We start from the raw sequence: 288358 nt of genomic DNA, 5'->3' as shown, positions 1-288358 counted from the left end.
GCATTACTAGTGTTAAAACCTTGAAAGTATGAATATTTGTCATAAACGGTTCTAGAGCTCCCTTTTGGAGGTGTAGCACAATGTTCCCATTGATTATAATTTAAAACATTTCTTGGTTGTGCAGATTTATGCAAAAAACTGTTACCATAATGGTTATAGCAATACATACTATCATAATTTGTAGAACCTTGCAAATAATCATGTTTTGTAAATTTAGCAGACATTACTAAGTCAGACATCATATTGTTTATACTTTCAAAGTCCCAATCGTCAGCAAATGAGTTTGGTTTTGCAAAGTCACTCAAGGAGATCTTGATTTGGTGTGGATATTTCAGGATCTCGACCGGACCATAAATTTCATAGTCAGTGTTGTCCCAGGCTACCCCACCAGGTATTGGAATTGCTGTGAAGTTGGCTGAAGAAAGTTCTGAAGAAAGTTCTCTTTTCTCGACGTGTGAAGATGTGTGTGGTTTGAGGACCAAGTTGATGTTCTGACTTGCTGTGTCCATTTTAGCATATTTTCCCTCAATGAAGCGTCCCAAAGTAAATACCATGATGAGCCAAAGTATGAGGATAAATGCACCAAAACCCACCCAAAATTCAATCCATGGGGAAACCAGATATGTTTCTTTCAGTTGTTTCAAAAGTTCCTTAGCTTTGTCTTTAAAGGATTTTGATGATGGCTGTGTCTTTTGTTCGCTGAAACCTTCAGAGGAATCATCGAAGTTGATGAAGTAACCAGATGCAGTTCTGTCAATTGTTCCAATTGGTTCAGGATTTTTGTTTCTTGCATTTTCACTTGGAACTTCATTGTAGATTGGTGTGTCTCTGCTAAATGTTTTTATTTGGGTTTTCAGAGGTCTTAGTTCTATTGCATTGTTGCATAGTCCTTGTTGTTCTTCTGTAGGCGTTTCGAATGTGATGAGCCTCTTTGATAGGACCTCTGTACTGGTAGCAAACCTTGGTGTTCTGCTACTTATTGGGAGTCCACTTGGCCTACCGTTTGTTATCGGCCACATGTTGTGGTTTTACCAGGTCGATGGATACAACTCGGTTCTCCTTTTTTCCAGCAAGTGGCGGTAGTACAACTGATCTTGTCCCGTTGACAGACAAGACAGGAACTGCTTTTCTGTAAGAAGGCCCAAATTCCTTCTTTACCGCGATCTTCTCCCTGACTAGATCCCCGACTTTTGGAATCCAGACAGGTCTTGCTGGGACAGGTGGTGATTCTTCAGTGGTTGTTGGCTGTTGTTTCAACTGTATGTTGCTCAGGTCTTTTCTTGTTTTGTTTAAGTCCTGCAAAATAGCCAAACGGTCTTTGACATCAAAGGTTTTTTCTATTACCACTGAAGTCTGACTATCAAGGTCAGAGATCAACATCCTAGTTCCGAATAATAATTCGTACGGACTGAATCCCTTCAGAGAATTTCTTGGCAAGTTATTTAGACTACGTTGGACACTTATTAGATGTTTGACCCACCCAGCTCCCGAACCTAATATCCTTTCTATTATAGATTGCTTTCTGCCTTGGTTTTTTCTTTACACCATCCCATACCCTCAGGAAGGAAGTGAGAAGATTCCCGCTGGGCTGTGCTCATTTGGCCATGTTTCCCCCCCAGGCTGGTTTGCCTGAGTGAAAGAAATGGTCGAACGTAGCATGCTCTTAGCGTATATGCCATTTAGACTCGCAAATCTTGTATAACAGTCCGGACGTCAGCCGAGTGCCGTGGATCTACATTATAAGTGGAAACTAGCCTGTATATGTTAATCGCAAGCCATTCTTTTTGCTGGTAATATTATCTGCCTTGATTCGACGAGGTATTAAACTGCTTCTCTCCCCTCTGCGATCTCTGTTGCAGTTTGGGCAGTTTTTTACAAACATGGTGTAGTGCAGGCTCATGCCTGGCCACCAGTACCGTGATTGTAATTCTTCCAGAGAATCTTTTAATTTAAGGTGTCTGAGACCCTCGCCTATGTGTGCGTCTGCGATTAACAAGTTTCTCCTGTCCATGTTTGGAATCACTCTATCCCCCACTCCAGGGATTCGAGCAAAAGGGACGGAGTTTGCATCGATTATGTATGTATAATTGAGTGGATAGTTGATCGGTAACGCTGAGCAGTCGCCTTTTGATGACGTTTTCACCGCCAGCAATGTTTCACCGTCAATGTATTTTAATGTACGCTTTTTTCGATCTACGGGAGCCGATTTAGTGGCTGCCGCTGCGGCTGCTTCAGCCAATGAATTCCCCACAACGTGAACGCCATCACGCTGATGACTCAGTGAGTGTGTCACGTGAGTCTTTGGTAGTTCTTTTTTCAAAAGAGCTACTTGTTCCCAGAGCAGTCTCTGCTTTATTGGTGCATCTGTGTCATCTTTGTAACCGTTTTGAATCCATGTCTGCAAATCCTTGTTATATGCTTTGACGCAGTAATATGAATCTGACACTATAAGTGTCGGGAATTCGCGATCCGCATTATCTAGCGCCATTTTCAAAGCTATTATTTCAGTTTGTAGTTCTGAATTAGTTTCTACTGAGTGTGATTTTGTTAATAGAGGTCTTAGTTTACCTCCGCGCCACACTTCTTTTGTAATCTCACATGTGGGATTGTATGCATGTTCTCCCCAAACGGAGGGTTGAGCATGTCCGTCTGTATAGATTACACAGGCGTAATGTCGTAGAGGCAGAATGTCGATTGGCAGAGGATACGTCTTTTCATATTTTAGATTTTTTAATTCTTCTAGTTCTGGATCAAAGTAGTAGTATACTTTGTCCGTTGTGATTGAATTCACCCATTGTATCCATTCCGGATTCAATGTTGTTGTTGGTAAATTACACGGTGTTGTTAGTGCCTCAAAGGCTGATTCTGCTGTTCTGACTGTGATATGTCTACCGTCAGCTATGTCTTTTTCTCTAGCTATTGCGGTTTGAACTGCACAAATGATTTTTCCTGTATTACTGAATTTCTGTTCAGCTTCTGTGTACAAGTGTGATTTGAATGCAATTGGTACCTTTTCTCCCTCATTAGAGGTCAGGTATGTGAATCCGCATCTCCCTGGGATGACTCGGATCACAAGGTTGCGTGTATTATCACGGGTTTCTAATTTTGTCTTAATTAGCATGTCTGTTTGTAAGGATCTCAAAATTTCTGTGTGTGTTTGAGTCCAACTGGATCTTTTAAAGTCTGGTTTAATTAGATCGTAAAGGGGTTTCACCCTTTCTGCGTAATTTGCAATGTATGTTCTTCCGAAATTTAGGAAGCCTAAAATTGACTGTAGGTTTTTTAGTGTTTTAGGAGCTTGGATTACGGCACATTTCTCTAGGAAATTGTCTGCCAGGCTTTTACCTTCACTTGATAGCTCATATCCTAAGAATAGGACCGTCAGATGGGCAATTCTGGACTTTTTGAAGTTGAATTTGTAACCCTCTGCAGCGAACCCAAGTATTATGGTGTTCACTCTTTTCAAGTGAGTCTCCAAGTCATCATCTGTTAAGTAAATGTCATCGACATAAGATAATGCTTCATCATCATATAGTTGTAGTAATTCTGTTACTCTCGCTGAGAATACCCCCGGGCTGTTCTTGTACCCCTGGGCTAACCGACAGAATTGTTTTTGAGTGCCATTTACTGAGAATGCAGTTAAATATCTGTTTTCTGGTGCTATGTTTTGACAAAAGAATCCATTGGAGATGTCCAAGGTTGTTTTGTATTTTTTGCGCACTATGTTATTCATTAGTGCAGCACTGTGTGAGTTTTGCACTGCAAAAGTTTTGCAACATGTGTTAAGGTGTCGGTAATCCAAAACTAGACGGTACGAATTGTCTGGTTTTGGGGCCGGAAACAAAGGATTGTTCATTTGTGAGGTGCAAGTTTCAATCACCCCCTGGTATTCTAGCTGATCTAGTATTCCATTTACTTGTTTTTTAGCTTCTTGCTTAATTGGGTACTGCCTTTGTGCAGCTGGTTGTGATTTTAACTGGATTTTGTGAGGAGGAGAATCCTCATCCCATCCTACATGATTTTTATATAAAGCAGGTGCTAAGGCCACTGCCCACTTTCTAGCAAGTGTGTATTTTTTATGAATCGGTATTTGATTCGAGAAGGCAGGCATAATTACCTCTTCGCCATGAGGGCACTCCCTGACAAACTCTGGTGGCCAGTCTTTTTCAGCTAGAAGGATGTCATAGCCCTTGGATAGGTTATCCCAAAATAGTCCCCTTATTTTCCTAGTCTTATCTCCCTCTATACGTAATGTTATCTCGTATATCTTGTGGGGCTTGCTAACTCTGGTATCTGCAGTTTCCACTTGAAGGTATTCATTCGTGTCCACTGTCTCCAGATGATTCATAAGGACTTTGCGAGCTATGCTCACCTCTGCTGCGCTGTCTAGCATTGTCTGAGCCCACTCTCCGTTTTTCAGTTGTGTCCTCAGTATTCTCGGCATTGTTAACTACCTTGATACTGGCTACCTTCTTTTTAGGAAATTGTAATTTCTTTTTCAGTTGAGCAGGTTCCTTGTCTTTGGACTTGGCGTGCTCTTCTGATCGTCCTCTTCTTTCCGATTTCTGCGAGGAATTCTGAAAAGATTGAGAGGGACGTGTATCAATGTCTTGATATCTATCAGGTTTTTTAATATTATCCCTATTTCTAAGGTTATATCTATTCCCAGAGGGGTCACTCTGCGGTGACCTCTGTCTTAGGTTTGGAGATTTCTCTCTTCGCCTCGGAGACCTTCCTCTGGACTGGAATTTCTTTTCTTTGGGATTGGATTGTTTGTTTCCATCCCAGTTCTTTTTTGGTGAATTATTATTATTAAAAAATATTTTTTCTGGACTTGTAGTCAGTTGCGGTTTTACTGGTATTCCACCTAGACTATCTCTGCCTAGTTCTTCATAGGATTTTTCTATGATTCTGGCAATTTCAGCTGGTTGGTCTGCTATATCTGTCTCTTTTAACCTCTGGCGGATCGCCACGTTTGCTGCTTCACCTTTTATGTTGGCTAGTAATATAGCCGAGACCTGCTTGAAGTCTTTCAGTAATTTCATACCAAGAGTTAAAGCAGGTTCTGGACCGTATTCATCTTGAATTTGTTTTAGCACATCTGGTATTACCGAAATGGATGGAACACCGTGCGTTTTTGTATAGATGGAAGCAAAGACTGTACCCCAAGTGTCACAGTCCTCAATGTGTGGTGCGATTCCCATTGGGAGACATATAGTCAGAATCCTGTGTTTTTCTAATGGGGTGGTGTCAGGAAACACCGCCTCTATTTGGGTAATTTTCTGTGCCAACCAGAATGGTATTTGTTCCCGTTTAGCTGGAACCTTACCTAGGCAGGATTGGATGTTCTGTGGTGTAATTTTATTTGTGTTCCCCTGGTGTGGGGTCAGCTGTGGTAGTTTAATCGCTGGCTGAATTGTTGAAGTCCGCATTACATACTGAACTAATTGTCTATGAATTTTTAGTAATTGTTTCAGCTGTGTTAATAATTCAGCTGCAGGCATCCTATCGATGTCTGGATGTGGTGTGTATCCGGCTAGGACCGGCCACGTTGCTCCTGGTCTTCCTAAAGGACCGAGCCTTGTAATGTGATTATTGTGTTTTAGGGCGCCATCAAATAAGAGCAAATGCTCTTGGAATTTGAGTGGTACTTCCACCTCCTCGAAAGGAGTGTATGTTTCAGGAGGTTCCTCTACTTTGTAATAGTGGAAGTACTTTGTTACAGCATTAGCTGCTGGAAAATGTATCCATGTATAGTATACCTCTGTCTGCCGATATTCGTGTGCCTCAATTACGAATATGACTGTGCCACCTCTAGGTGTCAGTCCATTTTCTATAAGTTTTAAGGTTATAGATCTCCTTTTGGCGACCTGGATGAGTATTATATCCGGGTCTGCTGTTTGCATGGTAGCATCAGCATCTGCTATTTCAGTAGCTAATCTAATTGCCTCTCTTTCATCATCACTCTCTGCCATTTTACAGACAGGATGGTATTATGTTTGTTTGCAGATCAGGTTTCTTTATGGAAACAGAGATTAGATGCACAATATTCTGGAACTGTTTTATCCTTCAACGTTGACTTGACCAAAAACCATACATAGGAGTTCCCCCCTGCGAGGTTTTGGAGGATATAACCTTTCACCCACTCCAGACGTCTTTGGAGTATTTGGGAAAAGGGGTCTGAGTGAGAAAGCACGACTGAGTTACTCTAAATGTCTTACGTTAGTTTTATCGCCCTTTCCAAACACGTTGGGCGCCATGTAGTGTAGCTCCTATTTTCCCAATAGGCTCTGCGCATTGGAATAGTACCTACAGCAGTAAAGGCCTAGACCAGACGTTAACTAGGTCTACTACTGTCGATACTAGACTTAATTTTTGGGTTTGCCAGCTAAGCTCAGAGTTCGCTAGAAACTTTCTCGAATGTTCAAGGAAGGATTAACTCCCCTGATTAGACAAGAAGGGATTTAGTTTCTGACAACCATAGAACATGACAACTTTGCTCTCCCCTAATCAAGAGTCAATCTCAAGAGTCGTGTGAGCACAAGGCAATTATTTTACTCAGTCAGTACGTGCATTCTTAGTCTCATCAGAATGTAGAGAAAAGGAAGAGACGGGCGTGTTCAATAAAAGGTGTTATTTATTGATCAGTCTCTTTTCTCGTACAAGAGAAATGGATCGATATTATTGCAATACTTATAGTTAAGTAAAGTGCATACATTAAAAGCAATAGTATAAAATAATACTGTAAAAACATTGATATGGTTTCTGAGCCATATGATGTTTTAAAATGATTAAAATATATTTACATACACATATACATTTGACTAAACGTACTCAACTGGTGTTTCTAAATACGCCTACCCCGTGTACCTGACCTAAGTCTAATGCGTGGGCGGGAATAGAAAGTTACAGTTTAAGTTAAGTTTGTTTTTGCCAAGTGAATAACTAAAGAATTCTCTGTGAGGGGTTATTCAGTTCTGTACCTGGAATTTAGGATGGATGAGGAATGGTATCTCTTTCTCTGCTCTCGATATTCCAGGCTGCCTGCGAGGGCTACCCGGAAGCGCCGGTGCTGGGTCTCTCGGCTTGAGATAGCAGCGCGTCTCTCAGCGCGTCAGGAAGGCGGGGCTGCTGCCAGCGGGGTCTGCTTCTGCTCTCGGCTTCGGCAAGTATGGCTGCTCCGTCTTGTCACCACGCGTGTGTTTGCATAGGGCAAGGTCGGCAATATTTATACCTTAAAGGTGCCGGGATTGACGTAAGGATGGACATAGGTACGTCAATAAAGATGTCATACGACTTGCTCGTTAGCACATTCTTTACTAAAGTTCTCTGTGAAATCAAAACAATGGCCGCACGGATTATCCAGGTTGTCATAGGTTTGATTTGTTATGAGAACGTCGTATGCCTTATCAGGGGCTGGAGGAATGTCGCTTGTCTAATTAGATCTCAAGCGTTATGACCTAATCAGATAACACGTTCCTGTGCCGTAGTGTGACTGCGTCAGATAACGGTATCTGCATCATGGGGGATTTCTTGCCTCATGGGCTGACTGTTAGTTAACTAGATAGTTAGTTTAACCAGAATAGGGTCAGGAATAGGGGGATCGATTCAGAACCTATAGAAATACACGACACCCCCAGATGGGCGACGCAGCTTCAATGACAGTGGGTGGCCCCGGCCTCGGGCCCACCCGCAACACCAGTCATCGCATGGCCTCTGGGATCCAACAGGCTATACCCGCGCCACAGATCAGCACCAAAGCTGGTCGGGAGCAGCATAACAAGCCCACGCAGGAGCGGCACCAGCGGGACTGGGTGGCCTCAGGCTCGCCGTGGGGCCTCCAAGGATGTGCTGGGGCATGCCAGACCAAGGTTGGGAACGCGGTTCTCAGGTTCAGGTTGGTGGCAAGAGCTGGAAACAAGCCCTCATTGACCCCGAGGCAGGCAGCAGGGCATCTCCTCCGATTTGGAAGGCAGGATGGGAGTGATTTGGCAAGATCCATGGCCGCCGCTGCCGGAGCCTCACAAGGTTGTGGCCATCTTAGTGCTGGTCATGACCATGCCCCCTGACATGAATTTTAATTCTAATTCCCAGCATGAACCATTTTTGTTTAACTTTGATTTGTTTTTTTTCTTTTTTAAGGATTCCTACACATGTTTTAAAAAAGTTTTCCTGGCATCTCTTAGACATTTTCTTTTTTTTTTGCCGTGATAAAAACATGTCCCTTCAATAGTACACTGTGGTTCAAAATAGCTCCCAGAATTTATTCTACAAGGTAATCTGCTGTTTCTAATGTATTGTTGTCCAACAGTGAGTGTTCGAGCTAGTCACATTCTGAAGGAGGCTTTCAGTTCACGGTATGCAATAAATGATGGCTTGGTGTAATTGTGTATATTCGTACCAATCAATATACAGCTAATGGCTCGGTTCCTCCCTATTGGAAAGTGGATATTACACAGAACATATTTCTATCAATGTAGCGCTTTGTTATTAATAGTAATGGTACTCTTCATAGCCGAATGTTATCCGGCTATCACACTTTCATTCACTTAACTCTTATTTCCAAAGAGAAACCATTTGAAGCCTTTTTTTTAGTTAAAAAAGAAGCTTATTGAGGGAATGCAGAATAACAGCACAAAGATCAATAGAACAACAATAATCACATAAGGCAAAACTAAAACTAAGAATCAAAATAATTGTATGCATAAGTCATATGAACATAGCCTGAAAAAGAAAATGACAGGGTTATGTAAAATGATCGGTGTAAATAGAAGAAGATTACAAATCTTGTAAAAAAAACACCGTAATACAAAATGCAGAATACCAGTTGGTATGATATCAACATGAGGAAAGTCAAGGAGAACAATTCTTCACCAATGTAAAATGATTCCTTCATCAAAACAAAGTGAGCTGCAGAGGTCTGTTGGAATGTGCTTACCTCTGTCATGAGCCAGGCAACAAATACACCCATCTAATGTTAATGTTAATGTTAATGTTAGGCTAAACTTATAAAGCGCACTGACACCATAAGTTTCCTGGCCCTGAAATGATGATTGTAAGGTGGCGACAGAAAGACTAGTTGGACTTAGAAAAGAGCCAGGTTTTTAGACTCTTTCTGAAACTCAGCAGGGTGTCAGAGGTCTTGATTGCCAGGGGAAGGGAATTCCACAACTTGGGTGCCAAGTAACTGAATCTGCGGCCACCCAGCTTTTTAAGTTTAACCACAGGGGTGACCAGAAGGTGAAGATGGGCTGAGCGAAGGTTGCGGACCGGGCAGTACGTGACAATGAGTGACTTTAGAAAAACTGGACACTTGCACTGACGGGCCTTGTATATTAGACAGCCAATCTTAAAAGCGTCCCTCTGTTCAATTGGCAGCCAGTGCAGTTTGTGCAATAAGGGTCTTGCTGATTGCCATTTTGGGGCTTTATGAATGAGCCTTGCTGCCTGGTTTTGCACAATCTGTAGACGATGGAGTAGGGACTTGGAGAGGCCTCAGTAGAGGGAGTTAGAAAAATCAAGACGGGAGAGAACAAGGGAAATGACAACTTGCACTAGTGCATCATGTGAGAGCAGATGAGAGATTTTACGAATTTTCCATAGCTGAAACATACTGGCCGAAATAACAGCTCCTACATGGGTTTTAAGAGAGAGGTCGGAGTCAATAGTAATACCCAGGCTCTTGACCAGCCAGAGGGGCTTTGAGGACCGGATTCACAAGGGTAAATTTACACTTTAGTGTAAGTTTACGATTTTTTGCAATTCACAAAGGAATTTTACAAGTAGTATCTTTAAGACTGTCTATCTTTTTATGTGCTGAGTTTCCGCCCTGAGTGCAGAGACTTCGCTCTCGTAAAGATACTACTCGAAAAATGTATTTGCAAAAAAAGTAAACTTGTGAATCAGTCCCTGAGTGTTTTTACTTATGCCTAGCATAGTGCTGCTCATACAGGTACTTAACATGTACAATGTGAACCCACCATGTGAGTAGCTCTTATGACATAAATAAATGATGCACCAATTGGTTGAGGGTATTTATCACCGGCTATTTGGTACCAGAAACTGACCCTATCTCATTCACCTTCGCTTCGCTGATACACAAAGGTTTATGCAGCATTTAAAACTTAATTCTCACTGATGCTTCACACCTTCCAGGCAGAACTCTAAGGCAAAAGTGAAGCAGATGCCTACTAGAGGTGTTATTTTAGCTGTCCATTTCACTCACAAATAATATCCTGCCCATAAAGAAGTGGATAGACGAATGCCAGGCCTATATACTGTGACTGTGGGCTGGTAGCTGAACAGTTTATAGGAAAACTGAATATTTTGACTGTGAACTGCTCAAAAGACACATGGGGTCCATGATGCCAATTTAGCATTTGGCGGAACTGCAGAATCAGTGTAAATCAGTGGCCCTCCCACCCTTCCAGAACTGTGGTTCCCTGGCTCTTTTAGAGGTAGGAGAAGTGACAGGTTTCCCCTGGCACAGCCTCGGTTGGCTCTTCCATATAATCACCTTCTCTGGCTGTCCTTCCACCAGAGGGATATCAACTTCAGAGCATTGAAAGGTCCATCCTGTTTAGTGTAGGACTATTGAGTGTCTTTTTTCCTGTCAATGATCTCCATGCTTCCATGCCCAGAAAAGCATAACAATTACCCCTTGTTAGAAATGGAGGTTTCTAGGTGGCAGTAGTATACACCCTGTCCAAGTAGGGCCTCTCCTTTTGCTCAGGATAAGGGAGTTACATGCCAAGATAACCCCTGCTCACCACCTTGGGATCTTGACACGAGCAGTCAGGCCTGTCTCAGAGGCAATGTGTAAAGCATTTGTACATAAAACACACAGCAACACAGTGAAAACACTATAAACAGACACCACACCAGGTTTGTAAAATAACCAATCTTTATCTATACCAAACGAGACTAGAACAACAAAAATCCAATATACAGAAGCAGAAATATCCCTTTTGAAAGGTTTACGCTATTCTGTCCATAGAACTCTATGGAGGCGTGGATTTGAACACAAAGTACCTTTGATGCATCAACATCCAAGATGAAAAACAGTTGCAGAGAAGGGTAGCATCAGAAAACACAGTGATGCTTTGATTCTTGAGTCCCAAGGAAATGGAAGCATCAGTTCTGCTGCACACAGGAGAAGTGTTACGTTGATTCCTTACTGGGAGGAAAAGTGGTGCGTCGAAATACAAAAGCGGTTGCTTTCTGTGGGGTGATGCATAGAAAGCTTCAAGCACAGGTGTGATGAGTGTAAAATCTGTACATGCATAAGTCCACGTAACAGTGGCAAAACAGGCACTGTGTAGATTCTAGCCGTGGACAGGTGATGTGTTAATTCCTACAGTCAAACAGCAGGGCCTGATTCAGAGACAGAGCGGGGGTCTCAGACGTCAGAGACATGGTGCTCTGGACTGAGGCTGCAGCGGTTCTTCCAGCTGGGAACAGGTGATGCACCGCTTTTTTGGCTGCACCACAGTTATGCATTGGTTTTTTAACCACATGTCAGCTTTCGGGAGGGAAAAACTGCACTGAAGGGGTATTCACAGATTTCAGCTCTTGAAGCAGCAAAAACACTTCCAAGGGCCTAGAACTGAAGTTGGCACCACTTGGCAAGTCAGAACTCCCAGCAGAGGAGTTTAGGAGTGCTGCAGGTGACGTCTTTGATGGCCCTGAGACTTCCAATAGCAGGCAAGCTCACACAAGCCCTTGGAGAACCCTTGATAAGAAGGATAGAAAGTACAGTTCTGGCCTTCCTCCGCTCAAGACAGAAGCAGCAGACCAGCACAACACAGCAACAAGCAGAGTGGCAGTTTCCCTCCTACAGCTTCTCCAGCTCTTCTTCTTATCAGAATCTCGTCTTAATCGAGAAGTGTTCTAAAAATGTGGGGTTACAAGCCCAATACTTATACCCCTTCTGGCTTTGAAGTAGGCATACTTCAAAGGATAGTCTTTGTAGTGCACAGATCCTGCCTTGCCTTGTCCTGGCTCTAGGCACACTACAGGGGGGTGGAGACAGCATTGTGAGAGGGCAGTCAGAGCCTGATTCAGGTGTCACTGACAACTCCTCCCACCACTCTATCTCAGGAAGACCCATCAGCCTGGTGATGGCTCATCAGGATATGCCCTTTATGTGACTGTCTAGAGTGAATGCCCAAACAGCCCAACTGTCAGTCTAAACCAGATTTTGACTTCACAGACAGTCAGAGGCACATGATGGTAAAGGAAGAAAATGACCCCTTTCTAAAATCTGGGTTAAATCCATTGTTTTTTGCTCACCATGCCTCCCAAGTTTGGACCCAGCCATATGAAAACCAGTCTTGACCCTGTACTCCAATGGAACAATCCAGCCCAAACTGCTAGGCAAGGTCCTCCCTGGAACAGAAACAAGCATCCTGGGACCTGTTTCAGGGGAATCACCCCTCATCAGCCGGGCTAGCTTGATTCTAGTGGCACAGCGAGCAAGGGACCCATGGCTGGGCATACCCATGGCCACTCAGGACAGACATAGCAAACACAACCAGATGATGGATGGAGTACTGAAACTTTTCAAACACGCACTCCCAGTCAAGAGATCTGGTCTGAATTAATTGTTCTTTTGCTCACCATGTCACCCCAACCACTGGCCCTGTTGCTCCTCCCACTTTAGTCTAAATGGTCCCCTATAATTCCATAACTTGATGAAAACATTTTACAATTATTTTGAATTGATTTTATTTTGGTTTCGACGGAACTGTCATTATTTGTTCTTGATCTACATCTCTCTCTGTGTCTCTCCTCCCTCCGCCCCATCCACCAAAACAAATGTAGACAAACCCAATAGGTGAGGCTTTTTACAATGTGTCTGTGTCTTAGCAGATAGGCAAAACGTGAGGTAAATCCACAGAAATAACAGGGGCACACAGATTTAAAAAGTGAAAGAGCGCAATGGTGCTCTTTCATTTGTAGGGGTGCATCATAATCACAAGTAGTCTGCACCTACATTTATTACTTTATTGTGTCAACATTGGTTATTGGATTGTACTTCGTAATAACCTCTGATGGTGAAATAATATAATCATTACGTGCCATGTGTAGAAACTAATGTGGCAGTTGTGTTCTGAATAATGTAACCCTTAGCACTTGTCTGTAATTAATTAATGAAGTCTGTTCACTATCATGTACTGCATTGATTTAAATGTACACCATATCACAGTCTTCACATAGATGTGTTAAATTGAGCTTTAACGTGTAGGATTTTATAGGCTGCTCATAATGATTCACGTATTTGATGTGCTTATGTAACATGATGGTGTAGGAATGCTTAAATAAAATGTTCACTTATGTGTGTTTTTGTAGGGCCTATGCGCTTCACTCTTATGTTAGCCGATTTCTGTAGGCCTGAAATGTATTGTCCCTGACTGCTCTCATGGAGGAGAAAGGCTGAATTTCACGTGCATGTTGGATTTGTTCTGTTCTCACATTTCTGTTGCAGGTAGAGAAAGTCGTCTTTGTTAGCTAGAATAACGCCTTTTGTTTTAGGAGTTAGGCTTGGAGAGGAGAGGATACTTTCATGCAAAGAATGTTGATAATTGGGAGACGGTGTTCTTTCTCACTGAAGGAGGCCTGGGAATCAAGGTAATTGACCCTGGAGCTGGGAGTGTCAAAACGAAATGGAAAATCACCTATGAGGAGTGCCCAGCAGAATAAGGTGATCCAGAAACAAGTCATGGGCGTGTTCAACGTTTTTGTATTTTGAATTAGGGACAGTGTCCGGGGGTTGAGTCAGGAGAAGAGGCGAGGAGATCGATGGAGAAGGAAGGAGTGTCTTAGAATGAGCTCTGTAGCTTTTGCTACTTGACCCAAGCAATAGTGAAATATTTTCACAATTATTGAAATGCCATATGAATTTTACATGGCTTTAGAGAATACAATTATCTGTGATGCATTCTATTAGGACATGTATGTTTATATGTTAAACATAATTGTTTCTGTATATTATCTGTGAAGTATTTAGCAATATTTGTTATGTTTATGGTTTTATATGTCTTATGTGTCTGCAGATATTAATCATAATTTTTCTTTGTAGGTTCGTTGAATGTGTGTCTTATTTACACTATTAGAACTTACATTGTTCTTTTGTGTTGAAGAAGGTGGAAACTATATTACTCCACCAAAATGTGTAAACTAAGATTTTTGTCATAATTTACTCACTCTGGACATTTGTACATGATCAATGGAAGTCACAAATGCACAGTGCTAATTTTCATAGAAGCGATTAATTCCGAAAACAGATAGAATTGTATGATTTAGGTTTCTTCTGTGGTAATGTGTAATGATGTTTTGTCAGTATTTAAAATAATTTCTTTTTAAAAAGAAGCTTTTGATCTGGCTCACAAGTGGATGGTAGTGGTAGAAAAGTGAATAATTGAGTGAATATCAGGAAAGGTGGAATTATTGTATTTTTGTCTCACAAACATGGGAAGTTCTGGTATTGTTTGGTTCAATAACCTTCTCCCCTTGGTTTGAGGGGTTACACTCTTTTTCTTCATGTCAGTTCACTCCCAACACAAATGTCTGCGTACAATAAATCAGTATAGTGGGATGCTTTAAAGGCTGAAATGTTCCTTAAAGCTTGCTGTCTTCAAGGAATGCACCCTTTTACTGTTATGATGGCTTTCAAGACTACATTTCTTCCTTACCAGAACTAAGCCAATGAAAACTGCAAATGCAATGAAAATGATGCAAAGAACAAGCAAAACTGTATTCTGACTCATTAGATTGGCAGCTCAACCAATCAGCCCCATGGCAGATATTGTGCTGAGACATGGGGTGAAACTGGTGTCATATGCCAATGACACTCAGTTGACTGTTACCCTGGAGCAAAATGGGCAGGAACGGCATTTGATTTCATGGTGTACTTGGGTGAGCTTGCAAATTGAATGAAGTTCAGCTGCCTGCAGTTGAATTCGGGACAAACGGAGCTGATGGTAGTTGGCAAGCAGCCCTTTTTATGGTCACATTTGTGGTGATCAGAGGAGTTGGGACCTACTCCGACTCCCAAGGTCAAGGTCAAGAATTTGGGAGTCTGGTTCGATGACACCCTCTCCTATTCAGAGCAGATATCAGCTGTGGCAAGAGCCTGTTTTGGTAGTTCTAAAATGTTGCGAAAAATCCTGGACCTACTCCCACCAGACGCCAAAAGAACCATGGTACAGGCCCTTGTTACGTCCTGTCTGGACTACTGTAACATCCTTTACCTAGAGGTGACTAAAAGAAATCTGAACATCTTGCAGAAGGTTCAGAATGCTGCAGCTCGGCTAATTCTGAATATCCCTAGACAGGCCTTGGTGGGGGCGGCCTTGAGCGAATTACACTGGCTCCCTATACAGGCTAGAGTCACCTTTAAGGCCCTATGTTTTGGCCATAGGATCCTCAACGAGAAAGGGCAAAGATTCCTGTGCCCCCTTCTCACTGTATATGGACCCACTCGGAACCTGAGGTCATTGGGCACGGCGAAGATAATTATGCCTAAAGTGCGGAAGGTATGGGCAGGAGGCAGCTCCTTTGGCTTCCTTGCGGCTAAGGCCTGGAACGACCGACCTGTGGACTTAAGGACTTGTGGTACAAAAGGGGGTGGTGATGGACAGAGCATCTGAAAGAATCCGGTCCTAGGAAGCTTGTTTCCGCTCCAGGGAAGGCTTGGCTTGGCAGTTCGGGCTGAACTGTCCCCATGAGGCACAGTGTCAGACTGATTTGCATATGGCCATGTCTGAACTGGGGTGGCAGAGTGGGCTAAAGAATGGTGAGGGATTAAACCCAGATCTGTTGACTGGGTGTGAGTGTTTGATTGGTTCAGATGCTTCGTCCATCACCACCCCCTTTTGTACCGATTTAAGGGCTTGCCTATCTGAGACTTTGTTCTGGAAAAATCTAAAAACCTGGCTCTTCAGCACCCCCGGGGGTCGAAAGTAGGACTCTTACTTCTTAGGGCCATGGGCTAGCGGGAATAGGGGGTGGTCCGGGCCAGTTGCTGTGGTTTTAATGGTGTTCTAGCGCAGGGACACTCTCTTGGAGTAACCAGGCACTTTACAAGCCTAATAATAATAATAATAATAAATCCAGCAATTTCACTTCTAGAATAACAGTCCCTAAAACCTACTAGATGTTGACACAGGAACAAATGAAACAGCATTCATAAAGTCAAACCTAAAAACTAGAATACTCAAGAATAGGCTCACTTACTTGTTCCCAAGATAAATGCACGATTATTTTTCACCAGTAATCTCAACTGTTCAATTTTACCTATGACTCTCATGTCGCTCTAACTGTAAATAGATTTTAATGCATGTGCAATCATGCTGGGAATATCTGTTCTGCTTTCTCCTTGCCTTCTTGCTACTTACTGTAATGGATCTTAACTGCCTACAGCACTTACAAAAACGCGTCCTCACCTTTCCTTTATTCAAGGGACATACTAATGTGACATTACCTTTTCACACACTTGTCAAATGCAATTAGAGTCAACTTCCAATCAAAGGTGAGATGTTATCTGCCTTAGTTGTATGACAATGCCCCTGAGGATGGAACCTACCTGTACCCAAATGCTGAAGAAAGGAAAACATTCATCGGTCTAAATCGAATATCTTGCATTTAGTATTACTATATTTCCTTTTCTTTTCAACACACAAACGTTTTGCTTGCTTAACATAGTTTCCGCAGGATTCTTTTCATTGTTTAGCAGACCATTGCTGACAGTTGAACATAGTAGTTTTTGCCAAGCGCAACTTCACTCCCTACGAGGCCTTTTGGCGTACTGACAAATAACTTTCTTCCCAAACTCAAATGGTCCGATTTCATCGACCTCAGAATGATGAAAGACTGAGTGGGCATACCATGATTCGAACCTGTGGCCCAGAGGGTCAAACACAAAACCCTGAAGAAAGTGAATTAGTTCACTGAACTACTAGACAACCCTGGAAGGACCCTGGGAGGATTTGCAGTTTGACTTCAGAACAGCACACAAAATAACAAACTCCTTCCAGTTACAGGAGCAATCTTTCAAATCCCCAAGCTAAAAGGAATTCAATTCATCTTACGTAATTGAAACTTAAAATAGATTGTGTCTGTGGCTTTGGAGATGCACCCGATAACAGCTGGCAAATTGCTGTCAGACACCATATTTTACTTCTTTCTACCACTGCAGAAACACAAAAATTGTCTTGTTAATAAAAGTAATCTGCGGTTCTAGTTGAGCCAGTGCGAGGAATTGCTTCTTTTGTTATTTTTTGGTTACTCAGCAGCAAAGTGATACGTGTGCTTCTGCCTCGAAGACAGTTAAAGGTAGAAATTGCAGCAAAGGAACAAGAGGAGCAGTGCTGAGCTTAATGATATCCACGTAAACAGATTGCAGGAATCTCTGGTTTTGGAATTTAAGGTTTACAGCTGAAGAGAGAATAAAATCCCCATAGCCAATTGAGCCATACATTTTTAAGTGGATCTTGCGCCTGCATCATATGGCCACTGTTATCTTGAACTAATTAGGTGGCCTTTAGTGCTACTGAATTTAGATTTCCCCTACTGTTTCTAACACATCGATTGAAAGCAACACACAGTGTTCACGTTGCTACTATAGTGCAGACTGAAAAAGTGAACAATTTACACAACGATGCCCAAATCCAGACCCGTTGAACTATGTCAGTTAATACCACATGCTTGCTCCTGTTCTGAGGCGCAACATTTTGAATGTATGTAGTCCCCTCACCCCCACCCCCCTGAGAGAGCGCCATTTAAAGTGAAATTTGTAGGGGTGCAGCATATGTACAAGTAGTCAGCACCCGCATATGTAGAGGCCTGTTAATCATGTTTAGATGCAATATATGAGAGAGTACTAAAGTGAATTGGTATCAGAAAATGTGCAGAGCCAACGTTACAAAGTGCAATCCATGCTTGCTGAAAACAGATGCTTTTAAAATGAAACCTTCTTCTTATGCAACGTGTGTTTAACAATGCAATTGAACTTGAGATCCGCTTTATATGAAACGTTACGGTCCACTTACCATATATATATTGATTTGCTTAAAGTAGAAAATGCATTTGCTGTTTAAGGTTGGAGGCCTAGCGAGCTGAGAAGGAGGAATGCAATGTAAAACGTTGGGCCTATAAAATAAGCAGTGGCTTAGTTCCGTTGGAATTGGTGTAGGCCTGTTGGAGAAGGCCTAGCTTGACATATAACTGTAGAAATGATTTATAACTGACCTTTATAAAATGTTGCAATATCCGTAGACTGTGAGCTGCTTACGTGTATTCCTTTGCAGGCGCCTCATCGAGCAGATAGTAGAGTAGAAGGGCCCATTGTGTGTGTATGTTAGGATTCTAGATCCAGACATGGAGGAGTAGACCCGGAATTCAAGGAGGCAACTTGAAAGGATGAAGAGCCTGAGACCCAAGGACGGCCGAACGGACGAGGATGGATCCACGCCATATGGAATTTTACAGACCCCAACGCCTTCTAGAGGGGCGTTCCTATAGGCGTGTCATTAACATTGTGGGGTTTCGTATTAGGGACAGCACCCCGAGGGTGGAGGCAGAGCAGATGGCTGAGGAGCTAGAGAGAGCGGTCGCATGGGCAAGGAGCTTAGCAGCAATGATGGAAATTCTAGTCTAAGAGAGAAGGTGGCGAACTTCTTAGGAAGTCACCACGGCAGACACCTTTGGTTAGGTTGGACTATTGTTGAGTAGGGATGTCACCTAGCATAGAGTAGGGACAGACTAATCTGAATTTATGTCTTATATCTTGATGAGTACCAGAACTCAAGTCATAGCTATTCTGTTTAGTTTAATGATTCTGGAATTGATTCTCGTTCTGTTCATTAGCCGGTTGAGACTTTTCCGTAGGATTATGTTTGTATTAGTACCTGTTTACCTTCTGAACCTCTTGCTGAGGTGCCTGTATCTCCAGTTATTTTTGGTTATGTAATACACCTTTTAAACTCAGTCTTTAGTCAGTGGTTCTTTGGGGGCAGTAATTTGGCCTGTCGGAAATTGAACTGTTTAGTGTGATTAGATTACCTATTTTTTCTATGACAGGTAAAAAGGTCCAGTCGACCTGTGACGGGATTCTGGAGAATGGTAAGCAGACTCTAGAGGTGAAATCCCGCCTTTTCAGTTGGTAGCAGAGGATGGTTTATCTTCTGGAGTTAGGGTAATCTAGAAGTAGGTTGAAATTCCCCCGAGGCCCATAGAGAAGAACATGAAGAGCGTCGAGAGAGTCACAGACGGAGGATGGCGTTCCACGGAAACTGACGGAGAGTAACAGTGCGGCAGAAAGCAGCACGTCGGAGGAGAGTGAGTATGAAAAGGGTCATGCGTTGCTAGATTGCGGTGTTACGTTGTGTCATTGTGTTGTAATGTTTTGCGGAGTTGAATGCCTGTAGTGTGAAAGGAGATCAGGTTGTGAGCGCGCGCAACCGGTGAAAATCTTAAACTCAAGGAGAGCTTAAGTGGTTCGGGTGTCTCGAACATCCAAAGTAATTGTCAACTGTTGTGAAAGGGGGTCATGAGGTACCATTGATTGCCCGAAGGAGTGTGTGGGTAACGGACGCTGGTCGGAAGTTACCGGGGGTTGAACAGTTGAGGTGATTGTCTGTTCGCTCGCGGACAGGCATTTGCCGGGAAAGGTGACAATTGCAGTTAGACTGTGGCCGTACAGTCAAGGAAGTGGTTGCTTGGTCGGAAGTAATAATTTCTAGTGTATGATTGGGACGCATGTGTGACCGGCGAGACATCGGAGAAAGGAGGGGAACTGCTGCGAAACGGAGGCGAGTGACGTCAGAAGGAGCCGCGCTGTGATAGGGCGGTTAGTGTGGAGCCGCGCTGTGATAGGGCGGTTAGTGTGAAGCCGCGCTGAGATTGGTGGATTGTCATCAGGAAGTAAACGAGGATTGTAAACAAGGAAACGTTGTAGGTTTCATCATGAAATGTTTTAAAGTATTGCGGAAATGTTTCAAAGGAGAAAACAAGATAAAACCTCAGGGCGGGGAGGAGGCTCCACCCGAGTATACTCCAGCTTATTATATGGCAGCGAACGTTGGGTTGCATACCATATTGTGGCTTGATAATTGGTGTAAGATGACAGATGGAAATGAGGAATTGACTTTTCCTAAATATGGAACGTTTAGACTAGAAGTGCTTTACCAGTTGAAAGCGATTATGGCTGCATTGCGACCTTTGCCCAGACCAACACAGTTTGAAGCACTAAATGCATGGATCAGGGCAGCCAACGACAGGAACAGAGACAGGAGACAGGAAAGAGTAAAACGATCGGTGCAGGCTGCTGAAGTTCCGGCTGCTAGCGACCTTTGTCACGACCTGTGCCCGGGTGACTGGGTCTTTGTAAGGAAGCACGTGAGGAAGAGCTGCCTGGATGTACGCTGGAGAGGACCTTTCCAGGTGATACTCGTAACCACTACTGCTGTGAAGTGTGGCGGATTGCCAAATTGGGTCCACGCATCTCACACCCGACGAGCTCCAGCACCTGAATAAGGAACAGCTCCTCTCGTGGATGAAAACAATAACGAAGAAGAGGATCCGAAAGAGGGAACAAGTCAAGCTGTGGGGGTGCCAGTAGAAGTTGGGAACTCCCCTGATCAAGCTGTGTATGATCACGACGAGAGTGATACTGAATCCGCCCCAGAAGACGGGAGTGGCGGAGAAGGTGATCAGAGTACAGAAGAATCGGATGGGGAAGACGAACAGGGAGTGCAAACAAGAGGCTGGCGAGCAAGAGGTGCAGAAGCTCATTGGCCAGAAAGACGGAGGCGAATGAATGTGAGATTGGCTTCCGAAAGAGAACTTGCCCCTGTGTCCGAAGAGTCCGATTTGGAAGGGGAAAACGAAGGAGCTGCGCAGAGTAGTCCGAGAAGGTCAAGGAGGGTGCGAGTACCGTGCCAAAGATATGCCACTCCAGAGTGGACCTATCCTTTCAAAAATGTTAGGATTGCCAATGCCAGGAGTCCTGAGGTCCGGGAGGGTGAGGTCAGTGGAAGTGACCAGCACAATCCCCAATGTTAAGCTGCAAGTAGTGCTGTTGATACCTGGACTTGAAATTGAAGGTATCCTGACACTCACCATTCCTAATCCCCCTCTCCTAAGCAAGATACGTGATTTACTCCTGGAAAGACTGGTATTTCCTACCTTTGTTCCGGACATGCCAGCCTATGATGTAGTTGTGCTTCGCATGGAACTTTTGGATTATGTGTTGCAGGCAATCGGATCAAGTATAATCATAGACTATTAAGAGCCGTGAACTGAACCTTGAACTTTTGAATTTGATTGACTTTGTGCTTTGTTTTGAAAAAAAAAAAAAAAAACGTTGAAAAAACTGTTGTGAATAGCTGTTAAAACTAACCTAGAGCCGAGTGGAAGAAGAAGAAATTTAGGGACTTTCCACAGAGGACGGAGAAGGGTTAGGGCTGTCTGAAAAGAAGAACTGAAACAAGAACTTCTGTTGCCAGGTGTGGTTCAAGAAACTCAAGTAACAAAGAAAAGAGACTTTGGGTGCTTTCCGAGAACGAACTGCTTGAGCCGAGACCATGGCGCCTGGAAACCCGAATCATAGAGCCAAGTGCGTAGTAGGCACCCTTTTAGCAGGAGTGATTCTCCTTATAGTTATAGTAGTTTCAGTTTCCTATTTTGCACCACATGAACAGGTAGAGAAGGCTGAGGGGACACAGGCACCTGACACACCTAGTCGGAAGGAAGAAAGAGAAAGAAGAGAAAAGGCATTACTGGCTGCAGAAAGTCGCAGGTTACATACAGATCTGTCTAAAGGAAATTTTGGGCAGAACACATATGCAAAGCTGCTGTATGAATACATTGATGCAATGGATGCGAAAGACTGTTATGTGTGTATGCAATTGCCAGCTTCAGTAGATGAGGGTATTAGATACCATCACCTTCCGTTGACATATGGAATTTCATGTAGTTTGTTGATTAGCATATTGTATGGTAGAAATCATTTTGAATATTATTTTTCAAATTATGATGCTGTGTTACCAGAAGTCCCAAATTACAAGCACTTGAATAAGTGGGACTATTATAAATCAGAAGACAGACTGGGATATTTTTTCATTCCCACACAAGAGCTAGACACCCCGTACGCACACCGACACAATTTGACTTGTTCATGGTCAGAGGTGGAAAATAAGTTCATTGAGCAGGGAGAAGACAGATACACGAAGCAAAAACAGTTGCGAGATTCAGGACAAGGAAAGGTAGATTGGACCGAAGAGGAGGAGAAGCACAAATCAAGAGGGAGTTATGGTCCAATAGCTCTAGATGAAGTACAGAAAGGGAAGTTGTGCCTTCACCGTCCACAGACTTATTATGAGAATGTGTATGTAGGTCATACCACGTGTGAACACACCTTTACGTTAGAGTACTACACGAAAGACTTCTTGAAGAGCGTGGTGCAGGTGATCCCTACTGTATATTTTGTCTGTGGAAAGAATGCGTATGTGAGGTTGCCAGAGAAGTGGTATGGAACGTGTTACCTAGCAATTATCTTTCCCAAGATTTACCATACTGAGGATTTTTCTCTCTTGGAGGGAGGGTCCCAGAGGAGGGTGAAGCGAGGGGAGAGTGCTGGAGCAATCATCGGAGATGTGTTTGGAGCAGCGATACCTATGTTGGGAGTCATTTTGAATGACATCAAGATAAGGCGGTTAGCAACTGTGGTGGATGAACTGTCAATGAATACAGCCAAGTCATTAGTGTTGGTCGAGGGTGAGATGTTGTCGATAAGGACAATGGTTTTACAGAACCGTCTTGCCTTAGACGTCATCCTAGCAAAAGAGGGCGGAGTCTGTAAACGTTTGAAGATTCAGGAATGCTGCACTTATATACCAGACAACTCTAAGGATCTGGAGACATATATAAGCAACATTACTGCTATCCATTATGAGATTGAGGACTTGACCCAAGAGAATGCATGGGAGACCGTTGGCAAGGGATTTGGAAAGGTTGGAAACTGGTTTGCCAACCTAGGAAAGGGTTTCCTTGGGTTTGTACTGAGACCCCTCCTCATAGCAGTGGCATGTGTGATTGCTTTGTGGGGTTTAGTGAAGTTGTACAAATGGTACAAGTCGAACCGGTTGGCAAGATCAATGAGAGTGCAAGAGATACAAATGGAAAGGCTGCAAGACAATCAGTACCGCAGCTTGAGAGCATTGGAGATGCTCAAGAGGGGAAAAATGGCCACAAGCTCTGTTTAGGTTAGTTCTTACCCTGAGGATGATGTGAGGGTGGTGATGACACGGGTCATCAAAGGGGGGAACTGAGAGAGCGCCATTTAAAGTGAAATTTGTAGGGGTGCAGCATATGTACAAGTAGTCAGCACCCGCATATGTAGAGGCCTGTTAATCATGTTTAGATGCAATATATGAGAGAGTACTAAAGTGAATTGGTATCAGAAAATGTGCAGAGCCAACGTTACAAAGTGCAATCCATGCTTGCTGAAAACAGATGCTTTTAAAATGAAACCTTCTTCTTATGCAACGTGTGTTTAACAATGCAATTGAACTTGAGATCCGCTTTATATGAAACGTTACGCTCCACTTACCATATATATATTGATTTGCTTAAAGTAGAAAATGCATTTGCTGTTTAAGGTTGGAGGCCTAGCGAGCTGAGAAGGAGGAATGCAATGTAAAACGTTGAGCCTATAAAATAAGCAGTGGCTTAGTTCCTTTGGAATTGGTGTAGGCCTGTTGGAGAAGGCCTAGCTTGACATATAACTGTAGAAATGATTTATAACTGACCTTTATAAAATGTTGCAATATCCGTAGACTGTGAGCTGCTTACGTGTATTCCTTTGCAGGCGCCTCATCGAGCAGATAGTAGAGTAGAAGGGCCCATTGTGTGTGTATGTTAGGATTCTAGACCCAGACATGGAGGAGTAGACCCGGAATTCAAGAAGGCAACTTGAAAGGATGAAGAGCCTGAGACCCAAGGATGGCCGAACGGACGAGGATGGATCCACGCCATATGGAATTTTACAGACCCCAACGCCTTCTAGAGGGGCGTTCCTATAGGCGTGTCATTAACATTGTGGGGTTTCGTATTAGGGACAGCACCCCGAGGGTGGAGGCAGAGCAGATGGCTGAGGAGCTAGAGAGAGCGGTCGCATGGGCAAGGAGCTTAGCAGCAATGATGTAAATTCTAGTCTAAGAGAGAAGGTGGCGAACTTCTTAGGAAGTCACCACGGCTGACACCTTTGGTTAGGTTGGACTATTGTTGAGTAGGGATGTCACCTAGCATAGAGTAGGGACAGACTAATCTGAATTTATGTCTTATATCTTGATGAGTACCAGAACTCAAGTCATAGCTATTCTGTTTAGTTTATTGATTCTGGAATTGATTCTCGTTCTGTTCATTAGCCGGTTGAGACTTTTCCGTAGGATTATGTTTGTATTAGTACCTGTTTACCTTCTGAACCTCTTGCTGAGGTGCCTGTATCTCCAGTTATTTTTGGTTATGTAATAAACCTTTTAAACTCAGTCTTTAGTCAGTGGTTCTTTGGGGGAAGTAATTTGGCCTGTCGGAAATTGAACTGTTTAGTGTGATTAGATTACCTATTTTTTCTATGACAGGTAAAAAGGTCCAGTCGACCTGTGACGGGATTCTGGAGAATGGTAAGCAGACTCTAGAGGTGAAATCCCGCCTTTTCACCCCTATACATTACACTACATTTACCTAGCAAAATTAGTATGGAGAAAGACAAACGTGCAGTTATTACTGCAAAACTCGTAAAAGTTCCAATACGGGCTCACACTTTTGGTTTCATCTGAATCACGATTCCCAAGGGCCTTTTAATAACACTTCAATGTGTATCAGGCTTTACAAGAACTTGTCGTCTCAGCTCCTCCTTGTGTGACTTTACATCTTGTACATTTGCAATTTTTTCCGTGTGTATCCTCTTTGTAACGCATGTAATCCTAAATCCTTATGTTTTTCAACTGGTGCTTATGTAAAGCGCTCTGACACCTTCGAGTTAAGTTCGCGCTATAGAAAATCGCATAAATAATAAATAAATAAATACCGAGGTACCAAGTCATCGCATTGGTCGCTCTCCACTCCGGGACAGACGTTCTCTGCACTGTTCAACTGCTGCTAGTGGCCTGCCTGAAGCTGGCAGCACTCCGCGCCGGACTCTAAACTCCAGCCGAGCACCCACAATATCTTGGAGGCCTCCAGACCAGTGGTCGAAGTGGGCGGGATCTTCAGGGCAGGGCGTGCCCCAACGTCTTAAATTTCATAGAGTCCGTTCCCCTACTTTATTATTTTAAACATGCCTCCTGGAAGACAGAAATCGCCAAGGCCGATAGTTAAGGCTTGCCGTTTGGGGACGGGCGGAACAGGCAGAGAAGGAAAAGGACACTGTACGTGCCCAGCGAAGACAAGGTTAGTATCCAGTTCTCCTGCTGCTGGCAGCTGCCCCACCACCCCCCACTCTTTGTTCACCCTCTTTCCTCTCTTTCTGTCTCACTCCTCATTTAGTAAAAACAGAGACTTCACGAAACAGGTATTACCTTCTCTTTCCTCCTTTCCTTTATTTAATTCCGTGTGAAATGGATCCAAAAAAGAAAAACACTTTTGATGGAAATGTCTTTTTCTGACATTTTTAAATTTCTAAGTGCTGCCTCGGAGTGGAGAGAAATAACACATTCAAATTATGAAATATAACTAACTAAAGCGAGACAGAGTGGTTGCAAGGTAGCCAGATTGATTTATTCACACCTAAACACATTAGCACCCCTTTACAATGTTTGCCAGTGAAGCACAACTTTTGTTTTCTTGTCGCTCTTTGAACAACATTGTTTTTCCTGGGTGGGAAAGTGCACTATTCCTGGAGGTACTGAAATACCTGCTTGATGGGTGAATTGGAAAACTAAATGTGTACAGCGTCTGTGTGTTCACGAATGTGGTCTTGTTAAACCATACTGCTTATGTTTTGTAAGGATATAAGCAATGGGCATTGAAAAGGGTCTCTTCTGGGCCTTGTAGTCATAGCATTAACTTTTCAGGCAAAAGCACTTACTCATTTCTGAATAATGAGTGTAAAAAGAAAAAGGCAACAATGTTGTTTCTGCTTACATTTCACATGACTTAATTATTCTTCCATTCCCTATGAGTATTTATTTTTTATAGATGTCGTTAATTTTTTTTAGCCAGCATATTGCTCTTGTCCAGTGCAAAATTTGAATTGAGTCACATCCTGGTGTTTATAGCGGGTCAGTAAAGTGCAAGTTTTTCTCAGTGGGGCAGTATGGTGTTCAGTGGGGGAAGATGTGGTACTATGGTCAGAGCTGCTGAATTTGTAACAGGGGAACGAGGTTCAGTCTTCATGACCAGTCAACCAGACCACTCCCCCTGAGGGGGCACATTCCCATGCTAGACCTTAGAAGGCCCTGCAAGATCTTAAAAGCCCTGCAGCTAGATTCATCAAAGACCCGTTTTGCGAGTCTTTAATAACGATTCATAAGGAATCGCTATTAAGGACTTGCAAAACGGGATTCATGTAGGAATTGCAAAAAATATTGCGATTCCTACATCTTCCTTATTTGCGATTAGCAAATTGCAAAATCGCAAATAAGGCCCATAGGAATGAATGGGGAGTTATTCCTTATTTGCGATTAGCAATTTGCTAATCGCAAATAAGGATGCGATTTCAAGGGTGCCTGTAGCACCCCTGAAAAGCAAATGTAGCCAGATGTTCCGCACACACATGCCCATTTTTCTGAGTTTTCGCTATTTACCACGAAGTTACAATTCGTGGTAAATAGCGGCCAGAAATAGCGAATTCGCTAATAGAAAATGATTAATGAATTGCATTTAAGGAATCTCAAATAGAGATTCCTTAAATGCAATTCCTCGCAAATATGCGATTTCGCAATTAGCGATTTTTGTATTTGGGATGATGAATCCCAAATGCAAAAATTGCACTCGCAAAGGGCCAGATTCTCAGAATCTGGCCATTTGCGAGCCGATTTTTCTTTCATGAATCTACCTGCTGGTGTCTTAGTACCAGCAGGTGGACCCTAGCAGTTGCAAGTGTGGGTTAACCTTGAAGGCCTGTCCGCCACAATTCACTCTGAAGTTCACCTCTAGTGTTGCAGGGAGGCAGGCCTACGAAGCAGCACACCATAGAGCGTCAGTGACTCTGTCACTGAGGTCACAGAACCCTTGAGCAGGGTGGCTCTAGGGAAGTGCGACCGCACCAGGTGCTGACCAGCCGGGGCCCGTGCAGGTAACAGCGGTGGGGCGAGGGGCCGAGTAAGGGGGGTTTCGAGGGACAATATTGAGGGGAAATTAAATAAATAATTAATTTTCCCTGATCATCTTCCCTCGAAATCCCCCATTAGCTGGCCCCACCACCCCGCCTCTGTTACCTGAACGGACCGCGGCTGGTGCCAACTTTAGGTGGGGGCGTCGTGTTTGCAAGTATAATATGGTTTTAAAATCACTTGCTGCCTCCTTCCTGGTCTACAACAATTTTCGGCAACAATAAAAATGTCATGATAACTCCAGTGATTAATGTTCTTAGTATAGAGAGATGGTGTTTTTGTCTAGTGGACGTTTTGACTCATGGAAAGGAAGTGCAGAGGGTTAATGTGCCTGCTGCTAGGAACAGGTGCCATGCAGATCACAAAGTGCACATAATGTAAATAGGTCAGTGGGATACTGCTTTTGTCAGAGAGACCCTATTGTTACTTGCAGTTAATAAGTTAAAATCCTAACATAGAACAATGAGGTATTAACTGTCATATAAGAGCTGCATGCAAACGGCAAGGTATAAATTAGAGCGTTATGTTTTTTTCCCCCAGTCTTTGATTATCCTAATGTTGCAAAAAAGGGTTAATATGGGTAGAAATCAATTTTGATTATTGAACCCCCAACCATGGTATTACGTTTTAAATTCTGAGTCTTTGTTTCTCCAGATCAATCACTATTAAACTATACTGTCTACTAGTATGGATGTCATGTGACTCCTACACCTTGTAGTCCTTTATCTTATGTAACATATCCTATACAGTGATTTTACACACGTATGATTGATTGGATCTGTGTAATATGTGAGATATAAAGTGCTCTGACACCCTACACTGGTATTAGTGGTGCTGTACGTTTTCTGAATTTTTACACATGCTAACAGTCTCTGCAAAGATTTTTCCTTTATAGTACCAGTGGAACATACAACTGCAGCAGTGAGAAAGGTGATCAGTCAAACTTTGCAAAGGGCCCTCCACTTCACTGCTGCACAAGTCACATTTCTTAGAAACTTATGATCAGTTTGAGCTATAAACAATTTATTAGTTAAAATTGTCAGATTATGGAGCAGATGATGTATTATGTGGTAAATATGGAAGAGCCATAATTATGTAGAAAACATTTGCAAACTAGTATATTTCACCATACATGTTTGAATTGCTCTTGTGGAAAAAGGAAGGAGAAGTGCTGATGACAGAAACTCCATGGCTCGGAGACAAATGGCTTCTTTCGGGTGCCCATAATCTACATGTGCCACTATGCCGCCCCCGCTGAAGCAGCGTTTTCCTCTGTCATTTCTCCACGCACAGTGGATCGGCCAATGCCACCAGGCCCATCAAGCTACGCTGCAATCTCTCTGCCAGCCAGTAAAACCATTCCTACAGAGCTGGCTCCTTTCATATGGAGATCTCCCCACTCTGTGGCTATGGGAGAGGCCCTAAAGCCAGTCGACAGCCACAGATGATGCCAGCACCGTCAGATAAATGTTGGATTATTCCTCCAGCCCACAGCTTTCCAAACTTTTCATGTTAGTGACACACTTTTTGGAGATGCATCATTTTGGGACACGGTAAGGCAGTATAGCGAGCATGCACAGCGAGCAAGCCCGAACCACCTAACAGGATTTCGTGAGGGTTCTCCCCCAGAAGAACATTTTGAAATAAAAGTGGGCAACTGGTGCATTTTCAAGCAAATTTGAGACCATGAGGTGGAACACAGGCCTCTGCATCCAATGTCTTTGTCCACTGAGCCACCAGACCCGGCATAGACACATCTCTCTCTCTCTCTCTCTCTCTCTCTCTCTCTCTCTCTCTCTCTCTCTCTCTCTCTCTCTCTCTCTTCTCTCTCTCTCTCTCTCTCTCTCTCTCTCTCTCTCCCTCTCTGTCTCCCTCCCTCTATCTCTCTCTCCCTCCCTCTCTCTGTCTGTCTCCCTCTGTCTCCCTTTCTCTCTCTGTCTATTGATACAGCTATGTAGAAATTTGGGAACCCATCCCTGCACAGAGGCTTTTAGATTACTGAAATATAACACTCCCCTGCCTATTGTATTTTCAGTATCACACTTTTTATTTTCTATGTGGTGTGGATGCAGAACCCTTTTGAATTCCAATCTTTAGGCCACAGCTTTCCAAACATTTCATGTTGGTGACACACTTTTTGGAGATGCATCATTTTGGGACACAGTAAGGCAGTGTAGCGAGCGAGCGAGCGTTGCGTGCAAACCATAACAGAGGTTCGGCGGGGGGTTCTCCGCCGGAAGGAAATTTTGAAATGAAAGTGGGCAACTGGTGCATTTTCAAGCAAATTTGAGACCATGAGGTTTAACACAGGCCTCTGCCGCGGATGTCTTCGTCCACTGAGCCACCAGTCCCAGCAAACAAACATCTGTCTCTCTCTCTCCCTCCCTCTCTCTGTCTCCCTCTGTCTGTCTCCCTCTCTCTCTCTGTCTAACTGTCTCCCTGTATCTATTTCCCTCCCACTGTCTCCATCCCTCTGTTGCCTTCCTCCCTCTGTCTGTCTCCCTCCCTCTGTCTGTCTCCCTCTGTCTGTCTCCCTCTGTCTCTGTCCCTCTGTCTCCGTCCGTCTGTCTCCGTCCCTCTGTCTCCCTCCCTCTGTCTCCCTAACTCTCTCTCTCCCTCTGTCTCTCTCTGTCTGTCTCCATATGTCTCCCTCTCTCTCTCTCTCTCTCTCTCTCTCTCTCTCTCTCTCTCTCTCTCACCCCTTCTCTCTCCCTCCCTCTCTCTGTCTCCCTCTGTCTCCCTGTCTCCCTCCCTGTCTCCCTCTGCATCCCTCTCTCTCTCTCTCTCTCTCTCTCTCTCTCTCTCTCTCTACCTCTGTCTCTCTCTCTCCCTTTCTCCCTCACTCTCTCTGTGTCTCCCTCCCTCTCTCTCTCATTCCCTCTCCCATTCTCCCTCACTCTCTCTGTGTCTCCCTCCCTCTCTCTCTCCTTCCCTCTCTCTGTCTCCCTCTCTCTGTCTCCCTCTCTCTCTCCTCTCTCTCCCTCCCTCTTTCTCCCTCTATATGTCTCCCTCTCGCTCTTTAACTGCCTCCCTGTATCTATCTCCCTCCCTCTGTCTCATCCCTCTGTCACCTTCCTCCCTCTGTCTGTCTCCCTCCCTCTGTCTGTCTGTCTCCCTCTGTCTGTCGCCCTCTGTCTCCCTCCCTCCTCCCTCTGTCTGTCTCCCTCTGTCTGTCTCCCTCTGTCTGTCTTCCTCTGTCTGTTGCCATCTGTCTCCCTCTCTCTCTGTCGCCTCTCTCTGTCTCCCTCTGTCTCCCTCCCTCAGTCTCCCTCCCTCTGTCTGTCTTCCTCTGTCTCCCTCTATCTGTCTCCCTCTCCCTCCCTCTGTCTACCCCAGACTCCCTCCCTCTGTCTCCCTCCATATGTTTCCCTCTCTCTCTGTCTCCCACGGTTTCCCAATCTCTCTGTCTCCCTCCCTCTGTCTCCCTCCCTCTGTCTTCCTGTCTCCGTCCCTCTGTCTCCCTCCCTCTGTTTCCGTCTCTCCCTCCCTCTCTCCCTCCCTGTCTCCCTCCCTCCGTCTCCCTCTTTCTCTGTCTCCCTCCCTGTCTGTCTCCCTCCCTCTGTCTCCCTCCCTCTGTCTTCTTCCCTCTATCTTCCTCTGTCTGTCTCCCTCTGTCTCGAGTTTGGGACTTTTTTATGCTTGACCAGCATAAGGACAACATGATTCATTTGCCACAAGAAAGTTTGTTGTGGTAAAACAGGTCTGCACTACGGTACCGGAATTGAGCTGTCCCATTTGAAAGAAAAACAACACTCAATCACATGGGAAGAGCACCTTAAATCATAGCTCCTGGTGGTGAGAGAGAACCAGCAACTGAATGAGATCAGAAGGCAGTCAGGAGGAAAAAGAAGAGGATGCCAGCAGCAGCATCACGCAAAGCAGCCTCATATTATACAATCCTCACCTGCAGCAACTGCTGCTTGGCACAAGGCACAGCCAAATACAGTACCTACAGCCCAAAGCTTCAAAGCAGCCTAACTGCTGCGGGCAGCCATAGGTTGCTTGTTGTAGTAGTACCACAAGAAAAGCAGCCATTGATTAAGACTATGTTTGCCAAGGTTTCAATGTATCAATGGAACCACAAAACAAAGCTGGCTAAAATGTTAGCGGGACCTCGTTCCTTTTTCTTTTGTGGAACAAGTAGGTTTTTTGAAAAGTCTGGAGGACCTCTGCCCAAAATGGAGTTCTGTACAGTCCAACCACCTCACCATGGAAATGTGGACCAGTTGTCAAGCAATAGATTACGTGTGCATCACTACACATTTGATGTCTTTCCAGGGAGTAGACAAAGGCTAGCTGGTGAACTCTCTGCTAATTATGTTTTTCAAGGCCTTCAGCAGCATGCAACACTTGCGATGTTCACCACGGAGAAATCGCACACACCTACCATCATTTTGGAAGTGTTTAATAGCATGGCCTATGAATGACTTAAACCCTGAGGTCTCACAACTGGATTTGTTGCCAGTGACATTGGCAGTAATATTTTCAAAGTCATGGCTGAAGGTGGATATTGCAGGATTATCTCAAACAGAAGAGGGAGTCAGCAACATACTAGTCACCTGTTCAAGAATATGCACTCTTTTCAGTCATTCATTCAAAGCCCGGTAACAGTTGAGAATCCTCCAACGTGCTAATAAGCTACATATAAAAGCTCTTGTAGAGGAGGTACCAATGTAATGAAACTCAGCCTACTACATGCGGGAATGCCTGTTTGAGCTTTACAATGGTGGTGAACAAATCGGGGCTACTGCAGTGTCTGATGGAAATGTTTGTTCCTTTCAAGACTTTGGCATGGGATGTCAGCAAGGAAGACAGTACGGTGAGCGAAGAAATTCTTTTGTTAAATCTGCTACAGGATTAGTTGAAAAGGTGGAATGAACGTTTGTCACCAATGGCAGTGACGAAGAAGCGGCTTTGGTGGATAGGTTAATTCTTTGCTTGAACACTAATCAAAGGCTGCAAAAAATAGACTGTGTTCCCCAAAGAATACATCTGTGACACTATACTGGGATAATGATGCATACAAAAAAGCGCTGGATGCCTTAATTTCTTTTACTGAAACAAATGTCTTAGTTTGTCAGATTTGGATAATCATTAAAGTGAGTGATCAACAAGAAGAAAAACTGCATATTCAAGGCTGGGGCAGAAGTTCTGAAGTGAAGCCATCAACCCTTTACACAGTGCAGTGTTGCTGGGTTGCACTCTCTGCAGCAGTAGCCAGCACTATTGTTAGATACTCCAAAGCCCACAGCAACAACAGCTTCAAGTTTACTGCCAACCCCTGCAATGTGTTGGTTTCATTCAGCAGGATTTAATTCAAGTGCTGAGGCACAGGCACAGCAAGTCGGATCACCAATGACAATTCAAAGATTGCTCAAGGTAATCTGGATGACCCAAAAGAGGTTCACCTGGATCAAGACACAATGATCAATTGGTATTGGATAAGGGCACATTTGCCATAGCTCAGCAGATTATAATAAAGTATTCTGCATGCCCGGTAGCCTGTGTTTCTGCGGTTCATTTTTTCCGTGCAGCTGATGCAGTTGCCACATCAGAATGACCAGTTTCTCGCCTCAAAACTTGGAGAGATTGGTGATGATTAAAATAAACAAACACGAGGGCGTGGCCAAGATGGCGACGGAGTGAGACGTACCTTTGTGTCCCTCCGGCGCCACGAATTGCCCAGCATTGAGAAGCTGCCTCCTGGGGCCGTAATCAGGCTTGATCTTGCGTCTGCCGATGCCCGTTACCTAACGGGAGCGAGTGGTGTGTCCTTTCGGCCTCCAGGGACGAGAGAATAGGCGTTCCACGAAAGAGCGGGAGGAGGCCTGGCTTGGCGGCCGTTGTTGCTTCGACCCGGGCGGTCACTGCTGCCTCTCGCGCCCGGCTGGACTGTGGCGAAGGGATTCGGACAACCGGAGACTGCGCACGGACAGCTCTGGGCCCCTTGCTGTGAGGCGGTCTCGCGCTTCGGCGGGGACCGAGGCTCGAGGGACCTCTGGTGTGGTGCAGAGCCCGGAGATCAGACCACTTCCGGGAGCCGGCGCCTACTAATTGAGGCCGGTGCTTTTGGGCCTTTCCGGGCCGGGCGCCCCGCCGTGACTAGCGAGCCTGGCACCGGGAGTGGCAGGGTCAACTTTGCAAGGGCCCTGGGTCTGGAGGTACGTCAGGAGCTACGCGGGGTCCCCATTTGGTTCGGGGGACCTCGGGCACGTGTGGCTCCGGAGCCGGCCGGAGGAGGTGCAGCAGGATTCTGCGGACTGGCAGAGGGCCCACAGGGTCTTAACTGACCGAAGGCGGATTGGTCGTCGGGGGATCGGCCGCTGGCGGGGGTGCAGGGTGGCCTGTGCCTGGAGTGGGGCTGCCCTGGTGTCTGTGCCTAGGCCTGCCACTGACTGCCCGAGGGAAGGAGCGGCAGCTGAAGCGTACAGTGCCGCCCTGTGGTCTCGCTGGGGGACTTTCCACGGAGTCGCCAACCACAGCTGGCAGTGTGATTTGGTGTGGTGGTCGGTGGCGGATGGGTCCTGCAGCCTGACGGACCTGCGCTTTTGGACCTTCCGGGTGCGGCGGACTGGGGGGCCTTGGATCCCGGGCCCCGACGGAGAGTGCGCCTGAGTGAGTACCCGCCAAGAGATCCCAGCTGCGGGGCTATAGGGGTATGGGCAGCGCAGCAACAACTTGATTGCAGACACCTGACTTACACTCCCGGAGTGCGTGTTGTAGGGGGGGTTCAAGCTAATTCCCCTGTATCCGGGTGGACCTCTGGACTGGGGATATGATGACCAGATCACGTAAGGACAAACCGGGCAAGGATGGAGCGCCGAAGGGCCCGCCACCTGTCTCGTCCCCTGGACCAAGCAAATCGCCCCAGCGTGGAGACGATGACGCGCCCGCCACCAAGGCCTTTATGGTTGAACTCTTTACAGCCATCAAGGAGGACATCTCGGAGCTTCGCTCCCAGCTGGCATCGGACCTACGCGAGGTGAGGAGAGATGTGGACGGCATCGGAGAGAGGGTGGCGACCTTGGAGGAACACGACCTGGGGCTAGCGGGTGATGTGCACCAGCTCCAGCAGGAAGTGCTTAGATTATCGGAGCAGAATCTGGATCTCCAAGCCCATGCCGAGGACTTAGAAAACAGGTCGCGCCAAAACAATATCAGGATACGAGTGGTGCCCTGGGAAGGAGAAGGGGGGGACTTGCGAGGCTATGTGGAAGCCCTCTTCCTACAGATCTTGGCGGAAGACGACCTCAAGGAGATCCGTATGGACAGGGTCCACCAGGTGGGATTACCGCGAGGCCAGAGAGCACCACCCCCTGACATATTGGTCTGTGTCCATGACTTTCAGCTGATGGAGCGCATACTTAGGAAAGCACGAGGAATTAACCCCTTGCAATTTCGAGACCACCGTCCTCAGCTATTTCAAGATCTGGCTGCCTCGACACTGCAGAAACGGAGAGACTTCCGTCCAGTGACCGCGTTCCTACGAGAGCAGAATGTGGCCTATTCCTGGGGTCACCCTTTTCGCCTTATCTTTCGTTGGTAAAACAGACTTGTCCAGATCAGGTCGCTATCAGCAGCCAGGGAGGTCCTTGGCCTGGATGACTCCACCACGCCTCCCGGGGAGAGGGGCTCCCCATCAAGACATCGATTGCGCTCCCCGGCCTGGCAGAGAGTAGGTCGACTTGCAGCAGCGGGGGGGCTGGACCTATCGGCTCGCCTGCACGAGAGAGGAATGGCGGTTGCCTCGGTTGCGCTGGTGACGGAGGCGGAGCGATCGGACAGCTCATCGGCGGCAGGATGCCTCAGGACAGAGCTTCGTGGAAGCCGGAGGGGCACGTTTCCATCAGGTACCACGAATGATCTATGTACTCACTGGTGCGTCCCCCCTGAACTGTGTTTTTGGTGGACACTGCCTGGTCTCGCCGCCCGGACCCTTGCGGGCATTGTTGGGAGGCCCCCTTGCGGTGCCTAGCATTGTTTCTGTTGCATGGCTTGTTCGGACTTGTTTTGTTTCTAAAGTTTGGGGGGAAAGGGGGAATGGTGGGTGGAGGGTAAGGGTGGGAGGGTAGTGGTGGTAGCGGAGATCCTTGTGTTCGGGTTCCGTGGTGGATGGAAGGTATTGGATGTGCAGTGCTGGGTGGCCTGGAGGGGGGGGGGAGGGGGGTAGGTCATTTCATGGCATGGTGCGGGCATGGGCCTGAGCTACTATGTACTACTTGCACTTGTGGTGGGGGGATTGTGGAGAGGCACTGGTCCTGGCGGGGGAGGGGGGATTCTGCCAGACTGACTCTGACTGTTGAGCGGGGGGTTCTAATACCGTGATGCCTCTCACCTTAGGTACTTGGAATGTGAAGGGTTTGAACTCCCCCCAGGAACGTCAGAAGGTGTGAAAATATATCCTTGACCATCAATTAGACGTGGTGGGCCTTCAAGAAACCCACTTTGCGCGGAAGGGTGAAACCCGCCTTTAGCATAAGCAATTTCCCATTATATATAGGTCCTCAGCCCCCACGAAACACAGGGGAGTGGCCCTTCTTTTCGGTTCGGCCCTACACTTTCAGCCCCTGGGTGGGAGCGGCGACAGGGAGGGCCGCTGGCTTATAGTTAAGGGTATGCTCCTCGGCAAGCTAAGCAGGTTTTTGGTCCTATATGCCCCCAATGTAGGTCAAAATGGGTTTATTCGGGACCTGCTGCGGCTTGTTGAGGCCTTCGTCGAGGGGACCTTGATTGTGATGGGGGATTTTACCCTGGTATGGCATAAGGAATTGGACAGCTCTCATCACCAGAGATCCGACGCTGGCCTTTTCTCCACTGAGACACAGCAGAGGTTGGGGGACATGGGTCTTATAGACGGTTGGCGCTTTCTCCAACCCCAGACTGAGAACTTTACTTTCTTCTCCCACGTACATCACATTTATTCTCGCTTAGACCACTTTTTTTGAGTCAATCCCTTCGGGGTAACCTGCGCGATGCCAGGATATTTCCCATGTCTGTCTCTGATCACAGTTTGCTTACGCTTTGCTTGCACTGGGAGGCGGGATGCAATGCCCAACGCAAGTGGTACTTTCCGGCCTCCCTGGTCCGGGATGACCCCTCCTGTAAGGCAATACGGAAGGCTATCCTCGAATTTTTTTAATTTAACCGCGAGAACAACACCTCCATCTTTATTAGGTGGGACGCCTTCAAGGTATCGATACGGGGCAGTTGTTTAGCACTTAATGCCGCCCTTAACAGGCTGAGAAGGACGGAACATGAGGAGCTGGAGAGGGAACTCTCCACCATTGAGTTGGCGCATAAACAAAACCCCCTCCAGACACGGCTGTCAGGGGCAAACTCAGAGCTCACTACAATAACAGAGCGGAATTTACCTTGCTGAAACTGCGTCGCCTTTCCTATTCACAGGGAAACAAAGTAGGGAAGCACCTGGCCCGCCAGCTCCGGGACAAGAGAGAGAGGGAATACATAGGGGGGATCCGAGATGTGGCAGGGACCTTGGTACACAATGATGAGGTCAAAGCTGGCCTCTTCGGTGATTTCTACGCAGCACTGTACTCGGGGGATACCCTTGACCCCGAGAGGCAAAGAGAGTACTTAGACGCGCTCCCGCTCCCTCAGGTATCCGCGGAAAGGGACGAGCTGCTTACTGCTCCCTTCACCAGGGAAGAGGTCCTGTCTGCCATTAAAGCACTGAAGTCCCATAAGGCACCGGGAGCGGATAGATTTACGGCTCTCTTCTATCAGACCTTTGCCTCTGAAGTGGTTGATTTTTTGGTGCAACTTTTTAATACCATGGCGGAGACGGGCATGACTTCGGGCTCCATGGCGGAGGCTATCATATCGGTCATCCCCAAGCCAGGGAAGGACCCATCCAAGTGCTCTGCGTATAGACCCATAGCCCTACTTAACGTGGATGCCAAGCTATACTCTTTCCTTATCGCTAACAGGCCACAGGACCTGATGCCGGCACTCATCTACCCGGACCAATCAGAGTTCATTAAAGGGCGCCAAACTCATGATAACACTCGGAGAGTGATCCACCTAATCGAGAAGGCCAACAGATTCAAGATCCCGGCGGACCTGGTGGGCCTCGACGACGAGAATGCCTTTGACCGGGTGGACTGGGGCTTCTTGTTCCAAACTTTGACGGCATTTGGCTTCTCGGACAAATTCTTAGCGATGCTTGAAGCGAACTACAGCAGCCCCCGGACTAGAGTAACGATTAACGGGCATCTTTCAGCATTTTTTCCACATTCACGAGGTACTAGACAGGGCTGCCCCCTTTCCCCCCTGCTTTTTGGTTTAAGCATCGAACCTCTGGCGCTCGCTGTGAGGGAGAACCCGGACATTCGGGGACTGCCCTTCACTGGGGAACAACACAAGATCACCCTGTTCGCCGATGACGTCCTGCTTTCCCTTTCAGACCCCGCTCACTCCCTTCCCCACATCCAGGACGCCCTATCGTGCTTTGAGGAAGTGGCGGGCTTTAAAATCAACCACGATAAATCCTATAATCTCAATCTTACGCTCTCTTCGGCAGAGGTGGATCACCTCCGGCCACTCACACCTTTGCCGTGGACCCTCTCATCCTTACTGTACCTGGGGATCCACCTGACTCCCACGATTGGTAGGCTATACTTTGCCAATTTTCCTCCCCTCGTGGAGAAAGTGCGGGGTGACCTGGCCCGTTGGTGGCCACTGTACATATCTTGGCTGGGGCGGATCCCTGCGCTCAAAATGACCCTTCTCCCTAAGTTCTTATACCTCTTTCAGGCACTTCCTATTGTACTTGAAAGGGACTTCTTCCGCCGTATCAAAACACTGATGCTTCGCTTTATCTGGCAGGGGGACGCGCTCGTTTTTCATTTAACATTCTCCGATGCCCGAGGAAGGAGGGAGGGGTAGGCCTTCCCGACATGCACTTATACTACAAGGCGGCACAACTGCAGGTATTGGTGGAATGGTCCCAGCCTACTTCGGAGAAACATTGGTTGCATATGGACAGGAGTGTCACGGGGAGATCGATATGGGACTTGGTGTGGAAGCCCAAAGATGATAGGCCCCTGAACGCTTACATTAGTACCCCCACCGGCACTACTTTGAAGGTATGGGACTCGGTCTCTGGTGATGAACGTTGGACGTCATTTCCATCCTCCTTTACGCCTATTCACTTAAATCCTGCCTTTCCCCCTGCTGCAAGTGAGGGTCCCTTTGATGCATGCCTGGAGGGAGGGGGACTTCCTAGCTCTAACGCATTTATTCCATGGCTATGAACCGCTCCCTTTTGACAACTGTATGCGGGACTACGGGGTCCAGCGGTCGGAGAGGTTCCACCATATCCAGTTACTCCATTGGGCGCTGTCCACATCGGTCAGAGATGCAGCCACCAGACCGCTTACCCACTTCGAAACCTTCCTTACCAAGACATCTACCATGCGGGGTGTCATTTCCTTCCTCTATGGCCTCCTGCTGTCCACGACCATTTCCCCTAGACCGTGTTACATGGGCCTTTGGGAATATCTCCTCGGTCGTAGTATCTCGGATGGGGAATGGACCCACCTATGGCATGATATAGCTAAACACAATCATTCGTTGGAGCTTAGGGAGGCCCATCTTAAAACAATGATGGACTGGTACTTATATCCGGCCAAGTTGAGCCGGATTTTTCTGGGCTCCTCGGATAGATGTTGGAGGGGCTGTGGCCTACTGGGAGATTTCAGGCACATATGGTGGGACTGCCCTGTCATACGTCCCTATTGGGAGGAAATTCTATCCCACATTAAGGAGATTCTGGGCTACCCGATCGCGGATTCTATGGCCCATATTTTGCTGGGCCTTCGGGATCCGGATCTGGAACACCAAACTAGAGCAGACAAAAAGATACTTTGGCTTTGTATTGGTGCGGCCAAACTGACCCTAGCAGCAGCCTGGAAGAAGAAGGAAGCCCCAGCGCTTTGCCTGTGGCATGCGAGATTGTGGAAGTTGTTGTGCATGGAAGGTATGGCTGATATCTTCCTCAACGACTTTCGGAACTTCACGTTTCGCTGGGAACCCCTGGTTCGCTTTCTCTCTAAAGGCTTGCCATCTGCGGTTTGCCCGCCTACGGTGCGATCCCTTCATCTATTCCAAGTGTAAGAGTAATTCATCCAGTTGACTGTGTATGTATGACTATGGCTACCACCACTGGGAGGGGGGAAGGAATGGGGGTGGGCGTGGGTGTTTTTTAGTTCATGTTCTAGTGACGACCCGACACATGAATGAGGCGGAGAGATGGACAACGCTTGGGAGAGTGCAGGCCGCTTTCATTGTTTTGAATATGCAGTGGCACCTACTCTAGCTGATAGCCCTGACTTTGTACTGCCTTATATCTCATTTGGGCAATGCCGCATGTACTTCCCTCTGTCTCGTGGCCTCCTAAGTCCTGACTGCACGAGCTGCCTTTGATCCCTGCCATCTCTTCCGCCTGACGTAATATATGCCCCCTGAGTGGGAAGTTGTGTGGGATTGTCGCATGTCTTTCTTTTTCTTCTGTTTTACAATCTATCAATAAAAATACCTTTGACAAAAAAAAAAACACTTCATTCAAATGGATTATAGTGCTCCTTAATCAACCGAGGATGACGAAGGAAATAAGTCTGACATTTCAAGTCTGGCCTTCAGCCATTATCCTCTGAATAATCACCCTGAGTTAGTGTACAAACTCTATTTTCCAAACTAATGCAACTAAATTTTCATGTTTGTGAGGTGCTTAAAAATAATTTAAATATAATTTATATTTGGTCTGCAGCATACGCTATGTATTATAAATAATAAAATGAAATGGAGTGGACCAGTGTGCATGTCACAGATAGTTAATCAAGGAGGAAAGAGCAAATATTTATCTTGGGCTGGCTGAGTGATAAGCGATGTGAACAATGAATTCAACATTGTTTCAACCGTTGACTTTGAAAGGAGCAAACGGTGACATCTGTTGCAATTGAAAGGCCATTTCCTAAAAAGAAGATAAGGAACAAGAAGAGGTTAACCATCGCTTTCATTATTTTAATTCCATTGCTGCCCTGTAATATTGTGCATCGCATCCATGGAGAAGACAGGCACATAGGTAAATGGATACTATACTTTGAACATTGCATGCACTAATGAGTATTTCCAGAAAATTACTCACATTGTGGTAAATGGGAGGATCTGGTAAGCTACATCTGATAATGCAATATTTGGGGGATCATTATACATCAATGCTTGCCTTTCACATTATACTTAGATATATACTTTCATTTTTCTTTCATTAACATAAGTCCATCATCTATAAGTTCTTCTGCGACCATTCCGTTTATTTACCAGGACTAAACGTATCCTCAGATTCTTCTTGTTGTCTTGTTCAACACTACAGGTATATTACTTTTGGGTGAAATCCTAAAGCACAGTTGACAAGGACCAGAAGAAGGATCATTGCCTGTCTACTTCAGTTGGAAGCTAGAGGAATCAAAGAGGCCTAATCATGTGGAAATGAGAGGTGTATTCATTAGGAAAATGCAGAGTATTGGCTCAAATGGCAAACTCTAATTAAGTGATTGACTTGTGATCTGCTTGACTGGACACAGGAAAATGTTGTTACTGTTAGAGTGATCAGCTGAGTACTTGAAACTAGTTGTCTGTGTTTGGTGGAAAGTGGTTGCTTCTTCTCTCTTCTTAGTTAATGGCTCATCACTGCACCAGCCTATGTTCTCTTGCTTTTCAGGCACCATCAAGCTTACCTTGACTCACCAATACTGACATTTTATTTTTGCATTTCGTAAGAAGCATACTTCATAGCACTCCAGCTTTGCTGTTCATCCCTGGACCCTAGACAAATATTGTCAGAAGAATGCAGATGCGCTGTCTATTTCTATACAGTATAATTTTTCTTTTCCTAACTATAACATTTTTTCAAACTGTGTGGGTTCTCCCTATGTTTTAGTGTTTCAATCTTATGTAACAAATCAGATACATTGGGATTCTGGGGGTCGAAAGACTGTTTGCATTCAATACTTGAGCTGTTATCTCTTCCTTTTACAACAGATGTGATGAACTTGTTAAAGTGATGAATGCTGTGTTTGTCTATCTCTAATCTTTCCCTAATTCCTACTACCCACCCATTATTAAAACCCCTAACCTTCTTCCACCTGCTTATGTGATCAGTTGAGTTGTGTGTTAATTTTCGCCATCCTCCGACCCTCACTTGGTGGGACAAACATCGTTAAAGTTATGCCAACTGTTACAGGGGGTGGTTACCAAAATTTACATTAGCCCACACCACTCATCCCACCCAGGCATGAAATGGACATCATAGTACAGCAACTTAATTAACAATGTGTGTCTAAGGATAAGTAGTGTGCACTTTTTTAACAATCTATGTACCATGTCATGGTAGTCTTATTCTTGGATTTTCCACTAATTGTGCGTTTTCTTTTATTGTAGTTACTGGCTGTAATGCACTACTTCACCTCTCCAAATTCATTTCCCGTGATGTTGTCCCTGTTAGAGATGTTGGTCCACCACCACTACCATTAAGAAACACTTTGCAAAACCCTGCATTAAGTAATTGGTTGATTATAGGAAAGGTAGCAGACAGTGCTTTTGGTACTCAGGTACGAAAAGTAGATGTTAGGAAGGAAGGATTGTTGATTTTGCTATATGTTCACAGACCCAATAAGTGATCATTAGTTACAGATGGTAGAGCAAAAGCAGTTTTTATTATACAAATATTACTGACACTGATGGACAGATGGGTGCTGCTTAGCCTGGCCAAGCCATTAAAGGATGGAAAGGTTATATATGGTCACTCAAATATGTTTTGCAACACTGTTTACAGGGTTAGTTCTGGACTGAAAGAGGTAAGGTACATATTCTACTTAATAATTCTTGGAAAGGAATATTGGGTGGGGAAACACAAAAATATTTAAGGGTAAATGTACATATAAATAATCCACATTTGTAAAGCGCACAATCACCCGTAAGGGTCTCTAGGCGCTGGGGGCCGTCGGGAAGATTAAGCAAGCTATTGCCCAGAGTCACATGGTGCTGGGCTAATCTGCCACCGGAGCCGGGGATCGAACCGTGATCCCCAGATTCCGGAGTCAGTCGCCCTGGCGCGGCGCCACACCTCTTCCCTCTACATAGTGGTGCAATTGGGTTTGCAATGACATGGATGCAGAGAACAGCCTCTGTCTCCACTGCATTGGTAGTGTTTCTTCTTGAACTATGTGTGATACTTCTCTAACCGGTAATGCAAAGACAGTCACGATAAGACTATTTATTTACAAAATATTTATAAAGCTCCCCTCTTCATCCCATAACTGGAACACACTCTCTCCCAAACCCAAAAAGAACCCAAAACGCATTGCCCCAGATTGTCCCTCCTAACTTTTCCTCCCACAATAGGCCCACCTCCTCACCCAAATCCAAATAAATCGCACCAAAACACCCTCTCAGAAATTGTCCTTCCTATCCTCTCCCCTCTCCCCCCACACCTCACAACACACACCTAAATCCAAAACAACGCAAAACACTGTCCCCAACTGTCTTTCCAACCCTCATCTCTATACCAAGCTCCACCTCTCCTTATAAACAATTGGTGCCAACATCCTCCAGCCAGTGCAAAAGGTCCTGTTGGCCATGCAATTTTCTAGAAAAGGGCAGAATCTGTGGTGGTGGTGGTTGGGGGTTGCCTGGGTAGCTGGGGACCTTGGCTGCCTCGAGTGATTGCATGAGCAAGCAGCAGCTGCCTCCTCAGGCAACACCAGTCTGAAGTACTCCACCGCAATTGCCTTAATTTTCAAGAGGGGCAGCCGAGCGTCTTTTTCCCACTGGGAGTGGGCCTCTGAGGCAGCTCCTCTGGCAGGACTAGCTTGATGATCTACAGAAAAAAACATGAATCTTAGTACTCAACGCAAATAATTCTTTTTTGTACAGCAGCCACAACATTGCTGTTCCCCCTAGAACCATTGGACATTTGTCAAATTTTATACTTGGTCAAAGGACAACTTATTTTACCCTCACATATGTCCCAAAATGCAGAAGCAGTGCCTGGTATGAATTAATTCATGATCATCGCTGTTAGACCTGGCATCTTTGGTGTGGCTACCCCTGACTTTTTGCCTTCTGACCTCCTGTTTTGTAGACTTCATTTCTGCTGGCTTTAAGATCATGGGTATTTTATCACTGCTAACCAGCGCTAAAGTGCATATGCTCTGTACTCAAAACATGGTAACATTGACTTATCCACAATTACATTTACATTACTTTTAAGTCCCTAGTAAAGTGCACTGTGTGTGCCCAGGGCCCTTAAATAAATTCTACTAGTGGGCCTGTATAACTGATTCTGCCAGTCACTTCAGTAGCCCTTTAAACATGTCTCAGGCCTGCCACTGCAGGGTCTATGTGTGCAGTTATAAACTGCCATTTTTACCTGATAAGTTAACCTACTTGCTAGACCCAAACCTCCCCTGTTATTAGACATAAGTCACCTCTAAGGTAGGCCCTAGGCCTACCGTTTTATTACATATAAATTACCCCTAATGTAGACCCAAGGCAGCACTATGGGCAGGGTGTGGTATATTTACAAGGTGGGACATGTTCGTTTGAGTTTTACATGTCCTGGTAGTGGAAAGCTGTTAAATTCATATTTCACTACTTCAAGTCCTATCTCTCCTGTAGGTAAACATTGAGATTGCCTTAAAACATCTTTTATGTGCAATTTCCAATTGGGAAAAGATAGAGATTTAGAGTTTGCTTTCTCTAGACTCACAATTTAAAATGGTGAAGTTTGATTTTAAATTATGATTCTTAAAAATGCCACTTTTAGAAAGTGGCCACTTTTTTACTTTTTCTATTCTGTGCCTCTTGATTTTATCTAACTACACGCCTGGGTTGGATGACAGCTGGGCTTTGTGCATTCCCTCTAGACCAGGGGCGCGACCCCCAGGGGGACCGTGGAGCGATGCAAAGGGGGTCGCGCCTTCCCAGCCACACTTCTGCCCAGGCCCAAGGGATTCAGCCCCCGCTTCCCCCGTCCTGTGTCTCAGCCCGGGCTGCTGCAGTGCAACAGGAGCTGCTGGGGGCTTGGCTGGGCAATGACTGCCCGAGTTTTTCACAGGTCTTTAAAGACTGTTAGACCTGGCACCATTGGCGTGGGTCTCCCTTCCATGTTTGATGTTGCCTCATGTATTTTTGCTGGCGTTAGATGCTTTGGGCACTGTGCCACTGCTGTCCAGTGCCACAGTGCAAGTGCTCCCTATTGTAAATAGATGTATTAACCAGTGGTTCCTTGTTTGGCTATTTGGTTTACTTGTCAGACCCTAGTACAGAGCACTGGGTGTGCCCATGGCATGTAAATCCAACTGCTGCTGGTGGGCCTGCAGCACTGGGTGTGCCACCCACAGAAGCAGCCTTGTGAAATGTGTCTAAGGTCTGCCATTGCAGAGCCTGCGTGCAGTCTGGTACTGTCATGCTGACTGGCAAGTACACCAACTTGCCAGTTCCTAAACCTTCCCTTTTCTTCATATCAGTCACCTCTATGGTAGGCCCAAGGGCAGGGTGCATTGTAAGTATAAGGTAGGACAAGCCCTGATGTGTGTGGCATGCCCTAATAGTAAATTACCGCCATTTTCGTTTTTCACTACTGCAAGGCTACCTGTTCTCAATAGGCCAGAATGGGCTGTTAGAATTATTACAGTTTATAATCCTAACTGACTCAGAGAACATGGTAGAAATTTGAGTTTAGTATGCCTGGAATGATAAAATGCATCTTTTAGTGAAGTTGGTTTGGTTGTGTATTCCTTTTTCTGGTTTTGCGAGTGACAGGGCTGGGGGATTCCAAGAGACAGGATGAGTGAGCTCAGTGGTGAATAGAGAGATCTGCATCTAGATGGGAGGGAGGAGTTGCACCTGAACCTTGAATAGGGCTGTGCCTGCCTTTCACAATGCTGGCTCCACCTCCTGGCGAGCGGCTGATGTCTCTACCCTGCACACTAAAAGAAGAGAAGGAGTCCTGTCAATAAAGTGCTCCAGGACTGTACTTGCCTTCCACAATGCTGGCTCCACCTCCTGTGGGGCGTCTGATGTTTCTGCCCTGCACTGTGAAATGAAAGGAGAAGTCTGGTAAACAGAGTGCTTCAGAACTGGTTTGGACTGGGCAAGGGCCCCCCTCCCCTCAGAGAACAAAGGATTTTGGGGTATAAATATTGGGACCTTGATCCTATGAAATTAGATCACTTTTGGACTACAAGAAGAAACCTTTACTGAGGAGAGGAACCTCTAGAAACTGAGTAGAGACTATTCCCAAGCTGAAGTGCTGCTTGGGGGATTGGCCTGCAGTGGGTGCCTTACTGCCAAAGGAAGGAGAAAGGAACTTTGTGTACTTTGCTTTTAACTTGCGAAGGATCTCCAAGGGTTTGGAAAAGAGCTTGCCTCCTGCTGAAGTCTCAGGGACAACAGACTTGAACCCCCAGCTCCCCAGAGTTCTTTGGAAGTGCCTCCACTGTTTTGGGCCTTCTGAGGGACTGCGTGTCACAAGGAGCTGGAAGCGCGACTCAAGGAGAATGAAGCGTGTCGCCGTCGCAGCTGCTGCCGTCGCACTTCTGAACAAGGGTGTCGCCACTGGAGTTGTCGCAGTGCATCGCATCGAGAGTAGAGTCTCGCAACGAGGTCGAAGCGCGTCGCCGTGTTTTGTTTAAAGAGCCTGCAAAGACCTCCTCTCGACACTAAATAGACTTATAAATAAAAAAGTATGTATGCATTCAGTTATCTGACTTTTCTGTCTTTGTTCTCTTTAATTATCAATCATGGATCATTGAGGCAGCCCTAGAACACAATTAAAAGTGCTTTCTATTTATATTTGCTATTCAAAGTATGCACAGATAAGTGCTGAAAATATAGCTTTAGGTGACTGCTTTTTTGTGTTCCGAGTGGGCCATCAAAATAATCTGCTGGCAACCCTAATGATAAGACTGGAAGTTAGTTGCAGTATCAGCACATTACTTATTTCCTCCACCCTTGATTAATACTGCAATAGTTTAACTTGATCTTAAACCCTACTCTGCCATCAATAACATGCTGAGTTACTTCAAGTGTCTGGGAATGCACCCTGCATTCAGACAACTCATTCTTCATTTTCACCCTTCACTTTCACGCTCATCCGGCACTCACAGCGATCACAATGCACTTACACTGATCACCATGCACTCACACCATTCACCCGCTCACCCTGCACTCACAGTGATCACTCTGCACTCACAGTGCACTTGCGCTGTTCACTCTCTACCTCACCCTGCAGTCACATGAGTACACTACTCATCCTGCACTCATGTGACACTTCACTCACCTGTCCCCATTACTGCTCAATATGCAACTCACTCAAACAAGTCCATCAGTAATCATACATTCATTCGTCCCATTCTGAACTTGCATCCGAACCCAAATTCATTCGCCACCTCACTCACTCTGCAGTCACTCTTCTTACCCTACTCTCACACTGTTGCATCGCACGCCGTGCACTCACATGGGCACTCTTGTCACCCACACAGTGCAGAGAGTTAATGTGCCTGCTAAAAACAACATATACCATGCAGATCACAGACATTAGTGTGAGTAAACTATGAGTAGCACTAAAAAAAAGAAATGTTTGACAGAAAGGTGCTTTAGAGAGATGAGGTGCATTGTTGGTGAGTGGCAGTGAAGGGATTCATGGAGAAGGAGGAAACGGGCTGGGGCACCAAAAAAGACTGTTGCACCGCGTGCGACCAGTGTTAGGACCAGCCCTGGCTGGGAGTGTTAGCCCCCCTCCGAAGTTCCGGTCTAGTGACTCCCCTGCTTCTGCCTATTTTTTTATTTTTTTCATAAACTTTATTTCGATTTGTAAAAATCACAAAAGTTAAAACAGCATAAACGTGAATGCCAAATAGAAGAATACAGCATGTTTCTAAAACAAGGAACTTGTTATTAGCTTGGTTAAAAACTGGCACCCTGAGTTATTCATCATAAAACAATAAATAAGTTAAAAAAGACTCTAAAACACACCCATAGCAGGCAGCCTACATAGAGAATCAGCGTTCATTTATACAATCTTATGGCAACATCATAACAGTACAATAAATTGCATAGTGCTATTTCGGGAAAACAGAGGTAGAGGACGAAAGATAGACGGTTACCTATGCTTCCTTTTGATCCATCGGATCACCCACACCCAGCCAAGGAACTTTGCTGTAGTTTTGAGGATTCTAAAAGCCTCACTACTGGACCTAGAACCCAGGCTAGAACATATGGGTTTCAACCAACTACGTCCGGGTTTACTGTAAGCTGGACAGACGAAGAAGATATGACCCAGTGTTTTAATCATATCAGGACAGAAAGGGCAATTACTAGTGTTAGTATGTGTATTACACCATTTAGAGGTGAAAGCATTTGTTGGTAAGGTTCCCACACTAAACTGGTGGAATAATTATCTGTCTCGAGTTGATGTAATTAGATACCAATACCCCTCATATTTCGGTTTGTGCTTAATATCAAGAAAGACTTTAGACAGAGTAGGGCTGCAAACTGCAAAACGTTTCATATTAATCATGTTCCAGTAGGCTGCCTTTAGCTCAATTATGCTTGGGAATATACTTCCGGCGGGGGAGGTCCACATGCGGCTCATCCCCAACTCACAGAGTATATTCTTGACACAGCTAAACCACACAATTTTCCTGTTTACATCTAAATCCCTGACTTCTAAAAGAGCCAGGGCATAATGTGCGAGCTCAGGAGTCACCCAAAGTCTCCTCCAATAAGCTACTAGCCTATAGTGTGCCACATCCCTAATTGATTGACATCCCAAATCCAGAAAAAGAGGTACTAAGGGGGTGGATTGGGGAAGGCTAGTTAGGGACCTTAAAAATTTGTTTTGACCCACCATTAGAGAATCCAAATTGGCATATCCCCACAACTCTGCCCCATACAGGATTGAGGCGTCAATTTTGGTATTATAAATCTGTAACACGGGAGCTATGGGTTTAGTGTATGAACGTCTGTGCTCCTTGAGCAGGACGCCTGAGAGTTGAGCATGTCTGACAGTCAGTCAGTCTACTTGTGGCTTCCAACTTAGGGGTCGATTAAGATGGCGGTGAATCCGCATCCTCCGGGCCGGTGGAAGCCACCGCCGGCCCGGAAGATGCAGATTCACCGCCACGGCATAGAAAACACCCACCACCAGATTATGATGGCGGTGGGATCAGCGGCGTACAGCAGGTCCGTCCGCCGCTGATCCGCGGGGTGTGGACGGCAATATGGTGGCGGTGTCTGCAAGACACCGCCAGTCACATTAGGAAGAGTGCGGAAACATGCTTTTCCGCGGCTGCTTTTCTGCCGTGGAAAAGCATGTGGACCTTTGCTTCTGGGGGCCCCTTGCAGGCCCCCAGGGTGTTGGGAGGTGGGGGTGTACATGGGGGTACCTATGGTACCCCCCTGCAGTTGTATGCACAATGCGGCAGGCACCGCGCGGTGCCTGCTGCTTTGTGCATGCTAATGCATAGCATGCATTTTTAACTTTGCGGCGGGTGCTGCGTAAAGCAGCACCCGCCGCAATGTTAAATATACAGGATGTGACCGCCAGGGTAGCAGTCACATTCTAATTCCACCGGAGGGACCACCGCTCCCCCTGCGTACGGTCCCTCCACCTCGCGGGTGGCAGACGGACGCAGGTCCGTCCGCCATCGTAATCGACCCCTTAGTTTTCTGTCTATTGTTACCCCCAGATACGAAAAAGTCTCAGTTTTCTCCAAAGCCCCTTCCTTCATTGTAACTTTGCCGATTACATTTTTGGAGTTATGTAGGACCATGTACTTCGTTTTATTAACGTTGACAATAAGATCATGGTCCGCACAGAACTCCTCGAATCTTAAGAGGGCACGTTGGAGGCCCTGTCTGTTTTTGAAAGAATGAGAGTGTCATCAGCGAACATTAGTAGCGGGATCTTGATCCCAGCTAAATTCGGGGCATCTGTGGGGAAGTCCTCAAAAAATGTCACTACCCCGTTAATGTACATTGAGAGGAGGGTGGGTGCTAAAATGCACCCCTGTCTCACCCCCTTCTCAACCGGGAAATTTTCTGTGGTGCTACCTGCCGCGTCCCATCTAACCTGAGCATAGTTGTCTGTGTGTAATTTGACGACAAAAGCCAGGATGTCCAGCGGCATACCCAACTTTAACAGAGTATACCACATCTTGGGTCTCGGGACCAAGTTAAATACCGACTTAAAGTCCAGGAAGGCAGCATAAATAGTGCCTTTCCCCAAAGTTACAGTGCGCCAATAGATGAGAATAAACCTTAAGACCTGGTCCACTGTACTGGTACATTGTCGGAACCGGCCTGAAGATCAGTCAATCAAGCAGGGTTTGGTGGCTCAGTGGACTAATGCATCCACTGCAGGGGTCTGTGTTCGACCTCATGGTCACAGGTTCAAATCCCGGCGGGTCCACTCAGCCATTCATCCATTGGAGGTCGATAAAATGAGTACCATTGAGTTGGGTAACAATATACATCTGTTATTTCAGCGCCAAGATATCCCGTTGCTGGGGTGAACGTGCGTTTACAAATACACCTGTTATGTTATGTTATGTTATGGGCCTGTAGTTTCCCGGTATCGAACTATGCCCTTTTTTATAAATAGGAAGAATTAGTGGTCCTGCCCAAGAGCTGGGCATCGATCCTCCCTTGGCGATAGCATTCACTAGGAGCTGAATATACAATACCCAGGTATCAAGATCTTGGAGGAACGCATCTGCGGGGATGCAGTCTGGCCCGGGAGCCCTGCCATTGGGGACCAGAAGAAGGGCATTTTCCACTTCTTTCTTAGTTATGTTTAGGGCTGGGATAGAAGACGGCATTACAAAAGTATCTTGGACATCTGAGTCACATGAGAACTGGCCTTTGTAGTGAAGGACCCACTGTTCGGGCTCCACATAATTCATGGGAACTTTTCTTGGGTCCCCGCACCCCCACTTCACAAGGTGCCAAAAAAGTTCGTCATATCTCTCCCAGACAATGCATTGAGTTTTGGCCTGGGATTGCACTGCCTTGTATGCCGAACTTTTCTCTCTTATGATGTCCCCTTCTGTAGACCTGATTGCTGCCGCTAAGGCTCTTTAGGCAGTGCGGCAGGAAGAATTGTACAAAACGGCAGCCTTATGACTTAGGGGTTTAACCGATTTTTTATTTTTAGTGATAAAAAACGTTTAAGTTGAGTAAAAAGGAGCTCGTGTACCTGAACCGCTCTGTGGATGTATACTTCATGCACAGCATCAGCCTGGAGAGCAACTATGGCGTTAGCTAACAGCAAGCTCATTTGATTCAGGTGCTCTACTTTGTTGGCCACGTTAGCCCATTTAAGGCGCTGTGTGTCGTTTGTCAAATGTGCTTCTATGAAGTCTACACGAGATATCGACCCTTCTCCATGGTTTGAATGCAGGTGCCGCAAAGAGAGTAGCAAAGGGTTATGGTCACTTTCAGGTCGACCACAGACCATCATGTCTAGCAGGTTGAGCCAAAACTCTTTATAATTGATAAAATAGTCTATAGGACTAGTGTGTTGCCCACTAATATATGTTGGCATACCAATTTTGTCTGATCTGGTTCGGCCGTTGGCTGCTCTCACCCCATGTTCCAGACAAAATACTTTTAGTTGGAGTGCTGCGCTAGACCATCTTTTTATTGGAGGAAGATCCAAGGACGGAATCAACCACTGTTCGTCCTCCTCTACACTAAAATTCATTTCATGGAAATTCAGGGATTCGAAGGTACAATTAAAATCACCAGCTATCCGCGTTCAAGAGCAGGAGGGGGTTGCTGTGGTGTCCTGTCCTCGAGATCCCCAGGCGGCAGTAAACGACAATGAGGCAGCGATGCAGGTGCGGGTAAGAGAAACAGCGTCCCATACCGCGGGAGCACCCGGCAATTTTTATAGTCTTGGTGGCAGGTGGGGCTACTCCTCCCACGAGACCACGCTGCCCTCTGGATGTTGCAGTCCGGGCAAGGCGCGGTCCGCGTTCAAGAGCAGGAGAGGGGTGCTGCGGTGTCCTGTCCTCAAGACCCCCAGGTGGCAGTAACCAACAATGAGGCGGGGATGCAGGTGCGGGCTATATTTGTAGTGCACTACTGTTACCAAAAGATTTCCTGGGGCTAATAACCATCTGCTGCCTGAAGGCAAATGAGAAACGCACAGAAGGAGAAGGAGAACCAGCCAAATGGGGTAACCTACAGAGCATAGAGAAATGTTTTAATATCTTCTTAAAGGATAATAGATTCTTGGTGGAGGGAAGCAAAGGAGGGTGCAAGTTCCACAACTGCGCGGCCTATACCAAAACAGCGAGACAGACAACTCATGCCTTCTTGAATTAGGGAACAAAAGCAGAGTGGCACAGGCCGATAAGAGCATACGGGTCCGACCCAAGGGAGTGGGAGAATTTGATTGAAGAGGCCAGGGATGAGGAGAAATGTGAGTTGCCGAAGAGAAGTATGGACACGCAAGAAGTGAATGTGAGCCAAAGGTGAGGGCTTCTGTTGAAACAAAGGGGAGATGTAAAAGATGAATGGGGGGACTGGAGAGGTGTAAGATACAAATAGACAAACATTTGAATGGAGAGACGAGGTAAATTAGAAGTGCTGAGGGGCATGGGAGGTGACGGGACCTGAGAGGCCATAAGATAAATGCAAGATACTGTTAGAGATGAGGGCAGTGAGAAGACAGAATGGCAAAAGGTGATTAAAGGTGAAGTGAGAGGTTGAATGGGGAGAGTTCAGAAGTTGTAAAAGGGGTGACAGAAAATGGCCTGCAAAGTGAGAGAGGGATCCTGGGTTAGGAGAGAAGAGAAGGATGGAAGGGAGGGAGGGGGTGAGAGGAAAGCTCCATGGGTAAACTGCTTAACTCTGCACAAAACCGCCAGGGTTTTAAGGGACCCCTACTTTTCCTGGCCAGGGCCAGGTGAGCTTCTAATGTGGCAGCACGTATTCCTGCAGAGTGGAAGGCCCTTCACAAGGTTGACTACAAATCTTTCTAATGTTAATTGCTGTATTTTGGTTTTAAATGGGTACTGATGGGGTGAAACCTTTCTTCAGTGTTACTGTGTGTAAATAATGTCAAAATAATGAACCAATGCTATCCCAAAATACGCGGCATCATATAACATCATTTACATTTTCTTCCCACACAATTTAGTCAAGCCTGTGATGCAATTTGGTCCTCACCTTCCTCATAATTCCAGTAGCCCTGCCTACAGGTTTAGAAATTTTAGTCAGGAGGGAGTCCTTAAGCCTGAGTGGGCTCGGCATCCAAAAGTTTGAAGACCTCTGATCTAGAGTGTCACACAAAGGGAGCTGGGACGCGACATTTGCATCCTGATGGCCCATCGCCAGGTTAATAGGCCTTCCTGAGGTAGATTGGGAGGGAGGAGCTTACACTTGCACCTGAATAGGGCTGTTCCTGTCACCACACAAAGAGCTGCATACCCCCTCTGTGAAGTCTCTTCCACTTCAAGGGACAACTGCGTAGAAGTACTGGATCCCTGACACCACCAAATCAGTACTTTGCTGTAACCAAGGACATTCTGCCAGGAATAAGAGCTGTGTGCTGTAGGCGGGACTGCAACTTTGCTAACTGCTTTGCTGTGTCGGCTTGCTACCTGCTGATTGCTGTAATGCAGGAGGGACTGCCACTTAGCTACATGATTTGCTATGTTTCCCTGTGGCTTCTTGCCTAAAAGTGAGAAGGACTGCACCTGCACTCTATATCCTTGAACTCAAGTTTCTCCAAGGGCTTGTTGGCTTTCCACCGATTATTGAAGTCTCAGTGCCATCAAAGACTTTATTTAACTCTGCTTCAGCTGCTCGATTCTGTCAACTGTGAGTCCTGCCCTGGCAAGACCTGCCAATCCAGTCCTGGGCCTTAAAAGTGGGTTCTTCAGCTGATTCCCTGACGGAAGTGATGCAGTGATGACTTTGCACCCTTCATTGCTGATGCATCGCGGCCCTGAGGACATCCCTGCGTGGTTTGGCGTCGCTGGCCCTGACTCTAGTTTCAACATCGATGCAGCAGCGATCTGACGACACCCCTGCACGGCACAACAACAATGCAGAGCCTGCATCATAAAGGGTTCAACGATGACACTGAATCTGCCTGTTAAGCTTGGCAAAACTGCTTCTGCCCGACTGTGTGAATTGAAACCGATGCATCAAGACTTCACCTCTGATGCTTGGTCCATCCAGGGTACTTTCTCAGCGGACCTTGCATGGTCCTGCAGCCAGCCTGCCCTCCATCGCAGTTGGCCTGAAACTTTGGATGTACCTCAGCCCAGGGCAAACCTCAAGTAACTCCTAAGTGCTATTGCCTCTTAAGGACTATATTGCAGTTTATCGTTTAAAAATTGATATCTCGAGTTCTACTAATTGGATTTTTGTCATTTCGTTCTTGTTTTACTCAGATATATATTCTCTATCTTTCCAAGCTGACATAGTGTCTTATTCTGGTGTTTTCATTGTGTTACTGTAATTAAAGTGTGCACAAACACTTTACATATTGCCTCTTAAGTAAAGACTATTCTGTGCCAACCTACCAGAGAATGAGTAAAGGTTAAATTAGGTTGTATATCTGACTTACCCTGTCTAGAATTGTGGTCCCTACGCGGACAGAGTGAAAACCTCTGCCAACTAGAGATCCAATTTCCAACAATTACCTTAATCAAAAATAGATTGTTTTTATTAAAACAGATGAAAAGTTTATATTACTACATTCAGTGACACCTTTGACACACGCATAATGTATGTTAATTATTTAATGAACAATCAAATATACATGTATATTGCCATCGATGAATATGGCACATTAAATTGAATCTGCACAATTTACTTGACTACACCATCCAATATTAATGGATACAATAATTCGGACAGCTAGTGGCATGTCATCATAAATTCCAATGGCCCTGCTCTTATCCTTCCTACTCCTCCTGAGTATAACTTGGAGTACGACACCAGACTGAGTTCCGCATTGCACTCTCCTCCCAAAATAATGCTCGACAAATACTTTTTCTTTTGACTGTACAGCAAGTAAGTGACAGTGTAGGGTAAGGTAAGTTAAACATCAGACCTTGGACTAGGTTTATGTTTAGCTATGAACTGGTTGGGTGTCATACACTCGTAGGCACTCGTGGGAGGTAGAAGATGAAAAAGTAATGCAAGCTCTGAAAGTAGTTACTAAGACAGAAACTGAGGGAGTAATGTGGCACATACAGAGAACATACAACGGCCCCTCGCGGCGGGATGCCTGACTTTCACCTTGTGGATACCCTACTATCTCACAGGGGAATACCAGGAAGGGTTCCCTAAGCAAGCGCCGGGAAACCCACTGCGGGTAGCTGTGCGCTATATAAGCTCAACTACATTTACATTTACATTTACAGAGATGTGGTTGCAACTTATGGGCTGGTTGTGACAGGAAGAATGGGGTAAGTTGGAGGTGAATGTGCACTGGGCACTGAACCTTTTCTTCTAACAACTGAGTGGTAACAACGAAAAGACAAAAACATAGGAGGCTGGATAATTTATCAAAGAATTGCTAAGTACACTTAGTAGAAAGGGAAAAATGACTTAACAAATGCAGCAGTTGTCATTGAAAAGGAAAAGCAACTTGCCACTTGTCCCATTTGCCACTCCTTCCCCATCCACTAGATGGTCTCCTCTGTCCTCATCCACAGAAGCCTGGAGTACTTCTGGTCCTAGACAAAAAACATACTACATATATTTGGATACCTGTAGCCATCACTTTATTTTGTACAAGTTAAAAAAGCAATACATAACCAATGTTGGGTTATCTACTATCCAAAGTATCACATTGAAAGATTTAATGGACCAAATAAGCAGTCAACCATTCACCACTATATATATTTTCTTATCATAATTGTAAGGACATGACTCCGAAAGGATCATAAAAAAAATGAATGAATGGAAGTAAATGGAAAGGACATATGGTGGTGTCCTGCCATGTTGGGCTGTCATGACATCATGGAATATTGAATGATATGACATCCTATTGCGGACCATGATTTCCATCTCTGTACTTGGACTAAGAACGGTTTGCACAATTAAGCCTTCTGTCAACCTACATGCTGTGAATACTTAGACCTGTTCTCCTCTTTACATTATCAACAATCTTATCTTTACGTAAGGCATGTAAACTAGGGATGAGGGGATTGTTACTAAAAAAGGCAGGGGAAGAAAGCTGAATGAATGAATGAATACTGAACTTATATAGCGCTAAACTTTGCCCAAGGGCGTCAAGGCTCTGTTGCGAAACTGAAACTGCAGACAAAATTGCCATGCTCAAGCTGAAGTCTGTGAGAAAAGCCAGGTCTTCAAGGCTTTAGGGAAGAGTGGATGAGACACCTGACTAGAGAGCTCTTCCGGGAGGGAGTTCCACAGCTCAGCAGCAGCAGAGGGGAAAGCTCTTCCTCCCCATTTTGTCTTTTTAAACCTCAGTACTGTTAACAAATTCTTATCTGAGGACCAGAGCTGCCAGGTGGGAGCATAACGATGAAGAATTGTCTTAATACCGGCTGGGCCTGAGCCATAAGAGGTATTATCAGTTAGCCACAGTGTTTTGAAGAGGATCCTATGGTCCAGAGGGAGCCAGTGCAGCACCTAATCGAGGCTGTGACTGAATGGTATTTCAGTAAGTTCATCCCCAGCCTGGCCGCAGCATTCTGCACCAACTGCAGACGTCGCACCAGGCCTTTATTAATGCCCAAATAAAGGACATTGCAATAACAGCCTGCTTGTGTGAGTCTTAAGAGAGGAAATTCTGAGGATCCTGATAATCCCGAAACATGTGGACACTGTCCTACTGACCTGCAAACTTAGAGAGAGTGAATTGTCCACTATGACCCTTAGATTTTTCCCATGGGATACAGGGCAGGGACAGACGTCAACCATGTCTGGCCACCAGTCACAGGACCAAATCTCCAGCTACATATAGAAGGAAGTAAACTACAGAAACTGAGGGAATATGAAAGAAAACAGAAAACAGGAGTAGGCAGTTATGCATGGTTAAAGTGTACATTAAAGTAGATTAGAGGGAAGTTGGGGAAAATACAGAGTACTAGTTCAAAAACATAACATATTAAACATGACTTCCCAGCAGCACCAGCAGGAATGGCAGATGTAGTGGCTGAATTCAGACCCATGGAGCAAGGGGAGGGAGAGGTCAGCTGTGGTGGGTTATCCTGAAACAAGGAAAATAAAGAGGAGATCAAATAGTACTAATTGGTAGGTACTCATAAAAAACAAACATTGGCATAGCCAAAAGGTCTCGCCTTTCGGACCTTATAGATGTTTAGCAATGCAATAGTTGATGTTGTTGCACTCCAATGTAGTATATTCTTCCTTTTTTAGCTATCCACCTTTCCTTTTTACCTTGCATATATACACCCTTCCTTCTTCTATCTATGTGTGCATCTTTGCCTCCTCCATCTATCTTTCTTCCTTCTATCATCCCATTATTTCGGCTCTAGTCATTCACTCTTCTTTCCATCCATCCTTTTCCCAATACCTGCTTCTCTCGATGCATCCCTCCACCAATCCATTCTCCTCTCTAGCCATTCATCTCGGCATCCACCCATCAACCTCTCCATCCTCCTCTCTAGCGCTCCTTCGGTCCCATCCTTCTCTCTATTCCTCCCTCTCCCCCACCATCTCTCCCTTCCTTCCATTGCAAGAGCTGGAGTTTATGAGCTTCTGATCAAAGTCAATGCGGCCTTAAACAACAATTTACAAGTTATATAGTCATATGTTACACAGAACTACCTTCTGGCACCGCCAAACTGGCACCGCCTCCCCCCAGCTGCTAAAGTGGGTGGCTAAGGATGCCTCAGCAGGGAGTAGGTATGTATTTATAAAGAGTATCCCAGTGTGCTGTGCGTGTTAGAGTGCACACAGGGAGTAGTGTGCCTTGCATGTTTGTCAGCTGTATGTGCTTGCAGGGAGTGGAGTGACTGTTGGTGGTGTATGCTTGCAGTGAGTAGCGTGAATGTTGGCGGTTTATGCTTGCAGGGGGAGAGTGAATTTGGTCAGTGGTGTGCACTTGCAGGGAGTAGGGTGAATGTTAGTGGTGTGTGTTTGCAGGGAGCGGAGTGAATGTTGGTGGTGTGTGCTTGCAGGGAGTAGTGTAAATTTGGTGTAGTGCGCTTGCAGGGAGTAGCGTGAATGTTGGTGGATTTGCGCTAGCAGGGAGTGGAGTGAATGTTGGTGGTGTGTGCTTGTAGAGACCGGAGTATATGTTGTCAGTGGCGTGCGCTTGCAGGGAGCGGCTTGCGGCTGATCTCACACTCCGCCTTGCTGTGTCTGTGGTTGGTTGGTTGCGTCAGGGTGGGAGGGTCACATGCTACCACCGCTTCTTAAGGGGACTTTTAGTGTAAGGAGGAGGAGGCGGACACACGAGGGAGGGAGAGAGAGGAGCAGCGGAGTTTAGCTCACACTGAGCCAGAAGGTTTTAGGGCACACCCCCCTCCACTCTCTCTCGAAAACTGCTGGAAAGTGGTGTGGGGGGGAGTGGCGGGTGGTGGGGTCCATGGTGTAACCATGCGAGCCTGTGACAGGGTCCATGCAGAGGCGTGCACGAAAGTCCTTGCCAGAATCAATTATAAAAGGTGCTCTCCATGGTGGGGGCGGTGCATGCGCTGCTTCCGCCAGGCGTGACCTAAAAAGGATATTTTAGAGGCAAGCAAATCTACTGTCTAACTACTGTCTTACTTCACTTCAACACTAAAAATAAAATAATGTTCCTGTTTTACACATAGTTTTCTACAAATGAAATAACTCCTCCCCTTGCTTCATACAGTTATGTATTTTTGACACTTTTAGAGCTATGGGCAAAGTCAGTTTCCCTTCGTGAATTGCACCGCTCAAAGCTGGGGTGGAGATATGTAGGAGAAGGGTGATGTAAAGTGTCTGGCACTGGAACAAAAAGGGGTGGTCAAAAAAGACAGAGACAGGAGGAAGTCAGGTGCAGAGACAGGGACTATAGAGAACACAAGGAAATATGTAGGGATAACGAACAGTTAAGGAGACCAGGGAAAGAAGGGAAAATACAAGATGCAGAATGGCATTGTAAACACTCACTGGAAATAGTTAAAAATATGAAATACATATTAAACACTACTTACCAGCACCAGCAGGAATGGTTTCTGTGGCCAGAGCATCTTTTGTAGCACCATTCGCAGCCTGGGCCTCGATTTTGCTGCTTCCGCTAGATGGGTTCCCTTTCCTATCTCGTTTGGATCACTTCAATTCTTCTGAAAGCAGGAACGTGAAAGTGGGAAATGATTAGTAGTAGTCTCTACAAAGGGCATTCAAGCATTATACTGCTTGACTAACCAACCCTATTCCTCCCTCCAACCTCCTCCCTAAAATCCGTTCCCTTTATTTGCTTCCTACAGTGATATTGCTACTCCACTTACTTCACAAAATGTTTCTATTGATGGGCAAAGTATGTCCTCCTTTGTGTTCTGCACCTCACAGAGATAGAAACTGTATTAGCAACATAAAGTAAAAAAAACTAGCTACGCCACCACCGCCTTGCAAAGAATGTGGCAGTATGTCACCCCATTGCACTACTGTTGGCTACAGTGGGTGCCGGGCTCAGTGGTTCTGCCTGCCTCTACAATATCCAGCGGTCGGGAACGATGGGTACAGGAAAAATTGTCTAACCTGGGTATGGGGATCTAAAATAAACACAGAGGGTGCTCTGGAAAGTAATTAAAATCTCAGGTATCTGCTCGACCGCAGCTGTAATTTTGATACCCAGATATGTTGCTGATGATACTGTCAGGATATCAAGCGGTCTTAAAGTATCCGAGTGTATGACCTGGGTTTGATCGATGTTCAATTTATAGCCTGAAACAGAGCCAAATTGTTTCACCAGGTCATATACTGCCGGAAGAGCAGATCTTACATTAGTTGTAAAAATGTCAACGTCGTCAGCATATGCCAGCGTTTTATAAGTAACCCCATTTACTGTCACCACTGTAATCCATGAATTGGCATCAATCTTACTAAGTAAAGAATCGATATAGATTGAAAATAATAGCAGCGAACAGGGACACCCCTGCAGGGTTCCTCTGCCAATAGACAGTGAATTGGATTCTTGCCCTAAGATCCAGACACGGGCCTCTGGTGAAATATACTGGGCCTTTATAGCTGTAATAATTTTGTCCAGAAACCCGTTAGTCTTCAGCGTCAGCCAAAGAAACCCCCAGGAGACCCTGTTGAATGCTTTTTCGGCATCCAACAGGGTCAACCCCAGGGGTGACTTGGAGGCCTGAGCCCAGTCCAGCAGGGCTATTGCCCGCCTAACATGGTCAGATGTGTCACGACCAGGAATGAACCCATACTGGTGAATAGATACTAAGGGAGCAATGACCTTTCCCAGCCTCAGTGCTATTATTTTGGCGTAGATCTTACTGTCCACACAAATTAAAAAAATAGGATGGTAAGATGAAGGATTAAGTTCCGGCTTATCCCTTTTTTTGAAGACTACGATAGTTGTTTTGTGCCAAGAGTCAGGAGTCTAGCCCTTCTGTGCACTTAGAAATAGGGATTCAAGTTCACATTTGAGAGTTTGTCTGAATGTGCGAAAAGATTCCAAAGGGATTGCATGAGGGCCTGCAGTCTTACCAGCGCCAACGAAGTAATAGCCGATTAAATTTCCACTAATGAGATCGGGGCAAGAGGCATATCCTTCTGTGCTGCAGTAATCTGAAAAGTTGCGTAATCAGAAAGAAAGTTCTCTCCTGATATTACTGAACCATCTTTCTCAGTAGAATACAGCCCCTGATAAAACTCCTGAAACACTTCCATGACCTTGACCGGGATATCCTGAATCGGTGCCCTTTGATCTTTTATTCGACAAATTCTGTTCATAGCCGCTCTTTGCTGAATTCGCTTGGCTAATAATCTACCCGTATTCTCTCCAAATTCATAGGTGTAAGCCCGATGTTGCTGGTATTCGGCAGCAAAGTCCTCCCCATAATATTGGTATATCTTAGTACACACAACTGCAATCTTTCTTTGACATTCCTCACTTTTCTGCTGATCACATATTACCCATATGAGCTCTTCCTCAGCCTCCCGCAGCTGGCTTACCCAATCATTGATCTTATCTTTTATCTTTCTTTTTTGATGTAAAGAGAAGCTATGGGTCTCCTCCCTCACTGCGGCCTTAAAAGCATCCCAGACTATTAGCTCGGATGCAGAGCCCTTATTCCTCTCAAAAAATTCCACCATCCACTTCGCCATATATGAGCAATATTCCGGATCTAAAAATAACTTCCTATCAAATGACCAAGTTGCCACTGAGTGAGACGAGTTCCGAGTTGGAAGTTGGATTACTAACAGGTTATGATCCGATATTAATCTGGGGAAGAGCTCACAGTTAATCTTTCCAGTTATTAATTTAGACAAGAAAAATGTATCTAGACGTACAAATTTTCTGTGGGGAGCGGAAAAATGCATATATCCAGGCTCGGTTTGGCGTTGATTTTGCCAGATGTCAACCAGCCCATGCTCCTGACACAACCCCTGCAAAGCCTTGAAAGTCTGGACCTTCCTGCCACAGTAAGGAGTATTACTATGAAGATTAAAGTTGGCATTTAAATGAATGCTAAAATGTCCACAGAACACTATCATGGAAGGGCACAAAGCAAGCTCAATAGTAAAAAAATCACGGCTATCGGGATCATCTAGGTTTGGCCCATAAAAAGAACATATGGTATGTAATGTACCTTTGATGCCTGCTTCTAAAATTACCCATCTCCCTAATTTGTCCTCCTTAACGCGATTACAAGTTAGAATACCATGCCTTGCCATTATTGCTACTCCTCGTGTATTTGTAGCTTGCTGAGTACATGCTAGGAGGTCGAGACCCAGATCTTTTAACCAAATTTGAATATTCCAACAGATGTGGGTCTCCTGAAGGCAGTGTACATCAATCCGCATATATGTAATACGTTTAGCAAGTACTCCCCTTTTTTTCTCTCATTCAGACCCCAACAATTTAGTGAACAAACTCTGATATATTTATTCCTCTCCCCCATACCATCCGGCTCCTATTGACAGCTCAAAGTATCCCAATGACTTTGCCCCCAACTTCCATGGAGGGATTACAGGAGAAAAAAAGCATAACAGACTATTAAATATTATCGGATTTGCTGCATTTGTCATAACTGAAAAAATAGATGAACACTTGTGTCCCCCCACCAACTCTGTCCCCCCTCCCTGGACCCTCACTCAGCAAAAGGCCCACCCTCCACTGCCCCCACCCCCCCACATCCACTACCCCCACCACAAGAGGCATGGGGACCAACTGTCCCTGGTGATGTTGAGCTTGCACACCCACCCGTCCGCCTTGCAAGACCTTTTCCCAAAACTCTGTGTACTTCATGATATTAAAAACACAGCAATCATGAACACCATAAGGAAGAGAAAAAGAGAGCTTAGGAAAAGAAAAAAAGAAAAACGGCCAATCATAACATGAATAAGCTATAAAGTCCTAAAGAATCAAGACACAAAAAGGTCCATTATCCAGTAGAATCAACCCCATTGTTCAGACCCAACAAGTTTAACATAAAGTCAGTGATAATAAGAACTCCTTGGCCTGAATTTCTGATTGAAAATACTGTGTACTCCCTTGAGAGATCACCTTCAGTTTCGCAGGATTTAAGAGAAAGGCCTGAGACCCCTTGGCCTGGAATTCTGGAATCAATTGATGGAGAAGCAGTGCTTTTCAACTGTCGCTTGACAAAAATCAGGGCGGACAAAAAAATCACAGCCCTTACCTGCCCTTTTACGATCTGGTCTAGCAAGGCCATATAAAGGTTCCCTAGCCAAAAAATGATTCAGAGAGATCAGTATAGCCCGTGGGCGAAAATCAGATTGGCCTTCTGATCTCCTCTGAGTAAAAGGAAAGCAATGAGTTCGTTGAATTTGAGTTTTACAATCCCGTTGGGGTAGGTTGGGGAAAGCTTCACAAAAAAGATCGATGACAAACTGATGAATATTGGACCCTTCCATCCCCTCAGGAATTCCCAAGTTTCGCAAGTTGTTGTGTCTGGCGCGATTTTCAAGATCGGTCAATTTTATGAGTGTCATCACTCAGGGATTGCATTGTTTCAGTTTTTTTCTTCTGTGTACTTAGCTCATCCTCAGTTGAGAAATCCGAGTCTCAGCCTCTCCAATCCTGGTTGAAAAGTCCGCACAGGTTTTAGCAATTCTTTGAATTGAATTTTGGAGTTTTCTGCAGGCACTTTGTGTGCGAGAGCTCTCTGCCCGGGTTTCTGCTCGATGTGCCATGATCCCTTGATAAATTGTTGATAATGTAATTTCTTAAGTGCTGGTAGACACAGTACCGGACTCTGCCAATAACTCTCCCTTTTCGTTATTCGCTGCCTCTCCCAATTTTGGCAAAGTGAGAATAATCCCAGAACATGCTGCCCGTCGCTCCTAGCACAGGAAGTGCAGAGAGTTTTTTAACCGTAGCAGGATTGAGCAGAGATCGATCACTCTCCTCCTCCCAATGCAGACTGCTCGTATCACTCACTTCTGCGGCCCAATCTTTGTCCGGACAATCATCTCCAGAAGAGTTCGAATGATCTGATAACGAAAAGAACCTGTCAGTGGCGTCCTCCTCTCCTCAGATAAAATCATCCCCCTTTCTGAAAACAGATACATTACTATACTGAGTAGCATCCACTGTATTGTCTGCTAGGTCATCGGAATGGACTTCATTTTCCACAATGCACTGGGAATGCTGCAGATGAATTAAAGGAGCAATTGTAACCGATGGAGAAGGACTCACAGTGACATCAGCATGAGCCAAATTAACTAAATCGACATCCGAAGAAGCAGTAATAGTTGGCAAGATAGTCTCAGGAAGGTTTGCTACCTCTGGCTCTTCCCTCTCTTGGCTCAATGCCCCTCCTGTATTTGCCCTCTCTCCAACAATCAAGGCAGACAATATAGCCAATTCCCCCTGCACCGGGAGACTAGAAGACCTTGTTTTCCCCGTGGGAGATATTCCAACAACGCCAGAGGAATTGCCAGTGCCTTTACCTTTCACCGCCTAGGCTTTAAACATCGCCGGCACAGATTGCTTGCCACGTGTAACAGCCCCGTTTTTTGCAAGTTTCTGTTGCTCACCTGCATCCCGCATCCCCACCCCGGACCGGCAGTCCACCACTGCAACACCTCTTCCACCTACCGCGGGGCCAGCAGGGGCAGGTCTTCCAATGCTATCAGCGCCAATCTGTACGCCGCGTCCCCTGACTCCCTTACTGCTGGTCTTCGGGGCCATCGCTCCAGCCGCCCCACCGGACGCAAATGAGGAAGGTGGAGGAGCCACCAGATGAAAAAGTCCCCTAGAAGCCAGTCGGCATCGGAGCGGGACCTCCCACGACCACAGCCAGGACTTCCAGAGCATCCACAACGTCCGGCGCCAAGATCAAAGCATGAGTTAAGTATTGAAAGTTAATTTATTCCGTCGAACAGACAGACTTCATTAGGAGCAGTGTCCCAGATCGCTGTTTTAAACAGGTCAAAGCAGGAGAGAATGGGTGGTCAGCTCACTCGACCAGCATACCGGCCGCCATCTTGCCTCATTACAGAAGAATTTCTAACGTTTGTGTATTTCAAGTTTAGTTAGTATAGAAAGAATAAATAAAGTTTTCCTCACTATAACCAAGGTTTAACTTTTGTTTTACTCCAGAATTTAAAAACAAACCTATAGAAACGTATACATATTTTTCCCTACCTATTATCCCTTTAGTAAAGTGCTAATGGGTATATTTTTCCCCTACCTTTTAGCACTTTATTAAAGTGGTGATAGGTAGGAGAAAAATATCATCCCTAATACTGCGCACCATCTAAAGGCGAAACCAGAACACAAGCAAGTGTACTTAAAAACTGCATTGCTACTGTTAACTTTTGTAGAGGCAGTCATTGGCAATAAAAGAATGACTTGTTATTGGCATTTCACCGCAATACTTCCTCAAAACACCACAAGATTTCGATAAAATACTGCGCCAACAGATATCACTAAGTTAAAATGCCTATATCTTAAGAAATATGTGCTCTACTTACCTGTAGTACCTAAAAGGTTCATCTGCACACAATATTGTCTAAACGCTGACACATTTCATGTCAATCCGTTCAGCTGTTTGCACGCTGTGTGAGATAAAAAAAAGTCTATGGAAAATGCATTGGTGACAAAACGCGTTTTGGACTCCCTTTTATCTTTGCATAGTCTTGGCCACTCACTGTGAAACATTGCACTGTCTACTAATGTAGAAGGATGAATAGGTCTGCAAAGTTTCATGGAGATTCGTCAAACACTCACAAAGTTATTCATGGTGAAAAATCCAAAGAATTCCTAGCTCTGGTAACCCTAGCTATAACCACAGAGGTAGCCCACTCTGTTATATTTCTATAATTTGTATTTATGGTTATAGTTTAGCTACATTTTCCACTAACCCATAAATAAAAATAGGAGTAATCAACTGCTGTCAGAAAATCAAAGATTTTGAGGACAGGAAAAGTGGTTCAAATCTATATTGCACTATTTTGCTACTTAAAATATATTTTTTAATTTTTGATGCGTAATAAATATATGTTGCTTTATTTTTTATATGTATGCAGCAAGGAATACAGCAAATTGAAAATTCTTCAAATTTGAAGTGTCCCAAACTGTTTTCCTTAGTTTCGTTTTTTTTTTTTAGTAAACTGCTACACAGTTCAAAACAAATGTGGTAAATATTTTGTTTTGATACAAGATCCGACAAAGAAAAGTGTCGGACAATTAATTTGCTCTAATATTTCACTCTTAGAAATTGAAGGTATTGTTAAACATGGTATTAAGACAAAGGATTGGATATTATTACATTATAGCATTAATGCCTGCTTTAACAAAGGTGTGTATGTTTTCCCTTTTAAGTCACTGGAACACTAACTGGATCATTTAATACTTGATGACAGTGTTATAACAAAGGGAATGGTATTGGCATTTCTTTCTGCTTTAGCACCAAGTACTTAGACCGGAGGTAAACGTGAGATCAAATCCAGACAAATGTAAAAAAGACACACGTAATTAGGCACAAATATGATCTCTATTCATTATTCAACTTTTTTTGCATCAATGTGCAAATTGGGCACAACACTTTCAAGACACAAATATAATGTGTGCCGTGAATTTGTTGCACCCAGTTTTTTAACTGAACTCTAAAGTATTTCGTGTAACAATTTCTAGTTCTCAAAGGTTCATTTGGGAACGCTAGACTACAACAACCCATGACTAGTCCAAACATTGATTTTTTTATTTTTATTTCTTGTTGTCAATAACAACCTTCGAGGAGACAGAAGGAAAACTATCCTTTTATTTGTATTAAAAGACCCTTTAGAGCTGGGCTTCCTGCACATAAAAGCGCTTTTCAAAGGTCCTTTTCTCTCCTATTACCTTGTCACCACCAGAAAATAGGATTTCTCACCTACAGATGGCGAGGAGAGTGGGAGGATGGCCGTGAACATTACGCTGAAATTGCTTGTCAAGTTTGATCAATTCAGGGAAGGAGAAAGTCCCCCTTGAAATAGGCACAGTTGGTTTTTGTAGATTAATGAAAATGTCCTTTAGGATTCCGTAGTTTGGACAAATTAGCAAAGTATACAGTATTTGACTAAGTGGAAAATGCTTAAGAGTGGTGCAGTATCATCAATCACTTCTGCCAGCTGTCAGCTACATGAAATATTCATTTTATTTGTATGGAGTACTATATAAATTGTGTTGTTCCTAGATCTGACAATAAGACAATGTGTGAGATAATATGTAACACATCCTGAGGGTGATCTAATGCTGAAAGACGTGTCTTGCATGTGTTCCTGGGATAGTCTGTTCCATGTAGAGCAGTGAGCCAAGACGCAGAGATTGTGATTACACCTGCAAAATTCCTGGTTTACTTGTGCATTTCAAGAGTGAGCCAGAACTAATCATGACTTGCTCCTGACTTCCTCCCGGAATTCAGGAGTAAACCTAAATAATTTACAACAAAATGAATGTGAATCAGGCTAATTAATTATATGTGTACTTGTCTCTGCAAACATTTGCGCTGATTTTAATCCTTGCATGAATTGGTTTCAGCAACAATACTTTGCAGATGTACCTATCTCCACCGCATTTCAACCATGGTATTGAGGGGCCAGGACAACAGTTGCCTCAAAATACAACCCAATGTTACTACTAGTAACATTATTAGAGTAATGTAGGTGTAACTCCACTTAAAGAAACAACCATCAATGGGGGAACGAGAGGAATTGGCCGGTCTCACATGTCCTTCCTTCAATATTCTATGATCTAAAATATGTGAAGTTCTGTATTTTGTGAAAAGATAATCAACTGTCAGCAATTGTTCACGTTGATTGTAAGTGTAGGTCCCAGGGAGTATCATTTTCAAGATGCAAAGACCCTCGTCCACCTAGGTGGCATGATTTGCCATCAGGTCGTGCTGAATGTTGGGTGGGGGGTGCAGTACCCAATGGGCCCCTTGGCAGGACTCTTTGATGGAAATCTTTTATTTTGTGTTTTCAGGTTTAATGGGCCTTCAACACATGCTCTGTGTCCACTGGACCAACCAGGAGGAAAGTGGTTGCTTGGGGTTGTTTTATAGTCATAAACAATTTACCTATGGATAACCAAAACGGTTGTTTAAATTATTGATAATTAACCGTGGTAAGGTTGAAACAAAACTAAAAACCTGGGTCTTAAGTGGTGTGTGAGGCCGTGATTTGGTCAACATGTTTCATACTTTCCTGCCCAAACCACGTCAGCGGTAATTCTTTAGGACCTTAATGGAAAACGCTCATCTCTTACAAAGGGACACAAATTAGGAGAGATTTTTGTTTGTCCCCAGTTGTGAAAAATATAGCCTCTTGTATTAAAGAAACATTATTTTATAACCAGGAAACTTACATTCTTATGAAATTAAATTTACAGCCAAGAAATCGAACAAATAACAATAAAATATGCAACCATAAATTAGTAATCATGTATCTTTAAAACAAAATCTGAATCACTTCCAGACAGTAAGCAATTTGTGCGGCACATGAAAACAGGTGGAGGTAAAAAAAAAACTCCATGCATGTCGTGGGCAGTGGAAGGATCACAACAAACAAAGGGGAGTGATATCCCCATTAATTTCATGAGCCCCTTTAGTGCTGGGACTTTTTACCCCCAGTGCTGAGCCTTTGTTTGGCTATTTTGGGTTTTTCGCACTTAGGCTCCACGCCAAATTTGCATCCTTTTATGCTAATATCCGGAGATTCTAAACACACCCAGGGTTAGTGGATTCCCCTGGAAGGGTCTGAGAAATTAGGCAAAATATGTATACAGTCGGAGTTTTATGGGAAAAAGGTGTCTGGATATAAGTGTCTATATTTTTCTAAAAATGTCATCAATGAACTGTTTGCCATGCTTAACTCACCATTTTCCCAGCATTCAGGAACATGCACAGCTAAATTAAAAAACAGGATTTTTTACCACAGTTTTGGCATTTTTCAAATAGGTATAGGAGGAAACCAGCGTGAAACCCATGTGTGATCCAGGAAAGCTGTAGATTTCTGAAAAGTAGACCAAATTCTAAATTCACCAAGTGGTCATATGTGGAGATCCCTCAATGTTTATTCAAATAAACTATTTGTTGGAATAAAGAAATATTTAAAATGAGTAGGAAAAACCAGCAGTTTATGACAACGTTTTCATCTGTAACTTTTTGTCACAATGGCCTATTTACAAAAGCAGTGCTTAAATTGAGGCAGTGGGTTACGGTGCTCGTCACTGCCACATACTAGTCAATACCGGCGCTTGTGACAGTCTGCCACAAGGAGGCACTGTCTGGCTAATTTAGAGATGACCACAACAACAGTCAATTATTAATTCAATATACAATAAAAATGACTATTTCCTGCCTTCCGTACCATCTCTATAACTTTGGGGGCCTGATATAGTCCCAACTGTCACACTTGTAGGAGTATGATGGTTAGTAGTCATGTTGTTACTATCATTGGCAGCAAGGCAAGGGCAATGTGTGGTGCAAGCTGCAGTGGCCTCCTGACGAGAGTCCTGGCACTTATTTTTCACAAACTAAGCACTGTACAAAAGCAATATACCATTACATCGCTAGGCCATTATAGTTGCACAGTTCTATGGGGTTTGTTGGTTATCCAAGAACCCAAGGTACCCAGAGATAGCAACTGAACTGCACTGTGCAATTGTTTTTCATTGTGTGCCGAGTATGCACCAACTCATATGGTGAAATATGTAGAGTGAAAAATGGGTATCAAGAACACATATGTATTTCTGAAATGAGGACAAGATATGGAGTTTAGGAGCAGTGATTATTTGTAAATCTTTGAATTTGTGTGTACCCATGCTAGCATATGATTTTAGGGGGTATTTTTCAAAAAGTCTTCTTTCTTAACCACTGGCTTACATTTGGAAGGCACAAAGCCAGCAAACCCCAATTGTTAATAATAAATGTCCTACTATTCTAAAGTCCCACATGTCTTCCGATAAAATAAACCTCACTTGTGTTGTGAACCCTAGAGCCTGTGGCAGGATAGGCCCGAAACACAACATGGACGCACAACATTTTCCAATTCAAGACTGACTCTTTTTTGAAAAGTAGGTACCTGTGGATTTTGGGTCCTGGCTTAACAGGCATCTAGGGAAACCTAGAAAGCTTTCACATTTTTTAAAACAAATAAAAAAAAATGAAAAAGGCTTGAGCTGAAAGCTCGACACCTGGAGGAATTCAGGGTGGGGTGACATGCATGTCTCTCAAAAAAGCTTTTTTCACTCAGAATCCCTTGCAAATCTCAAATGTGAGAAAAAAATCCTCATATTTCTGTTATGGAAAGTTATAGAATCTGCTGGGAGGGATGTATGACGTTACAACGCATACTTTTACCACGCCTACCATTACCACGCATTTTTTACAACGCAGGATCCATGACAACGCATACCATTACCACGCATGTATTTACAACGCATATACCTTTACAACGCATACAATTACAACGTAAGTATTGGTAAGTATATAATATTTTTTAATATTTATTTTAATTAAAATTAATATAATGTAATTTAATTTAATTTAATTAATTTAATTTAATTAATTTAATTTAATTTAATTTAATTTAATTTAATTTAATTTAATTTAATTAATTTAATTTAATTTAATCAATTTAATTTAATGTAATTTAAATTTAAACCCAAAACTGACCTTGAACCCAAAAAAATACCCCTTTACCCAAAAACCCAAAACTGACCCTGAACCCAAAAAAATACCCTTTTACCCAAAAACCCAAAACTGACCCTGAACCCTAAAAATACCCCTTTACCCAAAAACCCAAAACTGACCCTGAACCCTAAAAATACCCCTTTACCCAAAAACTAAAAACTGACCCTGAACCCTAAAAATACCCCTTTACCCAAAAACTGAAAACTGACCCTGAACCCTAAAAATACCCCTTTACCCAAAAACTGAAAACTGACCCTGAACCCTAAAAATACCCCTTTACCCAAAAACTGAAAACTGACCCTGAACCCTAAAAATACCCCTTTACCCAAAAACCCAAAACTGACCCTGAACCCTAAAAATACCCCTTTACCCAAAAACCCAAAACTGACCCTGAACCCAAAAAATACACCTTTACCCAAAAACTGAAAACTGACCCTGAACCCTAAAAATACCCCTTTACCCAAAAACTGAAAACTGACCCTGAACCCTAAAAATACCCCTTTACCCAAAAACTGAAAACTGACCCTGAACCCTAAAAATACCCCTTTACCCAAAAACTGAAAACTGACCCTAAACCTTAAAAATACCTCTTTACCCTAACACTGAAAACTGACCCTAAACCCTAAAAATACCCCTTTACCCAAAAACTGAATACTGACCCTGAACCCTAAAAATACCCCTTTACCCAAAAACCCAAAACTGACCCTGAACCCAAAAAATACCCCTTTACAAAAAAAACCAAATAATATTTTTAATAAAATAATATACTTACCAATACTTACGTTGTAATGGTATGCGTTGTAAAAGTACATGCGTTGTAAATACATGCGTGGTAATGGTATGCGTTGTCATGGATCCTGCGTTGTAAAAAATGCGTGGTAATGGTAGGTCGTGGTAAAAGTTGCGTTGTAAAGGTTGTATACCTGCTGGGAGCCACAAATATTCTTCCACCCAGCAATCCACCAAGTCTCCCGAAATAATAAAATTGGTACCTCCCTTGTGTGGTTAGGCCTTGTACCCGCAGCATTAAAGGGTCCAAAACACAACATGGATACATCACATTTTCCTACTTAAGACTGGCCCTTTTTTTGCAGTGTGGGTAGCTGTGGATTTTGGGCCCTAGTTCAGGTGCCACAGAGGAAAACCTAGCAAATTTGCAAATTTTTGATTTTGAAAACTTGACACTCAGGAGAATCCAGGGTGGGTGACGTGCATGTCTTTCAGCAGGATTTTTTTTTTACCCAGTATCCCTTGCAAACCTCAAACCTTTACTATAAAAACACATTTTCTTCCCATATCTGTGATGGAAAGTTCTGGAATCTGCATAAACTTCCTTCCACCCAGCAATCCCCCAAGTCCCCTAATAAAGGGGCGATTAGGATTGCGGTGAATCTGCATCCTCCGGGCCGGCGGAAGCCACCACCGGCCCATAGGATGCGGATTCACCGCTGCGGTGCCTTCAAAGACCACCCGCCAGATTAGGATGGCTAGGGGGTCATCGGCGGACGGGAAGACCGTCCGCCGCTTTTCCGCCGCGGTCGCATTCCGACTGTGGCGGAAAAGCTCTAATATGGTGGCGGTGTCTATCAGACACCGCCAGCCATATTAGGATGCGTGTTCAGACATGCTTTTCCGCGGCGGTTTTTCCGCCGTGGAAAAGCATGTGGTCCTTTGCATCTGGGGGCCCGCAGGGGCCCCCAGAGTGAAGGGGGGGCGTGGGGGTGCACATGGGGGGTACCTATGGTACCCCCCAGCAGTTGCATGCACAAAGCAGCAGGCACCGCGGCTTTGTGCATGCAACTGCAAAACATTCATTTTTAACCTTGCAGCGGGTGCTGCTTCAAGCAGCACCCGCCGCAAGGTTAAAGATACGGGATGTGACCGCCAGGGTGGCGGTCACATCCTAATTGCACCGGAGGAACCGCTGCTGCCCCTGCGGACGGTCCCTCCAACTCGGGGGTGGCGGACGGACGCAGGTCCATCCGCCATTCTAATCAGCCCCAAAATTTGGACCTCACTTGTGAGAGTAGACCAATAGCCCACAGCAAGAAACAGCCCAAAGCGCAATATGGATGCATAACTTTTCCCACTCAAAACATTGTTTTTGTAAAGTAGGTAGCTATGGATATTGGGCACTAGCTGAGCTTGCACCTAGGGAAACCTAGCAAACTTCCAAATTTTTTTAAACTAGAGACATGGAGGAATTCTGGGTGGGGTGACTTGCATAGCTCTCGCAGGATTTTTTTTATCCCAAATCCCTTGCCACCTTCTAACTTTGACAAAAAAAGACATTTCTGTGATGGAAAGTTCTAGCATCTGTGGGAAGCCACAAACTTCCTTCCATTCAGCATTCTTCCAAGTCTCTTGATAGAAACGGCACCTCTCTTGAGTGGGTAGGCATAGTGCCCACGACAGGAAACTGCCCAAAACGCAAGATGGATGCATTACATTTTCCCAATCAAAAGTGACATTATTTTGCAAAGAAGTTAGCTTTTGATTTTGGGCCCTAGCTCAGCCGGCACCTAGGGAAACCTAACAAACTTGCACATTTTTAGAACTATAAACTAGGGGGAATCCAGGGTAAGGAAATTTGAATGGCTCTCACCAGGGGCCTCATTTATGAGGCCTTGCGTCAGTTTTGCGCCGTCGGTGCGTCACTTTTTGTGACGCACTAGTGGTGTAAAAATGCGCCTTGTTACGCCATATTTAAAAAGTGACTCATCTAGGTAGATGCGTCACTTTTTAAACCCCTGCGCCACATTATACCTGCGTCAGGTATAATGTATGCAGAGGGGGTGTTCCCCAGCAAAAAGCCTCGTAATAGTGACGCAGTGAAATCTATGAGATTTCACTGCGTCACTTTTAGGATGCTGTTGCGTCAAAATCTTGCGCCTGCCTCACAGCAGGCGTAAGACTGACGCAAGCCCTTTCACATGGGGTTTTTCCCATGTGAAAGGACGCATTGCTGGAGTTGCGTCACTTTTGTGACACACTCCAGCAATGCGTCACTTTTGCGCTTACAGATACGTCAGAAATACTGACGTAGCTGTAAGTACTTGCGCAATGATGCGTCATATTGTAAATATGACGCATCATTGGGGTCGCAAGGAGGGCGCAATGAAAAGTGACGCATCACTGTTTTCTCGCAGTGATGCGTCACTTTTCATAAATGAGGCCCCAGGTTTTTTTTTTACACAGAATCCTTTGCAAACCTCAAACTTTAACTAACAAAAACACATTCCCAATTTCAATCTTCATTCAACATTAGTGCCATAAAAGTTACTAACAACTGGAACTTTTAAAAAACAAATCCTAAAATTACATTAAAATGACTTAAAAGTATACAGATAAAAATATGCAACCCAAGAATCATAGCACTTGATAGAATTTCATACATGTCACAAGCCATCACACCAGAGATGCAGGAGAATATACAATCATGAAAAACAATTATCTAAAGATCACATACTTATAGAGAGTATTCACTCACAAAACTGGTCTATGTTGTGCCTTGATGTAATGTACAGTGTGCATTTACTTGCAGTTAAAAAGAGAAGGCTCAATTGGGGAAACCATAGGAAGTGGTGCAAAACACAAATCTAAAGTGAAAAAGTAACATATGAATTTTGAAACAAGAAGGAACCATCTAGACATCTAATGACAACTCATCATACAATTACATATATTTGTCGCTAAGCATCACACAAAGGATGGAAAATATGTATAGTTATAAACAGCAATTAGCAGGGAGTCACATCAGTAAACGGAGCGGTCAACCACAGGAATATTCTGTCAAGCCTCTTGATTTAAATCACACTATTCAGTTGGATGGAACAAACTCAAAAGGAATGGAACTCGGTAATAGTGCAAAACGGCAACATTTTTAGTGCAAAATTAACATATTAGTCTCAAACTAAGTGCAAGTCAGCTGGATGTGTAGTGACAGGGGAGCTGGACAGCTGTCTGCCGACAAAATCTTTTGTTTTGGTGGAGCAGGCTTAAGATAGGCAAATCTTAAAAAGTAGAGCAAAGTAGCAATTTTAAAGTGCTAGTTAACATATAAGTCTAAAACCAATGGCCAAGCGGAAAGGGTGGGGTAGTGTCTTGTGACTTTTATGACAGAAACATTTTGGTTCCTTAATCGCATCGCTGCAGCGGATTTTCTCGCTGTGCGCGCAATTTTAAAAATACCGCGTTACATGACGAGCTCAGCTCGTCATGAGCGTACGGCAGGTTACGCTCATGACGAGCTCAGCTCGTCATCAGCATGGGAGGGGTTAAAGACTCCGTAGAGCTGTGACATAAGTGTCAGAGTGGAATGCAATGAAAGCTTGTTTCAGAATGTTGAGTTTACAATTACCTGCAGAAGAATAAAGACATTTAATACTATGCTCTGTGAGTGGCGTAATCATTGGCAGGTACCCAGGATGAGGAGGTTTCTACAAATGGTGAAGAGATAGGGGACAAGTAACCCAAAGAATGACTATGTTCACCCAGAGAGTTTACCGTGGTCCAAGCAAAGTCTCGCGCATACTACATGTGTTGCTGTCGAAGCACAAAATCGATGCTTCATGCATGTGGAGTCAAGCACAGCTTCAGCTACCGTAAAGCAAGTGAAGACAACAAAAAGGTTGCAAAGAATCCGCACGTCGATGGTCAAGAACTTGCTGGTCAGAACATACATGAAGGTACAGCTGCCATGCAAGATAAAGTTGTACATTATATGGAGCAATACAGCAAAGTGCGTTTATGTATTGATACATGTAAGAGCCCTACAAAAACAGCAGTAGTCAAATACTAAAAAAATACATAGAAATGGTGGCTGACAGAAAGAAGTATATTATCATTGCACTTACCAGAGCCTCAACAAGCGTAGCATTACTACCTCCGTACTGGGCGAGGAGACCCAAGAAGATGCACAAGGGCTGTGCTTATTGAGGTGTCCGATACCTGAAGTGGCTCACCACCAAAGCTGCCAGGTGAAATCTCAGAGCAAGAAGGAGGTCTCCAACAAGTGAAGGGCTCTGATGAAGACCAAGGAGGAGGTCACAGTTTCTCAGATTGCCCATGACAACTCTGATTCTGGTCCCTTTCGCAAGGCCTTAGGAATAGAGCAATTTAAGCAGGCTCTTCTGGACATCCAACATTAGCAGAAAGAGCTACCCTCTCAATGTCAGCCACTCCAATAGCTAGTTACCATGCTGCCGCCTTCCTGAAACCACCACCATTTTTTGATGCCACAAAAAAGCAAAATATTAGTGATAGATGAACTGCTGCTTGGATAGAGACATTTGATGAGTTAAAAGATTATCAAGTGTCTCACAATTCTTGCTGGTGATGGTCTGGAAGAAGTTAAAAAGAAAATGCTGCAAACTGATGAAGAAATCATATACTGTCAGATTAAAGAAACGCAGATGCTGAAGTTCAGTCCTGTACCAAACTTTTATTTTGAAAGATACATTATCAGTTAAGAATGCGAAACATTTAGTGAACCCATTGATGAATATGTGCAGATACACAATACACTCATCAAACACTGAAAGTTCAATTAATTTAATGACAAAGAAGCTATGTATCTTAGAGTTATTGATGGATGCTTGTTAGATGCATTCAGATGACAAATGCTGAGAGAAACTCTTAGTCTGCAGTGAGGGTTGATGTCGGCTAGAAGTGAGGAGCGTGCTGAAAGATATGTTGCTAATGGAGGCCGGAGGAGCCCAGAGTGAATCAGTGATGAGTATAAAAAGTAAGCCAAAACAAAAGACTGAAGGACTCAATGAGCAATGAGGTGTCTACTCATAAAATGAAGTTATGTTTTTTATATGGATTTTCATTTCCACACGCATGTAAATGTCCCACCATTGCACAGATATATAACGCTGTGGGAAAGTGGTGCATCGATAAACATAATACCTGAAGAGAAATACAACAAATGATCTCCATCTAACAACTAAAGTGTACACATGGGCTGCATTGACGCCCATAAAAAGGTCAAGGTTCATTTGTAGTGATAATGAAACACAAGAAAACGAAGGTGCAAGCACCCATGTGCTTCAAGTTACAAAGTCAGTTGCCTGACTTCTCAGTTTCAGTACCTCGGCTGATATGGGACTGGTTTCTGTGAATTACAACACAAATGTTCACCACAATATAGTAAGTCAATTCCCTTTGTTGTTTCATGGTTTTTGGAAAGCTTAAGACCATGAAAGTAAATTGCATATTAATAAAGATGTCCGTCCTACTGCTCAGAGACAGACAAATTGCTTTTCATTTACAAGGAGCTGTTGAAAAAAGAACTTGTATCATTACTTCAGCATGATATTATTGAGTGTTCAACCGGTCCGACGCCATGGGTTTCACCCATAGTGCCCAAATAGGATAGTGAAGGAGCCGTAGGTATATGCTTTGACATGTGTCATGTGTCAAGCAATTGAATGATAATGACATCCAGGTCCACACATTGCTGAAATAATAATGCAATTAAATGGTTCAAATTTCTTTTCTCGCCTTGATTTAAATAAAGGCTGTCATCAGTTGGAATTCGAAGAAGATTGCAGGTATATTACAATCTTTTCTACATATGTTGCTCTGTTTCAATACAGGAGACTCGGTTTTGGTGTGTCGTTGGCTACAGAACTTTTCCAAGACATCATTCAACATGTCATACAGCCTGTTATGAATGCATTCAATAATAGAGATAACATAGTAGTATTCAGAGTTTCACAGAAGGAGCATGATAAAGCTCTCACACAAGTATGCTGTTTACTTCCTGATGCAGGTTTGGCTTTCAATGCAGAGAATTGTGAGTTCCACAAGACAAAGTTAAAGTTCTGTGGCCATATCTTTTCAGGTGGGGGTATGACAAATGATCCTGCAAAAGTACGAGCCCTGTCAAATGCTGCTCCTCCACAAGAAGTTTCTATGATACATTAATTTATTGGCATTGCCAGTTACTGTTCAAGATACCTACAAGACGTTGCTACTGTAAGTGCTCCATTACCAGAGTCAACGAAGAAAAATGTTAATTCAAGTGGTCACAGGAATGTGAGAGAAGTTTCAACAAAATCAAACAGGCCTTCGAAACTGCTCAAATGGCCTACTTCAATCGAAAGCTCCATACGGAGGTTGTTGTGGACACTAGGCCAGTCAGGTTAGGTGCTATCCTTGCACAGCGGACACCCAAATGTTTAAAGGCAAATTATGGCATATGTCAGTAATAGTTTATCCCAAACAGAGTGTTCTTACTCACAACCTGAGAAAGACTTTTTAGCCATAGTATGGGCTTTTGAACAGTTCCATATATTTACACTGATGATCCTCAAGCTTTACTGACTATCGTTGACTATCCAAAACTCAAGATGCCTTCTCGCATTGAATGGCGGGGACTGCGATTACAAGAGTACAACTGTACCATTGTTCATCATCAGGGGAAAGATCACAACCCCGCTGACTTCATTTCCACAGTGCCTATACAAGGTCAGGGTACTCCATCCAAGACGACTGACGCTTACATTAATTTCCCTGTAAAACTCTTGAGAGGCTGAGTTTAAAAATTGTATTGAAGGACACCCTACAAGCCTATCGTTCTAAACTTAATTCGACCACTGGTGAAAGTCCTGCGAATTTGATTTTCCCGAGAGCAATGACAACCAAGTTTCCTCAATGGACCAACAAAAGAGTAGGAAATGAGAATACAGCTCATTCAAAGAATTAGACTAACAAACAGAAAAAGAGAGCCTATGCAGACAAGAGGCGACAAGCGAACAACATTTAGTTTAAGAGAGGAGATCTAGTTAGTGCCCAGAAAATGCAAAGGAGGAAGTCTGATGCTGCACATGAAGCTGAACCTTTCCATACAGTGTCCACCAAGGGATACATGATGACTGCTCAGCGTCCTGGAAATTCTGTTACCAGACTCTCTTCTCACTTTTGGCATTTGATTAATTGGCCTTCTTACTGAGATGGTGAAGGAAAGATTGAACCTGGAAACTCAGAGACTGCTGTTACCTCTTCACTGCCTTTGAACATTTCTGACACTGAAGATGACAACTCCCAGCAACCAGATTAGGTTGAATAATTACAGCACCAAGAAGGCTGATTGAAGAGATATATTTGTGTGTGTATATATATATATATATATATATATATATATATATTCACTGAAAAAACCATAGGTTATAGACCATATATAGTTAGGAATTAGCATTTACAAAACCTTGAAAATTCACTGAAAAAACCATAGGTTATAGACCATATATAGTTAGGAATTAGCATTTAGAAAACCTTATTTTACTCACACAAAACCATTGAAATTCCATATATAGTTAGTTGCACTAACTATATATCGCGCACCCGCAATCCACTGCTGATGATGTCACATATTACATCATTCATGACATGGTCAGTGACATCACTGATGACATCACTGATGACATCTCAAATGACATCACTGATGACATCATCTAGTGTCTGTGTGTTTTTGTAAAGTTTAAATACGTTTTACATATTGAAGAATGACTGGATGGATGGAAGACTGAGTGTGTGTGTGGCTGGCTGGGAGGTGTGTGACGCTGTGCATATCAATGTGTACTTGTATCAGTGATTGTATAAGAGAGTAAGTATGTGTTAGTATATGTGTGAAAAGTATGGTGTTCTGTGTTTAACTATAGATGAGGAAATCGAAGTGTGATTGATTCTTCACAGGACTGACTAGGTGTATGAGTGCATATGATAGTGTTCTAATAATAACTGACTGTATGTATGAGTAATTGTATGGGTGAATGAGTGAATGTGTGTGTAGACGTACGAATCAGTGAGTGCGTATGTAGTAACTGGTATTGGTGTGTCATGATGTCATCAGTGATGTCATTTGAGATGTTATCAGTGATGTCATTTCAGATGTCATTAGTGATGCCATCAGTGATGTCACTGAAGTATGGTGTTCTGTGTTTAACTGTATAGATGAAGAAATGGAAGTGTGATTGATTCTTTACAGGACTGACTTGGTGTGTGAGTAACTCCATGGATGAGTGGCAGTGTGTGACTGTCTGCATAGGTGTATGAGTGCATATGATAGTGTTGTAATAATGAGTGACTGTATGTATGAGTGATTGTATGGGTGAAAGAGTGAATGTGTGTGTAGACGTAGGAATCAGTGAGTGCGTATGTAGTAACTGGTATTGGTGTGTCATGATGTCATCAGTGATATCATTTGAGATGTCATCAGTGATGTCATCAGTGATGTCATTTGAGATGTCATCAGTGATGTCATCAGTGATGTCACTGACCATGTCATGAATGATGTAATATGTGACATCATCAGCAGTGGATTGCGGGTGCGCGATATATAGTTAGTGCAACTAACTATATATGGAATTTCAATGGTTTTGTGTGAGTAAAATAAGGTTTTCTAAATGCTAATTCCTAACTATATATGGTCTATAACCTATGGTTTTTTCAGTGAATTTTCAAGGTTTTGTAAATGCTAATTCCTAACTATATATGGTCTATAACCTATGGTTTTTTCAGTGAATTTCATTGGTTTTTTAACAGCTAATATCTGTAGCTGTAAAATGTATTCTTCTTTAAATCCAAAAATATATTTTATATGTTTATTAATAATTTTTTTTTTAAATATTTTTTTTTCTTCGTTCCCACTTCACGAATCGGGAAGCTTCCCGTTAGCTGACCTTGATGCCGCGAAATAGACCGCGAGCCGGTAAACGTTTCTTTACCGCAACTGCCGCGTTAGAAAACAACATCGTGACGCCTCCCGTCCGCATGACGTTTCGCGTTGTCGCGTGATACGTCATATGACGTGCTACGTTAGCGAACTGGTACGCTTACCGAGTCGCAAAGCACAGGTTTCTGGAAGCAAACCGGGAGGCCCTGCAAAGCGCTTAACGTAAACACAGCAGGTCATGTGACTTGGTAATAACACTTTTCATTGGTTCATTTCACTTTTGGTTTCCTAATGATGTAAGACTAGGTCATATAATCTAAAATGAACACTTTTCATTGGTTGAGAACTATTGTTTTTCCCAAATGATGAAAATCCCTCCTTCTTTCCTCACTCTGACTTTCATCATTGTGAGAGAAAGACCCTTTGTTACCAGTGAGCAATGGCTTCTTTAGTAGCTTCAGCTGGTGCTTCCCCACCACCTCCACCACATCCAAGGAAGAGTGGACCACCTGCTCAAGTTATAATTCAGCAAGAAGAGGAAGAAGAGGAACAGGACGACGAGCACGAAGAGAGGCACTTTTTGCCTGAGGAGCCCAGGACGTCTCACCGGAAAGAAAACTTCATTTGGCAATTTTTTTAAATTCCCAAAGGTCAGAAAAAAGTAAATGCAAGATACGTAACTTGCCTTATATGTCAAGATAGACTGTCCAGAGGGACCGACAAAAAATACAGTTTCGGAAACTACACAATGCATCGCCATATGACTAGGTGGCATCCTAACAACTACAGTGCTGCACAGTTTCGTAACGACCTAGATAATCTCCCTATTATGGCCAGAAGATCTGTTGTACCGGAAGTAACGGGACCAGAGGGCAGGGAGATGGTGCCAAATATTCAAACGAGATTTCATGAAGTAAAACACGTCTGCGTACATTGCAGTGGATTCATTTGCTACGGAGAAAGAAGCATCACTCTGATCAACAGAGCTATTGACTATCATATGCAAGTTTGTACGAAACGTCCCAAATAATAAATACTTTTTTTTTGTTTTGTTGCTCCTGTTGAGCCCTTTACAATGAATCGTTTTCATTGCCCCCTGCAAGAAAAACCCAAAAAAATATAAAACTGTTCAGAAAAATTCAAAAAAAGTAAAAAAATGTTCAGAAAAATAATAAAAAAAATATAAAACAACAAAAACAATAAAAAAAAAGTTATTTTCAGAACTACCTCCCCGTTATTAAAAAATTGGTACAATATTTGGAACTGTGCCAACCTCTATTTCTCGTAGTTCGCTTCCCAGTTCGCTCGCCGGTACGCGAACCGGAAGTGAACCAAAAAAAAAAAAAAAAAAAAAGAACAGTAAGTATAAGGGAAGGAAACAGACACTTATGTTAAAAGAAAGACAGCTATAGGGGAGTAAACTAGAGATACTATTACCCGTAATCCACTGCTGATGATGTCACATATTACATCATTCATGACATGCTCAGTGACATCATCAGCAGAGGATTGCGGGTTTTTTGACAACGTGCCTTATCCACGGTTTAATAACGCTGCCTTTTGCTTTATATAAGTTTTCAAATTGTATGAAATATATACCAATAGGTCGTTATGAACCTTTAGGTAGTGCTTTTCTTCATGAGGTCTGGTCGCTTCCATACACATACAGATGTTTCAAAGATGATCAAGAAGTTTATCTGAATGGAGAGGAATGCACTGAGACGCCAGATCATTCACTAATGTGTAGGCACATACAGTTACACGGTTCATGCAACAAACACCGACCAAATATGGCTTGCGTGTTGCAAGGCACGCCAGTTCCTGCTATCATCCCCACGTTCAAGTTGTTGGAAAATGGTAGTTATTTGATGGTCAATAATGAAGATTGTTCTGGGTTAATTAAAAGTATTCCTTTTATCGTAACAGTAAGTGAACGGGTTATTTGCTGCAGAAATGTTCTATTTCCTCCCACACATGAACATAGGGAGTTTTCAATCTGGCCACAAATACCAACCTTGGGAGCAGATTTCAACGGCATGGCAAGAATAAGAGCTCTTTTGTCTCAGAGAGAGGTGGCCTTGAGTTCGGCCCATGAAACTTTCGTGCTTCACATAGCGAACACCCGTACAGAGGTGCAGACCCTTTTAAATACAGATTCGCCTTTGCATTTCAGCAAGATGGTTCGGACTATCTTTAACGCGTCCTCCACAAAGGGCCTGGCACACTTTTTTAAAGTTGTTACCAGTGGTCTCGTGACTTAATTTGAGAAAATCTTTGGAGTCATCCCTGCTTTCTTTCATTCTATTTTTTCCACTGTGCTTCGTGGATTCCCAGTTTTTACTTGCATTACCAGCGGACGCTCTTGTGCTTTTTTACATTTTTAAATATGGATGTCCCTCCTGTGCAAGCTCCCGCTCTGCAGCTGCTGACACTGTTCCGCAATCGCATGCTAGAATATTATGGCACAATGCCGTTGGCGATATTAAGCATGGCATATGGATTATCTTTTCGATTCTCCTACTTCACCTGTGTCCAGCCTATATTTCACTGCCTGACCTGTGATTTCGATTGGGCCATTGATTTGTGTCTCTGCGGACCGGTTTCTCCTGACGTCGACTTTAATCAGCTGATGACTCCTATCATTACTCACGAGTTGGTTTGTCCTGGCGAAAGGATTATGGCTGTGGCATTGATGCATGGACTAATTGTTCCCTGGAATTTACTGGCGGCAACACAGTCTTTCTTGGAACAGAGCTTTCTTGAAAACCCACCGAGCTGTCCTCTGATGGTGATAGAGGATCCGGTGCTGGGAGAGCACGTATGTTCTTTTCCGCTTTTAAATTGTATGGCTGAACTCTTTTCGGATGAAGACGGTGACTTCCTATTGGAGGCTGTTGCAGCTTATTTTGCATACACAGTTATGTCATAGACCTTTTTCATGTTTGATATGCTGAGTACTAGCATTTCATTGACAATTCATTGACTTATTTGTCAAATTTTTATTATTTAGCTTGCCTATTGGCTTAAGACTCGATAAAGTCCTTGGCTCTTTTATTTTTCTTTACCATTAAATTTTCCTAGTTTTTAATGTTTTACCTTGTGGACCGTCCACATATAAAGTTGCAATCTGCTCTCATGAGATGGCACTTCTATTATCTTATTCAGTTCGTTTCCGGATCATGGGGAGGTGTCATCTAGGTCCTGGATATCTTTACACCGTGTTAAGTTAGCATGGGCTCATTACCGGTTTAAACGCCATTTTTCCTTTTTTGCAACTTCTGCACACAACACTTAGTTGTTGCTTTAGCTTTCAACCTAGTAGTTCATCGTGGTTTACATGAGAATAATATGTTATTGCTCTACTATCTGCTTTGCTTGTTAAACTATATCTGTACAGCGAGTGCTGAAGTTTCAAGAACAACACGATACAGAATTGTTATGAGGTCTGATCTCCACGACTTCATACTCATAACATAAGTGCAGCTTCTGCCAATTCTGGGCATGAGGCGGGTTTTATATTGCTTTGCCGAACACACATACACAACAGTTGATGCGGTTCACATGAAGAGAGAGCTGGTGTATGCTGATGTGATTCCTTCAAATCTAAGACACTAAAGTATGGGCACGCCCTAAACCAACACAAACAGACCTTCTTAGCAAATAATATAATATGTGTATTAGGGAGGGTGAGATATAAGCAGCCGCGGGCCGTGGAGGGAGTTACGGTGGGGCAGGGAGGCGGGGAGGGGGAGGGGCAGGGTGGAGCCCTCTCCACCCTGCCCCTCCCCCTCCCCGCCTCCCTGCCCCACCGTAACTCCCTCCACGGCCCGTGGCTGCTTATAAGTGTTGCTAACTCTTATTCATTTACAGCATGTTAACATACTATCACCATTCGCTTTTTATGTACTAGTAACTATGCTGGTAATTTTGCTACTGATAATATGTGTACTTGTATTATCTAAGATACTACGCCTGAGAAGACGGCATTAGTAAATAAACATTTCAAATACACATGTGTTCTTCTTAACTCCATGTTCTGGTTTCTAAGAAATATATAACGACCGACTGTTCATGAGTTCCACGTATCCTGAGGTACTATAAGTTCATATTCTGGATTGTCTAAACATTGAGAGTTTGTTATATCCAATGTGACACTGTACCTAGCTTGCTAAGGGGTTTTTGATTACTAAGGTGAGTTTTGGGGCACCCTAATTCGCCGAGGTTCCAATCCTCTGTCCACAGTTCTGTGTGAGAACAGAAACCCTGCGACAGGGCCACCCCCGACCGTTGCTGGAGCTTCATCACACTTGCGATACAACTCCAGCAATGCGCCACCTTTACGGCACAGATACATCACGCATCTGTGCTGTTTTTGCCCCATGATGCGCCGCATTGTAAATGCAGCACACCATAGGTGACGGAACAGCGGCACAGAATGACTAACACATCCCTGGTGATGCGCCAGTCATCATAAATCTATCCCTATGCTTCTTATCTTGTTAGAGATGAACCGCCATATGTATCATCAAAGTTTTTTGCATTTCCTAAATAGCGAACTTTAAGGAATAAATAGCGATTCTTTACCATTCCTAGTTTGCGATGAGCTATTTGCTAATTACAAATTACCCATTCATTTCCTTCATTTCCATAGGGCGGTTGGACTCACTTTTAGCTCGAACGGCTGAATGGATTTCCACGAAACTTGGCAAAATTGTAGGGACTGGTAGCCCGATGTGCCTTTGCTATGTCTCAAGATATATGCTCCAGTGGTTTTTACGAAAATTAACTTTGAAAAATATATATTGGGCTACATTGGCCTATATATATGTTGGAGCCCAAATGTAGCCCAATGTAGCCCAATGAAGCCCAATGAAGCCCAATGTAGCCAGATGTAGCCCAAAGATGGCCGCCAGAGACAAAAAAAACAAATGTAGCCCAAATATCAGCCAGATGTAGCCCAACTATAGCCCAGTGACAGAATGACCAATCAGCTTCGCAAACCTCCGTTACGCGAAGCGGAGCGCTGTTACAGAGATATATCTTTTTTTGAACGTTAATTTCTCAAAATCCACTGGAGCACATATATTGAGACCTAGCAAAGGCACATCGGGCTACCAGTCCCTAATATTTTACCAAGTTTCGTGCAAATCCATTCAGCCGTTCGATTATTATTATTATTTTTTTTTTTGCCCCGCGGGGCCCTTTTAAAACCTCCACATCAAACCTAGGGGGTCAGCGAGGATCTACTATGCCCCCTTATGGTCATTTGCCCCTTCGCTTTGGCCTCCTCTTGTCTTTCGATCCTACCGAGAGACAAGATGGCGGCCGCTACGGACTGTTTGGAATGTTTACAGACGCCGGAGAACCAATCAGCTTCGCTTCACAAAGCTCCGTTGCGCGAAAAGTCCGCGAACCGGAGCGCTGCCCGGTCCGCTGTTACCGATATATATCTTTTTTTGAACGTTAATTTCTCAAAATCCACTGAAGCACATATATTGAGACCTACAAAAGGCACATCGGGCTACCAGTCCCTACAATTTTGCCAAGTTTCGTGCAAATCCATTCAGCCGTTCGGGCTAAAAGTGAGGCCAACCGCCCTATGGAAAACTCAATGTTAAAAACACGTTTTGGGACCCCCCTTTTTTCTCAGCCCCCCCTTGACGAACCCCCCCCCAAATTTCCAGGGGCTGCTCAGAAACAAAATGTTCCATTTTCCAGAAAATTTCTGCCAATTCCGTCCACAAACGCCAAAGTTATTAGACATAGATTTTTCAAAAATCCCATAGAGAAAAAATCCTAACTATATATACCTACTGGCGACCGCCAGTAGGTAATATATATGTGTATATATATATATATATATATATATATATATATATATATATATATATATATATATATATATATATATATATATATATATATATATATTCAACAATTCCAGAATCCCAAAAGTAAAGTGGATCACCTGGAAGCTTAACTTGGTAAAACACAAGGTTTATTTGTAGCCTGCTCGTGGCAGAAGTGCATGGTTAGCCACTTCTAATGTTCTTTGGCCAGACGTGTTTCGGGAGAAACCACCTCCTTTCTTCCGTGGCGCTGAGTGAAAACAAACAAACTCGCCGTCATCCTTGATTTATGTCACACACCTGCCCCTGGGCGTGGCGTGGCCGTACCTATGGCCTCCTGGGTGTTGTAGTACAGTTAATTATTCCCAAGTGGGTGAGCGGTCCATTCAACATAAACACAGTTACTACCCCAGTGGGTTGAAGGGGCAGCCAGCTCTCTGTCACGCTGCTTTGTTGCTGCAAATCGAGTTCGAGTGAGCACATACTGGAATAGTGCTCACCCGGCTTCCCTCCATTCGCATGAACACCGGGTGGTACTGCGGGCCCGTAATTAGTACGGGGGGTCCTCTTCACGACCGGGAACGCATCTGGCCAAAGAACATTAGAAGTGGCTCCCCATGCACTTCAGTAAATCTATAGAAACTGAAGACATATTTACAATGGTACAATTTTGATTTAAATAAAAGACACAGTGTGTAAAATCAATGTATAACCATTATAAAACCATTATATAAATACAATGATAATAAATATGTGCAAATATACTTTCATAAAAATATATAAATATTTGTATAAATACATTTTACTTCATACTTGCTTTTTCAGCCTCTCAGTGTAGATTAACTGCATATACATCCCAAGTGGGTTATTATCTTGTGTTGAACTATATTATTCAATCAATTGTAAACTATATACTCCTTCTCACAGTGTAAAAACAAAGTGCTATTTATGTGCAAATACTGCTATAAAGTGAAATTTGGGAAAATATTAAAAAATGGGATGGAGGGTCAGCCTATGTATAATCATTGTTTGTTACTGTTGTGCTTTTTCCTCCTTGACAGGCCACAGAGCTGTTTCATTATACCGATATAAGGAATGATTGTTCCCATAATCAAAATGTTCTTATAAAGATTGATCTCCATTTTACAACTGCTTTGGAAGTATATGCAGCTGTACAGATCTTCACTAGCATTGAGACCTGCCCGAGTCTTACTATCAAGTTCCAAGATGTATCTAGTTTCTAGGAGGCGTAGTTGTGCTTCCCTATTTCCTCCTCGTTTCAATGGCAGGACAGTGTCAATTAAAAAATATTGTAAATGTTTGGGATCACTATCATGTACATTTTCGAAATGACGGGCCTCTGGATATGCTTGATCTTTTCCAGTAATGGCCCTACTGTGCTGCAGTATCCGTTTGTGGGCAGGCAGTAAAGTACTCCCCACATACCGCAGCCCACACGGACACTGCAGCACATAAACTGCATAGTCTGTCTTGCAGGTAAGTCTCTTTTTGATAGTTACAGGTGCGTCTTTTTGCAGCCATAACGGCATGCTTTGCAAGTGAAGCATTTCTTAAACCCTTTACTCAGTATATATATAGCAGGAATCTTCACAACCTCCACCACTGCGGCGAAATGAAGAGACGGACCCCACGGCTTCAGGCAAGGTAAGATTTTTATTTCAACCTTTCACGGGCAACGCGTTTCGAGCATCCACGTGCTCTTGTTCACACACCGTGCACCGTGTCAGCTCCGTTTAATATATACTTTTTTTTGCTGAGGTGTTCCTCCTCCTTAGTGAGTCACATGATCAACCATGAACATAAACAAAATACTGTTGTTTGTATTCGTCATGCAACAGCCCTGCCCAAACATTTGTTACAATGTGTTTCTTATATGTGAAGCTTTTAAACATTGCAAACGACAAAAATACATAATCGCCATTTGGAATTGTGTATAGCAGAGACCGTCGATTTGTAATTTTCACTGCATTAATGCATATTGGTTTTTGACTGAAAGACATATAAACTCAATTTTTACTGCATCAATGCGAATATACGATATAGGTGCCAGTAATCCGAGATTTAAAATATATTGCACATGGATTATAATCAATATACAAATTACAAAAATATTTTTGTGTTTCTAACTGCATAAATGCAAGTTTTACTGATTAACACATCGTTAAAACACCCTGAATTTCATATAATATCGCATAATCAATTTACACTACTCCTAATACATTAATATATGTCATCATTGTAAATCGACACCCCTGCTGCTCGTGTCAAATATAAATGTCAGGCTGAAACATTAATTAACCCATTAATTTCATTTGAACTATGGACATGGAATGACCTGTGTATATAGAAATAAGTGACTTTAAAACGTGATACCCTCCAATTAATATCTACAGCGGTCAGTTGATTTATACCGTAAAATATTTCTATTTAACCTACTAAACTACTCAGACCAGTGTACACTTATCCTCATGGAAGGAACAAGAAAAAATATGTTTTAATTAAATATAGTGTATATACACTTATTTACATGTGTTAAAGCAAAAGCAAAAAAGGAATTTTCCTAAATATATACATATGGTCTGTTGTATAACGGGATAAATATCTCAGCTTCATCACTAACGATTATAATGATTTAATCATATGTTACTTGATGCAAGAGAATGCACCGGGTTACTCAGCAGCTATAATAATCTTCCCCATTAGGCCTAACTGTGCTTTTGGTCTTGTTCTGAATAAACATTTGTAACAGGGACAAGAAGGAGAGCTAAAATAACAAATAGATTTGCACTTTAGTTTATAGGAAGTTGTGTAGAACTTCAGTGGTATTAAGTCCATTTGGGTATTTACTATCTAACTCATATATATATATACATATGTCATGTGATCAAGCCTTCTCGGAGGCGAAACGCGTCATGGCGGCAGAGCTGGCTTTATTCGATTAAAACCACCTTGCACCAGCACTTTTGGGTCGACTCTTTGTTGCTGTTCACTCGGCATGGTGTCCTTCAAGCGGCAAGTTTCATCATATATGTATATATGTATATATATATTACCTACTGGCAGTCGCCAGTAGGTAGTTATATTTAGGACCAAGTTTCCAAAGGAAGAGCATATTTTTTTGCCTATAACTTTGCCGTTGTTTGATGAATCTTCATGAAATTTTCCAAACTAATTCTTTGTTCATATCAGCTCCTATGTTTGGGGGTGATTCATCAAGGGGGGGCTGAGAGAAAAGGGGGGTCCCAAAACGTGTTTTCTCCTTGTTAATTTCCATAGGAAACTTTAGACAAGGCTACAGGTCGAACAGGTAAACTGATTTACCCTAAATTTGGCAGAGAGAAGGGTCTTGGTCTAGAAAGTACGCTTCTGTTTATTTGGTGTAAATCCGTTCAGTAGTTTTGGAGAAATATCAAAATTTACAGATATCGATATTTGGGAATTCTGCCATCTGATTGGCTGAGGCATTACAAGCACAGGTTTCTTGCTTATTGGCTGCGAACGGTTGCAACTAGGAAGTGTTGGCAGCCATTTTGTGATTTTGTTGAAGCGCGTAAGGGGAATAAAGGGTGTAAAAAGTAGGAAAGAGGAGAGTTGGAGCACTGTAACTTCTGTGGGGTGTTTAGGGTGTGCTATACAGGTGGTGCAAAGTGAACTACTCATACCTACTGGTCTGAAAGTGCTGGACTATGGAAATTAAGTGAGGTATTGCCTAGAGTCTGATGCTGGTGAGCTGAGCTGCTGCGGGACTCGGGGATTAAAGCGTGAGCCCAAACAGTGTGTCTTATGCTGTGAAGTCATGTGCCCTGGCCCCTGCACCACACATGTGGAAGTAGTGTCAGCGTGTTGCAAAATAAGTTTATTCATTAATAAATAAGGAATCCAAAGGTAAACTTGAAGTAGTTTAATCCAATGTTAAAGTCCCATCCATCCAGAAAGTTTAGCAGAGGCAACTGCCACATCACAGTTTTAACAGGCATCAAATTAGTTCCATTACCATCGAGCTAGTCAAAGAAATACAGGGCATGAGCTACAAAGCATGAGCTAGACAAAGGAACACAGAACATGGCATATGTCTACAATGAAATCAAATGTACAATATTACACACCTTCCTCCTTTATATCAAACAAAAAAATTGAAGAATAAAGAAAACTAATAACAAAAGAGAAAACATTACCACTGCGTTTGTACCATAACAAAGTTTAAATCTTGACGGTTGTCTTACCCCTCTTTTTTCCTTGGAAGGAACCACATTTGTACCTTTTTCCGTTGTGGAAGTTGAGAAAGTGTTCGGGACATGAGCGTTGGGATCACCAAGACTCACAGGATTATTCTTGATGACAACAACTCTATTTATATTCCAAATCTGAGAATCTGCAGTCTTCACAGCATTAGTCAGTATTTTTACCACTTTGTGAGGTCTCTGAAACAACACAGATTGTTTCCTCCCTATAGGAGCTCTAATCATGACATAATCACCCACACGAACTGGAGTGACCTTTACAGATTTCTTTGCATCAAAAGTATGTTTACGTGCATCAGTTTTCTTGGCTTCTCTGATTCTCCACTTATCATCAGAAACTATAGGCCCTCTTTCAGAAATAGCATTATTCACCCAATGAGGTGCAATCAAAGTACATGGGTGCCTTCCTCTGAGCAACTCAAAAGGTGTCTTACCAGTTACAGCATGTGGAGAAATTCTGTAGATCTCCACCTTTTTACCAACTTCCTTTTTCCAACCCAGCTTACCTTGTTTTGCCATGGCTATGGTCTCCTTGAGAACATGGTTAAAGCGCTCAATCATTTCATTTGTCTCTGGAAGATATAGAGCAAATTTTGTGTGCTTCACGGAGCAGCTTTCCAAAAATCCTTCCATCTCCTTAGATACCAATTGAGTACCATTGTGGGTTAACAATAATCCTGGCAAACCTTCCCTACTGAAAATTTCCTTGAGTAACAAAATTACATGAATTGTATCAATGTTCCTCATTAATTTAATCTCAGGCCACCTGGAAAACATATCAGTGAGAACAAAGAGATAAACATCACCACTATCACTTTGTATAGGACCTAGGATATCAAAAGCTAGCTCTTCCCATGTTTTTTTAGGGCGTTCTCTAACAACCATGGGTTGCGTTCTGGGTTTGAGGCACTTCTCACTCAGAGTGCAAGGTATGCATTCTCTCACCAACCGTTCTACATGCAGGTCCATACCAGGCCACCAATAATTGAGTCTAAGTCTTTCTTTTGTTTTTGACATCCCTTGATATCTTTCATGTGCTAAGGCTAACACATCTTGACGAAGTACAATAGGAGGAATCAATCTTGTGCCTCTAAATATCCAACCAATATGCTTAGACAATTCATGCCTGACATTCCAGTATTTTTCACCTCCACCTTTAGTTTTCTTATTCCAATTTCCCTTGAGTAGCAAAGATAAATCTTGCAATTCCATATCTTGTACACATTCTTCACACCATTTCTTTTCATTCACACCATCAGTTCCTACATTGCATACCCATTCATTGGCATTATCTTCTTCTAGATCATTTTTTCCATCCTCATATGACACCAATCTAGAAAGGGCATCTGCAAAGGTATTTTTTGCCCCAGGTAGATAACTAACTTCAAAGTCATAACCTTGCAGGGCAACCACCCATTTGGAAATCCGACTAGAAATGGCATCAATTCCTTTCTTTTTCAAAACCTCGTATAGGGGTTTGTTATCAGATCGTACAACAAACTTGGTACCCCATAAGAGATTCTTACGTTTTTTAACAGCCCAATGCACAGCAAGGGCCTACCTTTCAATGACTGAGTAGCGCAATTCTGCTCCCTGGGGACTCCTTGAAAGAAAGATTATGACACCTTCAGAACTACTGTCTTCTTGTTGCAAGACTGCACCTAACCCTTTCATACTTGCATCAGTGATGAGAATTGATTTTTTTGATGGATCAAAACTCGTCAGTTTAGGGGTTCTCTTGAGTAGTTCTTTAATTTCCTTAAATTCAGTCTCACATTTGTCAGACCAGACAAACTCCACTCCCTTGCACAACAGCATTTTCATGTTCATGCACTTGCCAGCAAAGCCCTTCACGAACTTGCTGTAATACTCAGCCATTGCTAAAAATTTCATAAGCTCTTCCTTGTTGACCGGAGACGCCAAATCCTGTATGGAATCTACCAATTCCTTCTTGAGTTTGACACCTTCTCCAGATATAGTATGACCCAGGTAGTCAATGGATGCTTTCTTGAATTTGCACTTATCCAACCTCATCGTGAGAGTGTGTTTATAAAATCTTTCTAGAACTTGCTTAAGCCTACAATCATGTTCTTCTACATCTTTCCCATATATAAGGACATCATCCTGATATATCTTTACACCCAAAATACCTTCTAACACCTTCTCTAACGCTCTTTGGAATACAGAGGCTGCTGACACTAAGCGAAACAGAAGTCTTATAACTCTGTATGTCCCAAAAGGCGTTATGAAAGCCGTGAGATCCTTGGAGTCTTCATCTAGCATAATTTGATGGTATGCGGATTTAAGATCCACAGTGGAAAATACTTTTGCCCCTTGTAGCAACACAAACATGTCGCAAATTTTTGGCAGAGGGTATTTATCAACTATAACCTGTTTATTTAGCTCCCTCAATTCAATGCACAAGTGAAGGCTACCATTCGCCTTCCTGGCAGCTACCACCGGAGCCAACCATTGAGTACCCTCCACCTCCTCTATGATGCCTTCACTTTTCAATGTATCCAATTCCGATTTCATTACTTCTCTCACAGTGAGAGGTACCCCCGCACTTTCCCAGCTACAGGAACCTGACACTAGCCGTATCTTGTGTTTATAGTCATGTAAACATCCCAACTCACTCTTGAATACTGCAGGGAATTCTTTTTTTAACACATTCATGTAATCATCATCCTCATGTTGTTTTAAAACAACCTCATTTATGTGAAAGTTTTCCTTCAATAAAAAAGGGGGTTCACTATTAGGATCTAACATCACGCTCAAATCCTTTTGGTGGAGCCAACTGAGTATGCTATCTCCTTTTTGCAAAACATATACTTTCCTTGAAATGTATCCCCCTTTGTATTCGACTAAACTCCAAAAATATCCTAACAGTTTAATGGATTCTCCACCATAAGCATAGGGTGTGATGCCAGGCTTCAATAACTTTACTTTACTCTTCAATGTACATTCATAGAAGTGTCTTGATACAATAGTGATCTTTGCTCCAGAGTAAAAAAAACACTGGTTCCACCTCCCTCAACAAACACTTCATCTAAAGGACCTTTTTTGCTATTATCCGAAACTTGTGATACAATTTGACCACAGTCAAACTCAGATTCCCCATCAGAATCGGTATCAGAAATATGATAATTGGCATTGACCTTCCCTTTGTTTCCTTTGGATTTGCATGCTGTGGTGTAGTGTCCAGTTTTTTTACAATTTTACAATTTGAGCAAATAGCCTTCATCTAATGTAGGTTCATCTTTCTGCCACAAGTCATCTCTAACTTTTTCAACATTGCACCCCAACATAAATTGGTCCCTTATTCTTTCCTCCAACAAGACACCAAATTTACAGGATGAACCTAATTTTCTAAGAGCAGTGACATAGTTCTCCACCGATTCACCTTCATTTTGAGTTCTACATCCAAAGTGATACCGCTCAAGAATGGTGTTCACTTTGGGTAAGTAATGCTTATCCAATTTTAACATACAAATCTCAAATTAATTCAACGAAGCATCATCTATTTGAGTTAATTTTTCGAATACCTCTTGCCCTTCTGAACCAAGAGAGTGTAACAAAAGGGCTGTTTTTTTTTCTGCACTGAGGTTGGTCCCACACACCTTTGCGTATCTATCAAAGACCTTTTTCCATTTGGACCACTTTATAGGTGGATCACCTGGAGCTGTTAAAAAAAAGGAGGTCTAGTTACGTTTTGCATGACTGGTGGGCAAAAGTACGTGAGCAAAATGAGAAAGACTGCAAAAAATAGATGAATAAATAGATGAATAAATAAATGAATGAGTTGTTATAACATAAATAAGTTGAACGTGAAATGTTTTTTACAGTTTGCCAAAATCTCACTTTATTATCGTTTAAGAACAATGAAGTTATGGCCTTCAAATAGTGTTTAGATTAGCATTGGCATTGGAATAGTCACCAAAATGAGTTAAGGAGGCACTAGCCTCATGAATAATCAAAAACAAGTGACACGCTATGAGATTTTTTTTTATTTAAGAGACCTGCAAGCTTAAAGATAATTAACGCAGAAGTACATACAAACACATTTTTTTTAAAAACATGGAACTGTAGCGTCTCGTAGAGTGAAAATTCACTGTCAACTAAAATGGCCCCCACGCCTCCATGTATATGTAACGCGTCAGGCGTCTCGTAGAGTGAAGGTCCAAGGTCGACGCGTCAGAAAAGAAGATTGCAATGATCTCTGTAATGCTGTCTCGAATTGAGTCAATGCGTCAGAGGAGAAGAACGCAGACAACGTGGAGCTTTCTTCAACACTGCAAGCCTTACAGTAAGAAATGTTTCGTTTTAAAAAATGTCTGTCGAGACGGTATAGGTCATGAGATAAATAGTTGCCGTGATTCCCAAATGTGCGTGAGAATTCAAATGACAACCAGATGTCCGACCTCAACTAACAGCAAATTAGGAGGATGAACTCATGATGCACACAAGTCTAGGCACTAGTGTTTTCTTCGAAATTCCAAACCTGAAAGACACACGCAATGTGGCACCAAAGAAACAAGGCGCAGGTATGGAGTACATGTGGCAATCACAGATAGACAGCTTGGTCAGCCTTTCTGAAGAAGTCAGATATAAATAGGATGAGCCCGAACTAAAACACACATTTTAACCTCTAACTTGTAACATAGTGCGGCGAGTGCTCCCAATCCCCTCAAGATCACAGAAATTGTTCAGGATGAGCCTGCACCAACTCCAAACTGTTAAAAGCTTTGAACAACTTGATTGTGCGGCTAGTGCTCCCAATCCTTATTTAGAGGCAAATGGATGAGTACACATTGAAATCAAGTTTAAATATATTTTTCAGGATGAGCCAGCACCGACTCCAAACAGTTAAAAGCTTTACATAACTTTATTGTGTGGCGAGTGCTCCCAATCCTTATTTAAAGGTAAATGGATGAGCACACATAGAAATTACCCCATAACATTCTAAGAAGAAATGAGGACTGTGTTAAATGCTCCCAATCCACATATAAAAATTAGCCCTCTTATTTAAAAAAATAAAATGACAACGAATAACTCACTTAATGTTCTCAAGTTGGATTTGATGAGATTTGAAGTAATCTTGATTCATAGAATTGTGAGGTTGCTGCTCTCTCTTGCTTTTATGAAGAAAATGATGTTGGGAACATTCAAAGTCTTGGAAATTGCACTGGGTAATTCTCCTTGTCCTCGTCGCCAGTGTAAAATAAGTATATTCATTAATAAATAAGGAATCAAAAGGTAAATTTGAAGTAGTTTAATCCAATGGTAAATATTACACCTGTGTTTATACCTACTAGGATGGACTACTGACCCCTACTGGTCTGAAAGTCCTGGGGACCGGAAAATATGTGAGGTATTGTCTAGAGTCTCATGCTGCTAAGCTCAGCTGCTGCCGGACTCGGGGATTAAAGCGTGAGTCCAAACTGTGTGTCATATGCTGTGAAGTCATGTGCTCTGGTCGCTGTGCCACATCTGTCCAACTAGTGTTAGCATGTAATTATACCTACTCGGAGGAACTTTTGATTCGAACATTGTAACTTGTGTTTGGTGCTTAGGGGGTGTTATGCAGGGAGTGCGAAGGTAAATGCGCGCAGATCAAATCAATTCGGTATTTGTAAAGTGCAAACTACTCACTCCTACGGGTCTGATGGCGCTGGGGGCTTAAGCTGAGCTGCTGCTGGACTCGGGGATAAAGAGGCTGAACTACTGACCCTACCGGTCTGAAAGTGCGGGGTATGGAAATTAAGTGAGGTATTGCCTAGAGTGTCATGCTGCTAAATTGAGCTGCTGCTGGACTCAGGAATGAAAACGTGAGCCCAAACTGTGTGTCCTATGCTGTGAAGTCATGTGCTCTGGGTGCTGTGCCACACCGGTCCAAGTAGTGTCAGCTATATTTTATACGTAGTAGGAGGAAGTTTTGTTTGGAACACAGTAACTTGTATATGGTGCTTAGGTGGTGTTATACAGGGAAGGCAAAGGTAAATCAATACGGTATTTGTAAAATGCAAACTGCTCACCCCTATGGGTCTGAAGGTCCTGGTGGCCCGCTTGGAAATTATGTGAGCTATTAAGTGAGTTATTGCCCAGAGTCACATGGTGCTGAGCTGAGCTGCTGCCGGAGCAGGGGATTGAACCATGAGCCCTGTACTCTGAACCCATGTTTTCTGTCCGCTGCGGCACACCTGTCCAAGTAGTGTCAGCATGTGTGCATACGTACTAGGAGGAACTTTTGTTTTAAACAGTGTGATGTCTGTAGGGTGATTGGGTGTGCTACAGACAGAGTGTGAAGTAACCAAAGTTTTCTCCACTACCAGAGGTAACATGGTTGCATACGCTGTCCACAGCACAATGTAATGCAGTACGGCCCAGAGGCAGCATAGATAAAGAACAAACGGACACAGATAGATAGTGGAAGGGGGTACGAGCACGTGCGCTCAACACCTTTTTATTACCAGGGTCACATATCCAGTGACGTCTGTGCTGGATGTGTGTGGGTTGAGTCTAAAGCAGCCCTGATAGAATGGTTGTTGCTAGCATCAACTACAACAGTAATCATTGGATCACACACAGAGATTCAATATTAAAACAATCAATAATTTGTGCTGTAGTAAGGTAGGGACAGTACATGTGAAATAATACAGAAAATATTCTATCGTAAAACAACCACAACTTGTGGTATACTGAGACACAATCAATAGATCTGAAATAATACACAAAAACGATTATATCATAAATGCTCCATCAGTTCTAGTGCACTCACATAGCCACATCTAAAGCATTCAGCATGTGCACAGCCGGCGATGATGCGTGCTGCGGGCCGGCCTTACTAGGAGCAATGTCTGTTGCCATCAACACTGCATCATCTGCAATAGCAACTCGCTCTGAATTGTGAACACTGCTGTCTGCAGTGTAAGCCAGACAGAGCGGTCACCAAAAGCCCACAGCCACGTGCCATTGACTTGAGCTCCACAGTTTGCAGTACGCGAAGCAATAAAAAGCATGTGCGGACCCAGCCATGAAGCGTATGGTGATGCAGACAGAGGGCCCTGCAGCAATGTATTTTCCTACAGGGCTGCCTCATCTACAATACCGACTCAATCTCAAATGTGAACACTGCTGTCTGCAGTGTAGGCCAGATAGAGCGTTCAGCAAGGCCCCACAGTCACGTGGCATTGACTTGAGCTGCCCAGTTTCTCATAATCAAACTAAAAAAAAAGTGTGTGCAGAGAATGTAATGATATGTATGCATGATGCAGACAGAGCGCACTGGAGCAATGTCTTTTCCTACAGGACTGCCTCATCTGCAATACCGACTCGACCTGAATTGTGAACACTGCTGTCTGCAGTGTTAATTGAAGGCAGTGCTCACACAGACTTCCATGAATACTTTTTCTCACTTCCTCTTCACAAAATACAACAACATAAATTACAGAAAACTCTGCAATAAAAAAAATCAAACAATTCGAATTCTGATTTCTGTTGTCCACAATGTAGACTACTCAGTGTTCCTTTCCACTTGCAAGATACATTTTGTCATTGTACTAAACCTATAAGTCATGTAAAAAAATGTCTTCAAGCAAGTATACTAAAAGGATAATGTGTATATTTCAATAGATGTTGTAGTTACTTGACTACTGGATTCTGTAATTAAACAATAACCACTGGATCTGAATTGTGAACACTTCTGTCTGCAGTGTAGGCCAGAGAGAGCAGTCAGCAAGGGCCCACAGCTATGTAACGTGGACTTGAGCTCCCCAGTTTGTCATAAGCAAAGCAACAAAAAGCGTGTGCAGAGCCTGTAATGATACATATGCATGGTGCAGACAGACCGCACTGGAGCAATGTCTTTTCCTACAGGACTGCATCATCTACAATAGCGACTCGATCTGAATTGTGAACACTGCTGCCTGCAGTGTTAATTGAAGGCAGTACTCACACAGATACCCATGAACACTTTTTCTCACTTCTGCTTCACAAAATATAACAACATAAATTACAGAAAACTCTACAACAAATAAATCAAAACAATTCGAATATCGATTTCCGCTGTCCACAGTGTAGACTAGTTCCTTTGGACTTGCAAGATGAATTTGGTCATTGTAGTAAACCTATAAGTCATCTAAAAAAAATTCTTCAAGCAAGGATACTAAAAGGATATTGTGTATATTTCAATAGATATTCTAGTTACTTGACTACTGGATTCTGTAATTAAACAATCACCACTTGATCTAAATTGTGAGCCCTGCTGACCGCAATGTAGGCCAGAGGCACTATTCATTAACGCCTCACAGCCACGTACCATTGAATTCAAAAGCATGGAGTTGGTTGCACTAGATCGGAGGGGGTACCAGAAATAATCACAGACTTGAACTTCTGACATCCTGAATCATAGAATCAAGACCCTGTTTCACTGTTCGGACCTGCTGTACCGCGGTGTACTTCACCAACTGGTGTCAACCAAGCCCAATAATCATGTGCAACAGGTAGCTATGCAAGATCAGAGTCTGTTGCACCTCAACGGAGGAAGTTCTGCGAAAACCAAGCAACTGGTAATATCAGACATCTTCCAATGTGGAATCAAGACATCGTTCCACTGTTGTGACCTAGAGTAGGTTGCACCTCGTTGAAGGGAGTACCTTCATCTCCACTCTCATGTGGTAAATAAATAATTAATTACCTGTGCTATTTTTCAGGATACTCATACAAATAGATAGCTCAATAAATAAGAGTCAAGATACGAGGTAGCTAGAGTATACAGGCTTTAATTAAGCATAAAGGACATGAACAGGACAGCCTGTACGGGAATGGGAATGATGCGCATCGGGGGCAGGATCTGGGACAGGCGAAAGGAATAAGGGACAACTTTTAATAACAGAACATTAGTATATATAGTTAAACAGAATACATTGAATTCAATACAGTAGGCGTAGCAGTAGGCGGGGCCTGTAACAGTCGCGAAAGATAAGGCATGACTGATGCAACAAGAAGGCGTGTACAGGGCGTATACATAGACATGTGATGTAAACGTAACAGAATATGTCATAAACAGGGCGGAAACATGGAGGGGGCTACCTGAGCAGCTGGGACCTCCAACCTAGTGGTGCGCGCAAACTGGCAATGACGTGTTACTAGGGAGAACTGGGGGGGCTATGACTTCTGCGCTAGAAGAGGAGACTAAAGTCTGGAGAGTCAGAGCGACATGTACCTAAGCATATCTAGTATCTAGTGTTTAGAGAACATGTTGATAGAATCCAAAAGTTAGCAGAGCAAAGGCTAACAGACATTAAGACTGGTGCATACATAATCCTATATGTAGTGCGTGTGCGGGGAATATTCTATGAATATTAATACAGTATTTCTCTTACATGGAGACATAAAGGCTAGACCATGACGGAAACTATTGATGCGATTCAGTAGCTTAGGAATGCAGAGAAGGAGGGCTGGACTGATAACTGGAAACATAACATACTCTTGGCAGACTGGAGGCAGAGCCAGGCCGAGCCGGGCACTGTGAGGCATGAAAGTAAGCTAAGGGTCAGGGATACAGGTGGGGGCTGTATCGCTCCTCGGAGAGGGTTCAGGAAACAGGAGCTGAATCTGAGTCCGGGCCCTTTTGAGGCCTAGAAACGGGGATAATTCAATGAATTAACGTGCACACTGTGAAACGTGGCAACGTAGCTTTACATAGGCCTGATATTCGTTGTATTCACGAAAACTGGAAACTGGCACACTAGAGATGGACACAACTGTAATTGCGTCTTTAATCGATCAGAAGGGAATACATGCATATCGATCATGCACATATGACATAACATGGGGAACACGTAGGGACACAGAACATGGCAAAATTTACTTTTCCACATTCCCTCCTTGTCACTACGTTTCCATCAGGAAACATCTATATTCATGATACCATCTATCATTTCATACAGCATCATTTGCTCGTCTCGAATTGTCTTGGAACGGGATTTAGAGCGGGACTTGGGACTAGGAATACAAGAGGTAGCACAAATGCCGCAAATCGCAGGGCCACATTGTATACAGAGGCAGCAACTGAATATGATCGCTACTGCAATACCTAGAAATGACAATACTTTCCATCCCCAGGCAGAAATTATACTCCAGAGCCAGCCGGACCATGTCCAGGTGCCTGGATTCTGGTGTAACTGATGGGCAATTTTATGAAGTCTGGTTATAGCTGAATAAACAGACGGCGCGTTATTAGGAATGAAAATGCAGCAACTAGATCCGATGACTCTACATGCTCCTCCTCTATCGGCCAGTATGACGTCAAGAACGAGACGATTCTGGAGCACGACAAATCTCATAGCAGATTGCTCTTCGGTTAAGTTACCTAGAGCAGAGGCAGTCTCATTCACTACTGCTTCAAGGGTTCTGGTTAATCTACGGATTGACTTACTATTCTGGACAGGGCCTATAAAGAAAAAGAAACCTCTATTGAAGTCTGTATACTGTTCTAGAGCAGTTTCAGTTTGATCGACAATTGGGGACTCAATCTCCCTTCTATGTCTAACGTGTACTAGATGTGTGTTTCTGTGATAATCAGATGGGGCTAGAAAAACTGGTGGCAGTAGGAAGGCAATGTAACATGTTCCCTCCCAATCGAGGGGCAGACGAACATATGCGGTCTGACCACAAACAAAATAAGAATGACGTGAAGCTTTGAAAATAGATTTCCCACTGTCACTATACTCGACAGTAGTAGTACAATCACTATGTCCTACATGTACGGAACCATTATTTCTGACACATAATTCGCCTTTGACTGGTAGTACTGAAATAGCAGGTAAGTCTGGAGTAGTATCAGACTGAACATTCAGGACCATAAAATTCGAAGAATAATTACCTAAATTATAAACTTCATTTTCTAGATCTAACCCTGTTCTATGGGAGAGACCTTGCTTGTCTGGAAAACATGTTCTATTCAGAAGGGACATATCATTTGAAGATGACGTTAACATGGACCATGCTCCACACGAACCATTATGTGAAAACGGATAAGGAAAGAGTGGCAGAACTCCCTTCGGTGTCTGAAAAGGGGGGAGTCGACCACACACCCAACAATTAGTAGCATTGCTGGTCTGGTGTGAATAATGCAACATTCGTATAAACGTGTTATTGCGCATAGCAAGACGATAGGATAACTCGTGAGGAGGCAGATCACTAAACGTGTGCTCTACTGTAGCATTAGAAAACTTATTTACATGAGAAATTGGAAAACATAAATGAAATGCATAACTTGTGCAGGTAACCATCAAACTTAGAAACAATAGAAAACTTAGAAAAACGATACATCGGATAGAGTTTTGACTAACTCTCTCACTATGGGGGTCTATCTCATACATGTCAGATACCTGTCTAACCGTTTCACCCGAGGGGGACTTAGACAATTAAACTGGCTGACTTATTTTACTAGACCGGAGTTTTAATTTATACTCCTGCTGCGGAGTTTTCTCTAACAGAGGAACTGTCAATTCTGGATTTGAATTAATGTCTGAATTAAAGTCTGGTTTCAGGCAGTCTTTAGAAAAGGAACAATCCTTGGAAATGTTCTTGGCAAAAGTTTTATCGCGGAGTCCATGAAATTTCTTGACGTGAGACAGGTGGACCCAACCCTTACGGCCTTCCAACTTCACGGCCGTACGGGTGGTCAAGAGGACTAGTTGAGGTTGCTTCCAACGGGGCTCCAGCGGACTTGAACGATCAAAGTTCCTTATCAAAACGAAATCCCCGGGGATGACCTCATGCGGTTTCACTTCAGTATTGTCTGGAAATGCGGCGGCAACCTGTGAACGACAAGAGTGTAGGGCAGACATCAAGGAAGCTAGGTAATCTGTCAACATATTACTGGAAACATCTGTAATACTGCGGGGTCTAGGTGTACCCCACATATTTGGGGGGCGGCCGAATACGACCTCATAAGGGGACAGACCTGATCTGGAATGTGCGACCATGCGCATAAAGAATAAAGCAACTGGCAGGGCAACTAACCAGTCTACACCTTTCTCTTGACATGTCTTAGCAATACGGATTTTCAAGGTCTGATTATGTCTCTCTACGAGACCGGCTGCTTCTGGATGGCAGACACAATGGAACTTCCACTGGTACCCTAACAAAAGGGAAACATGCTTCATTAACTCAGAGGAGAATGGCTGGCCGTTATCAGAATACACGACCCTAGGGAGTCCATAGCGGGGAAAGAATTCACGAACCAACTGCTTGGCAGTGGTCGCTGCTGTGTAATCTGGAACTGGATATGCTTCTGTCCACCTGGACAAAGCGCATACAACTACAAGGACATACTTGAAACCTCGACATCGCTCCATCTGAATATAATCCATCTGGAGGACTTCAAAAGGGTGGTCAGGGGGCTAGAATCCACCTTGTTCCACCGGGACACTTTTACCTGGATTGAATTGGCAACATATCATACAAGTACGGACTTTCTGCTTGGCTGCAGCTCGTAAGTGCTTGTTAAACCAAAGGTTCTGGATACTGTCTAACATAGCTTTTTCTCCTAGGTGTGCTGGACTATGTGCGGTATTGATAATGACTTGAACCATAGAGTCGGGGAGAAACCATGTGGCTTTTCCCTTCGTCAACCATCCCTGATCTGTCTGGACCCCTCCTTGTTCGGACCATTTCTTGATTTCTTCCGGAGTAGCATGTAACTGTATGTCTATGACATCTTGTGTAGGGTCCTTAACTGTCATACAAGTAGTCGGATCTGGAGTGGATGTCTGTGTCTTGTTAACTGGAATGTCTGGTGTCTGAGCTGTAAGCTTGGCTGTTCGATCTGCTAGATCATTACCTTGGGAAATAATGTCAGTAACTTTCGTGTGTGCTTTGCACTTCATGATAGCGATAGCTGTCGGTAAATGTATTGCATCTAATAGAGCTTGAATGAGGAGACCATGCTGAATCTTGGTTCCATGAGAAGTCATGAAACCTCTCTCCTGCCAGAGCACTCCGAAGTCGTGTACAACTCCAAATGCGTAACGTGAATCTGTATATATGTTTACTTTCAGGTTCTTGGCACGTATGCAGGCTTGGGTCAGAGCAACTAGCTCTGCTGCTTGAGCAGACAGGGTGTCAATACGGTGTGTTTCAATAACTTCAGTGTCAGTAGTCACTGCATACGCGGCTACTAGTTCTCCTGTACTAGTTCTCATACATGAACCATCCACATAAAGTGTCAGGTCAGGATCAGGTAATGCAATGTCTGTCAGGTCTTGTCTTGGCTTAGTCATAGTGTTAATGACTTCCACACAGTCATGTGTGGCAGGATTTGAAGTAACTGACGGTAACAGTGTAGCAGGATTTAGAACGTTGCAGCGTCTGATTTCTATGTGTGGCTGGAACAATGTCAGTTCATAACCTGTTAAACGTGCAATTGTCAAGTGCTGAGTCTGTGTTCGGTTTAAAAGAACTTCCACGGAGTGTGGAACTTGTACTGTCAGGGAGTGTCCTAATACTATGGAATCACTTTGTCTGATTGCTAGAGCTGTGGCTGCAACTGACTTGAGGCACGCAGGCAAAGCCTGGGCTACTGGATCTAATGTGCTCGAAAAATAAGCACAAGGCTTGTACTGTCCGGCTTGATCTTGTGTGAGAACAGATAATGCAGTACCATCACGTTCTGTGACAAAAAGTGTAAAAGGCTTACTGTAGTTCGGTGAAGCTAGAACAGGTGCTTGGCATAAAGCTTTCTTTAATTCATTAAAACTAAGTGTATGTTCAGATGTCCAAGGGAGAACAGTCGATACGGCTGCCTCCTGTGTCGTTAACTGTATCAGTGGCTTAGCTAGAAATGCATACTGAGGAATCCATTGTCTGCAGTAAGAAGTAAGGCCAATAAAAGCACGTGCCTCCTTCTGTGTCTTGGGCTGTGGAAGACTCGCTATTAACTGGATACGGTCTGGTGTCAACTGCCTACCCCACTTGGACAGTAAGTGGCCTAAGTAGATCACTTGCTGGACACAGAACTGGAGCTTCGAAGGGGACACCTTGTGCCCCATCTCGGCTAGAAAATACAGAACTGTAAGTGATGCTCGCTCGCAAGCACGTTCAGAACGAGCTGTGATCAGTAGATCATCGACATACTGGAGCAGGGCAGTGTCAGTTGGCATGTGAATATTGTCTAGTTGTCTTTTAAGTGCTTGACTGTAAATACTAGGACTTTCTGTAAAACCTTGAGGAGCTCGTGTGAATTTATAACTCCTTCCATTTAAACAAAAACCGAAAAGGTACTGGCTATCTGGATGAATCGGAACACTGAAAAATGCATTCTTGAGGTCTATTACTGTAAAAAATATAGCTTCAGAATCAATAGCTGTCAACAGAGATGAAATATCTGGGACTACTGGATACTGGGGTATGATACATTTATTAAGTTCTCGAAGGTCAATCACTAATCGATATACTGGAGGTGCATTTGGATCAGTACGTTTCATGACTGGAATGATAGGAGAATTACATACATTGGAGTCAGTTTCTACAACCACTCCTTGAGCAATGAGCTCGTCAATGATTTTGGATAAGGCTGCTACAGCCTCAGGTGGCAATCTGTACTGTCTGATTCGTGGCAGGACTACACCTTGCTTGAGAGTCACACGATGGGGTGTGATCCGCATATAACCTACATCAGTTGGACCTTGCGCCCATAAATGCTGCGGAACATTAGACAATCTTGGATCAAAATCTCGTAATACATAGTGACCTTTAAAATCCCTCAAAAACAAGCGTATTCCCTCTGGGGAACAGCAAATAACTGCACCTAATTCTTTCAATGTTTTAATACCTAACAAATTTTCTGGACATGACTTCGTAAGTAACAAATCAGTAGTTCGGGACAATGGACCAACTTCTAGAGTAACTGGCTTTGATATCTCGTTTACAATAGGCTTTCCTGAAAATCCAAGGGAAACATTTCTAGAGCCTGAGAGCGGAGCCCCTGGAACCTCGTCATGACTGATAGTAGTCCTACTTGCCCCTGTATCAATCAAAAACTTTCTGTCTTTCCCTAATACTTGACTATGCACATAGGGACCCTCTTGATCTACAGGTATCTCGATGAGAGGCAAGCCTACCTCCCTCTCTAGGCTGTTTCATGAATACGGTTGATACTCTGGATACTCTGTCTGGGCATACTGGTACATCTGCTGTGTAACATGCTGTGTTGCAGCAATAGGCTGCGGTGCTGGAACTGTCTGTTGTGCATTCTGTGGTGCCTGAGAAGTCTGTGAAACTTGTTCTTGTCTAGGCGGACGTGGTCTTTCTTTAGTCTTACCAGTGGCTATATTGTGTTTCAGAACTGCACACTCGTTTATAAAATGACCTGGCTGTTTACAATAATTGCATGTCCCTTTAACGGGAGCTGCAGGATGACTGACTTGATTCGGACCCCTTTTCTGACTGTCTTGTGGAACAGATTGTGCAACTAGTACTTTCATTTTCGTGTCTTTCATACGTCTCCTTTCGTGTTCTTGCTCTTCCCTGATTCTATTCTGGTGATACTGAAGCATCTGTAACATCTGGGACGGGGTACTAGCTTGCCAAGTACTTTCTACTTTCAAAACTCGATTTTTAACTTGCGGACTTGAATTCTCGACTAGTTTAGTAACAAAAAGATGAGGGTATGACTCGCTACCTGTCTTTAAACCACTGTTGATAATAAAACATTTCTCAAATCTAGAATAAAAATCACTAGTATCTTCATCCTGTTTCTGTTTGCATGCTGAAATTGCATCCCAATCTTCCTTTTTCGTGGCTAGTAACCTAGGCAAAACTTGAATCAATAACTCTGGTAATTCTTTACATTTGTCCCCAAGACCGGTACCTGGTACTCGTATCTTATCTTCAGCTTCTAGAACTGTCCAATCGATCTTTTTCTCTCCCACCTCCCATTCTTTTTCCTTGAGTTTCTCATATACCCCTGCGGGCAACAGGACCTTTAACATTTTAATAATATCTGGATACGTGTATTCTCCCATACGGAGCATGTCTTTTAATTCTCGATGGAACCCTGCTGGATCTTTGTCGTGACAGGGAATTAATTTCTTCATCTCTAAGAGTTCCATCTTTGTGACTGGAGTGTAAACAAATACTCGTTGCATTTCACCATCCTGTGTCCTAACTGGATGTACTTCTCGTAACGGATGCTGTCTATCTATGTAAAACGGTTTACTTTCTGGAGGTGAGACGTGAACAAAATGCGGGTTCAGAAACGTTCTATATTTGTGGCGCTGTTCTAGAATGACACTAATTAAATCTGTACCTAAACCTTTCCATTTATACTGGAGTAACTCGTTCAGGATATCATGTAACGGACCTGGATCAGAATGTTGACCCTCATACAATGTAATGAGATGCTGGATCATATACATACCCACCAGTCGTTGCTCGGCTGGGGACAGTTTCAGAAACATTTGTGCCACTATTTCGTCTGGAAAAGTGGTAGAATCAGTAATCCATCGGACTGCTGATCGGGCTAGTTCTTGTTCATGCATGGTACTAAGTTCACTATAACCGATTCGTGATTTCAGAATGTGATCTGTAGCTTGAAATACTTGTTCTAGAGAACCTTGTTCTGGTGCTGGAGGATGAAAGACTTTCTGGTGTTCTAGGCGTGAATGTCGGTCTGGAAATCTAGATTTACCTACATACGCTATTCTGGCGGTATTCTCGTCTTCTACTTCCTCGGTATCAGAGTTACTTTCTTTCTCGCTTACTAGTGCTTCTTTGCGTTGTTCGTGTAACCTTATTATTTCTTTACGTATTTTCTTGTACATACTCTCTATACTACTGATGGTCCTGTGTTTACCCTCGGCTATATTATCACTCCACCTTGTCAGAACTTTCATTTCGGTCGGATCTTTAGTCAGGTAATCTTGTTCCCTTATTAAACAATTAATTAGAAACTTTAATAACATGAGCTGGGTCTCAGCTTTTCTGAGAGACATGATTTCACCAATACTTTCTGGATCTTCTCCGGTACGGATGAAGCGATACATTCTGTCTAAATCTTCTTTCATATTCGGTAGGGTGGCCAGATACTCGGTCACCCGTCTTACACGCAATGAATATAAAACCATATTATCCTCGCCAGGGACTGGATCATAACAGCATTCTGTAAGAGCTCGCCTGATGTCTGCGACGGACTGATGTTTGGGCGTACGCTGTAACGCACGTTCATGTAACTCGACTAACCCTATACGTTTATTTGGCGGCGGGGTACCTGGAGGACCTCCTCCCGCGGCCCCTAAACTGGAATCGTCGACTGATACTCTTCGTGCTGGTAGAGTGACTGATGTAGCGGGAACTTGTACTATGGGCTGGACCGGGGGTACCGTAACAGGTGCTGTAACAGGTGCCCCGGTGGCTGGAAGAGCAGGAATTACATTATTTACAGGAGCTGGCGGAGCAGGATTTGCGTATTCTGGGACTGTGTCGTCCAAATAGGACGAGAGAAAAATATCAGCTGCGGTCGGTTTGTGACGTAGCTTAATCGGAACTAATGGCGGCGGAAAATTACATGGTGCTTCCAGGGTTGCTTTTGGCAAGCCCTCGGCAAGAAGAGGATACATACCCTTAATGAGGGCATTTCTCTGTCTGTCTGACTGTTCGGCTTTAACTCGTTCACCTACTTCGATTAATTCCCTTTCTTGGGCTCTTTCTAAGGATTCTCTACTTAATTCTGACTTTCTGATTTCTTTCTCTGTTCTTTTATGAGATTCTTTGCGCCATAACTCGATGGCATCTTTCTGGGACTGTCTGGCTTTCTTTTTCCATAATGCTTCTTCTACTCGTATGATGCACTCGGCATCCCACGTACCTGATACGGGCCATCTATACTTTTCCTCTAATTGTTTGGTGTATTCCACCCATAAATCTAGATATAATATGGCACTTATGCCATGCTTTTGATACATGAAATGACCTGGACTGTCCCTAGGCGGGACAGGAACTGCTTCTTCGAGCAGACCTTTTCTAGTTTTTAACTGACGTAATCTTGAGTGGCATGACTGGACTGGAGTCTGGACACAGTTGATACACCATAAACACAATAATTACATGAGAAACAAATCATTCATACCACGACATTGAAAACACATGGAATAACATTAGAAAGTAACAGTTCGGACAAAATACTACCTGAAATACTGAGAACAGAACACATGAATTTCTCGAGAACAGAACTTACTAGAGCAGAAACTAGAATGACTGGATGCACTGCTAAAACAGTACGAAACTTACCGGTCTCGTAAAGAGACACGTCAGGACCCGCATCCACCTAAGTGGACACTTCGTGTTGGATCTGTGTACCCAAACCCACGGACCAGAGACAAATCAATTGACCCTGTCTAGATACTACCCCAGCAACGGTACTCACCGGGCAGCAAGAACGGAAGGCCTCGGACTGGACTGGACTGCTACGACGACGGACGGACGAACTTCGGACTTCTGTTACGGGTGGGCCTCCGGACACCTCGGACCTTGGACTCTCGGCTTGGGCTCTGGTCGGGACTCGCCGCGTTCCTCCACCGCCTCGTCTGGACGCTGGACCGCAACCTCCGTCTCCTCCGTGGGCCTGAGGGATACTTGAAGCAGAAATATCTGCACGTGCACGGTATGGTTCCGTCACGGCTGCAGAGGATCAGGGGGCCTGCGTGGCTTCTCCGGCGCGTGGGGAAAGGGCAAGTCCCTGTTCGGGCGCCATTATGTGGTAAATAAATAATTAATTACCTGTGCTATTTTTCAGGATACTCATACAAATAGATAGCTCAATAAATAAGAGTCAAGATACGAGGTAGCTAGAGTATACAGGCTTTAATTAAGCATAAAGGACATGAACAGGACAGCCTGTACGGGAATGGGAATGATGCGCATCGGGGGCAGGATCTGGGACAGGCGAAAGGAATAAGGGACAACTTTTAATAACAGAACATTAGTATATATAGTTAAACAGAATACATTGAATTCAATACAGTAGGCGTAGCAGTAGGCGGGGCCTGTAACAGTCGCGAAAGATAAGGCATGACTGATGCAACAAGAAGGCGTGTACAGGGCGTATACATAGACATGTGATGTAAACGTAACAGAATATGTCATAAACAGGGCGGAAACATGGAGGGGGCTACCTGAGCAGCTGGGACCTCTAACCTAGTGGTGCGCGCAAACTGGCAATGACGTGTTACTAGGGAGAACTGGGGGGCTATGACTTCTGCGCTAGAAGAGGAGACTAAAGTCTGGAGAGTCAGAGCGACATGTACCTAAGCATATCTAGTATCTAGTGTTTAGAGAACATGTTGATAGAATCCAAAAGTTAGCAGAGCAAAGGCTAACAGACATTAAGACTGGTGCATACATAATCCTATATGTAGTGCGTGTGCGGGGAATATTCTATGAATATTAATACAGTATTTCTCTTACATGGAGACATAAAGGCTAGACCATGACGGAAACTATTGATGCGATTCAGTAGCTTAGGAATGCAGAGAAGGAGGGCTGGACTGATAACTGGAAACATAACATACTCTTGGCAGACTGGAGGCAGAGCCAGGCCGAGCCGGGCACTGTGAGGCATGAAAGTAAGCTAAGGGTCAGGGATACAGGTGGGGGCTGTATCGCTCCTCGGAGAGGGTTCAGGAAACAGGAGCTGAATCTGAGTCCGGGCCCTTTTGAGGCCTAGAAACGGGGATAATTCAATGAATTAACGTGCACACTGTGAAACGTGGCAACGTAGCTTTACATAGGCCTGATATTCGTTGTATTCACGAAAACTGGAAACTGGCATACTAGAGATGGACACAACTGTAATTGCGTCTTTAATCGATCAGAAGGGAATACATGCATATCGATCATGCACATATGACATAACATGGGGAACACGTAGGGACACAGAACATGGCAAAATTTACTTTTCCACACTCAGGTGAAGTTCTAACATCGTCCATTGTGGGATCAAGACACCGTTCCACTGTTGGGACCTACAGTTGGTTGCACCCGGTCAGAGAGGGTACACAGAAATTATCACAGACTTTAACTTCTGACATCCTCAATCATAGAATCAAGACCCCGTTTCACTGTTCGGACCTGCTGTACCGCAGTGTAGTCCAGCGACTGCTGTCAACCAAGCCCAATATTCATGTGCAGCAGTTAATTACGGAAGCACAGAGTGTGATGCACCTCAATGGAGGGAGTTATGTGAAAAGCAAGCAGGAGGTAATATCGGACATCGTCCATTGTGGGATCAAGACACCGTTCCACTGTTGGAACCTAGAGTTCATTGCACCTGGTCAAAGGGAGTACCTTCATCTCCACTCTCAGATGCAGTTCTAACATTGTCCATTGTGGAATCAAGACACCGTTCTACTGTTGGAACCTAGAGTTGGTTGTACCTGGTCGAAGGGAGTACCTTCATCTCCACTCTCAGAAGCAGTTCTAACACTGTCCATTGTGGGATCAAGACACCATTCCACTGTTGGTACCTAGAGTTGGTTGCACCTGATCGAAGGGACTACCTTCATCTCCACTCTCAGATGTAGTTCTAACACATCCATTGTGGTATCAAGACACCGTTCCACTGTTGGGACCTAGAGTTGGTTGCACTTGCTCGAAGGGAGTACCTTCATCTCCACTTTCAGATGCAGTTCTAACACCATCCATTGTGGGATCAAGACACCGTTCCACTGTTGGGACCTAGAGTTGGTTGCACCTGGTCGAACGGAGTACATTCATCTCCACACTCTCAGATTCAGTTCTAATACCATCCATTGTGGGATCAAGACACCGTTCCAATGTTGGGATCTAGAGTAGGTTGCATCTAGTCGAAGGGAGTACCTTCATCTCCACTCCCAAATACAGTTCTTACATCGTCCACTATGGTATCAAAACACCGCTCCACTGTTGGTACCTGTTGGACTACTGTGTTAGTAGTATACAGAGCACTCCACAGTGCTGGGCCTCAGGCCAGGCGCTGTGTGCCTGTGTCGCGGTAGCCAGTGTTGATCTCAGGAACCTTCCGACCTCGCAGACCTCGGCCCAGGAGCTTCCGCCGGCATGTGGTGGGCCCTCTTTCACATAATGCGGTAGCAAAAGGTGAACTGTGTGGCATATGTGCGTCGCACCGGCCATGACGATTTCTGGAGACCAGCAGGCTAAGAGCATTATTCACGCACCCACCTTCGCCCACGGGTTCAACCTCATGGCGGTGTAAGTTGCCCAGACCTGGCAGACACGTTCGCCATTCCTGAGCAAACCACACCCACTGAAACATGCCTTTTATTCATACCCCTATGCTAGCCTTGCGTACGTCGAGCCAGCCCACTACGCTAAAGAATTGGGGAGGGAGGGGGCACGTACGTGCTATGTTTTCGTAATCTTCCCTACTGACTCATGGTTGAGTCCACTGTCTACTTCACTCAATAGACCATAAGTGTATGTTCACATGTACATGTCTGTGCTCTGCATACTCAAGTCTGTCCGGCACATACCCTCAACACTTTGCAATGTATCCTTTTATAATAGAGAATCACATCCCCCCTTTGCACATACTTTGCTCCCATCTCTCCCTGCATTCTGCAATGTGTGGCTGCGGTGCCATGCCATGTTTGGTTTGTATACATGGCTAGCCACGGTTCCCACAGTACGTAGTGTCGTTGTGTCTGCTAGGTGTACATGTTGTTTGTCATGCTGCATGTCATTGTATAAGGTAGCATATTTTTTCACGAGCAGTGGCTTCTCCCATTTACATATCGCTGTCTTAAAGAGGATACAGAACTTTTTCTCACAGGTGAAAAGTGCGACCATAATGGCACTCATTCATTACTATCCAAGAATGTCCAACTGCACGACGCTTCTAAGTTTACAGCCCCCAATCTTGCGTGCTTTCTTAAAACCACGCCAACTCCCACAATCAGCCCAATATTCACACAGCTTTCTAACAGCAATCATCTGCTTCTCAATAACATGCACTCCTACAGAATATGAGCTGGCATACCATCTGTCCTTACTGTTTCAAACTGAGTAACTTCCTGTGGCAATGTCTATTCCCACCCAAAACAACTCCCAAACTTCAACTTGACCTTCAAAACCTACTTTGGAAACAGATTTCATTAAACTAACCAAAGTGAAACAGCTTTTGTTCAGAACAGCCGTGTCCCTCACTTCTGCAAAAGAAATGTATCGCCTGCAGATAACACGAACTTCAAGTAAAATACAGTCCCTTTTAAATACGAACCTCCCATTACACTTTGTAAATTTTTTATACAAATTTCAACACATCTCACTCTCAAGATCTGGCACACTTTTTTAACACAGTCTCCCCCAGTCCTCTCACACTCTTTCAAACCATTTTTGGTATAATACCGAACTTTATATATTTGATCATCTATAAATTAACAGGAACAGTGGCCATAATTCTCATTCTTTTTGCAGCCATCCTACTACTATTTTTACTTCTAAAGAATGGCTGCGCTCCCTGTGCGAACAACGATGTCCGACAGAATACGCCTCTTTGCGAAGCTACATGAATACTGTAAAAAAAATGGAACAACTTTTCGGCTGCCTGCCTCTCTCTATTATCGGAGCAGCAACAACATGACAATTATGTACACATATGCAATTTGCGTACAACCATCTTTTTATTGCAAAACTTGCCCATTCGACTGGCGAATGGATCTATGCCTTGCCAACATCCCAACAATCGCTCCCGATATCGAGCAAGTAATCGAGTATCTTGAAAACCATGAACTTGATTGTTCAGGCAGTGGAGCAATGGTGAATGCAACGCAAAAAAGTCTCGCGGCGGAATGGGATTTCTGGCAGCCGCGAAAGATCTCCTGCAAGGTGTGACCTTTGACAACATCGCAGATTACCTGCCAATTCAAATTGCCCCTCCAACATTCAAGGAACATTACTGTCCCTTCGAGGATATGAATTGGACTGCTTCGCTTTTTAACACCATGGCAACAATGACTTCTTGGAACATTACTCATCTCAAGCCGCTGAAGAACTTCCGGACTGCAATCTCCAAGACTTGTAAGAAATTCACGTTATTCTTGGATTGATTTTTTCCAACTTTTTTTACTTTTTCCTTAATTTTTTTTTAATACACTTAAATTGAATTATTTTCATATAATAACTTTTTAAGTATGCTCACGCATTTGAACTCTGTTTTCATTACTGCCCCTTACGTCTCTACTCTAACCAGGGATCGGTGATATATGGCATATGCAAATACGCTATATACTTGCTAAATTAACCTAAACCCGACATCCATTTTGAAACCATGTCTATTCTTTGTGCATACGTCTCTCTCTGCCTGCCTGTTACCCACAAAGCCCTATCACACAAATTTAGTCTTCTTCAGCCTGTGCTCACAAGCTGGCGATCAAGATAAAAAAACACGACATTGTTTAGGAACTGGTTGGCACAGTGTGGTAATCGTATCCTACCTTTATTTTCATTATACAATTTAGTCATTCATGTCTAATAGCTATTATTCATGTCACATGGAACTGTAACATGTAATTTGGAATTCACTGATGCAGGAGCTTCAGTTTCAATACAGCAGAAGCGGTTGGAGTTTGCCTGAGCTCGATGCCTCTCTGCACAAGAATTTTCTTTTGAAAGAGCTGAAGACAATAATGTATGGTTTGACCAGAAGGGTACCAAATGTGCTTCTCAGAAGCGCAAAGTGTTAGTATGCCTCCTCAAAGTTCCAATGTGGGTAGAACTATTACCAATTCTGACACGCACCAGATAGAATCTACTGTACAAAAGATTCCTGACTGTTCTACTGTTGATAACTTTGTGTTACAAAAAAGCAGTACCAGGGTACCTAAAAAGTGTGATTACATTTTGGATATTTTTTCTTTTTCTTAGTTTTCTTAAAGGATACATGTGGTAATCGTATCCTACCTTTATTTTCCTTAATAGGTATTGTTGATGTCACATGGAACTGTAACATGTAATGTGGAATTCACTAATACAGGCGCTTACGTTTGAATCCAGCAAAACAGCTTACAGTTTGCCTCAGCTGGATGCCTCAGCTATTGCACCAGTGGGTCCATTTATGGCACTTAAATAAAGACACTTTTTTATATAACTTTCAAACTCCATCGCTTTATTACACACAAGCACTTTCTTACACACACCTGATTTCACCATTTGTCTTCTGTGGCATTGCAACATTCTGCATTATATTCTTCACGATTATTTCTTTCTTGCTGCTTGCTAAAACACTGCATTCAAGTCTTCAGACTGGTAGGGGTGAGTAGTTTGCTTCCCACTCCCTGTATAGTATAATCGCATACTAATACTACTTACACAGGTATGGTACTGTGGACAGTATCCTACAGCGCCCACAGCACATCACTTTACAACAATCTGCTCATGACTTACACTCACAGTTTCATCCCAGAGTCTTCAGAGCGGTAACAGTGAGTAGTTTGCTTCCCACTCCCGCTATAGTCTAAACGCATACTAACACCACCTGCACAGCGATGCTACAGCAGCCAGTATGGTACAGTGCCCATAGCATATCAGTTTACAGCACTCAGCTCACTGTTTAGGTACACGCTTTCATCCCCGAGTGTACCGGCCCCTCACCTCAGCATCATCTCACAGTGGACAAAACAGCACTTTCACACCGGTAGGGGTAAATACTTCAGCACTTCAGTTTACAGCACTCAGCTCACGGTTTAGGCACACGCTTTTATCCCCGAGTGTACCGGCACCTCACCACCATCTCACTCTGGGCAAAACAGCACTTCCACACCGGTAGGGGTAAATACTTTAGCACATCAGTTTACAGCACTCAACTCACGGTTTAGGCGCACGCTTTCATCCCCGAGTTTACCGGCACCTCACCTCACCATCCTCTCACTCTGGGCAAAACACCACTTTCACACCGGTAAGGGTAAATACTTCTCTTCACACTCCCTCTATAGCACACCCTAACCACCCTACAGAGCTCACAGCGCTCCTACCCTCCTCTTTCCTACTTTTTTCACCCTTTTTTCCCCTTACTTGCTTCAACGGAATCACAAACGGCGGCCAACACTTGCTAGTTGCAACCGCTTGCACCGCTCGCAGCCAATAAGCAGCAAGTGTGTGCTCGTAACGCCTCAGCCAATCAGATGGCAGAATTCCCAAATATCGATATCTGTAAATTTCGATATTTCTACAATAACTACTGAACGAATTTACACAAAATAAACAGAAGCGTGCTTTTTGGACCAAGACCCTTCTCCCTGCAAAATTTGGGGTAATTCCGTTTACCCGTTCTACCTGTAGCTTTATCTAAAGTTTCCCTTTGGAAATTAACATGGAGAAAACACGTTTTGGGACACCCCCTTTTTTCTCAAAACCCCCCCTTAACGAATCTTCCCCAAACTTTTAACATAGGAGCTAATATGAACAAAGACTTTGTTTTGCAAATTTCATGAAGATTCATCAAACGACGCCAAAGTCATAAGCAAAACAAAATCGCTCTTCCTATGGAACCTTGGTCCTAACTATAACTACCTGCTGGCGACCGCCAGTAGGTAATATATATATATATATATTCATTGTAATGGAAACCTGCAGCCCAGTGATACCTATTCTTCGAGGATGGAATGTTAGGGGACCCGAGGAGGCGCTTTAAACTTTCACGGCAACCAGGACAATTCCATTCAGCCACCCGTGTTTGTCCTGCATAGCACCAGTTTACAGGGACTGTTTTTCAACTTACCCAGCTCCGCGCATCTTCCACCCAGATACAAAGAACTCTGGGAGATGTAGTGTTTACAACGGTACTTCGGGAAGGGCGACCACATGACCAAGAGCCCTGAGTGCCCCAACCAATAGGAGGGATGCAGGACTGATTTCAACATGGGTGGGGCAGCATCCTGGTACAACAGCGGCACCTGAGGAAGGCGGAGAAAGCCGAAATGCATCGTGCCTGACAGCTGTTTTATTAAAGGACCTCCAAAGATATTTCCCCGTGTGGCCTCTTTTCTTTCATCATTGGAGGAGTTTTTTGCATTTGTTCACGCTAGCCAGAAGCGTGTCAAGAGGCCCCATTCCACAAGTTGGCCGGAGCATTGCTGGCATCTGCGTTTGCAGCGCTTCTTTTTCTCCGAGGATTTGGAACTGCTCAGGCCCGCCTCAACGGGTAGGAAAAGCAAGGGCTGCTGCCAGGTGCAGCTTGTGATTTCACGAGGGGTTTTGTTCACTGTAATGGAAACCTGCAGCCCAGTGATACATATTCTTCGAGGCTGGAATGTTAGGGGACCCGAGGAGGCGCTTTAAACTCTCACGGCAACCAGGACAATTCCATTCAGCCACCCGTGTTTGTCCTGCATAGCACCAGTTTACAGGGACTGTTTTTCAACTTACCCAGCTCCGCGCATCTTCCACCCAGATACAAAGAACTCTGGGAGATGTAGTGTTTACAACGGTACTTCGGGAAGGGCGACCACATGACCAAGAGCCCTGAGTGCCCCAACCAATAGGAGGGATGTAGGACTGATTTCAACATGGGTGGGGAAGCATCCTGGTACAACAGCGGCACCTGAGGAAGGCGGAGAAATCCGAAATGCATCGTGCCTGACAGCTGTTTTATTAAAGGACCTCCAAAGATATTTCCCCGTGTGGCCTCTTTTCTTTCATCATTGGAGGAGTTTTTTGCATTTGTTCACGCTAGCCAGAAGCGTGTCAAGAGGCCCCATTCCACAAGTTGGCCGGAGCATTGCTGGCATCTGCGTTTGCAGCGCTTCTTTTTCTCCGAGGTATTGGAACTGCTCCGGCCGGCCTCAACGGGTAGGAAAAGCAAGGGCTGCTGCCAGGTGCAGCTTGTGATTTCACGAGGGGTTTTGTTCACTGTAAGGGAAACCTGCAGCCCAGTGATACCTATTCTTCGAGGCTGGAATGTTAGGGGACCCGAGGAGGCGCTTTAAACTTTCACGGCAACAAGGACAATTCCATTCAGCCACCCGTGTTTGTCCTGCATAGCACCAGTTTACAGGGACTGTTTTTCACCTTACCCAGCTCCGCGCATCTTCCACCCAAATACAAAGAACTCTGGGAGATGTAGTGTTTACAACGGTACTTCAGGAAGGGCGACCACATGACCAAGAGCCCTGAGTGCCCCAACCAATAGGAGAGATGCAGGACTGATTTCAACATGGGTGGGGCAGCACCTGGTACAACAGCGGCACCTGAGGAAGGCGGAGAAAGCCGAAATGCATCGTGCCAGACAGCTGTTTTATTAAAGGACCTCCAAAGATTTTTCCCCGTGTGGCCTCTTTTCTTTCATCATTGGAGGAGTTTTTTGCATTTGTTCACGCTAGCCAGAAGCGTGTCAAGAGGCCCCATTCCACAAGTTGGCCGGAGCATTGCTGGCATCTGCGTTTGCAGCGCTTCTTTTTCCCCAAGGTATTGGAACTGCTCAGGCCCGCCTCAACGGGTAGGAAAAGCAAGGGCTGCTGCCAGGTGCAGCTTGTGATTTCACGAGGGGTTTTGTTCACTGTAATGGAAACCTGCAGCCCAGTGATACATATTCTTCGAGGCTGGAATGTTATAGGACCCGAGGAGGCGCTTTAAACTTTCACGGCAACCAGGACAATTCCATTCAGCCACCCGTGTTTGTCCTGCATAGCACCCGTTTACAGGGACTGTTTTTCAACTTACCCAGCTCCGCGCATCTTCCACCCAGATACAAAGAACTCTGGGAGATGTAGTGTTTACAACGGTACTTCGGGAAGGGTGACAACATGACCAAGAGCCCTGAGTGCCCCAACCAATAGGAGGGATGCAGGACTGATTTCAACATGGGTGGGGCAGCATCCTGGTACAACAGCGGCACCTGAGGAAGGCGGAGAAAGCCGAAATGCATCGTGCCTGACAGCTGTTTTATTAAAGGACCTCCAAAGATATTTCCCCGTGTGGCCTCTTTTCTTTCATCATTGGAGGAGTTTTTTGCCTTTGTTCACGCTAGCCAGAAGCGTGTCAAGAGGCCCCATTCCACAAGTTGGCCGGAGCATTGCTGGCATCTGCGTTTGCAGCGCTTCTTTTTCCCCAAGGTATTGGAACTGCTCAGGCCCGCCTCAACGGGTAGGAAAAGCAAGGGCTGCTGCCAGGTGCAGCTTGTGATTTCACGAGGGGTTTTGTTCACTGTAATGGAAACCTGCAGCCCAGTGATACATATTCTTCGAGGCTGGAATGTTAGGGGACCCGAGGAGGCACTTTAAACTTTCACGGCAACCAGGACAATTCCATTCAGCCACCCGTGTTTGTCCTGCATAGCACCCATTTACAGGGACTGTTTTTCAACTTACCCAGCTCCGCGCATCTTCCACCCAGATACAAAGAACTCTGGGAGATGTAGTGTTTACAACGGTACTTCGGGAAGGGCGACAACATGACCAAGAGCCCTGAGTGCCCCAACCAATAGGAGGGATGCAGGACTGATTTCAACATGGGTGGGGCAGCATCCTGGTACAACAGCGGCACCTGAGGAAGGCGGAGAAAGCCGAAATGCATCGTGCCTGACAGCTGTTTTATTAAAGGACCTCCAAAGATATTTCCCCATGTGGCCTCTTTTCTTTCATCATTGGAGGAGTTTTTTGCATATATATATATATATATATATATTGTTTGTAATCCAAAATGCTCTGCATTAGAAAAGCACACGACAGCAGTGAGGTGATATTCCTCTATTTATTCATGTTGCAGAAACGTGACAACATTCTAATGTGAAAAGCGCTCATTGAAAGTGCCAGTACTTCATTGTTACAACGTCACCTGATCGGGCTGATAATAGACATGGGCAAAATACTCGAGTTGTTATGACATAACAGGGGTATTACATAAATTAGTATCAAGTTTTACAAGATAAAATATGATGTAAATACTTTTGTTAATAAATACTATTTTTAGTTTTACATCTCTGCACTAATAAAACCAAATGTTGTGGATTTAAAAGCAGATTGTATGGGCAAGTTTCAAAAACAAGAAATCACGGTCAAATACAGCGAAACGCTGTCTAATGTATGTTCTCCATACACTTATATCCATCAAATTGGCAGTATCTCATAATTATATAGCTACATCTTAAGTTATGTGCTAATAACACAATAGTGCAAATGTCATACCCTCAGAGAATATTTTCTTCGGATATTTGTGCAAAATACGCATATGTGCAAATAGCTTGTTCTAATCATATGACCAGATAAAGTGCATACAATAATAAATCTGTGCAAAAATGCAAATTTAACTAATTGCCACATTAGTACTGCCCTATTATTCTAATGGACAACAAACACATTAAAACCAGTAAGAAAGATTTTTTGTGTAGATTGTGATGGAACAACATATAGAGATTTTTGATTTATCTAATTGATATTTCACAATTTCTAATTTTGAAAAAGCCCATATATCTATATATATATATATATATATATATATATACAATCCACCTCTATGTCATAACCATTAACGTCTAAGATAGTCCTGAATGTGAAAATATTTCATAGTGTAAATAAAACTGTAATTAAGCTCATCTTACTGTTCGACAAATAGGGGATTAGGACCCTTATGGTCTAGAAGATGATATAAGCCCTGTTTTTAGGAAACATAATTCATATAAACAGCAGCATCAACAAAAGCATTCAATAGATCTACTTCAAAATATCCCTGGATATTAAAAGCATATAGTTCAATCTCATTATGCTATATCCCCAACCTCAGATCTTATGTTTCAATTTTCCCAGCCGAGTAAAATCAATAGGGGTAGGCTCCTAATATCAGTAATTTATTAATTAGAAAGAATTGGAAAGATAGAGTTTTTCTTTCACCTTCCCTTTCCTTGTTAGATTTTAAGTCAGATACAAATGTATAAGACATCTGTTTAAACATAAGCCCATTCAGGGCAAGATGAAAACATGATGTCGTTCGCGATGGTTGATATAACTGTTCTAAGATGGCCGCCATAATGAAGTGCCTTTTGATTTCGTTTTTTATGTTCATGAAACACATCGTCACTTTCTATGCACATGATGTTTGTAAAGCACAACTTTATTTAAACTCACGTAAACCAGTATCACGTTAACACTAACGAAGGTGGCAACGCCGAAACGCGTTTGTTAACTTTAAACTTTAAACTGCAGCACAAAAAATAAATACGGCTTTGTGGACTGCGTATTATGGCTTAGAGTGCTCTCTGTTTGAATTGGTCCAGGAGTGAATGGTGACCACGTGTTGGAGAAATAGTCACGCACCCCACCGTGCGTAGAGCAAGCACCCGTGGTACTGTGGAGCGACGTCTGGTGGAATGGAGTAAAGGAATTAATGTGCCGTTTTGCCCCGCCGGTAACAACGTGTGTAAACAAAATTCACGGAGCTCATCTGAGGAAGCCAACAAACAGTTGATCACTCACCGCGGAAGACGCTAACGGTAACTGGGAATTCCGAGGAACTGGGCAAGCGACGAAGCGGTGAGTACACTGTATGTGATCTTTCTACCGGCTAACCACGATAAGCAGAAAAACGATAGTCCCAGCCATGATACCAAACATTGTGTACTGCAGCATAGAATGTTTTCAGACACTGAAAGGGAGGAAGCAGCAGCAGGTCTGTTTACGAATAAAACGGAGATTAGAAGTAAAAAAATGAGCAAGGGAACAAAACGACTCCATAACATTGAAACGTTTATACTTGACCTTAGAAAAAACATATGATAAAGTGGTGGGAGGCCACAAGTTTACAAAAATATCTGGATGTTGGCCATGTCCCAAGAGGACTGCCATCATATGAAAACCCGAACATAGCGCTACTACAAGAATGGGCCGAATTTATGACAGAAGTAACCCAAGGAATGTTAAAAATATTGGTCAAACACGCATGGAGCGATAGGATCAAATTACAGGAAAAAATTGAGATTGAGAAAAAAATAAGTGGGGAGAAAGACACGAAAAAAAAGTGATGAACTGCACCAATCTATGAAAAAAAGCCTGATTGAATACGAGGCAACAATTAAATTAAGAAAACAGACCAAATTCCTACGCGACGAAAAGGACTACGCAAATGGACGAATCCTAACCTTTGCGAAAAAATATGATGTCCCACGCAAGGAATTAAAATCAGGGAAATCGCAAACTCCCGCTCAACTGAGTACCTCAGAATCAGAGGTAGAGGTCTCAGAGGACGAGACCACACAGAGTGATAAGGAAGGTGGCGAAGAAGGACCATCTACTTTTTTTCAAGAATACGAGCTCATGCGGGGTCTGAGACAGAGAACCGGCCCAAGAACAGACCCACCAGATGTAAGAAGAGGAAGACGAGGAGGGGCAAATAAACCCGAAACGGCACGTTCAACCCCAATCATAACTCGCAGCAAGGAGGGAGCATGATGGAACTAAATGAGACAATCACGATGAAAAAAACAATGATCAATCTATCCAATAGAGAGCTGTCGGACACAGATTTGACAGTCCTGCAATTAGGCCTCACCTTCTGCCTAACACCAGCCTTTGATTATACGCAAATGCGCATTGATCTTTACAAGTTTATCAGAAAAATAAAACTTATGAAGAACCACACCTTACATCCCAAGAAAGGAGCAACACAAACCCCATGCTTGAACAATTAACAGGAGCTGAATTACAAGCTATCCAACCCCTGCATGACTTAGATGAAGAATCTGATTTCCATTCTGACTTGGAAATCAACCCAACTCAGATGCTGGAAGAAACTGGGATCTCACAAAGAGGATGTAAAAGCAAACTAAAAACCAAATCCAAATTCATTCCGAGAACTGCATATGATGCCATTGATACATATCAAGAGGTAATAATTGAGGAACTAAAGAACTTACAAAAACAGAAGTTCAATAAAGGAAATAGGAACTTAACGAAAGAGCAATGGGAGTTGATCAAAAAACTTAAAGAGGATGAGACTATAATTATCAAGCCCTCAGACAAGGGTGGAAACGTAGTAATTCTCACTAAACTACAATATGAGGATGAAGCATTATCTCAATTGAAAAAGAAAGAACACTAGATACCAATCAAGAGACAACAGTATCTTCAAAGTATCTCGGAATTTACCATCTTGATTACGAAATGGAAAGATGAAGGGATACTAGATCTGGAAGATTGGAAATATTTAAAGTGTGATCATCCTCAACTCGCGACATTCTATCACCTACCCAAGGTGCATAAGAGTAAGGTTTGGCCACCAGGTCGGCCAATTGTGTGATCTAAAAGCAGTTTATTAGAGAATATGTCAACATATATTGATTACTTCATCTCCCCCTTTGTCAAAGACTTAGGTTCCTACCTACGGGACACGAAAGACTTCCTAAGAATCATTGAGGGAACAAGATGGGAGGAGGACATGTTACTAATAACCCTTGACATCACGAGCTTATACACTTCAATAAGAAATGAAGATGGATTACAAGCCATGAACTTCTTTCTTGAAAAAAGAGAATTGTAATATTGGACACATAATCAAATGTTGATTGAATTGACTAAGTTCTGTTTGAATAATAACATCTTTTTATTCGCAGGACAACTGTATTTACAACAACAGGGTACCGCGATGGGCACATGCTTCGCCCCCAGTTACGCAAATTTATTCGTGGGCTGGTGGAAGAGACACGTGGCCTGGGCGGGTACCAACGAAAAATGGAAGGATAAGATTGCACTGTGGACCCACTACATCGATGACCTCTTCATCCTGTGGCGGGGTACACAAAGTGAAGCAGATGAATACATCAAGGCCTTGAATGTACATCAACACAATCTTAACTTCACCAGCAGCATAAGCAAAAAGGAGGTCTTCTACTTAGACCTGAGAGTCTATGTAGAAGATAATAATCTAGAAACCGCCTTGTTTTGCAAACCCACAGTAGGAAATACAATCCTGCATGCCGGAAGCTGCCATCCAAGAAGTCTAGTCAATAATATCCCTCATTATGCAATCTAGAAAGAGATTCCATCAAAGAGGCTATTGCAAGGGTATCTTGGATCAAGCAGAAACAAAATGCAATACAATAACAAGAAATCAACTTTTGCTAGATAAACTGAAGATCCAAGATAAGAAAGTAAGATTGATAACCAATTACACAGAAAAGTCCTCAGAAGTTTTCCAAATTCTGAAAAGAAATTGGAATATTCTTAAAGCCGACAATGTAGTTGGGAAACTCCTATCGGAAAACTCCTTGGTAACATACAGGAAGGGAAATTCATTAAAGGATCAGCTAGTAAACAGCCATTATGAGTCCAAGCAGAAAAAAATGGCCCCCATCTTGGGATTTTATCCCTGTATGAAATGCAAAGCTTGCAAAAATAGCCACAAAGTGAAAGAGTATTCCATACCCGGAAAAGAGACCAAAACCCCATCTCTAAATTACTTAATTGTAATTCTGTTTACACAGTCTACTGTCTTGTGTGCCCCTGCGGAAAACAGTATGTGGGGAGCACAATCAAGCCGACTAAAAACAGAATTTTGGAGCACTTGAGAGCCATCAATAATAAAGACCATAACTATCCGGTCGCTCGCCCCTTTGAAAAAGAACATCAAAGCAACAGCAACCTACTCACATTCTTCATCCTGGATCAGGTTGTCAAATCTGAAAGAGGAGGAGATTGAGTCAAAAGGCTCCGCACATTAGAATCTAAGTACATTATTAAGTTCCAAACCAAAACCCTGAGAGGGCTGAACAATGAGGAAGAGATGTGGGTTCATATAGGCTAGACACCAAAATAATGCCAAAATAATGCTAAATCAAGTAAATATGACCCAAATATTATCAACGTAACACATAGAGAGTTACCCTTTCCTAATGGTCTCCCTTAAAACTGTATCTTTCCAATTCTTTCTCCCCTCTTTTCTTTCACCTTCCCTTTCCTTGTCAGATTTTAAGTCAGATACAAATGTATAATACATCTGTTTAAACATAAGCCCATTCAGGGCAAGATGAACATATTCATTTGTTGCATATTGGAATCACACACTTGGGGCCCTCTAATAATAGAATAACATTGTAAATAGCCAGATTACATAGATAACAATGTTATCAATGAATTAACATTTGTAGTGAATTAACTTACAAACAATTCGAATGAAATGAGACATGTGTAAATAATGATTATGAAAACATGATGTTGTTCGCGATGGTTGATTTAACTGTTCTAAGATGGCCGCCATAATGAAGTGCCTTTTGATTCCGTTTTTTATGTTCATGAAACACATCGTCACTTTCTATGCACATGATGTTTGTAGAGCACAACTTTATTTAAACTCACGTAAACCAGTATCACGTTAACACTGAGGAAGGCGGCAACTTTAAACTGCAGCACGAAAAATAAATACGGCTTTGTGGACTGCATATTATGGCTTGGAGTGCTCTCTATTTGAATTGGTCAAGGGTGAATGGTGACCAAGTGTTGGAGAAATAGTCACGCACCCCACCGTGCGTAGAGCAAGCACCCGTTGGATTGTGGAGCGACGTCTGGTGAAATGGAGTAAAGGTATATATATATATATATATATATATTACCTACTGGCGGTCGCCAGTAGGTATATATAGTTAGGATTTTTTCTCTATGGGATTTTTGAAAATTCTATGTCTAATAACTTTGGCGTTTGTGGACGGAATTGGCTGAAATTTTCAGGAAAATGGCACATTGTGTTTCTGAGCAGCCCTTGAAAATTTGGGGGGGGTTCGTCAAGGCGCGGGCCGAGAAAAAAGGGGGGCCCGAAACGTGTTTTTAACATTGAGTTTTCCATAGGGCGGTTGGCCTCACTTTTAGCCCGAACGGCTGAATGGATTTGCACGAAACTTGGCAAAATTGTAGGGACTGGTAGCCCGATGTGCCTTTTGTAGGTCTCAATATATGTGCTCCAGTGGATTTTGAGAAATTAACGTTTAAAAAAAGATATATATCTGTAACAGCGGACCGGGCAGCGTCCCAGGACGCGTACTTTGCGCGCAACGGAGCTTTGTGAAGCGAAGCTGATTGGTTCTCCGGCGTCTGTCAACATTCCAAACAGTCCGTAGCGGCCGCCATCTTGTCTCTCGGTAGGATCGAGAGACAAGAGGAGGCCAAAGCGAAGGGGCAAATGACCATAAGGGGGAATAGTAGATCCTCGCTGACCCCCTAGGTTTGATGTGGAGGTTTTAAAAGGGCCCCGCGGGGCAAAAAAAAATAATAATAATAATAATCGAACGGCTGAATGGATTTGCACGAAACTTGGCAAAATTGTAGGGACTGGTAGCCCGATGTGCCTTTGCTAGGTCTCAATATATGTGCTTCAGTGGATTTTGAGAAATTAACGTTCAAAAAAAGATATATATCTGTAACAGCGCACCGCTTCGCGTACTTTTCGCGTTACGGAGCTTTGCGAAGCGAAGCTGATTGGCTCTCCGGTGTCTGTAAACATTCCAAACAGTACGTAGCGGCCGCCATCTTGTCTCTCGGTAGGATCGAGAGACAAGAGGAGGCCAAAGCGAAGGGGCAAATGACCATGAGGGGGCATAGTAGATCCTCGCTGACCCCCTAGGTTTGATGTGGAGGTTTAAAAAGGGCCCCGCGGGGCAAAAAAAAAAATAATAATAATAATCGAACGGCTGAATGGATTTGCACGAAACTTGGTAAAATATTAGGGACTGGTTGCCCGATGTGCCTTTGCTAGGTCTCAATATATGTGCTTCAGTGCATTTTGAGAAATTAACGTTCAAAAACAAGATATATATCTGTAACAGCGCTCCGCTTCGCGGAGATAAAATTATATCTGTATTACCTAGCTGTTGCTAACACCAGTTAGCGACGGCTAGTAGGAGATAGCGACCATCTTGGGCCCCACTTTGCATGTGAGTGATATTTATCACTAATGACATGCAAAGTGGGCATGCCAAGATGTTAGCGACTGGAAACAGTCGCTAACATCGCTATCTCCTATTATCAACTTTTGGAAATATTCGAGATAAGCGCGAATATCTCCAAAAAGTAACAGCTGCCCTGAGCAGTTCTTAGCCATGTTATGCAATGGGAGGTGGATAACATGGCTAAGAGCATTAGCTCGGTAATGCATGAATATCGCTGAGTTTTCAGCGATATTAATGCATTGCGGTCGTTTTTTATCGTATTTGCGATAAACCTTGATAATAGCAAGGTTTATCTGCGATAATTTCTGACGGTAAAAAAATCTTTGCAATGCATCGTTAGGGATAAATATCGCTTAACTTTGGTAATATGCCCCAACGTCTGTTAACGTTCGATTCGAAGGAAATCAGGAAGTGTTGAAAAACATTGTCTGCGCCATCTTGTCTTTTTTCAAATGCCACACTTTTGTCGTGCACGGCAGCCATTTTAGATGCCTTGACCAGACCCACTCTGTGCACGCTGTCGATCCTTAGCATGGCTCCCCACCCTCGCAAGCATCTCACCCAGGCAGTGGTCACCCCCGCTCTCTGTCTTATGCATGGGTAATAAACCTCCCCCCATCTGCGCTGCTCTTCCCTGAGAATCACACCCTGTGCCCGCCCGACACCTCCCTTTCGCCCTATTCACTACCGCACCCTCTGACACTCCTTTTCCTCTGTGTCCGATTGTCCAGGCCGGTCCTAGGCTATCAGCTAGCCCTGCAGATGTAGTTTATGGCCACAGCTGTAAAGAATCACCCCTCTTCAAAGGAGTTATAGTAGATCAAGGCCCACACTCGATGAGATCCGTCACAGCAGAAGCGTTGCTATTATCTGAAAACCATCCTGTATTGTGATTGGGGAGGGGACCGAGCGTGAAGCGGAAGATTCCAGGGATGACTCTTTGTACATCAAAGTTTTTACAATTATGTGTCACATTAAAAATATATAGCACTCCGACAAAGTAGTAAGATTATAAAACTTTAATAATTTATAAATATATACAAGAAAACAAAAATAGTAATAACATATAAACATTTTTAGGGAAAAACAACGAAGTAGCGGTCGGCTGTGCGAATAGTCCCAATGCAGCACAACGTCCAGATTTCCGGCGTGGGGCGTCGCGGGGGGTGGGTCATCAGTAGCAAACTGTTGTGCGAATAGTTCCAAGGCAGCAGAACGCGCCGAAATCTAGATGACACGAAAGTGATGTCTAGTAAGTTGCCACCCAGCAAATAACGGCGTGGGGCGTCGCGGGGGGTGGGTCATCAGTAGCAAACTGTTGTGCGAATAGTTCCAAGGCAGCAGAACGATGGCACCAAGGTGATGTCCAGTAAGTTGCCGCACTGGTTTTGGTATCCTACAATGCTGCTCCGAATAACGGCGTGGGGCGCCCCGGGGGAGGCGGCGTCAACGGGCCTCTCCAGGTGGAGTGTCATCTGTTGTAGTGGGGCGCCCCTTTACCGTTTCAGTTGCCATTCCGTCCGTTTTTGGTCCACTGTGTCAAAAGCCGCAATTCAGCTGAGTTGCGCCCACTCTTGCGGTGCAGCGATAGGCGGCTGTCACAGGACTCTCAAAATGGCGGCAGGCTCTTTCCTTTTTGGGCCTGGTCCACTGAAATGGCCCTGGGACACCTTGGAAATCGGACGCTTGTCTGCTAGGTCTTGGACCCCATTCTCGAAAGCGTCCCCTCCGCCTTGAGAATTCATCAAAAGTTTTGGGGGCCCCGACTCCTGCAGGCTTCTGGTGGGGAGCGGCTGCCATGATTGCTCGCGGAATGACCACGACGGAGCTACTAGATGGTGGTGCTCTCATGCTGACGCCAGTTTAGTCTGAAACATCCAGAAACAAGGTGGGGCTTTCATCGTTTGGGAAAAAAAAAAAGTTTTCATCCAATGAAAAGTGTTGTTTTTAGGTCATATGATCAAGCCTTCCATCATTAGGAAACCAAAAGTAAAATGAACCAATGAAAAGTTTTATAAACAAGTCACATGACCTGTTATGCGGCATAGGGTATAAAATGCGGAGAAAATACGTTGGCACGTGAGGCGGCATCAGTAGCGGACCGATGTGCGAATAGGCCGAAGGCAATACAACGCGCCAAGATCCGGATGGCACCGAGGTGGTGTCCAGCAAGTTGCAGTACTGGTGTGGCCATCCTACAATGCTGAAAGTCGGCGTGGGGCGCCCCGTTGGCCTGTGAGTTTGCGTCAGTAGCGGACCGATGAGCGAATAGGCCGAAGGCAGCACAACGCGCCAAGATCCGGATGGCACCGAGGTGGTGTCTAGTAAGTTGCCGCACTGGTGTGGCCATCCAACAATGCTGAAAGTCGGCGTGGGGCGCCCCGTTGGCCTGTGAGATGGCGTCAGTAGCGGACCGATGTGCGAATAGGCCGAAGGCAGCACAACGCGCCAAGATCCGGATGGCACCGAGGTGGTGTCTAGTAAGTTGTCGCACTTCTGTGGCCATCCTACAATGTTGAAAGTCGGCGTGGGGCGCCCCGTTGGCCTGTGAGATGGCGTCAGTAGCGGACCGATGTGCGAATGGGGCCAAAGGCAGCGCAACAATATTTTCTGACTGACACCACAAGGCGCTGAGATGCCAAGATCCGAATGGCACCGAGGTGATGTCTAAGTTGCGGACTGATGTGCGAATGGGGCCAAAGGCAGCGTAACAATATTTTTTGTATGGAAGATACCACTAGGCGTTGAGATGCCAAGATTCGGATGGCACCGAGGTGATGTCTAGCAAGTTGCTGTACTGGTGTGGTCATCCTACAATGCTGAAACTCGGCATGGGTCGCCCCATTAGCCTGTGAGATGGCGTCAGTAGCGGACCGATGTGCGAATAGGCCGAAGGCAGCACAACGCGCCAAGATCCGGATGTCACCGTGGTGGTTTCATAGTTGAGAGGCACTTCATCTGCAGTGGGGCGCCGAGATCCGGATGGCACCGAGGTGATGTCTAGCAAGTTGCTGTACTGGTGTGGTCATTCTACAATGCTGAAAGTCGGCGTGGGGCGCCCCATTAGCCTGTGAGATGGCGTCAGTAGCGGACTGATGTGCGAATGGGGCCAAAGGCAGCGCAACAATATTTTCTGAAGAGAAGACACCAAAAGGTGCTGAGATTCCAAGATCCGGATGGCACCGAGGTGGTGTCTAGCAAGCTATGCAGTTGAGTTGTGTGCGCACTTGCGGCGAATAGGTCGAAGGCAGCATAACAATGTTTTTTGAATAGAAGACACCACAAGGCATTGAGATTCGGTTACCACCGAGGTGATGTCTAGCAAGTTGCCGCACTGGTGTGGCCATCCTACAATACTGCTCCGAATAACGGCGTGGGGTGCCCGAAGGGGGGGGGAGCCGGCGTGAATGGGCCTTCCTAGGTGGAGGCTCGTCTGCTGTAGTAGGGGGCCCCTTTACCGTTTCAGTTGCCATTCAGCTGAGTTTCGGCTGCTCTTGATGCTACAGCGACAGGCGGCTGCAAGAGGACTCTCAAAATGGCGGCCTGTTCTTTGGATTTGGGCCTGGTCCACTAAACTGGCCCTGGGACACCTTAGAACTCGGACGCTCGATTTTTTTTTCCTTTCCTGTACATGCAAAAAAAGGTAAATGCCCGGTACGTTACACGCTTCATCTGCCACGATGAACTCTCCAGAGGAACCGAAAAAAAATATAGTTGTGGTAACTATACCATGCATCGTCATATGGAGAGGTGGCACCAATTAATTATAGTGCTGCATAAAAGAGAGATTTGGAGGACAACCCCTGACCTGCTAGTACATTCATCAAAGAAGTGGCACTGAGAGCTTCAGAGGCAAGGGAAACGGTCCCAAATATTTAGAAGAACTTTGGAAAGATTAAAATGACATGTTTAGATTGTGGCAAATTAATTTCATGTGGACAGATGAGTGTTACTCTAATAAATACAGCATATAAACATCATCATAGTCGATGGTTGGTAGAGACATTTTGACTATATCCTGGACCTGCCCGTCCTCGCCCAAAATGGCGCCGGAATAAATGGGACTCGTAACTCCTTGTTGTGTACTGGTTGCAGAACCTTGAAATCACGAGATACGTATGCAGTTTTGAAGCACATGGCGGGCGGGGACGAGAATTGATTGACTATTTCGACATCCCTATTGATATTAAGTTCTGATGTGTTATTGATTACTGTACTGTTGAAAGTTCGAATTAACGTCACCCATGGTACTTGCCCGCAAATGTATATCTAGATAATTTTATTGTAACTGGCCCTGTCGTATTTTAATTATAAAATGTACGTCCACCGATTCCGTAACTGTTAGACACCTTAGTTCTTGCAACCTAATAGCCCGCCCGTTACGTTCCTCTACAGTGTAAATGTCTATTCATCATATACGATTACAGTTTGCTCTGTGGCAGGCCCACGTGGTTATAGGCTCGTATTTGTATAATGAAATTTTCACAATAAAGGTTTTTAAAAGAAAACATGGTAGTAGTATATACATTGGTAAAGTTTTTAATAATAGTGACTGTTTTAGAATCATTAAAAGGCAAGTGAAATAAAGCAGACCAATTACATGAAGGGTAAAAGGTATAATACGAAGGAAAGCAGTAAAGATAAATGGTCAAGGGCTGTTGTGTTTTCTATTCCTGCAACATAAAGTGATCGATAAGAATCTCATATTCAGGCGTATTGGCGACTAAGACAGCAGGTCGACCCTCTTTTGCTCAACGGCTCCGTCATGGGACGAAGAAACGCTCTTTTTCTCGAAAAAAGAATATATTTTACTTGCAGGACAGTTGTAAAATTTCCGGGAAAGTACATTAGCCTGGAACATTATAACATATATTTAAGAAAAAATAATGTTCGGAAGTAATGAAAAGCGTAATTTTTAGGTCATATGACCAAGCCTTTCATCATTACAATAAGAAAAGTAAAATGAACCAATGAAAAGTTTTATTAACAAGTCACATGACTTGTTATGCTTACGTTACGCGCTGCGCGCCCCGGATGACTTCCGGATGCGCTAACGCGGCGCGTCATATGACGCATTACGCGACAACGCAGGTCCAGAATATAGTCAAAATGTCTCCACCAACCAGCGGTCGGAACACAACCCCTTTCAGCAGGCTAAATAGTTCTGTTAAATGACAACAGAAGGGACAGGCAACAAGAACCATCAGTCAAAGAGGGGAGGGCTAGTTCTTCTCTACCGGGTTACATTGGGGCGCTACCGGAACTGATCGAATTGGTAGTCTACAGTGTTTCTGGATGTTTCAGACTGAAGCTGGGGTTAGCATGAGAGCAGCACCATTTCGTAGCTCCGTCGTGGTCATTCCGCAACCAATCATGGCAGCCGTTCTTTATCGTTATTTTGGGCGGGGTGGGTGGCGGAGCCGAGCTGTTTTGCAGCCATCATTGTGTGGAGTTCAGTTCATCTCACTAGTTTTGTATTTGTCATGAGGGGTTGTTCCTAATGTTTCTATTTTAGCGAGGTCAAAAAGAGATCCCATTAGTGGCCTACTGATTTTGCTCGATTCCTTTTCTTTTTTTTTACACGATTTTTCGTTATCTGCAAAGACTTAACAGAGTATTGCGACTCTGTGTTTGTTTGTAAATAGAGAATGAACCAAAGAGAACTAATTCTAAAACAGTAAATACTTGGATAACAATCAATCAAATGGAGAGAGAAGCAGGCACGACGGATTACAACGGGGGCAAAGGCCTGCGTTAACTACCTTTCACTATCTGCAAAGAGAGAGTACTCCTAATAGAAATGAGGGGGGGGGGCACCATTCAAAGCAGATCAGTGTGCATAAACACGAAAATGTTTTCACTTACCACGTACTTGACATTCGACAGCTTATGATATTTGCTATTAAAAAACCATTGAAATTCACTGAAAAAACCATAGGTTATAGACCATATATAGTTAGGAATTAGCATTTACAAAACCTTGAAAATTCACTGAAAAAACCATAGGTTATAGACCATATATAGTTAGGAATTAGCATTTAAAAAACCTTATTTTACTCACACAAAACCATTGAAATTCCAGATATAGTTAGTTGCACTAACTATATATTGCGCACCCGCAATCCACTGCTGATCATGTCACATATTACATCATTCATGACATGGTCAGTGACATCACTGATGACATCTCAAATGACATCACTGATGACATCACTGATGACATCTCATTTGACATCATTCTTGTGCTAATACGATAAACCTCTTCAGACTCTAATATAACCTTAGATACACTCAGTGTATACAGACACTCACACACTGCCACTCATCCATGGAGTTACTCACACACCCAGTCAGTCATGCAAAGAAACAATCTCACCTCCATTTCTTCAACTATACAGTTAAACACACCTTACTTATTGAAACATATACTAACACATATTTACTCTCTTATACAATCCCTGATACAAGTTCACAATGATCGATACAACCACTCACTCATTCAGTGGCTCTCATGCACAGTTATTTATATATGCCAACTCTCACATGTACTGTGTTTTACATATGTACTTACTATGACATGTAGCATTGAGATATCCATTCACTCATCAATACACTCATGCACACAGTCAACTGCCCATGTAGCTGTTTCCACATGCACTCTTGAACTCATACACCTAGTGAATAAACTGCTCACACATCTATGCATAGAGTCACACACCTTCCAGCCACCCCCACACAAACTCAATCTCCCATAGAAATACTTGGGCAACCAATTAATAACACATATAGCCTCTCGTATAGCTAATGATCAACACATGCAGCAGTTTACAGAACAACAGACATAATGATGCACAAATTAAGACAGTTTAGTTACTAACCCATGCATTCAGTGAGACACATTTAATCACTCACTCATACAGTCAGTCACGCACCTACTAAATCCTTCATCCAGACACTTATACATCCACTCATTCTTCAATATGTAAGACATATTTTAACTTTACAGAAACATACAGTCACTGGATGTTGTCATCAGTGATGTCATCAGTGATGTCATTTGAGATGTCATCAGTGATGTCATCAGTGATGTCACTGACCATGTCATGAATGATGTAATATGTGACATGATCAGCAGTGGATTGCGGGTGCGCAATATATAGTTAGTGCAACTAACTATATATGGAATTTCAATGGTTTTGTGTGAGTAAAATAAGGTTTTTTAAATGCTAATTCCTAACTATATATGGTCTATAACCTATGGTTTTTTCAGTGAATATATATATATATATATATATATATATATATATATATATATATATATATATATATATTCACTGAAAAAACCATAGGTTTCACACCAGTTATAGTTAGGAATTAGCATTTAAAAAACCTATTAAATTCACGGAAAAAACTATAGGTTTCACACCAGTTATAGTTAGCTGGAAGTTTTACTCGCATAAAACCATTGAAATTCCCACGTTATAGTTAGTTGGACTCACTATAACTTGCGCGTGCAATGCACTGCTGATGACGTCACATATTACATCACTCATGACATGGTCAGTGACATCACTCATGTCATCACTGATGACACCATCCTTGTGACAGAGTGACAGACCTCCTTTCACTGTACTGTAACCCTTGAAACACATATTCAAGAAGAGAAACTAAAATTTTCAAAAAAATGGAGATATCCATATCAGTTACAACAACCAATTCAGTAATTCCACCATCTATATACACATCCACTCATTCACAAACAGTTCTATATAGTCACTCATACATATACTCACTCATCATATGTAGTGATACACCTATACATCCTGTTACACACCGACAGTCATTCAAAAGTTACTCACACACATACTCACACATGCAAAAAAACAATTGAACATCCATTTATTTGCATATAGAGCTATACACACACTACCACCTTACTTCTAAGGAAATTTACACATATTTATTCTCTTAAACAATCACTTATAGAAACACATACTTATTTAAACAGAAACGCTTACAATCTCTTACTCTCACATATACTCACTTATATACATCAATATTCACATAAACTAGATTAAAACATATGTAGTTACTGATAAAGACACTAGTGAGATAGTCATTCACTCACTAACACACACATATACACACTCATTCACCCATACAGTCCTGCACATATGCTGTCTTCAAAACACATACAAAGAGAGAGTCAGTCATTCATGCATCTATGTGCTAAGTAATACCCCCACCAAACCATAGAAACACTCATACTGATACTAAGAAAAACATCTAATAACCCATATACATACACATGTAGCTACTCACCAACCCATGCAGCCACTTATACACAAAGTGAAACACTAATACATATATTTAAATATTTAAACATTACTCACTAATATTTATTTTTCAGAAAGACACACATTCACTGGATGGTGTCATCAGTGATGTCATGAGTGATGTCACAGACCATGTCATGAGTGATGTAATATGTGACGACATCAGCAGTGCATTGCACGCGCAAGTTATAGTGAGTCCAACTAACTATAACGTGGGAATTTTCAATGGTTTTATGCAAGTAAAACTTCCAGCTAACTATAACTGGTGTGAAACCTATGGTTTTTTCAGTGAATTTAATAGGTTTTTTAAATGCTAATTCCTAACTATAACTGGTGTGAAACCTATGGTTTTTTCAGTGAATTTCAATGGTTTTTTAATAGCAAATCTCTATAGGTATAAAAAGTAAAAAAATGTATAACTAACTTTATATTGTATAATTATGTATTTTTTTTTTCCCTGGAGCGCTCCCGGGGGGCGTACCGGTGAACGCACAGGTAAGCGCAATGTTGCGTCGCGCCCCGGGGCGCGTACCGGGGAGCGTCCCGTTAGCGCTATGCTCGCGAACGAAAACAACATCGTGACGTTTCGCGTAAGCGCGTGATGCGTCATATGACGCACTGCGTAAGCGCACCCGGAAGCACGCGAGCGCATACGATCGCGCAACGTCCTGACACGCTTACGCTACGCATCCCCGGGCGCGCCCCGGAGCGCGACTACGGGCGCGCCCCGGGGCGCGCAGCGTAAGCAAGTCAGGTCATGTGACCTTAAAATAACTCTTTTCATTGGTTGCTAACATTTTTTTTATAAAGAATGAAATCCCCGCCCATTTCCTTCACTTCTTCTTTCACTTTTGTGACTGAAAGACCTGACTGTTTTGCTGTGGATATCTTGGATTATCATGGCTGCCAGACCATCCAGCAGTGAAGATGACTCAAATGAATTTATCGATGAAGAGCCTTCTCAGGCAAAATACAAAGAACATTTCATCTGGAAATTTATTTCCATACCTCATGACCAGAAGAAGGTAAATGCTCCAAAAGTGGAGTGCAGGATCTGTCACACAGTCCTGTCACGGGGTAACCCCAATAAAAAATATTCTTTTGGAAACTCCACAATGATTCGCCATGTGGAGAGAAGGCACCCCCAGAATTTTGCCCGGGAAAGTGTCAGGGCTCTGGCACAAAAGGTTCCCAGTGATGGGGCCTCTACATCAACCGGAGGACGAACACCATCGGTGAGGGGGAGATCACAAGAGCAGGTTCTGAACATTCAGCCTGCATTTAACAAAGGCGCCCTTAATTGCAGATACTGTGATCAGCTACTTTCCTGTGGGGAGCAAAGTGTTCTGCTCATCGTTCGAGCATTGGAGAACCATCACTGCCGTTACCAGCCCTAATTTATTTTTATTTTTTTTTTTGCTCCTGTTGAGCAGTTTCCATTCCCTGTTTTTGTTGTAGTTCTAAAAAAAGAAAAAAGAAGAAAAAAAAAAGTTCTTTTCAGAAATACCTCCAATTCTCATCAAAGAGCTATATTCTTAAAAAAATTAAAAAAGAGTAAGTGAAGTGGAGTGCATTGATAAATGAAAGGAAAATGAGTAAGAAAGAACAGAAAAGTATGAGAGGAGAAAGGAAGTGAAGGTGGGGGACTGAAAGAAGGTGAGTGTTAGGAACGAAAGTAAGGAAAAGGAGAGTGAACATGGAGAATGTGGTTATTCAAACAAAATGTAGAAAAAGAACGGGGGTGTGGAAGGATAAAAAAAGATGCATTACTGGAGTTGCATCATTTTTGTGACACTCTCCAGCAATGCATCACTTTTGCGCCTACAGATACATCTGAAATACTGACATATCTAAAAGTACTTGCGACATAATACGTCATATATTTAATATGACGCATGAGTAGAAAACTGAAGGCCTCATTTATGAGGCCATGCGTCACTTTTACGTCACCGGTGCGTCACTTTTTGTGACGCACCAGTGCTGTTAAAAATGCACCTTATTCAGTCATATTTACAAAGTGACACATCTAGGTAGATGCATCACTTTGTAAACCCCTGCGCCACATTATACCTACGTCAGGTGTAATGTATGCAAAAGGGACGTATTGACGCAAGAAAGGGTCGTAGAGGTGACGCAGTAAAATCTATGAGATATCACTACGTCACTTTTATGACGCTGTTGCGTCCACATCTTGCGCCTGTTTCACAGCAGGCGTAAGACTGGTGCAGGCCCTTTCACATGGGGCCTGGCCCCATGTGAAAGGATGCATTGCTGGAGTTGCATCATTTTTGTGACACACTCCAGCAATGCATCACTTTTGCGCTTACAGATACATCTGAAATACTGACATATCTAAAAGTACTTGCGACATAATACGTCATATATTTAATATAACGCATGAGTAGAAAACTGAAGGCCTCATTTATGAGGCCATGCGTCACTTTTACGCCACAGGTGCGTCACTTTTTGTAACGCACCAGTGCTGTTAAAAATGCACCTTATTCAGTCATATTTACAAAGTGACACATCTAGGTAGATGCATCACTTTGTAAACCCCTGCGCCACATTATACCTACGTCAGGTGTAATGTATGCAAAAGGGGCATATTGACGCAAGAAAGGGTCGTAGAGGTGACGCTGTAAAATCTATGAGATATCACTACGTCACTTTTATGACGCTGTTGCGTCCAAATCTTGCGCCTGTTTCACAGCAGGCGTAAGACTGATGCAGGGCCTTTCACATGGGGCCTGGCCCCATGTGAAAGGATGCATTCCTGGAGTTGCATCATTTTTGTGACAGACTGCAGCAATGCATCACTTTTGCGCTTACAGATACATCTGAAATACTGATGTATCTAAAAGTACTTGCGACATAATACGTCATATATTTATTATGACGCATGAGTAGAAGACTGAAGGCCTCATTTATGAGGCCATGCGTCACTTTTACGCCACCGGTGCGTCACTTTTTGTGACACACCAGTGCTGTTAAAAATGCACCTTATTCAGTCATATTTACAAAGTGACGCCTCTAGGTACATGCATCACTTTGTAAACCCCTGCGCCACATTCTACCTATGTCAGGTGTAATGTATGCAAAAGGGACGTATTGACGCAAGAAAGGGTCGTAGAGGTGACGCAGTAAAATCTATGAGATATCACTACGTCACTTTTATGACGCTGTTGCGTCCAAATCTTGCGCCTGTTTCACAGCAGGCGTAAGACTGGTGCAGGCCCTTTCACATGGGGCCTGGCCCCATGTGAAAGGATGCATTCCTGGAGTTGCATCATTTTTGTGACAGACTCCAGCAATGAATCACTTTTGCGATTACAGATACGTCTGAAATACTGACGTATCTAAAAGTACTTGCGACATAATACGTCATATATTTAATATGACGCATGAGTAGAAGACTGAAGGCCTCATTTATGAGGCCATGCTTCACTTTTACGCCACCGGTGTGTCACTTTTTGTGACACACCAGTGCTGTTAAAAATGCACCTTATTCAGTCATATTTACCAAGTGACGCATCTAGGTACATGCATCACTTTGTAAACCCCTGCGCCACATTCTACCAACGTCAGGTGTAATGTATGCAAAAGGGACATATTGACGCAAGAAAGGGTCGTAGAGGTGACGCAGTAAAATCTATGAGATATCACTACGTCACTTTTATGATGCTGTTGCGTCCAAATCTTGCGCCTGTTTCACAGCAGGCGTAAGACTGGTGCAGGCCCTTTCACATGGGGCCTGGCCCCATGTGAAAGGATGCATTGCTGGAGTTGCATCATTTTTGTGACACACTCCAGCAATGCATCACTTTTGCGCTTACAGATACATCTGAAATACTGACATATCTAAAAGTACTTGCGACATAATACGTCATATTGTCGTGTATTTCTATAGGTTCTGAATCAGTCCCCCTATTCCTGACCCTATTCTGGTTAAACTAACTATCAAGTTAACTAACAGTCAGCCCATGAGGCATGAAAACCCCCATGATGCAGATACCGTTATCTGACGCAGTCACACTACGGCACAGGAACGTGTTATCTGATTAGGTCATAACGCTTGAGATCTAATTAGACAAGCGACATTCCTCCAGCCCCTGATAAGGCATACGACGTTCTCATAACAAATCAAACCTATGACAACCTGGATAATCCGTGCGGCCATTGTTTTGATTTCACAGAGAACTTTAGTAAAGAATGTGCTAACGAGCAAGTCGTAAGACATCTTTATTGACGTATCTATGTCCATCCTTACGTCAATCTCGGCACCTTTAAGGTATAAATATTGCCGACCTTGCCCTATGCAAACACACGCGTGGTGACAAGACGGAGCAGCCATACTTGCCGAAGCCGAGAGCAGAAGCAGACCCCGCTGGCAGCAGCCCCGCCTTCCTGACGCGCTGAGAGACGCGCTGCTATCTCAAGCCGAGAGACCCAGCACCGGCGCTTCCAGGTAGCCCTCGCAGGCAGCCTGGAATATCGAGAGCAGAGAAAGAGATACCATTCCTCATCCATCCTAAATTCCAGGTACAGAACTGAATAACCCCTCACAGAGAATTCTTTAGTTATTCACTTGGCAAAAACAAACTTAACTTAAACTGTAACTTTCTATTCCCGCCCATGCATTAGACTTAGGTCAGGTACACGGGGTAGGCGTATTTAGAAACACCAGTTGAGTACGTTTAGTCAAATGTATATGTGTATGTAAATATATTTTAATCATTTTAAACATCATATGGCTCAGAAACCATATCAATGTTTTTACAGTATTATTTTATACTATTGCTTTTAATGTATGCACTTTACTTAACTATAAGTATTGCAATAATATCGATCCATTTCTCATGTATGAGAAAAGAGACTGATCAATAAATAACACCTTTTTATTGAACACGCCCGTCTCTTCCTTTTCTCTACATTCTGATGAGACTAAGAATGCACGTACTGACTGAGTAAAATAATTGCCTTGTGCTCACACGACTCTTGAGATTGACTCTTGATTAGGGGAGAGCAAAGTTGTCATGTTCTATGGTTGTCAGAAACTAAATCCCTTCTTGTCTAATCAGGGAAGTTAATCCTTCCTTGAACATTCGAGAAAGTTTCTAGCGAACTCTGAGCTTAGCTGGCAAACCCAAAAATTAAGTCTAGTATCGACAGTAGTAGACCTAGTTAACGTCTGGCCTAGGCCTTTACTGCTGTAGGTACTATTCCAATGCGCAGAGCCTATTGGGAAAATAGGAGCTACACTACATGGCGCCCAACGTGTTTGGAAAGGGCGATAAAACTAACGTAAGACATTTAGAGTAACTCAGTCGTGCTTTCTCACTCAGACCCCTTTTTTCCATTATACTCCAAAGACGTCTGGAGTGGGTGAAAGGTTATATCCTCCAAAACCTCGCAGGAGGGAACTCCTGTGTATGGTTCTTGGTCAAGTCAACGTTGAAGGATAAACAGTTCCAAAATATTGTGCATCTAATCTTTGTTCCATAAAGAAACCTGATCTGCAAATAGACATAATATCATCCTGTCTGTAAAATGGGAGACAGTGATGAAGAAAGAGAGGCAGTTAGATTAGCAACTGAACTCGCAGATGCTGATGCTACCATGCAAGCAGCAGACCCGAATATAACACTCATTCCGGTCATTAAAAGGAGATCTATAACCTTAAAACTTATAGAAAATGGACTGACACCTAGAGGTGGCACAGTCATATTCGTAATTGAGGCACACGAATATCGGCAGACAGAGGTATACTATTCATGGATACATTTTCCAGCAGCAAATGCTGTAACAAAGTACTTCCACTATTACAAAGTAGAGGAACCTCCTGAAACATACACTCCTTTCGAGGAGGTGGAAGTACCACTCAAATTCCAAGAGCATTTGCTCTTATTTGATGGCGCCCTAAAACACAATAATCACATTACAAGGCTCGGTCCTTTAGGAAGACCAGGAGCAACGTGGCCGGTCTTAGCCGGATACACACCACATCCAGACATCGATAGAATGCCTGCAGCAGAGCTGTTAATACAGCTAAAACAACTACTAAAAATTCATAGACAATTAGTTCAGTATGTAATGCGGACTTCAACAATTCAGCCAGCGATTAAACTTCCACAGCTGACCCCTCACCAGGGGAACACAAATAAAATTACACCACAGAACATCCAATCCTGCCTAGGTAAAGTTCCAGCTAAACGGGAACAGATACCATTCTGGTTGGCACAGAAAATCACCCAAATAGAGGCGGTGTTTCCTGACACCACCCCATTAGAAAAACACAGGATTCTGACTATATGTCTCCCAATGGGAATCGCACCACACATTGAGGACTGTGACACTTGGGGTACAGTCTTTGCTTCCATCTACACAAAAACGCACGGTGTTCCATCCATTTCGGTAATACCAGATGTGCTAAAACAAATTCAAGATGAATACGGTCCAGAACCTGCTTTAACTCTTGGTATGAAATTACTGAAAGACTTCAAGCAGGTCTCGGCTATAATATTAGCCAACATAAAAGGTGAAGCAGGAAACGTGGCGATCCGCCAGAGGTTAAAAGAGACAGATATAGCAGACCAACCAGCTGAAATTGCCAGAATCATAGAAAAATCCTATGAAGAACTAGGCAGAGATAGTCTAGGTGGAATACCAGTAAAACCGCAACTGACTACAAGTCCAGAAAAAATATTTTTTAATAATAATTCACCAAAAAAGAACTGGGATGGAAACAAACAATCCAATCCTAAAGAAAAGAAATTCCAGTCCCGAGGGAGGTCTCCTAGGCGAAGAGAGAAATCTCCAAACCAAAGACAGAGGTCACCGCAGAGTGACCCCTCTGGGAATAGATATAACCTTAGAAATAGGGATAATATTAAAAAACCTGATAGATATCAAGACATTGATACACGTCCCTCTCAATCTTTTCAGAATCCCTCGCAGAAATCGGAAAGAAGAGGACGATCAGAAGAGCACGCCAAGTCCAAAGACAAGGAACCTGCTCAGCTAAAAAAGAAATTACAATTTCCAAAAAAGAAGGTAGCCAGTATAAAGGTAGTTAACAATGCCGAGAATACTGAGGACACAACTGAAAAACGGAGAGTGGGCTCAGACAATGCTAGACAGCGCAGCAGAGGTGAGCATAGCTCGCAAAGTCCTTATGAATCATCTGGAGACAGTGGACACGAATGAATACCTTCAAGTGGAAACTGCAGACACCAGAGTTAGCAAGCCCCACAAGATATACAAGATAACATTACGTATAGAGGGAGATAAGAATAGGAAAATAAGGGGACTATTTTGGGATAATCTATCCGAGGTCTATGATATCCTTCTAGCTGAAAAAGACTGGCCACCAGAGTTTGTCAGGGAGTGCCCTCATGGCGAAGAAGTAATTATGCCTGCCTTCTCGAATCAAATACCAATTCATAAAAAATACACACTTGCTAGAAAGTGGGCAGTGGCCTTAGCACCTGCTTTATATAAAAATCATGTAGGATGGGATGAGGATTCTCCTCCTCACAAAATCCAGTTAAAATCACAACCAACTGCACAAAGGCAGTACCCAATTAAGCAAGAAGCTAAAAAACAAGTAAATGAAATACTAGATCAGCTAGAATACCAGGGGGTGATTGAAACTTGCACCTCACAAATGAACAATCCTTTGTTTCCGGTCTCCAAACCAGACAATTCATATCGTCTAGTTTTGGATTACCGACACCTTAACACATGTTGTAAAACCTTTGCAGTGCAAAACTCACACAGTGCTGCACTAATGAATAACATAGTGCGCAAAAAATACAAAACAACCTTGGACATCTCCAATGGATTCTTTTGTCAAAACATAGCACCAGAAAGCAGATATTTAACTGCATTCTCAGTAAATGGCACTCAAAAACAATTCTGTCGGTTAGCCCAGGGGTACAAGAACAGCCCGGGGGTATTCTCAGCGAGAGTAACAGAATTACTACAACTATATGATGATGAAGCATTATCTTATGTCGATGACATTTACTTAACAGATGATGACTTGGAGACTCACTTGAAAAGGGTGAACACCATAATACTTGGGTTCGCTGCAGAGGGTTACAAATTCAACTTCAAAAAGTCCAGAATTGCCCATCTGACAGTCCTATTCGTAGGATATGAATTATCAAGTATAGCCTGGTTGACAATTTTCTAAGAACTAGAAGAATTAAAAAATCTAAAATATGAAAAGACGTATCCTCTGCCAATCGACATTCTGCCTCTACGACATTACGCCTGTGTAATCTATACAGACGGACATGCTCAACCCTCCGTTTGGGGAGAACAAGCATACAACCCCACATGTGAGATTACAAAAGAAGTGTGGCGCGGAGGTATATTAAAACCTCTATTAACAAAATCACACTCAGTAGAAACAAATTCGGAACTACAAACTGAAATATTAGCTTTGAAAATGGCGCTAGATAATGCGGATCGCGAATTCCCGACACTTATAGTGTCAGATTCATATTACTGCGTCAAAGCATATAACAGGGATTTGCAGACATGGATTCAGAACGGTTACAAAGATGACACAGATGCACCAATAAAGCAGAAACTGCTCTGGGAACAAGTAGCTCTTTTGAAAAAAGAACTACCAAAGACTCACGTGACTCACTCACTGAGTCATCAGCGTGATGGCGTTTATGTTGTGGGGAATTCATTGGCTGAAGCAGCCGCAGCGGCAGCCACTAAACCGGCTCCCGTAGATCGAAAAAAGCGTACATTAAAATACATTGACGGTGAAACAATGCTGGCAGTGAAAACGTCATCAAAAGGCGACTGCTCAGCGTTACCGATCAACTATCCACTCAATTATACATACATAATCGATGCAAACTCCGTCCCTTTTGCTCGAATCCCTGGAGTGGGGGATAGAGTGATTCCAAACATGGACAGGAGAAGCTTGTTAATCGCAGACGCACATATGGGTGAGGGTCTTGGACACCTCAAACTATAAGATTCTCTGGAAGATTTACAATCACGGTACTGGTGGCCAGGCATGAGCCTACATCATACCATGTTTGTAAAAAACTGCCCAAACTGCAACAGAAATCGCAGTGGGGAGAGAAAAAATAAAATACGGTGGAATCTGACTGCAGATAATATCACCAGTAAAAAGAATGGCTTGCGATTAACATATACAGGCTAGTTTCCACTTATAATGTAGATCCACAGCACTCGGCTGACGTCCGGACTGTTATACAAAGATTCGCGAGTCTAAATGGCATATACGCTAAGAGCATGCTACGTTCGACCATTGTTTTCACTCAGGCAATCCAGCCTGGGGGGGGAAACATGGCCAAATGAGCACAGCCCAGCGGGAATCTTCTCACTTCCTTCCTGAGGGTACGGGATGGTGTAAAGAAAAAACCAAGGCAGAAAGCAATCTATAATAGAAAGGATATTAGGTTTGGGAGCTGGGTGGGTCAAACATCTAATAAGTGTCCAACGTAGTCTAAATAACTTGCCAATAAATTCTCTGAAGGGATTCAGTCCGTACGAATTATTATTCGGAACTAGGATGTTGATCTCTGACCTTGATAGTCAGACTTCAGTGGTAATAGAAAAAACCTTTGATGTCAAAGATCGTTTGGCTATTTTGCAGGACTTAAACAAAACAAGAAAAGACCTGAGCAACATACAGTTGAAACAACAGCCAACAACCACTGAAGAATCACCACCTGTCCCAGCAAGACCTGTCTGGATTCCAAAAGTCGGGGATCTAGTCAGGGAGAAGATCGCGGTAAAGAAGGAATTTGGGCCTTCTTACAGAAAAGCAGTTCCTGTCTTGTCTGTCAACGGGACAAGATCAGTTGTACTACCGCCACTTGCTGGAAAAAAGGAGAACCGAGTTGTATCCATCGACCTGGTAAAACCACAACATGTGGCCGATAACAAACAGTAGGCCAAGTGGACTCCCAATAAGTAGCAGAACACCAAGGTTTGCTACCAGTACAGAGGTCCTAACAAAGAGGCTCATCACATTCGAAACGCCTACAGAAGAACAACAAGGACTATGCAACAATGCAATAGAACTAAGACCTCTGAAAACCCAAATAAAAACATTTAGCAGAGACACACCAATCTACAATGAAGTACCAAGTGACAATGCAAGAAACAAAAATCCTGAAGCAATTGGAACAATTGACAGAACTGCATCCGGGTACTTCATCAACTTCGATGATTCCTCTGACGGCTTCAGTGAATCAAAGACACAGCCATCATCAAAATCCTTTAAAGACAAAGCTAAGGAACTTTTGAAACAACTGAAAGAAACATATCTGGTTTCTCCATGGATTGAATTTTGGGTGGGTTTTGGTGCATTTATCCTCATACTTTGGCTCATCATGGTATTTACTTTGGGACGCTTTATTGAGGGAAAATATGCTAAAATGGACACAGCAAGTCAGAACATCAACTTGGTCCTCAAACCACACACATCTTCACACGTCGAGAAAAGAGAACTTTCTTCAGCCAACTTCACAGCCAATCCTATACCTGGTGGGGTAGCCTGGGACAACACTGACTATGAAATTTATGGTCCGGTCGAGATCCTGAAATATCCACACCAAATCAAGATCTCCTTGAGTAACTTTGCAAAACCAAACTCATTTGCTGATGATTGGGACTTCGAAAGTATTAACAACATGATGTCTGACTTAGTAATGTCTGCTAAATTTACAAAACATGATTATTTGCAAGGTTCTACAAATTATGATAGTATGTATTGCTATAACCATTATGGTAACCATTTCTTGCATAAATCTGCACAACCTAGAAATGTTTTAAATTATAATCAATGGGAACATTGTGCTACACCTCCAAAAGGGAGCTCTAGAACCGTTTATGACAAATATTCATATTTCTCAGGTTTTAACATAAGTAATGCTGAAACATTTTATTTTAAATTGTCAAACAAGACAGGGATGAAAACCATGATAACCAACACAAAATTGATATATTCAGATTCATTCTTTGAAAAAATGAATACTTTTGGATTTGATTATTGGGACAAAAATGTTGATTTGAAAAGTGTTTGGGGTACAAAAGAATGGCAAGTACAGGGTTTAGAAGCTTTGTTTAGAGCCTGCATGATCCCAGAACAAATGATATTTTTAAATGACACTGTTCAACAAACCACCTGTCTTGGCTTAGCCAAAATCAAAGATTTAAATAACCCGTCTATTCCAAAGCCAACAATGTTTAGCAATAACTCTGATACAGATGAAGAAATAGACGTAAACCATATACTTAACCAAAACAGAACACATCCTGATTGGAAACAATGGTTGATCTGGCCCACAGATACAAATCACTGTCAAGATAGATTCCTGAATAAAACACAGGGTTTCAAAATGACCAGGCCAGACCCTAGATATCCCCAAAGACATCACCCAGGGATAATAACAACCTACAGTGTGGGCAAATTATGCCTTCAATGGCTACAGACTTCCACACTGCCTGAAATTAAGCAACACCTAACTTTACTTACTGATGGTGCTGACTTGCGTGATTTCATAATGGGACCACGCAAACAGCGTCAAAAGCGTTTCATAGCAGCCTCTGTATATGCAGCATACAATGAGGCCTGGAAGGTTACTCAAATTGAAACAGCAGAAAGAATACGTGAAATTGACCGTATTAATTTGGAAAAATCACTGTCTGTAGTGGACAATAGGTTAATGACTCTGTCCTCCAGAATTTTTTCATTGGACAGCATTGTGTCTTCAGCAATCAATATATTATCGCAAGACTTACTGTTATTACAACATGGTCAGTCACAATTGCGTTCCATTGTACAGCTTGGCTGGACGTTACAAAATCTGCGTTCAGGCTATGTGCCTTGGCGTTTAATCAACACAACGTCACTATTCCAAATCTTTAACCTTACTGATAGACAAATCGGTATGGCGCAAAAGGGTGCTGATTATACAATCTTGAGCATTGAAAAACTAGAAAGATTACCGTTGACAATGTCAGAACGACCTGTCAGTGAATGGATAATCCACGGAATCATAAATATTCCAATCTCAACCTTCAGGTTTCAATACTGCCAAAAATATATACAGGCTGGCATGTACGAGAAATTGGGAAAGGGGTACCTTAAAACAACTTGGAACCTGCCCTATTCACATGCATGTGTCAGTAATAAAGGACAGAAAGTGTTTCTTAGTGGCAACAATTGTGCTATGTCACTAAGCGGCACGCTTCTGTGTAACGGTATTAGTTTGCACGGAGCCTGTGAAGGGAATTCATACAACCTTTCATGTCACCAGCAAGGCGCACCTGCAACTGAAATAGAACCATTCTTTCAAAGACTCTATAATGGGAGTTACATTCTTATTGTAGACCGCAGATGTTGTAGTCTTATGCCCGGGACTCCTTATCTAGTAACTACAACGGCGAAGGTCAAGTGCTGTGGACGTTCTTTGTTCCCCAGCTCCTTTCCAGACAGGGAGGCAAGGGCATGGCCCAGTTTGAAAATTACTTCTATTCGAATAGACACTTTAAGCAGAATGAAAACAGTGCTTCTTCAGACGCCTACAAGGCTCACGTCATCAAAAGAAACGTATGATCTACAAGTCGCAAGGACGACTGCAGAGATACATACATTATTATCAACTAATTCCCCCGTACATTTCGCGGAAATCCTGAGCGAAATCTTAAATATTTCTGATACCAATGGGATCTCAGGGGTATTTAAGACAGTATTTTCGATGGCACTAACACCATTCAAAGCCATACTGGGTATTTTTCCAGATTTCGTCCATTCGATTTTTGGCGGACTTCCCCTGATCCTGGGACTAATTGCAGGAATCCTATTCCTAGTCCTTATTTTTCGTTATGGCAACCCATGTCACAGATCAAACTCTCGCGACAATGGAAGATACGATCCTAGCCATTGGATACCGGGACCGGATATCAAAAATCCTGGGACTCTCCCGGCTTAGAGACCTAAACATGACTTGGTTTCTATCATTTCGACCAATGTGGCAAAGGTGTGTTTTACCTGTACTAAGGTGTCTGCTATGCGGAGAAGAATGCGTGTTAGACACCTGTCTGACGCTACAATCGGATGCGCCAGTGGATGCAGATACACTGTTGGTTCCTACCAAGGTTCACGCTTTGTGCTGCCCTCAAAGGCTGCCAATCCTGATGACGGCACTCCTGGAATCTTCACCACTACGATTGAAGGGTAGTGAAGTTCAAGATGAAAGCAGCATCGAACAGGTACGACCTTCTGTCAGCAATGCGAATCAGAATGTCAATGGAGACAATCATGCGCACGAATGCATGGTTACCCCTATTTCCGACTTAGTGGAACTTTCCCATGAAGCTGTTGACAGTTTTTTCGAAAGCCTGAATGATATGATGTTCTCGCCAGAACAGAAATAGAGACTTTTGAGTAAACTCGCACACGGCGTTCCCTGAATTCGGCCTTCAACTTTAAAAATAAAGTCACATGAACAATTTCCCTCCAGCACACGGACAGCAATTTTTTCAGCATGCCCCTTAAAATATTTTTCTACATATTTTTTCCCGGGACACTGATCTTCTGCTTAAAGTAAGAAACTATTCCTAGAGAACTAAAATTTCTATTTTTAGATACTTTATAGACTTTAGCTGCCCGCTGGTATGTTCACAAATATTTTATTATGTGATGAAATGGTCTCGAACTTCCTTTCTGTATAGCCATATTAAGAGCCATTTCATGTGTATTTCTCATATACCAATAAGCAATAATGCATAAAAATGCGTGTTTACTTTTGCATTTAATTCATAGCTTAAGTGCATACAATATATATGACTGCAATTTTTCAGTATATTTGAAAATTTCGAAATGCATTTATGTATTTTGGGGTGGTAAGGTATACACTATACTCTATAGTATGTTGTACTATGTTATACTGTGCATAGATTAGTAGATATGACATAGTTAGCGTGGAGTGGGTGTCGTGTATTTCTATAGGTTCTGAATCAGTCCCCCTATTCCTGACCCTATTCTGGTTAAACTAACTATCAAGTTAACTAACAGTCAGCCCATGAGGCATGAAAACCCCCATGATGCAGATACCGTTATCTGACGCAGTCACACTACGGCACAGGAACGTGTTATCTGATTAGGTCATAACGCTTGAGATCTAATTAGACAAGCGACATTCCTCCAGCCCCTGATAAGGCATACGACGTTCTCATAACAAATCAAACCTATGACAACCTGGATAATCCGTGCGGCCATTGTTTTGATTTCACAGAGAACTTTAGTAAAGAATGTGCTAACGAGCAAGTCGTATGACATCTTTATTGACGTATCTATGTCCATCCTTACGTCAATCTCGGCACCTTTAAGGTATAAATATTGCCGACCTTGCCCTATGCAAACACACGCGTGGTGACAAGACGGAGCAGCCATACTTGCCGAAGCCGAGAGCAGAAGCAGACCCCGCTGGCAGCAGCCCCGCCTTCCTGACGCGCTGAGAGACGCGCTGCTATCTCAAGCCGAGAGACCCAGCACCGGCGCTTCCGGGTAGCCCTCGCAGGCAGCCTGGAATATCGAGAGCAGAGAAAGAGATACCATTCCTCATCCATCCTAAATTCCAGGTACAGAACTGAATAACCCCTCACAGAGAATTCTTTAGTTATTCACTTGGCAAAAACACACTTAACTTAAACTGTAACTTTCTATTCCCGCCCATGCATTAGACTTAGGTCAGGTACACGGGGTAGGCGTATTTAGAAACACCAGTTGAGTACGTTTAGTCAAATGTATATGTGTATGTAAATATATTTTAATCATTTTAAACATCATATGGCTCAGAAACCATATCAATGTTTTTACAGTATTATTTTATACTATTGCTTTTAATGTATGCACTTTACTTAACTATAAGTATTGCAATAATATCGATCCATTTCTCATGTATGAGAAAAGAGACTGATCAATAAATAACACCTTTTTATTGAACACGCCCGTCTCTTCCTTTTCTCTACATTCTGATGAGACTAAGAATGCACGTACTGACTGAGTAAAATAATTGCCTTGTGCTCACACGACTCTTGAGATTGACTCTTGATTAGGGGAGAGCAAAGTTGTCATGTTCTATGGTTGTCAGAAACTAAATCCCTTCTTGTCTAATCAGGGAAGTTAATCCTTCCTTGAACATTCGAGAAAGTTTCTAGCGAACTCTGAGCTTAGCTGGCAAACCCAAAAATTAAGTCTAGTATCGACAGTAGTAGACCTAGTTAACGTCTGGCCTAGGCCTTTACTGCTGTAGGTACTATTCCAATGCGCAGAGCCTATTGGGAAAATAGGAGCTACACTACAATATATTTAATATGACGCATGAGTAGAAAACTGAAGGCCTCATTTATGAGGCCATGCGTCACTTTTACGCCACCGGTGCGTCACTTTTTGTGACGCACCAGTGCTGTTAAAAATGCACCTTATTCAGTCATATTTACAAAGTGACACATCTAGGTAGATGCATCGCTTTGTAAACCCCTGCGCCACATTATACCTACGTCAGGTGTGATGTATGCAAAAGGGACGTATTGACGCAAGAAAGGGTCGTAGAGGTGACGCAGTAAAATCTATGAGATATCAGCACGTCACTTTTATGACGCTGTTGCGTCCAAATCTTGCGCCTGTTTCACAGCAGGCGTAAGACTGATGCAGGGCCTTTCACATGGGGCCTGGCCCCATGTGAAAGGATGCATTCCTGGAGTTGCATCATTTTTGTGACAGACTCCAGCAATGAATCACTTTTGCGATTACAGATACGTCTGAAATACTGACGTATCTAAAAGTACTTGCGACATAATACGTCATATATTTAATATGACGCATGAGTAGAAGACTGAAGGCCTCATTTATGAGGCCATGCGTCACTTTTACGTCACCGGTGCGTCACTTTTTGTGACGCACCAGTGCTGTTAAAAATGCACCTTATTCAGTCATATTTACAAAGTGACACATCTAGGTAGATGCATCACTTTGTAAACCCCTGCGCCACATTATACCTACGTCAGGTGTAATGTATGCAAAAGGGACGTATTGACGCAAGAAAGGGTCGTAGAGGTGACGCAGTAAAATCTATGAGATATCACTACGTCACTTTTATGACGCTGTTGCGTCCACATCTTGCGCCTGTTTCACAGCAGGCGTAAGACTGGTGCAGGCCCTTTCACATGGGGCCTGGCCCCATGTGAAAGGATGCATTCCTGGAGTTGCATCATTTTTGTGACAGACTGCAGCAATGCATCACTTTTGCGCTTACAGATACATCTGAAATACTGATGTATCTAAAAGTACTTGCCACATAATACGTCATATATTTATTATGACGCATGAGTAGAAGACTGAAGGCCTCATTTATGAGGCCATGCATCACTTTTACGCCACCGGTGCATCACTTTTTGTGACACACCAGTGCTGTTAAAAATACACCTTATTCAGTCATATTTACAAAGTGACGCATCTAGGTACATGCATCACTTTGTAAACCCCTGCGCCACATTCTACTTATGTCAGGTGTAATGTATGCAAAAGGGACGTATTGACGCAAGAAAGGGTCGTAGAGGTGACGCAGTAAAATCTATGAGATATCACTACGTCACTTTTATGACGCTGTTGCGTCCAAATCTTGCGCCTGTTTCACAGCAGGCGTAAGACTGGTGCAGGCCCTTTCACATGGGGCCTGGCCCCATGTGAAAGGATGCATTCCTGGAGTTGCATCATTTTTGTGACAGACTCCAGCAATGAATCACTTTTGCGATTACAGATACGTCTGAAATACTGACGTATCTAAAAGTACTTGCGACATAATACGTCATATATTTAATATGACGCATGAGTAGAAGACTGAAGGCCTCATTTATGAGGCCATGCTTCACTTTTACGCCACCGGTGCGTCACTTTTTGTGACACACCAGTGCTGTTAAAAATGCACCTTATTCAGTCATATTTACCAAGTGACGCCTCTAGGTACATGCATCACTTTGTAAACCCCTGCGCCACATTCTACCAACGTCAGGTGTAATGTATGCAAAAGGGACATATTGACGCAAGAAAGGGTCGTAGAGGTGACGCAGTAAAATCTATGAGATATCACTACGTCACTTTTATGACGCTGTTGCGTCCAAATCTTGCGCCTGTTTCACAGCAGGCGTAAGACTGGTGCAGGCCCTTTCACATGGGGCCTGGCCCCATGTGAAAGGATGCATTCCTGGAGTTGCATCATTTTTGTGACAGACTCCAGCAATGCATCACTTTTGCGCTTACAGATACGCCTGAAATACTGATGTATCTGAAAGTACTTGCGACATAATACGTCATATATTTTTTATGACGCATGAGTAGAAGACTGAAGGCCTCATTTATGAGGCCATGCGTCACTTTTACGCCACCGGTGCGTCACTTTTTGTGACACACCTGTGCTGTTAAAAATGCACCTTATTCAGTCATATTTACAAAGTGACGCATCTAGGTACATGCATCACTTTGTAAACCCCTGCGCCACATTCTACCTATGTCAGGTGTAATGTATGCAAAAGGGACGTATTGACGCAAGAAAGGGTCGTAGAGGTGACGCAGTAAAATCTATGAGATATCACTACGTCACTTTTATGACGCTGTTGCGTCCAAATCTTGCGCCTGTTTCACAGCAGGTGTAAGACTGGTGCAGGCCCTTTCACATGGGGCCTGGCCCCATGTGAAAGGATGCATTCCTGGAGTTGCATCATTTTTGTGACAGACTCCAGCAATGAATCACTTTTGCGATTACAGATACGTCTGAAATACTGACGTATCTAAAAGTACTTGCGACATAATACGTCATATATTTAATATGACGCATGAGTAGAAGACTGAAGGCCTCATTTATGAGGCCATGCGTCACTTTTACGCCACCGGTGCGTCACTTTTTGTGACACACCAGTGCTGTTAAAAATGCACCTTATTCAGTCATATTTACAAAGTGACGCATCTAGGTACATGCATCACTTTGTAAACCCCTGCGCCACATTCTACCAACGTCAGGTGTAATGTATGCAAACGGGACATATTGACGCACGAAAGGGTCGTAGAGGTGACGCAGTAAAATCTATGAGATATCACTACGTCACTTTTATGACGCTGTTGCGTCCAAATCTTGCGCCTGTTTCACAGCAGGCGTAAGACTGGTGCAGGCCCTTTCACATGGGGCCTGGCCCCATGTGAAAGGATGCATTGCTGGAGTTGCATCATTTTTGTGACACACTCCAGCAATGCATCACTTTTGCGCTTACAGATACATCTGCAATACTGACATATCTAAAAGTACTTGCGACATAATACGTCATATATTTAATATGACGCATGAGTAGAAAACTGAAGGCCTCATTTATGAGGCCATGCGTCACTTTTACGCCACCGGTGCGTCACTTTTTGTGACGCACCAGTGCTGTTAAAAATGCACCTTATTCAGTCATATTTACAAAGTGACACATCTAGGTAGATGTATCACTTTGTAAACCCCTGCGCCACATTATAACTACGTCAGGTGTAATGTATGCAAAAGGGACGTATTGACGCAAGAAAGGGTCGTAGAGGTGACGCAGTAAAATCTATGAGATATCACTACGTCACTTTTATGACGCTGTTGCGTCCACATCTTGCGCCTGTTTCACAGCAGGCGTAAGACTGATGCAGGACCTTTCACATGGGGCCTGGCCCCATGTGAAAGGATGCATTCCTGGAGTTGCATCATTTTTGTGACAGACTCCAGCAATGCATCACTTTTGCGCTTACAGATACGTCTGAAATACTGACGTATCTAAAAGTACTTGCGACATAATACGTCATATATTTAATATGACGCATGAGTAGAAGACTGAAGGCCTCATTTATGAGGCCATGCGTCACTTTTACGCCACCGGTGCGTCACTTTTTGTGACGCACCAGTGCTGTTAAAAATGCACCTTATTCAGTCATATTTACAAAGTGACGCATCTAGGTAGATGCGTCACTTTGTAAACCCCTGCGCCACATTATACCTACGTCAGGTGTAATGTATGCAAAAGGGACATATTGACGCAAGAAAGGGTCGTAGAGGTGACGCAGTGAAATCTATGAGATATCACTACGTCACTTTTATGACGCTGTTGCGTCCAAATCTTGCGCCTGTTTCACAGCAGGCGTAAGACTGGTGCAGGCCCTTTCACATGGGGCCTGGCCCCATGTGAAAGGATGCATTCCTGGATTTGCATTGCTGGAGTACAAGTTTTTTTTTTGATTGACATTTGGTACTCTCCCCGGTACGCTCCCTGGTGCGCGTACCGGGCGCTCACCCCCCGCGAAAATCGAAAAAAAAAATTCTTTTTTTTTTATCCCGCGGGACCCTTTTATGGCCTTTTATGGCCCCCACATCAAACCCCCTTTTGGTCATTTCCCCCTTTGTTTTTTGCCACCTCTAGTGTCTCGATCCTACCGACACACAAGATGGCGGCCGCTCCGGACTGTTTCGAATGTTTACAGACACCCGAGAGCCAATCAGCTTTCCGTACACAAGTCGCGTGGCGTGCCCGGAGCGCTCCCCGGTGCGCGTACCGGCGCGCAGCTCTAGATATATAAATTTTTTTGAACCTAAATTACTCAAAATCCTCTGGAGCACATATCTTGAGACATAGCAAAGGCACATCGGGCTACCAGTCCCTACAATTTTGTCAAGTTTGGTGAAAATCCATTCAGCCATTCGAGCTAAAAGTGCGACCGACCGCCCTATGGAAATTAACATGGGGAAAACACGTTTTGGGACCCCCCTTTTATCTCGGCCCCCGCTTGACGAATCCCCCCCAAACTTTCAGAGAAGGACCGGAGCACCGCGAGGCAAAGTTGCTGAAAATTTCAGGAAGATTCCTCAACCGACGCCAAAGTTATTCCCAATAGAATGTTGCGATTTCCCCATGGAAATCAATCCTAACTATAACTACCTACTGGCGACCGCCAGTAGGTAATATGTATATATATTACGCTCCGTCTCCACCTCGTAACAAAGCACTGTCAGGCGGGGGCTAGTTGTGGTCGTGGGTAGCCGCAATACATGAAAGCTCAAATTCCTCGTTTTTTCGAAAGAATTACCACACTCACGGGGGGCGTTTGCAGTTTTCTTTATTTTCTTACTGCTCGAACAAACACGTTTCGGCGTGTAGCCTTCGTCGGTGTTCATGAAAATAAAGAAATCTGAAAACGCCCCCGTGAGTGCGGTAATTCTTTCGAAAAAATGAGGAATTTGAGCTTTCATATATATATATATATTACCTACTGGCGATAGCCAGTAGGTATATATAGTTAGGATTTTTTTCCTATGGGATTTTTGAAAATTCTATGTCGAATAACTTTGGCGTTTGAGGACAGAATTGGCTGAAATTTTCAGGAAAATGGAACATTTTGTTCCTGAGCAGCCCCTGAAAATTTGGGGGGGTTTCGTCAAGGGGGGGCCGAGAAAAAAGGGGGGTCCCAAAACGTGTTTTTCCCATGCAATTTTCCATAGGGCGGTTGGCCTCACTTTTAGCCTGAACGGCTGAATGGATTTACACCAAACTTGGCAAAATTGTAGGGACTGGTAGCCCGATGTGCCTTTGCTATGTCTCAAGATATAGGCTCCAGTGGTTTTTACGAAAATTAACTTTGAAAAATATATATTGGGCTACATTGGGCTATATATATGTTGGAGCCCAAATGTAGCCCAATGTAGCCCAATGTAGCCCAATGTAGCCCAATGTAGCCCAAAGATGGCCACCAGAGACAAAAAAAAACAAATGTAGCCCAAATATCAGCCAGATGTAGCCCAACTATAGCCCAATGACAGAATGTCCCAGAGTGTTCTAAAAAACAACTAGAGTGCTAACAATCCTACTTATTACAAAGGTATGGCACACCTGAAGCCATCTTGATTGAAATAAAGTGGTAACTCTTAAAACATTTAATTTAAAAAGGAACAAAAGGAGGGGGTTCATTTTGCCATAGAAAGTATGATTAGCGAATATATGACGAAATCCCGCATACCATCAGTCCGCAAAAAAAATCCTGCATGTACTATTAAGCCGCAAATTAAAATAACGAAAACTTTTAGAACGAATATGCCTTTAGCATACACTAAACAACTAAACTACCCTAAACCCTAAAACACTACCCCCAGCATGACCCTACACTACACAAACAGTACAACACTACCCTAAACCCTAAAATACTACCCCCAGCATGACCCTACACTACACAAACACTACAACACTACCCTAAACCCTAAAACACTATCCCCAGCATGACCCTACACTACGCAAACACTACAACACTACCCAAAACCCTAAAACACTACACCCCAGCATGACCCTACACTACGCAAACACTACAACACTACCCTAAACCCTAAAACACTACCCCCAGCATGACCCTACACTACACAAACACTACAACACAACCCTAAACCCTAAAACACTACCCCCAGCATGACCCTACACTACGCAAACACTACAACACAACCCTAAACCCTAAAACACTACCCCCAGCATGACCCTACACTACGCAAACACTACAACACTACCCAAAACCCTAAAACACTACACCCCAGCATGACCCTACACTACGCAAACACTACAACACTACCCTAAACCCTAAAACACTACCCCCAGCATGACCCTACACTACGCAAACACTACAACACTACCCAAAACCCTAAAACACTACACCCCAGCATGACCCTACACTACGCAAACACTACAACACTACCCTAAACCCTAAAACACTACCCCCAGCATGACCCTACACTACGCAAACACTACAACACTACCCTAAACCCTAAAACACTACCCCAGCATGACCCTACACTACGCAAACACTACAACACTACCCAAAACCCTAAGACACTACCCCCAGCATGACCCTACACTACGCAAACACTACAACACTACCCAAAACCCTAAAACACTACCCCCCAGCATGACCCTACACTACGCAAACACTACAACACTACCCAAAACCCTAAAACACTACCCCCAGCATGACCCTACACTACGCAAACACTACAACACTACCCAAAACCCTAAAACACTACCCCCAGCATGACCCTTCACTACGCAAACACTACAACACTACCCAAAACCCTAAAACACTACACCACAGCATGACCCTACACTATGCAAACACTACAACACTACCCAAAACCCTAAAACACTACACCCCAGCATGACCCTACACTACGCAAACACTACAACACTACCCAAAACCCTAAAGCACTACCCCCAGCATGACCCTACACTACGCAAACACTACAACACTACCCAAAACCCTAAAACACTACCCCCAGCATGACCCTACACTACGCAAACACTACAACACTACCCTAAACCCTAAAATACTACACCCCAGCATGACCCTACACTACGCAAACACTACAACACTACCCAAAACCCTAAAACACTACCCCCAGCATGACCCTACACTACGCAAACACTACAACACTATCCTAAACCCTAAAACACTACGCCCAGCATGACCCTACACTACGCAAACACTACAACACAACCCTAAACCCTAAAACACTACCCCCAGCATGACCCTACACTACGCAAACACTACAACACTACCCTAAACCCTAAAACACTACCCCCAGCATGACCCTACACTACGCAAACACTACAGCACAACCCTAAACCCTAAAACACTACCCCCAGCATGTCCCTACACTAAACAACCACCACAACTGTACACTACACTAACACAACACTACACTACACAACACTAGACTACACTACACAATCACTAACCCACGAAAAAATTAACACAAACCCACTTACCTCTCTCGTCATCGTGGTTTTCACAACGCAAATGCATTTACCATACATGCCTTTAAAACGTAATTCCTTGTAAAGGCATGCGCGATAAATGCACATGCGTTTTGAAAAAATGCGGGATAATGGTATGCGAGGTCAATGACCTTGCGGGATAATGCTATGCGGACTGAAAGTCTGCGGGATAAAAAATGCGGGAAAATGGCTGCAAACCATGATTAGCAGCAGACTTCCCTGGTGAGCACTAGCTTTACTACAGTGATCTAATGAGCAACTAGAGTGCTAACATTCAGAATTTATGGCAAATGTGTGACACATCTGAATGCCTTCTTGATAGAACCAAAGTAAACAAGCATTGAAAATGCAATAGATCTCGCCCTCGTTTAAGTTAAAGCCATTCTGTTTGTAATGAGGTGGCTTTTTAGCTTTGCTTTTATTAGTGTTTTTAAAACTTTCATGTAAATAACATGCATATGTTTAAATGGCGAAAGACTTTGTCATTTTCTATCTCGGCATGGATAGCACTGTCTAATCCTATGCTTAAAAACTTTGATAGAAAAACAGACATTTGAGGTGAGCAGATCTAGAGTGTCGCTGGTGTTGAGAGTGCTCTAACAGGAGCTGCTTTCCACCTAAACTGAGACCTACCCAGAGTTCTCTCCTTCTTTTTTGCATAATTTATGCGTCACTCTATGCCTGAAAGGGTTTTGTTTTGACATAATACTGGGTGCTCCCTTGTGTCTGGACAAAGCTATACCTCTCTGAAGAGCTCTAATTAGAGCGAAACACTGTGTCAGGGGTTGCTTTTATTCATTCCAGGTTGGCTTGAGTTGGTATTTTACCAATTCAAAGCTGTAATATTGTGCCTGGAGTGATAAATGGCTTTTGTTATTTGACAGCTCGGCAAGGACTGCACTGTACTAGTCCTATGCTTAAAGACTTTGCTGTTTAAATGGCGAAAGACTTTGTCATTTTCTATCTCGGCATGGATAGCACTGTCTAATCCTATGCTTAAAAACTTTGATAGAAAAACAGACATTTGAGGTGAGCAGATCTAGAGTGTCGCTGGTGTTGAGAGTGCTCTAACAGGAGCTGCTTTCCACCTAAACTGAGACCTACCCAGAGTTCTCTCCTTCTTTTTTGCATAATTTATGCGTCACTCTATGCCTGAAAGGGTTTTGTTTTGACATAATACTGGGTGCTCCCTTGTGTCTGGACAAAGCTATACCTCTCTGAAGAGCTCTAATTAGAGCGAAACACTGTGTCAGGGGTTGCTTTTATTCATTCCAGGTTGGCTTGAGTTGGTATTTTACCAATTCAAAGCTGTAATATTGTGCCTGGAGTGATAAATGGCTTTTGTTATTTGACAGCTCGGCAAGGACTGCACTGTACTAGTCCTATGCTTAAAGACTTTGCTGTTTAAATGGCGAAAGACTTTGTCATTTTCTATCTCGGCATGGATAGCACTGTCTAATCCTATGCTTAAAAACTTTGATAGAAAAACAGACATTTGAGGTGAGCAGATCTAGAGTGTCGCTGGTGTTGAGAGTGCTCTAACAGGAGCTGCTTTCCACCTAAACTGAGACCTACCCAGAGTTCTCTCCTTCTTTTTTGCATAATTTATGCGTCACTCTATGCCTGAAAGGGTTTTGTTTTGACATAATACTGGGTGCTCCCTTGTGTCTGGACAAAGCTATACCTCTCTGAAGAGCTCTAATTAGAGCGAAACACTGTGTCAGGGGTTGCTTTTATTCATTCCAGGTTGGCTTGAGTTGGTATTTTACCAATTCAAAGCTGTAATATTGTGCCTGGAGTGATAAATGGCTTTTGTTATTTGACAGCTCGGCAAGGACTGCACTGTACTAGTCCTATGCTTAAAGACTTTGCTGTTTAAATGGCGAAAGACTTTGTCATTTTCTATCTCGGCATGGATAGCACTGTCTAATCCTATGCTTAAAAACTTTGATAGAAAAACAGACATTTGAGGTGAGCAGATCTAGAGTGTCGCTGGTGTTGAGAGTGCTCTAACAGGAGCTGCTTTCCACCTAAACTGAGACCTACCCAGAGTTCTCTCCTTCTTTTTTGCATAATTTATGCGTCACTCTATGCCTGAAAGGGTTTTGTTTTGACATAATACTGGGTGCTCCCTTGTGTCTGGACAAAGCTATACCTCTCTGAAGAGCTCTAATTAGAGCGAAACACTGTGTCAGGGGTTGCTTTTATTCATTCCAGGTTGGCTTGAGTTGGTATTTTACCAATTCAAAGCTGTAATATTGTGCCTGGAGTGATAAATGGCTTTTGTTATTTGACAGCTCGGCAAGGACTGCACTGTACTAGTCCTATGCTTAAAGACTTTGCTGTTTAAATGGCGAAAGACTTTGTCATTTTCTATCTCGGCATGGATAGCACTGTCTAATCCTATGCTTAAAAACTTTGATAGAAAAACAGACATTTGAGGTGAGCAGATCTAGAGTGTCGCTGGTGTTGAGAGTGCTCTAACAGGAGCTGCTTTCCACCTAAACTGAGACCTACCCAGAGTTCTCTCCTTCTTTTTTGCATATGTATGCATATATGTATATGTATGCATTTATATTTATATAGATATGCAGATTATATATGTTTATATATGTATATTACCTACTGGCGATAGCCAGTGGGTATATATAGTTAGGATTTTTTCTCTATGGGATTTCTGAAAATTCTATGTCTAATAACTTTGGCGTTTGTGGACGGAATTGGCTGAAATTTTCAGGAAAATTGCACATTTTGGGGGGGTTTCGCCAAGGGGGGGCCGAGAAAAAAGGGGGGTCCCAAAACGCGTTTTTCCCATTCATTTTTCCATGGGCGGTTGGACTCACTTTTAGCTCGAACGGCTGAATAGATTTACATGAAACTTGGCAAAATTGTAGATATGGTTTGCCCGACGTGCCTTTGCTATGTCTCAATATATGTGCTCCAGTGGATTTTGAGAAATTAACGTTTAAAAAAATATATATATCTGTGACAGCGCTCCGGTTAGCGCCCCGGTTCGCGTACCTGACGCGTAACGGAACTTCGCGAAGCGTAGCTGATTGGCTCTCCGGTGTCTGTCAACATTCTAAACAGTCCGGAGCGGCCGCCATCTTGTCTCTCGGTACGATCGAGAGACAAGATGTGGTGAAAAACGAAGGGGGAAATGAAGGAAAGGGGGCAAGGTAGACCACTCCTGACCCCCTAGAATTGATGAGGGGGATATTAAAGTGCCCCGCGGGGCAAAAAATAAAAAAAAAATTTTTTTGCGATTTTACGCCGTAGAGGCTTGTCCCGGTACACGAACCGGGCAGCTCACCGGGCAGCTCACCGGGCAGCTAACCGGGCAGCTAACCGGCAGCGTAGCTGTCAACATTGTAAACAGTCCGGAGCGGCCGCCATCTTGTCTCTCGGTAGGTTCGAGAGACAAGATGTGGTGAAAAAAGAAGGGGGAAATGAAGGAAAGGGGGCAAGGTAAACCCCTCCTGACCCCCTAGGATTGATGAGGGGGATATTAAAGTCCCCCGCGATTTTTCGCGGTAGAGGCGCTTCCCGGTACGCGAACCGGGCAGCTAACCGGCAGCGTAAAGGGAGTCCGCAATCTTGTGTTTTTGGAGCGGCCGGTTCGCGTACCGGGTAGCGTCCCGGTAAGCGTAACAAGGGGAAAACCAAGAGAAACAGTAAAAAAAAAATTAAGGGAATAGATTTCCAGCAAACTTGGCAAAATTGTAGGGACTGATTGTTTGATGTGCCTTTGCAAGGCCTCAAGATATGTGCACGTGTGGATTTTGTCTAATTAAGGTTAAAACAATATATATATATCTGTAAGCGTGCTCCGGCACGCTTACGTTACGGGTTTTGTTTGCGCTGCAGAGCCGATACGTCACGGTTATGCGACGCGTCATGAGGCGTCTCACGTGGCTACGTGATACGTCACGTAATAAAGAATATATTTTACAGCTATAGATATTAGCTTTTAAAAAACCAATGAAATTCACTGAAAAAACCATAGGTTATAGACCATATATAGTTAGGAATTTGCATTTACAAAACCTTGAAAATTCACTGAAAAAACCATAGGTTAGAGACCATATATAGTTAGCTGGACATTTTATTGACATAAAACCAATGAAATTATATATATAGTTAGTTGCACTAACTATATATCGCGCACCCGCAATCCACTGCTGATGATGTCACATATTACATCATTCATGACATGGTCAGTGACATCACTGATGACATCACTGATGACATCTCAAATGACATCACTGATGACATCACTGATGACATCTCAAATGACATCACTGATGACATCATGACACAACAATACCAGTAACTACATACGCACTCACTGATTCCTACGTCTACACACACATTCACTCATTCACCCATACAATCACTCATACATACAGTCACTCATTATTACAACACTATCATATGCACTCATACACCTATGCAGACACTCACACACTGCCATTCATCCATGGAGTTACTCACACACCTAGTCAGTCCTGTAAAGAATCAATCACACTTCCATTTCCTCATCTATACAGTTAAACACAGAACACCATACTTCAGTGACATCACTGATGACATCACTGATGACATCTCAAATGACATCACTGATGACATCTCAAATGACATCACTGATGACATCATGACACACCAATACCAGTTACTACATACGCACTCACTGATTCCTACGTCTACACACACATTCACTCATTCACCCATACAATCACTCATAGATACAGTCACTCATTATTACAACACTATCATATGCACTCATACACCTAGTCAGTCCTGTGAAGAATCAATCACACTTCGATTTCCTCATCTATACAGTTAAACACAGAACACCATACTTTTCACACATATACTAACACATACTTACTCTCTTATACAATCACTGATACAAGTACACATTGATATGCACAGAGTCACACACCTCCCAGCCAGCCACACACACACTCAGTCTTCCATACATCCACTCATTCTTCAATATGTAAAACATATTTAAACTTTACAAAAACACACAGACACTAGATGATGTCATCAGTGATGTCATTTGAGATGTCATCAGTGATGTCATCAGTGATGTCATTTGAGATGTCATCAGTGATGTCATCAGTGATGTCACTGACCATGTCATGAATGATGTAATATGTGACATCATCAGCAGTGGATTGCGGGTGCGCGATATATAGTTAGTGCAACTAACTATATATGGAATTTCATTGGTTTTATGTCAATAAAATGTCCAGCTAACTATATATGGTCTCTAACCTATGGTTTTTTCAGTGAATTTTCAAGGTTTTGTAAATGCAAATTCCTAACTATATATGGTCTATAACCTATGGTTTTTTCAGTGAATATATATATATATAATATATTCAATCAGCATTATGATATTTATGCTGATCTGTAAACTTTTAAAATTGTTTTAGTTAACCGATGGGGAAATGTAGTGTCTTGCGGGTTTTATGACAGAACCCTTTTGGCTCCTAATGGACTCCATAGAGATGTGACGTGGGTGTCAGAGTGAAATACAATGAAAGCTTATTCTAGAATATTGAGTTTACAGTTACCTGCAGAAGAATAAAGACGTGCAATACAAAGCTCCGCGTGTGGCGTAATCATTGGCGTCTACCCAGGCTGAGTAGGACGCTACAGGATGGTAAGAAACACACCTATTCTGGGATGCACACTGCTTCTACAAGAACCTCAGAAGGGTCCGCTATTAATGCTAAGGGTGATTGCTCGCCTGGTATTAGTTGGTACACAATACACAATAAACAGTAACAGTTTCTTCATTGGAAGCTTTTGGCAGCTACATAAGCTATGGATGTTAAAAGTATTTTACCATAGCTTTGTGTCTCAGGAGCCACACCCTTCCTAGGAATGTGGCTAATGCACAGGCAAACAGTGGGCTAGAATCCAATCTTAAAATTCTTAGGGCTTAAGCATGTCTCATGGTGTCCATCTGGGAACAGACTGGTTTAGTCCTGGACAGCCTTGGTCGAGTGTCAGTAGGGCATGCAAATCAGATGTGTGCATCAGTTTTTTTGGAGGCATTGCAGGCTGGACACAACTAGAAGTGATGCAGAAGAAGTTGACTATTTGGCTGTGAATGTATTGAAGGGCAAGGTTCAAAACTTAAACTGGATATACAGCTTCATATCAATGGGGTCTGTAATAAAATCTAGTAGAGGGTTCAAGAGTGTTATAGGTTTATAGTAAATTAATAAGTCAATGAACCCCTATGTGTGACCTGGGAGAAGTCCCACAAATCAGATAACCAAAGAAAGCGCAGCAATTTCTCGATGTTATTAAGTCACTCAATTTTGTGGAACCTGTCAAGCTCCATGAGTTCTTGCAGAGACTTAGTAGAATGGGTTAGTTCCAGTGTAGCTCTCAGCCTCCTCCAGAACAAGACAGGCCTAATTATTTCTTTATCTAGGATTGATCTCCTCCCAATGTGAAGGTTTAATGGAGGCATCAGGGTGCTGACTCGCAGCATAAATATATTTCTCTGGAACTTATTTTCAGTTTTGCCTAAACCAGTGATGTTTTCAAAACACCATAGCTCAGTCCCGTGGAGGGCTGCTCCCACTGCCTTTGCATCATAGAGTTGCAGCACTGGGGTTACTGGCTTAGTGAACGATGCACCGTGTTCTTTAAAGATAGCACCCACAATTTTTTGTATTACAGTAAGGCCTTATATGTGGTTTTCACAACAGTTTGGATGACAACCTAATTCCTAGATAGTCGAAGGACTCTACTCTCTCAAAGTCACAGCACCCCAGAAACTTCTTCCCCTATAAACGACGTGTGCTGATTGAGGGTCGTATACGTTGTTTTGGTAGAATTTACTGCCAGTCCCCACAAGGAGCAGACTTAATTGAATTGATTTAGCAAGCACTGAAGTCCACTCAGGTGTGCGCAGCAAAAAGTAATGTGGGTGTTCTCAGGCCAGCGATAGATGGGGCATCATGGGGACAGGTTGATGGAAACTGGACAACTTTATTTAAATATGCCTCACTTGTGTGGCTAGACAGAGTGTCCGCGACTGGAAGCGGACTAAAACGCAACATGGATACATCACATTTTCCCATTAAAAATGGACAATTGTTTGTAAAGTGGGTTGCTATGCTTTTTAGGGCCAAGCTCAGCTGGCACTTATGGAAGCCTAGCAAACTTGCATATTTTTGAAAACTAGACAAAGATGGGAGTCCAGGGGTGCATGTCTTGCGTGGCGGTCCCCATGTAATTTTACCTAAAAGCCATATCACACTCTGGTAATAAATATGCATTTTCGTTGCATTTCTGTGACAGAGAGTTCAGGAATCTTCGGGGAGCTATACATTTCCTACCACCCTGAGTTTCTACATTTCTCCTCATAAGAATAGTACCTCGCTTAAGTGGTGAGAAAAGAGACCGTGACACAATAGGCCCTAAAGTGCTACATTGCGAGATAAGGAATACTGGTAGCTGCTATATTTGGGGTCATGTTGTGGCGCCACCCATGCAAATCTTCAAACCACAGACATTTTTGAAAACTAAACAATCATTGGAGTCCATGGTGGTGTGTCTTGCATGAATCTCACAAGGTTTTCTTACCCACAATGCTCTGCAAACATCAAACATTTTGCTTGAAAAAATGCATTGTCCTTACATTTCTGTGATAGAAACTTCCATAATCCACAGGAATCTACAGAATTCCTCCCACCCAGCATTACTCCACTTGTGATGATAAAAACACTGCCCCACTTGTGTGGCTAGACCTAGTGCCTATGAAAGAAGCAGATCAAACCAAGGTTAATGAGAGTCCCCATGCGAGTTTTCCAGGTGGTGACTGACAGTGAAAACTGACCTGCATGAATGCACATCTATATTAGGTAGGCGGTCATATAGGTCACCTGCAGATAGCCCCTACTCAGTCGGAACATGGGAGGGGTGCAACCATGTCAGAGATCATCTTGGTGAAGTGACACAATGCATAGGTGTGCTTTCACCAAACAGATTTCTCACAGAGCAGTAGAGTTCTCACATAGAACGTACATCATGATGCCATTGGAGTTCCTTTGCTCACAATGTACTGGCTGGACAGCAACCGCACTTTGTACAGGATCAAGGACTCATTGATGGCCACATGTTTTACAGGAGTATAAATCTCTGGAAACACGGTAGACAAATGTTCCCCGACACGTCAAATTTTGAAGAACCCGTCATTGTATGGATAGTTCCGGGGCAATGCAGCAGAATTGTAATTTAAAAGCTGCATATGTTGTAATAGCAAAATATGCTCTCTGCTCATGTATGGTGTAAAGATGGGGGTCACCCAAACCATGTGATTAGGAAGCTTCGTTTGTGCACTAACCCCATTTTGAGTGGAAGGTCCAAAAATATCTTGAACTTCTCTTTTTAAAAAAAATATTTTTATTGAGATGGATCGGAGTATCAAAACAGAGTTACAAAAAATAAACTGGATAGCATATGATAAAAACAGACATTACAGTTATTATGTACATTTTCTGTATCTTCATAAAATTTCAACAATCAGACGATATATGACAAAGTATTACAATCCAGATAATGTAGGAGGATCGGCCCTGATCGACTCTAAATCTATTTATCTCAACTCTCTCCAGTTACTAAGAGGAGCCCAAATCTTTTTACCATAATCTTTCCTCCTTTTTCCCTTAAAGCTATATAGGCATTCCTCTATATTATGAATCCCAAGCAGCCTAGTTAGCCACATCTGAAAAGTGGGAGCAATCGGATCTTTCCAGGCCGCAGCAATTAGGATTCTAAAAACAGCCACGGACAGAAAAATAAAAGCTTCGGCTTCTTGTTCAATTAATAAGTTTTCGTCCCTGCCGAGCAAAACAGTAGTTGGGGATAGAGACATTTGGTGCTCTAGCAGCCCCGATAAGAATTTTTCCATTTCTATTAAAACTGGTGTAAGATTCTGACAAGAATAGAAAATATGGAGTAAATCCGCCGGGCCTTGATTACACCTTGGACATCTATCATTGTCTCTTTTACCCCATTGAAACAACTTTGCAGGGGTATAGTACAGGTTAAAGACCATCTTATAATGCTGCGCTTTTAAATTAGTTGCTCTTAATACCTTTTTATTCAGTGCAAGAACATAATCTACGTCTATATTTGGATCCCCCATTCTTTGAGCCCAAGCAGATTCTATTTGTCCAATGTCATCGCCCAGCCCCTGCAAAAGATAGCTATATCCTATTTTGATCTTCTTGCCACCATTCATTACATACTGCATAAGGGGATTTATCTCTTGAATTAATAATCTCGGTCTAAATGATTTCACCGTTTGCTCTAATTGATTATATAAAAACCAGTGGCTAGCAGGGATACCAAATTTTTGTTGTAAGAGGTCGAACCCTAGTAATTCATCCTTACACATGACATCCCCCAAACATCTGATACCCAACATCTTCCATGTAATGCTATTTCTATTCTGTCCAAGATGAGAGAGGGGTTTTGAGCTCCATAGGTCAACCATACCATTGATCTTCGGAATCTTCAGAAATTTCAATATTGCCTTCCAAGTGCCCCACGCACTTAACATTACTTTGCTTTTACTCCTTTTAAAGTATAAGATGTTAATTTCTCGTGTTAAGAGCCCCAGAGCCCTTTCTCCAACTATTAATTTGTATATTGAGGGGATTCTATAAGAACCAGGTGGAATCTCTTGAACATCATATTTCAATAAATAATTCATTTGCAACATTAAACAAACCCAATGGTATAACCTCAAATTAGGTGCAGATAGCCCTCCTCTCTCCAATGGTGCAGAAAGTCGGGCTAATGATCTCCGAATTTTCCCATACTGCCACACGAATTGTGAAAAAACTGCATCTATTTTTTTCAGTAAACCCTCTTCAACAAGTAACGGTATGGCACGGAATAGGTACAATAATTTCGGAAACATTGACATTTTCAATACATTCACCCTTCCAATCAAGGATAAATGTAAAACATCTATTCTTCTGAGTTCTTTCTCTATTGAGGTAAGTAAGGGCAGGTAATTTTCCTGGATGATTTTCCCCACATTAGCATTGATTCTTACCCCAAGGTAAACTGCAGAATCCACATATCTTTGATCCCTTTTATGAATGTTTTTTGTACCAATTATTATTGTTTTTTCCGTATTAAGCTTATATCCAGAGCACAATCCAAACTCATGTGCCAAATGAGTTAGTTCAACTATTGCCGTTTGTGGATCAGTGGTAGTAACTGCCAAATCATCCGCATACGCCAATAATTTGGTACTATGTCCATTGGTTATAACTGGGGATATTTTATCAGAAGCAAGAATTTTCCTAATAAAAGGGTCAATATAGAGTGAGAAGAGTATCGGGGAGCAGGGGCATCCCTGGCGTGTTCCTCTTCTAATCACCACTTCTTCCGACTGCAACCCCATTGCGGTAATTCTGGCTACAGGATCCATATACATAGCTTTAATTGCGTTCCTACATTTCTCTCCAAAGCCCCTTCTGGCCAAAACATCCCACATGAAATCCCAGACCACACGGTCAAAGGCCTTTTCGGCATCTAAAAGAATCATGGCCATATCTCCCCCCGTAGCAGCCATTGCGTCAAATAGCGAGATTGCTCGTGCCGTATGTTCAGTTGTGCCTCTTCCCGGAACAAACCCATGCTGCCAGGGTGAGACAAGTTGACCGATAATCCTCCCTAACCTTTTAGCCCATACTTTAGAATAGAGTTTTGCGTCTGAATTTATCAGCGAGATTGGACGATAGGAGCCGGGATTTTCCTCAGGCTTCCCCTTCTTATGAAGTATTACGATATTAGTTTGTTTCCATGTATCGGGGATCTTCCCAGAGCAGATTATTCCGTTAAATAGGTCTACGAGCATAGGAAGGATTTCCTCTTCCAGAGCCCTATAAACTTCTACTGGTAGACCATCTGGGCCTACGGCTTTCCCCGCTGCTAGTTCATGTAATGCAACAATCTCGTCTGCTGTTATATCTAGGTCCAATTGCTCCTTATCCTCCTCCTTGACCATTGGGCATGGTGGCCCGTGATCATGCAAAGGTGGTATCACCCCGGTCTCCTGGTCATACAGTTTCTGATAAAACTTCTGGAACACCTCCATTATTGCTTTTGGGTCTGTATGTTCAACACCATTATATTTAATCTTACCAATTTTGTTTTTATTTGTTTCTTGCCTAATGCGCAGAGCTAATACTCTTCCAGCTTGCTCGCCTGTCTCATAGCGCTTCGCTCTATGTGTCTGATAATCACAAATCTCCTTCTGCGTGATTATTTTTAAAATCTCCCCCTTAATCAGAGCCATAGTTCTAGCCGTTTCCGAACTATCCTGACCTGAGACTATTTCCGCTATATGGCGTTTCTCAACTTCTGCTAAGTCTAGGGTGCGTTTTTCCACTTTACTTCTATCCTCTTTCCTTAGTTTGGCTGCACAGCTAATAGTCTCCCCCCTTAATGAGGCCTTAAAGGATTCCCATACGCCATTTCTGGATGCGCTATATCTGTTGATCTCAAAAAATCCTTTCGCCCACTGTTTAATATGTTTAATGAACCTTTCATCATTTAAAAGTTTCCTTTCAAAGGTCCATCTTGAGATTTTCCTCTGCATATTAGGGATCTTATATGTCAATATCAAGGGGTTGTGGTCCGAAATAATTCTTGGTAATTTAGCGATTTTAACCTTACAGATTTCTCCCATTGTCACAAAGAAATAGTCCAGTTTAGAATATTTCTGTGCCGGGTGTGAGAAATATGTATACCCTGAGTCCCCGGGCATTTCTTCTCCCCATACGTCGATCAGGCCATGTGAGTGTATTAGGGAGCCAAGAGCTCTGAATACCTTTCGTTTACGCCCTCTGTATCTGATTCCCTGTTTCCAGTCAACTGAGATGTTCATATCACCGCATACTATCATCGGGGTTGCCCAATTAGCCAATTCTTCTTCCAGTTTATCGTAAACCATTGGCTCGTCTTCATTTGGGCCATAAATTACACACAGTGTAATCCCCATATGTAATTCCACTAGGACCCATCTACCAGACCCGTCAGTTTTACTACGTTTCACACCCCCCAGATTGCATTTCGCTAAAATAGCCACACCTCTAATCATAGATGATTGCGATGAACATCCTATCAACGTATACCCATATATATCCAACCACTTCCTTTTCGCCCAGGGTATATGGGTTTCCTGGATACACAGTATGTCTATATTATTCGATTTAACCCAATGGCTCAGTCTTTGTCGTTTTTTCCAATCGTTTAGACCCCCTACATTCATAGTACAAATCCTAATGTCTGACATTATAAACACATTTCTTCTCCCAACATTGTCTGTTATCCATAAATCTAGTTCTAATCATAGTCATATTCCTTTCCATCTCAAAAATTGTCTTTTTTTTGCCCACTCTTTTCCACCTTCCCCCTCCCCCTGTTCCCTCTCCCCCCCCTTGCCCTGCTGCCCCTCTCCCCACTCCCAGCCAGAGCTCTGCCCCTCCCCCCCCCCTCTTTCAGAGGCGCTCAGACTAAGGTCTGTGCACGTGATGGTTCGCAGCCCAATTGAGGAGATTAGAACCTATGGCCCATATTTAATTTCCTATAACCCGCTACCGTGTATAATACCCACCACACCACCAAGTATATCTATTTGTAAACAACATAACCTAGATAGGAACCCCTTTTAGCAGGATACTCCCCTAGTACAGATCAGATTTGTTATCCCGGGCAGATTTCCCTATATTTCCATATATTACTAGGCATTGCTAAACATTTCTAGGTGTCCTACAACAGCAAAAATTCTTTGGCCTTTACTTCAGAGGAAAAATATAATGTTCTTCCATCTTTGATTATTTTCAACTGGGCAGGGTTAATCAGATATGCCTGAATACCCTTGTCCTGAAACGGTTTGATCATCTGTCGTAATCTCCAGCGTCTCTCCACCGTGACATGACAAAAGTCAGGACGGACGAAAAAAGAGTAACCATCAGCATTCCTTTTTTTGTCAGATCTCGCTCTCTCTGAAATTGCTTGCCTGAGATTGAAATTGCCCAAAAAAATAAGAATTGCCCTCGGTTTGTCCCCTTCTTTCGCATTCTTATGAATTTTAAATGGGATTCGATGTGCCCTCTGAACCTCCCTAGACCAATCCCAATCTTTCAAATCTGTAAAGGCATGTTCAAATAGCTTAACCACGAATGCTTTCATGTCTGTATCCTCTGATCCTTCAGGAATTCCCAAGATGCGCAGGTTATTCTGTCGCGATCTATTTTCCAGCGCCTCCAATTTCCATTGTATATCAGTTATTTGCGCTCCTTGTAAATCTGCCGTACTAGACGCCGCTGCCGACTCAGCTTCAGCTGAAACAACTCGCTCTTCCAAATTATTAACCCGTTCTCCCAGGTTCACACACACCTTTGTCAGTTTCCTAATTGCCCCTTGCATTTTTCTGGCTGCAGCCTGAGATTTGCGGCTTTCTTGTCGAACTTCTTCCCTGTGTGAAATTATTTCCTGGTGTATGACCTCCAGGAGAGACATTTGTGCCGCTTCCCCTCCTGGGCTATCTTGGACCGATCTGGCCGATTTAGTCGTCAGCTGTTCTTTTTTTTGAGGATGGATTTTCGTGCCAGCAGTGGCTTTCACTGCAGTTGTTGGGGGGAGGAGGTCGTTCTGTTCCAGATCGCTGTCAGTGTCGGACCCACTGACTTCTTGATCCAAGCTATCTTCCTCCGACCATTCACCGCCCTCTGACACTGAGAAGAACGCATCGCTAGGGGCTTCTTTTTTGTCACTTGTGCCACCCCCGGTCTCTTCCTCCAATATCTCTTCTAAAACATGGGATGCAGCCGACACAATGTCCTCTGCTTCTCCTGTTACATCTCCTGAAACACCCGTGTCCACTTTCTTACACCCCTCTAAGTCCCCAGTGTGATCCTGCTGCATAGATGTATCTATTACATTAGGGGGTGCAGCCACTGTATTATTGGGGCTCCCCCCCATCATCATCATCGGCCTTTGCCTTAACCTGGATGCCCTCGTTATTAGTGTCCTTGGAGTCGTTAGAGTCTTTAGTTTTGATCAGTTTTTGAAAGATATCGGATATCGGGGTGGTGCCCTGAGAGTCAAAATTAGTTTTACTGCCTCCTTGTTGTTGTGCAATTTTTTTTGGGGAGACTTGCTTCTTCCTCTTATTGCCCTCTGGCTCCTTATCTGCCGTTAGATCCGCTAGCTCCGCTGCAGCCTTCCTTCTAGCGGCAGCTTTAGCACTCGCAGTGATCTTAGGGGCCATGATTTCCCTCCTCCTTTCCACAAGCCCAAACAGCTCCTTACCGCTCGTGGTGTTTCCCCGGTTCTCTCCCTCCGGGTTGATTTCCGCAGGGGTCTCCAGAGTGTTCAAAGCACTCTTTCCAGTGCTACAGTGTAAGTGCCCTTGCTGATTCGGACGTGTCTCCGGTTGCCGAGATACCTCCGCCTCGATCTGTCTCCTCCTCCTCCAACTCCGCTGCAAGTCCCGCCTCGCCTGCGAGCTCCGTGGCGTTTGTTTGGTGAGCGCCAACTCCGCAGCCTCCGCAACCTCCGCCAGCAAACCAGCATCCGACACACCTCTCCGCCTCCTCGCCACCTGCAGCAGTTCCAGAAGCAGCCGCTTGAGCGGCCCGCGGCAGGTACGTTGCATACGGTGAAGTCGGTATCCCCTTGGCTGTCTTTAATCACAGTCTTTCTTTCATCACCCGCTTAGCTTGAAACTTTCATATCTTCATTCCTCGTGTCATTGTATCACCAAACCTCCATACTCCATACTCCAAAGCTCCGTAGTACGTTGTTCGGGTTTTCTAGGATTTACCGCTCTCAGACCAGCATCTCCACAATCGAGCTGCTTCCCGGCCGTCCTACACGGCCGCCATCTTGCCAAATATCTTGAACTTCTCAAGTGAAGTGGGAGTCCAGTGGTGTGCCCTAGAATGAGTCCCTAGAGTGCCTGCATGCTCTCTTAACAATTGTTCGGCATGCACATTTGTTTGCTGCACAATTTGCTCAAGTATGTCAACATCCAAAAAGAGATGGACTTAGTCAATTGGCAAACTATTGGCCACAATGGCTTTATGTCCAGCGTTGCCACTGAAAGGCAGAATTAGGGGCTGAACTAAATTGAGGGCTGCCAAGAGAGCACTACCATCTGGGTTTGCCACAACACTTTCCTTCTGCCTTGGTCAGTGTAACCTGCTGTGGTCGCTCTGCTGCACAGACTGTGCTTGCGACGGATCAGCATGACTGTCCCTCAAAATAGCTGCAAGATAAGTAATTAGATGGAACTCTGTCAACTGAAAAATCATTTCCAGATTCTGCTCCATTTTCCTCTCCCTCAGATGCTGTGCGTATGAGTTATGTACAGCAGTAAACAAAAACAAAATTACTTATCTAGTTTCCTGCAGGTTCTCCAAAGACACTAAACAAAAGAAAGATTATTACTTCACCTTGCCACATGCCCAATACCACAGCATATTTTTATCATGGATTATGCAAAACTTTATTGTTGTGCTGGGCTATTACCAGTATTAAAGTAATTTCCGAAAACCAAAAATCTATCTTTGTTGTCAAATAGCACACATTCACACAGTAGTCTCAGCAAATTGTGCTCAGACATGCTCCTTGTAAAATATCACAGTACTATCACCAGGGTCACTAGAATTCTGTGGTAGAAGAGCACCAAAATATGCAACAGGATGAACTAAATTATACACCAAGAAAAACTAAAATATGCAACACAATGCCACACTTTTTTGACAGTATTAATTTTTTGTGAATGAAAAACGTTATACTGCCTGGACAAAGATTTTACCTCAATAGCACCAGTATAGCAACCAAATACATAAATAAGCATCTGAATGATAACCACTCAACCTTTGTTATCACTTTTAATCCATTCGAGCTGCAAACACTTAAAAAAAAAATTAAATCTGCAGATTATGCAGGGATGACAGATTATGTGGCATTAGTTTTTGTAAATGTGTGCGTTTCTCCTGGGACCACATTGGCCTCTGAGAGGACAACACACATTTATAAAAAAAAGTCAGATAATCTATAATGTCTGCATATTCAGCAGGTTTACAAATAAAAAAATGTTAGCAATTAAAATGGGCAAAACGACTTCCTGACTCCTATTATTTATTCATTTTTTTTAGAAAATATGTAGTTTCTCAAGGGGGAGCCATGATTACCCATCCACCCCTCCTTGGGAAAACACACATTTTCTAAAAAGAAAATTTGGGCCCTCTGAGGGTCGACCCATATGACAGTAGGGCCGACCCGCTGAAAATTCCATTATTTATTTTTATTTTTATTTTCCCCTCGTGCACCATTGTTTATTTTCTTTGTGCGGGTGATACATATATTAAGATGTTGTGTCTCTTGTTTAATATGGGAAATGCCACATAATTTCAGTCATTCCATTTTTTTGATTGCTTACTTATGAGATAAGTGTGCCTTCAGCCTGCCTACCTATGTTCTCTACTCCCAAATGGTACCAGACTGAAGGAAATGGGCAGCTTTTTAGAGGCCAGTGCACATACCGGGTTTCAGATGTGTGTTCACACCAATACAGGCTTTCAATGTGTGTTATATCTATGCAGCACAGCATTAGATTCCTTGGTCAGTGCCATCTTCCTGAGCTTCTGAGCAGATGAAGCTCACATCTCAAGCTGCCTCGCTTATGCCTCTGTGGCCAAGCTGGCTTCATACTGGGCCTGGACAAAATTTTAATTATGCCAGAGTAATTTTTCTGATTTAGTGTTATTCTTCTGAGTTAAACGTATTGAATGTTATGTGATAACATTGGTCACATAATTATGAGTAACTTGGCACACACATCCTACTGCAAGAGCACAGGAGCAACAAATGTAGCGAGAGCGAGTGGCTGCTTGTGTTCTGTTGCATTTACGCTATTTTGTTTAGAGCAAAATGAATCCTCTGTCCATTTTGTTCACAAGTTGTGCAATACCTCTAAATGCAGGGTTACCCTCATTGCGTAATTCTGCATAATGTAGTGTAATTTTCCTGTAATTTAGCATTGTTAGGCTACAGCAAATTATCTGCTTTACTCCTACTCCTACGCTAAACCCAGTGGAAGGGGAGAAACTGACAAGGACTGGTTTAAGGGTGGGCAAAGGCTTGCCCTGCACTCACAGGCTGGTACTGGGCCTAAAAGTGGACCCCACAAATCTCTCCTCAGAACACTCATAGCCCTGTGAATAATTAGAAGAAGTACTGCCCTGCTGTTTGAAGAACCTGAAGGAAGACTAGACCTACTTGCCTTGAACTAGGACCCAGTAGTAACATCAAGGGTCAGTTAACTAACCTATTTGAACTAACAGGACACAACAAGCTTCCAAAAGCCTCTTTCGCTGCTTCTGTCCAGCTGACCAGTTCCAACTGGACCGGCACTGAACTCTCCTGCTGACCTCTGCTGGGGTGAGTCCTAACCCCCTAGTAGTGCCCCCAGGTCCTGGACGCTTGGCTGGTGTTAGAGTGTACTCACTCCTCCTGTCCCCAAACTGCAAATAGAGGGACTTAGAAACTTTTTTTGCAACTTTCTACCTGGAGACGCCTAAGCTGTCGACTTTGAATTGCTGTTCAGTCTCAAATTGCTGGTTTGCCCTGCTGAAGGAAATCTGATTTCCAGAAAAGTTACTAAGTCTGAATGTAGAGGACTTCATCGGGACTGACGACGGGCAGCATCGATGCTCTTTAGTAACTCGCCATTATTGAGCCCCGCTTTGGATCCAGTTTTCAGCTTGCACTATCAACAAGTCATTAATGACCACTTTTTCTCCATAAATGTTTCTAAGTCAGATATAAACTTTCCACCATGACAAGACTGGTCCCTGTTTATGACCCACACTCCATCTCAGTCAGCCTTAACTTTTGACTTTGTCTCGTTATGGCATGATCAGGAAACCACAGTTGATGCTTCGTGCTTTTTGGTGCTATTTTTTATTAAAAGATTTGCTATTCTTTCTAAATTGGCTTGGAATTTTTCATGCGCTGTGTTGTCACTTCATTACTGTTTGCATAAATACTTTACAAGTTGGAGCTAAGTTAAACCTGACTAAGGATAAGCATAGGTTCATTTAGCGACTTTAGTGGTTCACCCTGACAAGGATTGTGGTTATTCAATTGGGTTCTCAATCCCCTCAGTTAATTTTCGAATAGTTCTCCAATGTCTTATAGTTACACATTGTGCTTTTTACACCACATGCCATACTGTGGAAGAGGTGCTCATGCCGTGTTTGAATCACTGTATTAAAACCCATAAGGTAACAGGTGCACTCACATATAGCATACACTACAGACTCCATAAGGGGATGCAGGTTCATGCACTGTGTTTATACCATGGTACATGCACCTTATGGTTACTCGTGAATGATGCTTATCACAACATACAGGCACACTGTGGGCTTAGATCATAGTGTGCAACACGTTTAAACGCCATATTTGTATCACTGTATGTAAAACCTTTGGTGACACAGCGCCACTAGAATACTGCATGGACTCCTATCCACACATCACAAGGTACCATAATTGCACACAGTTTCTGTTTATATTGCGGGACAAGCACCCTAAGCTCACAATGGTGACACCTATACCGTATACGTAATCATGAGTCAAGGCAAGTGCTAAGCAAGGCACGCACATTTGTTGTAAAAATATGTGAATACATAAACCCAGCATTGATGCAAGCACACCATCTTGTTCTGTAGGTCCGCCTCCGGGCCGCAATTTCCGGCCCGTGCGCGCGTAAAGTTGGTAGTCTTAAATCGATTCTGTGAATACCGAAAGTAGTAAATTCATTCTGTGACTCCCGAAAGTGGTAAGTTCACTCTGTGAATCCCAAAAGTAGTAAGTGCATTCTGTGAATACCAAATAGTAGTAAGTTTAGGATTTAGGCTTAAGTTCATTCTGTGAATCGGGCCCCAAGAGTTTAGATGAAGATCTCAGGGTGCGCTGAGGGAGATAAAGCTGAAATCTGTCCCTAAAATAAGGGGCTCCGATCTTATGGAAGGCTTTAAAAAGTAAATACTCATGACAAAATCGATTCACCAGAACACAGCAAATTACTTTCAATTACTTTCTATCATGCAGATTCAATTATCCTTCGTACAAGTGCATGGATGTCAAGCAGCCTCACTACATGGCTGCCTCTATTTCTGACTCCCATTAAAGTCAATGAGCCCCATTCCCAAACTCCTGTTCTGTTACAGTACTGTACAGTCCCTGATCATTCCCATAGAAACTGCAGCACATTCCTGGATGCAAATGAACAGCTGGAAGGAGTAACAGCCCAAGAAATCTATCAAGGGAACCCCCAGCCGCGTGCCAGCTGATGCGCTCAGGCGGAGTGTGATGCCGGCCGCCTCCTGGGGCTTTCCACTTTGCACATAATGTTTGTTGAATTAGCTCAGCTGACGGACTGACTGCAGCTGAAGTGCTTTAAAAACACGCTCATGCTAAAAAATGTGCATAAAACGAATGATCATTTATATGTTTTCATCTGGTTCTTGTAGCGTGTGACATTGATATGGCCTCGTGGAGCTCTGTCTTTCAATTATAAACGAAAGGAAGCATTGTTTTTTGTTTTCTTTTTCTATGATGCAATCTAAGCTGCGAGAGTTTAAAAGAAATAAAAAATAAAAATAAAAATTCTCTGCATTTTATATGAGATGGCTACACAATAAAACGGAGCACTTAAGATACAATAACAGTGACACACAGTCCTATTTAAGTCAGTATTTCGGGAGGATACACCTCCATACCACTTGAATATTGGCAGATCTATTCTGGTTACACGCCAGGGGGCTCTGGAACAAAAGACACCCTGTGTTCACAGAGGTCTTTTAAAATCATAGGGCCTCATTTATGAAAAGTGACGCATTGCTGCGTGAAAACAGCGATGCGTCACTTTTCACTGCGCACTCCTTGCGACACCAATGATGCATCATATTTACAGTATGAAGCATCATGGCGCAAGGAGTTACAGATACGTCAGTATTTCTGACGTATCTGTTTGGTGTAAAAGTGACGCATTGCTGGAGTGTGTCACAAAAGTGCCGCAACTCCAGCAATGTGTCCTTTCACATGGGGCAAGCCCCATGTGAAAGGACTTGCGTCAATCTTACGCCTGCTATGAGGCAGGCGTAAGAAATTGACGCATTTGTGTCCTAGAAGTGACGCAGTGAAATCTCATAGATTTCACTGCGTCACTTCTACGAGGCATTTTGCGGGGGAACGCCCCCCTGCATACATTATACCTGACGCAGGTATAATGTAGCGCAGGGGTTTACAAAGTGACGCATCTGCTTAGATGCGTCACTTTGTAAATAGTGCGCAACAGGAGGCATGTTTTACGCCACCGATGCGTCACAAAATGTGACGCACCGGCAGCGTAAAAGTGACGCACGGCCTCATAAATGAGGCCCATAGTCTCTTAAGACAGAGGAAAAGGAGTATGGTATTGAGTGCATACTAAGAATGGGAAAATGAAGTGAACAGAATAAACAGGAAGAACATTACGTTAACTGAACTCAGAATAAAGGGTTTGGGTTAAACTGTTACTCTTTGCAGAGGTATTTCGTTCAATTTAGCTTGAAATTTACTTTAGCACATTACTTTGATTTTCATTTGGCTCTTGTCTTTGAACAACTGGAGAATGACATCTTGTTTTTTTCCCCACACTTGCTGCTGGAATTTGGAGGTATAGAGTGGGAGCTTCACAACTCCCCAGTTCACCACTGTTTTTTTTTATTTTTAACTTTAGTTATTGGTTTCAATCACAGCCATATGACATGATTGGACGACATGTTCAAGGTTGTCAACAAGATAATCTAGCACACATTAATTCTTATGGCATATTAAACATTCCCCCCAAGACCCACTTGTCTATGCATCTCCATTTCAACAGTAGGCAACACACAGGGATCCCCTCGATATTTATTCTAGTGTGACCACTTCCTATCCCATTTCTTGGGACATCCCCGAGCCTTAAAAACCTCGGTCTCTGCCAGCATGCATCTGTCCATTTCTTTGGCCCACGTAGTAACGAGTGGTGGGCTCGCTCCCCCCCTCCTCTAGACAGCTCCCTTTTCACCAGTGTGTTTCCTAGTGTTGTAAATTGCAGTTCCACTTCCGTGAGATCAGTTGGCTCCCATGTGTTCAACATTTCCAGTTGTGGCGTTAATACTATGTCCTTCCCCAAAGCTGTTTGCATGCGGTCTGAGGCTCCCTCCCAAAGGGCACGTATCTTTGGGCAAGTCCACAGTGTATGATAAAATGTGGCGTGCTGACCACACCCCTTCGTACAAAAGTTGTCAGGTCTCGCTCCTATTCTCACCAAAACCCTCCCTCTGATGTATGATTGGTGGAGTGTTCTAAGCTAAATCAGCCTGAATCTCTGTTTGATGGCTGCTTCTCAAGGGGACATAAGTGCCGTTTGCCAGTCCTCGTCATCTATGGGACCTAAGTTGTCCTGCCACCGCTCCCTCAGCCTTGGAAAGGTGTCTCGCAGGTTATTACTCAACTTCTTATAGGTTAGAGATATTGCCTTTGAAGTGAGGGGCCCGTCGAGTAAGCGGTCCTCCAGAGGTGACTACTCTGGAATGTCCTTGAGAGACGGGAATGCCGCCTGAATCGCATGCCTAATCTGTAAATACCTATACATTTCTCCTAGTGCCAGATGCTTTTGTTTCTGAAGGTCATCAAATGTAAGTATTGCTCCCTTTTTAACCAGGTCCTTCACCGAGACCCCAATGAGGTCCCATTTATCAAAGCTGGGCTGATAGCACAGCATGTCCAACTTTTGGGTGAACCACAACGGAGTAGTCTGCGAGAGGACGCCCGTCCATCCCAGCCGGGAAGTAACTATACGCCATATTTCCAATGTGTGTTGGGTAGGTCTGAAGAACCTCCCCCTATTTTTTCTTATCAGTCGAGTACAGGGCCCCCAGATATCCGGAACGATTAGTTTGGAATCGATCATGAGCATATGCTGGGTCGTCCGAGGAATGATATATCCAGTGGTTGACAGTCACCAATTGGACCGCCCAGTAGTAACGCTGTAGGTCCAGGAGTGCTATACCCCTGTCGTACCAGCCTTAAGTTAATTTCTGCAGTGCGATCCTGGGGGCCTCCCATCCCACAGCAGCGTACAAATCTCACCTTCAACTGCTGTAAAATAAAAAGTCTGGGACTCTGTGTGGACAATTATGTAGTATCTAGAGAAAACAAGGAAGGGCCAGCATTTTAAAGAATGCTGTCCTCCCCACCAGCGTTAAAGGCAGGGACCTCCAATGTTTCACATCTGCTCTTAACCTGGCCAAAGGGGTGGCCAGATTGGAGCTGTAGAAACAAGCTGGATCGGAAGTGACAAAGATCCACAAATAGCAAAACCCCTATGTCGCCACCGCTATAGTACAGTCAGCCAGATGGCGGGGAACCTGGCCCCTCAACATAAACAGTACGGACTTGTGCCAATTGATTGCATATCCAGATTATTTACCAAAATTTGTGAATATGTCTAGCACTATTCTGATCGATTTGTACGGGGATGCTAAATTTACCAGTATGTTGTCCGCATACAAGGATATTCTATATTCTACATCAATCGCCCAGCGCATCCCTCGCACCATCAGGTCTCTACGTACCCAGGCGGCAAGAGGCTCCAGCATAAGGGAGAATATCAGAGGGTAGAGTGGGCATCCCGGCCTAGTACCCCTACGTAGCTCAAACGTCCCAGATGTATAACCATTAACCCTCACCTGTCCCAGCACCCCGATAAATAGAAGCTTCACCCAGGCTATGAATTTAGGGCCTAATCCCACCTTTCGTTGGACCTCGAACAGATACGGCCTTCCAATAGAATTGAATGCCATTGATGCGTCGAGAGATAGCACCGCCGTGTCCTCTTCAATATATTTCCTACGAGCCATCACATTATGTAGACGCCGTATATTAAGGGCCGTATTCCTACCTGGCATACAGCCAGATCGGTCCGGGTGGACCAGTGATGTAATATCTGTCACCAATCTATTTGCCAGAATTTTTGCCAACACCTTTGTCTCCATGTTGATCAGCGAAATTAGCCTATAGGAGTCACAGTTATCTGCTGGCTTGTCCTGCTTATGAATGACCACAATGGTGGCTAGTCGCTGATCCACTGGTAGCCCACCCACCTCTAGGCTCTCTTTATACATGGCTCTGAAGTGTGGCACAGTCATAGAGGCAGTTGCCTGCAAAAACTCTACTGGAATGCTGTTAGGTCCCATTGCCTTTCCGGACTTAATCTGTCCCAAGGCCTTGCTTATTTCCTCGTTCGAAAGGTCTGAATGCTAACACTTATAATTTATTTTATATTTATTTCACTTTATTTATTATTGTTTTTGCACATTTATTATTGTTTTTGCACATTCAGTTTTCAACCACAACGCTTTTCATACGATCGGAATACACAACAGTATTTCTTTCACCTTCACGGACACGTGATCGGCACTCGGTACCTATCAAAACGCTTCCTCATTGTTTTCTAGGAAATGGTGTTTTCGCGCTAGTTTTTGAGCCACTTTTGAGGATGCTGACACACGCATAACAGACAGAAACTAGAAGAGACGCTTCGCGTCCCAGAAGTAAGTTTTCCGAAACACTACGAGTGGAACATTGTAACCAATGTCAAGCTCGTCAGGTTTGACTCTAATCATCGCGTTACTTTTTTTAGGATTGTTTAGGATCGGGTTTATCGAGAAAAGAGTGATAGTCAAGTTTCTATCATCAACATGTAAGTACGCGTCACATTGCGTACGTGATTTATCCTTTTTGACACAGAGCACTTTTCATCACCTTTCACTCGGGCACTCTGCAGCATGATTACGGGGCACAAACTCACGTACCATTAAAGAACTTGGCTAAATTTCCATTTCATTTGTAAAGGGAATCCTTGATTCACCACCAAGGAGAAAAGGTGTGCACCAGGGGATGCGACTGATTTCCAATCAGAAGCAATTTTTTGCAATGTCTTGCTGAAAGAACATTACACATACAATAGTAAACCTGTTGCAGCAGCCCTCCAAATATATGATTCCAAAGCAGTGGGGTCAGCCCTCTATGGGGTTGAACTCTGGTGTTTTGCCAATTTAATTGTTCCATCAAGAAGTGAACATACGTTCCTGAGGAACATAGTCCTCTTACCCCCGAGCACCCCGCTCTGCCCCTTGAAATTTGATATAGGCAGGAAATCGACTGCAGATGAAACCAGGCTGCACCTATGGCTGCACCACAGGGGGGTGGAGCATTAAGACTGCATCTGAATTGTCATCCTATGCTGTTGCCCTCCAGGAAGTTTCTACCCTAACAGGTCCAAGAAAGATAGCTTGGATAAGCAGAGAAACAAAGTTGTTGACATCACTGGGTATGTAAGAGGCATGGGAATGTACTTCCCCAGAATCCCTCCTGACTAAAGTTCAAGTGAAAGGACATTACTGGGAGTGGGTAGCTGAGAAAGAGTTCAATGTGGCATCCATGGGCTCGCTATCTATCGATTTTCTGGATTTTAAACAAGTTTGTTCACTGGAGCCTTATCTATATCTTATTCTGGTTCCTTTGGACAGAAACCTTTATATTCAGTTTAGGATAGGCTCTCTCCCTGTTAATGCATTGACAAGCAAATGCACAGCAAAGTCTTCCACCTCCATACAGTGCCCTGGCTGTAAAGCCTCCAAGGAAACCGTAGCGCATGTTATCTTTGCTTGCACAGCATAAGCACGCCCCCGCATTCAGAGGATCAAGCCAATCTGCAGTCTGTTGGACAAACAAAACCATGCTACTGCCCTGCGCATGCTAAGATCTGATCCTAGTCCCCCACTTGCCTGTGATATCGCTAAATTTCTAGTTATGATGTGGTTCATCAAGGGGAAGGTCCTTTCAGCCCTGGACCATTAACTGTTCAGCCCACATACTGTGTATTCCACCTAGACAAAATGCAGATCTGCTGCTGGCATTGGGGACTTTTGCTACTTGTACTATGCACTTTAATTTGCCTGCCGCTTTAGAAGTGTTGCACTTTGCGGGCTGTGGTGACCAAACTAAGGCTCCTTTTTAAACTAGACAAACCAGCTAACCCAGAAATCTATGTATTGTAACTATGGTTAACTAGCTGTTTCTAGACTAAAGATGTGGCCGGATATTCATGCTTACACTCCACTCTTTGTCTTATTGATGCCCAATTGATTTTCATAACTTTCCAGTGTCTTGCTGCTTTATTGTTTTTAGGAAGAATTTTTTAACTATTGCTGTACGTATTCCTTGCTATTCCGATGCATGTAATGTATGTTTCAAAAAACTTGTATGGTACTTGTTGCCGAAATAAAGTTATTTCAAGTAAATATAAAATTATTGACAAAATTACATTACATTTGAAATGTAAAATGTCCAAATGGCATGCTAAAACAATGTATCAAATAATAGAATAGAAATGTTTGTTTAAAAATATTTATCTCGAAACAAAAATGTACGTGCGTGGCAATTATGTTCTGAAAGATGTATGACAATGTATGTTGAAGTACAAATGTATATTAAATATTTAAAAGAATAAAATTGCACATCTGAATATATTACTAACATGACTACATGTAATAAATACAGAGTATCATTCTTACATTTTCACTTGATATCCTATAATGTAAAACAAATCATGTTATGAAAATGTTTATAGTTACTTTGAAATGTTACCAACTGTAAACTACAAATGCAATAATAAAAAAAGTAACACTGCTTAAAAATAAAACTTCTTGCGAATGCAATGTAAATGGTGTTCAATTTACAAGGGTGTAAATAAAATATTCCAACTCCAAACTAAAATGCATTGTAGAAAATTATAAAAATTAAAGGCAGTACATTTCATATTCCGACTCTAATCTAAGCCAATTTTGAAATAGCGAAGTACTTGAAGGTTGTAGATTTAGTATTCCCACTCCAGTCTAAGCCATATTGATGAAAGTGTTGGACTTTGAAGGTTGTAGATTTACAATTCCCACTGTAATCTAAGCCACTGGGATTACCGCGTGAGAATCTCCCAAGGAGGTTTATTTTTATGCTCGGGATCAGCAACTTGATGTTGCTGATCACGAACAAGGAAAAAGTCTCGCGAGGATGTCATTTTGCTTGCTCGCGGTCACCAACTTGACTTTGAGGACCGCGAACATGCAAAAAATGAACGCTGCACTACACTACGCTACGCATGTTTGCACTGTGCTACGTGCAGTTTGCGTAGTGCGAAGTTGCGCAAACTACGCGAGCGTAGCATAGTGCTTTGCCCAGGGTTAGTTCATACAGGAAACTCATTAACCACTTTGGAAGCCACTAAACTTCAAACTAAATGGAGAGGGCGATGGTGTAATACAGCCTACTCTGCTTTTGGTTATGAGCTGATGTCCCGTTTGTGGTGCAGGAAACACAAATAGATAAGGAGGGCAGGTTTGTCCAGTCTGGGTAACAGTGGTGTTGGAAAGTTTGTATGCACTTAATTCCGATCAGGAATAATTTTATGCCCGAGTCAATGAGGTGCTAGCTGACTGGTCAGATGTCGGCTGGGTACTTGAAGGTGACCTGAATGTGGTTGCAGACGTTGGTTTAGATAGATCCCATCCTCCCTTAGCTGGAGCTCAGTCAATTCATCATTCGAAAACCTTGCTTAATTGGATACAGGGTTGGGGTCTGATGGATATATGGTGCAATCATAATAAGGGCATGAGAGAATACTCATTTTACTCGGCCACACTTGATCTTCACACATAAATTGATTACATATTATGTTGCTCATCCCTCCTTACACAGACCACCCGAGCCGCCTATGTGGGCAAAACAATATCAGATCATAGCGCATTGGAGATTGTGCTTGCATGGGGTCATGTTCCAACCCCAGGTCCCACATGACGTCTTAACCCTGGCCACTTAGAGGATGGGGTATATCACGCAACACTGGCTACCACCATAACACATTATTTTACCGAGAACGATGGTACAGCGTCCTTGGTTGGATTGGAATGGGAGGCATTCAAGGTGGTAATAAGAGGTACGGCCCTTAGCACAGCCTCTGGAGTCCGACAACAGGTCAGTCGAGACCTGCAGGACACTAAAGATAAACTGCACACACTTGAAACTAGGGCAACTTTAGACCTGCTGTCTCAACCAGATCTCCAGGAGGCGCGAATGAATTATGCAGACTTATTGGACCTACTTCGTATAATCGATTACCATACTTATTTACATAAAACACACTCAGAATCAGATAGACAAGGTACATTACTGGCACGGATTCTGAGGAATGCCACTCCCCCACTCCTATAACTGAAATCTGGTCATTCCAACATGCTAAAGTAGTTACGCAAGCGGACATTAATAAAGCCTTCTACGATTATTACAAAGTGTTGTATACCACTTCACCGCAGATTGATCTTTTAGAAATTAACACATTTTTTAAATCAGAGGAACTTCCGCAGATATCAGATGACAACACAACAATTTTACGTGAACCTATAACTATGGTGGAAATAAGAGCTGCAATTAAGGAAATCCCTAACAACAAAACCCCAGGCTTAGATGGCCTCCCCGCAGAGTTGTATGCGATTTATGCACAACAGCTGCCCCCACAATTACATAAACTATATAAAGAAGCCTTCGAAAAAGGTACACTACCCCCCTCTACGATACAAGCATTAATAACTTCACTCCCCAAACCCGGGAGGGACCTCTCTTAGCTATCTGCAAACCGCCCACTCTCATTATTGAGCACCAAGTTCAAGATATTGAGTAAAATTCTAGACAATCGCTTACAACCCCTTGTACCAAGCCTGGTACCAACCCTGGTACATACAGACCAATATGGCTTTTTCCCTGGGCGTAGCACATCTTTAAATATACGTAGATTGTGTAACATCATGTTTGCTTGTACTGAGGAGAATTCTGAGGCAGGATGTATTACACTAGCCCTCACTCAAGCGTTTGATATGCTGAGTTGGGATTATATGGTGGCCGCATTATTGAAGTTCGGGATTCCACAAGTCTATACCCACTGGATCCAACTACTATATCATCTTCCCACAGCAAGGGTGCGCACAGGATTAGAACCATAATAAATAAAACCGGGCACAAGACAGGGTTGCCCCCTTTCGCCGATCCTGTTTGCTCTTGCCCTTGAACCAATGGCCCACAAACTTCGAGCATCCTCAGCGTAGTGGGGGATAAACATTAACAACTGCCATCATTCATTATCACTTTAAACGGATGACATTATTTTATACGCTGGGAGATTGCGGAACAGCTTTTTACACAATTCGAGCGTATTGCTGGATTAGCAATAAATTATGAGAAATCTTATGCTTTCCCATTCAGTACTAATATGGTAGAATTGACTATACCATTTGGACACCACAAGATAGCAATAGCTCATACTACCTTTAAATATCTAGGGATCCAAGCGTATAGAACCAAAGCTGATTTTATTGAGGGCAACTTGTATAAGCAATCCAGTCCCCGAGGGCACAGATCACTTTCTGGACAGCACTTTCTTTGTCAGTGGCGGGACGTTTGTCAATTTCCAAAATGGTTATGCTCCCACGATTAATGTACTACTTTAAAAATCTCCCAGTGGTAATCCCAAGAGCTGTATTCACGACCCTGAATAAAAAATAAAAATAAATAAATAAATAAAAATATTTGAACAATCATGATGGGACAAGTATCTGTTTTTTTGCATGTGAGGTGTCAAAAATGAATTCACATAACTGACAGTTTCTTTCAAGGTAATGCATTTACTTTAAACAGAACAAATGGGAAACAGTGAGCAGGGATTGCTTCTTTATGTTTCCAACTATTTCTGTATAAAGTTCATGGATTAAGTCGGAGAAATTCAGGGTTATATGTTTGACCTTTAGATACCTCACACACAAAAGGATAAGTGCTCTGCCAATCATGATACGACCTCAGCATGTCTACACTTAAGCCTGCTCAGTTGTGTTATGATCAAATGTTTATTTTAGGTTGTTGGTGTCAGGTGAAGGTTTGTTGCTGATCATATACAACTTTGACTGATGTTGTTACATGAATGCAGAGTGAAGGAGGTGGGTAGAATAGGCATTATAAAGTTGTGATTTTCTTTATGATCCATTTGAGCCCACAATGTGGACAGACCAACAACCTCCTTACACAGGTGCACGCTGCCAATCTTTCGAATGGTTACTGATCTTCAACACTAGAAGTCTGCATCCCTGAATAAGAGGATGTGAACTCTATTACACTTCAAGGCATAGAATATCAACACTTCATGTGTCCAAGAGAGTCACCTTCTCCAGCCAGATACCTAAAGGCTGAGATCTACGGATTTCATAGTTCAGGTCCGCACACTGCTTGGGGAGAACACAGACAGTTGCAAATGGGATGTGACACAGGCACTAAGGGACAGCATGCTAAATTTTACAATTTTGTCTCTTATTATTATTTTTTAGTTTTAGTCCCATCTTATTATGGTTATCACTTCTTACCATGACTAACTGCCTTTCACTAATGCAGCTTGACATTTATAAGCATTACCGAGATTTATTACTACCGCATGGCTTGGCTTTACGGAGTGTTTTTTTTTCGGGATGTTCAAAATATATTATTGACTAAATTTTTCATAAATATTAAACACAATACAAAGAATAATACTGAACAGTAGAGTATAGGAACATATTACAATATAAGAAATACAAAACAACAAGTAATAATGAAATAGAATACCTAAGAAATACATAACAGATATAAATGATAATACACACCAAAGAAGGGCCACAGTAACCAAAGATTAACTAATATAAAATGAAATAAGTATTTTAAATTGCAGAACATGCAAGGATATGGAAATCTAGACTGGACCACGTATTAGACCTAGAAGGAGAGGAATCCTTAGGAGAGTGTGGAAAAAAGCATTGCCCACGTCTAAGAAAAAGAATCCATTCCCACCATGCATTAACTGAGCATAATGTTGCGTTTTTCCAATTACAGGTAATAGACTTGATTGCAGTAGAAATAGGGAAAGCATACAATTTACAATCCATAGGGTATGATATAGATTTAAAGGGGAGGATTTGAGGATTAGAACATGAAAAGATAGAGTTGTTTGGATCTTAAGGATCCGGGTAATAATATTCCATATGTCTGATAAAAATGATGAGTAATAGAACAATTGAAAAGTAAATGTTGTAGGTCACTAATTGTATATTGACAATGCCAACAGTTTTGGGTATCTAGAAGATTAGCTTTAAATAATTTGTCTGGAGTCCAAAAGCATTGCCAAATCAGGTCAATATAAGTTTGAATGAGAGTAGCCGGAAGATAATTAGCCGTGTTTGATTTCCAAATATCCTTCTAGGATATGCCAGGTGAATGAAGATTTATGTGTGGTGACCATTTTTGATTAAGATGTGAGAAGGAGGAATTTGAAGTGGTAAGTTTTTTATATACTTCAGAGGATATATGTCCTGAGCGGCTGAACACAGAAACACAAAACTCAATACCAGAGGACTGAGACATAGAAAGTAGTTGCGGATAAGCATTAAGAATCGTAATACATTGTAATGTATATTTGGGCAACTCAGACAAGGGAAGGTTGTAATTAGCTTGAATTACATCAAATGTGTAAAACATATCATATTAACATATGTCTGCAACAAACAAAATACCAGCAGTAATCCATAAATTCCAGAAAGAAATATGCTTATGATATTGGAGTTTAGGATGGAACCAAAGAGAAACTTTTTTAGTGGAAGGTAATAGAAAAGCTACTATCAAATGATAAAAGGGCAATTTTAGAGTTGGCAAGGATAGGGTAATGTTTACCAAAAGAACCATTTGCCATGGTAAGAAACGCACCTAATGGATATGGAGCAAAAACATTTTTCTCCAGGATAAGCCATTTAGGTGCATTAAAGGACGGGATAATATGGAACCATAATGAACATTGTGCCACAAGGAATGCAAAATGATATTTTTTTAATCTGAAAGACCAACCCCACCTTCACAGTTGGGCAGTTGTAAAGTCTTAAGATGCGTGCGTGCTTATTATTCCAGATGAACTTAATAAATAACTTATATAATTTAGCATATAAAGTGGACGGGAAAGAGAAGGGTAACATAGACAATAGGTATTGAATTTGTGGAGTTATAGATATTTCAATTGCTTCAGTATGTCCTCACCTATTTAGATGTAGATTAGACCATCTATCTAGTTTCTCTTTGGTATTAGGTACAATAGTAGAACAATTGGTTTCAACTGTATCTTTAATCGAACCAGTAAAAGTTATTCCCAAATATTTGATTTTTTTTTGACCAAATTATATCAGTATTCTCCAACATTGTAGAATTACAAAAAGTTTTTAATAAAAAAAGTCTGTATCATTAGTATTCAGGGTGTAACCAGCAACCTCAGCATATTCATGAATAATATCAAGAATAATAGGTATAGAGATAGGGGGATCATTAACATATAATAACACATCATAAGCGTAGGCAGAAAGTTTAATGGTTGTATTTTTCAAAACAATGAAGGGAGCATAAGGGGTTCTATCGCAATAAAAAAAAGTAAAGGGGAGAGAGGACATCCTTGGTGAGTGCCTCTATACGACCGAATTGATGAGAAGCACACACCATTGACAAAAATAGAGGCTGAGGGGGGTGAATACAATGACTTAATCATATTGATAAAGATAGGACCAAAACTGAATACTTCTAAAGTTTTGAATAAAAAGTGCCAATTAACCTAGTTAAATGCATTATCTGCATCTAAGGCCATTACACCAATTGGACACCTGGATTCTTTGGCAAGGGATAATGTATGACAGAGCAACCGGGTATTATGAGCAGATAGTCTACCTTTCATAAATCCAGTTTCATCAGGTTGTACAATATTGGATAGTAAGGGCAATAATCTATTTGCTAAAAATTTTTGCATATATTCTACAGTCCTGATTGATTAAAGAAATGAGCCGAAAATTTGAAACTAAGGTATGATCTTCATTAGGCTTGGGAAGAACAATTATAGTGGCTTTATTAAAAGATCCTCCCCATCATGAAAGTACGCTGAAATTCTGTAAAAAGGGAAAGTAAAAAAGTGAATAATTGGTCCTGATAGCATTTATAGAATTCAGCTGGAATTCTATCTGGGCCAGGAGTTTTTTTGGAATTTAATGCATAAATTGCTGCAAACATTTCTTTAACATCAATAGGGTTATCTAAGGTTGATCTATCATTATCAGAAATCTGAGGCAATGGACAAGAATTAAGAAAATCATTGATAACATTGTTGTGAAGGACGAGAGGTTCATGATATAAAGAAGAGTAGAAGGAAAGAAACTCTTTCAGTATATCGTCAAAATCTGTCACCAATGTACCATTATTCATTTTATTCAGATTAGCTAGCAGGCGACCAGATTTATTGGAATTAAAATGAAAATGTGATTTTTCTTTTGAAATAAGTAAACCTGCTCTTTTATTAAGCATACAATTATATTTGATGGGGTATTTCTGAAGTTTGGATTTATATTGTGGATCTCTAGATGTAATAAAAAGTCATTCTACTGATGCAATCTGTTTCTCTAATTTGGTGAGGTGGGAAAAAAAAGATTTATTTTCGTGCACCATAATAGAAATTGAAACTCCATGGATGTAAGGTTTAAAAGCATCCCAATGTATAATTTTGGAAGTGTCAAATGAATTATTATAAAAAAAAAAATCAGTAATAGCTGAGGCCATTTTTTTAGAATTGGTTGGGTTAAGAACTATTTCTGAGTTCATTCTCCATCTTTTATTAGAAATGTGGGAATCAGAAATACATTAAGAAAATTAAATGGTCCGAAACCGTAATAGGGTGTATAATCGATTCACTAATCATGTGACATAAATTACGTGAGGACAATAAGTAATCAAGTCTAGAAAAAGAAGAGTGAGCATTAGAATAAAAAATTAAATCTTTGTCTGTAGGACGTTCCAATCTCCAAAAAACAACTAATTTATTAACAGAAAGGAAAGATTTAAAAGCAAAGAATGCCTTACTAGGCCAGAACTCAAAAACAGAATACCAGTCCAACAAAGGATCTCTGATAAAATTAAAATTACCACCCACTCAGCAGAGACATAAGACCAAAACGCAGGGTCATCAGAAGTAGGAGCATAATTATTGACCAAATTTAAAGTGAGTTTGTCAATTTGAAATTGAGCAGAAACAAATCTACCATCTGCGTCATGATGATGTGACAAAATGTGTGCACAAGTTCTGTGTGAGAAAAATATAGCTACACCATTTTTACGTTTTGCAGCAGGAGAGGAAACCATGGGCCCGGTGTAGGTAAATAGTATTTACCGATTCGTAAATACCGAATTTTACTGATTTGGTATTTACAAATCGGTAAATGCTATGTAGGTATTTTTACCGAATAAATTAACGAATCGGTAATATTCGGTAATTACCGAATCCCGATTCGGTAATTGCCATTGATTCCTATGGGCCTTGAGGTCCATAGGAACCAATGGCAATTACTGAATCGGTAAATACCGATTCGGTAAAATTACCGAATTGACAAGGGGGACAGGGTGTCACTTTGACACCCTGTTGCACCCCTGAATCAGGCTTGTGTGTCATGTGACAGACATACATGCCCTTAGGGCATGTATGTGTGCCACATGGCACAGGTGTACATGCACAGATGTGCATGTACACAGGAATTTGTTATTTACCATCAAATAGTATTTGATGGTAAATAACGAATTCTTAAGGGCCTGTGGCACTGTTTTCAGTGCCACCTACATCTAGATTTACCGATTCAGTAAATTTACCGATTCGGTATTTTACTGAATCAATAAATCTAGCGAATCGGTACATTTTAGGCCCCCTACATGTCACAAACCAAATACCGGTCGGTAACGGCCGAAATCGCCCGTTACCGACCGGTATTTGGTGACCTACATCTGGCCCTAAAAGCCCTACCCAAACTTTAGACATAGTCTGCAATATATTGTCATTGACATGAGTTTCTTGTACAAAACAGATATCTACATTTGAAATGTGGAGATATGCTAAAATTTTACGTAGTTTAACTGGGTGTCTGAGACCCTTCACATTTAATGAGGCAACAACTAACTTTTGTGGCCTAAACATATTGTCCTAGAAGTAACAAAAGTAACAGAAGAGAATAAGAGAAAGAAAGTAGCCAGTTTAAAAAAGACAAAACAAGACAAACAACGTAAAGTGAGGTCAGTCAACAAGACCTCATACCAAGAGAACATTGGAGACGGAGGTACAAAGCAAGAAATAAACACCATTAATATGCACCTGCATGGAAAATGAATAACAACCTACAGGGAAGGGTAGAAAAAATATTATTATTATCAGCCCACAGAACCGGAAGGCTGGGAGTCCATGAGAATAGGTTGATGCTGATCCAAGAATCTGTTTAAATCTGCAGGAGCTGACAAAGGCTTAGAGATGTCATTTTTCCAGATGCGCATAACTGCAGGGTCAAAAAGTCTATATTTGTATCCACTTCTCGCAAACGAGGCCGCAATTAGGAAAATTGGCGTTGTATTTGAACAGTCTCCTTTGCAAAGTCCTGATGAATAAAGACTTTATTTCCTTCAATTAGGAGAGAAGGGATCTCTAGGATAGCCTTTCGTATAAAGAGAAGATGATGATGCCGCAGAACTTTAAAAATAATTTGTCATGGTTTGACTTGATGAGGTTTACGAATTGAAGGTATTCTGTGAGCTTTATCAATCTCAAAGCACTCTGGAAATTTAATGTTTAATATTTTAGGGAGAAGGTTTTCCAAGAAGAGACGACAACTCTGACCCTCAACTCCCTCCGAAACATTAAATATGCGTAAGTTGTATTGTCCATTTCTATTTTCCAAATCAAGTAAGGAACGTTGGAGAGAAGCAACCTGAGGAAGAAGTGGAGCTATAGATGTAATGGCTGTAGTATTTTTACGAATTTTAATCTCATTATCTGCAACTCTCATCGATAAAGAAATCTTATCTCTCTGAATATTTTTGGTATCTGAGGAAATTGTGTCAGTATTAGTATGAATAGCTTAAATGTACTCAAAATGTTTGCCAATGAATCATCTTGGGAGTCAAAAGCTTTGGCTTGGGTAGGAGGAGGTGAAACAGCTTGTTTACGTTTATTTGACACCATTTTGGACTCCATACCGATAAATAGAGAGCAAAAAGTAAGAAGAGAAAATTAATTACACTACAAATTGTAAAGGTCTGCAGTGTAGTAAGGAGCTCTGACAGCACACTAAACATTAGGAGGCAAAAAACAGCTCCAAAACAACTTAAAACACTGCGTCAATAAAGCTGAAATAGATAATAATAACAGGATAATATCCCTTTAATAATTTCACAAGCAAGGTTGTGGCAAACAAGAGGCAGGAAAAAAAAACCTTTAAGAGGGGAAAAGTCTTCTGAAGAGAGGAGGTGTTCAGTGGGTTAAGTCCACCTCCTCTGTGTGGAAGGCTGCCAGAGAATGCTGTAGAGAGCAAGAGCCCTCTATGAGGAGAATCAAAAAACGCATACCGCACTTCCCACAGAGGCACCAGACCTCCATAACTAAACCAAACGCTGCTGCAACCACAACGGAACACCTCGGGGCAAAAAAGAAGCTACAGCAATGCCCCTGTCATCGGAAGAAACTCGTCAGCGAAGCAGGTGAGGACAGAGTTCAAGGCGCGGTGGCCATCTTGGTTCGCGCGCGCTGCCGACTCCTCTTACGGAGTGTATTTTATTTGTGGCAAGCTGCATGAAAGCATAAACTTTATATTATTCAGACCTTTACATTTCTTTACAAGTTAGGCATTTTATTTAGCCTCCTTGATTTTTTTGCAGGATTAATGTAAGGCACTACTACCCTACTTTGGACAATCATACCAGTGAACTTGCACAACATATTAGTTTTACATAGAAGCAAATGCTTGGATGTTCTCTATATACAGTTAAATATTGGATATGTACCTAGGAAGAGGTGTGGCGCCGCGGCTAGGGCGACTGACTCCGGAATCTGGGGATCACGGTTCGATCACCGGCGGCAGATTAGCCCAGCACCATGTGACTCTGGGCAATAGCTTGCTTAATCTTCCCGACGGCCCCCAGCGCCTAGAGACCCTCACGGGTGATTGTGCGCTTTACAAATGTGGATTATTATTATTATTATCTTTGATCGCTAATAAGTCATCATTCTGTAAGAAGGTCAGGATAGGGTATTATCTCCCTTAGAAGCATTTGCTTCTATGTAAAACTAATATCAGAGTGCCGAGGTACAACAACTGAATCGCACGCCTAATCTGTAAATACCTATACATTTCTCCTAGTGCCAGATGCTTTTGTTTCTGAAGGTCATCAAATGTAAGTATTGCTCCCTTTTTAACCAGGTCCTTCACTAAGACCCCAATGAGGTCCCATTTATCAAAGCTGGGCTGATAGCACAGCATGTCCAACTTTTGGGTGAACCACAACGGAGTAGTCTGCGAGAGGACGCCCGTCCACCCCAGCCGGGAAGTAACTATACGCCATATTTCCAATGTGTGTTGGGTAGGTCTGAAGAACCTCCCCCTATTTTTTCTTATCAGTCGAGTACAAGGCCCCCCAGATATCCCGAACGATCAGTTTGGAATCGATCATGAGCATATGCTGGGTCGTCCGGGGAATGATATATCCAGTGGTTGACAGTCACCAATTGGACCGCCCAGTAGTAACGCCATAGGTCCAGGAGTGCTATGCCCCTGTCGTACCAGCCTCAAGTTAATTTCTGCAGTGCGATCCTGGGGGCCCTCAAATCCCACAGCAGCGTACAAATCTCACCTTCAACTGCTGTAAAATAAAAAGTCTGGGACTCTGTGTGGACAATTATGTAGTATCTAGAGAAAACAAGGAAGGGCCAGCATTTTAAAGAGTGCTGTCCTCCCCACCAGTGTTAAAGGCAGGGACCTCCAATGCTTCACATCTGCTCTTAACCTGGCCAAAGGGGCGGCCAGATTGGAGCTGTAGAAACAAGCTGGATCGGAAGTGACAAAGATCCACAAATAGCGAAACCCCTATGTCGCCACCGCTATAGTAAAGTCAGCCAGATGGTGGGGAACCTGGCCCCTCAACATAAACAGTACGGACTTGTGCCAATTGATTGCATATCCCGATTATTTACCAAAATTCGTGAATATGTCTAGCACTACTCTGATCGATTTGTACGGGGATGCTAAATTTAACAATATGTTGTCCGCATACAAGGATATTCTATCTTCTACATCAATCGCCCAGCACATCCCTCGCACCATCAGGTCTCTACGTACCCAGGCGGCAAGAGGCTCCAGCATAAGGGAGAATATCAGAGGGTAGAACGGGCATCCCGGCCTAGTACCCCTACGTAGCTCAAACGTCCCAGATGTATAACCATTAACCCTCACTTGTCCCAGCACCCCGATATATAGAAGCTTCACCCAGGCTATGAATTTAGGGCCTAATCCCACCTTTCTTTGGACCTCAAACAGATACGGCCTTCCAATAGAATTGAATGCCATTGATGCGTCGAGAGATAGCACCGCCGTGTCCTCTTCAATATATTTCCTACGAGCCATCACATTATGTAGACGCCGTATATTAAGGGCCGTATTCCTACCTGGCATACAGCCAGATCGGTCCGGGTGGACCAGTGATGTAATATCTGTCACCAATCTATTTGCCAGAATTTTTGCCAAAACCTTTGTCTCCATGTTGATCAGCGAAATTAGCCTATAGGAGCCACATTTATCTGCTGGCTTGTCCTGCTTATGAATGACCACAATGGTGGCTAGTCGCTGATCCACTAGTAGCCCACCCACCTCTAGGCTCTCTTCATACATGGCTCTGAAGTGTGGCGCAGTCAGAGAGGCAGTTGCCTTCAAAAACTCTACTGGAATGCTGTTAGGTCCCATTGCCTTTCCGGACTTAATCTGTCCCAAGGCCTTGCTTATTTCCTCTTTCGAAAGGTCTGAATGCTAACACTTATAATTTATTTTATATTTATTTCACTTTATTTATTATTGTTTTTGCACATTTATTATTGTTTTTGCACATTCAGTTTTCAACCACAACGCTTTTCATACGATCAGAATACACAACAGTATTTCTTTCACCTTCACGGACACGTGATCGGCACTCGGTACCTATCAAAACGCTTCCTCATTGTTTTCTAGGAAATGGTGTTTTCGCGCTAGTTTTCGAGCCACTTTAGCGGATGCTGACACACGCATAACAGACATAAACTAGAAGAGACGCTTCGCGTCCCAGAAGTAAGTTTTCCGAAAAACTACGAGTGGAACATTGTAACCAATGTCAAGTTCGTCGGGTTTTACTCTAATCATCGCGTTACTTTTTTTAGGATTGTTTAGGATCGGGTTTATCGAGAAAAGAGTGATAGTCAAGTTTCTATCATCAACATGTAAGTACGCATCACATTGCGTACGTGATTTATCCTTTTTGACACAGAGCACTTTTCATCACCTTTCACTTGGGCACTCTGCAGCATGATTACGGGGCACAAACTCACGTACCATTATGAGTTTACACCAAACTAACAAAAGATGTTACGCAGTTTCTTGTAAATTGATAGGATGTTATTTTCAGCATTGAAAATGTTCTGTTTTATTCATTTTTTAGCATATGCTCCCTGACGAAGGGCTTTCTAATGCCCGAAATGCATTGGAGAATGAGAAAAAGAGGCATTGATGTCATATAATTAAATTGCATAAAATGGAATGAGAATAATTTCATGAAGACGATTTACAAGCACAAGATTAAAAAGAACTGTATCAAAGAACTTGGCAAAATTTTCATTTAATTTGTAAAGGGAATCCTTGATTCACCACCAAGGAGAAAAGGTGTGCACCAGGGGATGCGACTGATTTCCAATCAGAAGTAATTTTTTGCAATGTCTTGCTGAAAGAACATTACACATCCAATAGTAAACCTGTTGCAGCAGCCCTCCAAATATATGATTCAAAAGCAGTGGGGTCACCCCTCTATGGGGTTGGTCTCTGGTGTTTTGCCAATTTAGTTGTTCCATCAAGAAGTGAACATACGTTCCTGAGGAACATAGTCCTCTTACCCCCGAGCACCCTGCTCTGCCCCTTGAAATTTGATATAGGTAGGAAATCGACTGCAGATGAAACCAGGCTGCACCTATGGCTGTACCACAGGGGGGTGAGGCATTAAGACTGCATCTGAATTGTCATCCTATGCTGTTGCCCTCCAGGAAGTTTCTACCCTAACAGGTCCAAGAAAGATAGCTTTGATAAGCAGAGAAATAAAGTTGTTGACATCACAGGGTATGTAAGAGGAATGCGAATGTACTTCCCCAGAATCCCTCCTGACTAAAGTTCAAGTGAAAGGACATTACTGGGAGTGGGTAGCTGAGAAAGAGTTCAATTTGGCATCCATAGGCTCGCTATCTATCGATTTTCTGGATTTTAAACAAGTTTGTTCACTGGAGCCTTATCTATATCTTATTCTGGTTCCTTTGGACAGAAACCTTTATATTCAGTTTAGGATAGGCTCTCTCCCTGTTAATGCATTGACAAGCAAATGGACAGCAAAGTCTTCCACCTCCATACAGTGCCCTGGCTGTAAAGCCTCCAAGGAAACGGTAGCGCATGTTATCTTTGCTTGCACAGCATAAGCACGCCCCCGCATTCAGAGGATCAAGCCAATCTGCAGTCTGTTGGACAAACAAAACCATGCTACTGCCCTGCGCATGCTAAGATTTGATCCTAGTCCCCCACTTGCCTGTGATATCGCTAAATTTCTAGTTATGATGTGGTTCATCAAGGGGAAGGTCCTTTCAGCCCTGGACCATTAACTGTTCAGCCCACATACTGTGTATTCCACCTAGACAAAATGCAGATCTGCTGCTGGCATTGGGGACTTTTGCTACTTGTACTATGCACTTTAATTTGCCTGCCGCTTTAGAAGTGTTGCACTTTGCGGGGCTGTGGTGACCAAACTAAGGCTCCTTTTTAAACTAGACAAACCAGCTAACCCAGAAATCTATGTATTGTAACTATGGTTAACTAGCTGTTTCTAGACTAAAGATGTGGCCGGATATTTATGCTTACACTCCACTCTTTGTCTTATTGATGCCCAATTGATTTTCATAACTTTCCAGTGTCTTGCTACTTTATTGTTTTTAGGAAGAATTTTTTAACTATTGCTGTACGTATTCCTTGCTATTCTTGTATGGTACTTGTTGCCGAAATAAAGTTATTTCAAGTAAATATAAAATTATTGACAAAATTACATTACATTTGAAATGTAAAATGTCCAAATGGCATGCTAAAACAATGTATCTAATAATAGAATAGAAATGTTTGTTTAAAAATATTTATCTCGAAACAAAAATGTACGTGCGTGGCAATTATGTTCTGAAAGATGTATGACAATGTATGTTGAAGTACAAATGTATATTAAATATTCAAAAGAATAAAATTGCACATCTGAATATATTACTAACATGACTACATGTAATAAATACAGAGTATCATTCTTACATTTTCACTTGATATCCTATAATGTAAAACAAATCATGTTATGAAAATGTTTATAGTTACTTTGAAATGTTACCATCATCTGTAAACTACAAATGCAATAATAAAAAAAGTAACACTGCTTAAAAATAAAATTTCATGCGAATGCAATGTAAATGATGTTCAACTTACAAGGGTGTAAATAAAATATTCCAACTCCAAACTAAAATGTATTATAGAAAATTATAAAAATTAAAGGCAGTACAATTCATATTCCGACTCTAATCTAATCCAAATTTGAAATAGCGAAGTACTTGAAGGTTGTAGATTTAGTATTCACACTCCAGTCTAAGCCATATTGAGGAAAGTGTTGGACTTTGAAGGTTGTAGATTTACAATTCCCACTGTAATCTAAGCCACTGAGATTACCGCGTGAGAATCTCGCCAGGAGGTTTATTTTTAAACTCGGGATCAGCAACTTGATGTTGCTGATCACGAACAAGGAAAAAGTCTCGCGAGGATGTCATTTTGCTTGCTCGCGGTCACCAACTTGACTTTGAGGACCGCGAACATGCAAAAAATGAACGCTGCACTACACTACACTACGCATGTTTGCACTGTGCTACGTGCAGTTTGCGTAGTGCGAAGTTGCGCAAACTACGCGAGCGTAGCGTAGTGCTTTGCCCAGGGTTAGTTCATACAGGAAACTCATTAACCACTTTGGAAGCCACTAAACTTCAAACTAAATGGAGAGGGCGATTGTGTAATACAGCCTACTCTGCTTTTGCTCGGGGCAGCTATTTGGTTATGAGCTGATGTCCCGTTTGTGGTGCAGGAAACACAAATAGATAAGGAGGGCAGGTTTGTCCAGTCTGGGGAACAGTGGTGTTGGGAAGTTTGTATGCACTTAATTCCGATCAGGAATCATTTTATGCCCGAGTCAATGAGGTGCTAGCTGACTGGTCAGATGTCAGCTGGGTACTTGAAGGTGACCTTAATGTGGTTGCAGATGTTGGTTTAGATAGATCCCATCCTCCCTTAGCTGGAGCTCAGTCAATTCGTCATTTGAAAACCTTGCTTAATTGGATACAGGGTTGGGGTCTGATGGATATATGGTGCAATCATAATAAGGGCATGAGAGAATACTCATTTTACTCGGCCACACTTGATCTTCACACATAAATTGATTACATATTATGTTGCTCATCCCTCCTTACACAGACCACCCGAGCCGCCTATGTGGGCAAAACAATATCAGATCATAGCGCATTGGAGATTGTGCTTGCATGGGGTCATGTTCCAACCCCAGGTCCCACATGACGTCTTAACCCTGGCCACTTAGAGGATGGGGTATATCACGCAACACTGGCTACCACCATAACACATTATTTCACCGAGAACGATGGTACAGCGTCCTTGGTTGGATTGGAATGGGAGGCATTCAAGGTGGTAATAAGAGGTACGGCCCTTAGCACAGCCTCTGGAGTCCGACAACAGGTCTGTCGAGACCTGCAGGACACTAAAGATAAACTGCACACACTTGAAACTAGGGCAACTTTAGACCTGCTGTCTCAACCAGATCTCCAGGAGGCGCGAATGAATTATGCAGACTTATTGGACCTACTTCGTATAATCGATTACCATACTTATTTACATAAAACACACTCAGAATCAGATAGACAAGGTACATTACTGGCACGGATTCTGAGGAATGCTACTCCCCCACTCCTATAACTGAAATCTGGTCATCCCAACATGCTAAAGTAGTTACGCAAGCGGACATTAATAAAGCCTTCTACGATTATTACAAAGTGTTGTATACCACTTCACCGCAGATTGATCTTTTAGAAATTAACACATTTTTTAAATCAGTGGAACTTCCGCAGATATCAGATGACAACACAACAATTTTACGTGAACCTATAACTATGGTGGAAATAAGAGCTGCAATTAAGGAAATCCCTAACAACAAAACCCCAGGCTTAGATGGCCTCCCCGCAGAGTTTTATGTGATTTATGCACAACAGCTGCCCCCACAATTACATAAACTATATAAAGAAGCCTTCGAAAAAGGTACACTACCCCCCTCTACGATACAAGCATTAATAACTTCACTCCCCAAACCCGGGAGGGACCACTCTTAGCTATCTGCAAACCGCCCACTCTCATTATTGAGCACCAAGTTCAAGATATTGAGTAAAATTCTAGCCAATCGCTTACAACCCCTTGTACCAAGCCTGGTACCAACCCGGGTACATACAGACCAATATGGCTTTTTCCCTGGGCGTAGCACATCTTTAAATATACGTAGATTGTGTAACATCATGTTTGCTTGTACTGAGGAGAATTCTGAGGCAGGATATATTACACTAGCTCTCACTCAAGCGTTTGATATGCTGAGTTGGGATTATATGGTGGCCGCATTATTGAAGTTCGGGATTCCACAAGTCTATACCCACTGGATCCAACTACTATATCATCTTCCCACAGCAAGGGTGCGCACAGGATTAGAACCATAATAAATAAAACGGGGCACAAGACAGGGTTGCCCCCTTTCGCTGATCCTGTTTGCTCTTGCCCTTGAACCACTGGCCCACAAACTTCGAGCATCCTCAGCGTAGTGGGGGATAAACATCAACAACTGCCATCATTCATTATCACTTTAAACGGATGACATTATTTTATACGCTGGGAGATTGCGGAACAGCTTTTTACACAATTCGAGCGTATTGCTGGATTAGCAATTAATTATGAGAAATCTTATGCTTTCCCATTCAGTACTAATATGGTAGAATTGACTATATCATTTGGACACACCACAAGATAGCAATAGCTCATACTACCTTTAAATATCTAGGGATCCAAGTGTATAGAACCAAAGCTGATTTTATTGAGGGCAACTTGTATAAGCAATCCGGTCCCCGAGGGCACAGATCACTTTCTGGACAGCACTTTCTTTGTCAGTGGCGGGACGTTTGTCAATTTTCAAAATGGTTATGCTCCCACGATTAATGTACTACTTTAAAAATCTCCCAGTGGTAATCCCAAGAGCTGTATTCACGACCCTGAATAAAAAATAAAAATAAATAAAAATGTTTGAACAATCATGATGGGACAAGTATCTGTTTTTTTGCATGTGAGGTGTCAAAAATGAATTCACATAACTGACAGTTTCTTTCAAGGTAATGCATTTACTTTAAACAGAACAAATGGGAAACAGTGAGCAGGGATTGCTTCTTTATGTTTCCAACTATTTCTGTATAAAGTTCATGGATTAAGTCGGAGAAATTCAGGGTTATATGTTTGACCTTTAGATACCTCACACACAAAAGGATAAGTGCTCTGCCAATCATGATACGACCTCAGCATGTCTACACTTAAGGCTGCTCAGTTGTGTTATGATCAAATGTTTATTTTAGGTTGTTGGTGTCAGGTGAAGGTTTGTTGCTGATCAGATACAACTTTGACTGATGTTGTTACATGAATGCAGAGTGAAGGAGGTGGGTAGAATAGGCATTATAAAGTTGTGATTTTCTTTATGATCCATTTGAGCCCACAATGTGGACAGACCAACAACCTCCTTACACAGGTGCACGCTGCCAATCTTTCGAATGGTTACTGATCTTCAACACTAGAAGTCTGCATCCCTGAATAAGAGGATGTGAACTCTAACACACTTCAAGGCATAGAATATCAACACTTCATGTGTCCAAGAGAGTCACCTTCTCCAGCCAGATACCTAAAGGCTGAGATCTACGGATTTCATAGTTCAGGTCCGCACACTGCTTGGGGAGAACACAGACAGTTGCAAATGGGATGTGACACAGGCACTAAGGGACAGCATGCTAAATTTTACAATTTTGTCTCTTATTATTATTTTTTAGTTTTAGTCCCATCCTATTATGGTTATCACTTCTTACCATGACTAACTGCCTTTCACTAATACAGCTTGACATTTATAAGCATTACCGAGATTTATTACTACCGCATGGCTTGGCTTTGCGGAGTGTATTTTTTTTGGGATGTTCAAAATATATTATTGAATGAATTTTTCATAAATATTAAACACAATACAAAGAATAATACTGAACAGTAGAGTATATGAACATATTACAATATAAGAAATACAAAAAAAACAGTAATAATGAAATAGAATACCTAAGAAATACATAACAGATATAAATGATAATACACACCAAAGAAGGGCCACAGTAACCAAAGATTAACTAATATAAAATGAAATAAGTATTTTAAATTGCAGAACATGCAATGATATGGAAATCTAGACTGGACCACATATTAGACCTAGAAGGAGAGGAATCCTTAGGAGAGTGTGGAAAAAAGCATTGCCCACGTCTAAGAAAAAGAATCCATTCCCACCATGCATTAACTGAGCGTAATGTCGCGTTTTTCCAATTACAGGTAATAGACTTGATTGCAGTAGAAATAGGGAAAGCATACAATTTACAATCCATAGGATATGATATAGATTTAAAGGGGAGGATTTGAGGATTAGAACATGAAAAGATAGAGTTGTTTGGATCTTAAGGATCCGGGTAATAATATTCCATATGTCTGATAAAAAATGATGAGTAATAGAACAATTGAAAAGTAAATGTTGTAGGTTACTAATTGTATATTGACAATGCCAACAGTTTTGGGTATCTAGAAGATTAGCTTTAAATAATTTTTCTGGAGTCCAAAAGCATTGCTAAATCAGGTCAATATTAGTTTGTATGAGAGTAGCCGGAAGATAATTAGCCGTGTTTGATTTCCAAATATCCTTCTAGGATATGCTAGGTGAATGAAGATTTATGTGTGGTGACCATTTTTGATTAAGATGTGAGAAGGAGGAATTTGAAGTGGTAAGTTTTTTATATACTTCAGAGGATATATGTCCTGAGCGGCTGAACACAGAAACACAAAACTCAATACCAGAGGACTGAGACATAGAAAGTAGTTGCGGATAAGCATTAAGAATCGTAATACATTGTAATGTATATTTGGGCAACTCAGACAAGGGATGGTTGTAATTAGCTTGAATTACATCAAATGTGTAAAACATATCATATTAACATATGTCTGCAACAAACAAAATACCAGCAGTAATCCATAAATTCCAGAAAGAAATATGCTTATGATATTGGAGTTTAGGATGGAACCAAAGAGAAACTTTTTTAGTGGAAGGTAATAAAAAAGCTACTATCAAATGATAAAAGGGCAATTTTAGAGTTGGCAAGGATAGGGTAATGTTTACCAAAAGAACCATTTGCCATGGTAAGAAACGCACCTAATGGATATGGAGCAAAAACATTTTTCTCCAGGATAAGCCATTTAGGTGCATTAAATGGCGGGATAATATGGAACCATAATGAACATTGTGCCACAAGGAATGCAAAATGATATTTTTTTTAATCTGAAAGACCAACCCCACCTTCACAGGTGGGCAGTTGTAAAGTCTTAAGATGCGTGCGGGCTTATTATTCCAGATGAACTTAATAAATAACTTATATAATTTAGCATATAAAGTGGACGGGAAAGAGAAGGGTAACATAGACAATAGGTATTGAATTTGTGGAGTTATAGATATTTCAATTGCTTCAGTATGTCCCCACCTATTTAGATGTAGATTAGACCATCTATCTAGTTTCTCTTTGGTATTAGGTACAATAGTAGAACAATTGGTTTCAACTGTATCTTTAATCGAACCAGTAAAAGTTATTCCCAAATATTGTATTTTTTATAGACCAAATTATATCAGTATTTTCCAACATTGTAGAATTGCAAAAAGTTTTTAATAAAAAAAAGTCTGTATTATTAGTATTCAGGGTGTAACCAGCAACCTCAGCATATTCATGAATAATATCAAGAATAATAGGTATAGAGATAGGGGGATCATTAACATATAATAACACATCATAAGCGTAGGCAGAAAGTTTAATGGTTGTATTTTTCAAAACAACGAAGGGAGCATAAGGGGTTCTATCGCAATAAAAAAAAGTAAAGGGGAGAGAGGACATCCTTGGTGTGTGCCTCTATACAACTGAATTGATGAGGAGCACACACCATTGACAAAAATAGAGGCTGAGGGGGGTGAATACAATGACTTAATCATATTGATAAAGATAGGACCTAAACTGAATACTGCTAAAGTTTTGAATAAAAAGTGCCAATTAACCTAGTTAAATGCATTATCTGCATCTAAGGCCATTACACCAATTGGACACCTGGATTCTTTGGCAAGGGATAATGTATGACAGAGCAACCGGGTATTATGAGCAGATAGTCTACCTTTCATAAATCCAGTTTCATCAGGTTGTACAATATTGGATAGTAAGGGCAATAATCTATTTGCTAACATTTTTGCATATATTCTACAGTCCTGATTGATTAAAGAAATGAGCCGAAAATTTGAAACTAAGGTATGATCTTCATTAGGCTTGGGAAGAACAATTATAGTGGCTTTATTAAAAGATCCTCCCCATCATGAAATTACGCTGAAATTCTGTAAAAAGGGAAAGTTAAAAAGTGAATAATTGGTCCTGATAACATTTATAGAATTCAGCTGGAATTCCATCTGGGCCAGGAGTTTTTTGGGAATTTAATGCATAAATTGCTGCAAACATTTCTTTAACATCAATAGGGTTATCTAAGGTTGATCTATCATTATCAGAAATCTGAGGCAATGGACAAGAATTAAGAAAATCATTGATAACATTGTTGTGAAGGACGAGAGGTTCCTGATATAAAGAAGAGTAGAAGGAAAGAAACTCTTTCAGTATATCGTCAACATCTGTCACCAATGTACCATTATTCATTTTGATGGCTGGAATTTGAATTCTGTCTCGCTTAAGGTGTAGATAAATAGCTAGCAGGCAAAAAGATTTATTGGAATTAAAATGAAAATGTGATTTTTCTTTTGAAAAAGGTAAACCTGCTCTTTTATTAAGCATACAATTATATTTGTAGGGGTATTTCTGAAGTTTGGATTTATATTGTGGATCTCTAGATGTAATAAAAAGTCATTCCACTGATGCAATCTGTTTCTCTAATTTGGTGAGGTGGGAAAAAAAAGATGTATTTTCGTGCACCATAACAGAAATTGAAACTCCATGGATGTAAGGTTTAAAAGCATCCCAATGTATAATATTGGAAGTGCCAAATGAATTATTATAAAAAAAATAATCAGTAATAGCTGAGGCCATTTTTTTAGAATTGGTTGGGTTAAGAACTATTTCTGAGTTCATTCTCCATCTTTTATTAGAAATGTGGGAATCAGAAATACATTAAGAAAATTAAATGGTCCGAAACCGTAATAGGGTGTATAATCGATTCACTAATCATGTGACATAAATTACGTGAGCATAGGTCCTGAGCTTACCAAATACTTCAGAAAGATAGCAAACATAGACTTAAATAAGAACTATGGTTTAGTTTCCAATGTCCAGCCGGACAAGGATTTATTTGAGGATTTTTTGAAAATAGGCAAATAAAAAAGGACACAACATGTATCAACAAAACTGGGCACAAGCCTGTACCAAGTCAGGAAGAAGAAATAATAAGAGTAAGGGAAATTTAGACAGGCAAGAGAGTTGGAGCAAGTGGCGGCTTACAGTACAATGCAATCTTGCGTAAGCATGCACAAACAGTTACTGCACTTAAAATATACGTTATGGACATGCAGTTCTGTTACAACAGTCGACGTGACGTTTCGATCCCTAGCTCCTAGTGTTAACTGGGATCATCTTCAGGACTAATATTTATGCTATTGCCTGAGTTATTTAAAAACCTGTGGAAATAAAACAGGAGGAAAAAAGGGGAAAAAAGAGGATGTCAAGCATTTACAGTCAGGTATAGGCATGTCATCTACTTACACATTATTACATCTCACTTGGTGACAGAGTGCTCCCGTGAAATGCAGGCAGTGATAACTGTGGGAAGTGATATCCGAAGGGTTGGGCGAATAAAATTGTCGTTGTCAGGTGAGAGAATTAACCAGCGCGATCGGTCAGTGTACGAAAAGTGGACCGCTAGCTCCGTGACTAGGGTGATCGCCGGGCGAGTGTGCTCCTACTAGGAGCCATAAGTTGGTTGTGCGGCGAGTGAGTGAGGGAATCGCCGAGCTGTAAAAGACAGCGTGAGGGGCTTCGCAAGGATTGTGATTAAGTAATTGCAGTACTGACCGAGCCCGGTGGGCAAGGGAGCTTCAACCGGCATCTGAAGCGGAGGCATAAACTGCAGGGTCAATCACGTGTTTAAATTAAGAGGATGGTAAGGCAAGGCTGTCCGCATAACGTATGCCTTTTAAACAAGTGCAAAGAGTGGCAATTACCTTAATCGGTTATGCTTCAACTTGTGGGACGGGACAGCAAGGGTCTGATTGCGAGGGCCTCGTCAAAGGGCGTTTTAGCCTGTGAAAAGAGGTGAACAGTGAAAGACTGTTCCATGGGTCAGTACTGCAATTACCTAATCACAATCCTTGCGAAGCCCCTCACGCTGTCTTTTACAGCTCGGCGATTCCCTCACTCACTCACCGCACAACCAACTTATGGCTCCTAGTAGGAGCACACTCGCCCGGCGATCACCCTAGTCACGGAGCTAGCGGTCCACATTTTGTACACTGACCGATCGCGCTGGTTAATTCTCTCACCTGAGAACGACAATTTTATTCGCCCAACCCTTCGGATATCACTTCCCACAGTTATCACTGCCTGCATTTCACGGGAGCACTCTGTCACCAAGTGTGATGTAATAATGTGTAAGTAGATGACATGCCTATACCTGACTGTAAATGCTTGACATTCTCTTTTTTCCCCTTTTTTCCTCCTGTCTTATTTCCACAGGTTTTTAAATAACTCAGGCAATAGCATAAATATTAGTCCTGAAGATGATCCGAATTAACACTAGGAGCTAGGGATCGAAACGTCACGTCAACTGTTGTAACAGAACTGCATGTCCATAACGTATATTTTAAGTGCAGTAACTGTTTGTGCATGCTTACGCAAGATTGCATTGTACTGTAAGCCTCCACTTGCTCCAACTCTCTTGCCTGTCTAAATTTCCCTTACTCTTATTATTTCTTCTTCCTGACTTGGTACAGGCTTGTGCCCAGTTTTGTTGATACATGTTGTGTCCTTTTTTATTTGCCTATTTTCAAAAAATCCTCAAATAAATCCTTGTCCGGCTGGACATTGGAAACTAAGCCATAGTTCTTATTTAAGTCTATGTTTGCTATCTTTCTGAAGTATTTGGTAAGCTCAGGACCTACGTTCTTGATAAAATACTAATCACCCGAGGTCCTCAGCCATTTAAAACGGGTTCCCTTGTTCAAAATACTAATAAATTACATGAGGACAAAAAAAAGTAATCAAGTCTAGAAAAAGAAGAGTGAGCATTAGAATAAAAAATTAAATCTTTGTCTGTAGGATGTTCCAATCTCCAATAAACAACCAATTTATTAACAGAAAGGAAAGATTTCAAAGCAAAGAATGCCTTACTAGGCCAGAACTCAAAAACAGAATACCAGTCCAACAAAGGATCTCTGATAAAATTAAAATTACCACCCACTCAGCAGAGACATAAGACCAAAACGCAGGGTCATCAGAAGTAGGAGCATAATTATTGATCAAATTTAAAGTGAGTTTGTCAATTTGAAATTGAGCAGAAACAAATCTACCATCTGCGTCATAATGATGTGACAAAATGTGTGCACAAGTTCTGTGTGAGAAAAATATAGCTACACCATTTTTACGTTTTGCAGCAGGAGAGGAAACTATGGGCCCGATGTAGGTAATTAGTATTTACCGATTCGTAAATACCGAATTTTACCGATTTAGTATTTACAAACCGGTAAATGCTATGTAGGTATTTTTACCGAATAAATTAACGAATCGGTAATATTCGGTAATTACCAAATCTGTATTTACCGATTCGGTAATTGCCATTGATTCCTATGGGCCTTGAGGCCCATAGGAACCAATGGCAATTACTGAATCGGTAAATACCGATTCGGTAAAATTACCGAATTGACAAGGGGGACAGGGTGTCACTTTGACACCCTGTTGCACCCCTGAATCAGGCTTGTGTGTCATGTGACAGACATACATGCCCTTAGGGCATGTATATGTGCCACATGGCACAGGTGTACATGCACAGATGTGCATGTACACAGGAATTTGTTATTTACCATCAAATAGTATTTGATGGTAAATAACGAATTCTTAAGGGCCTGTGGCACTGTTTTCAGTGCCACCTACATCTATAGTTACCGATTCAGTAAATTTACCGATTCGGTATTTTACTGAATCGGTAAATTTAGCGAATCGGTACATTTTAGGCCCCCTACATGTCACAAACCAAATACCGGTCGGTAACGGCCGAAATCGCCCGTTACCGACCGGTATTTGGTGACCTACATCTGGCCCTAAAAGCCCTACCCAAACTTTAGACATAGTCTGCAATATATTGTCATTGATATGAGTTTCTTGTACAAAACAGATATCTACATTTGAAATGTGGAGATATGCTAAAATTTTACGTAGTTTAACTGGGTGTCTGAGACCCTTCACATTTAATGAGGCAACAACTAACGTTTGTGGCCTAAACATATTGTCCTAGAAGTAACAAAAGTAACAGAAGAGAATAAGAGAAAGAAAGTAGCCAGTTTAAAAAAGACAAAACAAGACAAACAACGTAAAGTGAGGTCAGTCACCAAGACCTCATACCAAGAGAACATTGGAGACGGAGGTACAAAGCAAGAAATAAACACCATTAATATGCACCTGCATGGAAAATGAATAACAACCTACAGGGAAGGGTAGAAAAAATATTATTATTATCAGCCCACAGAACCGGAAGGCTGAAAGTCCATGAGAATAGGTTGATGCTGATCCAAGAATCTGTTTAAATCTGCAGGAGCTGACAAAGGCTTAGAGATGTCATTTTTCCAGATGCGCATAACTGAGGGTCAAAAAGTCTATATTTGTATCCAACTTCTCGCAAACGAGGTCGCAATTAGGAAAATTGGCGTTGTATTTGAACAGTCTCCTTTGCAAAGTCCTGATGAATAAAGACTTTATTTCCTTCAATTAGGAGAGAAGGGATCTCTAGGACAGCCTTTCGTATAAAGAGAAGATGATGATGCCGCAGAACTTTAAAAATAATTTGTCATGGTTTGACTTGATGAGGTTTACGAATTGAAGGTATTCTGTGAGCTTTATCAATCTCAAAGCACTCTGGAAATGTAATGTTTAATATTTTAGGGAGAAGGTTTTCCAAGAAGAGACGACAACTCTGACCCTAAACTCCCTCCGAAACATTAAATATGCGTAAGTTGTATTGTCCATTTCTATTTTCCAAATCAAGTAGGGAACGTTGGAGAGAAGCAACCTGAGGAAGAAGTGGAGCTATAGATGTAATGGCTGTAGTATTTTTACTAATTTTAATCTCATTATCTGCAACTCTCATCGATAAAGAAATCTTATCTCTCTGAATATTTTTGGTATCTGAGGAAATTGTGTCAGTATTAGTATGAATAGCTTAAATTTACTCAAAATTTTTGCCAATGAATCATCTTGGGAATCAAAAGCTTTGGCTTGGGTAGGAGGAGGTGAAACAGCTTGTTTACGTTTATTTGACACCATTTTGGACTCCATACCGATAAACAGAGAGCAAAAAGTAAGAAGAGAAAATTAATTACACTACAAATTGTAAAGGTCTACAGTGTAGTAAGGAGCTCGGACAGCACACTAAACATTAGGAGGCAAAAAACAGCTCCAAAACAACTTAAAACACTGCGTCAATAAAGCTGAAATAGATAATAATAACAGGATAATATCCCTTTAATAATTTCACAAGCAAGGTTGTGGCAAACAAGAGGCAGGAAAAAAAAACCTTTAAGAGGGGAAAAGTCTTCTGAAGAGAGGAGGTGCCCAGTGGGTTAAGTCCACCTGCTCTGTGTGGAAGGCTGCCAGAGAATGCTGTAGAGAGCAAGAGCCCTCTATGAGGAGAATCAAAAAACGCCTACCGCACTTCCCACAGAGGCACCAGACCTCCATAACTAAACCAAACGCTGCTGCAACCACAACGGAACACCTGGGGGCAAAAAAGAAGCTACAGCAATGCCCCTGTCATCGGAAGAAACTCGTCAGCGAAGCAGGTGAGGACAGAGTTCAAGGCGCGGCGGCCATCTTGGTTCGCGCGCGCTGCCGACTCCTCTTACGGAGTGTATTTTATTTGTAGCAAGCTGCATGAAAGCATAAACTTTATATTATTCAGACCTTTACATTTCTTTACAAGTTAGGCATTTTATTTAGCCTCCTTGATTTTTTTGCAGGATTAATGTAAGGCACTACTACCCTACTTTGGACAATCATACCAGTGAACTTGCACAACATATTAGTTTTACATAGAAGCAAATGCTTGGATGTTCTCTATATACAGGTAAATATTGGATGTGTACCTAGGAAGAGGTGTGGCGCCGCGGCTAGGGCGACTGACTCCGGAATCTGGGAATCACGGTTCGATCACAGGCGGCAGATTAGCCCAGCACCATGTGACTCTGGGCAATAGCTTGCTTAATCTTCCCGACGGCCCCCAGCGCCTAGACACCCTTACGGGTGATTGTGTGCTTTACAAATGTGGATTATTATTATTATTATTATCTTTGATCGCTAATAAGTCATGATTCTGTAAGAAGGTCAGGATAGGGTATTATCTCCCTTAGAAGCATTTGCTTCTATGTAAAACTAATATCAGAGTGCCGAGGTACAACAACTGTTTAGTTAGCTTATTACAACTGATCTCCTTTGGGATTTTAGTTTAAGTCGACATCTATGGTAGTGGGATGTTACTGTTACCTTGAGGGGCACCATCACTTTATTGATAATAATTTGGACTGACTAAATCAATTGCAACAAAATCACACTTTAACTTTAAGATTGGTAGTGCGACAGCCTATACCACCACTGCCTGTGTTGTATCATTGCACAACATATATTAAGGTTAGGGTGACCAGAATTTCAAAGCCAAAAACCGGGACATTTCACAAAAATAGAAGAAGGACTGCAATTTTATTTCAAGCGATGAGAGTGCTCCTCAGCAGAGAATTACAGAACAGGCAGTAAGAACATACATAAAATGCAATTTTTAAGCCCAGTAGCTTGCCTGTTAATTAAATTGCTTACTTGAAACAACTGCTAACTATCCCTGCTTTGTAAAACATAAAAAACACCTCCCACCGTTTTCAGTCGACCCTCTCTAAAAACGGGGACATGAGCTAAATTTCTTGAAATTTGCTTGGACAGCTGGTTAAAAAACAGGGACCGTCCTGGCAAAACGGGGACGCCTGGTCACCCTAATTAAGGTAGATGCACATTTTTGCATGTTATGTTGTTTTACGGAAACAACTACAAATTGGTCGGATTTTTTAACACACTGGTAATGAAATGTGGTATAACTGCTCGAGTGGTCAGTGCATGCAGCACATTGGATATAATGCCACTTTTGTTTTGTACGTAGCAGCGACAGTCGCTCTTTCACGAGGTGACAAATACTTTACTTCTATTTCAATGACACATGGACACTTGGGGTCTGATTCCCAAAGGTAAACTTACACTTCTGTTGTAAGTTTACGATTGTTTGCTGTCACAAAGAGATTTACGAGTAGTATCTTTACAAGCGCAGAAGACTTTTTATGAACAGAGACTCGTAAAAAGACTACTCGTAAATCCCTTTGAGAATAGCAAACAATCTTAAACTTACACAAAAGTATAAGTTTACCTTTCTGAATCAGGCCCTTGGTATTGTTCTGCTTTTCCTGGTGTATTTTCGTTTCCTTTCTTGGCTGGCATAGATGGACACTGTATTCTTGAGAGGTGCATTCTGGTACATATTTTAATTTATTGTAATACAATATATTTTGTACTCATTGCAGCCATGAAAATGTCTGTATCAGATGAAACACGGGGCCGCTGTTGACGTGTGTACTCATTTGAAAAACTAAAGCCAATATAAAATAAACAGAGAAGAATAGAAATACAAATTTTGGATCCTTTATTCAAGACGGAAATTAATATTGTTTGAATTGACTGGTTTTATAGTGCCCCAGTGTTGCATTGTAAATTTTGATTTGATTGTAACCCATTTTGGGGTAACAACATATGTCACACCCTATTGCAGTGATACTCAAAGTACGGCCCGGAGCCCTCTTTTGACCCTTACATGCGGCCCCCCTGGTAAACAGCAGCTCCAGCTGCTGAGCACTAATTTTCAGAAAACAATGTTCAATAAACTTACAAGCATGTATTAACTTGCAAATAAATGCTTGCCTGTTTCTTTAACATGTTTTTAGACCTCGTTATTCAATTCCTGAACCACCCAGTCCACCCTACAGCCACAGTGCGGCCCTCGGTCATACCACAGACCGTCCTTTGAGGCCCCCGGGGAAATGTTTGTGAGTATCCATGCCCTATAGGTAGGAGGGTGTCGCACATGGTCAGTAGCACTTGAATTACTTGAAGGGGATGTGCGATTGATTTTGACCACTGCTAACTTTTTGCACTATTGTTATGACATCACGGTTACCAGGTTTATTTTTCTTCAAATAAATTATTTGAATGGTATAACATAGCTGTTCACAGCCCTGTCTGTGACACTTCGAAGACAATAACAGAGAGCAGTACAGCACCTCACAGAGCTGCATCCATACCATCAAGGCCATCATCTCATAACCTTCTCCCAAATAGACATCATTTGGCATTGCCTTGAAGGCAGGCAGGCTGTAGACTGGAAATATAGATGAAGATCAGATATGCATAAGTTTTGACAACAATAAAATATTGAACACTAATGATGGCAAACCTTCGGTGCTAAAGATTAGATGAGTTCATTCCATGCCATGACAGATGTAATATGTAAAGTCATAAGCAGTTTTGATAGGGGTGCACTTTCACTAAACCATGGGCCTGAGTTAGATCTTGGCGGATCAGGTCTAGTTGTCGCTTTTTTGCTGGTCTTCCCACCCACCGAATTGGCGATCCGCCCGCCCTATTTAGATGTTGGCTATTGCATAGATGAAAGACAACCAAGGTCCCACCTTTACCGCCAGGAAATCTCGACCACGTTGACTGCGGGATAGGCAAAGGTGCCTGTCAGAGCGAGAACCACCAGTTTCTCTGCCAGGCCTATCACGATGTGCCTTCCAGCAGATGCAACTGTAGCAGGGAAACCTTCACACCTAAATTGGCAGAATGGAAATTACCTTTACTCACCTTCCCACTACCTGTACCACCATGGACCTGATCCTACATGTCCTGCCTCTGCTGCTGCTGGCTGATCATGATGCAAATCAATACCGTTGTCAACCGAACTGAAGGTAGGCTCCCCTCTTACCTGTTACCTTTTTCACTTGGATATTCACATATGCTCAGGACTCGTGCATTATTAAATTACTCATACAAGCAATAGCATACCAATATGCAATGTATATATATATCTAATGTCGACATTTAAGACATTTAAAGTAACACACCTCTATAACCACATTGTGTTCATACATTTGGTGCCAGCTGCCTTCCAAAGAAAGGACACTTGCACAAAAAAGGATATCAAATCAAAAATTGAAAACTCACCATACAGGTGTGTATAAATAAAATATTAAACTTGTCACAATAGAAACATATGCACCAACATATCATTGGGATACGTGCTATGTAAACTCATGTCGAAATTGCAGAAGGCAACTGTAGCCCTCAACTCATAGATTACCTAGAAAATCAATGGCATTCTCAAATTTTAAGCACTCTACATATTCATCAATGTAACATTTCCCATGGTGTAGGGCAAGTCCTGTATTTTATACAATTTCAATTTGAACATAATATCCCAAGGTGAAATGCATATATGTAAATACTTATCTGCACCTGTAGTAAAATATCCTTAAATAATATCTCAACATCTATTTGTTGGTTCAAGTGTCCACTACTATGTTGAATGGCTGAACCTAAATCCAAATGACCACCACATACCATGTGAAACAGTGTATACACTGAATAAAGTAGACATTTAAAAAGTATGTAGTAGTTCCTGCCATTACGCTAAAGAAAAATAGGCACTGGGCATTTTAAACCACAACATTACTAAGAATCAAACCATTGCTAAGGGAAAATAATGGCAAGACAAATTTGCTCACTTCTAAACTATGTATTAATGCCACAAATTGAGATACAGTTCTCAAGATAAAAATATAGCCAAACGGCAGTCCATAAATCCAAACATCACCACTGACACATATCTTGCCTCCAGGTACACCGTCAAGGGGAACCTCCTCAGGAAGGGGCATCCAGTGGGTAGACCAGGTACCTCCAAGAGCTACATGGGAGGGAGGAACTTGGATTTGGGAAGGGTGCCTTTGGGTTTGGGAAGGGGGGGGTGTGGTTTTGGGGAGGGTGCCCTTGTGTTTGGGAGGGGGGTATGGTTTTGGTAGGGGTGGTCTTGATTTTGGGGGGTTTGGTTTTGAGTGGGGTGGTCTTGCTTTTGTGATGGGAACCTTTGCCTTTTTTAGAGGTACCTCGGAGGGTAGTAGGTTTGTGTCCTGTCTTTTGAGGGGTGAGCTGGGATGTGGAAGGTATGGGTAGGGGTTGGAAGGGATAGGTGTGCATTTGTCAGGGGTAGTTGTGGGTGTGGCAGGGGTCAAGACAAGGGCAAATAGAAGTCTCACATGGGGATGATGGGTAGGATGGTCAGGAGGGAGTTTGGGTTGGGAGGTAGAGGTAGAGGGAGTGGAAGTGTCTGTTGTGCATGTGTCTGTTGAAAGAACACACGTGTCTGTTCGTCTGGTGTATGTCAGGAAAGTTTGAGGATGTCTTGCTTTGTTGGTGTGTGTTGAATAAGTGAGTGTGGGTGTTTCTGTTTTGTGTGTTGTGTTGCGGCAGTGCTGGGTGTGGTCTTGGTGAATGTGACTCTGGTGGTGGGTGCAGTGCATTGGGCTGTGCTTGTGGAAGTGGATGTCGGTGGTGGGTGTGGTGTTTGGGGCTGTTATTATGGTGGTGGATGTGGAAATGGTGATGGGTGCAGTGTCTTCGATGTGCTGGTGGTGGTGGATGTGTCTGTGGTGGTGGGTGCAGTGTCTGTGGCTGTGATGGGGTGGTGGAAGTGTCTGTGTTGGTGGGTGCAGTGTCTGTGGTTTTGCTGGGGTGGTGGATGTGTCTGTGGTCATGGGTGCTGCAGGCCTAGAAAATAATAAAAATGTTCCTAGACTTGTAGATCTAGTAACTTAAATAATCTACTCAACCTAATTATAATGCTCTTGACCCATAAACTGGTTTCAATTTATGTGATCCTGGGCAAGTATTTCAATTCACTAAGACACTACCTTCTTCACATATAAGAGCACTTTTAAATACACAAGTTCAGCACGTCTGCTGTATAGAAAACTATTTTGTTTGATTTCATAAACTACACATTAACTCCATATATAATACAAATCTATCCAGATAAAGGATACACTGACTTGCCTCTTAGTTTATTAACTGCATTGTCATCAGGGCGAGGACAGGAATGTTTCTCAAATCATGTGTAAAAACTATCACTTTTAATAAATACGTAACTAAGGCACAAAGTAGTAGCACACTGTTTTTTACATTCAGCAGATTTTACAATGAAATGGCCACAGAATTTGTCACTGATATGTGGTTTTAAAACTATATAGTGTACAATGTTTGGAAATAATGTCTGGGAATATTTGTCATTTGCACATCACCAAGTAAAATATTCTGATTTACTTTGCTCCTATTTAAATCTTTGTTTGCATCACACTTTCTGCATTATAAAAAAAGTTTTTTCATAATTCCAGTCACATTTTGAAATACTTGTACTATTCATTTACAAACAGTTTAAATGTTGTTGGAGAAAAAAAATGATATTTTACATCCTTTTGTTTCACAGTTCTTCTCACCTCACTTGACAAAAACCATTAACTGTGATAAATAAGTGAAAGAAAAGTTAAAACCATTTACCAGGAATAGAAAGGCAACAATTAGTAAAAAGTCAAACTGACATTTGCCCTCGGTCCTTAAGCAGTCAGCAAATGTGTCAAGATAAACACATGATTTAAAGGCATCTTATTTGCTCATTCATTTTCTGAATGAATAGAACACCTGTTTCTTCCAGATTTTGTTTACTCACCAGCAAGGTGGAGTAGATGCTAAAAATAGCTCGACCTGATAAAATTTCATTCTCAATTGTGAGTGGGTGAGAGGATTTTTTCAGGCCTGTGCTGTGTCTGGGTGTTTGTTGTGGTGGTGAATGTGTCTGTGGTTGTGCTGGGGGTGGTGTCTGTCTGGATGTGTACCTGTGTTTGTTGTGTTTGTGGGTGGGTGTGCTGCTTGTGTCTGTGTGAGAGGGTGCATGCAAAGGTGTGAGTGTGGTTGGTTTAGGGCTGGGAATAGGGAATTTGGATGGGGACAAGGGCAGGAAGTGGGGCACAAGATATGGATGTCTGGGAGACTGCGGTCAGTGAGGAGGCTAGACCTTGTAAAGACCTCGGTTGGCCATACATAGCACTGTGAATGCCTTCCAGGTAGGCTACCATTTGTTGAAATTGGCAGCCAAGCCCCTGGGTGGCATTCAGTAGTGCAGTCTGGCCTACAGAGCTATTCCTGAGGAGGTCATTAGCCTCCTCACTCAGTGCAGTCGGGAAGTCAGGGGCGTGGGAGAGGTGTCTGCTGCAAAGGAGACGCCACCCCTTTTAGGGAGGTGGGTTTTGGCCAACTTGTGGGGCACAAGAGGGAGGGTGGAGATGGTACTCTGGGTAGTGGACAATGATACAGGTGTAACAGATCCAGTAGGGTCCACCACCACTAGGAAGCGCTCACTGGAGGAGGTCTCCGAAGAAGATGTAGAGTCGCTGGTGGCCTCCATTGCACTCTCCATACCCTCCGGGCAACTGTGTTGAACTCTTTCCCCGCAATGTTTGCACCTTCTTCTTCGCCTGCCCTGGATGATGATGAAATGACATATACAATAGTTTTAATGAATTTTTATAAACAGAACTGATCATGACCTTTGTTTCCAAGTTTTCAGATTTCATCTGCTTCAAGGCTCTCAAACCATGCCTCAACATAAGCATAAGCTCATGCATGTAAGCAAAATTATCAGAAAACATTTGGTTACATTTATATCATTACCATGATAGCTCCTTTATCATGTGTGATCTTGTTTCTTATCCATCAATTTGTATTTTCAGGTAATCTTTCACAACTCAGAATGGTTGGCCTTTGTATTTTAGAATAGTGAACTGATGTCACCTAAAAGGATTTCAACCAAAAATACCTTTCTACATTGCGTTCATTAGAATATGAATACAGTTCATTCTGAAAAAACTTAAATATGAATAAATGTGTGTCAACAAATTCTGCAATGGTGTACCATTATTAGCATAAACTGAAAGTAGGTTACCATTGTTTGGGCATTTCACAATGCAAAAAACATACTCCAAATTACTAAAGTAAATGTCAAGTGTCAAAGGTTATACATGAAGTCTGTACTGAAGTAGCTTCGTAATGTATCACATACTATGTCACTACCTAGGCTATTGAAGACAGTAAAAAACAGGTATTTGGGGGGATTGACAAATGATTTATACAGCATAAGTAAATGCACAGCCCTAGAAACATTTCTAATACACGTCATACACAGCAAAAATATTTTCACATTTCTCTCCTAAATACCTATAGTTATTTGAAGTTTGTTATCTTTTTGTGAAATGGTTTCACTAAATATGCTGCGTTTCACCGTAGTGAAAATGTTTTAAGAACAGCACAATAGTTTTTATATCCCCTTTTTCCGATATAATACATACTTCCACACACATATAATTAACAACATGCAACATATTACACCTTGATGCATTGCAGCAGTTGCCTGATGAGTCATGAGTTTGGCCTGATTTTGAGTTTTGCTGATGGGATACTCCCACATATATTGCAAAATCCCTTAATGTTTGCTATTTACCTCCATCATTGCTTCATCATATGGACATGACAAAGAACATTGAGTAATGATTTAGGGTATGTATTACTCTTTCACCAATCTGACACATTACTGTCTGTGTTTCCACAAAAAATTGTATGCCTATCACAATTATTTCTTAAAAAACGGACTGGCTTATTACGGTACTGGTCCGAAGCGCATATGTAAATGTAAATGTCATGGTACTTATAGAGCGCACTGTCACCAGACGGTCACCTTGCGGTGTCACCTATTCGGCTTCCTGGTGCTGATACTCATACCGCTGTGGAACCCCTCCTGGCTTTCCCTGTGAATTGTCCACTCCTGGGCACCCCCAGGGTGAAGCCAGGCATCCTTAGCGCTGTTGGGGCCGGTGTGGAGGCTAAGCAAGCTATTGCCCAGAGTTGCAGCGTGGGGCCCGTGATTAGAATAGGCACTGAGGCGAGAATTAACAGGTCCGAGGAAATTTTGAGCCCGATACCCCGCCGAGGCGGGAATCGAACCCTGGTCCCTGGCCAGAACTCTGCATCAGGGTCTGCCGCTCTAACCATTGAGCCACACTCCTTCACACCGTATGACCTGCATTGTGTCAGAATGGAAACCAACTGACTAGTAGGTGGTGGTTCCATCTGACAAATTAGGATGCAATCGCCCATGAGGCGGTTGAAAACATCAATTTTACCATTGCGGCTTGCGCTTCAGTCGAAAAGGGCTGCAGCACAAGCCGTATTGGTAAAATGGATGTTTTCAACATCCATGCACTGTTGGTCAGGCATCATGTGGTGCATAGCATTGCAGGGTATGAATGTTTGGTGGCACCTCAGGGTCCCCTCAGGCCTCATAGCGGAGGACTGAGGGGCCCCAAAGTTTGTTTCGGTCAGCCTTTCAATGGTGGTCAGACTGCCATTGAGAGGCTGTCTGAAAGGGACATCGTAATCCCTACAGCAGTGCCTCAGCAGGCATTGCCCTTATTGTTGGGAATTATATTCCGAGAGATGGCTGGACAGTGTCCTTAAGTCTATCCGAACCGTTGATCGGACCCTCCACTCTGCCACCGACCAACGCACATCTTAATGCGGCGGTCAGCCTGCTGCAGCAGACGTCGATCGGATCGCAACTGACGGCCTGTCAGTTGCGATCCGACCAACATCGTAATGAGGCCCATATTTGTGAAACAGTGAGACATCATGCTAATCTGTCACTTTTAACATGTATTAAACAGTATTTATGATGCCAAGCACAATTAGTATATATTTTGATTCTTGAATGTAGCCATTAATACTGATGTCACTAGTCATTTTGGTTATATCAAACAGGGTTAACCCAACAAAGTCAAGGGACCTGGGTGAATATTGGTATGGACATAGGGGTCCCAGACAGATAGAAAAAGAGAATTCTTTAAGATTACAAAATCAAATTACGAACAGAGAACAAATCAAGGTACCATGTTTTATTCACAGGGTACTCAAAAACTTCTTATTAGTTATATCAATTGTACATCACAAAGATCAAAAAGATTTGTGCCCACATGAGTGATGGGGGGATGTGCAGTGAGGGGAAGGTGATAATCGAGACAAACAAATCATCACTTTATAACAAACCAAATTTGTACAGTGGCACCCCACATAGGGGCCACATATTTATGGTAAACAAAAACCAACAATCATTGATGTCCAGACTTCTATGTACAGCTGTATTAGTCTGGCTAGAGTTAGTAGCTGGTATTGCGATGGCAGGTAGTCTACGTTTCGACCCTAAACAGGGTAGGGACAGTAACCCTTACAGAGCGGGTCTTCTTCAGGACAAAGAGGGTGAAGTGGGCAAACTTCCTAAGGAAAAATGAAAAAGAATCTATAAGGGTCTGTACGATCCCTATTAAACCATAGCGGGTTGGACTGTTGCACTCTTGTACTAAGGATCGAAGAAATATTAAAAACATACACAATTTTAAAAAAGAGGGCTACATAAAGAAAAGAATACCACAACTGACTAGTGGGACAGGTTACCACGAGAAAAAGGGGGGTGAACGTAGTTCGTACACATGAACCGGTAAAGTATTGTTATCCCGTATATTAAATGGTGGCCTGAATTAGCATACGGTCATTAATTGTGAAGTTCACCATTTGATCATTGGTTACCTGCTTGCGTGAAGGGTAACAGTAAGCAGGTATAGTCTGTGGTCTTATGTCCCCGTATCAAATCTGGAGGGACCAAAAAACACAGGGGGAGAATTTAAATGCTGGCTGAGAGAATACTTTGGGAACACCAGTGTTAAAAACAACATAATCGCTGCCTTGTTGTTCCAAAGGGATGACCAAATGTTCATCGTGGAGCAAGCATCGTCACAGTGCTGTCATGAGGAATATCAAAACTAATTTAATATGCCATGCTGATATAGCATTACTTTTCTGGTAATCAGGAGAAAGGTTGTACATTTAGTACCTGTCAGAGGATTCGAATCACAGTCCTCTCCGAATCGAGCAGGCAGGTATAATTGCGGGCTCTCTGCTAAAAAATAGAAAAATATACATAAGCAGGGAGCTCGAGCGGGTCGTCTTACTTTACCGCTGCGCTCAGATTAAGAAAAACCTCTTCGTGTTGTTCCTGGGCAAATTCCTTTGCCCCTGTGCTCAGATTAAGTAAAAATGATCAGGGGCATGGAGCTAGAGCGGCTGTGATACTTAACCGCTGCGCTCAGATTGAGTATACAACTTCGTCAAGGCAGTGTTATCATGATGGACCCTCGTGGTTTAAAAATTGGACCAGATCGGTGAATGGCGCTAGCGCCAAAAAAGATGGCCTGCTTACCTATCAGCCGTGAATGGTCATCGGATGCGGTGAAAACAACGACGTGTTGTATTGAAATCGCGTCTGATTAGGCTCCAGCGTGCGAGTAACCAGGAAATGGTTACAGGGAGGGGTGTATCAGGAGTCGCGTTAGAAAGGGTGAAAAGACTCTAAAGGGATTGGGTTACTAGGTTACAACACCCAACTAAAATGGCTCGAAAACAGATGTATCAGGGGGTGGAATATCCGTAAAAAGGAATATCATTTGAAAGCACATAATTATGTGTAATTTTAAATTATCAGTCAGGCATTGCACAAACCACACAGGGCAGTGAAAATTGCCACGGAACGATTGGGTTAAACCACCATAATTTAAAAAAAGATCAATAAAGGGGAGAATCAATAACATAGATGGAAAACTGATCAGACAGCAAAAATATTATTATATGAGACGTGTCATAGTGAAACAGTGACCTACTCGTGCCATGCAAGATACCAGTGACAATGTCATTGCTATATCAATCAAGTAGTCACAGTGTTCATAACATGAAGCGCGTACCTGCCACACAGGGGGGTATAGGGCGCATGTATTCAGAGTGGTAGATATCGATAGATGAAAGATTCAAAATAGACACAGTTTAGATTTAGAGACAGATAAAGGAAATAGAGTCACATATTGGCTAATTGTGCAAAACTGCTCTCAGATACGTTCAGGCCACTTTGGATGGAGTCAAAAAATGTAATCCATTTTAGTTCCCTGACGTTCAGAATGGGGGCTATATTTCCGCCCCTGGGGCCAAGTGTCACATGTTCTAAAACGATCCATTTAAGACTTTCTGGTGAGTGGTCTTTTTTCAGGCAGTGTTCGACCATTGGTGCACCAGTTACTTGGCATCTAACACGACTGCAATGTTGAAGAAAACGTGTTTTTACCCGTTGCTGCGTTTGGCCGACATAGATTAAATCACATGTGCAAACTATGCAATATATCACGTCCGTGGTATTACAATTGGTGTGTGATTTAAGTCTAATCTGATGATGCTTGTAGCGAAATTCTTTCGTTTGAATTGCCTGGGGGCAGGCTTTACACTTGCCACACTTATAATGGCCAAGGATAGGTGGAAGGTTCCAGAGCGATGTTAATGTGGCAGAAGGTGGAGTCTCCAAAAAAGAGGAAACCACCTGGTCTCGGATGTTTCTGGCTTTTTTGAAAGAATGCATCGGTACAGTGCTGATATCCAGATCTTCAGATATAATTGGCCAATGTTTGTTGATTATTTTTTTGATGACGTTACTCTTGGTGGTGTAGGTGGTAACACAGATTAGGCGTGATTCTACTTTATTGATACGGTCACTTGGTTCCAAGAGTGTTTCTCGATGATTGAACCACGCTCTCTTCATAGCCTTCTTGGTTAGTCGCCGGGGTAACCTCGTTCAATCAAACGATCCATCAACTTCGCGGATTCATCCATGTAATCCTCTTTTTCGGTACAATTTCGGCGGATCCTCAAAAATTGACCAACGGGCAAATTGTCTCTCAGACCCCTGGGATGGTGGCTGGAATATTGAAGTAATGAGTTGCGTTCGGCCGTTTTTCTGAAAAGGGTGGTATGGAGTACTTCATCCTCTGCTATGATAGACAGATCCAAGAAATTAAACCTCTTCTTATCTGATTGTATTGTGAACTGGATATCACGTGATCTTGCGTTTAACCATGCATGGAAGGCTATTATCTCTACTTCAGTCCCTGTCCATAGCAGGAGGATGTCGTCAATATAGCGCATCCACAGTTGTATGTTAGATCTAAAAGGATTCAAATCATTAAGGATGAATGTGTTCTCAAAGGTGGACATAAAGATTATTGCTAAATCTGGGGCGAATGCTGCCCCCATCGCTACCCCCTTTATTTGCATATAAAAGCAATTTTGAAACACAAAAGAGTTCCTCATCATGGCTATTTTCAGAAGCAAGATAATAAATGCAGTTGGGACTTGTATGGGTGCCACTCGGCGTTCCAAGGCTATGGCGACCACATCGAGAGCCTCATCTTGAGGAATACTACTGTATAGGGACACTATGTCACATGTGGCCAGAAGTTGATCCTCAGGGTTAAAAGGACGTCCGTCCACAATATTGATTGTGTGTGTGGTGTCTCGTAGATAAGTTCCTGTTTGTTCTGCCAAAGGTTTTAGGAAAAAATCGATGTAGCGGCATAATGGTTCAAGTATCGAGCCACACCCCGATACTATGGGGCGACCCGGAGGGTTCTGTATGTCCTTGTGCACTTTAGGAAGTGTGTAAATAGTTGGCAAACGGGGATTTTTTTGGTTGAGGTATTGGTACTCTTGATCTGATACAAAACCTTGATCTAGACCTTCCTTGGTGACACGTTGTATTTCTTCAGACAGCTCTATTGAAGGATCGTGGGCCAGTTTTCTGTAGCTGATTCCATCGTTAAGTTGTCTCAGGATCTCCTCCTTATATTTAGATACGTCTTGGACAATGATAGCACCGCCCTTGTCCGCCGGTTTCACAATGACGTCTCTATTTTCTTTGATTGAACGGAGAGCCATCTTCTCAGTCTTGCTGATGTTAAATCGGGTATAAGTTTTTTTATTGAGAGCCTTCTTGACATCACGTAATACTAGGCTCTCATAAGCTAGAATCCTCTGTGTCATGGCATGGGTTGATGGAAGAAAAGTGGAAGGTAAACGTAAACCAGTGGTGGACGATCGTACCATCGATGGTTTGTTCTTAAAGAGAAATCTCAATCTGATTTTCCTAAAAAATCTGTGCAACTCAGTTAAAGTAGTAAATTCATTAGGTAAGGCTGTTGGTACATATGATAACCCTCTACTCAATATTCTTATTTCATCATCATTCAAGGTATGCAATGAGATGTTTATCACTGGAGTGGCTGCTGGTCTTACCACCTGTAGTTTTTCCGGCGGGTTGATCTCTCCCCGTGTTCTTCTGGGGGGAACCTGACTTGCTTCACACCTCTCCCTCTCCCATCGCCGGTCTCCCAGTCGCTCCCGGAACTCTGTTGGCCTCGGTTGGAACCTCTGTTCCAGTTGTTCCCACGTCCCCGTGGTGGTCTCCATCTGCCCCGTCCTAAAAAAGGATTTTGTTGGTAGGGTTGTTGGTATTGGTCTTGGTATCCGTAGGATGTGCTAGGACCTGATTGGTCGAATTCTTCACCCGAAATGTATGAGGAGTCCGAGAAGGTTGTGAAGATGCGTCGACCTCTGGATCCTGCGCGTCCCCGATTGGTGAAACATCCTTGTTGATCTTGGCGATAATAATCCTCTTGAAGGTATGGATAAGTTTTTTTCTTATCATATAGTCGGAGATCGCGGGCAAGTTTTTCAATGTTTTTCATATGTACCAACAGCCTTGCCTAATGAATTTACTACTTTAACTGAGTTGCACAGATTTTTTAGGAAAATCAGATTGCGATTTTTCTTTAAGAACAAACCATCGATGGTGCGATCGTCCACCACTGGTTTACGTTTACCTTCCACTTTTCTTCCATCAACCCATTCCATGACACAGAGGATTCTAGCTCATGAGAGCCTAGTCTTACGTGCTGTCAAGAAGGCTCTCAATAAAAAAACGTATACCCGATTTAACATCAGCAAGACTGAGAAGATGGCTCTCCGTTCAATCAAAGAAAATAGAGACGTCATTGTGAAACCGGCGGACAAGGGCGGAGCTATCATTGTCCAAGACGTATCTAAATATAAGGAGGAGATCCTGAGACAACTTAACGATGAAATCAGCTACGGAAAACTGGCCCATGATCCTTCAAAAGAGCTGTCTATAGAAATACAACGTGTCACCAAGGAAGGTCTAGATCAAGGTTTTGTATCAGATCAAGAGTACCAATACCTCAACCAAAAAAATCCCCGTTTGCCAACTATCTACACACTTCCTAAAGTGCACAAGGACATACAGAACCCTCCGGGTCGCCCCATAGTATCAGGGTGTGGCTCGATACTTGAACCATTATGCCGCTACATCGATTTTTTCCTAAAACCTTTGGCAGAACAAACAGGAACATATCTACGAGACACCACACAAACAATCAATATTGTGGACAGACGTCCTTTTAACCCTGAGGATCAACTTCTGGCCACATGTGACATAGTGTCCCTATACACTAGTATTCCTCAAGATGAGGCTCTCGATGTGGTCGCCATAGCCTTGGAACGCCGAGTGGCACCCGTACAAGTCCCAACTGTATTTATTATCTTGCTTCTGAAAATAGCCATGATGAGGAACTTTTTTGTGTTTCGAAATTGCTTTTATTTGCAAACAAAGGGGGTAGCGATTGGGGCAGCATTCGCCCCAGATTTAGCAATAATCTTTATGTCCACCTTTGAGAACACATTCATCCTTAATGATTTGACTCCTTTTAGATCTAACAAACAGCTGTGGATGCGCTATATTGACGACATCCTCTTGCTATGGACAGGGATTGAAGTAGAGATAATAGCCTTCCATGCATGGTTAAACGCAAGATCACTGGATATCCAGTTCACAATACAATCAAACAAGAAGAGGATTGATTTCTTGGATCTGTCTATCATAGCAGAGGATGAAGTACTCCATACCACCCTTTTCAGAAAACCGGCCGAACGCAACTCGTTACTTCAATATTCCAGCCACCATCCCAGGGGTCTGAGAGACAATTTGCCCTTTGGTCAATTTTTGAGGATCTGCCGAAATTGTACCAAAAAAGAGGATTACATGGATGAATCCGCGAAGTTGATGGATCGTTTAATTGAACAAGGTTACCCCCGGCGACTAACCAAGAGGGCTATGAAGAGAGCGTGGTTCAATCATCGAGAAACTCTCTTGGAACCAAGTGACCGTACCAATAACGTAGACTCACGCCTAATCTGTGTTACCACCTACACCACCAAGAGTAACGTCATCAAAAAAATAATCAACAAACATTGGCCAATTATATCTGAAGATCTGGATATCAGCACTGTACTGATGCATTCTTTCAAAAAAGCCAGAAACATCCGAGACCAGGTGGTTTCCTCTTTTTTGGAGACTCCACCTTCTGCCACATTAACATCGCTCTGGAACCTTCCACCTATCCTTGGCCATTATAAGTGTGGCAAGTGTAAAGCCTGCCCCCAGGCAATTCAAACGAAAGAATTTCGCTACAAGCATCATCAGATTAGACTTAAATCACACACCAATTGTAATACCACGGACGTGGTATATTGCATAGTTTGCACATGTGATTTAATCTATGTCGGCCAAACGCAGCAACGGGTAAAAACACGTTTTCTTCAACATTGCAGTCGTGTTAGATGCCAAGTAACTGGTGCACCAATGGTCGAACACTGCCTGAAAAAAGACCACTCACCGGAAAGTCTTAAATGGATCGTTTTAGAACATGTGACACTTGGCCCCAGGGGCGGAAATATAGCCCCCATTCTGAACGTCAGGGAACTAAAATGGATTACATTTTTTGACTCCATCCAAAGTGGCCTGAACGAATCTGAGAGCAGTTTTGCTCAATTAGCCAATCTGTGACTCTACTTCCTTTATCTGTCTCTAAATCTAAACTGTGTCTATTTTGAATCTTTCATCTATCGATATCTACCACTCTGAATACATGCGCCCTATACCCCCCTGTGTGGCAGGTACGCGCTTCATGTTATGAACACTGTGACTACTTGATTGATATAGCAATGACATTGTCACTGGTATCTTGCATGGCACGAGTAGGTCACTGTTTCACTATGACACGTCTCACATAATAATATTTTTGCTGTCTGATCAGTTTTCCATCTATGCTATTGATTCTCCCCTTTATTGATCTTTTTTGAAATGATGGTGGTTTAACCCAATCGTTCCATTGCAATTTTCACTGCCCTGTGTGGTTTGTGCAATTCCTGACTGATAATTTAAAATTTCACATAAATATGTGTTTTCAATTGAGATTCCTTTTTACTGATATTCCACCCCCTGATACATCTGTTTTCGAGTCAGTTTAGTTGGGTGTTGTAACCTAGTAACCCAATCCCTTTAGAGTCTTTTCACCCTTTCTAACGCGACTCCTGATACGCCCCTCCCAGTAACCATTTCCTGGTTACTTGCACGCTGGAGCCTAATCAGACGCGATTTCGATACAACACGTCGTTGTTTTCACCGCATCCGATGACCATTCACGGCTGATAGGTAAGCAGGCCATCTTTTTTGGCGCTAGCGCCATTCACCGATCTGGTCCAATTTTTAAACCACGAGGGTCCATCATGATAACATTGCCTTGACGAAGTTGTATACTCAATCTGAGCGCAGCGGTTAAGTATCACACCCGCTCTAGCTCCATGCCCCTGATCACTTGTACTTAATCTGAGCACAGCGGCAAAGGAATTTGCCCAGGAACAACACAAAGAGGTTTTTCTTAATCTGAGAGCAGCGGTAAAGTAAGACGACCCGCTCGAGCTGCCTGCTTATGTATATTTTTCTATTTTTTAGCAGAGAGCCCGCAATTATACCTGCCTGCTCAATTCGGAGAGTACTGTGATTCGAATCCTCTGACAGGTACTAAATGTACAACCTTTCTCCTGATTACCAGAAAAGTAATGCTATATCGGCATGGCATATTAAATTAGTTTTGATATTCCTCATGACAGCACTGTGACGACGCTTGCTCCACGATGAACATTTGGTCATCCCTTTGGAACAACAAGGTAGCGATTATGTTGTTTTTAACACTGGTGTTCCCAAAGCATTCTCTGAGCCAGCATGCAAATTCTCCCCTGTGTTTTTTGGTCCCTCCAGATTTGATACGGGGACATAAGACCACAGACTATACCTGCTTACTGTCCACCTTCACGCAAGCAGGTAACCAATGATCAAATGGTGAACTTCACAATTAATTACCGTATGCTAATTCAGGCCACCATTTAATATACGGGATAACAATACTTTACCGGTTCATGTGTACGAACTACGTTCACCCCCTTTTTCTCATGGTAACCTGTCCCGCTAGTCAGTTGTGGTATTCTTTTCTTTATGTAGCCCTCTTTTTTAAAATTGTGTATGTTTTTAATATTTCTTCGATCCTTAGTACAAGCGGGCGACAGTCCAACCCGGTATGGTTTAATAGGGATCGTACAGACCCTTATAGATTCTTTTTTATTTTTCCTTAGGAAGTTTGCCCACTTCACCCTCTTTGTCCTGAAGAAGACCCGCTCTGTAAGGGTTACTGTCCCTACCCTGTTTAGGGTCGAAACGTAGACTACCTACCATCGCAATACCAGCTTCTAACTCTAGCCAGACTAATACAGCTGTACATAGAAGTCTGGGCATCAATGATTGTTGGTTTTTGTTTACCATAAATATGTGGCCCCTATGTGGGGTGCCACTGTGACATTGTACAAATTTGGTTTGTTATATAGTGATGATTTGTTTGTCTCGATTATCCCCTTCCCCTCACTGCACATTCCCCCATCACTCATGTGGGCACAAATCTTTTTGATCTTTGTGATGTACAATTGATATAACTAATAAGACGTTTTTGAGTACCCTGTGAATAAAACATGGTACCTTGATTTATTCTCTGTTCGTAATTTGATTTTGTAAAGTTAAATAATTCTCTTTTTCTATCTGTCTGGGACCCCTATGTCCATACCACTAGTCATTTTGGATCACATGGTGTAGTGCTAGAGGCACTCTTGTGGTCTGACACTCTGTGATGACCTTTGACTACCATTATTTTAACTGACTTTGGTGTGTTATTTTATCCTAGCCTGATTGTACAACGTCCTGCATATGCCTGTTTCTCTTAAACGTTTATTTATTGTAATCTTGCAGTCTTTCAGTGGGAGCTGTCACGGAGTAGGACCGCCTTGCCAAGAACAGAAGGTGTTAGATTTGCATTTGAAAGCATGAGAGGTAGAGAGAGTTGTGGATTGTGCATTGTGTTGTACATTGATGAGAATTATGAAGTTTTTACTATTGGCTTTGACATGGCCTCATGTCATCCTTTTTTCTGACTCTGCCTTGCTTGAACTTTTTCTGCATGCACAGCAGCGCTTGCAAGTTGTTTGGGTTAATCACGTCCAAGGTCTTTTTGTTTTTGTGAGAGATGGTTTAATGTACCTGGAAGGCTTTGTGAGCTTTGTCAAGATAAAGGATGGAACATGCGAGATTTGGAGAAGGGGATGTAAGAACTCCTTCCTGCCATGAGAATGCTTGTTGGAACCTGGCCAGTTCTTGTAAGATTCCTCTGGCGCAGGGGGAGGTTTCTACCAAACCTTCTAGTGTTTTTGAGATTATAAAGCTGAGGGTTGTTGACTTAGAAACCGGGAATTTGGAATCCAAACGGGGACGGACGCGTCCACTTCGGAGCGTGGAATTTTGGTTGCTGAGGCTCTCAATCACAGCTGTTTAACTTCCCCAGTCAGGAGTGGGCTGAGATCCAGGTGAAGTATTGAGTTTTGATTATTGCCATTGTGATGTTTGACCAGTGGCTTTGATCATCTGATGTGTTTTCTTTGTGATGTGTTAGTGAGTCAAGGTGCACCTCTAAAGTACTCATGTGTTGTATATATATATTTCTGTTCTCTTGCAGGATGTCCAGTATATTTGCTCGAGTCTTATTTCATATTATTTGATGCTTGTTTATACATCAGTATTCAGCTGTTATATTTACCAAGTGTGTTATTATTGCTTGCATATAAACATATATATCTCAATGTGTATTTTAATGTTCTGCATTTCGCATCTGGGAAAGCCTTTCTGTTAGAGAGCATTGTGTAAAATAAAACCCCAAGCCTTATTCTAAAAGAGAGAGTCCTTGCATTTTGTAAACTAAAACCGTTTTCTAAAGGTGTTTTTTTTTTGTGTTAAAGTCTTTTGCTTCGCCGAGTGTTGAGCCATCGTGAGGGAGCTGTATTAGCAGGGAGGCAAGACATTTTGGCATCACTTGCCAGGATTCGAAAAGAAAATTAAAGAGGGAAAATGCTCTCTATAATGCCTATTTTGTCAGTTGCAGAGTCCCAGATGCCAACTGAGTTATTTGAGAGGGAGATAGTTTCTCTTAAAGAGGGGAAACAACTTGGTATTTCAGACAGAAATAGTGGTGTAGTTTTGAATGCATTGTTTAGCATGTATCAAAAGTTTGAACATTTACAAAAAGAATGTAGTGAGCTGAGACGAGAGTTGGCTGACGCTCAGTTTGAAAACAAGTCTTTGAAAAAAGGGTTAAACATGCACCAAGCTCCAAAGCTGTTTGTCTTGCCGAGCTGTTAGATAACAAGCAGGTTGATTCATTTGTGAAAAATGTGAACTTAGAGATATTGCCAGTTAATCTGCAGGCTTCACAAGAGGTCTTAATAAAAAATTTTGAGGATGTTGGGCAGCCAGAATTAGCGATCGTTGGTTGCAGGTATAAATCAGACATGTCAGTGAATGATGAATCTTGCTCTACATGGAAAGACACTCTTTTGAAAAAAGAAATGCAGCAATGTGCTTTTGAATCTGCACAACAGACTGTGCAGTGTATTTTTTTTAAATACATTTTTTATTTTGTTTTGCAAAATGAAACATAACATTCTCCACTAGTTCTTAGTTTACATTCTGGACCACATTGTCATTGCAATTGTTTACATAGATGATTACAATATACATTTTGCCCCATCACATCATACCTGTAACAATCACTTGGTTTCATTTCCCTCCCACCTGGCTATAGTGCCGCCCATCCGTACATAAAACAGACCCCTTTACTGCCATTATCCTGGGCTGGTATCTGGGCTTGACTCTGTTTGCGGAGGTTTGCATATGTATCCTCTGAATTTGTTCCACTTTCCCCAAATCCTAGACCATTTCTTGGAGCACCACCTGTGTATGTAAACTGCCCTCTCCTCCACCATCGCTGAATCTATATCGTACCTCCACTGTTGGTATGTGGGTCCCACATCTGAGCCCCAGTTCCTAGCTATGTTTCTCTTTGCAATTATCATCCCCAGTGTTGCCCAATTCTGCAACTGTAGATTCAGATCCGTGGGCTCCCACTTGTTGAGGAGGCATCTCTTGGGGTTTAGCAGGATTTCAAACCCACCCACCCGTGAGATCACACTCATGATTTTTTTCCAGTATGGTTGGATTCGCAGGCATTCCAATATTATATGGTAGAATGTACCTGGGAGTCCACAGTTCCGCAAACACAGTATATCAGGTGCTCGTCCTAATTTATGCATTGTAGTGCATGAGTAATACATGCGATGAAGCACCTTAAGCTGTACTAGCTTGAGCTTGGATGATATCGCCCCTTCGCGTGGCAATGCCAACGCGTCCTGCCAGTCCGAATCTTCCATTTCACCCAGGTCTGTCTACAATCTCTCCCGTAGGGTCGTTGTGGGTTCTGGTAGGTTATTTATGATCTTACGGTATGTCTGGGAGATAACCTTTTTTTCCATATGGTCAGTGAGGAATCTATCTTCCAAGGGAGCAGCCTCCGGTAGTTGCGTCTCTGGGGTAATGGCACTCCTAAGTGCATGTCTGATTTGGGTGTATCTGTATAACTCAGTGGGGGCTTTAAGATACTGTAACACCTATCTTGGTAATTGTTGTTTGTTATACTGGTATACTTCGTAAAAACTACAGGGCATGGCAGGGAGCCATGCCCTGTAGTTTTTACGAAGGGAATAACCTCCCCTTTTAACCAAAGATCCCCTATTTTGGTGATACCAATGAGGACCCATTTCTTGAAGCCCTTCGTCTTAGACAGAGTACCCAGAGGGAAGTGGCCGGAGGCAGCACCCCCTCCCATCCCAAAGCCTGTTACGCCGTATGCCATATTTTGATTGTGTGAGCCGTCGGACCTGTGAGTATATTCTTCCCTTTACTGGTGTACAGGGCTTTCATAATTAGTCAGAAGGTAGAACGTATCTGTCCATTCGGTAAAGGCCAGTTCGTCCTGCGGTGCATGCTGCCAGTGATTTATCACCGTGAGCTGCGAGGCCCAATAATACATTTTTATGTTAAGCAAAGCGATTCCCCTGTCATACCAACCACTTATGTTGTGCTATCCGTGCCGTCTTCCCATCTCACAGCAGAGCGGAAACCTCTGCCTCAATTGCTTTGAAATATGTGGGGGGGGGGGGCAGAAACGGGGTATTTTGGGAGGCATATAAAAATCTAGGCTGGGGCATCATCTTAAAAATGGCCGCCCTGCCCAATAGCATCAGTGGGAGCGACCTCCAGTGTATAACATCTTTTCGGAATTTTGTCAGTGGCTTCATGAGGTTTTCTTCTACGAATAATGCCATCTTTGTTGTAACGTAATTTCCTAAGTATTTAAAACCCCTAGTCATGATTTGCAGCTCACAGCCCGGCGGGAGCCTAGGTGTGGGACCATGTATAATGTAGAGAAGTGATTTTGACCAATTTACAGTGTACCCTGAAACCTTCCCGTATGCAGTGCAAATGTCTAGCAAGCAGCGCAGTGACCGTGCTGGGGACGTCAGGTATATCAGTACATATTCATGCATAGAGCAAGATGCGATCTTCCCAGCTCGCCTCCCATCTCATCCCAAGCATCATCACATCCTGTCTTATCCATGCCGCTAGCGGTTCTAATTTCAACATGAACAGGAGTGGAGACAATGGGCAGCCCTGCCTCGTACCCCTGCCCAGTGCGAATTTTCTTGAGATACGTCCATTCTTCACCACCTGCGCCAAGGGTGCGGTGTACAACAATTTAATCCATGCGCAGAACTTTGGGCCGAATCCAACCCTCTGGAGGACGGCAAATAGAAACGGCCATTCCACGAGGTCGAATGCCATGGTTGCATCCAATGAGAGGATAGCTTCATCCTCTTGTATGGTCAATATATGGGCCATTACCCCGTGCAAACGACATAAATTGAGGGTGTATTGCGTCCCGGAATAAACCCTGATTGGTCGGGTGGATAAATGTCCTAAGATGTGGTTGTGATCGCAACGGGAGTGCTTTTGCCAATATCTTGGCCTCTGCGATTATCAAGGATATTGGGCGATAGGACGAGCAATTTGACGGTGGTTTACCTGGTTTGTGTATCACCACAATGGTGGCCAAACGCTGGTCCCTCGGTAGTGTCCCCTATCTAAGCTCTCATTGTACATATTTAGTAGGTGGGGTAGGAGCGATGCCGCTGACATTTTATATAATTCAACTTGCAGTCCGTTAGGCCCCAGTGCTTTCCCAGTGTGGAGTGTGGACAGTGCCAGTCCAAGCTCATCCGCGGTCAGTGCCATTTCTAAGTCAAGGATTGCTGTCTGCAATAGTGTAGGTAGTCGGATGATATGAAGAAATTTCAAATTTCCGTCTACAGTGGCTGTGGCCTTGGGTGTATATACCTTTTCATACTGGGTTGCTAGCTCTTCCACAATTTGCTGTGGTTCTGTCATATTGGTACCGTTGTCTCGTGTCAGTTGGCCAATCCAGCGGTTCGCCCTCTCCTGTCTTTCTAGCCAAGCCAGTAGTTTACCTGTTTTGTCCCCTATTTCGTACAGCAAGTGATTTGTGGCTGTGTGCTTTGCTTTGATTTCTTCCCATGCAAACGTTCTATATTCCTGACACCCTAGTGCTAAATCATGTGTTGTGGTGTCGTTAGTGTTTGTAGCATGGGCTACCTCTGCTTGTTGGGCTCTCTCTTCCAGGGCCTTTAGATTTTTCCGGTGTTCCCGACTGTGGTTCGTGATTAACGACATGGCCTGTCCCCTAATCACTGATTTGTACACCTCCCATATTATGCTCGGCGAGTCTACCGACCGTTCATTTTCTCTGAAGTACTGCCCTGTGGATTTGAGAAGTGTTTTACTGATCTTAGGGACCTTCAGATATCCGGGGTAGAACAGGAAAATTCGTCTCCTGCCTGGGATCTGTGAGGTGCATGTGAATTGTATCGGTGAGTGATCGGAGATGACCCTAGGTAAGTGTGATATTCTATCCTCCTCCCCGGGGGCATTGCTAGTGTGAAGATGTAGTCTATCCTCGAGAGACTGTTATGTACTCCAGAGTGGAATGTGTATTGTCGCTCGGTGGGTTTGCCGTGCGCCAGATATCGATTAGTCACATTGTCTCTATAAAGACCTTCAAAGCCTGATTGGGCCTAGTGGGTTCTCTGGGTGGTCTACAGTCTAGGGTGGCATCTATTACCGTATTAAAGTCCGCCCCTATAATAAGTTCACCCTCTGGGAGGTCCAGTAGAAATTTCCTGAGGTCCTGAAATGCGGTCTGATGGAGTGTAGGGGGGATGTATACCGACACCATATTGTATATTTTCCCTTCCCATTGACATGACAGTGCTGCAAAGCGGCCATGGTCATCTGTCCATGTTCCCTTTATAATCAGGGGCGAGCTTTTGAGGATCAGTATTCTCACTCCCCAGGAGCCCAAGGTGAATGCCGATTGGGCCACCATCTTAAACCCCCAACGGTCAAGCTCCTTGCATGTCGAACCCACAAGGTGAGACTCCTGGATCAGTGCCACTGTTGGGGTCCTGCGTTTTAGGTACTTGAGAGCCAGTCCTCTCTAAATCTTATTACCCAATCCGTTGACATTCCAGGATATAACAGTAAGGGGGGACCCGGCAACATCGGTGTTAGTGAGTGGGCATCTGAGCCCTCAAGTTGCGTTAATGTATGTGCCATGTGTAGGTGTTACATTTGTTTGGTATAACGGATGGTGAGACAAATAGCATGTACGTACATAAATGTCAATCTCTGCAAATCTTTCGTGGAGGGAAAACAATACATCTCAACACCAATATAAACTTAGAACTCTTACTCTAACCCCGGTTGCCAACTTTATCGTGTTGATTCGAGCAAAACAATAAAGCAAAATAGAACCAAGGACCAAAACCCCCAAACTGTCCCCCAATTGCCTCCACATTCCCTGCCTCCCTGCCCGGCGGTTCGAGAACTACCCGCCTCCCCAACTGAGCGGAGTGCTTCGATTCCCCAACTTGCACCATGTTATGTGGGGGTGAGTCTATCCGAGATCCTAAAAAGTCCTCCTTTAGGAAAGTATCACTCACCACAGTGAGTGATATCTAGAGCTCACTCATACCTTTACCGAGCATCTGCCCACGCCCCAATGCTCCGCGGCATAAATTTCCATCATAGAGTCCTTGCCACCTGAAACGTCCCTTGGCTGAGGCCAATGGCTGCGGCAACAGTCCCTCATAGCTGTTACCTGCCAACATTAGTGACTTTAGTTCTATGTGTAGTCAGTCTTCGGACTCGCTCTGTTCTCTGGTTCTGGATACTTGCAATTCAGTCCCCTGGCGTTGCTGGTATTTACCATGTGCCCTGAAGCCGTTGGCCGGGTGCCATCCTTCCAACCATTCCTGCGCCCCCTCTGGTGTAGCAAAGAACCACGTCTTCCCCTCTGCCTCCACTCTTAGTTTTGCTGGAAAGAGCATTGAGTATTTGAGTTCTCTGGTACGCAATTCCTTCTTCACCTCTGTGAAACTGTGTCTCTGTTTGGTGACTACCGCCGTGTAATCCAGATAGAATTAAACCACACCATTGTCGATCCGTATGGGATGGGCGATTCTTGCCGCCTGCAAGATGGCGTCTCGGTTGCAAAAGTTGAAAATACGCTCCAATATTGGTCGAGGGGGAGCCCCCAGGCGTGGTCTGCCGGATGGTACACAATGTGCCCTTTCCACCGAAAAGAAGCTGGACAGTCGTCGGGGCGGCAGTTTGTTCTTGATGAGGTCTTCCACGAATAGGTCTAGGGCCGGCCACCCTGCCTTCTCTGGTACTCCCACCAGGCGCACATTGTTGCGTCAGGAGAGGCCTTCCTGATCGTCTAGTTTCGCCATAATCAATTTGTTGACAGCTTCTAGGCGCTTCACATGCCGCTGTAGGGCTGCGTGTCTGTGGTGAGGGCAGCTGCCGTCTTTTCAACATCCACCAGCCGCTCTGTCATTTTTTAGAAATCCGCTGGTATTAGGGAGATGTCTGTTGATATCGAACCAATGGAGGACTGTACATTTTGTAAAGCTGCCATCACATCTTTGAGGGTGACCTCTCCTAGTGAATCTGATTTTTCCGCCGTCGGGCCGGCAGCTCGTGTCGCATCCGTCTGCGAGTGCTCGGAGGAGTCTTTGTTATAGGCATATTTATCTAACCTGGCAGTTGGCTGAGTTCTTGGGCCTCTACCTCCCATTGTGACCCCCACGTCTAGGGGTAGTGCAGTCCCACATGGTGGGCAGTAATCGCTGTCACCTGCTGTGCGCTTTGCCTTCGCACGCGGCCTTTCAGGTTTCCTGCCCCACACTAGGCAGGAGGGTGTGTTTGTATTTCTCCTCACCGTGATTTTGCTAGTGTTTTGCCATGCATACGACTTCCGATATGATGAGGAGCGCCTTTCCAAAGATCACCTCTGGACACTGTGGGGGGGGGGGGGGGGGGTGGCGCACCTTACTCGTGAAATATTGCACAGTTCTGTCAGTGGGATGCCCTGTCCCCACACTGTGCCGTTGGCCTATTTAGGCACAATCATTCAGTGAGGCCCTGAACAACCTCTAGCAACTGACCATCAAGCGCTGATGAACCACCACAACAATGCAGGCCATTGGGGGGTTCAGGGTGCGGTGAACGTGCCTACCATATTGGGAGGACTGGCCGAGCTAGACTTCAACTGACTTTCGGGTCCAGTGTCATAGGTTCTTTCACGTTCCCCGGCAGTGGACGCTGTGCCCCTAGAAGACCCCCAGGGTCTGCACCTACTTGGCAATGGCCTTCCAGATGTCTCACTTTTGATGGGCTTTGACTTGTATTGATACAAGAAATGATTGACCAAACAATGGGTTTGTGACTTTTTGTTTGTCTGTATTGATGTAACACAATTTTGCTACATCTATCGCTTCCATAACTCATAAGTTAGCATACAACATTTGTATTGTTTCATGCTGACCAAAACTAATATCTTAATACATACTTTTGCAGTGCCTTTTTGCCTACCCTCAAACCATGCCATGGTCTACATTGGCTAATCCAGGCTTGTGACATCATCTAGCCCAGGGGAATCCTACATATTTTATGATGTGACCTTCTTCTGATCAGTGCAATAGATTGTGAAGTACTGAATACTGAAGGCTTAACATAAATACTTATGGTATGATGAATACTGCCCATTGGGAGTAAGGAGCCAACAGTTTAGACATGACACACTATGAAATGGGAGTCCAATGAAATGAAGTGTTAGCTCCAGCAGTTAGGTAACTCTCCCTTTCAACTGTTGCTCATTTAAAAGCATTCAGTGGCATATTTATAAGCACACCTTAAAATTTTATCCGGCAAGGATGTAAGTTTATGACAGATGTACCTCAGTCCTTCATTTGTTTGTGCCTGTGACCCAGCCCCAGGCTGGCCCATTATTCTGACTGAGCACTGCTCATTGTCAGCCCTTGTTATCTGCAGACTGATGATCATGATGTGACATCAACACAGGCTTCCTTTAACTATTCAATGATGAAAGGAAATTGCGCATATCTAATAAATTACCTTAAGACTGTGTGGTACTCCAAATGGGTCTGGGAGCTACTGATTGCTCCTATACAACTGTTTGGACATGCCAGATATTGGCTGAGTGATTTGTTGGACAATACACTTAGGTAACATAATTTACATTTTGTTTGTACAGAAAACATGTTTATGTACAGTTGTAAAGAGTTAATAATGTGTTCTCAAATTGTCATGATGTGAGTTTAGAACATAGCACATATCAATCAATCATATACATAGATGGGGGCGTAGTTTTGCCATGCTGTAAGATGGCCCCATTTTAAGCGAGCTCTGCCGGCTGAGCTCAAAATCCTGAATGATCTATATGCTACGGGACCCATCTGGCTGAAACGCTGTGGGTGCCGCACCCTGCGGGCCCCGGCGACATCATAAATGCAGCGGTAGTTCTGCATCGGCACTGTGCTTGGCACAAGCCAGAGGGAGACCGCCGGATGGCGACTGCGGCCTTGCTGTTGCTGTAGCGACATCGGCCCTGTGGGGGCCAGTCAACTGAGCCGGCATTAGACGTGAGAGGACCAAGCTGCAGCTGGGCTCTTATCCAAGAGAGCCACCCCCAGACAAGTCAGATCTCCTCACTGAGAACCCACGGTAAGAGGCCGGGCCCATGGCACAAAGGGAAATAACATAGCGGGCACAGCGCCGGGATAGGCGCCGGACCGCCCCCTGCCCACAGCTCTATCAGCACTGTGCCAACCAACCAAGGGGGATGATCATCTACCTTGCACACGAGGGACCCTGAGATGCCGGGAGTGGACCCGGTGGGAGGCCCGGGCTGGGCCGTGCACCACGTCCTGCAGACTAGCCCCACCCCCGCCGGCATCTGCACCCCCTCTGCGTTGGACTGGTTGGGTGCAGGGTCTAGACTGATTTCATATGGCTGGGTGCAAAGTGAAATTGCATGGTGAGCAAAAAAACGATGTATTTAGGCCCAGATATATGTACTGGGGTGAATGTATGACCTTGTTCTGCATTCTGACCATTAATTGTTCTTTTTGCATTTGTCACCCCGAGTTGGACAGGTATGACCAGACCTGGGTCCCGTGCTCTCTATGCCACTGGAGTCAAGCTATCCTGCCTGATGAGTGCTGAAAGCCCAAAACCGTAGCTAGGATGCTTGTTTCCAGTCCAGATAGGACCTGGCCTGGCAGTTCGGGCTCAGCTCAACTGTACCCATTGGGCTCAAGGTCAAGAATGATTTGCATACGGCTGGGTCCAAACTGGAATGGCATGGTGAGCAAACAAACGATGGATTTAGGCCCGATATCTGTTCTGGGATGAATGTATGACAATGGTCTGCATTCTGTCCATCAATTGTTCTTTTTGCATTTGTCACCCCGACTGGGATGGGTATGCCCAGACATGGGTCCCATGCTCTCCATGCCACTGAAGTCAAGCTATCTTGGCTGATGAGGACTGAAAGCCCGAAACTGGTCCTAGGATGCTTTTTTCCAGTCCAGGGAGGACCTGGCCTGGCAGTTCGGGCTGGACTGTACCCATTGGGCTTAGGGTCAAGATGGATTTGCATATGGCTGGGTCCAAACTGGAATGGCAAGGTGAGCAAAAAAACGATGGATTTAGGCCCAGATCTCTGTACTGGGGTGAATGTATGACATTGTTCTGCATTCTGTCCATCAATTGTTCTTTTTTGCATTTGTGACCCCGAGTGGGACGGGCAAGCCCAGACGTGGGTCCCGTGCTCTCCATGCCACTGGAGTAAAGCTATCCTGGCTGACGAGGGCTGAAAGCCCGAAATCAGTCCTAGGATGTTTGTTTCCAGTGAAAGGAAGATCTGGCTTTGCAGTTCGGACGGGACTGTACCCATTGGGCGCCGGGTCAAGACTGATTTGCATTTGGCTGGGTTCAAACTGGAATGGCATGGTGACTGAAAAAACGATGGATTTCAGCCCAGATCTCTGTACTGGGGTAAATGTATGACATTGTTCTGCATTCTGTCCATCAATTGTTCTTTTTGCATTTGTCACCCCAAATGGGTCGGGGTATGGCCAGACGTGGGTCCCGTGCTCTCCATGCCACTGGAGTCAAGCTATCCTGGCCGATGAGGGCTGAAAGCCCGAAACTGGCCTTAGGATGCTTGTTTGCAGTCCAGGGAGGACCTGGCCAGGCAGTTCGGGCTGGGCTGTACCCATTGGGCTCAAGGTCAAGACTAATTTGCATATGGCTGGGTCTAAACTGGAATGGCACGGTGAGCAGAAAAACGATGGATTTAGGCCCAGATCTCTGTACTGGGGTGAATGTATGACAATGGTCTGCATTCTGTCCATCTTTGCGTTTGTCACCCCGACTGGGATGGGTATGCCCAGATGTGGGTCCCGTGCTCTCCATGCTACCTGGCTGATGAGGGCTGAAAGCCTGAAACCGGTCCTAGGATGCTTGTTTCCGGTCCAGGGAGGACCTGGCCTGGCAGTTTGGGATGGACTGTACCCATTAGGTGCAGGGTCAAGACTGATTTGCATATGGCTGGGTCCAAATTCGAATGGCATGGTGAGCAAAACAACTGTGGATTTAGGCCAGGATCTCTGTACTGGGGTGAATGTATGACATTGTTCTGTATTCTGTCCATCATTGTTCTTTTTGCATTTGTCACCCCAAGTGGGACAGGTATGCCCAGACATGGTTCCTGTGCTCTCCATGCCATAAGAGTCAAGCGATTGTGGCTGATGAGGGCTGAAAGCCTGAATCCGGTCCTAGGATGCTTGTTTACAGGCCAGGGAGGACCTGGCCTGGCAGTTCGGACTGTTCAAACCTCAGAAAAAGTGGTATTATGTATAGGTGATATGGCGCCACTAGGAAGAATCACACAGCAAGTTTCAATCTGTCATGTTACTATGACGGTGCTGTAAGGTGTGGAGAACCACCAACCTCCACAGAAAAAAGCCTCAGCTAACACGAAATAGAATTCACTCCCCAGCACACGTCTATTGTTATTTTTGCATTTGTCACCACGAGTGGGATGGGCATGCCCAGACGTGGGTCCTGTGCTCTCCATGCCACTGGAGTTAAGCTATCCTGGCTGATGAGGGCTGAACGCAAGTCTCACGTGGATCCTGACACTTACTTGCCTTACCCATAGTATGCAGTTTACCGATTTTCCCATTGATTCACTAGGGCAGAATTTTCTCGCTTGGTAACTCCTACTATTTCATTGCATGTGTAAAAATGTCCCCGCAAGTTCAAAAAGGCTCCGAAATGGATGTGCCTTTTTCTCTTAGTCCATTTTAAAACTATTGCTCTGGTTTCCGAACTAAATTAAAGGTGCCTATTTTTTCCTCGCAAAAACCTTAAGATGGGTTAAACAAAAAACTCTCATTTTAATGTGTAGGCTCACATGCAGAACATTTTTTTAACTACATTTACTAATCGTAGAACTCGTGAAAATTGCATGAAGTTTGCAGGAGAAATGCTTTGCAACTTTGCCCAGCCCTCGGATAGAGCCATGAACATGTCAGGTGAGCTTAGATGCATTTTCTCCTTAATTCCTCAGTGGAAGGTCTTGTAAATTGCCTTGATGTGATTTTTCCAGACCATCCATATTATAGCCTGTTCAGAGAGCAAGTAAATTGTTGTCACATTATCTCTAGTGAATGATCTGTAAAAAAGAAAATAATAATAAGTAAACATATTCTTGAAAAGGTAAATCAGAAAAATAAATTAGAAATATTTGTTTTTCCAGAAATATAAACTAACATTATTAGATATCCTTTTACAGGATGCCCACCCGAATGTAACTGTGGCCTTTCATTTTGCAGTTAAATATTTTTCAAGCATAGAATCCTACAAATACTGAGCTGGCAGGATGGCTTAGTGAGTTGAACAGTCATTGCTGAAATGGCAAGCTCATCTAAGGATTCCAGGTTTTACCCATGTGCATCCATAGGGAAATGTATTGGTATATAATGGCATCCGTCATTTCAAAGGTCGGTGAACACCTTAATTCATACCTAATTTAGCCCCTTTATCCTCCCCAGTGTGCAGTGTAATCATACAGTAGATATTTTGTTTCCAAATGTCTTTTTCAAGTATGATTATACTGTACTATTGCTCAAGTACTTTTGTCTGAGTATTCTGCTCTGTTTCACTATATCTGTGTTTTGCTCCTTGGGAAATTCCCCCACCACCTTATGGCTAGGTTCTTGCTATATAAATACCACGTATCCGTAAATAAATTAAATGATAAATTAGCACACACTTTTTAGTCCTAATCTGTCACCTCCTGCAGTTTATATGCTATGCTGGGCGCTGAAAATCTTGGTGGACGTATCTGCTGCTAGCACTATATCTTTAAACGAGGGCAATTTTTCCTGTGATTACATATTCTAGGGCTAGAAATGGAGGATGGTTCGCCTCCTGTAGTAGGGCGCGAACTGATGCATTATTTGCATTTTCCAGGAGAGTCGTGCTGTTTTTTGCTAATGAAGGGTGGGGAATAGGGAATTCAAATATGTTCTTAATATTCATCCCAGCGACCTTTTTCGAACTCCCCGTAGCCCCTCCCCAAACACTCACAGAAAAAAAGCTATAAAAGCGAGCAATAGTGGTGAGAAAATAATAACCGAAGGAAAATGAGCAAAATTGCTCTGACTCCTCTGATTAAAGCTGCTACATTCACAGCCTCACACCTAATCCCGCTGAGAACAAGTGAAGATTAGAATGTCACTCTGTGCAGACAAGTCATTTCTACAGCAGGTTACGGTAGATTTCCCAGCTGTCAATCACGCGCTCACACCATAACACACACACTTCCCCTCTTACACACACACATGCACCCACGGCGCGCTTTCCCACCCTTTTCAATTTGTCACATGCACAATGTTGTACCAGCAATTTCCGCAGCAAGAAGTGCACACGACACTAAATCATGGAATCTTCGGCAGCACGAGGTGGAATTAACATGTTTCTATACATGTTTAATATGCCACGTAAGAGACTGCTTCAATGGAACCGGAGCAGCAGTGCGGACTGGTGCCAACGATGATGTAATTAATACACACGTGCTAAGCAAAATGTTAAACGTTATTTGCATATCTCCAAAGAAAAACTGCTATAGAAAAAAAACGATGCAACATACAGTGATTGAATCTGGCGGGAAAAAGAAAAGAGTGCACGTGGAGTATCCAGCGTTACACTTTTGAACTAAGAAGTTCTCCCTGCATAACCTCACCTAAGGAGTCCTAAAATGGACAGCAGCTGTATGAGTTGAACTACTTCGTGTGTTCATTTTGGGATTCGGGGTGGGAGCCAGCCAAGAACAATGAATAACTCGGCTATGACAAGTCTTTTCACACACGACATATAACAGCAAAGAAAGCGATGGAAAAGTGTGAGGCGAACAAGCTAGCAAATGAAAGGGAGATTCTGTCATACACACACTCGAACGTCGAGGGGGCTTATCATGTACCAGCCAGTATGTTATGGGATAGATTAGCAAATGTTGAGGCACAACATTCAAAAAAGTTAATTTTGAGGTCTTTTAGCTGCCTTGCTATTACAACAATTCTTTCTTTTTTCAGGCTTTTACCACCAAACACGGAGAACATATTGTTGTGCAGTCTATTAGAAACATGAAAATCTAGACCTGGACATTATTAAAAGTATTTCTGAAGTCATATTTTCATTTCAGCTGCTTTGCTCAAATTTTCTAAGCAGCCTATATCTAGTCTAACGTCTTTCTGCTGATTCTAGTGTAAAAACAATATTGCAGGTATGGTGTGCAGAGAGGGAGCAATGCCTGGCTGATAAAATAACGTTATAGCTTTATAGATACTGTTGCTCTTTTCATGATGTGCAGCCCCTGCCACCACCCGCAAATAAAACAATAATAAAACGGGTTTTAGGCCTGTTTTATTATAATTTTATTTTAATCCCCCTGGACTCTGATGAGTCTTAGGGGCGGGTCCAGGGGATGATACCTTGGTGGGGGAGAGGTAGTGCACTCCCTTCTCTCCGCATGAGGAATTGGCCGGATTTCTCAGGCTGGCAAAACCCTCATACACAGTGAAGCTTTCTCCAGCCTCAGCTGCGTTGCTGGCTGGAGTAAGAAGGCAACGGCACCCAGTCTGCCTGGGAGCACAAAGCCCCAGCACTCAGGCCAATCCTGACGCTTCTTTCATGCAGCGTTAGGATTGGCCGCAGTGCATTCTAAGAGCCTGTGCCCAGAAGACGGAAGAGCGAGTTGCAGCCAATGGCGGCGGCGATCAGGTAAGTTATTTTTTTTAATTATTATTGATTTGTCCCCTGACCCTCCGGCCCACCCCGCCACTTTGGCTTTGATGAGGCATCAACACGCTTTTTTGGCGAGTAGCACGCTACCCGGAACTCATAAAGAATTAGTGTTGAATTAGTATAGTGAAATATGAAAGTAATTTGAGTGGTGGATAGGTTAGTCAGTTATTTGGATTCAGAAGGATAGTGGAGGGATAGAAGAGGGAAAAAGGTTACCATTTACATGTCCAAAGTTCAGGTGAAGCTCCCGATTATGAGCCTCGCTCAAACCGAGGATTGCTGAATGTGTACTCTTGTTCTGGAATAATATGCAGAGTCATGCAAGATAGAACAAATGGACTTGCTTTAAGATGCCAATGCCTGGCTGGTCATCACCCACATACTTGGCCACCTTTTCAACGGTACTTTCAAACACTTTTTAGAGCTATGCTGTTATTAATTTTTTCTGAACTATTGTAACTTTCACCCCTCCTGTAGCGTCAAGGAATTGCTGCAGTGACTCCAGATTGAGGACTAAATCATTTGTTAAGATAATATGGACTTCCTCCACATAATCATACACCTTCATTGTCACTGGTGTCTGAGTATGGAAAATGTCCTTCAGACTTAAAAAGTTTTGACATTTGTCTGCCACAATATTGAATTGAAATTTAATGCAGTTCTTGTTGTCGCTGTTAAGAATACTCTGCATATTTTCAAGGGAATCAAGTGATTTGCTGAGGTCCATCTCAGACTGAAAAAATCCTCCATGTAAAGCCAGATCCAGCAGTTGAACCTTCTCCTACATCATTCCTAAAGCGTGAAATGAAGAGCCTCTGTCTCACTTCTTGAATTTCACAAGAAGACGAACGTCTGGCTTTCGGAGTAGTCCCACTAGGCCCTAGCTGTGGCTACACTCACACCTGCTCTGCACCAGAATACCCTTCTGGGTGATAGTGTGTTTTACAAATTTGCATGACATGACATGATAAATGACAAGACACATGCCATGATATAACATGATTGCAAAGAACGATAAACGTGAAACTCTTTGAAACAAAGCTGTCCAAGCAGAGTTTAACTACATTATGTTCCAAAGCAGGCTTCCTCTACACGTAGCTTGTGAGCTCCTGGTAGTTCTCCAGCTACCTGTAAGTAGCCCTACTGTGTGCACCTTAGCCTACTAAATTAGAGGTTTTTGCTTGGCTGAATTATTATATGTATATCAAAAGTGAAAACTGTGTATTTAAGACCAACATGTGTGTATTTTCAGAACTCTTAGACTGATGTTTGGAGACAAATGATTGCATTTTCAAAATATATTGAAAGTTGATTTCTGAGAAATATATCATTTGACGCTGGGGGAGACGTATTAGTAATATTATTAATTTGGCGCCAGGTGCATTGCAAGTGCGGCTGTTATGTATTACCTATGTGGAGGCATTACACATTGCAAAGCATTTTTTACATTACTGCTGTCACCTGTCCCTTTTGCACTGCGATGTGAGGTGCTCGTAATCTTGCAAATGGTAGCTTCTAATGTAATCTCATGTCTGATGTGGTCAATATTACAACTCGAATAATAATTTAGTTCCAGACGATATTCTTTGAACATAAGAAGATCTCATTTCTGAAAAGGTTGGAGACCCCCACTCCAAAGTAAGTACGACAAAAAGGAAGAGAGAAACAAAAAAAATGGCAGTGAACACTAGTTTTACTGAGGAATGGAAAACATTCAACGGTTTAGAACAGGTCTATAAACACACGTTAAAAAGCAGTGATATAAGAATAAAAGAGAGCAAGAAACCTTTGCAACCTAACTGTTGCAATCTAAGTTAAAGGACGGTGGTTTACGAAAAAGCAATGCTGTTGACGCCAAACATAGTAGTAGTAAAACAATGAAACATGAATGCATGGACTCAAAATTCTTAAAAGACCCAATGATATAAAAAAAATTGAAAATAGAGGAAAAAGAAATAACAGAACTCCAATGCGGAAGCATGAGCTGAAGTTGGATTCTCCCGTGAACAGGTCTAAATTTCACCATTGCAAAGAAAGTCCAAGATCACAACAACACAAAGTTTGTTTGAGGGCACCCTGGCTTCTCTCAAGGGCTAAAGTGACATTTAAATAATCTAGAGCTAGACCTTAAAGTTTATAGTCTTCATTTATACACAATTTCCCCAAGTCATTGTCAGTTTAGCAGCAGGTGCATTGTGTAGCTGCTTGAGTGCACAACAGCTCCAGAACCGGCAGACTATTCTCACTATGACCATAACAAAAAAGTTAGAGCAGGTTGGCCCCCCTCCCTGCCACCCTACTACAAAACAGTGCCATTTAATCCACGATCCATTCCCACAAAAAATGCCTTCCATCCTTGAAAGAAAGCCCCTTTCCCTGAACTCATTGATTCCTACCCTGCCACCCTACCCTAACGATTAGCTTCCAAGCTATCACTTCCCCAAAGACACTACCTCTGACTCAGCTCCCCCCAAAAACTCAGGCTTGCCACCATACCACCAAAACATTGGCATGGGGAAAATGGTGTTTTGGGTGGATTAGGTGTGACTGGGGGCTCACACTGTATCCCATGGGCTCATCCTACTTGGGGTGGAGGAGGGGACACTAATGCTTTGGCTAGGAGATAAGTTACATGGGGCCTTCCTCAGCCCCAGCTTACTTTTGGGGTAATGAAGTGGACAGTGGTGCTTTGGGTGCAGTATGAGTGACTAGGGTCCTAATGATTGTCCCATGTTATTGCGGTTCAACTTATTTTTGGGAGGGGCACTGGTACTTTGGGTGGGCGAAAGATGACTGGGATTCTACCATGGTCCCAGCTTACTTTTGGGGGATAGGCTGGGCAGTGGTGCTTTGGGTGCTGTAGGGGTGACTAGGGTCCACCACGTGCCCCATGAGATCATGGACCAACTTAAATTTGTTGCTTAGGGTGGTCATGCGTCTTATCTTAAAAAAGTCAGAAACGTAAGAGGGTGAGCCCATTTAGGTGACTGGAGAATGAACACTTTTTTGGAGGATGTTATGGGTTTGAAAAGCAGATCACTCGATTTAAACCAATGGAGGAATTTTGTTTTTCAGATGGGTGAATGAAAGTTAAAATAGAGTGACATTCCTAAAGTTCTGTGAATTGGCAGGTATGGGTTGAGTACAGATGTCTGGAGGGTAACCGCTTGTCCTTTAGGTGGTGGCACAACTTACTTTTGGTGAGTGGTACTGGTACTTTGAGTGGGAATGCTTGTAAATCTCATGACTTAAAAATGTGAGCAAAACCATCATTTACAGGGCGAACCCATTAAGATTAATGGAGAAAGAACACTTTTATGGAAGCTGATATACGTTTTTACCATATTACCCTCACATGACTGTTGTATGCTCCTCAACCTGCAGGACCGGTTTAAAGGAAATGTGTGTTCCCAGCCCGTCGCAAACACACAAGTGACAGGCACAATTACTAATTATTTTTACCCTTCCATCCCCTTACTGGAAACAATTGCATATTTTGCAAATGCCCTGGGGTGAGGGGGGCTGCTGAGGAGAACCAGTGCCTAGACACTCGTGCCATTTAGTCAGGGAAGAGAGACTGTGTCAAGACAAAAATGATTGGTTTCCTCAGTGCAGTCTTCTCTGTCTAATGCTCCTCTCTAGTGGTGACCGGTTTTGGCAGTAAAACAGGCCCTCCTGAGGACGTGACCATGCAGCAGGTGGGTGAGGAGTAAATAAATACAAGCATTTGCAATGCAATAGGTCTCACATTCACGCGAGTTTGAGCCATTGCCATTGTAAATGACAATGACTTTTATTTATGTTTTGGGTTTTAAAAAAATTTAACGTCATTGTCATTTACAATACTATTAGCACTAAACTCTTGCTAATGCGAGACCTATTGCATTGCAATAAAGGGCTTCTTGACCGCTTGTTAGATTGTAAATACCAGAGGAAGAGACCGGCCAGCGACGTCTTCAAAGTAGTAATAAACAGTGCATTGAAGAAGATGTGTAACTGTGTAAATTTCACAGACACAACGTGTGAAGTGAGAGTTATATATGATCCGAGCTATGAACACTAACAAAGCACTCAAACACCTTTCGCACTGTGATTACACTGTCACGGCTCAGGAGAAAGAGCGGGAGGGGGGCTATTTCCTGCCCTCTCCGTGATTTGAGTGTGCAGTGTGGCATTGCGTAATGTCATTGCAGTCTTTGGCCTAATAAACACTCAAGCTGTAGTAGGGCCCTGGCTTCACCTCCTGGTGCAGAGCGAGCAGCGCTTTATGGCACACATAGAGGGAGGGAGGGATAGTCTTGGCTGCAGCTCCAGCCTCGTACAGTGCCCCTGCTATTACTAGTGAGCCAGAGTCGCTGAGGTGGTGGTGGTGGTATTGATGGAGGTGGTGGTATTGGTGGTCGTATGGTGGTGATATTGGTGGTGGTAGTAGTTGTATTGGTGGTGGTACTGGTGGCATTGTTGGTGGTACTGGTACTGGTGATATTGGTGGTACTGGTACTGGTGGTATTGGTGGTGGTACTGGTGGTACTGGAATTGGTACTGGGGTACTGGTACTGGTGGTACTGGTTGTACTGGTACTGGTAGTGGTGGTGGTGGTACTAGTGGTGGTGATACTGTTGGTACTGGTGGTGATACTGGTGGTGGTACTGGTGGTGGTGGTACCTGTGGTGGTGGTACTGGTGGTGGTACTGGTGGTTTTAGTCGTGGTACTGGTGGGGGTGGCACTGGTGGTGGTGGTGGTGCTGATGGTGGTGGTACTGGTGGTGGTGGTGGTGGTACTGGTGGTGGTGGTACTGGTGGTGTTGGTGGTACTGGTGGTGGTGGTACTGGTACTGGTGGTGGTACTGGTACTGGTGGTGGTTGTGGTCGCACTGGTGGTGGTACTGGTGCTGGTGGTACTGGTGGTACTGGTGGTGGTGGTGGTGTTAGTGATGGTGGTACTGGTGGCGGTGGTACCGGTGGTGGTACTAGTGGTGGTGGTACTGGTGGTGGTGGTAGTACTGGTGGTGGTAGTGGTGGTACTGGTGGGGGTGGTACTGGTGGTGATACTGTTGGTGATACTGGTGGTGCAGGTGGTGGTGGTACTTGTGGTGGTGGTACTGGTGGTACTGGTACTGGTGGTGGAACTGGTGGTACGTTTGTTGCTAGTAGTGGTGGTACTGGTGGTGGTGGTGGTACTGGTGGTGGTGGTACTGGTGGTGGTGGTGGTACTGGTGGTGGTGGTGATACCTGTGGTTATACTGGTGGTGGTAGTAGTGGTGGTAGTAGTGATGGTGGTGATACTGGTGGTACTGGTTGTGGTGGTACTGGTGGTGGTACTGGTGGTTCTGGTACTGGTACTGGAACTGATGGTGGTAGTGATGATAATACTGGTGGTCCTGGTGGTGGCACTTTGCCTCGTGGTGGTGGTACTGGTGGTTGCAGTACTGGTGGTGGTGATGCCAGTGGGTATACTGGTAGTGGTAGTACTGGTGGTGGTACTAGTGGTGGTGGAGGTACTGATGGTGGTGGCACTGGCGGTGGTACTGGTGGTGGCAGTGGTGGTAATACTGGTGTCACTGGTGGTGGTGATGGGACTGGTGGTGGTACTGGTGGTAGTACTGGTGGTGGTGGTGGCAGTGGTACTGGTGGTACTGTTGGGACTGGTGATGGTGGTTCTGGTGGTGGTGGTACTGGTGGTGGTGGTACCTCTGGTGGTGGTACTGCTGGTGGTGGTACTGGTGGTTGCAGTACTGGTGGTGGTGATACCAGTGGGTATACTGGTAGTGGTAGTACTGGTGGTGGTACTAGTGGTGGTGGTGGTACTGATGGTGGTGGTACTGGTGGTGGTACTGGTTTTGGTGGTACTGGTGGTGCTAGTGGTGGTAATACTGGTGGCACTGGTGGTGGTGATGGGACTGGTGTTGGTACTGGTGGTAGTACTGGTGGTGGTGGCAGTGCTATTGGTGGTACTGGTGGCACTGGTGATGGTGGTGCTGGTGGTGGTGGTACTGGTGGTGGTGGTACTTCTGGTGGTGGTACTGGGGGGGGTGGTACTGGTGCTGGTACTGGAGGTGGTGGTACTGGTGGTACTGGTGGTGGTGGTGGTACTGGTGGTGATAGTACAAGTGGTGGGGGTACTGTTGGTAGAATTGGTATTGGTGGTAGTGGTTGTTTCTAGTAGTGATGGTAGTGGTACTGGTAGTGGTGGTAGTGGAGGTGGTACTGGTGGTGGTGTTGGTACTGGTAGTGGTGGTACTGGTAGTGGTGGTGGTGGTGGTGGTACTGGTGGTGGTACTGGTGGTTGCAGTACTGGTGGTGGTGATATCAGTGGGTATACTGGTAGTGGTAGTACTGGTGGTGGTACTGGTGGTGGTACTAGTGGTGGTGGTGGTACTGATGGTGGTGGCACTGGTACTGGTTTTGGTGGTACTGGTGGTGCTAGTGGTGGTAATACTGGTGGCACTGGTGGTGGTGATGGGACTGGTGGTGGTACTGGTGGTAGTACTGGTGGTGGTGGTACTTCTGGTGGTGGTACTGCTGGTGGTGGTACTGGTAGTGGTACTGGAGGTGGTGGTACTATTGGTACTGGTGGTGGTGGTGGTGGTACTGGTGGTGATAGTACAAGTGGTGGGGGTACTGGTGGTGGTGATGAAGCAAAGCTTTGCATATTTTGCGGCTTGCCGAAATCAAGAACCTCATTTATGTATAACAAGGTAATAAATGTACGTCTTACTAACATTTATATTAAGTTTGAGTAAAGGTTTAAGACGCTTGCCTATGTGTATTTCTAATGAATTTAATCTGTGTCCTCTAAAATGGCCGCCGCTTGTATTTTAGTTACTGCGCATGCGTCAGCCACACTCACGTGTCCTGACGCGTCTGCAGAAGTGGAGGGAAAGTTATGCGCATGCGTAATTCATAGCTGTGCTTATCATGTGGTACTGCTCGTGCCACTGCTCTTGTGTCCGTGTCAATGTAGCTAACATTTAATGCAATTAAGTTTATTTCTGGATGATGAGTTAAAAGTACAAACCCTGTGATGTGTTTTCATAATGACATTATTATGTATTAATTTGTTTTCGCTTACTTTTCATGTACCGCGGGAAATGGGGGTCTGAGTGAGAGGAGAGCCATATTGGAGGTCCCTTCTGCGCCTGTGCGACATTCGGCAGCACGAGGGACCTTGGCTGATGGAACATAGCCAGCTGGCAGTGATGGGCGAGATGCTCCTGAGAAAGTCACCTCTGCCCTGCGAGAACAGCGAATGTGGCTCCTTATATGATACATTGTTATATTGCGCTACTGTTAGCTCATGGGAACCCCAAATCTGCTAGGCGGTACCCAAATATGTTAATGAAGGCTTCAATTCGCGTATTGTGATTGGTGTGTTACCCAAACCCTACCTTAGGACCAATTGAAATTGAGGGATTCTGACACTTTGCAACATTGGGGGGTGGTACACTGTCCCCGAACTGTATATCTACCCTGGGTTCACCTAGTGAACCGTCCGACTTGTCTGGTTTAGCTGACCTGTCACTGACCCAACGCACTCAATAGGTGACTGAAGATACAGAGCGCTGCGGAGCACTCTGTCCTAATTTGACCATAGACTAAGGTTCTACTGAACCTTAAAGTGCTGGCAAGGCACTTAGCTGGGAGTTCGCTGACCCAATCGGGGTCTTGATCGATAGCTGCAGAGCGGGTGGAACGCAGGCGTTGCTTCCGAACTGTGGGTTCTGGTCCTGTCCTGAAGAGGGTCCTGTCCTGAGGGTTTGCTGTCCTGTCCTGAGGGTCCTGTCCTGATTCGTTTTCCGAGGGTATCCTGTCCTGTCCTGGGTGTCCATTCTGCACCTGCTATCCTTTGAGGGGTATCCTTCCTTGAGGGTTTCCTGTCCTTAACTGACCCGTGGCCAGGGTTTGGTTTCCACACCTTTTCTAGGTAAATATTACTCTGAACCTCTTGAAATTCTTGCACCTTCTGAATTTCTAACTTTTGCTTAAATAAAGTTCAACATTGCATATGTTATATTTTCCATGCCTTTCCGCAATTATTGAAAGTCATTTATAATTTTGCAAAGTTATTCCTATGCCTTCTCAATTATTAGAAATTATATTTTGCATAGCAGTGTGTCATTTTCTGATATGGTCTAGAACTTCGTTGCCTAGGTTGTTCAAAGGCCCTTTCACCTTAAGTGAAGCGTGTTATTCATTATAAGTTCTTCTATAGTCACACACACTTAGTCTATCCCTGTCTAGATAATACTGACTTATATAGTATTCTCTCGTTACATTTTTATTGTGTACCTTGATGATTACTCTGTCATTATTTCTTTCTGCCTATGTGATTTACGTTATCTTGGTTATTGATTGCCTTATTTTACTGTACCTCATGCAAGAAAATATTGAATTTAGATAAACATTTTAAAACTTCCAGTTGTCCGTGGTCATTTAAACAGTATTTGAATGTTATTGGTGGGTTTGTATTTTGCTGCCTTTCCTTTACAGCTAGCTCCCTGATTCATTGTGGTCATTAGGCACCCGCATCGGTGGATGGTAAGTCGGGTGCACCGAAATTTGGTAGCAGGGAACACACACACACCAACTTGATGGAGCTCGTGAAGTCACCTGATCGATGTTTATGGTGATTTGAAAAGTATATGGGCCCTGAAGCCGGAAACGGCGAAAACTGTTGGTCGGGTGGCCTCGCGCGCTCTATCAGTTTTCTGGTAGCTAGAGGATGGTTAGGGACTAGCTAAAGGTTAGGCAGGATTAGTTGGACTAGTTAAGTCGGAAGCTGCTATTATATTAATGCTGCTATAAGAGCGGCTGTTCTGAGGGAACTGATCACTCTCTTGTGAATACGCTGCTGAAATTCATGAATTGCTGTATTGTTATTTTTCTTGTTCTTATATTGTTATATGTACTAATCCATGCAATTGTCAATCGTTTAGTTAAGTGTTGTCCGAACTCCCCGGGGAATTGAAAGGGCAAGTGGTGAATAGAATCCATTGTCCTGAGGTCACAGGTTCGAGGAAAGTTAGGTGCAGGTTAGGATAACCGGGAAGCACTAACTAGGGTTTTCTGAATACATGTGTGAATAAATGACAGTAACGGGGTTCATTGGCAAAATTCCCATAGTGGCGTAACCTAGTAAGGGTCACATCGGAAGAGTAGCAGGTTCCTCGGAGCTAGCGTGAAAGCAGAGGGGTCCGCTGAGAAACCTTAAACTCGGAATATATCCCGGAAAGAAGTGGATGAGTTTAGGGGAATAACAGGTTCACCGATGCTAGAGTGAAGGGTAGGCGGAAGAGATCTGCCCGCAGCGAGTGAAAAGTAAATGGAAGTAGTTTACTTGCTGTAAAAGAATTCTTTCTCTGTCTAGACACTTGAGCACTGTGGCGAATGTGTATTTGTTGTAAAATAACCAAGCACTGAGCACTTTAAAAGTAAGAAAGTTTCCGTTACCTTGTGAAGGGAGGGAGTCAGTCGCGAAGCGCCTCTGACGTCACTCTGTGCCGCGCTGGGATTGGTAGACGCAGCGGGCGGGTAGCGGAGCTGAAATTGTAAAGGAGGGGTGAGCGCCGGAGCGTGGGAACTATCTCACGAAGGGGCCGCGCACCCATTGGCGGAGCTTATTTTGTGTCGCGCACCCATTGGTTGCACGAATTTTCTGAAGCGCATTCTGATTGGAGGTAGTTTGTAAACAAAGTTAGCGCTGAAGTCGTATGTGGCACTCGCGGACTAAAGAGACTCGACCTGATCCAAGGCATTTAGGGTTTGAAAGGGATCAGTGGAAGGCTAACAGATACGATATTATGTACGGAACCAAGAGAAAAATGTCCCTTGTAAATAAGGTGAAAAATTATTTTAAAACGGACAAACCGATTAAATCTAGGGAAGGTGTTCTTGTCCCAGCACCCAATACTCCCGCCTCATTCATGATGTTTGACCGAGGGTACAATACCTGTGTGTGGCTGGAGAATTGGGTGAAGTATACAAAGGATGACGGAGTATTGGCGTTTCCGTTAGATGGTACTTTCAATGGTAGGATCTTATTTAATTTAAGAACCCGAATGAATGAGCTGCATCCCAGACCAAGACTAACGCAGTATGAGGCATTAGAGGAATGGGAGATTGAGGCTTTTGAAAGAGAAAGACCCCGAATGGACAAGGGTTTGACCAAGTGGTACCCCAGGCAGAAACAGGAGTCCAGGGATAAAAGGATGAAACAGTGGAGGCAGAGCATGATTGTTGAGGGTCTGTTTCCCATGATGCCGGCATGTCATAACATTGGAGCGGGTGAGAAAAGTACTGAAAAATGTAAGCATTGGGGGGCCCTGGGGGATTCAGATGATGAACTAATAGATGACATCTGTACCAGAAGTCCGCCACCTTACAATGAGGGAACCCGACCTTCCAGTGTAGGAGATGTTCCCCGACGCCACTTCCTAAAGGAAGAAGACAGGTCCCTGGGACTGGGAGGGGGTGGTCAAGTATTACCCTATCCTGAGAAACCCGAACTGGCGGAAACAAGGGATATATATCCCAAAGTGCCCGCAAGTCAGGAAGAAAAATATCCACGTACGAAAACTTTTTTCCCCAGACCCTTGTATGAAAGCGAAGAGAAACCTTCGAATTCGGGACTGCCTTTTGTTCAACCTCCATATGGGGAAGAGCGCAGGTCCTTTAATACTGGAACTTTATTCCCGAAACCAAATTACGGGGGAGGACCAAGTGAAACGCATCCTACTGCCCCGAGTTTTACTCCTCCATTGACCCCACAGATATTACATGACACAACTCTAAGAAGGGTACTAGTGGAAAAGGAGCAAGAGGCTCTAGCTAGACAAAGAACAGAAATAATTCAGAAAATTTCTCAGATAAATACCAGTCCTGAGGCATTGACTATTCCAGTAACTATTGGACCGGTGGTCCCGTTATACGGAAATGGTAAGGGAAATCCGATTACTCCAGTTATGACCCCAGTCATGGCAACCCCGAGACAGGAACCAATCATCATAGATGATCAGTCCAGTGAATGCGAGTCTGAAGTTGCGTTTTTGGAATTGCCAAACAAACAGACTGGAAAGGGAATACAGCAGAGGTATAACCCTTTTAATACAAAAGAAATTAAATTAGAGACAGCAACCGGTACTAGGAATGTCTCTCTGGTAACTCCGGATGAAATTGAGAGTTGGAGTCGTGAATTAGAGAAGCAGACTCCGCAAACAAAACCTTTAGACCTCTACAAGCTGAGGGTCGAAATAGAAGAATTAATGGCAGGAAATGTGGGGTTGGATCGATTGAATACTTACTCTGAGGAAGAATTGTCGTTCATATGTAAAAGCTTTACAAGGAACACCAGAGTGCTCCATGAAAAACTGACCGAAACAGCAGTTAGTATGGGGGTAGACATCTCAAAATCCAAGCCCTTACAGAAACCGTACAGAGCAGACTTCTCAGACAAAGATATAGAACACCTGAATGTAGCAGGGAAGAAGTTGCAGATTAAAGAATTAATGGGGGTACTGCAGAAATGGGGAGATGTGGAAAAATGGAGAAGCAGGTGGGCGAAAAAGAGGGAAGAGGTTCGCTCCCGACAAGTGACTCCCGAGTTTGCTTTAAGAGAGGTAGAAAAACCTGAGCAGTTATGCCCCATGCGCGAAGTTCCAGGGGGGAAATATGTGCATGTCCCCTGGTCTAGGCAGGATATTGTGTCCTTCACGAACGATTTTCCAAAATTACGAGAGAAACCAGTTGACTGGTACAGGCAGGTGGAAAGGTTTGTGAAGGTACAGAAATGTCTGTGGAAAGACCTGGATGGGTTTTTCGACATTGTGGTTCCAGTAGATTTATGGACCCAGTGTAAAATAAACATAGACTGGCCGAGTGAGGAGTACCCCAGAAACAAGGAAACTGGAGAGCCATCAAAGGATGTCATGCGAAAATATGAGCAGGTAATTCAGCATTTGAAAGAAAAGGTGCCCGCAAAGGAAACTGATTGGACAAAAATAGATAGAACAACACAGGAAAGGGACGAGACAGTGCACTCTTTCTATGAGAGGTTATTGCAGGTATTTAAAACATACAGTGGTATTGACAACATCGACCTGAAGGATATGACGCACTTTATTTACAGGTTTGTAAATGGTTTAAGACCTGAAATTTGTCAGTGGATAAAAGATAATAAAATCTGTTGGCATACTAAGAAAATGGATGAGGTCCTGCGGTACGCTAAGTACTGCGAGGACGAGATGGCAGAAAAGAAAAAGGCCCTTAAGGAGAAGGTTATGTGGGCTCAGGTGAAGCTCGCAGAACAACAGGAAAAACAATTGAGTAACATGGTTAAAAATGCTGAGAACAAAGGTCCTGGGGGAGGGGGTGGAGGAAAGCCCCGGCCCAAATTTAGCAGGGAAGAGGCTATGAAAAAATTTCCCTGCCATCAGTGCGGCGAAATTGGACACTGGCGAAACGAGTGTCCCCAATTAGTCGATGTTAATGAGAAAACTCCTGATTTAATTCCACAGACGCAGAAAGAAAGACCAAGAAAGACTCAACCCCAGGTAAAAACAGTTCAGGTGCCTCGAGCACCCAAACAGGTATACAGGGGAAGACAGGCAGAAAATGAAGAGATAGAGGTTTGGGAAAGCGGGGAGAACAGAAATACAGCAACTTCGCAGTATCTGCTGAATGATACCTTCCTTTGTAATGATCAGGACTGACGGGGCCTGAGAGGGGAGGACGAGGAGTGCGTACTTGGCGCTTCCTTGCCGGTAGACCAGTCTGGACCATATATTGAAGGAAAGGTTGACGGAAATGATGTCACCTTTCTGTTGGACACTGGCGCTACCCGTTCTACTGTAAGAACAGTGGACGTTCCAAACCTACCCCTCTCGGGAGAAAATATCCAAGTAGTAGGTGTATCTAATCAATTGATTAGTACTCCTGTTACCGAACCAATGGAGATTTCAATTGGAAATTTTAAACAGATGCATAGATTTGTCGTCTGTGACACCAGTCCAGTGAATCTACTGGGACGTGATTTGCTGTGCAAAATGAACTGCACTATCTTTTGCACACCAAAGGGTGTTGAAATACAGACCCCAGATGAAGACGGCATTTATAAATTATTGTTGCTTAGACCTGACTCAGAAATTAAAAGATTGACCCTGCAGGACTTGCCCCAAGAACTACAGGAAGCCGTAAAGCCAGAGGTGTGGGATTTCACTGGAAAGGATGTGGGGTTGATGAAAGATGTGGACCCCATACAAATAGCCATCAAGGACAATGCAGTATATCCTAACACTAGGCCCTACCGAATGAATGCTGAAGTGAAAGCAGGTGTCACTCTGGAAATACAAAAATTATTGGAAGGAAACATCATACAGGAAGTGATGAGCAGCCCATGCAACTCACCGATTATGGGCATCAAAAAGCCTAGTGGCAAGTATAGGGTAGTGCAGGACCTGAGAAAGGTTAACAAAATTGTAGTTCCTTGCTGCCCTATTGTCCCGAACCCTGCAGTAATTCTGTACCAGATTCCTTGGGATGCTGAGTGGTTCACTGTGATTGATTTGTGTCATGCATTCTTTTCGATACCCCTGCACCCCGACAGCAAATTTCTTTTCTCATTTGCTTTCGAGGGTCACGTGTATTGTTGGAACAGGGTCCCTCAAGGGTATACAGAGAGTCCCTCTATCTTTAATCAGATCTTGAAAAAATGTCTAGAGACTTTAATCTTACCTGGGAACTCTGTGTTAGTGCAGTACATAGACGACCTTCTAGTGGCGTCTAAAAGTCACCGGGACTGTGTAGTTGACACCATTGCCCTCCTAAATCACCTGTGTGAGAAAGGGCATAAAGTGGCCCCTGACAAACTACAGTTCTGTGCAAAATCAGTGAAATATCTAGGACACCAAATAGAAAAGGGTGTCAGAAAAGTCACATCAGAAAGAGTGAGAATAATTCAAAAAATGCAGTTGCCCCGGACTCAAAAAGAGGTCAGAATGTTCCTGGGTGTATTAGGGTACTGCAGGCAGTGGATTCTGGGATTTGCAGCCTTAGCCAGGCCCTTGATAAAAATGACCACGAGAGGAATGCCAGATGTTGTGCAGTGGGATGATGAAAGTCTAATGGCTTTCACAAGACTGAAAAACTGTCTGTGTACAGCCCCTGCGTTGGGAATGCCAGATTATTCCAAAGAGTTTGCCCTTTTCTGTGACACTCGCGATAATTGCGCATTGTCTGTCCTGACTCAAGAACATGGCACGACCAGAAGGCCTGTGGCTTATTTCTCTGCCACACTGGACCCAGTAGCTGCTGGGTTACCAGGCTGTCTGAAAGCAGTAGCTGCTACCTGTGCAAGTTTGGAGCAGAGTGAGTCTATTGTCATGGGACATCCTGTGACCGTGTATGTTTCACATGGAGTGGTAATCCTATTGACCAGAACTAAAACACAGTATCTCACCCCTAGTCGGCTGACTAAATACGAGAGGATTCTTGTGGGTGCAGCAAATGTGAGCATTGTTAGGTGCGGTATTCTGAACCCTGCCACCTTACTCCCCGACCCCTTGGAAATGGAAGGTGGGGATGATGATGAACATGATTGTATTGATCTGACAGAGTTCAGTACCAAGCCACGCCCAGACATAAAAGAAGTACCATTGCCTGAGCATGATAAAGAACTATTTGTGGATGGTTCCTGCCTAAGACATGAATTAGGAGGCTTGAGTGCTGCTTATGCAGTAGTGTCTTTCACAAAAATTGAACAAGCAGGTTACCTATATAACATCAAGTCTGCACAAGTAGCCGAATTGATAGCCATGATAATGGCTTGCAAAATTGGGAAGGATTTACGCATAACAGTGTATACTGACAGTCAGTACTGTTATGGCGTTGTGCATGACTTTGGCCAATTATGGCTGCAGAGGGAATTCATGACTTCCTCAGGTACTCCCATTCGGAATGCAAAAGTTGTTCATGACCTTTTAGAGGCCATTCAGTTGCCCAAAGAACTGGCAGTGGTAAAATGTACTGCTCATCAAAAGAGCATGGACAGAGTATCAATGGGAAACGATTATGCTGATCGAGTGGCTCAATGGTGTGCCAAAGATCGGTATATTGTAAATCCAAAACGAGGGGGGCCAGGAACCAGCTGCCAGCTTCAGGTGTTTGAGGAAGTGCCTACATGGGATGAGGTGAGAGAGTGGCAGGAGTCGGCTCCTTGGCAAGAAAGAGAAAAATGGAAGGAGGATGGCTGTAGACCGAGGCGTGTGGATGGTGTGATTTTGGGCCCAACTGGTATGCCTGTGTTACCCCGACACTTGCTTGGCACAATGGCAAGATTAATACATGAAGGATCACACATTGGTAGGGATGCCATGATTCTGGTATTTCAACAGACTTGGTACAGCAAGAAATTCAGGAAGGTAGCAGAGTCCCTCTGCCAGAGGTGCCTGTCATGTCAACAGATGAACCCAGGCAAGAGGACAATGGTTGAACTGAGCAAGATTGGGAGGTCAGGGGGTCCCTTTATAAAAATACAGATTGATTTCATCACCATGCCCCATTGTGAAGGAAAGCGATATGTCCTTGTCATTGTGTGCGTATTTTCGAAATGGGTAGAAGCTTACCCTACTCCCAAAAGTGACGCACTGACAGTAGCGAAGTGTTTACTAAAATAACTGATACCTAGGTTCGGAATACCATGCATTATTGAATCAGATAAGGGTGGACATTTCCAGAATGACATACTGGCTGAACTCTGTAAGGCCTTTGGAATAAGGCAGAAACTCCATTGTGCATACCACCCAGAGGCTTCTGGAATAGTGGAACAAGTAAATGGAACTATCAAAAACAGACTAGCAAAACTGACAGATGCTACTGGCATGACCTGGGTGAAGGCCCTGCCCCTGGTCCTGATGGGACTGAGAAGTGTTCCAGACCGCAAGACAGGCCTAAGTCCCCATGAAATCATTATGGGAAGAGTGATGAGACAAGCATGGGTGCCAGGAAGCAAACTGTTGAGTATTACTGATGATTTGGTGCTTGAATACTGCAGAAGATTGGGTGACCAAGTGCGTTCTATCTCTCGCCAGATTGGAGACGACGGCATCCTTAATCCAACGACTCCTCTCCACAACTTGGTTCCAGGAGACTGGGTCAAAATAAAGAAGCACACTCGATCAAGCTGTCTGGCACCAAGGTGGGGAAAGAAACGCCAAGTAATCCTGGTGACAACCACTGCAGTAAAAGTCGCAGGTGTTCCCCAGTGGATCCACGCCGGACACACCCAGAAGGTATTGCCAGACAAAGGATTTGAAGAACCAGGGCAACCAGCAGAGGACCCTGAAGAAGCCAGACCAGTAGCAACTGGCAACGAGCAGCCCAGCACCAGTCAGGTTGCAGGAACAGCAGACGTTGGCCCAGGAGTAGTTGACTGCGAACTGCCAAGAATCCAGCCTGCTGAAGAGGTCCAGGAAACTGAGCCAGGAGTAGCTGAAGACGAGCTGCCAAGCATATGGCCAGAAGAATGGATACCGATGATTGATCTGACCGAAGATCCTATCAGAACAAGAGAACGACTTAGTGAAGGTAGAGAGTGGACTAGTCAGGAAAAGCAAGGCACAGGCGAAGATCCTCAGCCACTTGAGATTCAAATCAAAACTGAGGAAGGAGAAGGTCAGACAGGGACAGAGCACGTGATTGATACAGAACAAGTGAATAAGACTGAACAAGTGCCCGATACTGAACACGTGCAGGATACAGAACAAGTGTTTGATACTCCTCCATTAACTCCTGATGTGGATAAGGGACAGAATAGACATAGAGTAATAGTTCGAGCAGAAGAAAATCAAGAGATCGAAGTGCTTGAACAGGATCAGATAGGGTTAGAAAAACGGGTTCAGGAAACAGAAACAGAAACAGAGACAATCGAAAGCCAAAAACAAAATATTCCTGAACAAGGCCAGATTAGCAACCAGGCAGAAGAATTTGATGCTAGCCCTGGAACTAGTCAGATAAGGGAAGTAGGAGAAGAAAGTGGAGAAGAATTACCACAAGATAAAGAGAATAAGAGAATAAGAAAAGAAAGTGAAGTCCAAGTACCAACTAAGAGACTAAAGAAAAGAAACAACCTTGAGCCTAGGTTTGTAAAAAGACTGAGACTAAGGATAAAGACAGTGGAAGAAAAACGTGCAGAAGCAAGAAGAAGTGCTCGAATAGCAGAGCAAGAAGAAGACTCTTCCAAAAGAAGGAGTGAGCGAATAAAAAGACAAAACAAAAAGTACAAATCTCCTGAATGGACATTGGTTTTGGAAGAACTTGAAGATCTTGATATAACTGACGTGAGCGACGGAGAACCTGTCCCAGAGTACTCAGCTGAAGAGGAAGACGAACCACCGTGAATTTGCACAAAGTAAACTAGTTGTGTAAAAAGTAAAAAAGAGGGGTAAGAACACTCCTACTGAGCTAAAATGTCTGATTCAACAGTGAATGGTAGTCCTAGTTGCAGCCGTTTTAAGACGTGTTGCAAGGTGGGTATATGTAGTGTAGTAGTGCTGATAGTTATCTGGATAGGATTAACAATTTTCATTCCCTTTGCTGTAAGTAAAGATACTAACATTGTCCCTACTGGAGTTGTAAATACTGACAATGAGGAGCTGACAACACAGAGTGTAGAAAGACATGAGAGAGCATTGAGACAAACTAAACGAGACTTAGAAGCATCAGATGAGAAAGGACTACATTATCATGGAATGAAAAACAGGACACATTTGAATGTTTTCGCAAACTTGTTAATACACTATGTAGAAACTATGGAAATTGAAGATTGCTATGTCTGCATGAAGCTACCTACTTCGGTGGCTGAAGGCGTGACATACCATCATCTGCCATTAACATATGGAATTTCCTGTAGCATTTTAGCTAGTTTATTTTACAAAAGGGGACCGTTACAGTATTATTACTCTAACAATGACGTGATCTTTTCTGAACTGCCTATACGTGGGAACTTGAATCCTGTACATACCAAAACTGACACCATAAGATATATGGGAGACTACTTTCTGACTATAGGGAACATTGACATAGCAGATGCACACAGAGACAACTTGACTTGTTCTTTGCGTGAGCAGGAAAAGATGTTCCTGAACATGGCAGAGAAAAGGAGAATTAAAATTCAGAAGAAGGCTAATGACGAAAGTCAGAAAAAGCCAAAGTGGGCAGAAAACATGGAAGGCACCTCATCTGGTGGAGCGGGTCCTGCTCTGTTGCTGGATTTTGAAAAGAAAGGCAAGCTATGTCTTCACCGCGAGAAGACTAGCTATTATAATAATGTTTTCATTGGTTCCAGTGAATGCGAACATAATTACAAGGTAATTGGAGGTTGGGGTTTCAAAAATGGGTCAGAGCCTGTGTTTCCTGGAATTTATTATATTTGTGGGGACAAGGCTTATTTCAAATTGCCGGATCACTGGTATGGGAGCTGCTACTTTGGCATTGTTTTCCCGAAAATATACCATGTGAATGGAAAAGCTGGAAGCAATGAAGATACTAATGGCTTAGTGCGTAGTAAAAGAGAAAGTATAGGTGAAATTATGGGTAGTATTTTCAGTGCACTGATACCTGGAGTGGGAGTGGTTCTGAACACTCACAGAATTTGTAAATTGTCTACTATAGTGGATGTGCTGTCTACTGAAACAGCTCATGGATTTCTGCTGGTCAATACCGAAATGGTTGCGATCAGATCAATGGTTTTACAAAATCGACTTGCTCTTGACACCTTATTAGCGAAAGAGGGCGGAGTCTGCCGGATGTTGAAGGCGCAACATTGTTGCACTTATATTCCGGATAAAAGTGTACAGATCAAAAGATATGTGAAAAACATTACTAATTTGGCAAAGGAACTCAAACCACTCGAGGTTGATAGTGCCTGGAAGAGACTGGTAGATGGTCTCTCAAATGTAGGTCATTGGCTTGCTAGCATAGGTAAAAGCTTATTATTCAAAATTCTGATGCCAATTGGTATTATAGGTCTTATTATACTTTCCATTTTCTTATGCTGTAAATACCGCAAGCGCACCAAAAAGCACGAGGTTAATGCAAGAGGAGTGAAACGAAGTGTGGATGAGATTGAATTAGAGGAAGTGAATGATCAGATATACAAAAAGGTGAAGACTTCTCACCCTGCAAAAACTGAAAGAGAAAAGTTAGAGCGGTTGCTGGAAGAAATAGAACTTTATAAAGTATGAAAGAAAGTTGGCATCTGGTTCCAGTATAATTTGTGATGATAGTAGATATCATCAAAGAGGGGATTGATGAAGCAAAGCTTTGCATATTTTGCGGCTTGCCGAAATCAAGAACCTCATTTATGTATAACAAGGTAATAAATGTACGTCTTACTAACATTTATATTAAGTTTGAGTAAAGGTTTAAGACGCTTGCCTATGTGTATTTCTAATGAATTTAATCTGTGTCCTCTAAAATGGCCGCCGCTTGTATTTTAGTTACTGCGCATGCGTCAGCCACACTCACGTGTCCTGACGCGTCTGCAGAAGTGGAGGGAAAGTTATGCGCATGCGTAATTCATAGCTGTGCTTATCATGTGGTACTGCTCGTGCCACTGCTCTTGTGTCCGTGTCAATGTAGCTAACATTTAATGCAATTAAGTTTATTTCTGGATGATGAGTTAAAAGTACAAACCCTGTGATGTGTTTTCATAATGACATTATTATGTATTAATTTGTTTTCGCTTACTTTTCATGTACCGCGGGAAATGGGGGTCTGAGTGAGAGGAGAGCCATATTGGAGGTCCCTTCTGCGCCTGTGCGACATTCGGCAGCACGAGGGACCTTGGCTGATGGAACATAGCCAGCTGGCAGTGATGGGCGAGATGCTCCTGAGAAAGTCACCTCTGCCCTGCGAGAACAGCGAATGTGGCTCCTTATATGATACATTGTTATATTGCGCTACTGTTAGCTCATGGGAACCCCAAATCTGCTAGGCGGTACCCAAATATGTTAATGAAGGCTTCAATTCGCGTATTGTGATTGGTGTGTTACCCAAACCCTACCTTAGGACCAATTGAAATTGAGGGATTCTGACACTTTGCAACATTGGGGGGTGGTACACTGTCCCCGAACTGTATATCTACCCTGGGTTCACCTAGTGAACCGTCCGACTTGTCTGGTTTAGCTGACCTGTCACTGACCCAACGCACTCAATAGGTGACTGAAGATACAGAGCGCTGCGGAGCACTCTGTCCTAATTTGACCATAGACTAAGGTTCTACTGAACCTTAAAGTGCTGGCAAGGCACTTAGCTGGGAGTTCGCTGACCCAATCGGGGTCTTGATCGATAGCTGCAGAGCGGGTGGAACGCAGGCGTTGCTTCCGAACTGTGGGTTCTGGTCCTGTCCTGAAGAGGGTCCTGTCCTGAGGGTTTGCTGTCCTGTCCTGAGGGTCCTGTCCTGATTCGTTTTCCGAGGGTATCCTGTCCTGTCCTGGGTGTCCATTCTGCACCTGCTATCCTTTGAGGGGTATCCTTCCTTGAGGGTTTCCTGTCCTTAACTGACCCGTGGCCAGGGTTTGGTTTCCACACCTTTTCTAGGTAAATATTACTCTGAACCTCTTGAAATTCTTGCACCTTCTGAATTTCTAACTTTTGCTTAAATAAAGTTCAACATTGCATATGTTATATTTTCCATGCCTTTCCGCAATTATTGAAAGTCATTTATAATTTTGCAAAGTTATTCCTATGCCTTCTCAATTATTAGAAATTATATTTTGCATAGCAGTGTGTCATTTTCTGATATGGTCTAGAACTTCGTTGCCTAGGTTGTTCAAAGGCCCTTTCACCTTAAGTGAAGCGTGTTATTCATTATAAGTTCTTCTATAGTCACACACACTTAGTCTATCCCTGTCTAGATAATACTGACTTATATAGTATTCTCTCGTTACATTTTTATTGTGTACCTTGATGATTACTCTGTCATTATTTCTTTCTGCCTATGTGATTTACGTTATCTTGGTTATTGATTGCCTTATTTTACTGTACCTCATGCAAGAAAATATTGAATTTAGATAAACATTTTAAAACTTCCAGTTGTCCGTGGTCATTTAAACAGTATTTGAATGTTATTGGTGGGTTTGTATTTTGCTGCCTTTCCTTTACAGCTAGCTCCCTGATTCATTGTGGTCATTAGGCACCCGCATCGGTGGATGGTAAGTCGGGTGCACCGAAATTTGGTAGCAGGGAACACACACACACCAACTTGATGGAGCTCGTGAAGTCACCTGATCGATGTTTATGGTGATTTGAAAAGTATATGGGCCCTGAAGCCGGAAACGGCGAAAACTGTTGGTCGGGTGGCCTCGCGCGCTCTATCAGTGGAACTGGTATTGGTGGTACTGGTAGTGATGGTAGTGGTACTGGTAGTGGTGGTAGTGGAGGTGGTACTGGTAGTGGTGGTGGTACTGGTAGTGGTGGTACCGGTCGTGTGGTTGGTTGTACTGGTAGTGGTGGTACTGGTGGTGGTACTGGTGGTACTGGTGTGGAGGTACTGGTACTGGTGGTAATGGTACTGTACTGGTGGTGGTGGTATTGGTGGTGGTGGAATTGGTGGTGGTGGTAGAATTGGTGGTGGTACTGGTGGTATTGGTGGTGGTACTGGCAGTATTGGTGGTACTGATGGTGGTGGTACTGGTGGTGGTGGTCATGTACTGGTGGTGGTGGTACTGGTGGTGGTGGTACTGGTGGTGGTACTGGTTGTGCTGGTGATACTGGTGGTAGTGAAATTGGTGTTACTGGGACTGGTGGTGGTGGTACTGGTAGTACTGGTGGTGGTGGTGGAGGTAATGGCGGTGGCACTGGTGGTGATACTGGTGGTGGTACTTGTACTGTTGGTGGTATTGGTACTAGTAGTGGTGGCGCTGGTGGTACTGTTACTGGTACTAGTGGTGGTGGTGGTGGTAGTGGTGGTATTGGTGGCGGTACTTGTGGTATTGATAGTGGTACTGGTACAGGTGGTTTTGGTGGTGTTACTGGTGGTGGTCTTATCTGAGCAAAGGTGTGCAGCCGCTAATAAAGTGAAAGCGCAGAATGGTGCGCTTTTACAGATAAAAGCATTTGTTTTTCAAGTCGACAAACAAATGTTTTTTTTTTTTATCAAAGCACACCATTCCGCGCTTTCACTTTAATAGCGGCAGCACACCTTTGTTTAGACAAGCCCAGTCTAAAGAAAGTAGCCTGCCACCATTAAAAGTAAAGCGTGGAATGGGGTGCTTGTTTAAAAATATAAATAAATGAAGTAGTCCATGAATAACTACATAACGGCCTACAGTGCCAATGAAACTGTAGTTGGCTGGTGCTCCTGGCTTCTAAACGAAAGTGATGTATCTGGAGCACCGTTCAACAAGGAGCCAGTAAACAAAAACAATGGAGCTATGAACCAATAGCAAGCAGCAGCTGAAATTACACTCTGTAGCGTGTTTACAGGAGGACTTGCAGACAGCGCATGCTTGCAGAGCTCGACCTAAAAAACCTTGCCTGCTTGGTGACCCTCGTTTTAATCGACCCAGTGGTAAGCACAACGCCATAAAAGTAGGGGATTGCACCTTTGAATTTCATGGGACCTTTGTTAAAAATTGCTCTCTTTTTAACAGAACTACCAAATTGGTGATTTCTTTGCAAATCACTAGATCTCAAAGTCCTGGATGGACTGGGATGGTGAGCACTGGGAGTGCTAAGTTAACATTTGGGGCCGGATAGCAAAGTATTTTTGAATGGCACTAATTTATGTTCATGATGGTAGGGTGATGTAGTGGTTGCTCCATCCACCTTTTACACTGCATTAGGACAACAGGATTTTGGCGGTGAAAATGTGTGACAAGAACATAAGTGGGCACTTGTTGTGTGGTATTATGTTGGTGTGGTGTTCTGTTGCTGTGTTTTTGTGCTGCATTATTGCAATGTCATTTTATTTTGTTGTTCTGCGGTGTACTGTTGTGTTACATTTTGGTTTGACTGTTATGCTTTTACATTTTAAAAATGGGTTGATATTGCATCCGGACCGGAGGGAGACAAGTAGGTGCCTGAATGTAGGAGGTAACCAGAGCACAAAGTTGCTAGGATACCGATACCCCTCCGACTCCATGGGGCCCAGTTAGGTCTCATGAAAAGAACCACGTGTTTTTTGGAACAAAATACGTAGGTATTAATGCATGCACTTAGTAGAGTTTGCTGCAGTTGAAAGTCTTTTTCTATAAATATCTCAGTGAAAGAGCTAAGGAGTGGCGAACACAGGGCTGGTCCCTGTGTAGTCCCGAAGAAGTGCTTGGGGGATGCACGAAACATGTCGACTTAGGAGTTGATAGGCACATCTGGACACATTAAGTTTAGGGCAGCCTATCTCCCCACCCCGTTTTTAATATTACCACCTAGAGGTCAGAATAAAGTTTATTGAAAACCTACTGGGTAGGTATTTTTTAACCCACATCACATAGTCCACTCCCCACAAATACACATGCACCACACATAGTCCATAAAAGTGCTCCTACGTAACTTCGCAAGTCGTAGCACGCCCCAGCCCGTAGAGGACTGGGATGGCCCCAATGATGAAGCATGTCACTGTGGGGCAACCCCGGTGAGTGAGGGGACACCTAAAAAAGGAACAACTTTTCCTTTTTTATATACATTATACACAATTCCTACAGTCAACCCCAGTGAGTGCTGGCTGTGTTTTTCTTCTAGCAAGGCTCTAAGGTATCTGGAAACAGAAACCTTTTTTGTTTAACTTGATATTGCTTTGTCCATGTTATTTCGTTATATCCAGACATGGTAACAATTTCTGCTATGTTTCAGCCAACAGCAACACATGCCGTCAAAGTTCCTGTGACAAGCCATCATTTACCATTGTCTAAGGCTGCTTCATCTCATCCCCTATTTTTAAAAAAACAGTCTGCCCAAAGAGAGTGACTGTCTTAAGGTAGCACGGCCAGTCCTCACATCACTTGAACTCGTTTCTCTTTAGAACTGCATTGAGAGGCAATTATTAGAAGTGATAGGGACGTATCACACAAAGGGAGCGATGTAAGTGTTATTTTAGCACTACTATGGAACACCATTTTTTTGACTGATACTATTTCATATCTTTGGTATTTCAAAGCAGTGCTTGGTGCAAACACCTTTTTACCATCATATTACGAAACCGTGTTTCTATAGCTGGTAATATGACAAGACTGTGCATATGTGTGTGGCATTGTGTTGTTGGGGTGATAGGCTCGTTGTTGTTTTGCCCTGCTATGTTTTTATGCTGCATTATTTTAGTTTGTAGTTGTTCTATGGTGTGTTTCATTTGTTTAGCTGTTTATATATTGTGCTATGGTTAACTTGTACTGTTATTATTATTTGTACATGTTACTATGTAATGAAATGTTGTTTACTTTGATATGTCAACAAATGTGGCTGCTAGGTTTATTTGTATGGGAAAGAAAGAGTTCCCCAAACAAAAGAAGACATGGATCACAGATGTTTCCCCCATTTTGCTGTTGATTGGTTTGAAGTAGTTTACATGCTTTCAGAATTGTGAGGCTTACAGTATTATATTGTAGTTACCTTTTTGTGACCCTGACAAAGCGCCAACACGTTTTTCCGGACAGGCAGCACACTACATAGTTTTGGAGTGCTTGGTTAGAAGAGTGTCAAACTCCAGTTCAACCTATTTGGCAAGTGATTTAAGTATTTTTGTGCAGTGAGGGAAGACCAGACTGGTTCTTGCCTCCTGAAGCTGAGTGCAGTGCTAAAATATAGCGGAGCAAAGAGTAGTTACAGATTGAATTCAGGCACTTGACCTTAATGTATTGTTGCGTCCTACTTGAAGGATGTGTGTTAACAGTGTGGACTCGGTGGGAAGCATTTTGGTGTTGCATGTGACTATTGCCTGGCTTGAAGTAGGGTGGAAGCACAACATTGGCTAATCTAGGGAGGAAGTGCTGAGTCTGTAAGAGACTTGCCACATAATTTCTGCCTCAATATGATATAATGGTGGTTGAAATTCTGTCCAGGGATTCATCTCTGTGTTTAAAATATCTTCTAGAAATTTGAGCCTTCTCTAAATAAAGCCCTTTGTGGTTTCCAGGTTCTACTGGTTCTTGCATATTTTCTAAAGCTCTGTATTCTAAATAGAAAGTAAGGGCATTAAGTGTTCCCATTAAGTGACATTATTTGATAAACCACTGGCATGTGGGGTGGGCTCATTTAGTGTAAAAGAACAGACTTTGCAATCATTCCTCCACCGCATCTCCATAATCATAATCAACATCTATGTTTAACTGCTGCATATCCTTTCTCTCACATCCAATCATCCTGGGTTTACAAACTTTAACCCCTGTTAGACTTCAGTGGTCACAGCTTCTTGGCCTTACCATCTCCCTGAGCCTCACTACTCCCATTCCCCTCACCTAATGAGAACTGGTTTTGTTGTACTCCTAATACTTATCTCGTCTGCTTCCACTAAAACAAACCTATATTCTCCTCTCTAATTCCTCTTGTCCCCACTCACCAAAATATTATTGCCCTATGTACTACACTCATCTCTTCGTGTAGTGCTCCACTCTGTAGGATAACAGTTCACACCCAAGAAAATATTAGCCAAAATACTGGGTACTATCAAACTAGTGAGCTACTGTACTGTTTGACACCTTTCCAGTCATGATAATCAAATACGGTCACTAAAATTAGGCTACATTTCAACTATGTCATTTTCCACATAATTATGAATTTACCACACTTTATTTTATTATTTATTTAGGATTCCTTTAAAGTGCAACTGACAATCATAAATAGAGTCTCTAGATGCTACAGAAAACCCAAAACAGAAATCTGAATGTGGAGTTACAAAATGTAGAGGAATACGTAATCGGTAAGCTGGCACACATGAGTAAACTACTGGTTAATGAAACACATTTTTGTATTTGACACAAAATAAAGCAGAATGTGTTCTGCTCTTTAGTGGAAAGCTAAAGAGTTCCATAAACAAATGTCATTACCTCAAAAGGCTCTGCCATCTGATTTTTAAAGACTAGTTGTAGGCAGAATACATCCTTCCATAAACAGATCTCAAGGAGCAGGTGGGTAACTGCTTTACAAATTGTTGGATAAGAAGTTAATTTTTGCCAGGGTAGATTCTATCTGGAATGTACGTTGATTTAACCTGGATTCTTTTATAAATTAGAAGCAAGTGAAGTTGCCTAAAGCAATCAACAGTGTCATCAAACGTTCTCAGATTAAACAGGATACAAATCAAAGTGTTTTGAACTTTTAGAAGGCATTTTATAGTCTTTAATTGGGATACTCAAGTAAACAGAGATTCTATAGTAGATTCTATAGTAAAGAGGTGGTTGTGTATACACATGTATGACTATAACTTATTGGTAAAATGATAAGAATTGAAAACCCCTGCATAATGTTCTCTACTGGAATAGGCAGGATTTAGTAACAGAAAAGATCAAAGTATCAAAACATAACTTGGAATACAAAAAATCCCAAGATTCCTGACTATTCGGCCTTGCTCAGTAGGGAGTTTTAGGGAAGCAGGCCAGAAGGCATTGTCTCATTCACTGATCATATTGTGGAATGGCAAGATTTGAGATTCTGATGGGTTTAGTTAAAAAAAAGTCTACCTTTCACATGCAGATACTCTCGAGAACCAAGGAGAGGTCTGCCAGACTCACCAGAATGATCTTAAACGTTACACAATAGCTCAGTATGATCTGCATGCATATAGGTTGGTGTCGGGTACTGGACCAAAATAAAGATTGAACAATGGAGTAGGGGGTATCAAGCCCTGAAGTACTCTCTACAACTAACATTTAGAAGAAGAACAGAAGGATCCAAGTTGCACTTTTTGAGATCCATCAGTGTAGAAAGATTTAATGCAGTTCAGATCCTCTCCACTTACTGTACATCTGATCAATTACTGGGTAGAATTTGATAATAAATGGTGTCATCTTGCCACAAAATCCACCTTTCGAAGCGGAACTTGCATTTTTCAACAAAAAAAGTTGGGCACTTCTAGCTGAAACACACCAAGGGGTCGATTCCGATTCAGGAAAAACCACTCCGAATAGCCGTACGGAGCGTTTTTCCCGTACAAAACGTACCCTGCAACGTCCCCCGTACGTACGACGAAGTACGATTCGTACCAGGAGAAGGACTCCGTACGAATCGTACAGAGTCCGTACGAATCAAATCCCCGTACGAATCTCCCTCGGGACCCGCTGTATGCCACATCCGTACCGTTCGCTGCAGTTTTTTCCGACCCAGCAAGTACGAATCGTGTCGGGTACGCACCGTACAACGCTTTTTTTACGGGAGCCGAAAACGTCCAGAGAAGCAGAGTCCACCTCGAAACAGGTACGGAATGACCCCCCCCCCGGGTTCCGTGCGTACACCCCATGATCGCAGGGGTACGGTGCATGCCCCTGCGATCATGGGGTGTACGCACCGTACCCCGCAATCGCAGGGTGTACGCACTGTACCCCATGTTCGCTGGGTGTACGGTGCGTACACCCTGCGATCGCGGGGTACAGTGCGTACACCCCATGATTGCAGGGGTACGCACCGTATCCCCTGCGATCATGGGGTGTAGGCACCGTACAGTGTGTATGTGAATGTGTGCTTTTCCGTACAAATCGCCCTTACCTGACGTGGACCGTACGAATCGCGTCCTCATCCCCCGGTCCAGATCATACTCATCGGTTTATACGGCATGTTCACGATTCATACGGAGAGGGCTCCGGAAAAGAATCGTACGGACGATTTTTTCCCCGAATTGGAATCGACCCCTAAATGTCACTAACAAGAGAAAGAAAGTTTAAGTGATCATCTTTCATTTGCTGAAAGTCGGATTCAGGTTCCATATTGGTAAGAATGAGATGAATCGTTTTCCTAAACAGTATCAATATGTGTAAAAATTCCAAAATAGCAAAATAATACTGCCACATAATGTACAGTATTATGTAGCATACTTGCTCTTTTCTACTGCATAATATAGGCAATCCTGTCACATAATTTGGTCCTCCATTGGTGCAAATTCTAATGGACCTTCTCTTAATATGTATGTTGTTGGTATTGATGCCTTTTATGTGATACACAATATCATTTCCTAGATGGAATTATTCATTAGCCTTAAAGACCAGACAGTTTCATCAACAGATTTCCTTCCTGAAATTAAACCACTGTGTCATAAAAGAGCTGTTCGGAATCCATTTGGAGGGCAGGACAAAATTCAAACATCAGAACAAACCAACTCGGCTACATTTTCTAATAGCTTGAGTTGACAAATACGTTAATCCTCCTGAATATTACAAAGTCCCAGATTTCATAACAATTAAGAATTCAGAAAATCTTTTGGGTGGATATCAAATTATAATGTCTCTCGTCTGATCCCTAAACTGATCCCAATCTCTTGCATTCCTGTCAGATCCAAAAAATGTTCATAGTCCATAGATTCACTGAACTCATTTTTGACTTTCCTCTATCTGATGATAACTCTCTATTGCACTGCACTCTAGTGTATCATATTTACTTAAGTACGTAATTCCCTCTCTCAACGTATTTGATGTCTTGCTCCACTGTCCATGGCACCTTCACCCTCCCACGTGCTCCTGGCTCCTTATTTTCAGCCTGTTATTTTCAAGGAGTTCCCCTTTCTCCGTTGTTCCCTGTAACCCTGTCGAATTTGCTGGGATGTATGTCATGACAACGCAGGCTTTACACCGCGCTACCATTACAACACATCCATCACAACGCAAGTTCTTAGAGAAGGTGTTGGAATAGTAAATCATACTATTCCTTAGTATATAGCGCCATCCAGCGCAAGTCGTTATAACGACTTGCGTTGTGATGGCTGCGTCGTAATGGTAGCGCGGTGTAAAGCCCGCATTGTAATAGCGGTCTCCCAATATGCTGTGCTGTGTAAAACTAGCCTCAGAATACATCCTACTCTCCTAGATTTCCATTGACTTCTGAAAATGTTCTATGGCTTCTCTGAACAATACTTGGCTTTCATCTTTGAGACAATATCTTCTTCGAGCACTGTAATCTAGCAACAGAACGTAATGACATGATGCCCACTTACTTCACCTTAACTCTTTACCCCAGGCTATGCTACCCCCATCATCACCCTCTCCCACTGCTCCATTTGACGTAGTTTTTTTTAATCATTAGTCAATCTTGTATGTGTAAGCTTTTATTCAGTTCCATCACTTATTTTCTGGAAAGCATAAATTATAGCAAGCAAGTCTGCCAATGATCTGCTAGCCTTTCGTTTGATCAAAAGCAGTGATTGTCCCTTCCTCAATCCCTTGTGAAAACTGCCACAGACTTGTTTTCTTTTCATCTGAGTAAAGGAGGGGTTGCTACCTACAGAGAGAGAGATCAAGAGGGGAAGGTTTCCCAGAGAGAGCAATTTTAACTTCTTCCTCTATGTGGCTGGATTGGGCAATGGTACAAGGGCTGATGCTGAGGGTTCCGCAAGCAGCAGCCCTGTGCCGTAATGGTTTTACTCTGTGCCTACAATATTTGAAATCATGTCTGTAGTAGACCTGGGTGATGGACTCCACTACGTTTGCAGAGTTTTCCACACTGCGTGCTCTGCAGTACATGCAGAGGTAAAAAAAATCCCTGCTCCGCAAAGCAGAGCAGAGTTTTTTCCTCGCTCAAGTACGAGCGAGGAAAATCCAACGCTAGACCACCTTCCAGTAAGACTTCTCAAAGCGGGTGGTCATGGATGGTCGCTACCACTCACGTTGAGAAGCCATCCGTTCGCTTTGAGGAAGCTGCTGCTCAAGTAGAAAATCTATTCGAGCGGCAGAAAGAAGAAGCGCCCTCTTGCGCTGCGCATGGTGCCGTTAACTCTGATTTTCTAGCACAGAACAAATACCTGGAACTATAAATCTGCATGAACGGGGCAACTTAATGCACTTTGCCGCTTGCAGAACTCCGCATAGCACAGCAGAGTTTTTTGGTCACTTCATGGAGTTCCGCAAACTCTACGAACTCTGCTCAGGCCTAGTCTGTAGATTAATCGGAACTGTGGCAGTTAAGACAACAAGTGATAAACTACAGACATGACTCTATGTGGAAAGACCTAGGAGCATCAAGCAAGGCTACCCCTGTGCTCCTCTATTCGTTGCCTTTTCAATGAAGTTAATTGCAAACCCGGGTATTCTGGAGCTGAAATTGGGACAGAAAGAATTTAATTTGGCATTGTTTGCCAATAATGTACTTTGTTTCCTTACTGAACCGGAAGAATAAATCCCTACTCTTCTCAAGGAACTGACACTCTTCATGGAAGTGTCTGGCATTTAATAAAATTGTGTCAAAACTCAGGGACTATGCATTTCTTATTGCTAAATCAATTGTGAGGCTCTCTTAATGAACCATGGCATATCTTGGGGCCTCATACAAAAATGTGGGCATATGCTTACCCTAAAGCACCTACGATATGTTCCAATGCAATATCCCCCCTCTGTTTCAAACCCTATGCAAGGAACTGTATAGATAGAGGAATCTATTTTTATCTATAGGTAAAGTAAATAGTGTAGAGATTAACTTTTTGCTACATCTTCTGTACACAGCAAAGACAGTACCATTCAGGGTCCCTAAATAGGTACTGCTGCAGATGCAAAGGAAGTTGCTGGAATTTATTCAGAGACAGAGTTGATGATGGCTTGGAATATCCTAATATCAAAAATATTATATATGGAGCTCTAGAATGCAGAGCAATTGACTAAAATGACTGCCCACATCCAAATTGATGTTTGTTATTGGTAGAAGTCCTCTCCCCTATCTTACTGCGATATCTGGCTTCCCACAAGAGTTGACCAGTGAGCCCCTCTCTCCTTATGTCAATAACCATCTTACTAGATTACTGGAACCATGTTTGAACCATTATAGAATTAATTCCCCTCTCCCTTGAGTCCTCTTTAACCCAATCCTGATTTTATGCCTGCGATACTAAATGCGGGTGTATAAAAATTGAATTCATACAGCACACCACCTCCAAGTTATTTATTTGCTTATGGTGAACTGCTTACTAGAGAGCAATGTATAGAAAAATCTGATCTTATTCAAGATCACAGATTTTTCCTCACCTAGTTGTGTTCTGGGTTATCATGAAAGAGAAGCAAAAAATGACACGGAGAGAGAAGACCCAGGCAGAATTGATGTTTTAGCAAAGGAAGTGATAAGAAGCATCTCTGGCTTTTTCCCCACATTTATAATTTGATCCTGCACACAATCATAATGGTATGCTTAATTGGTAAAAGGTTCTATGCATCGAGATTACAGATGAGATGTGGACTATGATCTTGTCTGAGCTGCTAAATCTTCAATATGCGAAAAACAGAGAAAATACGTATAAAATCATGGTGAGATGGTAACGTGTCCTGATAAGACTGAAATCGATGTTTAGGGGCTGGCTATATGTTTGAATGGTTGTGGAGAAACAGGCACTCAGGTCCACATGTGGTGGTCATGAGCATATATACAGTCATATAGAGTTCCAGTCCCACATTACAGCCATCACAGGGATTTTAAAATATCTAGGCAATGGAAAAATAATGGTTGTTGATCAGTGACAGAGTGCATAAGATTTCAATGGTTTGGATATCTTTGAAAACCCGTGTGAAAAGGGATGTAGTTATTGTAGGCACCTGCCTGCCATGTCTGATGTACTATGTCCCTTTGCTCTATGTTAACTGCCTTGTTTTTATAGAATTTGTTTGATGATTTACCTTGCCTTACTACCCGGAACTACGTATAATATTTCAGAAAGTTATTTTGTGCCTTCTTTAATAACTATGAAGTTGCCAATGATTGCTTTATATCTACTGACAAAAAGATCAATTGCTTTGCTTATTCAATGCTGCAGAATTTTTTGATCCCCTGTAAGTTGTAAGAAAAAACTCAAATAATGTTGCTAAAAAATCAAACCGAGGGGGATGTGTCCAAGATGGCGGCACGGTAGGACGTGGGTTTTCGTCCCTCCAGCCTCGCCACTACATAGCTTTGCAATTGCACCATCCCCGAACCCTAAAACAGCTATGTGGGACTGGAATTTAAAGGCTCTTCCTCCGGTGCCAGTGCGGAGGTGACTGGCGGTGATAGCGGCGCTCTGTGCCCCGGTTCCTGCTCGGCCCGTGAGGGCCCTGATGCGGCAGGGAATACAGCGGCTGCCACGCACTCAGAAGGCTTCGATAACTACCCGTGACGGAGCTGCTGACCTGGGCCCCCGAGCCCTTGCATGACCAGTGAGTGAACTGGAAGGCGTGAGAGGGCTCGTAGTTGGCATACACTGCCGGCTGTTCGGGCGCAGCGCTTTCCTGCCTGGTCCTCCGTGCGGCCACAGCCATTTTTACTTCTTCTTGGTCCTGGCCGGGTTCGCACTGCGGAGAGTACTGGGCCTAGGCCCAGTTGTCGCCTCCCCCCCCCACCAGGGCCAGAACATCGAATGAACCTGGGAAGTACTTACCCAATATAGCAGTTTGCCCCCCACCAACAGCATGGATCAGTTGAGGAGCGCAATGGATTTTCGGAGCGCCCCCCATCTTCTCCCTCCTCCGACGCGGACTGCACCCGGGATCCGCGAGCTGCCGAGCCTGGGTAATGCCAAGTTAGCTGCACAGAACGCGAGGGTGAGGCTAGGCCCAGGGACTGTGTGGCCCAGAGCAGGACTGGGCATCTGCAACAGTGTTTGAGCTCCGGGCGAGTGTTGCTTTGGTTATCACTATTGCCAGTGAAGGAGGGCCCGTCGGCCATCTTCAAGTCTATGCGTGGCGGAGGGCCAGGTTGCCAAGCAGATACATCACGCACCTGGCATTGTTTACAGGGACGCGAAGTGAAAGACCTTACAGCCCGGGAAAAAGTGATGTTTTGATTATGGAATCGTCTACAATTGATTGCACATCAACTATTGTGTAACAAAAATATTTTGGATTCAGAATTATGAACCAACTCACTCAAACAACAAAGTGAATAAAAACTTTGAACTTTCAAATACCTTCGTTCATTTTTTTAGCCTAAATTTAGCATACAGGAGTGCTCAGGTTCTCCACCTTACGCCTGTAAGGTCTTTCACTTTGCATTGCTATCCTGCCCCTCCTGGACAGAAGGGGTTCACCCTGAGCACCCTAAGATATTCTAACTATTGATTACTTTGATATCAACACATTGACGACTACGGAGTGCAGCGGACCCCACTCTCTTATTTATTGTTTACAGGGACAACACAGCGGGTCATCGAGAGCCCCCTCCTGGGCCCCTAGTGTCTGTCGGTAGGCACCCTTTGTGGATCTGCTACCTTGGTCGAGGGGAGATCTGCCCTATTGCCGGAGGGGGGGCTGGGAGCGGCTACTGGACGCTGTGTTAGCCACTTTCCCGCCTGCAACATCACTGGACCTTCACGTGCCTGCCGGTCGGAAATCTCCTGGGCTCCTCTCCATGAAGCTCTGCCACGCGGGTGCTGGGGCTAGTGGACCAGGGGCATTGCCCTGGAAGTAGGAGGCCTGACTGACGATGACTGGTGAGCTTGGGAGCATTCTCCCCGTGTGCCCAGACCTACCGCAACGCTTTGACGGCCTGGTGGTCCCCCAGCGCATGCTCCGGCCTGTGATGCAAAATAGTCGCACCCCTGGTTCTGGAGTGTTGCTGGATGCCATCCTAGCAGTCTCTTTGTAACTACTACCGCAAACTCAGCGCTGCACCATGGCATCAGCCCGTGCGAAGAGGACAAAGACCATCAAGGACTTGCTGCTAAAGCAGACAACTGGCTCGGACACAACGTCTGCACCACCCCGTGATTCGGGGCAGCCAGAGCACTTTGATGGAGCAGATGGACCGGCCACGAAAGCCTTCATGATGGAGCTATTCTCCACCATCAAAGAGGACATAATGGATTTGAAGGGTCAACTCTCGGCTGATCTCAAAGAAGTCCGACGAGACGTAGATATAGTAGGAGAGAGAGTGGCTTTTTCTTTAGGAGTGCAAGCTACGCTGAGCGGAGGACCTGCACCAGCTACAGCAAGAAGTACTCCGGCTGTGGGATCAAAACTTGGACCTACAGGCCCACACGTAGGACCTGGATAATCGCTTGTGAAGCAATATTATCCGCATTCGAGCGATCACATGGCTAGAGGAGGATGATAGCCTGCGATTCTATGTCCTGGCTATCTTTCGGTAAATCTCAGGAGATGACGGCGCGCAAGAAATTCAGATGGACAGGGTACATTGTGTGGGCCTGCCCAGAGAAGGGAAGGCCTTCCGCCAGATGTGCTTGTCTGCGTGCATGACTTTCAGCTCAAGGAGCAGATCCTACGCAAGGCTCGAGCGGCCCGGCCGATCCAGTTCCAGGGGCACTCCCCGGCCCTCTTTCAGGATCTTGCAGCATCCACGTTCACCAAATGGAGGATTCTGAGTGGTCACCTCCAACCTCCATGATAATGGAATTCCCAATTCGTGGGGCCATCCCTTTTGCATCATATTCAAGCATCAAGGGAAACTGCACCAGATCCGCTCTCTCGCTGAGGCTCTCGATTTGCTGGGACTGGACAAGGCAGTGGGCACCGGGCAGAGGGAGAGTCCCAAAGGCCGGGCAGCACAATGACTTTCACAATGGTGCACTGTTGGGAAACCGAAGGCCTCTGCGAAACCAGATCCGGGAAGGAGCGGGAGGCGGTAATCTCCTCTCTCTCGCAACCCCACGACCATGCGTGTTCCCCTTGAGCACTCCAGTTACTCATTGGGGATGGATGTCAGGGAGTGAGGCTGGAGGGGCTACTTTGACGATTATCTACCTTCGCTCTGTGGAATGCCCTTCTACAGTCCTTGGTGCTCCAGGTATTCTGTTCGATGGTCTGCCACCGGGGGCCCGGACCTCATTGGTTTTTCCAGACGGACTTATGTCTAATGTCCCGTTATGGAGTTGAGTTCTTCTGGGTTCTTTTTTTATGCCTATTTGTTGGGGTTATCCATGTTCTCTCCTCCCACACTGGCCACTTCTGGGCTGGTCTTCCTGTGTTTGGGATGATTCTAGTTCGGTTATTTTGGGGCTGCTTTTCAGTTTTGGGATAGGGAGGGTTTTCTCTCCAGTGAGCTTTTTTTCTCTTTGCACTTATGCTTGTCTGGCGAAATCTGTCTTCCTCCTTCCTGGGTCCTCTCTTCAAACTTTGCCCTATGGTATGTCACCCGGGATTTAATAGTTGCACTAGTTGGTCCGTCCCTTACAGATGGAACTCAAGTTTGTTAGCTTTAATGCATGGGGTCTAAATAACCCAACCAAAAGGAAAGCAGTCCTTTCCCTGCTTGAGCACTCGGGGTGATGTATGTCTTCTACAAGAAACCCACTTGCTTCATAGTGACACACATCGCATGCGCCATAGCAACTTTCCCTTGCAATTTTGGGCCTCTGGGAATAGCAAGCGGGGGGTTGCTATCCTACTCTCCAAACACTTCAGGGGTTCGGTGGTGGGTCCCATCGCTGAGATCAAGGGGCGACTACTAGTGCTGCGTTTCCATATGTGTCACTCTCACTTCACTGTGGCATCTATTTACTCCCCAAACGAAAGACCAGATATAAATTCCTACTGGATGCCTATGCTGACGTTCTCCACATACCCGACGCTACGGTGGTGGTGGTGGGGGCGACCTCAATCTGGTGATGGATGCTGGGCTGGCCCATTCAGGCTCGCGGACAAGGGGCGTGGGAGCTCTCTCAGTGGGTGGTGGCAACTAGCTGCCCGATGCTGGGATTCGGGACGCCTGGCGCGTCTTACACCGTGGCAAGCGAGACTTTTCATATTACTCAGCAGCCCACAAGACCAATGCCCGTCTTGACCACTTCCTTGTCATCTCAGCCACTTGGGCTTGCATTACAGACTACACGATTGAGGCCCGCTCCCTGTCTGATCACTCACACATTACTTTGACCAATGCGCTTTCCTGTCGCGCTGTCTGCCCCGACTTCACACTGGCGCTTACGAGATTCATTGCTCCGATCCCCGGCTGTGGTGAACGACATTAGGCACTGCCTGACCGACTTTTTAGCAATTAATGACGTGGGCTTTACGCCAATATCCTCAGTGTGGGAGGCACTTAAATTGGTTGCGAGGGGTGCATTCGTTGACAAAGCGTCTTAGGAGAACAAGACGAGACAGATTAAGTGTGAGGAATTGGAGGCTTAGTTTAGGGAACTGGAGGCTATCCACAAACACACCGGCGCACCTAGAATTTGACGGCAACTAGAAAAGGAGCACCTTCAGCTTCAGAGTCTCGACCTTGATCGGGCTGACCATGCTGTGGTCTGACTGAAGCACAAATACTACGTGGGCTCTAATAAAAGGGCCGTATGTTGGCTCATTGTCTGCACAGTCAGCGCGCTGCACAGGCTATCACAGCGATTCGAGGAGAGAATGGGTCAGAGGTCACGGACGATGCCGGAATACTGGCGGCCTTCCGCTCTTTTTATAAGACCCTCTACACTGCGGACCCATCTCTACAGGCTGATCCCACTGAGTTCCTTCAGGAAGCAGCGGTCACCCCTCTTTCGCTGGGCGAGGCAGAGGGCCTGGAGGCCCCTATCCGTATCAAGGAGGTGATCTCAGCTATCACCCGGCTAAAGGCCATGAGGGCTCCAGGCCCTGACGGCTTCAGCACTCTCTTTTATACAACTTTCTGTGTCGAACTTGCCACACTGCTTACCCGTTTGTTCAACTCCTTCGCTGACACAGGGTCCCTTACAGCCTCAATGTTACAGGCTTCTATCTCGGTCATCACCAAGCTGGGGAAAGACTCGGAGCTTTGTAGTTCCTATTGCCCGATCTCCCTATTCAATCTTGACCCGGAGCTGTTCTCTAGCATCCTGGCCTACAGGTTGAACTCTCGAATGCCGGGTTTGGTAGACCCGGACCAATCAGGCTTCATCCCGGGTCGGCAATGTGGAGACAACACCAAATGACTCTGCCACTTAATTGACAAGGTACAACGGTCCAAAGAAGAAGCCCTGCTGCTAGCGGTCGAAAAGGCCTTCGACCGTGTGCACTAGCCTTATTTATTTGCTACTCTTGAACTTTTCGGGTTGGGGCCCAGGATCTGTCAGTGGATTGCGAGCATTTATAGTGCTCAGACAGCAGCTGTTCGAATCAACGGCTTGCTTTCAGACGGCTTTGTGGTGGAGAGGGGCACACGGCAGAGATGCCCCCTTTCCCCTTTGCTCTTTGCCCTTTATAGGGAGCCCTTCACTCAACGGCTTCGGGACAACCCCCTGGAGCACGGTATTCCTTTCGAATTGGCCCGTCATCTCATTAGCCTCTACACTGATGACGCTATCTTCTCGGTAGCTCATCCTTTGACATCACTGTTGGCTATTGTGGATGATCTAAGGACCTTCAGGCAGATCTCTGGCTTTAAATTTAATATGCAGAAATCTCAAGTTCTCAACCTCACCATGGCCCAGCCAATGGTTGACGCATTAGGGGCCAGCTTCACCTTTGACTGGGTGTTGAACGGACTTACATATCTTGGTTTGGTCCTCCACAAAAGTCTCGCAAAAACGGCGGATATGAATTATGCAACCCTTCTATCTCGCATCCGTGCAGACTTGGCCCGCTGGCGGCGTCTGCCCTTGACGTGGTTAGGAGGGCTGTCTGCTGTTAAAATGAATGTATTACCGCAGGCCCTGTATCTGTTACAAACGCTCCCATTGGAGTCTCCGCCATATATTCAGAGCGCAATCAAGCGTTTCTTGTGGGGCCCAGTTTCTCCTCGTCTGTACAAGACTTTGCTACAATGCCCTAAGAAAGAGGGTGGTGTCGTCTTCCCTAGCATTCCCCGCTACTTCCTAGCTTCACTCTTATGGTTCCTAGTGGAATGGAACTGTCCTATGACAGAGAAATACTGGGTCTTCATGGACCAGTCAGCGGCGGGCCATCACATCTGGTGTGATGTCTGGCTTCCGAGACCTTCCTGCACCTGGGGGCTCTTCTCCTTGACAGTTACCCGCCCCACAATGCTTGTCTGGGACAGGGTCTCTCTATGAGCTAACTTGACTACGTTTCCCTCGCCCATGACCCCGATTTTCTCAAACCCTGCCTTCCCACCTGGGATGGACAAAAGGATCACAGCTCCCTGGAAGGAGGTTGGTTGTTAGCATCTTGGGCATCTCTTCGACATCCCGGGTCTCATAACCTTTTAGGACCTGCAGGTGGACTATGGCCTCCCCAGCTCTGATCTCTTCCTACATTCTCAAATGACGCACTGGATCTCAGGTGCCGCCACGCGCCCCTTGGCACACCGCCGATGAACACGTTCGAGAAATAGCTCATTAGTAAAAAGGACGATCATGGGCTTTTTTCTGAAATGTACTCCTTCCTCACACAAGGCATCCAGAAAGTCCGCACAGCAGGGCAGAGACGATGGGAGGCGGAACCTGGACATATCCTGTCCGATAAAGAATGGGAGGATATCTTCTATAGGTCCCACCACATGGCACACTCCATGGGTCATGCTGAATCTTCATTAAAGATTGCATCCTATTGGTACTATAACCCAGCCCACCTTGCTAAGTGGCATTTTCGCTGTGACGGCCTCTGCTGGCAAGGTTGCGGTAGCCTGGGTACCTTTCCGCACTCTCCTGTACTATAAAATCTCTATCGGTCCCCTCAGACCCATTCGAGGCCCTATACTTTTGCATCGGGAATGCCCCCTCAAGCTCCTTCACTGGAATTCTTCTATATAGACCCCCAGGATCCAGAACTAATTTTTGCTCTGAGCTTTTTAGAATCCTGGAACCATATTTTGGTAGATCGCATTTTACCATTCTGGGGGATACGAACTTCCATTTAGAGGATTTGGAGTCCAAGGACACATCCTCCCTGGTTAACCCCTTGGAAGCCTGTGATTTTATACAAAGAGTGCTCCATCCGACCCATAAGGCTGGCCACATCCTAGATGGGATATTTTCTAATGATTCTAGACTAACGGTCGGCGTACCGGTGCCGATAGTTTGGTCTGATCATTTTGCTGTTCCACTGTCCTTGGATATTTCTTGTTTAGAGGCTAATCCGGGTACAAACAAGAAATGTTTTAAAAGAAGCTTTAGGAACTTTACGAATGAAACACTGGCCCCTTTTATTTTAAGTATGAACATTACATCCCTGAGGATGGTGGATGAATCGGCCCAAGAACTCGCAGACTCCATCACTAAAGCAGCTGATGAGTTGGCCCCCCCTTCACTTAAACATGTGGCCCGACATAAGCCGACAGCCCCATGGTTTACGGAAGAACTTAGATCCTTCAGACAAAAATGTAGAAGGAAGGAACGATGCTGGCGTAAATCATGGGATCCCAAAGACCGTGAAGTCTACAAGGGCCTGCTACGAGATTATAAGAACAGAGTAATTAAGGAGAAACAGGACTATTTTACCAGCTTAACCTGTTCTCTTACGTCATCTAAAGAGCTTTTCAAGATCGTTGACTCCTTATGCTCACTTCAGCTACCCGACCCTGTGGTTGCCTCACAGGAGCTATGCAATAACATCTCAGATTTCTTCTATAAAAAAATAGATGACATCTATGTGGCTCTTCAATCACAGAGGAACTCTCTCAGGGAGGAGGACTTCTCTCGAGTTCATTATCTGGAATCCGGGGATGCGGCTGCTCCCCAAGCCCTTAATCAATTTCCTATGCTCTCCTTGGAGGGTCTTAATCTCCTATTAGATAAAACAAAATCTGCTTCCCCTGTGGACCCGGTCCCTTTGAGAATACTAAAGATCTGTAGGGCTACTATTCTTCCTCCCATGTTGGAAATTATGAATGGTGCTTTGGAGCAAGGTATTTTCCTAGGGGCATGGAAGAGGGCCATTGTAAAACCCCTCCTTAAAAAGCCCACCCTTGCCCCTGGTCTATTGAAGAACTTTAGGCCTATCTCTCTGCTGCCAGCGCCTGCTAAAATGTTGGAGGCTCATCTGAACTGTCACCTGTCCAACTTTTTGGACGCCTCAGGGTTTTTGGACGGGTCCCAACATGGGTTCAGAAAGCTGCATAGCACGGAGTCTGCCCTGACTAAGGTCGCAGATAACATCCGTCGGAAAGTCGACCTTGGGCAGACCACTGTGCTAGTCCTGCTAGATCTTACAGCAGCTTTTGATACCCTGTCTCCCCTCACTTTAACATCTAGGCTAAGGGAGGCAGGGGTAGCAGGTCTGGCTCTGAGTCTCCTGAACTCCTTTTTACATCAGAGAGAGCAGCGAGTGATGCTTGGGGATTACCTCTCCCCTGTTAAGTCGTTGCAATGTGGGGTGCCACAGGGGTCGGCATTGAGTCCGACCCTGTTTAATATCTACGTGGCCCCCCTTGCAAGACTAGTAAGATCTCAGGGGATGGAGGTAGTGTCGTATGCCGACGACACGCAGATTATGGTGTCCCTGACCCACTCTGTGAATGTCACCTCGTCCAGCTTTAAAGCCTGTATGCAACTTGTTGCAGAATGGATGGTTTTCAACTCATTAAAGTTGAACGGTGACAAAACGGAGGTCCTGGTCTTCGGCAAAGACCAGGGTATGTGGTCAGGTGAGTGGTGGCCCTCATCGCTAGGCACCTGCCCCACACCCACACAATCTGCTAGGAACCTAGGCGTCATTTTTGACACTCGGCTCTCCATGGAGCTTCAGGTAAATAGGACAGTGGCCACCTGTTGGGGGGTCATTAGAATTCTGAAAAGAATTGCTCACTATCTGTCCCCACAGGCACGCAAACAGGTTGTGATTGCCCTTGTTGGCTCAAGGCTTGATTATTGTAATTCACTCTATGCCGGGGCCAACAAGGGGTATTCTACAACGCCTGCAGGTTGTTCAAAACGCCGCGGCGCGTTTTGTTCTGGCTCTCCCGTGGCGGTCCTCTGCGACCCTGGCAAGGAAGAATCTCCACTGGTTGCCTATCCCTTCCAGAGTGTCGTTTAAACTTCTCTGCCTTACTTACAGCGCCCTGAGGGCAGGCCCGAATGATGCTTTGGGTTCCTTGCTAACCAGGTATGTCCCAAATAGATGCCTCCGCTCTCTCGAGCTTAACCAACTGGTAGTCCCGCGCGCCAGGATGGCGAGATGGGGGAGCAAAGCCTTCTCCATTCTTGCACCCCAACTGTGGAATGCTCTCCCCCTGGAGATAAAGTCACAGCCCTCACTGGATCTCTTCAGGAAAGCATTGAAAACTTGGTGCTTCATTAAAGCCTACCAGTGAGCTCCTGGTTTCTGTTTGCCGTCAGCTAGTTTTTTGAGTTAGGCGCCTTGACGCCCATTGGGCATAGTTGCGCGTAGACAAATAACAATTCATTCATTCACACCTATTGTAGCACTGTCCAAAGCTCAGGCAATACTGGGAGGGATTTATGGATGTCATTGATAAGGCCTACCACACCACCATCCCCAGGCTTCCGGCTTACACCCTCAAATGACTACATAATGCTCTGACCTTTCCCCTACGCTCTATTAGAGGGAGACAGAGAGCGCTTGCACTGAACGCCGCTCACCGGGTGATTCTGGCAGGGTGGAAATCAGATAGGACCCCGGATCACACGCAATGGTTGCATCAACTCTAGTATCTTTTAGGTATGGAGCAGCTCTCGATGGCTGATTTGGGGAACTACACAGAGTACACCAAGATTTAGGCCCCCTTCATAGCCATCCTCTCCACTGAATTCTGAGAACTGACCTGTCTCAGTTATCTCCGAATCTTAAAACTGATCCCTGAGGACAATGCTGCTGCCTAATAGGGCAACTCCCCGCTGGACTCCCTTGCCCTTCAGACTAGTAGAATCCCGAATCAACCAGCATCCACAGGCCGGACTCCTCCCCTTTTTGTTTGGTTTCTTGCTTACTGGGGAGGGTGGGAGGGAGTGTGAAGGGGGTTGCTTTCTTTCTTCTGTTGTTCTTTGTCCATTGTTAAAAGCAGAACCACCATTTAGCTGCGATCTGTTACAGGCTGTTGGCCACTGCTGCTCCTGAGCCTGGCAGCTCACCGGTCCTTGTAGCTACCCATTCATAGTGAAGCGGGTTAACAACTCCGCCCCTCTTTTCTTTCCACAAGTACACGACCAGCCCTTGCTGGGTTGTAGGCGGCACCATGTGTTAACTATCAGTCTGAATGCTTCCATTCATTGTTTCGTTGTCATGTTCTGACCGCATGCTAGCCGGCACGCTGGGTTGTAGGCGCCATTGTCCTGTTTTGTATTGCTGTGTTGTCTGCCAATAAAAACGTGATTTAATACTAAAAAATAAAAACGAAGTGGCTGAGGGAGCTCAGCAAGAGAATAGAGCCGTTTGTTTCAGTCTTTTATAAGTTAAGGTAACTGGCAGCTCCTCCTCCTTCACTGCTCCCTTAGCCCACAGCATGGTGGAGGGACATTGGGTACTAGCAGCTCTGAATGGCGGTTTGGGAGTGGTAGGTGTAAGCCAGCACCCCGGGTTTCAGGAGCGTGGTGCGGTCCCTTGAAAGTAGACAGGATTCGTAGAAGTAGCGAGGGGTTGGGCTTTAGAGTACAGTGTGGGTAGGGTAGGACTAGTGAGGACAGTTTGTTTTTGAACATCAGCAGGAGCAGGGAAAGTGTTTTCTGGAGTTTTGCGTAGAAGCCTTTAGGGTGCAGGAGCCCTGAATATGAGCGCCCAATGTAGGATGTTACTGGAGGCACTTCCAATGCTAGTGGCGGACGGCCAATCAGATCTTCTGGGGCCAGTGTGATGGACCAGGCCTAGGTGCAACAGCCGCCAAGGCTGCAATGCAGGTCGGCAGGTGGTGTGGTGGTGGCCGTACTGGCCTGCTGGTAGCCCAAGGAAAAACTGAAGTGGACGCAAGGGGCCCAAGTTTGTGGGAGACCAGAGGAAAGCATGGACCCCCTTGTGGGCCAGTCCTGCAGGGCTGAGAGACCTCGACAGGCGGTGTCTGCATTTAAAAAAAAAGGCGTGACGGTGGGCAGTGGCAGCTCTGCAGCGCATGTGGAGCAACCTGGGGAAAAAGTGAGCACCCCATTGCCATCAAACTTACCAGGTGCAGCACCGGGGTCCTCTGGTGCTGTGGGAGAGGTGGCAGCGAGTGGGGGAAGGCATTTGGGGGAGCTGGAATTGTAGGAGAGCATTGCGGTGCTTGCCCAGGTCACAAGGTGGCACATGGGCAGGCAGGGGGCGGAGCTTGTGGTGATCTGGGCCTGCCTTTGGATGTGCCATACAGGGGAAGGCAGGCCCGGCATTTTGATCTGAGGCAGGTGGCAGTGGGTACCTGAGGAAGAAGTGGTGTGAATAACAGAGTTTATTAATGGGGTTGTGCGGTATTTTGACAATCAATCAACGGATGCACCTATGCTAGAAGGCCAAAGAGTCCCCCTGCTCATGTTCGCAGACGACACGCTGATTTTATCCAAGACGAGACAGGGGCTACAACTGGCACTGTCTCGTTTTGAGCAGTTCTGCTGCGACCATGAACTGGTAGTTAACATTGAGAAGACAAAGGTTATGGTTCTCCATGGGGCAAGGCCGGTAACTTCAAGAGTTTTCATGAGCGGGAAACTCTTGGAGCAGACCAATGTCTTCACCTACCTGGGAGTCACCTTTGGCGATAGATTGAGTTGGTCTCCACAGTTGAAATTATTGGTGTTGAAACACTCACAGCTAGCTGGCGCCCTGTTAAAGGAACATAGCCTATCAATTACTAAACCCATTGTTCCTGTTGTCAAAATGTACACTACGAAAATGATTCCCGCAATCCTGTACGGGGCAGAAATTTGGGGAGCTTGTAATCTGTTTCAGTTAGCACAGGCCCAGAATAATTTTTTGAGAGCAATTGTGGGCCTCCCCAAATCGACCCCGCGGATCCCCCTCCTGTTAGACCTCGGTTGCCAAGCAATTGAGGACATTGCCCGGTTTAGGATGTTGGCGTTTTGGAGAAGACTTTGGATTACTCCCGAACTTCTCTTATTCGCCAGGGGCTTGACTGAAGTCAGGCGGTTGGATAGCGCCAATAAAATTGTATGGTTAAGCAGTATTAAATCTCTGCTTACCAGGATGGGGATGAGAGATTTGTGGGTTTGCCCGGAAACTGCGTCATTTCCACCCAAAACTGCCTATAAAGCAGCATACTGGAACCTCATTAAAACTGAGAGGTTGTCGTCTCTGACCTGTTCATCACTAACCAGAGCCTATTGTGAGCTCAAAGATGAACCCTTCATGGAAAGCTATTGGGATCTAATAACTAAACCTAGAGATCGCAAGCTTTACCATCAGTTCCCTGTAGAGTCACTCCGAACGAGGAAGTTTACTTGTAAATGGTCACTTGGCACAGGTGTCATGTATCCGTTTTGTCCTAAGCATACTGAAGACATTAGCCACCTTCTTTATGTCTGTCCTGCCTACCAGCTCCCCCGAAGTACGTGGCTCAAACTCATATTTAGATCTATGGGCACCAGTTCGGCAACGGTCGCTAAAAGGCTATTGAAAACTGGTTGTAATGATATTGCTGTTATTGGGGTGTCTACATTTCTGAGCTGGTCTTGGGCTATCTGGGAAAAACAAGTGGGTTTCTTGAGCTAAATGAGTTATTTTATCAAGGCTTGGTAGAGTTTTTAAGGCGTTTGCCTGTCTTGTTTCTTATATATAAAAAGTCTTGTGATTGTAATACATTTAATCTTCTCTTATCAATTGGTTTTAATGTAATCTTTGCTATTTATATTTTTATTGTGAATCTTTTACCTGACAGTTTTAAGATGAATTCCGAGTTTTGTATAGTCTTTTGTATTTTTCCTGTCTTTTATGATGAATAATCGCAAAAAATACTTTTTTGAATTGAATTGAATTGAATAACAGAGTAGGGAGAATCCTAAGGGGTCCTACTCAGATGGGGCAGGTAGGAGACATTGATGGATTCTTGGACAGAGTGCATGCACAGCAGGGAGAGCTTAGTACGGCTCAACAACCCCGCCATGAAGTCAGAGCACATGCCTACACAGTCGGGTCTGGGACGATGAGGGACCTAGCTGTTGGTTTGTTGCATAGGCTTATGGCGGACTCCCAGCATCAGACGGAGCTCTGTGGCAGATTTGTGAAAAGCAACACAGTGGTATTGGCAATGAAGAATTTCCTAGCATAAGTGCCAGTATCTATGAGGACATGGATGAACTGTTGAATTACGAGGAGGAAGAATTGGAAGAGGATGATCTGAGGGAGGTTGCTGATGTCGAAGCTGCATGGTGGTTGGCGCCTAGTGATTCGCGCATGGGTTCCTGGGCATGGTGATGGTGGACTAGTTATTTTTTTGCAGACCATGGATAAGAAAATAAGGACTACAGAATCTGCTCTTCAAACTGAGAAGGGAACAATGGGGGACCAGCAGACTGATGCTCGGATCACAACATTGAAGCCAGGTAAGAC

The sequence above is a fragment of the Lissotriton helveticus genome, chromosome 8 (assembly GCF_964261635.1).
Source record: "Lissotriton helveticus chromosome 8, aLisHel1.1, whole genome shotgun sequence".
Taxonomy (NCBI): domain Eukaryota; kingdom Metazoa; phylum Chordata; class Amphibia; order Caudata; family Salamandridae; genus Lissotriton; species Lissotriton helveticus.
Note: the sequence above shows the minus strand (reverse complement) of the source record.